The sequence below is a fragment of the Pseudophryne corroboree genome, chromosome 10, assembly GCF_028390025.1.
Source record: "Pseudophryne corroboree isolate aPseCor3 chromosome 10, aPseCor3.hap2, whole genome shotgun sequence".
NCBI lineage: Eukaryota > Metazoa > Chordata > Amphibia > Anura > Myobatrachidae > Pseudophryne > Pseudophryne corroboree.
This window is the reverse complement of record NC_086453.1, coordinates 25,609,953-25,820,305: the sequence shown is the minus strand read 5'-3', so window position 1 is coordinate 25,820,305 and position 210,353 is coordinate 25,609,953. Positions and strand designations below refer to the sequence as shown.

The 210,353-nt window shown below is 46.9% G+C and overlaps 1 protein-coding gene and 2 long non-coding RNA genes across 5 annotated transcripts; 1 reads left to right on the top strand and 2 right to left on the bottom strand.

The window, feature by feature from the left end:
- Positions 1-41,386: 41,386 nt before the first annotated feature.
- On the bottom strand, positions 41,387-67,503 carry LOC134966909 (uncharacterized). Its single transcript, XR_010188733.1, has 4 exons — positions 67,446-67,503; positions 58,710-58,763; positions 45,039-45,098; positions 41,387-41,661 (listed from the first exon to the last, which is right to left on the bottom strand). It is a non-coding gene; the product is annotated as an uncharacterized LOC134966909 (long non-coding RNA).
- LOC134966907 (epidermal growth factor-like protein) lies at positions 42,332-204,690 on the top strand. 3 transcript variants are annotated; one of them, XM_063943934.1, is made up of 12 exons: positions 42,332-42,437; positions 52,100-52,151; positions 156,696-156,847; positions 168,846-168,972; positions 170,127-170,207; positions 193,907-193,952; positions 194,318-194,362; positions 198,288-198,476; positions 198,798-198,986; positions 199,747-199,935; positions 200,271-200,459; positions 204,410-204,690. In XM_063943934.1, exons 6-12 carry the CDS (start codon positions 193,922-193,924, stop codon positions 204,583-204,585), a joined length of 1,008 nt encoding a protein of 335 aa, XP_063800004.1. In that variant the 5' UTR covers positions 42,332-42,437; positions 52,100-52,151; positions 156,696-156,847; positions 168,846-168,972; positions 170,127-170,207; positions 193,907-193,921; the 3' UTR covers positions 204,586-204,690. The 3 variants fall into 3 exon arrangements, with proteins under 3 accessions (XP_063800004.1, XP_063800005.1, XP_063800006.1); XM_063943935.1 differs by lacking the exon at positions 170,127-170,207; XM_063943936.1 differs by lacking the exons at positions 42,332-42,437; positions 52,100-52,151; positions 156,696-156,847; positions 168,846-168,972; positions 170,127-170,207 and adding an exon at positions 192,522-192,578.
- Positions 130,629-180,223, bottom strand: LOC134966908 (uncharacterized). Its single transcript, XR_010188732.1, has 5 exons — positions 180,147-180,223; positions 161,691-161,834; positions 149,363-149,416; positions 138,168-138,227; positions 130,629-130,925 (listed from the first exon to the last, which is right to left on the bottom strand). It is a non-coding gene; the product is annotated as an uncharacterized LOC134966908 (long non-coding RNA).
- Positions 204,691-210,353: the final 5,663 nt, after the last annotated feature.

Genomic DNA, 210,353 nt, shown 5'->3' with positions numbered 1-210,353 from the left:
AGTATATATATAGCAGTATGGTACAGTAGTCCATTGCTCTATCTCTGTGTCGTCAAGTATTCTACAAAAGTTCAGTAAAATGACCAAAAAATCTAAATTAAAAGCGTCTGCTGAGAAGCGTAAACTTGCCAATATGCCATTTACGACACGGAGTGGCAAGGAACGGCTGAGGCCCTGACCTATGTTCATGGCTAGTGGTTCAGATTCACATGAGGATGGAAGCACTCATCCTCTCGCTAGAAAACTGCAGTGCCACTCTTAGATGGGCCAGGTGTTTGTGTCGGCCACTTGGGTCGCTTAGATTAGTCACGCAGCTACCTCATCGCACCTCTTTTTTTCTTTGCATCATGTGCTGTTTGGGGACTATTTTTTAAATCTGCCATCCTGTCTGACACTGCAGTGCCACTCCTAGATGGGCCAGGTGTTTGTGTCGGCCACTTGGGTCCCTTAGCTTAGTCACACAGCTACCTCATTGCACCTCTTTTTTTCTTTGCATCATGTGCTGTTTGGGGACTATTTTTTAAATCTGCCATCCTGTCTGACACTGCAGTGCCACTCCTAGATGGGCCAGGTGTTTGTGTCGGCCACTTGGGTCGCTTAGCTTAGCCATCCAGCGACCTTGGTGCACCTCTTTTTTTCTTTGCATCATGTGCTGTTTGGGGACTATTTTTTAAATCTGCCATCCTGTCTGACACTGCAGTGCCACTCCTAGATGGGCCAGGTGTTTGTGTCGGCCACTTGGGTCGCTTAGCTTAGTCACACAGCTACCTCATTGCACCTCTTTTTTTCTTTGCATCATGTGCTGTTTTTCGGACTATTTTTTAAATCTGCCATCCTGTCTGACACTGCAGTGCCACTCCTAGATGAGCCAGGTGTTTGTGCCAGCCACTTGGGTTGCTTAGCTTAGTCACACAGCTACCTCATTGCACCTCTTTTTTTCTTTGCATCATGTGCTGTTTGGGGACTATTTTTTAAATCTGCCATCCTGTCTGACACTGCAGTGCCACTCCTAGATGGGCCAGGTGTTTGTGTCGGCCACTTGGGTCGCTTAGCTTAGTCACACAGCTACCTCATTGCACCTCTTTTTTTCTTTGCATCATGTGCTGTTTGGGGACTATTTTTTAAATCTGCCATCCTGTCTGACACTGCAGTGCCACTCCTAGATGGGCCAGGTGTTTGTGTCGGCCACTTGGGTTGCTTAGCTTAGTCACACAGCTACCTCATTGCACCTCTTTTTTTCTTTGCATCATGTGCTGTTTGGGGACTATTTTTTAAATCTGCCATCCTGTCTGACACTGCAGTGCCACTCCTAGATGGGCCAGGTGTTTGTGTCGGCCACTTGGGTCGCTTAGCTTAGCCATCCAGCGACCTTGGTGCAAGTTTTAGGACTAAAAATAATTTTGTGAGGTGTGAGGTGTTCAGAATAGACTGGAAATGAGTGGAAATTATGGTTATTGAGGTTAATAATACTATGGGATCAAAATGACCCCCAAATTCTATGATTTAAGCTGTTTTTGAGGGTTTTTTGTAAAAAAAAACACCCGAATCCAAAACACACCCGAATCCGACAAAAAATTTTCAGGGAGGGTTTGCCAAAACGCGTCCGAATCCAAAACACGGCCGCGGAACCGAATCCAAAACCAAAACACAAAACCCGAAAAATTTCCGGTGCACATCACTAATAATTATTAATTACAGTGATCTTGCCAATTAATTCCAGTGATTTGGACGTATAATTACAATGATCTTGCCAATTAATTCCAGTGATTTGGATGTATAATTCCAGTGATTTTGCCAATTAATTCCAGTGAGTTGGACGTATAATTCCATTGATTTTGCCAATTAATTCCAGTGATTTGGACGTATAATTATTAATTCCAGTGATTTTGCCAATTAATTACAGTGATTTGGACATTTAATTCCAGTGATTTGGATGTATAATTATTAATTACAGTGATATTGCCAATTAATTCCAGTGATTTGGACATATAATTACAGTGGTATTGCCAATTAATTCCAGTGATTTGGACGTATAATTCCAGTGATTTTGCCAGTTAATTCCAGTGAGTTGGACGTATAATTCCAGTGACTTGGATGTATAATTCCAGTTGGAATTGTTTGTGTCGCTTGGCTTAGTCATTCTCTTCGACATCTTTGCATGAGGTGCTGTTTGGGGCCTAGTTTTTGAAAAGTGCCATCCTGTCTGACACTGCCATACGAGTCCAGGGGTACTGCTGTATTAGTCCTGGGGTACTGCCGTATAAGTCCACCAATTGCAAAAAAAAATTTCAATGACTGGAGCGTGCTGGAGATGCTGTCAGTGGACCAAACAATTGCGGCCCACTCTCGACATTCAGCCACTGCAGTGCCACGCCAAGATGGGCCAATTGTTTGTGTCGCTTGGCTTAGTCATACAACTTCCTCATTGCAATTCTTTTTCTTCTTTGCATGATGTGCTGTTTGGGGCCTTTTTTTTTATATCTGCCCTCATGTCTGACACTGCAGTGCCACTCCTAGATGGGCCAGGTGTTTTTACCGCACACTTATGTTGCTTAGCTTAGTAATACAGCAGCCTCTGTGCACCTCTTTTTCTTCTTTGCATGATGTGCTGTTTGGGGCCTTTTTTTTGTATCTGCCCTCCTGTCTGACACTGCAGTGCCACTCCTAGATGGGCCAATTGTTTGTGTTGTCCACTTGTGTCACTTAGCTTAGTCATCCAGCAACCTCGGTGCAACCTTTTGGCCTAAAAACAATATTATGAGGTGTGAGGTGTTCAGAATAGACTGGAAATTAGTGGAAATGAATGTTATTGAGGTTAATAATACCGTAGGAGCAAAATGACCCCCAGATTCTGTGATCTTAGCTGTTTTTAAGTTTTTTTCAAAAATCATCCATATCCAAAACCAAAACCAAAACACGAAAGGGTGGTTTTGGCAAAACCAAGCCAAAACCAGAACACGGAAGTGGAATTAGAACCAAAACACAAAACACGAAACTGCATGCGCAGTTTTGGCGGTTTTTTACCTGATCACTGCACTGCGAAAATTGGCAGCGAGTGATCAACTCGGAGTGACCCCCAATATGACACAGTGCCCACCTTTCACTTGTGCTTTATGTTGCACTTTATAAACCTAGATCCTCTTTTCTTCCATCTATGGGCCTAATTCAGATCCGATCGCAGCAGCAAGTTTGTTAGCAAATAGGCAAAACCATATGCACTGCAGGGAGGGGCAGATATAACATGTCGACGCATACAGAGCAGAACCGTGGTTCCAGACGCCACGACAACAAGGAGTCTGGTGGTGGCAGCATTGTACCTATGCACTGCGCAGTGGGTGGAGTAAGTAACAGGCGGTTACTGATGGTAAGCGGAAATCCCCTATTTGGCAAGGTCCCGTGTGACCTAAATGCTATTCTGTGAATTGTGCCGGGACCCGAGGCGGCGAGGGCTTTCGTACGGAACCGTCCAGTCACAGAAATTGGGATAGAGTTAGATTTGGGTGGGGTGTGTTCAAACTGAAATCTAAATTGCAGTGTAAAAATAAAGAAGCCAGTATTTACCCTGCACAGAAACAATATAACCCACCCAAATCTAACTCTCTCTGCACATGTTACATCTGCCCACCCCCACCCCCCGCCCTGCAGTGCCCATGGGGCCTAATTCAGACCCGATCGCTCGCTAGGGTTTTTTGCACTGCTGCGAACAGATAGTCGCCGCCCATAGGGGAGTGTAGTTTCGCTTTGCAAGTGTGCGATCGAGTGTATTTTCGCTTTGCAAGTGTACAAACAGATCTTGTGCAGTCTCTGAGTAGCCCAGGACTTACTCAGCCGCTGCAATCACTTCAGCCTGTTCGGGGCCGGAATTGACGTCAGACACGCTCCCTGCAAACGCTTGGGAATGCCTGTGTTTTTCCAGACACTCCCTGAAAACAGTCAGTTGCCACCCACAAACGCCTTCTTCCTGTCAATCTCCGTGCGAACGGCCATGCGAATGGATCCATCGCTAAGCGGCGATCAGCTTTGTACCCGAGCGAGACGTCTGCATATTGCGGTGCACATGCATGCGCAGTTCTGACCTGATCCTAGCGCCACAGGTCTGAATTACCCATATGGTTTTAATAATTTGCTAACAAATTTGCTGCTGCGATCAGATCTGAATTAGGCCCTATCTTTCTTCTCTTCCCCAGTGGGAGAGACTCCGCTTCACTCACAGAGTCATAGCAGTCTGGCTGGGAGGAGGCATCATTACGCCTCATTAAGTAAAGTAGCACTGCAGACAATAAAATAGAATGAGTGCTAACAGGTAATCAACTATCGGCTGGGGCTTATACATTGTGCCAGTGGTGCATTGCGGCATTCCAGCAGTGTGCATGGGCACTTTTACACAGTCTCAGACTGGGCCATGAAGGGCCCACTAGGGGAATGCAATGGTAGGGGCCCCTTCGTAAGGGTGTTGTGAACACCCACGTAGAGGTAAGTGTTTGGGTTGTTGTGTAAGGTAAGTATCACGGTAAGGTAACTCAATAACTGAACAAATGACCTCTTAATGAAAGTTCATCTAATTACCTTTCTGGTTAATCATTGCAGTCTTCTAAGCTCAGTGGCTCCTTATGTAAGAGACAATGGCCCTCATTCCGAGTTATTCGCTCGTTAGTGTTTTTCGCAACGGAGCGATTAGTCGCTAACTGCGCATGCGCAATCTTCGCAGTGCGTCTGCGCCAAGTAAATTTGCTAAAAAGTTTGGTATTTTACTCACGGCTTAACGAAGAAATTTCTTTGTTCTGGTGATCGGAGTGAGATTGACAGGAAGTGGGTGTTTCTGGGCGGAAACTGGCCGTTTTATGGGTGTGTGCGAAAAAACGCTGCCGTTTCTGGGAAAAACGCGGGAGTGGCTGGAAAAACGGGGGAGTGTCTGGGTGAACGCTGGGTGTGTTTGTGACGTCAAACCAGGAACGAAACTGACTGAACTGATCGCAGTGGCAGAGTAAGTCTCGAGATACTCGGAAACTGCAAAGAAATTTCTTTTCGCAATTCTGCTAATCTTTCGTTCGCAATTCTGCTATGCTAAGATTCACTCCCAGTAGGCGGCGGCTTAGCGTGTGCAATGCTGCTAAAATCAGCTAGCGAGCGAACAACTCGGAATGAGGGCCCATGGGTCTAATACAGACCTGATCACTGCTGTGCGTTTTCGCACGGCAGCCGATCAGGTCTGAACTGTGCATGCGCCGGCGCGACAGCCGTCTCAGCCCTGCGATCGCCTCTTCTTAATTGACAGGCAGAGGCGTTCGCTGGGCGGGAGGGGGCGGGCCGGCGGCGTTTGGCCGCAATTTTAGGGGCGCGGTCTGGGCAATGCAGGCGTGCCCGGACCGTGCGGGGGACAGGTCGCGGCGGCTTTGTGACGTCACACACAGCCGATGAGACCCGGACAGCGACGAGTAGCTCCCTGCCAGCGTGCAGGAGCTGCGCTTGCAGGAAGCTACTCTTCAAGTACAAAAGCACCGCAATAAACAGCTTTTAATATTCTGGAACGTGTTGTCACTGTTTTTTCTTGTTTAGCACAAAGGTACACAGAAGGTGACACAAATTCACACATTAACATTCACATTAACTGTTAATATAATTACCCTCTTCAATACTGTGGGGGTAATTCCGAGTTGATCGCAGCAGGAACTTTGGGGGTCATTCCGAGTTGTTCACTCGCAAGCTGCTTTTAGCAGCTTTGCACACGCTAAGCCGCCGCCTACTGGGAGTGAATCTTAGCTTATCAAAATTGCGAACGAAAGATTAGCAGAATTGCGAATAGACACTTCTTAGCAGTTTCTGAGTAGCTCCAGACTTACTCGGCATCTGCGATCAGTTCAGTCAGTTTCGTTCCTGGTTTGACGTCACAAACACACCCAGCGTTCGCCCAGACACTCCTCCGTTTCTCCAGCCACTCCCGCGTTTTTCCCAGAAACTGTAGCGTTTTTTCGCACACACCCATAAAACGGCCAGTTTCCGCCCAGAAACACCCACTTCCTGTCAATCACACTCCGATCACCAGAACGAAGAAAAAACCTCGTAATGCCGTGAGTAAAATACCTAACTGCATAGCAAATTTACTTGGCGCAGTCGCACTGCGGACATTGCGCATGCGCATTAGCGACTAATCGCTCCGTTGCGAGAAAAAAATAATGAGTGAACAACTCGGAATGACCCCCTTTGTTAGCAGTTGGGCAAAACCATGTGCACTGCAGGGTCCAACCTTACACTTCAATTTCATGTATAGCTGCTATCTAAGGGGGTCATTCCGAGTTGTTCGCTCGTTATTTTTTTCTCGCAACGGAGAGATTAGTCGCTAATGCGCATGCGCAATGTCCGCAGTGCGACTGCGCCAAGTAAATTTGCTATGCAGGTAGGTATTTTACTCACGGCATTACGAGGTTTTTTCTTCGTTCTGGTGATCGTAATATGATTGACAGGAAGTGGGTGTTTCTGGGCGGAAACTGGCCGTTTTATGGGAGTGTGTGAAAAAACGCTACCGTTTCTGGGAAAAACGCGGGAGTGGCTGGAGAAACGGAGGAGTGTCTGGGCGAACGCTGGGTGTGTTTGTGACGTCAAACCAGGAACGACAGCACTGAACTGATCGCACTGGCAGAGTAAGTCTCGAGCTACTCAGAAACTGCACAGAGAAGTCTTTTCGCAATATTGCGAATCTTTCGTTCGCAATTTTGATAAGCTAAGATTCACTCCCAGTAGGCGGCGGCTTAGCGTGTGCAAAGCTGCTAAAAGCAGCTTGCGAGCGAACAACTCGGAATGACCCCCTAAGTACTAATGTTTTACTTCGAGGTAAGTACCTAATAGTCTTCCTGAGCTCTCTGCTGGTGGTGCACGTTGGAAGGATTTTGGAAATAAGAACTCCTGTCATACTTGAATCACTTAAGGCGGCCTGTTACTTCAAACAAAGTTTAGCTACAGACTACTACAATAACTCTGAGCAATTTGCAGTTAAGGTTAATCCTGACTCTGTAGCGGTGCAGTTTTTTACTGTCACTGTATCAGGCTCCTCTGAACAAAGTTCCCTGTCGTTTAATATACGGCAAACTATTTATCCTTCCTCATGGAGCTGACATGAGACTCCAGCTCTTCCCTGGCCACAATTGAACTTAACAAATTTAACTTGGACGAGTTCACTTAACTGGCGGTCCTCTTATACCCCTTTTACACTCGCAGAAAAATCCCGGGATATTGGGGGTAATTCCAAAATGATCGCAGCAGGAATTTTTTTTTAGCAGTTGGGCAAAACCATGTGCACTGCAGGGGGGGGGCAGATATAACATGTGCAGAGAGAGTTAGATTTCGGTGGGTTATATTGTTTCTGTGCAGGGTAAATACTGGCTGCTTTATTTTTACATTGCAATTTAGATTGCAGATTGAACACACCCCACCCAAATCTAACTCTCTCTGCACATGTTAAATCTGCCCCCCCCTGCAGTGCACATGGTTTTGCCCAACTGCTAAAAAATTTCCTGCTGCGATCAACTTGGAATTGCCCCCATTGTACGTGAACGCGCATCATCCTGGGATTTTTGTGAGTGTGAATGGGTACAGGGACAATTTCCCGGGACGAGCATCCCAGGATTTCAACCCAGGTCTCGACCTTGGTTGAATCCGGGACCGTCCCGGGAAGCTGGCAGTGTGAACGGGTATACCGGGTCAAGGCGACCCGGCACCCGTTCTCTGCATAGGATGAGGCGGTGCTTGGAGAAGATTATCTCCAAGCACCGCCTCCGCTAGAGTCAGCGGTGACGTCACCGACCCGGAAATATGCCGGGTCGGCCCGCTAATGTAAAAGGGTCATTCCCGCAAATATACCGGGACACATTCCAGAGAATGACCTTTCCTGCGAGTGTAAAAGAGGTATCAATTACTCAAGCAATACGGCGGTTAGGGTGAGAGTCAATCTTAGCTAATAAAAGTCTCTGGTTATTTGCCTTTGAATTACTGTATAAGGATGTCTGTCCCAGACACCGATACCCAGCCTTTCTTGTCCTCACATGCCCGGAGGTGGATCCGTTCCTCCGCACAGCCTCCTCTCACCGCTCACCGCTGCCGCTGAGGGTTAAGATTGCCACCGCTGTTGTCCACCAGAGAGCTAGGTAAGAGCAGGGCGAAAGAGGCGGTCCTCAACACCGGAGCCTGTTAGCAATCCTGTTTCCTCACAGCGCGGCTCCTCTCCTCAACCGCCATCGGAGCCCACCAATGCCTCCCCAGGCTCTCCCTTATATCACGTAGGCACAAGTTCCCGGATCCTTCCCGCCGGGGTCTCGAGCCACTCCAGGGCTGACGCGTGGGAGAGTGTCCTAGATCATCCCCACGCGCTGGCCCTGCTCCCACTTTCACCAATGCAGCGCAGTTTAAGGCAGCAGAATAAGCTGCATGCAGGCCTCCATAACAAAGGTCTCTCACTGTGTTCAATACGGCATTTAGGGGGTCATTCCAAGTTGATCGCTAGGCTGTCGTTTTTTTGCAGCACAGCGATCAGGTCACTACTGCGCATGCTTGTGCACCGCAATGCGCAGGCACATCGTACAGGTACAAAGCGGATCGTTGCTAAGCGATGGATTTAATGAAGAATCCATTCGCACAGGCGATCGTAAGGAGATTGACAGGAAGAAGGCGTTTGTGGGTGTCAACTGACCGTTTTCTGTGAGTGGTTGGAAAAATGCAGGCGTGTCCAAGCGTTTGTAGGGCGGGTGTCTGACGTCAGTTCCGGCCCCGGACAGGCGTAAGTGATCGCAAGGGCTGAGTAAGTAAGATCTAGTCTGCCCCTTTTTTTTATCCTTTAGGCAATCTGAACCCTTTTTGAACCTTAAATCTTTGTAAGGATATTCATATGTCTATCCCAAGCATGTTTAAATTGCTTTACAGTCTTAGCCTCTACCACCTCTGATGGGAGGCTATTCCACTTATCCACTACCCTTTCTGTGAAGTAATTTTTCCTTAAATTTCCCCTGAACCTCCCCCCTCCAGTCTCAGTGTATGTCCTCAAGTTCTACTACTTTGAAGCATGTTTCCCTCCTGAACTTTGTTAAGACCCTTGATATATTTGAAAGTTTCTATCATGTCCCCCCTTTCCCTTCTCTCCTCCAAACTATACATGTTAAGATCTTTTAGCCTTTCCGGGTAAGTTTTGTGATGTATTCCATGCACCATTTTAGTTGCCCTTCTTTGTACACTCTCTAATGTATTTATATTCTTCTGGAGATATGGTCTCCAGAACTGGACACAGTATTCCAGATGTGGCCGCACCAATGACCTATACAGTGGCATTATCACTTATTTTTTCCTGCTACTGATTCCTCTCCCTATGCAACCAAGCATCTGACTTGCCTTTCTCATTGCTTTGTTGCATTGCTTTCCTGCCTTCATGTCACTTGAAATAGTGACTCCCTTTCCTCCGCAGTAGTTTCCATTATAGTACCCTTGATACTATATTTAGCCTTTGGGTTTTTGAGACCCAAGTGCATGATTTTGCATTTTTTAGCATTAAACTGTAGTTGCCACGTTCTTGACCATTTTTCAAGCCTACCTAGGTCATCAATCATTTGTTGTACCCCTACCGGTGTGTCTACCCTGTTGCATATCTTTGTATCATCTGCAAAAAGGCATACTTCCCTTCAATACCATCTGCAATGTCACCAATAAAGATATTAAAGAGAACTGGACCAAGTACAGATCACTGGGGTACTCTACTGGTAACATTTCCCTCCATAGATTGCACTCCATTAACTACAACTGTCTGTTTCCTATCCTGCAACCAGGTTCTTATCCATTTAACTGTTTTATAATCCACCCCCACGCTTTCAAGTTTATTTAGCAGTCTGCAATGTGGGACAGTGTCAAATGCCTTACTAAAGTCTAGATATGCTACATCTACAGCTCCCCTTCATCTATTATTTTCGCCACAGAGTCAAAAAAGTCAATAAGATTTGTTTGGCATGATCTCCCACCAGTAAATCCATGCTGTTTTGGATCCTGTAAGTTGTTTGATTTAAGATATTCCACAACTCTTTCTTTTAATAGTTTTTCCATTACTTTCCCTACTACTGATGTAAGGCTTACTGGTCTGTAGTTACTTGCTTCTTCTTTGCTTCCACTTTTGTGCAGTGGAACTACATTTGCTCCTTTCCAGTTCTCTGGAATAGCACCTGTATTTAGTGATTGGTTAAATAATTCTGTTTAAGGTGTAACCAGCACATATTTTAGCTCTTTGAGTATCCTTGGGTGTATCCCATCTGCTCCCATTGATTTATCCACTTTTAATTTTGAAGGTTCTGTTAGGACCTTCTCTTCTGTTAATGTACTTTCATCTACCTTATTTTTATGAATGTCCTTGCAACTTAACTGTGGCCCCATCCCTTCTTCTGTAGTAAATACTGAGCAAAAATAATTATTTAGGTGACCTACTATTGCCTTGTCTCCCTCCACCAAATGCTCACTCTCTGTCTTAAGTCTTATTATTCCTCTATTTGATTTTCTCCTTTCACTTATATACTTAAAAAAAAGTTTTAGCCCCTTTATCTACTGACTGGGCCATTTTCTCCTCAGCCTCTGCCTTTGCACGTCTAATCACATTCTTAGCATCCTTCCGTCTGTCAAGATACACCTCTTTGTCATTATTATTTTGAGTCTGTTTGTATTTCCTAAAAGCCATCTATTTTGCTTTCACACTAGTTGATACTTCTTTTGTGAACCACACTGGCTTCCTTTTCCTGGTGCTTTTCCTAACCATTTTGAAACAAAGGTCAGTTGCACTCAGTATTGCACTTTTCAGTTTTCCCACCTCTCCTGCACTCCTTCCAATTTCCTCCAGTCCATCAAAGAATCACTTAAACATCTCCCCATTTTTGCAAAGTCAGCATTTCTAAAATCCAACACCTTTGTTTTTGTGTGACAGGAGTTGGATCCTGTCTTTATACTAAACCATACTGCTTGATGATCACTGGATCGCAGGTGCTCAACCACATATGTGTCGGATATCCTATCACCATTTGTAAGAATTAAATCTAATATTGAGTCTTTGTGAGTGGGCTCCCTCGCCAATTGCTTAAGAGATGCTCCCTGTACGGAATGTAAAAATTTGTCACTTGTAGCTGAACTTGCAAAAGACCCCTCCCAATTTACATCAGGTAGATTAAAGTTTCCCATGATTATGACTTCTCCCTTTAAAGCCATTTTAGTGATGTCCAACAAAAGGTTCCTATCCAAATCCTGCCCCTGGCCTGGTGGTCTATAGATCACCCCAATGCGAAAAATGTCTTTCTCCCTGGTTTCTTTGGTGACCCAAAGGGCCTTAGTTTTGTATTCAATATTTTGTATTAAAGTAGCATTTATGCTTTTTTTCACATACATTGCTACCCCTCCTCCTATTATTCCTATTCTAACTTTTCTAAATAAATTGTATCCTGGTATAGTTATGTCCCAGTCATGATTCTCATTGCACCATGACTCTGTAATTGTCATTATCGCAATTAGCAATGGAATTTTGTCACCAAAGCTCCTAGCATTTGCACACTTAGCTTTATACACATAGATATATTCCATGCATGATAATTTACCACAGTGGTTCCCAAACTGTGTGCCTAGGCTCCCTGGGGTGCCTCAGGACACTTGTATGGGTTCCTTGGATTGGTGGTCCAGGACCAATTCAAACTATTTCTGGTCAAAGTAATAGACAAAACCAATGCTGGTGGCTGCCAATCATAAAATATGAGGACAAACAGAAGCAAATATTGTCCCGCACCACACTAAAGAAACTAAGGATGACACATAAACATAAATTACTTATTGCTTTCTAAAATTCTCAATAAGAAACTTTTGGTCTAGGGGTGCCGTGAAAAAATTCTGATACTCTAGGGCGCCATAATTCAAAAAAGTTTGGGAACCACCGATTTACCAGATTAATGCACTGCAGAAAATGCACCAGAGTACTAGTATAATGTAACATACAGTACGTATAATGTATAATTCAAGTGCACAGTCTGGAACCTGATCCCTATAGGAGGGGTAGACCCTCAGGCAGTGTCGCCCACTGGTGGGGGGGGGGGGGGGGGCGCTCCCCTGTGGACCAGTCTGACTTTTTCTTCAGGGCAACTCCTGCAAGATGAAGTTCCTGTGAAAAGACACCCACATGCCCTGCAAGACGTCTCACGAATTAGCAACCCTTGCTACCCAGCCCACCAGAAGACCCGTGAATCAGCAGCTCCCATAGACAAATAATTTGTGCTTCTTGCTTTGACATTAACCAACTTTCCAAAATAAATATATATATATATATATATATATATATATATATATTGCTATATGGAGGCTTTCATTACAAATGCCCTAGATACTGACCATGCACCATTTTCAACGTCTTAAACAAAACACATATCGGGTCTGATTGGGAGTTGAAGGATTGTGCTGCTATTTTTCGACGGCAGGGGGATCGACGTACAGATCGTAATGCGCAGGCACTAAACTATAAAACAATACTGCATCTTTTTTTATCGCTAGGCAAACGCGGGCCCAGTCACCACCCTGAAACTTCTAATTCAAGTTAGTCTCCATTTGCATGGTATACAACATGCAAGCACCCCAAGACCTAGCCGTGCTCATCTTAATGCGATGTGGCATGCTGTATGGCTTGCCATGCTGTGACTATTCACAGCCAGCGATTGCTCCCATCATTCCATTTGGAATTAACGGAGTGATCGCCGGCTGCAAATAATCTGAATTACCCCCACTGTTAGTAAGTTAAAATGTGCAAGATTACGTATATAGGCCCTCATTCCGAGTTGATCGGTCGCAAGGCGATTTTAGCAGAGTTACACACGCTAAGCCGCCGCCTACTGGGAGTGTATCTTAGCATCTTAAAATTGCGACTGATGTATTCGCAATATTGCGCTCACAAACTACTTAGCAGTTTTAGAGTAGCTCCAGACTTACTCTGCCTGTGCGATCAGTTCAGTGCTTGTCGTTCCTGGTTTGACGTCACAAACACACCCAGCGTTCGCCCAACCACTCCCCCGTTTCTCCGGCCACTCCTGCGTTTTTTCCGGAAACGGTAGCGTTTTCAGCCACACTCCCATAAAACGGCCTGTTTCCGCCCAGTAACACCCATTTCCTGTCAATCACATTACGATCGCCGGAGCGATGAAAAAGCCGTGAGTAAAAATACTATCTTCATAGCAAAGATACTTGGCGCAGTCGCAGTGCGAATATTGCGCATGCGCACTAAGCGGAATTTCACTGCGATGCGATGAAAAATACCGAGCGAACGACTCGGAATGAGGGCCATAAATTGTTGAACAATGTGACTGCTTTGGGGCTCAGTTATATTTAGACGTAAGTCAGTTTTTTTCTACATCATGCACCGAACGTCACTTTTACTTGATGTTAAATTGCTAAATTTATTACAACTCTGATTAGTAATGTTTGGAGAGTGCACCTAGAAACTATGCTTCTGATAAACAAGCAGGGGCGGAACTACCAATGATGCAGCAGGTGCATTGCACCAGGGCCCCTGAGAAATAAGAGGCCCACTGCTGCCCAGACCAGTGATAAGTTATCCCCCGGCCCCTCCGCAGAACATTTTGAGCTACGTCTGATGAATGGCCCAGTGCAGAGAGCAGGGTGGTGTTTTGTTCATATGTTTGTAAATGCAGTCATCAGGACACAGAGACATGTGAGTTCACTGCTGTGCTGTTTATTCCATCACCAACTCCAGTCACCCTGCACACTGGACCACCCACTTCCCAGCATCTCCCTGGTCCCAGGGACCATCACTGAAGATTCAGGCTTACACATGTTAGTAAGGGAGTGTCTACAAATATTAAGCATTCTAATACACTAACATCACATCCTCTTTTCTTTAAAAATAAGCCCTGTACGCTTCAATGCAACAATTAACAACGTCATATTAAGAACATCATCTAACATGTTTCAGTCTCTCAGGTCAGCGTATTTCCCTTTTGGGTTTATTATACACAGTCTGCGTTTCATCGACCATATTGGACCTTTCTAGAATCGTGGTTTGTTCACCATTATCAGGATCATCATACATGTCAGATGAAGGGTATTCTTCAGTCATGTTGTCTTCATTATGGTGAGGTTGAGATCTTAAATCCACCCAATTTCTTCTTACTTCCGTTCCATGCTCTTTACGTATAGTATAAGATCTTGGTGCTATTTGTGCTTGCACAATACCTTTCTGCACCCAAATACCTTTCTCGTGATCTCTGAGACGGACTTGGTCACCCGATTTTAAATCAGATAAGCTTTTTGCTCGCCTGTCATGGAACAGTTTCTGTTTCGCCTGTTGACGTTCCTTACTCAGTCTGACCAACGCTGAGTTATGTGTATTAAGCAGTTCATCATGTATCGGGAGATTTGCTCTAATCCTCCTTCCCATCAGCATTTGTGCAGGAGAAAGTCCATTCTGTAAAGGTGTACTGCGGTAGATTAAAAGACTTTTGTAGAAATCTTGTTTACCTTCTTGAGCTTTTTTCATGAGACTCTTTGCAGTTTTTACTGAACTTTCCACCAACCCATTTGAGCGTGGATAGTGGGGACTTGACGTAGTATGGACAAAATTCCCACTCATCAGCAAATTGTCTAAATTCAGCACTGGAAAATTGAGGACCATTGTCAGTGAACACTTCCATAGGAACACCATGCCTTGCAAAGATTGACTTCATGCAATTGATTTCGGCTTTACTAGTAGTTGTATGTAGTGTCTTCACCTCATGGTAGTTAGAGTAATAATCAGTCACGACAATGTACATTTTCCCATTACAATCAAACAAATCTGCGCCAACTTTCTGGTACGGTCTCTCTGGCACTGCGTGAGGACTCAGTGGCTCGACTTGTTGTTTCGGTCTATACGTAAGACATAATTCACATGTAGCTGTAGTCTGTGCTATGTCTTGGTTCATTCTTGGCCAATACATAACTTCCCGCGCTCTCCGCTTACATTTTTCTTCTCCTAAGTGGCCTTCATGTATCTCGCACAGCATAGGTTTTCTTAGGCGTGCAGGTATGACAAACCAATTGCCTTTGTAAATAATACCATCGACAACAGTAAGGTCACTGCGGTACATCCAATAATCATGGATAGACAGCGGGCATGCATGTTTTTCTGCTGGCTAACCTTTCAGAATGATATCTTTCAACACTTTCATTGTGTCATCTGTCTCAGTTTCTTTCCTAATCAGTTCTTGTCTCGCAAGAGACACTGGTAGAGAAGCTACGATCAAATTAACATAGGCTTCTATCTCTTCATCCATCAGACTTTTGGAACCTTCACGTTTGTCCACAGCACGAGAAAGTGTATCAGCAATGTACATGTATTTGCCGGGACAGTACAGCAAGTGTACATCATATTTCTGTAGTCTGATAAGCATTCGTTGAATTCTCATGGGACAGTTATGCAATGATTTAGTCATGATAGCTACCAATGGCTTGTGGTCAGTTTCCACTGTAAATGTTTGACCATACACAAACTGATGAAATTGCTCACATGCATATGTGATCGCTAGAAGTTCTTTTTCTATCTGAGCATACCTTGTTTCTGCACTGGTCAGTGCTCTGTAATGATCTGTTTCAAGTTTTGCCAACTTTCTTCTTGTTCATGTGACCACATCTACTCGTTATCTTTGTCCAACAACCATCTAAGAGAGGCTGTTCGTTCAGAGAGTTGAGAAATAAACTTTCCTAAGTAAGTAATCATCCCTAGGAATCTTCTGCCGTCATCTTTGTTGTTAGGACGTTCCATGTTCACTATGGCTGATATTTTCCTTGGGTCTGGTTTTACACCTTGATCCGAGACCACGTCGCCCATAAAGGTAAGTGTATACACGACAAATTCACATTTGTCCTTGTTTAGCTTTAGATTCACTTTCTTGACAAGTTCCATTACTTGTCTCAATCTAGAATCATGGCCCTCATTCCGAGTCGTTCGCTCGGTATTTTTCATCGCATCGCAATGAAAATCCGCTTAGTACGCATGCGCAATATTCGCACTGCGACTGCGCCAAGTAATTTAACAATGAAGATAGTATTTTTACTCACGGCTTTTTCATCGCTCCGGCGATCGTAATGTGATTGACAGGAAATGGGTGTTACTGGGCGGAAACACGGCGTTTTATGGGCGTGTGGATGAAAACGCTACCGTTTCCGGAAAAAACGCAGGAGTGGCTGGAGAAACGGGGGAGTGTCTGAGCGAACACTGGGTGTGTTTGTGACGTCAAACCAGGAACGACAAGCACTGAACTGATCGCACAGGCAGAGTAAGGTTGAAGTTACTCAGAAACTGCAAAGTAGTTTGTAATCGCAATATTGCGAATACATCGGTCGCAATTTTAAGAAGCTAAGATACACTCCCAGTAGGCGTAGGCTTAGCGTGTGTAACTCTGCTAAATTCGCCTTGCGACCGATCAACTCGGAATGAGGGCCCATGTTCTTCCTTTGTAGATCCACAGACAATAATGCCATCCATCATTGTTTCAACACCTGGAATATGTTCAAAAATCATGTGTATCTTTTGTGATATACTTCTGGAGCAGACAAAATTCCATATCGTAGTCTAAAAAATCTGTATCGACCTTCTGATGTATTAAATGTACAAAGCTTTGAGCTGGCCTCATCTAGCTTCATTTGCCAGAATCCTGAAGATGCGTACAATTTACTGAACCATTTTGCTCCCGCAAATTGCGACATGATTTCATCTCTGGTTGGTAGTTTGAAATGTTCTCGTTTAATAACTTTGTTTAAATCTCTGGGGTCTAGACATTCTGAGTTGTCCATTTTTCTTTTCAACAATTACTAAGGAGCTTACCCATTCAGTAGGCTCATCAACTTTCTGTATCACACCCAAGGCTTGCATGTGATTTAACTCTTGTTTCAGTTTTTCTCTCAGCGCAAAAGGCACTTTTCTACAGGGGTGTATCACTGAAGAAACTTACGTGTCTATATTTATTTTATGCTCTCCAGGCAAACAACCTAGACCTTCAAACAAGTCTCTATATTCTGTAAACATTGATTTGCAGTCATCTTCTACTTGTGATGTCACCATAAAAACTTTCTTTATCAAGCTTAGTTTCTCACAGGAACTTAATCCTAGAATCAGTTGCACATTTTTATCCGCAATCAGTAGAGATGTTTTAAACTGTTGTCCCTTATATTTCAGTGTCACTAAGTATGTACCTTTCACATGAATTTCCTCCTCAGTGTACCCTGTAACTTTCACTTTGGCTGGATGAATTTTAGGTTTTACTCTAAAACTCTTATAGTCTTGAAATGATATTAAATTCACCTGTGCGCCAGTATCAAGCTTAAAGGGAATGACAATCTTGTTCACAGTTAAAGGGACAATCCATTCTTTCTTATCTGCACTGCAAAGTTCAATGCAATCCACAAAGAATTCATCTGTTTGTTTAACAGCATGCACTTTGGTTGTTTTACTTTTACTTTTACAGCATTTGGCAAAGTGATTAAGTCTACCACATTTCATGCAGATTTTACCATAAGCAGGGCACATTTTAGGATTGTGAGCATTTCCACATCTACTACACATTTCCTTATTAGACTGTGGCTTAGACTGCTTCATTCTTGAGAATGGAGGTTTGCTTTGCTCTGTTTTCTGCACTACATATACAGCAGCATCAGCGTCCTTGTGTAACTTTTTGGCTTGAAATCTAGTTATTTCAGCAGATCTACACATATTCACTGTTAGGTGCCACGGTCCGCGGCGCCGCTCGGTCTGCTTCCGAGCAACGCTCACGGCCGCCGCACCTCCCTCCCTGCCCGCTCGGCACCTAGCAACACCAGGACGCCATGCATACTGTAGCCGCCGGGTTCCTGGCAACGCTAGGACGCCGGGCGTCCACAGCCGCTGGGTCCATGGCAACGGGGACGCCATTGGCGGACCGCGTTCCCCGTTGCCAGATAAGATTGATTAGTTGTTCGTGCAGCAGGGCAGCTGCACGGCAACTGGTAATTAGGGTCTGGGGGCTGGTCTTGCTGGCCCTCCTGTCATTGGCCAGCAGGGCCTTTTTATGGGAGCCAGCACACTGCAGCCTGGCCGGTGATAGCTTCCTGTTTGCTGTTCCTGCCTTGCAACGTCTGTTCCTGGTCAGCTGTATCTGGTCGATCCTGCTCCCTGTGCTCCTGAGTCCTGGAGTTCTGAAGCCGGTCCTGGGAATCCTTCCAGTCCAAGTGAACCTGTTGCAGTCATCTGGGGGTTCTCGTTTATTGGGGTTCTCTCCCGGTTTCGTGAGTAGCGGCTTCTGCCGCGTGTTGCGGCCTAGGCCGCTTAGTCCTTGTGTTAATTTTGTACTGGTGGTTTTGCAGAGGTTTACGCTTTTCACTGTCCTCCCCGGTACACGACGGTGCTGTGTGGGGGTGTGGACAGTGGTATCCTTTGTTGCTCTTTTCCTTTGGCGGTGTGCCGCACATATATTTAGTTTTAGGGTTGTTAGTAGCCCCTAGCTTTCTGTTTGCTTTAGTTAGAGGTACCCTTGTTATTATCCTGTCTCGGTTCACGCCTTGTCTCACTCTAAGACCTGGGGGCATCGGAGTTGGGCAGACCTAATCCGCCCTTCAAACGCGGCTGCCGTGGGCCCAAGAAACCATAGTCACTCAGGCATGAACTGACCACACGGGTGAAACAATGGAGGTAGGGTGCTAGGGGCTATTTCCGTACCACCCCTTATTTCAGCGTCACGTCCTGGTGCTCTGGACTCACTACACAACATCTCTCTAGTTCTGAGCATCAGGAACATAACATTATCACCGGCCAAAAAACAAAACAATAAAAAATATTAAGAGTTATTTGTTTTTGGTGGGCCTTGAAATTCGGCCTCATGAATCCGGCAGTATTAGGACCGAATCCCAGCCAGCTTTTGGCCAACCAGATTCAGGAACTAACTCAGATGGTTCAGGATCTTACTCTTCGGGTGAGATCGCAGGAAGATCTTTTGCGAGCCTCCCCGAGTATGATTCCAGAACCAAAGATGCACCTTCCTGACCGTTTTTCAGGTAACCGAAAGGATTTTTTTAATTTCAAGGAAGCGTGTAAGCTTTATTTTCGTTTAAGGCCCCGATCCTCTGGTACTGAGTCTCAACGGGTCGGGATTGTGATGTCATTACTACAAGGCGATCCGCAAACCTGGGCTTTTGGACTAAAAGCCGATAATGTTGCCTTGCTTTCCGTAGATGCCTTTTATAAGTCCTTAGGCCTTTTGTACGATGACCCTGATAGAGAAGCGTCGGCTGAGAGCCACCTGCGTGCACTTAAGCAAGGGAAAAATCCAGCAGAGGCGTATTGTACCGAGTTTCGCCGTTGGTAGAACGTCTGTGGCTGGAATGACCCGGCCCTGCGCAGTCAGTTTCGCCTCGGTTTGTCTGAAGTTATTAAAGACAGTCTCCTTCAGTACCCCGCTCCAGAGACTTTAGACAAACTCATGGAGCTTGCTATTAAAATTGATCGTCGTCTCCGGGAGCGGAGGGCTGAAAGAGGAGCTAGTTTCAGGCCTAGTCCATGTGTGTATACTTTCCCTGAGGACGTCGAGGAACCCATGCAAATGGGTCTCTCCCGGCTGTACCCAGAGGAAAGAACCAGAAGGCTAAATTCTGGTCTCTGCTTGTATTGTGGTGGCAAGGGACATATCGCGCGTAATTTCCCGAATAAGCAGGGAAACGCTCTGACCAAGTGAATTGTGAGGGGGTTCACTTGGGTCTGCAATTAATCTCCTCTAATGATTCCTTATTAGTTCCTGTAAAGATTTCCTTTGGTAGTCTCAGTTCGTTGGTGTCGGCCTTCGTCGACAGTGGAGCTGCGGGAAATTTCATGGATCTCGGTTGGGCTCAGGGCGTTCCACAGATACCTTTGGATAAACGTATCACCATGCACGGCTTGGATGGTGGTCCACTTTTTAATGGGGTATTCACTCACCGCACACCTCCAGTACAACTGACAGTGGGGGCTCTACATTCGGAGAAAATCGAATTTTACTTTACCCATTGTCCGGCTGTCCCCGTAGTTTTGGGTCACCCCTGGCTTGCCTTTCATAATCCCACCATTGATTGGCGGTCTGGGGAGATTTCCCGATGGGGTCCCTTTTGTGTTAAGGAATGTATTTCCCGTCCAGTCCGGGTTGCGGCTGTCACCCCAGAACTTATTCCTTTGGAATATCAGGACTTTGCCGATGTTTTCTCCAAGGGAAATGCAGATATTCTGCCCCCTCATCGGTCCTATGACTGCGCTATTGACTTAGTTCCCGGTGCCTCTTTGCCTAAAGGGAGACTATATGCCCTGTCTGGGCCGGAAACTACGGCAATGAACGACTATGTACAGGAGAGCCTGTAAAAGGGCTTCCTTAGGCCCTCGAAATCTCCATTGAGTGCAGGGTTATTTTTTGTTGAGAAAAAAGATGGGTCCCTCAGACCATGTATTGATTATCGGGCTCTGAATAAGATTTCTGTTAAAAATACCTACCCCTTGCCACTGATTTCAGTACTTTTTGATCAGCTCCGTACTGCCGTTATCTTTTCTAAAATCGATCTTAGAGGGGCTTACAATCTCATCCGAATAAAATCTGGGGATGAGTGGAAGACGGCTTTCAGCACACAGTCGGGACATTATGAATACCTGGTAATGCCGTTTGGGCTGTCTAATGCTCCTGCTGTATTTCAAGATCTCATTAACGATGTCCTTCGCGACTTTCTAGGAAAGTTCGTAGTCGTTTATTTAAATGACATTTTGATTTACTCTGAGTCTTTTGAACAACATATTACCCATGTGCGACTGGTCCTTCAGAAGTTAGGGAAAAATAATTTGTACGCCAAACTGGAGAAATGTGATTTCCACATCACAGAAGTGTCCTTCCTGGGGTATATTATTTCTCCAAAGGGGTTTTTCATGGAACCAAAATAACTCCAGGCCATCCTAAATTGGGCACAACCCACGAACTTAAAAGCAATTCAGCGCTTTTTAGGGTTTGCAAATTATAGGCGTTTTATTCATACCTTCTCAGATTTGGTTGCTCCTATTGTGGCATTGACTGAAAAAGGAGCGGACCCTTCCAATTGGTCACCTAAAGCCAAGTCTGCCTTCCTGGCCTTAAAGCAGGCCTTTGTCTCAGCTCCAGTACTCAGACACCCTAACCCGGATCTCCCCTTTATTGTCGAGGTAGATGCCTCAGAGGTTGGAGTGGGGGCTATCCTTTCTCAGGAAGACCCGGAGTCTCAGGAATTACACCCATGTGCCTTCATGTCTAGAAAATTCTCCTCCGCAGAATCCAACTATGATGTTGGTAATCGAGAATTGTTGGCAGTTAAATGGGCTTTCGAGGAGTGGAGGCACTGGCTGGAAGGAGCAAGGCATACCATTACTGTGTTTACTGACCACAAGAACCTGCAGTATATTGATAAACAAGAAATGCCAACTGCGCTCAAATATATTTATATATTAATTAAAATCAATATCAAAAATACACATGTACATAAACAACTAAATAATATGATCTAGCACTACTGGTGCCAAACACACAATATAAAAACTGAGCCTTAATAAGCCACTCTCTGTCAGTGATTTTTCACTTGGGGCAGTCTTTATGCAAAAGTAGCCGATAAACAGCTGATTGTTGGAGGATGATGATAAGTCCTGCAACGCATGCGTTGGCGTGCAAAAAACAGGTATCCAGATGAAGGAGGATATTTACCAAGTCCCTGGTGGTAATTCAGCCGGGTATCCCACCTGGCGGGGTTCTGGAGCAATCTCTCTATCCCACGCAACGAAGATGGTGGTTCTCCCTTTATTAATGTCCACACCGAAGGGACTGGAATCTCCGGATGGTAAACAGCGTCCTGTATATCACTTGCAGGAATCCTCAGAAGTGCCCAGGTCAGAGGTGTGGCCCCCCTAACGCGTTTCACTGTCACTTGGCAGCTTTTTTACTCGTTTCAGGTTTATAATCACCTTCAGGCCCGGTTCCAAGAATACGAAAGCCGATGCCCTGTCACGTTGTTTTCTTCCGGTTCACAATAACCACCCGGCTACTACCCCCATAGTCCCATCGGCTGTCATCCGGGCTGGCCTCACACAGGATTTATTTACACAGCTTGTCCAGCTTCAGCAGCAGGCTCCCAATGTCACTCCTGCAGATCGTCTCTTCGTCCCTGAATTTCTGAGAGGCACTGTTCTAGCTGAGTTTCATGATAATAAGGTTTCTGGTCATCCGAGTATCACTAAGACCTTGGAGTTAATCTGTCGCTCAGTGTGGTGGCCTAATCTTTCTAAAGATGTAAGGGAATTTGTCCGTTCCTGTCAGGTTTGTGCTCAGTACAAGGTATCTTGATCGTTGCCGGTCGGGCAACTCATGCCTCTAGCCGTTCCTCTCAGGCCATGGTCACATATATCCATGGATTTCGTGGTGGACCTTCCTCTATCAGCTGGGTTTTGAGTCATTTGGGTGGTAGTAGACCGTTTTAGTAAGATGGCCCACTTCATTGCTCTCCCCCGATTACCCTCTGCTCAAGGGTTGGCAGTTTTGTTTCTCCGCCATGTGTTCAGGCTCCATGGTTTACCCATGGATATTGTCTCTGATCGGGGACCGCAATTCATTGCCCGTTTCTGGAAACGTTTTTGTGCCTCATTAAATATGAAACTCTCTTTAACATCTGGGTACCATCCACAGTCTAATGGACAAACTGAACGTGTTAATCAGTCGTTAAAACAGTATTTACGGCTATATTCGGCCAAACTTCAGAATGATTGGTCTGAATTTCTTCCTTTGGCCGAGTTTGCCTATAATAACTCTTGTCATTCTTCCACCAAGGAGTCTCCATTCTTTTCAGTCTTGGGCTTTCATCCTAGAGCCAATTCTTTTTACCCTCATTTTCCAGTCTCTTCGTTGACCTTAACTTCCCATCTCAGAATGATCTGGAAAAAGGTGCACCTTGCCCTTAAGAAGGCTGCTTTCCGAGAAAAAAAAATTTCTGATAGGTTCCGACGCCCATGCACTTTTAAGGTGGGAGATAAGGTGTGGTTGTCAACCCGCAACATCAAGCTCCGACAACCCTCGGCTAGATTGGGACCCAAATTTATTGGACCGTTCCTTATCGTTAAGAAGGTCAATCCAGTTGCTTTTCGGCTACGCTTGCCTAAATCACTCAAAATTGGCAATACTTTTCACTGTTCCCTTCTTAAGCAATATATTTCTTCCAGGAGATTCCCTCGTAAGACTTCCCAGGGTATACCTCCGGTGGATGTTCAGGGGCAACAAGAGTTCCTGGTGGAGAAGGTTTTAGATTCCAAAGTTTCTCGGGGCCGGCTTTATTTTTTGGTTCACTGGAAAGGCTATGGCCCGGAAGAAAGGTCTTGGGTCCTGGATAACAATTTACATGCCCCTAAACTTAAGAGATTATTCTTTTAGGAATTTCCTCAGAAACCCAGCTTTAGGGGTTCTTTAACCCCTCCTCAAGGGGGGGGGGGGTACTGTTAGGTGCCACGGTCCGCGGCGCCGCTCGGTCTGCTTCCGAGCGACGCTCACGGCCGCCGCACCTCCCTCCCTGCCCGCCCGGCGCCTAGCAACACCAGGACGCCGTGCGTACTGTAGCCGCCGGGTCCCTGGCAACGCTAGGACGCCGGGCGTCCACAGCCGCTGGGTCCATGGCAACGGGGATGCCATTGGCGGACCGCGTTCCCCGTTGCCAGATAAGATTGATTAGTTGTTCATGCAGCAGGGCAGCTGCACAGCAACGGGTAATTAGGGTCTGGGGGCTGGTCTTGCTGGCCCTCCTGTCATTGGCCAGCAGGGCCTTTTTATGGGAGCCAGCACACTGCAGCCTGGCCGGTGATAGCTTCCTGTTTGCTGTTCCTGCCTTGCAACGTCTGTTCCTGGTCAGCTGTATCTGGTCGATCCTGCTCCCTGTGCTCCTGAGTCCTGGAGTTCTGAAGCCGGTCCTGGGAATCCTTCCAGTCCAAGTGAACCTGTTGCAGTCATCTGGGGGTTCTCGTTTATTGGGGTTCTCTCCCGGTTTCGTGAGTAGCGGCTTCTGCCGCGTGTTGCGGCCTAGGCCGCTTAGTCCTTGTGTTAATTTTGTACTGGTGGTTTTGCGGAGGTTTCCGCTTTTCACTGTCCTCCCCGGTACATGACGGTGCCGTGTGGGGGTGTGGACAGTGGTATCCCTTGTTGTTCTTTTCCTTTGGCGGTGTGCCGCACATATATTTAGTTTTAGGGTTGTTAGTAGCCCCTAGCTTTCTGTTTGCTTTAGTTAGAGGTCCCCTTGTTATTATCCTGTCTCGGTTCACGCCTTGTCTCACTCTAAGACCTGGGGGCATCGGAGTTGGGCAGACCTAATCCGCCCTTCAAACGCGGCTGCCGTGGGCCCAAGAAACCATAGTCACTCAGGCATGAACTGACCACACGGGTGAAACAATGGAGGTAGGGTGCTAGGGGCTATTTCCGTACCACCCCTTATTTCAGCGTCACGTCCTGGTGCTCTGGACTCACTACACAACATCTCTCTAGTTCTGAGCATCAGGAACGTAACAGTCACTGCCTTTTCTAGTGTTATGTATTGCTCTCTCAGCAGTCTCTCTCTGAGTCCATTATCAGGTATTCCACAGACAATACGATCTCTAATCAGTGAATCCTTTAAATCACCAAACTCACAGGTTTTACTGAGTGATTGAAGCTCTGTAACATACTGATCAAATCCATCTCCAGACTTCTGATCACATGTGAAAAACTTATATCTATCATATGTCACATTTTTCCGTGGCACAAAGTAATCTTCAAACTTTTGCAATATAGAAGATAGCACCATATTCTGCCCCTCAGCAAACTGAAAACTATTATAAATGTCCAGCACATCCTCTCCTATCACATGGAGGAAAATGGATGCCTTCGTTTTGTCAGCCTCTGAATCAGCTCCAAATGCAGCAAGATATATATTAAACATTTGCTTAAATCTTTTCCAGTTTTCAGACAAGTTGCCAGACATCAGCATGCCGGTTGGAGGAGCTAGTTTATCCATAGTTACTCACTGTTTGAAGAAAGGAGCACACGGCAGGCTTTGCAGACAGTGAGTATCACAACCTTACAGACTTCTGCAAAATTCTTTCACACTCTGAGAGCACTAGCAGTCCAAGTTAAACTTCTTCTGACACCATGTTTTGTTCATATGTTTGTAAATCCAGTCATCAGGACACAGAGACATGTGAGTTCACTGCTGTGCTGTTTATTCCATCACCAACTCCAGGCACACAGCACACTGGACCACCCACTTCCCAGCATCCCCCTGGTCCCAGGGACCATCACTGAAGATTCAGGCTTACACATGTTAGTAAGGGAGTGTCTACAAATATTAAGCATTCTAATACACTAACATCCCAGGTGGGCCCCACTGACTGAGGGACCTGCCCTTTACCTTAGGTGGGCAGGGCTGACCTTGTGTGTGCCAGACTGATAGAGGAGTACTGCTACCTATCAGCACTGATGATCACAGCCACATACTGCCTAATTAACAGATGCTGTACATTATTTCTGATTCACTGCTGTCTGTGAATTAAAGGCAGCTCACACCCGGTGTATCTGGCGCTGTCAGATTCCGTCTCACCGGGTGCCAAACTGCGGGCACCCCTATCAGGGACAGAGCAGAGGCTGCTGCGTTCCTGCACCAGTCAAGTTATATGCTCCCCTGTTCTCCACACCACACAGGACATTGTGCTTGTACACCTGTCACCCACTGCCTCTCCCTGTCACCTACTGCCTCTTCCTGTCACCCTCTCCATGTCACCCACTGACTCCCCTGTCACCCTCTGCATTTTCCTGTCATCCACTGCCTCTCCCTGTTATCCTCGCCATGTCACCCACTGACTCCCCTGTCACCCTCTGCCTCTCGCAGTAACCCTCTCCATGTCACTCACTGACTCCCCTGTCACCCTCTGCCTTTCCCTGTCCTCCACTGCCTCTCCCTGTCACCCTTCTCGATGTCCCCCACTGACTGCCCTGTCACCCTCTGCCTTTCCCTGTCACCTACTGCCTCTCCCTGTCACCCTTTCCATGTCACCCACTGACTCCCCTGTCACCCTCTGCCTCTCACAGTAACCCTCTCCAAGTCCCCCACTGACTCCGCATGTCACCCCCTGTCTCTCACAGTCACCGTCCCCATGTCACATTTTGACTCTCCCTGTCACCCTCTCCATGTCAACCACTGACTCCCCAGTCACCCTATGCCTTTTCCTGTCACCCACTGCCTCTCCCTGTCAGCAACTGCCTCTCCCTGTCACCCTCTCCATGTCACCCACTGACTCCCCATGTCACCCTCTGCCTTTTCCTGTCATCCACTGCCTCTCCCTGTCACCCTCTCCATGTCAGCCACTGACTACCCTGTCACCCTCTGCCTCTCGCAGAAACCCTCTCCATGTCACCCACTGACTCCCCAGTCACCCTATGCCTTTCCCTGTCACCCACTGCCTCTCCCTGTCAGCTACTGCCTCTCCCTGTCACCCTCTCCATGTCAACCACTGACTCCCCTGTCACCCGCTGCCTTTCCCTGTCACCCACTGCCTCTCCCTGTCAGCTACTGCCTCTCCCTGTCACCCTCTCCATGTCACCCACTGACTCCCCTGTCACCCTATGCCTTTCCCTGTCACCCACTGCCTCTCCCTGTCACCCACTGCCTCTCCCTGTCATCCACTGCCTCTCCCTGTCACCCTCTCCTTGTCAGCCACTTACTCCCCTGTCACCCTATGCCTTTCCCTGTCACCCTCTCCATGTTACCAACTGACTCCCCTGTCACCCTCTGCCTTTCCCTGTCATCCACTGCCTCTCCCTGTCACCCTCTCCATGTCACCCACTGACCCTACTGTCACCCTCTGCCTTTCCCTGTCATCCACTGCCTCTCCCTGTCACACTCTCCATATCAGCCACTGACTCCCCTGTCACACTATGCCTTTCCGTGTCACCCACTGCCTCTCCCTGTCACCCTCTGCAGCAGCATCGCCTCCACCAATTACACAGTGCTGCTGCAGCTCCCGAGTCCCCCTCCCTCCTCCTCCTTCTCCCTGGCTGCCCGGGATCTGCCAGAAGCTGCACGAGGAGCCTGAGCCAGAGGAAACAGTATGTCTATTCTATCTATCTATCTATCTATCTATCTATTCTGTCTGCCTTAATGTGTAAAAAGGGGGACTGTCTGCCGTAATGTGTAAAAAAGGGGATGCCGTCTGCCGTAATGTATAAAAAAGGGGACGCTGTATGCCATAATGTGTAAATAGGGGGATCCTGTCTGCAGTAATGTGTAAAAAGGGTATGCTGTCTGCTGTAATGTATAAAAAGGGGATGCTGTCTGCCGTAATGTGTAAAAAAAGGGGACTCTGTCTGCCATAATGTGTAAAAAGGTGACGATGTCTGCCGTAATGTGTAAAAATGAGACGCTGTCTACCGTAATGTGTAAAAAAATGAGACTCTGTCTGCCGTAATGTGTAAAAAGGGGATGCTGTCTGTCATAATGTGTAAAAATGGGACGCTGTCTGCTGTAATGTGTAAAAAAAGGGGACTCTGTCTGCCATAATGTGTAAAAAGGGGATGCTGTCTGCCGAAATGTGTAAAAATGGGACGCTGTCTGCCGTAATGTGTAAAAAAAGGGAACTCTGTCTGCCGTAATGTGTAAAAATGGGACGCTGTCTGCCGTAATGTGTAAAAATGGGACGCTGTCTGCCGTAATGTGTAAAAAAAATGGGACGCTGTCTGCCATAATGTGTAAAAAAAGGGAACGCTGTCTGCCATAATGTGTAAAAAGGGGACGCTGTCTGCCGTAAGGTGTAAAAAAGGGGATGCTGTCTGCCGTAATGTGTAAAAGGTTGACGCTGTCTGCCGTAATGTGTAAAAGGGGGAATCTGTCTGCCGAAAGGTGTAAAAGAGGCTCTACTTGGTGTAGTGGTGCTACCGTGCGGCGTAATTTGAATAATGGAGACTACTGTGCACCGTTATATGAATTGGTATTATTTTGTGGCCACACCACTTCCCCAAGAAGCCACACCCCTAAAAAAATGTAACGCGCATACGACGCGCACCGCCCCTGTTTTGCATTGAGTGGGGGGGCTCCGATGCCGTTTCTTGCACACAGCGCTAAAATGTCTAGTTACGGCACTATTGCTAGGTATCCATTTCCCTGGCCCTGAGCAGGTCCCCCTCACCAGATCCTCTCCAGGGGTGAGGGGGTAGACTTGGATGGGATGAGGGGGAAGGGGGGCAAAGCATTTTGTCGCACATGGGCCCACTGCTCGCTAGTTCCGTCACTGCTTAGGGGTACATTTACTAAGCAGTGATAAGAGTGGAGAAGTGAGCCAGTGGCAACCAATCAGCACTGAAGTAACATCTGTAATTTGCATACTATACAATTATACAGAGCTGCTGATTGGTTGATGGGGAAATTTCTCCACTGGCTCACTTCTCCTCTCTTATCACTGCTTAGTAAATGTCCCCCTTAGGGCCTAATTCAGACCTGCTAGCTATTTTTTGCAGCGCTGCGATCAGATAGTCGCCGCCGATACTGGAGTGTATGTTTGCTTTGCAAGTGTGCGATCGCATGTGCAGCCGAGCGGTACAAAAAAGTTTTGTGCAGTTTCTGAGTTGCCCAGAACTTACTTAGCCGCTGCGATCACTTCAGTCGTTTTGTTCCCGGAATTGACGTCAGACATCCACCCTGCAAACGCTTGGACACGCCTGCCCACAAACACCTTCTTCCTGTCAATCTGCTTGCGATCGGCTGCGCAAATGGAGTCTTCGTTAAATCCATCGCTCAGCAACGATCCGCTTTGTACCCGTATAACGCGCCTGCGCATTGCGGTGCATAGGCATGTGCAGTTCTGACCATATTGCAGCGCAGCGAAAAAACCTAGCGTGCGATCAGGTCTGAATGACCCCCTTATTCTCGTAGGACACCCTACACTGTAATATTTTTCTATGATACTTCACAGGGGTGTTTCAACAGAGGAGGGGGCCCCTGTGCAGACTCCGGATAGGGCCCCCAACTCTGCACGGCGAAGTAGTCTACAGCATTGTGCCGGAGTCAGCTGTGCATGCGCAGGTCTCCGGATGAAACATTGTGCTCGCCATGTTCCGGAGACCAATTTCGCTACTGCATGCACGGCAGCCATTTTGGGTGTGATTTTCACATTGGCTGCAGAGCCCGGCGTGGGACTCCGGAAAGGTAAGTAGCAAAATATGGGTGCAGTGCGTGTGGTGTGGGGCCCCACTGAACCCAGGAGCCGGTGTGCACCATACACATTACACCCATTATAGAAACACCAATGATTCTTCTTACATCTCAGTTATATAAACAGAAGAGAAATGCTATTAACTTGCATCATTATTTTAGTAAAATACATACTTTTAATGTTTTTATTAATTTAATGTTTGTTTTATATATATATATATATATATATATATATATATATATAGGGGTCAGAAGGGCGGCCCAAGGGAAGACTTACAATTAGTCTTCAATTTGTCTAAAAGAGTGCTTACATCTGATGAAATCGGGTGGTATTCATGTGACCGCCGGTCAGCTGACCGACAGTCACATGACCTCCTCCACCTGCCCGACGGGTCACTGTCCCGATGGTCGGCATGACGACCAACAGGGACTATTTCCACTCGTGGGTGTCCACGACACCCATAGAGTGGGAATAGAACCCGTGGCGACCGCAGGTCGCCACCGAGCCCGCAGCGTGGCGAGCGCAGCGTGGAGAGCGCAGAGAGCCCGCAAGGGGCTTGCTGCACTCGCCCTTCTCCGCCGGGATCCCGGCATCGGTATGCTGCCGGGATCCCGGCGTCGGTAAGCTGACCGGCGGTCAGGAGACCGCCGGTCAGCCGTACTACACCCGATGAAATCGGTGTCCTTAGTAAAGGACTGAGTTTCGTGCCTACCAACTTGCATGATTCGTTTGCCTGGTCTAGGGATCTTCATAAATTCACAAGGAAACTCCGATTGAAGGAGTTTTATCAGAATACTCCACAGGAGCATAGCACAATCTCCATCTTTGATTCCTTTTTACAGAAGAAGTCTAGGTCGAACTTTGACCCTGTGTCATTGAATTCTTCGATCAAAACTTTTGGCAGGTTAATGGATGATTCCATTAATAAATTTGTGGCAGCTTCGGCTAAAATTAAAAGGAACTTGTCCATGGTGGAGAGACAGGCTCTTACTCATTTACGAACGTACGATGATATTGTTATCCGGCCCGCCGATAAGGGCGGGGCCATTGTCATCTTAGATATCGAATACTACCATCAGGAGGCTCTGACACAACTGGGGGAGGAAGGAGTCTATTGCAAACTACGGGGTAATCCTGTTCTGGAATATCAGCAGGAACTTTTTACCATTCTAGATAAAGCGAGAGATGAGGGACAGTTACCAGCTAAAGTCCACAAGGCCCTTTGTGTGATGCATCCAAAAAGCCCGTTGTTATACACAATACCTAAGCTCCACAAAAATCAAACCAGCCCCCCGGGGAGGCCGATAATATCGGCTAGAGACTCATTGTATCAGCCAGTGTCACAACTTTTGGACAGCATCCTTCAGCCATTGTTACCTGCACAGAGAACATTTCTCAAGGACACCAACTCGTTTATCCTTAAATTGCATGAAGTACGGAACTTGGCTCCAGGCACCCTGATGTGCTGTTTAGATGTCCGTAGCCTTTACACATCCATTCCCCATGCGGAGGGGATGAGGGCTATGCAGGGTTTCCTTGAGAGACACCTAGCCACAACTGCATTTGATCATAGGTTGTTTTTGACCCTTTTGGAGCTCACGTTGTACAGGAATTATTTCCTGTTCGACGGTGAGTTCTATTTACAGCTATGAGGGTGCGCGATGGGATCATCGGTCGCACCCTCGTACGCTAATGTGTTCATGTTCGCGGAAGAACACAAAATGTTCTTCCTGGACCAGGGGGTATCCACCAACATCTTGATGTATACTACGTACATCGACGATGTCTTCCTGCTGTGGGGCGGTGGGAGAGAAGCCTTCGTGGATTTGATGGCGGAGATCAACGCCTTGCCCTCACCCATCAAATTCACCTACACATGTAACGAAAAGGAAGTTACGTTCCTTGATGTGAAAATTATGGTGAATGATGGGGTGATTTCCACGGAGATCTTTTCCAAGCCCACGGACCGGAACACATTGCTGATGGCCTCCAGTCATCACCCTGAATCCCTGAAGAAGGGGCTCCCACTGTCGCAAATGATGCGGGTCGCACGCATCACGAGTGACAGGGATAGAGTTCCTGAATTATTAAATAATATGATTTCGAAATTTCTTGCCAGGGGATACAATTGGTCCTTGTTACAGAAACAGAAAGACAGGGTACTCCAAATTTCCAGGAATGATTTATTACACCCGATACCAAAAGCATCTAGAAATCTTTTGCCGTGGCCGTGTGACTTCTCAACTGCCAGCCCTATTGTTCACAGGGCTTCAGACGCGCTTTGCCCAATAGTGGCGTCAGACCCAGATTTGCCATCTTTTAAAGGATTGAAACCAATCACAGCTTTCAGGAGGGGGGCCAATCTCCGTGATCTTGTTGCAAGAACAGATATTTCAGGAATGAAGAGGTTGGATGAAGTGATCATCCAAAAAAAAAACCCTGGCTGCTATCGGTGTCCTAAATGTGCTACGTGTAAACACATGATTGCCTGTAAAGAATTTAAACATCCAATACGCAACGTAACATTCAACATCAGACAGGTGATTACATTAGAGATGTGCACTTGAAATTTTTCGGGTTTTGTGTTTTGGTTTTGGGTTCGGTTCCGCGGCCGTGTTTTGGGTTCGACCGCGTTTTGGCAAAACCTCACCGAATTTTTTTTGTCGGATTCGGGTGTGTTTTGGATTCGGGTGTTTTTTTCAAAAAACCCTAAAAAACAGCTTAAATCATAGAATTTGGGGGTCATTTTGATCCCAAAGTATTATTAACCTCAAAAACCATAATTTCCACTCATTTTCAGTCTATTCTGAACACCTCACACCTCACAATATTATTTTTAGTCCTAAATTTGCACCGAGGTCGCTGGATGACTAAGCTAAGCGACCCTAGTGGCCGACACAAACACCTGGCCCATCTAGGAGTGGCACTGCAGTGTCACGCAGGATGGCCCTTCCAAAAAACACTCCCCAAACAGCACATGACGCAAAGAAGAAAAAAAGAGGCGCAATGAGGTAGCTGTGTGAGTAAGCTAAGCGACCCTAGTGGCCGACACAAACACCTGGCCCATCTAGGAGTGGCACTGCAGTGTCACGCAGGATGGCCCTTCCAAAAAACACTCCCCAAACAGCACATGACGCAAAGCAGAAAAAAAGAGGCGCAATGAGGTAGCTGTGTGAGTAAGCTAAGCGACCCTAGTGGCCGACACAAACACCTGGCCCATCTAGGAGTGGCACTGCAGTGTCACGCAGGATGGCCCTTCCAAAAAACACTCCCCAAACAGCACATGATGCAAAGAAGAAAAAAAGAGGCGCAATGAGGTAGCTGTGTGAGTAAGCTAAGCGACCCTAGTGGCCGACACAAACACCTGGCCCATCTAGGAGTGGCACTGCAGTGTCACGCAGGATGGCCCTTCCAAAAAACACTCCCCAAACAGCACATGACGCAAAGAAGAAAAAAAGAGGCGCAATGAGGTAGCTGTGTGAGTAAGCTAAGCGACCCTAGTGGCCGACACAAACACCTGGCCCATCTAGGAGTGGCACTGCAGTGTCACGCAGGATGGCCCTTCCAAAAAACACTCCCCAAACAGCACATGACGCAAAGAAGAAAAAAAGAGGCGCAATGAGGTAGCTGTGTGAGTAAGCTAAGCGACCCTAGTGGCCGACACAAACACCTGGCCCATCTAGGAGTGGCACTGCAGTGTCACGCAGGATGGCCCTTCCAAAAAACACTCCCCAAACAGCACATGACGCAAAGAAGAAAAAAAGAGGCGCAATGAGGTAGCTGTGTGAGTAAGCTAAGCGACCCTAGTGGCCGACACAAACACCTGGCCCATCTAGGAGTGGCACTGCAGTGTCACGCAGGATGGCCCTTCCAAAAAACACTCCCCAAACAGCACATGACGCAAAGAAGAAAAAAAGAGGCGCAATGAGGTAGCTGTGTGAGTAAGCTAAGCGACCCTAGTGGCCGACACAAACACCTGGCCCATCTAGGAGTGGCACTGCAGTGTCACGCAGGATGGCCCTTCCAAAAAACACTCCCCAAACAGCACATGACGCAAAGAAGAAAAAAAGAGGCGCAATGAGGTAGCTGTGTGAGTAAGCTAAGCGACCCTAGTGGCCGACACAAACACCTGGCCCATCTAGGAGTGGCACTGCAGTGTCACGCAGGATGGCCCTTCCAAAAAACACTCCCCAAACAGCACATGACGCAAAGAAGAAAAAAAGAGGCGCAATGAGGTAGCTGTGTGAGTAAGCTAAGCGACCCTAGTGGCCGACACAAACACCTGGCCCATCTAGGAGTGGCACTGCAGTGTCACGCAGGATGGCCCTTCCAAAAAACACTCCCCAAACAGCACATGACGCAAAGAAGAAAAAAAGAGGCGCAATGAGGTAGCTGTGTGAGTAAGCTAAGCGACCCTAGTGGCCGACACAAACACCTGGCCCATCTAGGAGTGGCACTGCAGTGTCACGCAGGATGGCCCTTCCAAAAAACACTCCCCAAACAGCACATGACGCAAAGAAGAAAAAAAGAGGCGCAATGAGGTAGCTGTGTGAGTAAGCTAAGCGACCCTAGTGGCCGACACAAACACCTGGCCCATCTAGGAGTGGCACTGCAGTGTCACGCAGGATGGCCCTTCCAAAAAACACTCCCCAAACAGCACATGACGCAAAGAAGAAAAAAAGAGGCGCAATGAGGTAGCTGTGTGAGTAAGCTAAGCGACCCTAGTGGCCGACACAAACACCTGGCCCATCTAGGAGTGGCACTGCAGTGTCACGCAGGATGGCCCTTCCAAAAAACACTCCCCAAACAGCACATGACGCAAAGAAAAATGAAAGAAAAAAGAGGTGCAAGATGGAATTGTCCTTGGGCCCTCCCACTCACCCTTATGTTGTATAAACAGGACATGCACACTTTAACCAACCCATCATTTCAGTGACAGGGTCTGCCACACGACTGTGACTGAAATGACGGGTTGGTTTGGACCCCCACCGAAAAAGAAGCAATTAATCTCTCCTTGCACAAACTGGCTCTACAGAGGCAAGATGTCCACCTCATCATCATCCTCCGATATATCACCGTGTACATCCCGCTCCTCACAGATTATCAATTCGTCCCCACTGGAATCCACCATCTCAGCTCCCTGTGTACTTTGTGGAGGCAATTGCTGCTGGTCAATGTCTCCACGGAGGAATTGATTATAATTCATTTTAATGAACATCATCTTCTCCACATTTTCTGGAAGTAACCTCGTACGCCGATTGCTGACAAGGTGAGCGGCGGCACTAAACACTCTTTCGGAGTACACACTTGTGGGAGGGCAACTTAGGTAGAATAAAGCCATTTTGTGCAAGGGCCTCCAAATTGCCTCTTTTTCCTGCCAGTATAAGTACGGACTGTCTGACGTGCCTACTTGGATGCGGTCACTCATATAATCCTCCACCATTCTTTCAATGGGGAGAGAATCATATGCAGTGACAGTAGACGACATGTCCGTAATCATTGTCAGGTCCTTCAGTCCGGACCAGATGTCAGCATCAGCAGTCGCTCCAGACTGCCCTGCATCACCGCCAGCGGGTGGGCTCGGAATTCTGAGCCTTTTCCTCGCACCCCCAGTTGCGGGAGAATGTGAAGGAGGAGATGTTGACAGGTCGCGTTCCGCTTGATTTGACAATTTTGTCACCAGCAGGTCTTTGAACCCCAGCAAACTTGTGTGTGCCGGAAAGAGAGATCCAAGGTAGGTTTTAAATCTAGGATCGAGCACGGTGGCCAAAATGTAGTGCTCTGATTTCAACAGATTGACCACCCGTGAATCCTTGTTAAGCGAATTAAGGGCTCCATCCACAAGTCCCACATGCCTAGCGGAATCGCTCCCTTTTAGCTCCTCCTTCAATGCCTCCAGCTTCTTCTGCAAAAGCCTGATGAGGGGAATGACCTGACTCAGGCTGGCAGTGTCTGAACTGACTTCACGTGTGGCAAGTTCAAAAGGTTGCAGAACCTTGCACAACGTTGAAATCATTCTCCACTGCGCTTGAGACAGGTACATTCCACCTCCTATATCGTGCTCAATTGTATAGGCTTGAACGGCCTTTTGCTGCTCCTCCAACCTCTGAAGCATATATAGGGTTGAATTCCACCTCGTTACCACTTCTTGCTTCAGATGATGGCAGGGCAGGTTCAGGCGTTTTTGGTGGTGCTCCAGTCTTCTGTACGTGGTGCCTGTACGCCGAAAGTGTCCCGCAATTCTTCTGGCCACCGACAGCATCTCTTGCACGCCCCTGTCGTTTTTTTAAAAATTCTGCACCACCAAATTCAAGGTATGTGCAAAACATGGGACGTGCTGGAATTTGCCCATATTTAATGCACACACAATATTGCTGGCGTTGTCCGATGCTACAAATCCACAGGAGAGTCCAATTGGGGTAAGCCATTCCGCGATGATCTTCCTCAGTTGCCGTAAGAGGTTTTCAGCTGTGTGCGTATTCTGGAAACCGGTGATACAAAGCGTAGCCTGCCTAGGAAAGAGTTGGCGTTTGCGAGATGCTGCTACTGGTGCCGCCGCTGCTGTTCTTGCGGCGGGAGTCCATACATCTACCCAGTGGGCTGTCACAGTCATATAGTCCTGACCCTGCCCTGCTCCACTTGTCCACATGTCCGTGGTTAAGTGGACATTGGGTACAGCTGCATTTTTTAGGACACTGGTGAGTCTTTTTCTGACGTCTGTGTACATTCTCGGTATCGCCTGCCTAAAGAAGTGGAACCTAGATGGTATTTGGTAACGGGGGCACACTACCTCAAGAAATTGTCTAGTTCCCTGTGAACTAACGGCGGATACCGGATGCACGTCTAACACCAACATAGTTGTCAAGGCCTCAGTTATCCGCTTTGCAACAGGATGACTGCTGTGATATTTCATCTTCCTCGCAAAGGACTGTTGGACAGTCAATTGCTTGGTGGAAGTAGTAAAAGTGGGCTTACGACTTCCCCTCTGGGATGACCATCGACTCCCAGCAGCAACAACAGCAGCACCAGCAGCAGTAGGCGTTACACGCAAGGATGCATCGGAGGAATCCCAGGCAGGAGAGGACTCGTCAGAATTGCCAGTGACATGGCCTGCAGGACTATTGGCATTCCTGGGGAAGGAGGAAATTGACACTGAGGGAGTTGGTGGGGTGGTTTGCGTGAGCTTGGTTACAAGAGGAAGGGATTTACTGGTCAGTGGACTGCTTCCGCTGTCGCCCAAAGTTTTTTAACTTGTCACTGACTTATTATGAATGCGCTGCAGGTGACGTATAAGGGAGGATGTTCCGAGGTGGTTAACGTCCTTACCCCTACTTATTACAGCTTGACAAAGGCAACACACGGCTTGACAAATGTTGTCCGCATTTCTGTTGAAATACTTCCACACCGAAGAGCTGATTTTTTTGGTATTTTCACCAGGCATGTCAACGGCCATATTCCTCCCACGGACAACAGGTGTCTCCCCGGGTGCCTGACTTAAACAAACCACCTCACCATCAGAATCCTCCTTGTCAATTTCCTCCCCAGCGCCAGCAACACCCATATCCTCCTCATCCTGGTGTACTTCAACACTGACATCTTCAATCTGACTATCAGGAACTGGACTGCGGGTGCTCCTTCCAGCACTTGCAGGGGGCGTGCAAATGGTGGAAGGCGCATGCTCTTCACGTCCAGTGTTGGGAAGGTCAGGCATCGCAACCGACACAATTGGACTCTCCTTGTGGATTTGGGATTTCGAAGAACGCACAGTTCTTTGCGGTGCTTTTGCCAGCTTGAGTCTTTTCATTTTTCTAGCGAGAGGCTGAGTGCTTCCATCCTCATGTGAAGCTGAACCACTAGCCATGAACATAGGCCAGGGCCTCAGCCGTTCCTTGCCACTCCGTGTGGTAAATGGCATATTGGCAAGTTTACGCTTCTCCTCCGACAATTTTATTTTAGATTTTTGACTCCTTTTTTTACTGATATTTGGTGTTTTGGATTTTACATGCTCTGTACTATGACATTGGGCATCGGCCTTGGCAGACGACGTTGCTGGCATTTCATCGTCTCGGCCATGACTAGTGGCAGCAGCTTCAGCACGAGGTGGAAGTGGATCTTGATCTTTCCCTAATTTTGGAACCTCAACATTTTTGTTCTCCATATTTTAATAGGCACAACTAAAAGGCACCTCAGGTAAACAATGGAGATGGATGGATACTAGTATACTTATGGATGGACGAGCGACTGCCGACACAGAGGTAGCTACAGCCGTGGACTACCGTACTGTGTCTGCTGCTAATATAGACTGGATGATAATGAGATAAAATTAAAATATATATATATATCACACTAGTACTGCAGCCGGACAGGTATATATTATGTAATGACGGACCTGCTGGACACTGTCTGTCAGACTCAGCACTGCAGACTCCTAAAGTAAGCTACTAGTATCAAGAAGATAGAAAAAAAAAATAAACCACGGGTAGGTGGTATACAATTATGGATGGACGAGCGACTGCCGACACAGAGTTAGCTACAGCCGTGGACTACCGTACTGTGTCTGCTGCTAATATAGACTGGATGATAATGAGATAAAATTAAAATATATATATATATCACACTAGTACTGCAGCCGGACAGGTATATATTATGTAATGACGGACCTGCTGGACACTGTCTGTCAGACTCAGCACTGCAGACTCCTAAAGTAAGCTACTAGTATCAAGAAGATAGAAAAAAAAATAAACCACGGGTAGGTGGTATACAATTATGGATGGACGAGCGACTGCCGACACAGAGGTAGCTACAGCCATGGACTACCGTACTGTGTCTGCTGCTAATATAGACTGGATGATAATGAGATAAAATTAAAATATATATATATATCACACTAGTACTGCAGCCGGACAGGTATATATTATGTAATGACGGACCTGCTGGACACTGTCTGTCAGACTCAGCACTGCAGACTCCTAAAGTAAGCTACTAGTATCAAGAAGATAGAAAAAAAAAATAAACCACGGGTAGGTGGTATACAATTATGGATGGACGAGCGACTGCCGACACAGAGGTAGCTACAGCCGTGGACTACCGTACTGTGTCTGCTGCTAATATAGACTGGATGATAATGAGATAAAATTAAAATATATATATATATCACACTAGTACTGCAGCCGGACAGGTATATATTATGTAATGACGGACCTGCTGGACACTGTCTGTCAGCACTGCAGACTCCTAAAGTAAGCTACTAGTATCAAGAAGATAGAAAAAAAAAAAAAACACGGGTAGGTGGTATACAATTATGGATGGATGAGCGACTGCCGACACAGAGGTAGCTACAGCCGTGGACTACCGTACTGTGTCTGCTGCTAATATAGACTGGATGATAATGAGATAAAATTAAAATATATATATATATATCACACTAGTACTGCAGCCGGACAGGTATATATTATGTAATGACGGACCTGCTGGACACTGTCTGCAGAATGCGTTTATAAAAAACACCACACGACGAGTGTTTAACTTTTTCAGGCAGACAATCACAATATACTGGTGGTCAGCAGACAATCACAATACTGGTGGTCAGTGGTCACTGGTCAGTCACACTGGCAGTGGCACTCTGGCAGCAAAAGTGTGCACTGTACTTAAAATATGTACTCCTGCTATAACTGCTCCCCAGTCTCCCCCACAATTAAGCTGTGTGAGCAGTGAGCACTCAGCACAGTCAGATAATGATATACAGTATATGATGCAGCACACTGGGCTGAGCACAGATATGGTATGTGTGACTGTGTCACACTGTGTATCGTTTTTTTTCAGGCAGAGAACGGATTAATTAAACTGGTGGCACTGGTCACTGGTCACACTATCAGCAGCAAGTAGTACTCCTCCTATATGCTCCCCAAAATTTGTGTCTCTCTCTAGTACTAGTCACTCTAAACGGAGAGGACGCCAGCCACGTCCTCTCCCTATCAATCTCAATGCACGTGTGAAAATGGCGGCGACGCGCGGCTCCTTATATAGAATCCGAGTCTCGCGATAGAATCCGAGCCTCGCGAGAATCCGACAGCAGGATGATGACGTTCGGGCGCGCTCGGGTTAACCGAGCAAGGCGGGAAGATCCGAGTCGCTCGGCCCCGTGTAAAAAAAACTGAAGTTCGGGCGGGTTCGGATTCCGAGGAACCGAACCCGCTCATCTCTAGATTACATGTAGCACATCTTATGTTGTCTATGCCATAGTCTGCCCATGTGGTTTGTTCTACATAGGGCAGACTACACGAAAATTCAGTGAACGCATGGCGGCTCATCGTTCAGCCATTAAATTGACGTTGGAGGGTAAGCTGGTAGATCAGCCGGTGGCCCGACATTTTCTATCAGCCCATCATACCATTAATTCTTTAAAATACTTTGGTATAGAACATGCACCACCGACACTGAGAGGAGGAGATAGGGCAAAGATCCTGTTGGAGAAAGAGACCCGGTGGATCATGAGGTTGGATACTTTTTGGCCACGGGGTCTCAATGAAAAAGTTAATTGGAATGTGTTTATTTAGAAGCCTGTGACCTGGGTTTTTAGTTTACCTATATTCTTTCCGATTAATCAATTAATTCCTTTGACCTAGAGGTGTCTCTGGGTCATTGAACTACTTCACAACCTTATCCAGAGATTTTTCTGGGTGATGGTAGTGATAGTTTTACTGTTAATGACAGCTATTTGGTGTTCAGATAGGGGGAGTGGTCTTTGGTGTAATGTAGACATGTATCAGCCGGGATCAGTGTGATTTTCCTATAAATGGATTTGTATATCTAAGAAAGTGCCACGTATAGAATGTATATTTTAATGCAATTTTAATGCATTTTTTATTATGCACCTTGGTTTAGTGCATGTTTATTTTTCTACTATAGGGAGCACCCTTGGAGTCCGTGCCCATCCAGCGCCTGACCATGGGGAGAGCGGCCTGTGGGTCTCCGAGACAGAGCGGCTGCGCCTGGTTGACAAGCAAGCGCTGGGTTGCCATGGCGACAAGCTACGTACTGGGCGGAAGTGACCTGGCGGCTCTGTACCCGGAAGCAGGACGGCGTGGAGACGCGGCGGCGAGTGTGCTCCGGGGGTATTTAGCTGGGTAAGTGTTTTGTGTTTGTTTGTCTTCACATGTATTTGGCCTGAGGAAAGGGCAGAAGCCCTGAAACAGCTGTAGCCTGTTTAATACATCCTTCATTGCAATCTACTGTCTCCAGTGCCGTTCTTTTGCTGGACTTACATGATGAATTTTTGAACTGGCACGGAGCAAGTTGTTTAAAGAGCCTGGGAGTGCCGACTGCCTTGCAAGTATATATAAATATGTATATATATAAATAAGTAGAGACGTATTTCTGCTTGGTCGCCTCTGAAGCAGCAGTAGTAGATCAGAGAAGCCGGTAGGAAGATTCTATAAACACAAGACACCTCCTGCGTCATTAGCATAATACCACACCGCCAGGGCTGCCATCAGAAATTATGGGACCTGGGACTGTCAAAATAGATATAACCCCTCCCTCCAAAAACAAAAAAGACTCTGCCACTCTGCTCCACCCCTATGTGATGTCACACATTTTGACATTACAAATAGGTGGAGTATTACGGACCTACAGGAATGGTTTACAGAGAACTAATGCGCAGATAAGGCTTGTTTTAAGAAGACCTCCTTGAGCATCAGATTGCTGTTGATTCATAGACTGGTGCAGCTCTACAGGTATTGGCGGTAGGAGCCAGGGGTGGCCCCCTTCTCTGTAAGGGCCCGGGACACCAGTCCCCACAGTCCCCCCCTGGTGGCTCCCCTGCACCTAGCCGCGGCAGACATACACAGCTTCCGTGCGATCCGCATCCATCTTTAAATCATTTTCTCTATGATTTATACAGATTCATGCACTGAACAAGGTGTGTGTCACAGGTGGCCCTTCTTGTCTGCATAATCGTCATGTCATGTATTATTTCTGTTGTGCTTTGTCGTTGTCTCTGAGCTCTATAAACCTTTCTATTGTTCATTTAAAAATATATATTCACATGCACAATTCTGTGTGAAATAAATTTAAGTTGTGCACGTTTTGGAATTCACTATTTACACAAGTCAAATTTGAATATGTTTATTTTATTATTGATTTATGTAAAAGGAAACTACCAGAAAGAGACATTAGGTACAATAGCTGTTGTGATTGGTTGGGACATGTTTATTCTGGGAGGAAAAGGAAAGAGTCTCATTTGCAGTCGCTAGGGAACACGCACTGTCCGGTACTGTTGTATACATAGCCAATGTGACACACACACATCGGTTTGCAGACGGCGATGCAGAAACTTTTTTTCTGTAGAGGACGAGAGCATGTGGAAGTGCAGGGTGACGCACATGGGTTATCCGTACAGTTCCCATCACCTACGGATATTTATGGAGACAAAATAAAGAACATATTATTATTAGTAGTAGTAGTAGTAGTAGTAGTAGTATTAGTAGTAGTAGTAACAGTTACTTATATAGCACCTGCATATTCTGTGGCACTTTACGATTGGGAACAAAACAGTAATAAAAAGATACTGGACTATAAGGTAAGAGGGCCCTGCTCGAATGCTTACACTCTACAGGGAATAGGAATGCGATACATGAGAATAGGTGATACAGACTGCATACTGTCAGGGCCAGAATAAGGTTGGTGGGTCCCAGAGCAATGGAGGTTGTTGGGGGCCCCACTACTAAAATTGCTGGCAAAGCCCCCCGACCCCGAGAGACACTCACTATCTGGGCATCACTCACGGAAAGGAGGAGCAGCAGGGACACAGCGTGCCTGTCAGTGTGTCACTCAGGGAACAGAGCAGTGTCAGCAGCACACGCCAGCAGCTCACAGTCACTGTTTTGCAGGATTTCCCTGTGCCGTGAGACTGGCCGCGCTCGGAGAAGCTCATTGGCAGCTGCTGTTTCTGAACAGCTGAGCTGCCGAAGGGGAGCCTCCTCCATTTCAAAACGTGTTTGTGGGCCCTGGAGCGGCCGCCCCTTTTGCCAATCCCCTAATCCGGCTCTGCATACTGTTTTGGTCCAGCATTCCACAGAGTGGGCGCAGCCAGGAAAAGTCCTGTAATCATGACTGGGAACAGGTAATGAGTGTCGGTGAGAGAAGTTAATCTTGCGCAGAGTGCAGAAGTCAAGCTTAAACAGATGTAAGTTGGAGCAGTTTGCTGATGGCCTTATGTGTAAGTAGAAGTAGTAAGATATCTTAAAATACAGGCAACCGAAGTAAGGAGTGGCTGAGCAGCAGAAGGTGACAGTTTTGTAAGGAAGAACAGACTAGCAGCTGCAATAAAAATATAGGGCCAAATGTAATAGAGTGAGAGTTTCAGAAAGTGAGAGATTTGGTAAGGTTTTTCAGGGTTTTTTTTTTAAAGTGGCAATCATTTACACTGCAAGATCAACCTGGTTAACAAAGTATTAACATAGGGACACTAATCAAAAAGAAGTTAACTCATGCTACAATGTTGCTATATCAAGCCTGAGCCTTGCTGGTTATGCCTATTCTATGGGGATGAACTTATGTGCAGGGCCGTTGAGAGCCACGCCGGGCCCCGGTAAAGGCCTAGGGGCGTGACTTATTAAGTGGGTGTGACTAATACTATGACCTTTAGTATAAAAATAAGTGAACAATAAAATAGTGGTGGGGCCGGCGAGCCTGCTCCACAAGTGGGAATGCCATTTTAACACAGGGGTGCAGGGGGGAGGGACCAGCTTCCTTCCTTACTTGATCTGGAAGCGGGTCTCTCTTCCCCGACCAGCTCCATCTTCCCAGTGATATTTGAGAAGATGACGCTGGCCACTAGAGAGCAAAGACTTTCTATGATTTCTATGTGCGGCGCCATCATCCCGAAGATATCACCGGGTGGATGGCACCGTCGCCTGCCGGCCAGGGTACTTATGTCCTTAGGGTGGTGGTCAGTGGACCCCCCAAGCCCCTCCAGCAGCCTGGGCCTGGGAAATTTGTACCTGCTCCCCCTGTCTCTCATCACCACTGCTTATGTGACCTGCATCCTGCACCCGACCAACAGGGACTATACCAACTCGTGGGTGCCCATGACACCCACAGAGTGGGAATAGAACCCGGTGGTCACCCAGCCCAAAGCGTGGCGAGCGCAGCAAGCCCGCAAGGGGCTTCTTGCGATCGCCCCCATCGCCGGCATTCCGATGCTGGGATGTTGACATTGGTGAAACAATGGGTGTGGTCTCTCGGGAAGACAAAAGACAAAAAGCAACTATATGCCTTTTCCAGGGTACACTTGAAAATTGAAAATATGAAATTATTAAAACATAACTTTTAATATAGTATGTTTTATTAAAAGTTATGCTTTAATAATTTCATATTTTCAATTTTCAAGTGTGCCCTGGAAAAGGCATATAGTTGCTTTTTGTCTTTTGTCTTCCCAAGAGACCACACCCATTGTTTCATAGTTGTCATAACTATCTTGCGGGAGCACCGCCAACCATTTGCTGAACTAATTATTAAAGTAGGCTCTTACGTTGGTTGAACAACATTATACATCCATTTAACTATAATTGTTACATCCTGTGCAGATTTAAACCTTTCGAATAATGTTGACATTAGTCTCCTGACCACCGGTCACGCAATACCCACCCATTCTATGTGCTCAAGTGTTTAAATGTTGTTTATTCATTGATCTAACATAGTCACAAGTACGGTTACTTGTATATAATTTGAGTCAAAATTGTGAATGTCAACTTTATTTCCAGACACATTGTGACTGCCATGCGTTCTAAGCCCAGGATTCTCAGGTTCTAACCTATTCTAATCCTTTCCCAGTATGCCAGAGTCTACTGCAACGGAGGCTGCACGCGGGTCCCCTCCTCTCATAAAACGCCCCTGCCCGCAGTGTTTCACACATAATGATATGTTGCGTGGTTTTGTTTTATTTTCATACAACATATAAATTCCTACACTGAAAATGTTAAAACCTGTTAAATCCTAAAACATGGACTGAAAAAAACTAATTTTAGTTTTTTAGATCCTAAAAATCTGGGCCCTCTATAACACCTGTGCTTGGCATACTTACTACTGCACATGTAATCATCTCCAGTGTATACTGTAAGTTATTGCATTAAATACAATAAGTGCTCATCTACACATACAGGTTGAGTATCCCATATCCAAATATTCCGAAATACGGAATATTCCGAAATACGGACAATTTTGAGTGAGAGAGAGATAGTGAAACCTTTGTTTTTTGATGGCTCAATGTACACAAACTTTGTTTAATACACAAATTTATTAAAAATATTGTATTAAATGACCTTTAGGTTGTGTATATAAGGTGTATATGAAACATAAATGAATTGTGTGAATGTACACACACTTTGTTTAATGCACAAAGTTATAAAAAATATTGTCTAAAATTACCTTCAGGCTGTGTGTATAAGGTGTATGTGTAACATAAATGCATTCTGTGCTTATATTTAGGTCCCATCGCCATGATATCTCATTATGGTATGCAATTATTCCAAACTACGGAAAAATCCTATATCCAAAATACCTCTGGTCCCAAGCATTTTGGATAAGGGATACTCAACCTGTATTATCACAGAAGCAATAGTTACTAAAAATGAGTGAGTTCTCTCTAAACGGGACATTGTCGCACAAATGAATATGTAAATGTAGAATAATGTTGGAGAACTGATAAGCCTTAGATGAGTCAGGTTATGGTATGACCATGTGTCGGAGGGTAACTTATCACATTCTATGTCATCTATAACCTCACCAATTGGGTTGAAGATGATACGGGAGAAGCCAACATCACACAGCACCAGGAGGCTGAACACTGTAAAGAAGAGTAAAATAAATAGCACAATAATCACTATTACACAGCTCCGGTTGTCAGCTATTTACTATAATATGCAGGGTTCACAGCGTGGGAAACCTATATTGTAATATGATCTAATATAAATACACCTTGTTATTTCTGTTTTCTCATAAAGGACGGAATCATGATAATTAGCACTGTTTTTGCACCATGTTAGTAATTCATCCCTATCTGCTTACCATACAGTCCATCCTTACAGGTTCTGATAGCCATTAATAGATAGTACCTGGCATAGGATTGGACAGCACAGTATAGTAAATGGCATAACAGTTCATGCATACATGTATCTATAAATGTGTCTGAGATCTGATTCTGAGTCATATGCAATGTTCATAATTATTTACAACTGTGGATGCTGGAAAATTCTGGAAACCCGTACGACGCATGTGTCACTGTATATACACTAAGGTGCTGTTGCGAGTGATTCAGATGGTATCATAAAGGTGATGCTTGTTCCTGGGCGGGACTGGTAGGTGGCTATAACTGCACAACAAACATGGACCGTTTAGGGGCTTATTATAGGAGTGTCGCGGGCTGCGTTCCCAGACACTCAACTGCTCACATAGGAGGCCATACTCAAGAGATAAACTGCACCTGCCACACGACTGGTGCAGCATTTAATGGTGCAACTGATGGTGGCATAAAAGGATATACCAATTGTTATTACGGTGTGCACGGGAACTAAGAGTGGGCATCTCAGTCCCTGCACATTCGGCCTCAGGGATATACAAAAGAGAAGGAATTTGTAGGCCAATCGCATATAGGTGGTCATTCCGACCCGATCGTTCGCTGCAGTTTGTCGCAGCGATTGGGTCGGTACTGCACATGCGCCGGCACCGCAGTGTGCTAGCGCATGGCAGCCATCGTTGCCTAGCTATCGCCTCTGAGGCAGAGGTGGTCGCTGGGCGGGAGGGGGCTAGATGGCGGCGTTAAGCCACCGTTTAGGGGGAGCGGTCCGGCCAACGCAGGCGTGACCAGACCGTTGGGGAGTGGCGGGTCACGGTGGCTGCGTGACGTCACACGCAGCCGATGTGGAACGACGAGTAGCTCCCGGCCAGCACGCTAAATCTGCGCTGGTCGGGAGCTACTCTTGAAATGCAAAGGCATCGCCGCTGTGCTGTACGATCCACGTAGATTCTTAAGGCACGGACCACATCCAGCGATCCATCTCCCGCAGAAAGGCCCGGTTCCTGGAAAGCCGGGACTACAATTTCTTCATTAAGGTGGAATTTAGACACCACCTTAGGAAGATACCCAGATCTAGTTCTGAGAACTGCTCTATCTGGATAAAAAAATCAGAAATGGGTAACGACATGACAATGCCCCTAAATCTGACACTCTTCTAGCTGACGCCATGACCAGTAGAAAGAGAACTTTAGCTGTCAACCATTTAAGATCCACTTTATTAAGTGGTTCAAATGGGGCATCTAAAAGGGCCCTTAGGACTAAACTTAGGTCCCAAGGCACTGTAGGAGGAACAAAAGGAGGTTGAATGCACATCATTCCCTGGAAAAAAGTACGCACATCCTGTAAGTTGGCAATTTTCTTTTGGAACCATACAGTCAATGCTGGCACTTGCACTCTCAAGGAAGCCACCTTCAAACCTTTATCCATTCCTGCCTGAAGGAATGCTAAGACCCTGGAAATTCTGAAAGACCTAGGGTCCATATTCTGTGATAAATTTGAGCTGAGGAAGGTTTCCTTGCTCTGAGCATTGGCCCTCATTCTGACCTGATAGCACGCTGCAACTTTTTGCTGCCCGTGCGATCAGGTAGACGCCGCCTATGGGGGAGTGGATTTTTCCATAGCAAGGCTGCGATTGCTTGTGCAGCCGAGCTATGCAAAAACATTTTGTGCAGATGAGGAGTAGGTCTGAACTTACTTACCTGTTGCGATCACTTCAGCGTCTCAGGTCCCGGAATTGACATCAGACATCCGACCACCAAATGCTTCGACATGCCTGCGTTCGGATCTCCATCCCCGAAAACGCCTTCCCCCTGTCAATTACGGTGCCATTGTGGCAGTTATCGTTTTCTTCTTTAATTCAGTCCCTGCCCGGCGTTCCCCATCGCCGGACAGCGACACGCCTGCGCATTGAGCCCACTGCGCATGCGCATTCCGGACCCGTTCGCACGGCTGCAAAAAAATAAGCAGCGTGCGAATGGGTTGGAATGACCCCCATTGTTTGAATTACCTGTTGTGAGAATCCTCTTGACTTCAGGATAGAGGTCTCAAGAGCCACGCCATTAAAGACAGTCAATCCAGATGGACCCTGCGTCAGTAGATCTGGACGTTGAGGGAGCAGGAATCGTGCATCCATCGAGATTCTCTGCAGATTTCTGTACCAATGTCTTCTGGGTCAAGCCGAAGCTATTAGTATCGCGGCACCCTTTCCTTGCTTTATCTTTCTCACCACCCTGGGTAATAAGTTGATTGGAGGAAACACATAGACCAGATGAAAACCCCATACCACCGACAGGGCATCCACAAAGACCACTCTGGGATTCTTTGTTCTTGACCCGTATGCGAGAACTTTGTTGTTCTGACGGGACAATATGAGATCTATCTCTGGCAACCCCCACCTGTCGACTAGGGTCTGGAAGACCTCCAGATGTAGAGCCAATTCGCTTGCCTGAATAGCAAGTCAAGTGAGAAAATCCGCTTCCCAGTTTAGGACTCCCGGAATGAACACTGCGGACAAGGCTGGATGATGAAGTTCTGCCCACCTTAGTGTGTGACTTACCTCCTTCATAGCTTTTTGGCTGTGAGTTCCTCCTCGATGGTTGAGGTATGATACTACTGTCGCATTGTCCGAGCAGATCTGAACTGGTTTTCCCCGATGGATGTCCTTTGCCTGAATCAGTGCCATGTATATGGCCCAAAGTTCCAATATATTTATTAGCAGGCAACCTTCTTCCTTGGTCCATTGTCCCTGGAAACAAAACATTCCTGACACTGCTCCCCAGACCTGGAGACTGGTATCCGTTGTCAGAATTTCCCAATATGATATCCAAAAGGGTCTCCCCTTGTCCAGATGGGATGTCTGTAGCCACCAGGCTAATGATCTTCTTACTTCCATCGTAAGGACCATAGTCTGCGTTTTTATCATCTGATGCTACCCATTCCATTTGGCAAAGATCAGATGCTGCAGAGGCCTCGAGTGGAACTGAGCATACTCCACCATGTCGAATGTTCACACCATCAATCCCATCACACGCATTGCTGCGTGAATGGATACCTTTTGACTGTGTAGCAATTCCTGAATCCTTGACTGAACTTTGGATATTTTGTTCAGAGGTAAAATTACTCTCTGAAGGCTTGAATCCAGTACAGCCCCCAAGTGAGTCATCCGCTGTGACGGAACCAGAGACGATTTTGCCCAATTTATGAGCCACCCGTGGTTCTGCAGACAAATTATTGTCTGTTGCAGATGACACAGGAGCAATTCCTGCGACTGTGCCAGGATTAAAAGCTCGTCGAGGTATGGAAAAATTCTTATCCCCTGCTGGCGGAGATAAGCTGCCATTACCAACATAATTTTGGTAAATACTCTGGGGGCTGTGGCTATCCCAAAAGGTAGGGCCTGGAACTGAAAATGCTGTTGGAGGATAGAGAACCTGAGAGAGCACTGATGGGACCGAGCTATAGGAACATGTAGGTAAGCATCCTGGATATCCAGGGATGCCATATAATCCGCTGGCTCCATGGCCAAAATGATTTAACGTAAAGTCTCCATATGAAACTGAGGTACCCAAATGTATTTGTTCAGCACTTTGAGATTGAGAATGGTCCGGAAAGACCCATTTGGCTTCTCAACTAGAAACAGGTTGGAGTGAAAACCCTGTCCTCGTTGTGCAGGAGGAACTGGAATGATTACTCCTGACTGAAGCAATTTCTGAACTGCCTCTTGCAAAGCCCTGGCCTTCGTCTCTACCCGAGATGGGCTGGTACAAAAAAACCTTTGAGGAGGATGCTTCTTGAAGGCAAATGCATAACCTAGAAATACCGCTTCCTGCACGCAGGCATCTGTTGTAGACTGCTGCCAGATCTGTGCAAACTGAAGAAGTCGGTCCCCCACCCTGGAATCAGCTGTTCTGACCCAGGAAACTCAGTCTTAACTGTTTTGGGACATATATACACAGGTGCCTTGGTTTTTAACACAGGCTCTGCGGATTCCTCTAAGGAAGGAATGGCTTTCATTGCCTTAATTAACTCCGTATATCCACTGAGCTGAGACCTTCCTCCTCCTCTTCGTATGCAGAACCAGAATTTATTGAGCTTTCATCCTCCAATGAATCCTCATCTGAAACATGTGTAGCCTGTGAGGATGAAGATTTACTTACTACTGGCTTATCAGCCTGTTTCTTTTGAGAGGCTGCAGCTGGAAGTGATAAACCACTGGTGGGAAGCTACATGTAAGGGTTAATCGTGTAACCTATCCAGGGCCGGTTCAGGGGCTTTTTGCGCCCCGGGCGGCAATAGGGGGCGTGGCTTCATAAAGGGGGCGTGGTTCATTACTCCCCCTGTACAGTAGTAGCGCCGCTGAAATGATGTGCGGTGCGCGATGACGTCATAGTAGCGTAGCGTCTAGTTTCCCTTCACAGCGGGCAGGGACAGCGGGCAGCGGGACAGAGCGGGCAGCGGGGGGCACAGCAGCAGCGGATCTTGCCATGGTGCGGCACCCTCCGGATGGCGCCGGCGCCCTCTGGAAGGCGGCGCCCCGGGCAAAAGTCCTGCTTGCCCGTGGCAAGATCCGCTACTGAACTATCCCTGGTACAGGAGTTGGAATTATCTGCTCAGCTATACTGGACAATGTTTGTGCAAACATAGCCCAAGGGGAATCAACCTGCACCTTAATCTGCCTTGTATTTTTTAAGAGACTCTGGTGAATGCTAAAACAATTTGCACACAAACCATCCTGAACCAGATCCTGCATCCTGAACCATATCTCTCTCTGCACATGTTACATCTGCCTTCCCTGCAGTGCACATGGTTTTGCCCAACTTCTAACAAAATTCCTGCTGCGATCAACTTGGAATTACCCCCTTAGTGCTGTATAACCCGTACTCAGTAGGATGGGATACAGGGAGACTCACCCCGCTTCCAGGACCGATCAATACGTTTGTGAACGCTGAGTGGATCCAGATGCTACTAGTGTACACTTTCACTCCATGAACCTATAGTGAATACAGACGCTCAGTGAACAGATGCACCAGTTACACAGCCGCCTATGCTGCGACTGGGTCCCCTTCATGTACAGCATCTCAGACGGAAGCTGGAAAACAGTTCATGGCGGGAGACTCAGAGGAAACTGGTCAAGAACCGGGGGGAGGGGCGACCAGGAGAGCGTCTGACTCCCCACTGCTAACATCAACCCTAGGGATCGCGGCTTCCTACTAGTCCTGGAGCCTATGATCCCTAAGGCCTAGCGCTGGTGCACCCGAGGTGGCAGCCGCGTCAGTAGTTGGTAGTCTCCTCCCAAAACAGTGCGTCTGTGTCCGTATTCCCCTTCTCAGCAGAACCGATGCCTTACCTTCTCCCCGTGCTCCGGCCACAGCCTGGTAACGTCTGCTGGACCTGCTAGTGGGTAAGCGTTGTTGCGAACCGGCGGAAAGTTGTTGGAGCGACTCTTTCTAAGGTATGTATAAGACGATGTTTAGAAAGATCACTCAAGAAAAAATAGACTATAAAAATAAAATAAGAAAGCTTAGGTCTGCTAAAAACCAGCAGCCCTCTGACCATGGTCCGGCTCCTGATTGGCCTGGGCCACATAGGCGTGCGCAGCACATTTTATTAGGGGGTGCACTGTTGGAGGGGTGTGTCTAGCACCGCCTTTTGACGGTCAACGCAATATAAAATATCCACCCTTGTACCAATCCTAATAAAGCAGATACATTGTCAGATGTTGTGGTGTGCACCAAACAAACACCATTGATGGCACACACTGCAATTACACTGCACTTCCTCAGCCTGGTCTGGCTCCCCCTCTCTTTCCCCTGCAAGCTGCAGCAGCTTACTTACAAGTCAGTCACTCACTGACACTGACAGTCGCAGACTAGTACTGCTGCTGCTGGAAAAACGAGTGACGTGTCAATGCTGCTGCCGACCACCTGCCAGTATTGAACGCTGGCTGCATGCTGCTCATCAGTGGCTGGTGTTGGCATAGAATAGAAGGAGAGAGGTGGGCATGTGGTGGGTATGGCGGGTGGGCGTGCGAGCAGCATGATGTCGTCACATCATGCTGTTTTTGTACATGGAGGTGGAGCCAGGAGTTTGAAAGCCGGTGTCAGCGGCACCCTTGATTAACCCAGGCGTCCGGTCAGTAATACAGTCCTGACAGAGTGCAACACAGAGGGGACAGTAATCAGCCTGCTCGGCGATCGCTGCATCAGGCATGTGAGATCGGGGTGCCGGACATTAGGGGGTGCCTGTGCGCACCAGGCACCCCCCCCCTGCGCACCCCTATGCTGGGCCAGGAGGCGGGAATATATGGATGGGCACGTTGCATGCTGGGAAGCCGAAAAGCTTTGACCGATTGGTGCAAATCCGCTGTCGCTTCATCATATCCCCAATGTTATCCTGTGGATAACCTGTGGACCCTGCTGGAGAAAAACTGCGCTGTGGTTTATTCTGCTACAGTATACATAAATATAATAAGAATCACAGGCAATCCCCACATATCACTTTGTTATTTCCTGTCCTTTGTGCGGGGAATCCTCTCCTTTTCGTCTAATTGCAAAACATCTAATATTTGTCAAAATAAAAAGCTTCAGTATTAAAGTGTAACCCTCCCTTACTTCTAGATGTGGGTCACTAATAAAAGTTTGTGCCTCTACCCAAGCTAATTTCTATTTTGGCTTGCCTGGGTAAGCCTTGTATGAAATGGATGTGTTATTTAATAAGTATACTTTTATTTCCTAAGTCCTCTTAATATTTAATACCTGTTCTTCTTATTCCAGGGTTTCAGGATCCGATGGTACCAATACAACACTTTTATGGAAAGTATAATAGGTTTGTTTTAATACACTCTTTACATTAACCATATAATCAATTCCTTATTTCAATACTTATATGACTAAACAATAAAATTTCCCCTATGCATTAAGTTTTTGCATGCATTACAAAAAAAACACAATAGTATATAGTAAAGTGAGTGACCCGGGTACTCTTAGTCCATAAAATATTTGCGCAGTTGGGGCCCAATGAGTGCATAAAGAACTGTTATCCCTTGAAAATAGTTTCCAACGTAAGATCTACGGTTAATTTAATTTCTTTTACTAAGAATAAATAGACAATCCTCCTTTCCCTGGGTTCTTTGCCTTTAGCCAACAGATGCAGTACGTTACAAGTAGCAGAGCGTGTTATTTTGTTTCCATTTGGCATTAATATGCTACTTAAGTAGATTGCTAGCAGAGCCGGCCCTAGCCAATTTGATGCCCTAGGCAAAATTTTGTCTGGTGCCCCCCTAGCTCCGCCGCTAGTTCTGCATCTGTACCTGCAACGCTCAGGTAGTGGGGCCCACCGGGGGGTTACCCTGTGGGCCAGTTCAACTCTGCATAATGCCACACAGTAATGACCATAATACATATAATTCCACACAGTAAAGGAACCTTACACATATGCCCCACATTAGTAATGCCCATAATACACATAATGCCACACAGTAATGCACCTTACACATATGCCCCACATTAGTAATGCCCATAATACACATAATGCCACACAGTAATGCACCTTACACATATGCCCCACATTAGTAATGCCCATAATACACATATACTGCCACAGATACTGCCACACTTGCTGGTTATACAAAAAGACCAGTATCAAACATGTAGAAACTGTCCATTCTCTTCACTATTCAGTGTGTTTGCTGGTGTCTGTTACTGCATGCCCTTTACTTTATACTGTGGGAGCGATATGCTCTGCCCTCCAGTCTGATGTGTCCGAAAGTCACGCTGCACTGATGTTTCATATAGAAAAGCACAACGCAACTTACTGACCACGTTACAGTGCTGGATGGCAGGGGAATTTTACGGCATGGACTGACTAGGAAATAAAGTGTGGGGAGAACATTGCCCATGTTATGTCCCTGCAGACACCTGGGAATTGTACAGGGCTAAGGGACACAGGATAACAGGGTCCCCCTCCCCCATGTGCACAAGCAGTATAGGTGATGTCAGGTTTCTGTGAAGCAGTCTTCCAAAATACACATGTGTTATAGAAGCCATCCAGTAATAACCTTATATAGTCAGTGAAAATGTCACAGGTCCAGGAATTGCATTTACTTGGCTTCTGCTGTCTGTCTGAGGTCTCACAAGTCAGGGGCATTCAAGCATGTCAGAGGAAGTTTAAGGCACAGTGTGCATTTTTTTTTACAAATGTAAACAGCAGTGTATACAAGTACTGATTGAATACATTTGGAAAGTAACAGTTAGTTTGCGGACTGTCCCTCCCAGCATGAGATACTGCAGGGACATGCTTGGATGCCCCTAGACATGCTTGGATGCCCTAGGCAAATGCCTAGCCTGCCTATAGCTAAGGCCGGCTCTGATTGCTAGGGTTCTATTCAGAATTTCTCACTGGTTACTCTTGTTTCCTTTTCTTATTTAAAGTTCACATAGTCTGTATCAATAATGTAACCTTTCTAGTCCTCTTCAGCTCATGCTAGAATATAGGGGGTAATTCCAAGTTGATCGCAGCAGGAAATTTTTTAGCAGTTGGGCAAAACCATGGGGGTCATTCCGAGTTGTTCGCTCGGTATTTTTTTCTCGCAACGGAGCGATTAGTCGCTAATGCGCATGCGCAATGTCCGCAGTGCGACTGCGCCAAGTAAATTTGCTATGCAGTTATGTATTTTACTCACGGCATTACAAGGTTTTTTCTTCGTTCTGGTGATTGTAATGTGATTGACAGGAAGTGGGTGTTTCTGGGCGGAAACAGGCCGTTTTATGGGTGTGTGCGAAAAAACGCTACCGTTTCTGGGAAAAACGCGGGAGTGGCTGGAGAAACGGAGGAGTGTCTGGGCGAACGCTGGGTGTGTTTGTGACGTCAAACCAGGAACGACAAGCACTGAACTGATCGCAGATGCCGAGTAAGTGTGGAGCTACTCAGAAACTGCTAAGAGGTGTCTATTCGCTATTTTGCTAATCTTTCGTTCGCAATTTTGATAAGCTAAGATTCACTCCCAGTAGGCGGTGGCTTAGCGTGTGCAAAGCTGCTAAAAGCAGCTAACGAGCTAACAACTCGGAATGACCCCCCATGTGCACTGCAGGTGTGGCAGATATAACATTTGCAGAGAGAGTTAGACTTGGCGCAGTCGCACTGCGGACATTGCGGTGCGCATTAGCGACTAATCGCTCCGTTGCGAGAAAAAAACAACGAGCGAACAACTCGGAATTACCCCCATGGTTTTTGCCCAGTTGCTAACAGAATTCCTGCTGCGATCAACTTGGAATTACCCCTATAGTCTTTCTTTAACAGTACAAAGACTGGTTGAATTAATAAACTGCAGCCTTGCTCCAATTGCACCATGCCAATAAAATATAGAGGTTTAAATTACTTAAATGTTCACTCCTGCTCAGTGGTATATGCAGGCTCATCCCCACGGTGTACATATATATATATATAATCTCCATCCTATTATATGGCAGGAATTTCCACTTATATTTATAGTCTTTTATGTTCAGTGACTCCTTTGTCCCTATAACTACAGCAGTGCAGTCTATAGATATAATCACATTTACAAATTCGCAGTGTAATTTAGCAGGGTTTTAGTAGTGAGTCACCACAAGTTCTTTATCTCCTAGCTACTTCCAGTCTCTAGTAATATTCTCCAAGTGGTCCTGATAACAGAAGACCCATAAGCTTTTATATTCTCCCACCTTTAAGTGGATTAAAGTCTAGTTCAATGTGTTTTCCTTTGCCACCTGGGCTTGTCTCCATATGCACTACAGCTGCTCAATGTCTATTGTTATTATACCCCTTACTACATATACATATCCTGGCTCATAGTCTTTAAGGGGTTAAAGTTAGTGAAGTGCCCATGCCTATCGCTGTATAACTTATATGGGCGCAGCTATATGTCTTTCATATCTCCAGTTGCATTTAGGTGTAATATTGTGCAGGTGTTAATTATTCACTTACACCTCCTCTTATTCGTCAGCGGTGCTGTTAACTCCTCCCCCGACTCTCCTTACTGGCTAAGCGTTGCTGGCAACGCCACCTCTCTTTCTGCCTGGAATGCCCCCTTCACTGATGCCTTCAGGTATGTAGCGCTACTTCTTCTCCCCTGCCTCCCTGCTGGAGTGGGAGATGTCAAAACTCTCGTCAGCGTCACCGCCCGCTACCTCCTGCTACCCGCATTAATGTTTACAGCTGAAAGCGGGAGCAGGGGCACCTTAGCAGCGCACTCTCTGGAGTGGAGCAGACAGCTTGGGGATAGAGGACAGGTGGGCCACCTCAATGACCTTTCCTGCCTCTTCAGGCCCCCTGCCGCTCCGTTCTCCAGCGCTAAAGCTTCCTTGTTCGGCTGCGCTACCCTGACCCCCGGCCGCCGCTGTAATGTTTACAGCTTGTTACAGCTCTTAGCAGCCGCCGGAGAAGCCCAGGTGCCAGCACTACAAGAGGGATCTGCAGACTGACTCGCCGCCGGCTGGGAGTGTCTTTTATACGCTTTCCTTTACCGGCACGCGAGTCTCCTCTCTGCACACGGCCCTCCCTTTTACCGGCACGCGAGTTTCCTCTCTGCACACGGCCCCATCTATCACCGGCATGCGAGTCTCCTCTCTGCACACGGCCCTCCCTTTTACCGGCACGCGAGTCTCCTCTCTGCACACGGCCCCATCTATCACCGGCATGCGAGTCTCCTCTCTGCACACGGCCCTCCCTTTTACCGGCACGCGAGTCTCCTCTCTGCACATGGCCCTTCCTTTTACCGGCACGCGAGTCTCCTCTCTGCACACTGCGCTTCCTTTTACCGGCACGCGAGTCTCCTCTCTGCACACGGCCCTCCCTTTTACCGGCACGCAAGTCTCCTCTCTGCACACGGCCCTCCCTTTTACCGGCACGCGAGTCTCCTCTCTGCACACGGCCCTCCCTTTTACCGGCACGCGAGTCTCCTCTCTGCACACGGCCTTTCCTTTTACCGGCACGCGAGTCTCCTCTCTGCACACGGCCCCATCTATCACCGGCACGCGAGTCTCCTCTCTGCACACGGCCCTTCCTTTTACCGGCACGCGAGTCTCCTCTCTGCACACGGCCCTCCCTTTTACCGGCACGTGAGTCTCCTCTCTGCACACGGCCCTCCCTTTTACCGGCACGCGAGTCTCCTCTCTGCACATGGCCCTCCCTTTTACCGGCACGCGAGTCTCCTCTCTGCACATGGCCCTCCCTTTTACTGGCACGCGAGTCTCCTCTCTGCACACGGCCCTTCCTTTTACCGGTACGCGAGTCTCCTCTCTGCACACGGCCCTTCCTTTTACCGGCACGCAAGTCTCCTCTCTGCACATGGCCCTCCCTTTTACCGGCACGCGAGTCTCCTCTCTGCACACGGCCCTTCCTTTTACCGGCACGCGAGTCTCCTCTCTGCACACGGCCCTTCCTTTTACCGGCACGCGAGTCTCCTCTCTGCACACGGCCCTTCCTTTTACCGGCACGCGAGTCTCCTCTCTGCACACGGCCCTTCCTTTTACCGGCACGCGAGTCTCCTCTCTGCACACGACCCTCTAATACCGGCACGCAGATGCTGGCTCGCCACAATTACACTGTTAACCATGCTGCCCCAGAGCCGGATTAAGGGGGGAGCCCAGGGGACACATTACCCTGGGCCCCCCAGATTTAAGGGCCCCCCGTGCCTGCCGTCAAGCACTGGTAGTTTTTATTTTATTTTAGGAAGTTCATTCATTGGTGGCAGTGGTGCAAACTTTCCCCTCTCTGCAGACAAATTTTGTGTTTCGGAGACGGAGACAGCCTTGTCTCCGTCTCTGCACCAGGCGGGGCCACCCACAGGCACTTACGAACTGCCGTGAATGAATTGTACGGCTGCTCCTCACTGAGAGCTCTGCCTCTGATCAGCTGAGCTCTCTGCCTCTCGAACACACAGTGGAGGGAGCTGTTGAGCATGTGCAGCAGCAGCAGCTCCTCCTATGTTTAACTCACATGGACTCCGGCAGAATCTCCTCCTCTTCTCCTCTGTTCAGTTGGTTAGTGGTGTGTGTGTGTGTGTGTGTGTGTGTGTGTGTGTGTGTGTGTGTGTGTGTGTGTGTATATGTTGTAGGTGTGTAGTGTGTGTGTGTGTGTGTGTGTGTGTGTGTGTGTGTGTGTGTGTATATGTTGGTGTGTAGTGTGTGCGTGTGTGTATGTATGCATGCTGTGTGTGTGTGTGTATATATGTTGGTGTATAGTGCGTGTTGTTGGTGTGTAGTGTGTGTATGTTGTTGGTGTGTAGTGTGTGTGTATGTGTGTGTGTGGGTGTGGTTTGTATGTATGATGTTTGTGAGTGTTTATGAATGCTATGTGTGTGTGTGTATGTATGCTAATTTTCTATTTAATAAAATGTGCTATCCTTCGTTTCTGCCTCCAACAGCTTTCTGCTCACACTTTTATCAATCTTATATATATATATATATATATATATATATATATATATATATTTATTTGTAAGGAACCTCCCCTTCCTACAGTATATACACTATGGGGGTCATTCCAAGTTGTTCGCTCGCAAGCGGATTTTAGCAGATTTGCTCACGCTAAGCCGCCACCTACTGGGAGTGAATCTTAGCATCTTAAAATTGCGAACGATGTATTCGCAATATTGCGATTACACACCTCGTAGCAGTTTCTGAGTAGCTCCAGACTTACTCGGCATCTGCGATCAGTTCACTGCTTGTCGTTCCTGGTTTGACGTCACAAACACACCCAGCGTTCGCCCAGACACTCCCCCGTTTCTCCGGCCACTCCTGCGTTTTTTCCGGAAACTGTAGCGTTTTTTCCCACACGCCCATAAAACGGCCTGTTTCCGCCCAGTAACACCCATTTCCTGTCAATCACATTATGATCGCCAGAACGAAGAAAAAGCCGTGAGTAAAATTCCTAAGTGCATAGCAAATTTACTTGGCGCAGTCGCAGTGCGGACATTGCGCATGCGCATTAAGCGGAAAATCGCTGCGATGCGAAGATTTTTACCGAGCGAACAACTCGGAATGACCCCCTATATTTAGCCCTCAGGGGCCCCCCTTGTCTAAAGTACCCCGGGCCCCCTGGAGCCTTGATCCGGCCCTGTGCTGCCCTCATGGTCCTTTAGGTGTAGGAGTAAAATAAGTAAAATGAATAATATATTTATACTTTTCACACTTTACTACTTCCCATATTATATATATATATATATATATATATATATACATACATACATGAATTGGGCATATATCATTTACTTAAATAAATTAAATTAATACATATAAATAGTCACTACAATATGTTAATAAATTTACTATCAACTTTATATGTACAGAACAATTCATATTCATGTTACAAAAGTAACATATAGCGCTTCCAGTGTTACAGACTCACCTAGCACCACCGCTGTCCCCTTCCCAGAATACATCGCTGCAACAGATTAGGAACCTGTTGGAGAGGTAAAACAGAAGTACCACATAACATTATGTGACAATGAAATAACTAATCCAACTAAAAATAAATACAGACAACACATATTTGGGTGTAGATCAGTTAATAAAATATTCTTTATATATAAATCTCTCTCTCTCTCTCTCTCTCTCTCTCTCTCTCTCTCTCTCTCTCTCTCTCTCTCTCTCTCGGGTAAATACAAAGATTTGTGTTGCTGCTGAATTCAGCCAAAATTAATCTCGGCGGACATTGGCAGCTTGGGAATGCAACTTTTTTGGGGGAAAAAGACCACAGTAATTTACAAAACTACTTCAAATTGACTTTACCAATGTGTTGTACTTCCTATTGTCAGGCAGTGTTTTATGGGAGAGATTAGTAAAACACTGATGGACATGACACAATGGGGGTAATTTCAAGTTGATCACAGCAGGAATTTTGTTAGCAGTTGGGCAAAACCATGTGCACTGCAGGGGAGGCAGATATATAACATGTGCAGAGAGAGATAGATTTGGGTGTGGTGAGTTCAATCTGCAATCTAAATTGCAGTGTAAAAATAAAGCAGCCAGTATTTACCCTGAACAGAAACAAAATAACCCACCCAAATCTAACTCTCTCTGCAAATGTTATATCTGCCTCCTGTCACGATCCGGGTATCTGGACGCCATTTCTTACCCATCAGATGCCTCCTAAGGCTGGCTCAGCGCTCCAGGACCGGATCCCATCTGTTATCCTAATGTTCACATTCCTGCATCCTCTCCTGTCTCTCTGAGACGCTGTCACAGTAACGCCTTATTACATCTGGCATGGCGTCTCCCGCGGCCTCCGCCGCCGTCCCTGAGCTTCTGCATGCAGAGTGTCAGAGTGGCGATTACGTCAGCCGCGGCCTCCGCTGTGTCCGCGTGGTTGGATGTGCACTTGTCAGCCTGGCGTCTCCTGTCTCCAGTGGCCGGCGCCGCCATTACTGTTTTCATTACCACATGGATTACAAACCAAACTTCCCTCCAAGTGTCTGCATGGGCGCAGCCATCTTGGATTCTGTCAGCTGATCATTTCCTCCAATCTGTTGTCAGTATTGTTAATCTGCATAATTGCCTAGCCAATCCCTTCCTTGCTGCAGGTATAAATACACTGTGCCTGAGCAAGGAAGGCGTCAGTGCTTTGGTTGTCAAACCTAGTTCCTGTTTGTCTCTCTCCTGTGATTGTCTTCCAGGTTCAAGCTCCTGTCTCAAGACTTCCACCATAGAGACCCGCACCAGCATTCCACCTGCGGTGTAGCCTGACTCTCCAATCCATTGTGGATACATCTGTTTCCAGCTACAACATTACCTGCTTCCAGCTCAGCTTCCAGCAGAGTACAGCTTCCCTTAAAGGGCCGGTGTCCTTTCTACACTTTACCACTCTCCACCGGTATTATTATTTCTCCGCTCTCAAGTTCTACATTTCAGTTCATATTTCATCGCTCCCAAGTTCATTTATTATTTAACTGGTTCCAGCCAGTATCCACTCCGTGCTAACAACAGTCTGGTTCCAGCCAGTATCCACAGCAGCTGTTTTATCTTCAGCAACCCAGCTTTTCCTGGAACACCAGCTGGCACAATCCTGGGTTATCTCCATTGCTACAGTCTGGCCTGGTAAGGACTTTCCATCTAGAAGATCATAAGAACTATCTCACACTACCAGTGCCCTGTGGCTCCTGCCATCCTGTAGTACCCAGGAACTGTATTTATTCTTTGCTGACTTTTACGTTTTCTTTTACTGCTGCTGTGTTGCGGAGTTGTCATAATAAACATCATTGACTTTTATCCAAGTTGTCGTGGTCACGCCTTCGGGCAGTTATTATTCATGTTACTTACATGTCCAGGGGTCTGATACAACCTCCCAGGTTCCGGTACATCTCAGCCCCTACAACTGAGGCTGCCTCCCGTCAGCTCAGGCCCTCAGTTGTGACAGTAAGCACTGACCTAATGAATCCAGCCGGAGACCAGGATCAAGCGGCCAGGCCGATGCAAGAACTGGCAGCCCGACTAGAACATCAGGAGGCTGCACAGGGCCACATCATCCGCTGTCTCCAGGATCTCTCTACTCGGCTGGATGGGATTCAGACAACTCTCCGTGGATCAGGCGCGTCTGGTGCGTCAACCACAGTGACTCCAGCTGTAACCCCACCCACCTTACCCACTTCTGCTCCACGTCTTCATCTTCCAACGCCAGCAAAATTTGACGGATCTCCAAGATTCTGCAGGGGATTTCTCAACCAGTGTGAGATTCAGTTTGAGCTACAACCTGGCAATTTTCCCAGTGACCGTACAAAAATTGCCTACATTATTTCTCTTCTCAGTGGCTCAGCCCTTGATTGGGCATCACCGTTATGGGAGAGGTCCGACACCCTGCTATCTTCCTACACTGCCTTCGTGTCAACATTCAGGCGCATCTTCGACGAGCCAGGTCGGGTAACCTCAGCTTCATCCGAGATTCTCCGTTTACGCCAGGGGTCACGTACTGTAGGACAATATCTGATACAGTTCCAGATCCTGGCATCCGAACTGGCATGGAACGACGAGGCCCTGTATGCTGCATTCTGGCATGGCTTATCTGAGCGTATTAAAGATGAGTTAGCTACCAGAGACTTACCTTCTAAGTTAGATGAGCTAATCTCACTCTGCACGAAAGTTGATTTACGTTTCAGAGAGAGAGCAACTGAGCGTGGAAGATCATCTGCTCCAAAATCTTCTGCTCCTCCTCCTCGTCAACTGTCACCATCTAAAGATGAGCCCATGCAACTTGGCCGTTCCCGTTTAACTCCTGCTGAGCGCCGAAGACGTCTCTCCGAGTTTCTCTGTCTCTATTGTGCAGCTCCGTCTCATACCATTAATGCCTGTCCCAAACGTCCGGGAAACTCCAAATCCTAGCTCGCCAAGGAGAGGGCCGGCTAGGAGTAATGATCTCCTCTCCATCTCCTCAAGATTGTAATCTCCCAGTCTCGCTTCAAGTTGCTCAACGTTATCGGAACGTCATTGCCCTCCTTGATTCCGGAGCGGCTGGGAACTTTATTACCGAAGCCTATGTTAAACGGTGGTCCCTACCCACCGAGAGACTTCCTTCGTCCATTTCTTTAACTGCCGTGGATGGCAGCAAAATTTTTGATGCAGTTATTTCTTTAAGGACTCTACCAGTTCGTCTGAGAGTGGGAGTTCTTCATTCCGAACTTATTTCTTTTTTAGTGATTCCAAGAGCCACACATCCTGTGGTCCTGGGCCTTCCATGGCTCCGTCTTCACAATCCTACAATTGATTGGACGACTACGCAAATCCTGGCATGGGGTTCCTCCTGTGCTGAGACATGTTTGTTTAAAGTATTGCCTGTCTGTTCTTCCTCCCCCAGGTCGTCTGATGTTCCACCTCCTCCATATCAAGATTTCACGGATGTGTTCAGTAAAGCTTCTGCTGATATCCTTCCTCCTCATAGAGAATGGGACTGTCCGATTGATCTCGTTCCAGGGAAGGTTCCACCTCGAGGCCGAACTTATCCGTTGTCTCTGCCTGAGACGCATTCTATGGAGGAATATATTAAAGAGAACCTAGCAAAGGGGTTCATTCGACCTTCTTCTTCTCCAGCCGGCGCAGGCTTCTTTTTTGTAAAAAAGAAAGATGGTGGTCTGCGGCCGTGCATCGACTACAGAGGTTTGAACGACATTACCATCAAGAACCGTTATCCTTTACCCCTGATTACTGAGCTCTTTGACAGAGTTAGCGGAGCTACCATCTTTACAAAGCTGGACTTGCGAGGTGCATACAATCTCATCCGGATCCGTGAGGGTGACGAGTGGAAGACCGCCTTTAACACCCGTGACGGACATTATGAGTACCTCGTCATGCCCTTCGGATTGAGCAATGCTCCAGCTGTCTTCCAGCATTTTGTCAATGAGATCTTCAGAGACATTCTATACCGTCATGTCGTGGTCTATCTAGACGATATCCTCATTTTTGCCAACGATTTAGAGGAACATCGTTTTTGGGTTAAAGAGGTTCTGTCCCGTCTCCGTGTCAATCATCTCTATTGCAAATTAGAAAAATGCGTCTTTGAAGTCAAGTCCATTCCGTTTCTAGGGTACATTGTGTCCGGTTCCGGACTAGAGATGGATCCTGAGAAACTACAAGCAATCCAAAATTGGCCGGTACCCTTAACCCTCAAAGGGGTCCAGAGGTTCTTAGGGTTCGCCAACTATTACCGAAAGTTTATACGAGACTTTTCCACCATTGTGGCGCCTATTACTGCTTTCACTAAGAAGGGTGCTAACCCGTCCAAGTGGTCTGAAGAAGCCATGCAAGCATTTCATCTTTTAAAACAAAGGTTCATCTCTGCGCCTGTTCTGAAACAGCCTGACATCGACTCTCCTTTCATCTTAGAGGTGGATGCCTCCTCCGTTGGAGTAGGAGCGGTGTTATCTCAGAGGGCTAAAGATGGCCATTTACACCCTTGCAGTTTCTTCTCCCGGAAGTTCTCCCCAGCTGAGCGCAACTATGCCATTGGCGACCAGGAGTTGCTAGCCATCAAGCTCGCTCTAGAAGAGTGGAGGTATCTGTTGGAGGGAGCTTCTCATTCAATTACCATACTTACAGACCACAAGAACCTTTTATACCTGAAGGGCGCACAATGTCTCAACCCTCGTCAGGCCAGATGGGCACTTTTCTTTTCCAGGTTCGACTTTAAACTCCAGTTCTGTCCGGGCTCTCAGAATCGCAAGGCCGATGCCCTTTCCCGCTCATGGGAGCAAGAAAATGAGTCAGAGTCTTCAGACAAGCATCCTATTATAAATCCGTTGGCATTCTCCACGGTAGGGATGGACTCTACGCCCCCATCAGGGAAAAGTTTTGTGAAGCCGATGCTAAGGAAGAAGCTCATGCATTGGGCCCATGCTTCCCGTTTTGCCGGACATACAGGTATCCAAAAAACCCTGGAGTTTATCTCTAGGTCCTATTGGTGGCCAACTCTGAAAAAGGACGTCTTGGAGTTTATTGCATCTTGCCCAAAGTGTGCCCAACATAAAGTATCCCGCCAGTCGCCTGCGGGGCAACTGGTTCCACTATCCGTTCCCCGTCGACCATGGACTCACTTGTCGATGGATTTCATTACAGACTTACCCATGTGCAACAAGTTCAATACCATCTGGGTGGTAGTTGACCGGTTCACCAAGATGGCACACTTCATTCCTCTCACCGGTCTTCCGTCAGCTTCCAAGTTGGCTCAAGTATTCATACAAGAGATCTTCCGACTCCACGGTCTTCCTGAAGAAATTATCTCAGATCGAGGAGTTCAATTCACAGCCAAATTCTGGCGAAGTTTATGTCAAGTCCTTCAAGTCAAGCTAAAGTTTTCCACGGCTTACCATCCTCAGACCAATGGTCAAACCGAGAGGGTGAATCAGGACTTGGAGGCCTTCCTCCGCATCTATGTGTCCTCCTCTCAAGATGACTGGGTTCAATTACTTCCCTGGGCCGAGTTCTGTCATAACAACCAGTATCATTCTTCATCTGCTTCAACACCATTCTTCACTAACTTTGGATTCCACCCTAAAGTCCCTGAGTTCCAACCGCTTCCAGCAACTTCTGTTCCCGCAGTGGATATCACCTTGCATCAGTTTGCCAATATCTGGAAGAGCGTACGATCAGCTCTGCTCAAGGCATCGTTCAGGTACAAGAAGTTTGCGGATAAGAAGCGTCGAGCAGTTCCTGCTCTCAAGGTGGGTGATCGGGTATGGTTATCCATGAAGAATTTGAGGTTAAGAGTTCCCAGTATGAAGTTTGCACCTCGCTATATCGGTCCTTTCAAGATTGAACAAGTCATCAATCCTGTTGCTTACAGACTTCAGTTGCCTCCCTTCTTAAAAATACCCAGGACATTCCATGTTTCCCTGTTGAAACCGCTGATCTTGAATCGGTTTCATTCCTCACTTCCTCCAACTCCGAAAGTCCAAACTCAACGAGGCGTTGAGTATGAAGTGGCCAAGATCCTGGACTCACGTCACCGTTACGGTCAACTACAGTATCTTATTGACTGGAAGGGTTACGGCCCTGAGGAACGTTCATGGACCAATGCTTCTGATGTCCATGCTCCTGCCTTGGTCCGGAGATTCCATTCCAAGTTTCCTCAAAAGCCAAAGAAGTGTCCTGGGGCCACTCCTAAAGGGGGGGGTGCTGTCACGATCCGGGTATCTGGACGCCATTTCTTACCCATCAGATGCCTCCTAAGGCTGGCTCAGCGCTCCAGGACCGGATCCCATCTGTTATCCTAATGTTCACATTCCTGCATCCTCTCCTGTCTCTCTGAGACGCTGTCACAGTAACGCCTTATTACATCTGGCATGGCGTCTCCCGCGGCCTCCGCCGCCGTCCCTGAGCTTCTGCATGCAGAGTGTCAGAGTGGCGATTACGTCAGCCGCGGCCTCCGCTGTGTCCGCGTGGTTGGATGTGCACTTGTCAGCCTGGCGTCTCCTGTCTCCAGTGGCCGGCGCCGCCATTACTGTTTTCATTACCACATGGATTACAAACCAAACTTCCCTCCAAGTGTCTGCATGGGCGCAGCCATCTTGGATTCTGTCAGCTGATCATTTCCTCCAATCTGTTGTCAGTATTGTTAATCTGCATAATTGCCTAGCCAATCCCTTCCTTGCTGCAGGTATAAATACACTGTGCCTGAGCAAGGAAGGCGTCAGTGCTTTGGTTGTCAAACCTAGTTCCTGTTTGTCTCTCTCCTGTGATTGTCTTCCAGGTTCCAGCTCCTGTCTCAAGACTTCCACCATAGAGACCCGCACCAGCATTCCACCTGCGGTGTAGCCTGACTCTCCAATCCATTGTGGATTCATCTGTTTCCAGCTACAACATTACCTGCTTCCAGCTCAGCTTCCAGCAGAGTACAGCTTCCCTTAAAGGGCCGGTGTCCTTTCTACACTTTACCACTCTCCACCGGTATTATTATTTCTCCGCTCTCAAGTTCTACATTTCAGTTCATATTTCATCGCTCCCAAGTTCATTTATTATTTAACTGGTTCCAGCCAGTATCCACTCCGTGCTAACAACAGTCTGGTTCCAGCCAGTATCCACAGCAGCTGTTTTATCTTCAGCAACCCAGCTTTTCCTGGAACACCAGCTGGCACAATCCTGGGTTATCTCCATTGCTACAGTCGGGCCTGGTAAGGACTTTCCATCTAGAAGATCATAAGAACTATCTCACACTACCAGTGCCCTGTGGCTCCTGCCATCCTGTAGTACCCAGGAACTGTATTTATTCTTTGCTGACTTTTACGTTTTCTTTTACTGCTGCTGTGTTGCGGAGTTGTCATAATAAACATCATTGACTTTTATCCAAGTTGTCGTGGTCACGCCTTCGGGCAGTTATTATTCATGTTACTTACATGTCCAGGGGTCTGATACAACCTCCCAGGTTCCGGTACATCTCAGCCCCTACAACTGAGGCTGCCTCCCGTCAGCTCAGGCCCTCAGTTGTGACACCTCCCCTGCAGTGCACATGGTTTTACCCAACTGCTAAAAAATTTCCTGCTGCGATCAACTTGGAATTACCCCCAATGAAGCCTAGCCGGATCAATGAGATCCACGCACGCCTTCAATGTGTAAAGTATTTAAATAGTTAAAAATGTAAAAAATTGCATAGGGTCCCCCCTTCTGAACATAACCAGCCCTTTGAGCATGGTCCTGGTGCTTATAATACTGGGGGGAAATTGCGTAGGGTCTCCCTGTATTTTAAACACCAGCTCCGGGCTCTTGGATCGGTTCTGGTTCCAAAAATATGGGGAGGGAAAAGGACGTAGGGGTCCCCCGTATTTTTGAAACCAGCACCGGGCTCCACTAGTCAAGAAGATAATGCCATATTTTTAAAGCGGCAACCATTTACAGGGCAAAAGTGCCGCCCCTCCGGCACCTCGCAGACTATTATATTCAGCCCAAAATGTCTGCCCTACCATATACGGCTGCTATAGAAGCAGATAGGAGTTGCAACGATTCCTGGTGGCACATCGCGTTGAATTAAATTCCCACCAAAATGTCATTATGTAAACAGAAAACTGTTTCTCTGGCACCCATCTACAGCTCTAAAGGGTTTATTTACTAGAGATCGATTGTGATCAATTTTTTACATTTTCAAATCAATGAAAATTGATCAATGTTGGGTTTCAGGGTCTAAATCACACATTTACTATCAGATTTTTTTTTTAGGTTAAATTTTAAATGTTAGTAAATTTGTGTTTTAGCCCTGGATGCACAACATCGATTAGATTGATTTACAATGATCTGAAATCAATAACAATCAATGAAAATTGGCCTTCAGTAAATATACCCCAAAATGTCTAAAAGCAGTGGCAAGGTTTGTTCAACTCTGCAACATAGATACAGTGGGGTAAATTTGCTAAGGTGGGAGTTTTTTTAATAACTGGAGATGTTGCCCAGCTACCAATCAGATTCTATCTATTATCTTCTAGAAGCAGCTAGATAAATGTTAAGTAGAATCTGATTGGTTGCTGTGAGCAATATCACCAGTTCTAATAAACTCCCACCTTAGTAAATTTACCCCCGTAAGTGTGACGTGCATTTAAAGATAAATCAGCATATTTATTCCTAGTGAAGGCTCACTGCTGCCCATAGATATATAGATATATATTTATATTACCTTCCTTGTTGATGTCCCTGCAGAATTGTGGCATGATCTGATGGGTTGTAGTTTATATAGACTCCAGAATAAATAGGAGTAGAATTACATACGTTACAACATAATCCCATTTGTTTAAGGAACAAAGTAATTAATACGCATGAGAATTCATATTGGAATTCACTTCCTTGTTTATAGAAAACCTTTTCCCCATAGGATAGAATCAGAGGTTAAGAGTCAACAATTCTCTTCTGATTTCACCATCGCTTGTACATCATTATCTCTTGAGTCAATCATCTCTTCCTTGTCTCATACACGTCATTAGCACAATGGGGGTCATTCCGACCTGATCGCACGCTAGGATTTTGTGCTGCGATCAGGTCACAACTGCGCATGCGTATGCACCGCAATGCGCAGGCGCGTCGTACGGGTACAAAGCGGATCGTTGCTGAGCGAAGGATTTAACGAAGAATCCATTCGCACAGACAATCGCAAGAAGATTGACAGGAAGAGGGCATTTGTGGGTGTCAACTGACCGTTTTCTGGGAGTGGTTGGAAAAACGCAGGCGTGTCCAATCGTTTGCAGGGTGGGTGTCTGACGTCAATTCCGGGAACGGACAGGCTGAAGTGATCGCAGCGGCTGAGTAAGTCCAGAGCTACTCAGAAACTGCACAAAATGTTTTTGCAGAGCTCGGCTGCACAGGGTTCGCACACTTGGAAAGCGAAAATACACTCCCCCGTGGGCGGCGACTATGCGTTTACACGGCTGCTAAAAACAGCTAGCGAGCGATCAACTCGGAATGACCCCCAATGTGCTTTATGTTTGGATTTCTTTTTAAATCGGATTGAAGGTGAAATAAAACAACATTTCAAGGATTAAATGGATAAAATGGCTTCCAATTTGGTTTGGAACCCTACAATGGGATTTGGACTTTGCTGCACCTGTTACACAGGTCACAACCCTCTGAGTGGGTGTCTAATGTGACAGGCTCTATGTTAGGTGCAGATTCTCCGTCTGACTATGAACTTCTATATGAGCGTCTGTGCGTCTCTGAACGCAATCGCTATCAGCTCCATGCCGCTTTTAAGCCCCCCCCCCCCCTTGTTACCTCCAAGTCGCCGACCAGAAGCGCCCTTTACAATTCTGGATCCTTGCTGCATCTAAATGTGATCTGCGACTACATATGAAAAAAATCGGGACATAGCCACAGTGTGACTTAGACGTGGAAAAGAAGAGACTGGTAGTTTATGAGACAATGGGCTATTACAGAGGAGCACGTAATTCAAGCACAATGCTGATATTTGTGTAGTTGCACATGTATGAAAAGCATAAGTTAAAATAGTATAACATAACTAGAGATGAGCGGGTTCACTTCTCAGAGATCCGAACCCCCCCCCCCCGGACTTCACATCATGAGCCCGGATCAGAGTCAGGCTCGGGTTTTTCCACCTGACTCAGAAACCAGAACGAGGCAAAACGTCATCATCTTGCTGTCGGATTCTCGCGGGATTTGGATTCCATATAAGGAGCCGCGCATCCTCGCCATTTTCACTCCGGCATTGGAGAGTGTAGAGAGAAGACGTGTCTCCGTCCTCAGTGTCCTCAGTGATAGTGTCTTGTGCTGCATGAGTCCAGTCACAGTGGTTGTGTCCTCTGCTGCCATATGTCCAGTGCTGCTGTATAAGTCCAGTCCAGTGGTGGTGTCCTCTGCTGCATCATGTCCAGTGCTGCTGTATAAGTCCAGTGCAGTGGTGGTGTCTTGTGCTGCATCAGTCCAGTCACAGTGGTGGTGTCCTCTGCTGCATTATGTCCAGTGCTGCTGTATAAGTCCAGTGCAGTGGTGCTGTGTTGTGCTGCATCAGTACAGTGGTGGTGTCTTGTGCTGCATCAGTCCAGTCACAGTGGTGGTGTCCTCTGCTGCATTATGTCCAGTGCTGCTGTATAAGTCCAGTCCAGTGGTGCTGTGTTGTGCTGCATCAGTTCAGTGGTGGTGTCTTGTGCTGCATCAGACCAGTCACAGTGGTGGTGTCCTCTGCTGCATTATGTCCAGTGCTGCTGTATAAGTCCAGTGCAGTGGTGCTGTGTTGTGCTGCATCAGTACAGTGGTGGTGTCTTGTGCTGCATCAGACCAGTCACAGTGGTGGTGTCCTCTGCTGCCATATGTCCAGTGCTGCTGTATAAGTCCAGTGCAGTGGTGCTGTGTTGTGCTGCATCAGTACAGTGGTGGTGTCTTGTGCTGCATCAGACCAGTCACAGTGGTGGTGTCCTCTGCTGCCATATGTCCAGTGCTGCTGTATAAGTCCAGTGCAGTGGTGCTGTGTTGTGCTGCATCAGTACAGTGGTGGTGTCTTGTGCTGCATCAGACTAGTCACAGTGGTGGTGTCCTCTGCTGCCATATGTCCAGTGCTGCTGTATAAGTCCAGTCCAGTGGTGCTGTGTTGTGCTGCATCAGTCCAGTGGTGGTGTCTTGTGCTGCATCAGACCAGTCACAGTGGTGGTGTCCTCTGCTGCCATATGTCCAGTGCTGCTGTATAAGACTACACTGATCATACAGAATGAGAGAAGTGATACTGTGCAGCTGTCACATATAGATAGTAGGAACATGTATCTGCAGTATAATTACACTGATCATGCAGAATAAAATAAGTGATACTGTGCAGTGTCACATACATATAGGAACGTATATTTGTTTGCAGTATAATTGCATTGATCATAGAGAATGAGAGAAGTGATACTGTGCAGGTGTCACATACAGAAAGTAGGAATGTGTATCTGCAGTATAATTACACTGATCATACAGAATGAGAGAAGTGATACTGTGCAGCTGTCACATACAGAAAGTAGGAATGTGTATCTGCAGTATAATTACACTGATCATACAGAATGAGAGAAGTGATACTGTGCAGCTGTCACATACAGAAAGTAGGAATGTGTATCTGCAGTATAATTACACTGATCATACAGAATGAGAGAAGTGATACTGTGCAGCTGTCACATATAGATAGTAGTAACATGTATTTGCAGTATAATTTCACTGATCATACAGAATGAGAGAAGTGATACTGTGCAGCTGTCACATATAGATAGTAGTAACATGTATTTGCAGTATAATTTCACTGATCATAGAGAATGAGAGAAGTGATACTGTGCAGGTGTCACATACAGATAGTTGGAACATGTATCTGTAGTATAATTACACTGATCATACAGAATGAGAGAAGTGATACTGTGCAGGTGTCACAGATAGTTGGAACATGTATCTGCAGTATAATTACACTGATCATACATAATGAGAGAAGTGATACTGTGCAGCTGTCACATATAGATAGTAGGAATGTGTATCTGCAGTATTATTACATTGATCATACAGAATGAGAGAAGTGATACTGTGCAGGTGTCACATACAGATAGTAGGAACATGTATCTGCAGTATAATTACACTGATCATACAGAATGAGAGAAGTTATAATGTGCAGGTGTCACATACAGATAGTTGGAACATGTATCTGTAGTATAATTACACTGATCATACAGAATGAGAGAAGTGATACTGTGCAGCTGTCACATATAGATAGTTGGAACATGTATCTGCAGTATAATTACACTGATCATACAGAATGAGAGAAGTGATACTGTGTATTTGCAGTACCACATTGCACCTCTTTTTATTCTTTGCATGATGTGCTGTTTGGGGACTAGATTTTTTTTTTAAGTGCCATCCTGTCTGCCATTGCAGTGCCACTCCTAGATGGGCCAGGTGATTGTGCCGCACACTAGTGTTGCTTAGCTTAGTCATCCAGCTACCTCGGTGCACCTCTTTTTCTTCTTTGCATCATGTGCTCTTTGGGGCCTACTTTTTAAATCTGCCATCCTGTCTGACACTGCAGTGCCACTCCTAGATGGGCCAGGTGTTTGTGCCGCACACTTGTGTCACTTAGCTTAGTCATACAGAAACCTTGGTGCAACCTTTTGGCCTAAAAATAATATTGTGAGGTGTGAGGTGTTCAGAATAGACTGGAAATGAGTGGAAATTAATGTTATTGAGGTTAATATTACTATGTGATCAAAATTACCCCCAAATTCTGTTGTTATGTTTTTTTTCCAAAAATCATCCAGATCCAAAACCAAAACACAAAAGTGGAATTAGAACCAAAACCAAACACGAAAAGTGCCCGCCGCACATCTCTAAACATAACCATCACTGCCCTATTAGAGACTCGGTCCTGTTATTATACCGTGATGATCTTTTATATACAGTCACACCATCCGATGATTCCAATCGCTTTGTCTGGGCCACTGCGCATACATCAGCCAGTGCAGTCATTCCGAGAGCAAATGCAACATCATGGCCAAATCTCTAGTGATCATGATTTACCAAGATTTCAAAATATACACCCAATGGCCTGTTTTATGAGAGGGTAAAACCTGCGGCACCATCATCTCATGGAGAGTAATAAAGTAGAGAGATGAAGTACCAGCCAACCAGGGGGGTCATTCCGAGTTGTTCGCTTGTTATTTTTTTCTCGCAACGGAGCGATTAGTCGCTAATGCGCATGCGCAATGTCCGCAATGCGACTGCGCCAAGTAAATTTGCTATGCAGTTAGGTATTTTACTCACGGTTTTTTCTTCGTTCTGGTGATCGTAATGTGATTGACAGGAAGTGGGTGTTTCTGGGCGGAAACTGGCCGTTTTATGGGTGTGTGCGAAAAAACGCTACCGTTTCTGGGAAAAACGCGGGAGTGGCTGGAGAAACGGGGGAGTGTCTGGGCGAACGCTGGGTGTGTTTATGACGTCAAACCAGGAACGAAACTGACTGAACTGATCGCAGATGCCGAGTAAGTCTGGAGCTACTCAGAAACTGCACAGAGAAGTCTTTTCGCAATTCTGCTAATCTTTCGTTCGCAATTTTAAGAAGCTAAGATTCACTCCCAGTAGGCGGCGGCTTAGCGTGTGTAAAGCTGCTAAAAGCAGCTAGCGAGCGAACAACTCGGAATGAGGGCCATGGTCCTAACTGCCATGTTACGGGCTGTGTTTAAACAATAACAGGAGCTGATTGGTTGATAGCTTATCTCTCTCCACTTTATCACTCTCCAAGGCTTAGTAAATATGCTCATAAATGTCAAAAATCAACCTGCGTGCTATAAATGTCCCTCATATGTCACATGTAGTTATTTATAAATGGGTATCTCTTTCTATCATCCCCATCTGGAGAAAACTTCTGACATCAGGTGTTACACTGCATCTCCAATTTTGTGGTATAGTATACAGTATGTCATTATGTGCCCATGTGGACTTTACTATGTAGGAAGGACTTAATGCATGATTAAAGAACACATAGCGCTACACCATACTGTTATATGGGCAAGGCTGGCAAGTAGCGGTGAAGACCAACCAGTTGCCAGTCACTTTAAAAACATTGGGCATTGTGAGGAAATGAGAGGACTGTGACAATTAATATGGTTATGCCTCATTTCCCACGTCATATATGTACTTTATATCCCCATATCCCTATGCATTCAGTTTATTCCTGCTCACTCTATTACTGTGTCCCTGCTCCCCCCATACTGTGTCCCTGCTCCCCCCATACTGTGTCCCTACTCCCCCCATACTGTGATCCTGCACGCCCCATACTGTGTCCTTGCTCCCCCCCCATACTGTGTCCCTGCTCACTTCAATACTGTGTCCTACTCCCCCCATACTGTGTCCCTGCTCCCCCAATACTGTGTCCCTGCTCCCTAAATACTGTGTCTCTGCTCCCCTCCATACTGTGTCCCTGCTCCAACCATACCGTGTCCCTTCTCCCCCATACTGTGTCCCTGCTCCCCTCCATACTGTGTCCCTGCTCCAACCATACTGTGTCCCTGCTCCACCCATACCGTGTCCCTTCTCCCCCATACTGTGTCCCTGCTCCCCTCCATACTGTGTCCCTGCTCCAACCATACTGTGTCCCTGCTCCACCCATACTGTGTCCCTGCACCCCCATACTCTGTCCCTGCTCCCTCCATATTGTGTCCATGCTCCCCTAATACTGTGTCTATGATCCCCTAATACTGTGTCCCTGTTCCTCCCCATACTGTGTCCCTGCTCCCCCCATACTGTGTCCATGCTTACCCCCATACTGTGTCCCTGCTCCCCCATACTCTGTCCCTGCTCCCCCCATATTGTGTCCATGCTCAACTAATACTGTGTCCCTGTTCCCTCCCATACTGTGTCCCTGCTCCCCAATACTGTGTCCCTGCTCCCCTATATACTGTGTCCCTGCTCCCCCCATACTGTGTCTGCTCACCCTCATACTGTGTCCCTGCTCACTCTATACTGTGTCCCAGCTCCCCCCGTACTGTGTCCCTGCTCACTCCATACTGTGTCCCTGCTCCCCCCCATACTGTAACCCTGCTCACCCCATACTGTGTCCCTACTTCCCCCATACTGAGTCCTGTTCCCCCCATACTGTGTCTCTGCTGCCCCCATACTGTGTCCCTGCTCCCCATACTGTGTCCCTTCTCCCCCTATACTGTGTCCCTTCTCCCCCCCATACTGTGTCCCTGCTCCCCCTCATACTGTGTCCCTTCTCCCCCCCATACTGTGTCCCTGCTCCCCCTCATACTGTGTCCCTTCTCCCTCCCATACTGTGTCCCTGCTCCCCCTCATACTGTGTCCCTTCTCACCCCCATACTGTGTCTCTGCACACCCCCATACTGTGTCCCTGCTCCCCCCATACTCTGTCCCTGCTCCCCCCATATTGTGTCCATGCTCACCTAATACTATGTCCCTGTTCCCTCCCATACTGTGTCCCTGCTCCCCTATATACTGTGTCCCTGCTCCCCCCATACTATGTCCCTGCTTCGCCCATACTGTGTCCCTGCTCCCCTCCATACTGTGTCCCTGCTCCCCCCGTACTGTGTCCCTGCTCACTCCATACTGTGTCCCTGCTCCCCCCCATACTGTAACCCTGCTCACCCCATACTGTGTCCCTACTTCCCCCATACTGTGTCTCTGCTGCCCCCCTACTGTGTCCCTGCTCCCCATACTGTGTCCCTTCTCACCCCCATACTGTGTCCCTTCTCCCCCTATACTGTGTCCCTTCTCCCCCCCCATACTGTGTCCCTGCTTTCCCTCATACTGTGTCCCTTTTCCCCCCATACTGTGTCCCTGCTCCCCCTCATACTGTGTCCCTTCTCCCCCCATACTGTGTCCCTGCTCCCCCTCATACTGTGTCCCTTCTCCCCCCCATACTGTGTCTCTGCACACCCCCATACTGTGTCCCTACTTCCCCCATACCTAGTCCTGTTCCCCCTATATTATGTCTCTGATCCCCCCTTATACTGAGTCCCTGCTCACCCCAGACTGTGTCCCTTCTCCCCCATACTGTGTCCCTGCCCCCCTTATACTGTGTCCTTGCTCACCCATACTGTGTCCCTGCTCCCCCATACTATGTCCATGCTCCCCCCATACTGTGTCCCTGCTCCCTCCACTGTGTCCCTGCTCACCCCCAAACTGTGTACCTGCTCCCCCATACTGTGTCCATGCTCCCCCCCATACTGTGTCCCTTCTCACCCCCATACTGTGTCCCTGCTTCCCCCATACTGTGTCCCCGCTCAGCCTTGTATGTGCTACCACTCCCCCATACTGTGTCCCTGCTCCCCCCATGCTATGTCCATGCTCCCCCTATACTGTGTCCCTTCTCCCTCTATACTGTGTCCCTGCTCCTCCCTGTCCTGCTGCCCCCCATACTGTGTACCGGCTCCCCCCATACTGTGTACCGGCTCCCCCCTATACTGTGTCCCTGCACCCCCATGCTATGTCCATGCTCCCCCTATACTGTGTCCCTTCTCCCTCTGTACTGTGTCCCTGCTCCTCCCTGTACCTGCTGCCCCCCATACTGTGTACCGGCTCCCCCCATACTGTGTACCGGCTCCCCCCTATACTGTGTCCCTGCTCCCCCCATGCTATGTCCATGCTCCCCCTATACTGTGTCCCTTCTCCCTCTGTACTGTGTCCCTGCTCCTCCCTGTACCTGCTGCCCCCCATACTGTGTACCGGCTCCCCCCATACTGTGTACCGGCTCCCCCCTATACTGTGTCCCTGCACCCCCATGCTTTTTCCCTGCTCCCCGCATATTGTGTCCCTGCTCCCCCCATACTGTGTCCGTGCTCAGCCCCAAATTGTGTTACTGCTCCCGTATACTGTGTCCATGCTCCCCTATACTGTGTCCCTGCTCCCCCATACTGTGTCCCTGCTCCCCCATACTGTGTCCCTGTCCCCCCATACTGTATCCCTGCTCACCCCCATACTGTGTCCCTGCTCACCAACATACTGTGTCCCTGCTCACCACCATACTCTGTTACCACTGCCCCATACTGTGTCCCTGCTCACCCCTTACTATGTCGCTGCTCACCCCCATACTGTGTCCTTGCTCACCCCCATACTGTGTCCCTGCTCACCCCATACTGTGTCCCTGTTCAGCCCATACTATGTCCCTGCTCCCCCCATACTGTGTCCCTTCTCCCCCCATACTGTGTCCCTGCTGCCCCCCATACTGTGTCCCTGCTCCCCCCATACTGTGTCCCTGCTCCCTCCATACTGTGTCCCTGCTCCCTCCATACTGTGTCCCTGCTCCCTCCATACTGTGTTATGTTATCTGTTAAACTCTAGGTAAAGTATTCATGTTAGCTATAGTATTCTATTGTTTACTTACAGCACAGTGGACAATCATAGGTTGAGTGATATAAGGTACCATTGTCCTTTTGTTTATCCCTATTGTACAACCGTAAACTGGCCAGACAGAGTGGCTCTCCGGCTGATGTAATCACCTTGATTAGAATAAGAGATGTGCGGTGAACACTTTTCGGGTTTTGGTTTTGGATGTGGATGATTTTGGAAAAAAACATAAAAACAGCTAAAATCACAGAATTTGGGGGTAATTTTGCTCCAACTGTATTATTAACCTCAATAACATTCTTTTCCACTCATTTCCAGTCTATTCTGAACACCTCACACCTCACAATATTGTTTTTAGGCCAAACGGTTGCATAGAGGTGGCTGTGTGACTAAGCTAAGCGACACAAGTGTGCGGCACAAACACCTGGCCCATCTAGGAGTGGCAGTGCAGTGTCAGACAGGATGGCAGATATAAAAACTAGGCCCCAAAGAGCACATGATGCAAAGAAAAAAATAAGAAGTTCACGATGGAATTGTCCTTGGGCCCTTCCACCCACCCTTATGTTGTATAAACAGGACATGCACACTTTAACAAATCAATAATTTCAGCGACAGGGTCTGCCACACAACTGTGACTGAAATGATTGGTTTGTTTGGGCCCCCACAAAATAAGAAGCAATTAATCCCCCCACCAAAAAAGTAGCAATTAATCTCTCCTTGCACAAACTGGCTCTACAGAGGCAAGATGTCATCTTCATCCTCCGATTTCTCACCCCTTTCACTGTGTACATCCTCATCCTCACAGAGTATTAATTCGTCCCCACTGGAATCCACCATCACAGGTCCCTGTGTACATTCTGGAGGCAATTGCTGGTAAAGGTCTTCCTGGATGAATCTATAATTCATTTTGATGAACATCATCTTCTCCACATTTTGTGGAAGTAACCTCCTACGTTGATCGCTGACAAGGTTACCGGCTGGACTAAACACTCTTTCGGAGTACACACTAGAGGGGGGGGGGGGGCATCTTAGGCAAAATAAAGCCAGTTTGTGCAAGGGCCTCCAAATTGCCTCTTTTTCCTGCCAGTATACGTACGGACTATCTGACGTGCCTACTTGAATGCTGACACTCATATAATCCTCCACTATTTTTTCAATGGTGACAGAATCATATGCAGTGACAGTAGAAATGTCAGTAATCGTTGGCAGGTCCTTCAGTCCGTACCAGATGTCAGCACTTGCTCCTGACTGCCATGCATCACTGCCAGTGGGTGCGCTAGGAAATGTTATCAATTTCAGTTGCGGGAGAAAATTAAGGTGGAGCTGTTGATGGGTCACAATCCGCTTGAGTTGACAATTTTCTCACCAGCAGGTCTTTACACCTCTGCAGACTTTTGTCTGCTGGAAAGAGAGATACAACGTAGGCTTTAAACCTAGGATCGAGCACTGTGGCCAAAATATAGTGCTCTGATTTCAACAGATTGACCACCCTTGAATCCTGGCAAAGCGAATGAAGGGCTCCATCCACAAGTCCCACAGACTTAGCGGAATCGCTCCGTCTTAGCTCCTCCTTCAATTTCTCCAGCTGCTTCTGCAAAACCCTGATGAGGGGAATGACCTGACTCAAACTGGCAGTGTTTGAACTGAATTCACATGTGGCAAGTTCGAAGGGTTGCAGAACCTTGCAAAACATGGAAATCATTCTCCACTGCGCTTGAGTCAGGTGCATTCCCCCTCCTTTGCCTATATCATAGGTGGATGTATAGGCTTGAATGACCTTTTGCTGCTCCTCCATCCTCTGAAGCATATAGAGTGTTGAATTCCACCTCGTTGCCACCTCTTTCTGGCAGGGCAGGTTCAGGAGTGTTTTCTGGCATGCAGTGGCTGAATGCCAAAAGTGGACCGCAATTTTGCGGGCCACTGACAGCATCTCCTGCACGCCACTGTAATCCATTGTGCGATGATGTCCCTCAGTTTACGTAAGAGGTTGTCAGCGGTGTGTCTCTTACGGATACCGGTGATACACAGTGTAGCCTGCCTATGAACGAGCTGGCATTTGTGTGATGCTGCTACTGGTGCCGCTGCTGTTGTTGCTGCGGGAGGCAATACATCTACCCAGTGGTCTGTCACAGTCATATAGTCCTTAGTCTGCCCTGTTCCACTTGTCCACATGTCCGTGGTTAAGTGGACACTGGGTACAACCACATTTTTCAGGACACTGAGGACACTTTTCTTAATGTCCCTATACAGTCCGGGAATCGCTTTCTTAGTGAAGTGGAATCTAGATGGGATTTGGTACCGTGGACACACTACCTCCATCAATTGTCTAAATCCCACTAAACTAATGGTGGATACCAGATGCACATCTAACACCAACATAGCTGTCAAGGCCTCAGTTATCCACCCAAGGATCCTCCGGAGGAATCCCGGTTAGGAGAGGACTGCTCAGTCTTGCCAGTGACATGGCCTGCAGGACTACTGACGTTCCTGACTGAGGAGGAAGTTGACATAGAGGGAGTTGGTGGTGTGGCTTGCAGGAGCTTGGGTACAAGAGGAAGAAGGGATTTAGGTGTCAGTGGACTGCTTACACTATTAACCAAAGTTTCTGAACTTGACAATGACTTCTGATGAATGCGCTGCAGGTGAGGTATAAGGGAGGATGTTCCTAACTGGTTAACGTCCTTACCCTTGATTATTACGAATTGACAAAGGCAACACACGGCTTGACACCTGTTGTCCGGATTTGTGGAGAAATAATTCCATACCGAAGAGGTGGCTTTTTTTGGTATTTTGCCCAGGCATGATAATGGGCTTATTCCTCCCACAGATAACAACTGTCTCCCCCGGTGCCTGATTTAAACAAACCACATAACCATCAGAATCCTCCTCGTCAACTTCCTCCTCAGCGCCAGCAACACCAATATCCTCATCCTGGTGTTCTTCAACAGTGACATCTTCAATTTGACTATCAGGAACTGGACTGTGGGTGCTCCTTCCAGCACTTGCAGGGGCGTGCAAATGGTGGAAGGAGCAACCTCTTCCCGTCCAGTGTTGGGAAGGTCAGGAATCGCAACCGCCAGTGCCGACACACCTGGACTTTCCTTGGGGATTTGTGATACCATCTTAGAACGCACAGTTCTTTGCTGTGCTTTTGTCAGCTTAACTCTTTTCATTTTTCTAGTGGGAGGATGAGGCGTCCATCATCATGTGAAGCTGAACCAATAGTCATGAACGCAGGCCAGGGCCTCAGCCGTTCCTTGCCACTCCATGTCGTAAATGGTATATTGGCAAGTTTATGTTTCTCCTCAGACGATTTAAATTGATTTTTGTGTCATTTACTGAACTTTGTTTTTGGATTTTATATTCCCTCTACTATGACATTGGGCATCAGCCTTGGCAGACGACGTTGATGGCATTTCATCGTCTATGTCATGACTAGTGGCAGCAGCTTCAGCACTAGGAGGAAGTGGTTCTTGATCTTTCCCTATTTTATCCTCCAAATTTTTGTTCTCCATTATTTTTCTGGCACAGGAGAGCGTACCCCTACACCACACAGGGCAAACCCTGTAAAAATTATTTGGATTAAATTTTAATAACCCCTTTATTTGGAGTAAAAAATATACAGCACAGGACTGCACCACTGGACTTATACGGCAGTACCCCCGGACTTATACGGCAGTACCGCTGGACTTATACGGCAGTACCGCAGGATTTATACGGCAGTACCCCTGGACTGGACTTATACATCAGCATCACGGGACTGGACGTATACAACAGTACCCCTGGACTTATAAGGCAGCACCTCTGTACTGGACTTATACGGCTGTACTGGACTTATACGGCAGTACTCCTGGACTTATACGGCAGTGCCCCTAGACTTATACGGCAACACCACTGGACTTATACGGCAGCTCCACTGGACTGGACTTATACGGCAGTACCCTTTGATTTATACGGCAGTACTGCTGGACTTATTATTTATACAGCAGTACCCTGGACTTATACGGCAGCACTCCTGAACTGGACTTATACAACAGCACCACTGGACTGGACTTATACGACAGTAACCCTGGACTTATACGGCAGTACCCCTGGACTTATACGGCAGTACCCCTGGACTTATTCAGCAGTACCCCGGACTTATACAGCAGTATCCCTGGACTTATACGACAGTACCCCTGGACTTATTCGGCAGTACCCCTGGACTTATTCGGCAGTACTCCATGACTTATTCAGCAGAACCCCTGGACTTATACAGCAGTACCCCTGGACTTATACAGCAGTACCCCTGGACTTGTATGGCAGCACCACTAGACTTATTCGGCATCACCACTGGACTGGACTTATACAGCAGTACAACTGGATTTATACAGCAGTACCCCTGGACTTATACAGCAGTACCCCTGGACTTATTCGGCAGTACCACTGGACTTATACGGCAGTACCCTTGGACTTATACGGCAGAACCCCTGGACTTATACGGTAGCACTCCTGGACTGGACTTATACAGCAGTAACCCTGGCCTTATACGGCAGTACCCCTGGACTTATACAGCAGCACCACTGGACTGGACTTATATGGCAGTAACCCTGGACTTATACGGCAGTACTGCTCGAATTATACGGCAGCACCACTGGACTGGACTTATATGGCAGTACCCCATGACTTATACGGCAGTACCGCTGGACTTATATGGCAGTACCCCTGGACTTATACGGCAGTACCCCATGACTTATACAGCAGTACCCCAGGACTTATACAACAGTATCCCTGGACTTATATGGCAGTACCCCTGGACTTGTATGGCAGCATCACTAGACTTATACGGCAGCCCCACTGGACTGGACTTATACGGCAGTACCCCTGAACTTATATGGCAATACCCCTGGACTTATACGGCAGTACCCCTGTACTTATATGGCAGTACCCCTGGACTTATACGGCAGTACTGCTCGATTTATACCGCAGTAACCCTGGACTTATATGGCACTTCCCCTGGACTTATATGGCAGCACCCTTGGATTGGTCTTATACGGCATTACCCCTGGATTTATACGGCATTAGCCCTGGACTTATACGGCATTACCCCTAGACTTATACGGCAGCACCCCTGGACGTATACGGCAGCACCCCTGGTCTGGACTTATATGGCAGCACCACTGGATTGGACTTATTCGGCAGTACCCCTGGACTTATACAGCAGTACCCCTGGGCTTATACCACAGCACCACTGGACTTATTCGGCAGCACCACTGGACTGGACTTAGACGGCATTACCGCCGGACTTATATGGCAGTACCGCTGGATTTATACGGCAATACAGCTGGACTTACACGGCAGTACTGCTGGACTTATATGGCAGTACCCCTGGACTTATACGGCAGTGCCACTGGACTTATACCACTGGACTGATGCAGCACAAGACAGTACCACTGGAATGATACAAAAGAGCAGGTCGCCACCACATGTCCCATGCCACTTTCCCGCACAGACACTGAGGAGACATGTCCTCTCGCAACACTCTCCAGGACTGGAGTGAAAATGCCGGCTACGCGCGGCTACTTATATGGATCCAAAACCCGCAAGAATCCGACAGCGGGATAATGATGTTTTGCCTCGTTCTGGTTTCCGAGTCTGGTGGGAAAATCCGAGGCGGACTCGGAGCGTGAAGTTGGGGGGGTTCGGTTCTCAGGGAACCGAACCCGCTCATCTCTACATATTACAATAATGATTTCCCATCCTGTGAATCCTGCATATTATAGTAATTAGCTGGCAAACCGAGCAGTGTAATATTGTTTATTGTGCTATTTATGTGGATTTTACTATTCTTTACAGTTTTCAGCCTCCTGGTGCTGTGTGATGTTGGCTTCTACCTCATCATCTTCAACCCAATTGGTGAGGTTATAGATGAGACAGAATGTGATAAATTACCCTCCGACACAAGGCCATCCCATAACCTGACTAATCTATGGTTTATCAGTTCTCCAACATTATTCTACATTTACATATTCATTTGTGCGAAAATGTCCCGTCAAGAGTAACTATTGCAAAAGCTTCTGTTATAAGATTTGTAGATGAGCACTCATTGTCAAGGGCGTGACTACCATAGGTGCAGGCAGTGCAGCTGCTATGGGGCCGAGAGCTGAGAGGGGCCACCTTCCCTGTCACAGTTACATGTGTTATATACAGGGGTGTAGCTACCATAGGTGCAGGCAGTGCAGCTTCTATGAGGCCCAGAGCTGAGAGGGGCCACCTTCCCTGTCACAGTTACATATGTTATTTACAGGGGTGTAGCTACCATAAGTGCAGGGAGTGCAGCTGCTATGGGCCCAGAGCTGAGAGGAGCCACCTTCCCTATCACAGTTACATGTGTTATATACAGGGGTGTAGCTAACATAGGTGCGGGGAGTGCAGCTGCTATGGGCCCAGAGCTGAGAGGAGCCACCTTTCCTATCACAGTTACATGTGTTATATACAGGGTGTAGCTACCATAGGTGCAGGCAGTGCAGCTGCTATGAGGCCCAGAGCTGAGAGGGGCCACCTTCCCTGTCACAGTTACATACGTTATATACAGGGGTGTAGCTACCATAAGTGCAGGGAGTGCAGCTGCTATGGGGCCCAGAGCTGAGAGAGGCCACCTTCCCTGTCACAGTTACATATGTTATATACAGGGGTGTAGCTACCATAGGTGCAGGGAATGCAGCTGCTATGGGGCCAGAGCTGAGAGGAGCCACCTTCCCTGTCACAGTTACATGTGTTATATACAGGGGTGTAGCTACCATAGGTGCAGGGAGTGCAGCTGCTATGGGGCCCAGAGCTGAGAGAGGCCACCTTCCCTGTCACAGTTACATATGTTATATACAGGGGTGTAGCTACCGTAAGTGCAGGGAGTGCAGCTGCTATGGGGCCAGAGCTGAGAGGAGCCACCTTCCCTGTCACAGTTACATGTGTTATATACAGGGGTGTAGCTAACATAGGTGCGGGGAGTGCAGCTGCTATGGGGCCCAGAGCTGAGAGGGCCACATTCCCTGTCACAGTTACATGTGTTATATACAGGGTGTAACTACCATAGGTGCAGGGAGTGCAGCTGCTATGGGGCCCAGAGCTGAGAGAGGCCACCTTCCCTGTCACAGTTACATATGTTATATACAGGGGTGTAGCTACCATAAGTGCAGGGAGTGCAGCTGCTATGGGGCCCAGAGCTGAGAGAGGCCACCTTCCCTGTCACAGTTACATATGTTATATACAGGGGTGTAGCTACCATAGGTGCAGGGAGTGCAGCTGCTATGGGGCCAGAGCTGAGAGGAGCCACCTTCCCTGTCACAGTTACATGTGTTATATAGAAGGACGTAGCTACCATAGGTGCAGGGAGTGCAGCTGCTATGGGGCCAGAGCTGAGAGGAGCCACCTTCCCTGTCACAGTTACATGTGTTATATACAGGGGTGTAGCTAACATAGGTGCGGGGAGTGCAGCTGCTATGGGGCCCAGAGCTGAGAGGGCCACATTCCCTGTCACAGTTACATGTGTTATATACAGGGTGTAACTACCATAGGTGCAGGGAGTGCAGCTGCTATGGGGCCCAGAGCTGAGAGAGGCCACCTTCCCTGTCACAGTTACATATGTTATATACAGGGGTGTAGCTACCATAAGTGCAGGGAGTGCAGCTGCTATGGGGCCCAGAGCTGAGAAGGGCCACCTTCCCTGTCACAGTTACATGTGTTATATACAGGGTGTAGCTACCATAGGTGCAGGGAGTGCAGCTGCTATGGGGCCCAGAGCTGAGAGAGGCCACCTTCCCTGTCACAGTTACATGTGTTATATACAGGGTGTAGCTACCATAGGTGCAGGGAGTGCAGCTGCTATGGGGCGAGAGCTGAGAGGAGCCACCTTCCCTGTCACAGTTACATGTGTTATATACAGGGGTGTAGCTACCATAGGTGCAGGGAGTGCAGCTGCTATGGGGCCCAGAGCTGAGAGGGGCCACCTTCCCTGTCACAGTTACGTGTGTTATATACAGGGTGTAGCTACCATAGGTGGAGGCAGTGCAGCTGCTATGGAGCCCAGAGCTGAGAGGAGCCACCTTCCCTGTCACAGTTACATGTGTTATATACAGGGGTGTAGCTACCATAGGTGCAAGGAGTGCAGCTGCTATGGGGCCCAGAGCTGAGAGGGGCCACCTTCCCTGTCACAGTTACATGTGTTATATACAGGGTGTAGCTACCATAGGTGCAGGGAGTGCAGCTGCTATGGGGCGAGAGCTGAGAGGAGCCACCTTCCCTGTCACAGTTACATGTGTTATATACAGGGGTGTAGCTACCATAGGTGCAGGGAGTGCAGCTGCTATGGGGCCCAGAGCTGAGAGGGGCCACCTTCCCTGTCACAGTTACGTGTGTTATATACAGGGTGTAGCTACCATAGGTGGAGGCAGTGCAGCTGCTATGGAGCCCAGAGCTGAGAGGAGCCACCTTCCCTGTCACAGTTACATGTGTTATATACAGGGGTGTAGCTACCATAGGTGCAAGGAGTGCAGCTGCTATGGGGCCCAGAGCTGAGAGGGGCCACCTTCCCTGTCACAGTTACATGTGTTATATACAGGGTGTAGTTACCATAGGTGCAGGGAGTACAGCTGCTATGGGGCCAGAGCTGAGAGGGGCCACCTTCCCTGTCACGGTTACATGTGTTATATACAGGGCGTAGCTACCATAGGTGCAGGCAGTGCAGCTGCTATGTAGCCAGAGCTGAGAGGGGCCACCTTCCCTGTCACAGTTACATGTGTTATATACAGGGGTGTAGCTACCATAGGTGCAGGGAGTGCAGCTGCTATGGGGCCCAGAGCTGAGAGGGGCCACCTTCCCTGTCACAGTTACATGTGTTATATACAGGGTGTAGCTACCATAGGTGCAGGGAGTGCAGCTGCTATGGGGCCCAGAGCTGAGAGGGGCCACCTTCCCTGTCACAGTTACATGTGTTATATACAGGGTGTAACTACCATAAATGCAGGGAGTGCAGCTGCTATGGGCCCAGAGCTGAGAGGGGCCACCTTCCCTGTCACAGTTACATGTGTTATATACAGGGTGTAGCTACCATAGGTGCAGGGAGTGCAGCTGCTATGAGGCCAAGAGCTGAGAGGGGCCACCTTCCCTGTCACAGTTACATGTGTTATATACAGGGGTGTAGCTACCATAGGTGCAGGGAGTGCAGCTGCTATGGGGACAGAGCTGAGAGGGGCCACCTTCCCTGTCACAGTTACATGTGTTATATACAGGGTGTAGCTACCATAGGTGCAGGGAGTGCAGCTGCTATGGGGCCAGAGCTGAGAGGGGCCACCTTCCCTGTCACAGTTACATGTGTTATATACAGGGTGTAGCTACCATAGGTGCAGGGAGTGCAGCTGCTATGAGGCCAAGAGCTGAGAGGGGCCACCTTCCCTGTCACAGTTACATACGTTATATACAGGGGTGTAGCTACCATAGGTGCAGGGAGTGCAGCTGCTATGGGGCCAGAGCTGAGAGGGGCCACCTTCCCTGTCACAGTTACATGTGTTATATACAGGGTGTAGCTACCATAGGTGCAGGGAGTGCAGCTGCTATGGGGCCCAGAGCTGAGAGGGGCCACCTTCCCTGTCACAGTTACGTGTAGCTACCATAGGTGGAGGCAGTGCAGCTGCTATGGGGCCCAGAGATGAGAGGGGCCACCTTCCCTGTCACACTTACATGTGCTATAAACAGGGTGTAACTACCATAGGTGCAGGGAGTGCAGCTGCTATGGGGCCCCAGAGCTGAGAGGGGCCACCTTCCCTGTCACACTTACATGTGCTATATACAGGGTGTAGCTACCATAGGTGCAGGTAGTGTAGCTGCTATGGAGCCCATAGCTGAGAGAGGCCACCTTCCCTCTCACAGTTACATGTGTTATATACATTTTTCTCTGACGTCCTAGTGGATGCTGGGAACTCCGTAAGGACCATGGGGAATAGCGGGCTCCGAAGGAGGCTGGGCACTCTAGAAAGATTTATGACTACCTGGTGTGCACTGGCTCCTCCCCCTATGACCCTCCTCCAAGCCTCAGTTAGATTTTGTGCCGAGGTTGCATGCACACTAGGGGCTCTCCTGAGCTCTTAGAAAGAAAGATAGACTTAGGTTTTTTATTTTCAGTGAGACCTGCTGGCAACAGGCTCACTGCAGCGAGGGACTAAGGGGAGAAGAAGCGAACTCGCCTGCTTGCAGCTGGATTGGGCTTCTTAGGCAACTGGACACCATTAGCTCCAGAGGGATCGACCGCAGGCCCAGTCCTTGGTGTTCGGTCCCGGAGCCGCGCCGTCGTCCCCCTTACAGAGCAAGAAGAGGTCCGGAAAATCGGACCTAGAGGCTATATATGTGGAAAATACCCCTGCCAGAATCCAGAAAAAAGCGGGAGAATAGGCAGCGGAAAAGGGGCGGAGCTATCTCCTGCAGCACACTGGCGCCATTTCTCCTTCACAGATCCACTGGAAGGAAGCTCCCTGGCTCTCCCCTGCAGTCTACACTACAGAAAAGGGTAAAAACAGAGAGGGGGGGGCACTAAATTTAGGCGCTGTATAAAGTATATAGAAAAAGCAGCTATAGGGGACATAACTCAGTTAGTCCCTGCATTATATAGCGCTCTGGTGTGTGCTGGCATACTCTCACTCTGTCCCCCCAAAGGGCTTTTGTGGGTCCTGTCCTCTGTTGGAGCACTCCTTGTGTGTGTGCGGTGTGTCGGTACGGCTGTGTCGACATGTTTGATGAGGATAATGATGTGGAGACGGAGCAGATGCCTTTAGAAGGGATGTCACCCCCTGCGGGGCAGACACCTGAATGGTTGAGCTTATGGAAGGAAATGAGTGCACGTATAGACTCCTTACATAAGAAATTTGACGACATGCCAAATGTGGGACAGCCGACTTCTCAGCTCGTGCCTGTCCAGGCGTCGCACAGGTCATCAGGGGCTCGAAAACGCCCGCTACCTCAGACCGCAGACCCAGATGTCGACACTGATACTGACACCAGTGTCGACGACGATGAGTCTAATCTGATGCCCACTAAGGCCATTCACTGCATGATTGAGGCAATGAAAGAGGTGTTACACATTTCTGATATAAATACAGGTACCACTAAAAAGGGTATTATGTTTGGGGAGAAAAAATTACCCGTAGTTTTTCCCCCATCAGATGAATTAAATGAAGTGTGTGAAGAAGCGTGGGCTTTCCCTGATAAAAAAATTGGTAATTCCTAAGAAGGTACTAATGGCGTTCCCTTTCCCGCCAGAGGATAGGTCACGTTGGGAAACACCTCCTAGGGTGGATAAAGCGCTCACACGTTTGTCAAAAAAGGTGGCACTACCGTCTCCGGATACGGCCGCCCTCAAGGAACCTGCTGATAGAAAGCAGGAGGCGATCCTGAAGTCTGTATACACACACTCAGGCATTATACTTAGGCCAGCTATTGCGTCAGCTTGGATGTGCAGTGCTGCCGCTGCGTGGTCAGATAAACTGTCAGAAAATATTGACACATTAGACAGAGACACGATCCTGTTAACCATAGACCATATCAAAGACTCAGTCTTATATATGAGAGATGCACAGAGAGAAATCTGCCGACTGGCATCTAAAGTTAGTGCATTGTCCATTTCTGCTAGGAGAGGCTTATGGACTCGCCAGTGGACAGGAGATGCAGATTCTAAAAGACACATGGAAGTGTTGCCATATAAAGGTGAGGAATTATTTGGGGATGGTCTCTCGGACCTAGTTTCCACAGCAACGTCTGGGAAGTCAGCATTTTTACCCCATGTCCCCTCACAGCCTAAGAAGGCGCCGTTTTATCAGGTTCAGTCCTTTCGGACCCAGAAAAACAGGCGTGGAAAAGGCGGGTCTTTTCTATCCAGAGGCAGAGGTAGGGGAAAAAGGCTGCAACAAACAGCAGGTTCCCAGGAGCAAAAGTCCTCCCCCGCTTCTTCTGCCAAGTCCGCCGCATGACGTGGGGCTCCACAGGCGGAGCCTGGTACGGTGGGGGGCCGCCTCAAGAATTTCAGCGATCAGTGGGCTCGCTCACAGGTGGATCCCTGGATCCTTCAAATAGTATCTCAGGGGTACAAACTGGAATTCGAGGCGTCTCCACCCCACCGGTTCCTAAAATCTGCCTTGCCGATTGCTCCCTCAGACAGGGAGGCGGTGCTAGCGGCAATTCACAAGCTGTATTCCTAGCAGGTGATAATCAATACCCCTACTTCAACAAGGCCGGGGTTACTATTCCACACTATTTGTGGTACCGAAACCGGACGGTTCGGTGAGACCCATTTTAAATTTGAAATCCTTGAACACATACATAAAAAAATTCAAGTTCAAGATGGAATCGCTCAGGGCGGTTATTGCGAGCCTGGAAGAGGGGGATTACATGGTATCCCTGGACATCAAGGATGCTTACTTGCATGTCCCCATTTACCATCCTCACCAGGAGTACCTCAGATTTGTGGTACAGGATTGCCATTACCAATTCCAGACGCTGCCGTTTGGACTGTCCACGGCACCGAGGGTATTTACCAAGGTGATGGCGGAAATGATGATACTCCTTCAAAAAAAGGGAGTTTTAATTATCCCGTACTTGGACGATCTCCTAATAAAAACGAGGTCCAAGGAACAGTTGTTGGTGGGAGTAGCACTATCTCAGGAGGTGCTGCCCCAGCACGGCTGGATTCTGAATATCCCGAAGTCACAGCTGGTTCCGACGACACGGCTACTGTTCCTGGGTATGATTCTGGATACAGTCCAGAAAAAAGTGTTTCTCCCGGAGGAGAAAGCCAGGGAGTTGTCATCTCTAGTCAGAGACCTCCTGAAACCAAAACAGGTATCAGTGCATCGCTGCACGCGGGTCCTGGGAAAGATGGTGGCTTCTTACGAAGCAATTCCCTTCGGCAGGTTCCATGCCAGAATCTTTCAGTGGGACCTGTTGGACCAGTGGTCCGGATCGCATCTTCAGATGCATCGCTTGATAACCCTGTCTCCAAGAACCAGGGTGTCTCTACTGTGGTGGCTGCAGAGTGCCCATCTTCTAAAGGGCCGCAGGTTCGGCATACAGGACTGGGTCCTGGTGACCACGGATGCCAGCCTTCGAGACTGGGGGGCAGTCACACAGGGAAGAAACTTCCAAGGACTATGGTCGAGTCAGGAGACTTCCCTTCACATAAATATTCTGGAACTAAGGGCCATCTACAATGCCCTAAGTCAAGCAAAATCCCTGCTCCTACACCAGCCGGTGCTGATCCAGTCAGACAACATCACGGCAGTCGCCCATGTAAATCGACAGGGCGGCACAAGAAGCAGGATGGCGATGGCAGAAGCCACAAGAATTCTCCGATGGGCGGAGAATCATGTACTAGCACTGTCAGCAGTGTTCATTCCGGGAGTGGACAACTGGGAAGCAGACTTCCTCAGCAGACACGACCTCCACCCGGGAGAGTGGGGACTTCATCCAGAAGTCTTCCAGATGCTGGTAAACCGTTGGGAAAAACCACAGGTGGACATGATGGCGTCCCGCCTCAACAAAAAGTTAAAAAGATATTGCGCCAGGTCAAGGGACCCTCAGGCGGTAGCTGTGGACGCTCTAGTGACACCGTGGGTGTACCAGTCGGTTTATGTGTTCCCTCTGCCTCTCATACCAAAGGTATTGAGAATAATAAGAAAGCGAGGAGTAAACACCATTCTCGTGGTTCCGGATTGGCCAAGACGAGCGTGGTACCCGGAACTTCAAGAGATGCTCTCAGAGGACCCGTGGCCTCTACCGCTCAGACTGGACCTGCTACAGCAGGGGCCCTGTCTGTTCCAAGACTTACTGCGGCTGCGTTTGACGGCATGGCGGTTGAACACCGGATCCTAAAGGAAAAGGGTATTCCGGAAGAAGTCATTCCTACGCTTATTAAGGCCAGGAAAGATGTTACGGCAAAGCATTATCACCGCATATGGCGGAAATATGTTGCATGGTGCGAGGCCAAAAAGGCCCCAACAGAGGAATTTCAACTAGGTCGATTTCTGCATTTCCTGCAAGCAGGAGTGAATATGGGCCTAAAACTAGGCTCCATTAAAGTACAGATCTCGGCTCTGTCGATTTTCTTTCAAAAAGAACAAGCTTCAGTACCTGAAGTTCAGACATTTGTGAAAGGAGTGCTGCATATTCAGCCCCCGTTTGTGCCTCCTGTGGCACCTTGGGATCTCAACGTGATGTTGTTTCTTAAAATCACATTGGTTTGAGCCACTAAAAACCGTGGATCTGAAATATCTCACGTGGAAAGTGGTCATGTTATTGGCCTTGGCTTCAGCCAGGCGAGTGTCAGAATTGGCGGCTTTATCATGTAAAAGCCCTTATCTGATTTTCCATATGGATAGGGCAGAATTGAGGACTCGTCCCCAATTTCTCCCTAAGGTGGTGTCAGCGTTTCACCTGAACCAGCCTATTGTGGTGCCTGCGGCTACTAAGGATTTGGAGGACTCCAAGTTGCTAGACGTTGTCAGGGCCCTGAAAATATATGTTTCCAGGACGGCTGGAGTCAGAAAATCTGACTCGCTGTTTATCCTGTATGCACCCAACAAGCTGGGTGCTCCTGCTTCTAAGCAGACTATTGCTCGTTGGATTTGTAGTACAATTCAGCTTGCACATTCTGTGGCAGGCCTGCCACAGCCAAAATCTGTGAATGCCCATTCCACAAGGAAGGTGGGCTCATCTTGGGCGGCTGCCCGAGGGGTCTCGGCTTTACAACTTTGCCGAGCAGCTACTTGGTCAGGGGCAAACACGTTTGCAAAATTCTACAAATTTGATACCCTGGCTGAGGAGGACCTGGAGTTCTCTCATTCGGTGCTGCAGAGTCATCCGCACTCTCCCGCCCGTTTGGGAGCTTTGGTATAATCCCCATGGTCCTTACGGAGTTCCCAGCATCCACTAGGACGTCAGAGAAAATAATAAGAATTTACTTACCGATAATTCTATTTCTCGTAGTCCGTAGTGGATGCTGGGGACTCCGTCAGGACCATGGGGTTTAGCGGCTCCGCAGGAGACAGGGCACAATAATAAAAGCTTTAGGATCAGGTGGTGTGCACTGGCTCCTCCCCCTATGACCCTCCTCCAAGCCTCAGTTAGGATACTGTGCCCGGACGAGCGTGCATAATAAGGAAGGATATTGAATCCCGGGTAAGACTCATACCAGCCACACCAATCACACCGTACAACCTGTGATCTGAACCCAGTTAACAGTATGATAACAACGAAGGAGCCTCTGAAAAGATGGCTCACAACAAGAATAACCCGATTTTTGTAACAATAACTATGTACAAGTATTGCAGACAATCCGCACTTGGGATGGGCGCCCAGCATCCACTACGGACTACGAGAAATAGAATTATCGGTAAGTAAATTCTTATTTTCTCTAACGTCCTAAGTGGATGCTGGGGACTCCGTCAGGACCATGGGGATTATACCAAAGCTCCCAAACGGGCGGGAGAGTGCGGATGACTCTGCAGCACCGAATGAGAGAACTTCAGGTCCTCCTCAGTCAGGGTGTGCCCATGACCAAGTAGCAGCTCGGCAAAGTTGTAAAGCCGAGACCCCTCGGGCAGCCGCCCAAGATGAGCCCACTTCCTTGTGGAATGGGCTTTTACTGATTTTGGCTGTGGCAAGCCTGCCACAGAATGTGCAAGCTGAATTGTACTACAAATCCAGCGAGCAATCGTCTGCTTAGAAGCAGGAACACCCATCTTGTTGGGTGCATACAGGCTAAACAGCGAGTCAGATTTTCTGACTCCAGTCGTCCTGGAAACATATATTTTCAGGGCCCTGACAACGTCAAGTAACTTGGAGTCCTCCAAGTCCCTAGTAGCCGCAGGTACCACAATAGGTTGGTTCATGTGAAAAACAGAAAACACCTTAAGGAGAAATTGAGGACGAGTCCTCAATTCTGCCCTGTCAGAATGAAAAATTAAGTAAGGGCTTTTATATGATAAAGCCGCCCATTCTGACACACGCCTGGCTGAAGCCAGGGCTAATAGAATCTTCACCTTCCATGTGAAATATTTTAATTCCACAGTGGTGAGTGGATCAAACCAATGTGACTTTAGGAAACTCAAAACAACATTGAGATCCCAAAGGTGCCACTGGGGGCACAAAAGGAGGCTGTATATGCAGTACCCCTTTTACAAACGTCTGAACTTCAGGCACTGAAGCCAGTTCTTTCTGGAAGAAATTCGACAGGATCGAAATTTGAACCTTAATGGACCCTAATTTTAGGCCCATAGACAGTCCTGTTTTCAGGAAATGTAGGAAACGACCCAGTTGGAATTCCTCTGTAGGGACCTTCTTGGCCTCACACCACGCAACATATTTTCGCCAAATGCGGTGAAAATGTTTTGCGGTTACATCCTTCCTGGCTTCGACCAGGGTAGGGATGACTTCATCTGGAATGCCCTTTCAGGATCCGGCGTTCAACTGCCATGCCGTCAAACGCAGCCGCGGTAAGTCTTGGAACAGACAAGGCCCCTGCTGGAGCAGGTCCTTTCTTAAAGGTAGAGGCCACGGTTCTTCCGTGAGCATCTCTTGAAGTTCCGGGTACCAAGTCCTTCTTGACCCATCCGGAACCACGAGTATCGTTCTTACTCATCTCCTTCTTATGATTCTCAGTACTTTTGGTATGAGATGCATAGGAGGGAACACATACCCTGACTGGTACACCCACAGTGTTACCAGAGCGTCCACCGCTATTGCCTGAGGGTCCCTTGACCTGGCGCAATATTTGTCTAGTTTTTTGGTCAGGCGGGACGCCATCATGTCCACCTTTGGTTTTTCCCAACGGTTTACAATCATGTGGAAGACTTCCCGCTGAAGTCCCCACTCTCCCGGGTGGAGGTTATGCCTGCTGAGGAAGTCTGCTTCCCAGTTTTCCACTCCCGGAATTAACACTGCTGAGAGTGTTATCACATGATTTTTCGCCCAGCGAAGAATCCTTGCAGTTTCTGCCATTTCCCTCCTGCTTCATGTGCCGCCCTGTTTACGTGGGCGACTGCCGTGATGTTGTCCCACTGGATCAATACCGGCTGACCTTGAAGCAGAGGTCTTGCTAAGCTTAGAGCCTTGTAAATTGCCCTTAGCTCCAGTATATTTAAGTGGAGAGAAGTCTCCAGACTTGATTACACTCCCTGGAAATTTTTTCCTTGTGTGACTGCTCCCCAGCCACTCAGGCTGGCATCCGTGGTCACCAGGACCCAGTCCTGAATGTCGAATCTGCGGCCCTTTCATAGATGAGCACTCTGCAGCCACCGCAGAAGAAAAACACCCTTGTCCTTGGAGACAGGGTTATCCGCTGATGCATCTGAAGATGCGATCCGGACCATTTTCCCAGCAGATTCCACTGAAAGGTTCTTGCGTGAAATCTACCGAATGGGATCGCTTTGTAAGAAACCACCATTTTTCACAGGAGCCTTGTGCAATGATGCACTGATACTTTTCCTGGTTTTAGGAGGTTCCTGACTAGCTCGGATAACTCCCTGGCTTTCTTCTCCGGGAGAAAACATCCTTTTCTGGACTGTGTCCAGAATCATTCCTAGGAACATTAGACGTGTCGTCGGAAAAAGCTGCGATTTTGGAATATTTAGAATCCACTCGTGCTGTCGTAGAACTACTTGAGATAGTGCTACTCCGACCGCCAACTGTTCTCTGGACCTTGCCCTTATCAGGAAAGCGTCCATATTTCTTTTAGGAAGAATCATCATTTCGGCCATTACCATGGTAAAGACCCGGGGTGCCGTGGACAATCCAAACGGCAGCTTCTGAACTGATAGTGACAGTTCTGTACCACGAACCTGAGATACCCTTGGTGAGAAGGGCAAAATTTGGACATGTAGGTAAGCGTCCCTGATATCCAGTGACACCATATCGTCCTGGTTCGCTATCACTGCTCTGAGTGACTCCATCTTGATTTGAACCCTTGTATGTAATTGTTCAAATCTTTTAGATCTCACCGAGCCGTTTGGCTTCAGTACCACAATATAGTGTGGAATAATACCCCTTCCCTTGTTGTAGGAGGGGTACTTTGATTATCACCTGCTGGGAATACAGCCTGTGAATTTTTTCCCAATACTGCCTCCCTGTCGGAGGGAGACGTTGGTAAAGCAGACTTCAGGAACTTGTGAGGGGAAGACGTCTCGAATTTCCAATGTACACCTGGGATACTACGTGTAGGATCCAGGAGTCCACTTGCGAGTGAGCCCACTGCGTGCTGAAACTCTTGAGATGACCCCCCCACCGCACCTGAGTCCGCTTGTATGGCCCCAGCGTCATGCTGCGGACTTGGCAGAAGCTGTGGAGGACTTCTGTTCCTGGGAATGGGCTGCCTGCTGCAGTCTTCTTCCCTTTCCTCTAACCCTGGGCAGATATGACTGGCCTTTTGCCCGCCTGCCTTTATGGGTACGAAAGGACTGAGACTGAAAAGACTGTGTCCTTTTCTGCTGAGATGTGACTTGGGGTAACAAAAGTGGATTTTCCAGCTGTTGCCACGGCCACCAGGTCCGATGGACCGCCCCTTTATACGGCAATACTTCCATGTGCCGTCTGGAATCTGCATCACCTGATCACTGTCGTGTCTATAAACATCGTCTGGCAGATATGGACATCACATCTACTCTTGATGCCAGAATGCAAATATCCCTCTGCGCATCTCGCATATATAGAAATGCATCCTTAAAATGCTCTATAGTCAATAAAATATTGTTCCTGTCAAGGGTATCAATATTTTCAGTCAGGAAATCCGACCAAGCCCCCCCAGCGCTGCACATCCAGGCTGAGGCGATTGCTGGTCGTAGTATAACACCAGTATGCGTGTATATACTTTTTAGGATATTTTTCAGCTTCCTATCAGCTGGCTCTTTGAGGGCGGCCGTATCTGGAGACAGTAACGCCACTTGTTTTTATAAATGTGTGAGCGCCTTATCCACCCTAAGGTGTGTTTCCCAACTCGCCCTCACTTCTGGCGGGAAAGGGTATACCTCCAATAATTTTCTATCGGAGGAAACCCACGTATCATCACACACTTTAATTTATCTGATTCAGGAAAAACTACAAGTAGATTATTCCCACCCTACATAATACCCTTATTTGTGGTACTTGTAGTATCAGAAATATGTAACACCTCCTTCATTGCCCTTAACATGTAACGTGTGGCCCTAAAGGAAAATACGTTTGTTTCTTCACCGTCGACACTGAAGTCAGTGTCCGTGTCTGTGTCGACCAACTGAGGTAAATGGGCGTTTTTACAAGCCCCTGACGGTGTCTGAGACGCCTGGACAGGTACTAATTTGTTTGCCGGCCGTCTCATGTCGTCAACCGACCTTGCATCGTGTTGACATTATCACGTAATTCCTAAATAAGCCATCCATTCCGGTGTCGACTCCCTAGAGAGTGACATCACCAATACAGGCAATTTGCTCCGCCTCCTCACCAACATCGTCCTCCTACATGTCGACACACACGTACCGACACACAGCACACACACAGGGAATGCTCTGATAGAGGACAGGACCCCACTAGCCCTTTGGGGAGACAGAGGGAGAGTTTGCCAGCACACACCAAAAACGCTATAATTATACAGGGACAACCCCTTATACAAGTGTTTTCCCTTATAGCATTTTCACATATGTAATCATATCGCCAAATAAGTGCCCCCCCTCTCTGTTTTAACCCTGTTTCTGTAGTGCAGTGCAGGGGAGAGCCTGGGAGCCTTCCTCACAGCAGAGCTGAGCAGGAAAATGGTGCCGTGTGCTGAGGAGAATAGGCCCCGCCCCCTAAAACGGCGGGCTCTTCTCCCGGAGTTTGTGAGATCTGGCAGGGGTTAAATACATCCATATAGCCTCAAGGGCTATATGTGATGTATTTTAGCCATAAAAAAGGTATAATACATTGCTGCCCAGGGCGCCCCCCCCAGCGCCCTGCACCCTCAGTGACCGCTGGTATGAAGTGTGCTGACAACAATGGCGCACAGCTGCAGTGCTGTGCGCTACCTTATGAAGACTGAAAGTCTTCTGCCGCCTGTTTCTGGACCTCTGGACCTCTTCAACTTCGGCATCTGCAAGGGGGGTCGGCGGCACGGCTCCGGGACGAACCCCAGGGTGAGACCTGTGTTCCGACTCCCTCTGGAGCTAATGGTGTCCAGTAGCCTAAGAAGCAAATCCATCCTGCACGCAGGTGAGTTTACTTCTCTCCCCTAAGTCCCTCGTAGCAGTGAGCCTGTTGCCAGCAGGACTCACTGAAAATAAAAAACCTAACTTAAACTTTTATTCTAAGCAGCTCAGGAGAGCCACCTAGATTGCACCCTTCTCGGCCGGGCACAAAAATCTAACTGAGGCTTGGAGGAGGGTCATAGGGGGAGGAGCCAGTGCACACCACCTGATCCTAAAGCTTTTATTATTGTGCCCTGTCTCCTGCGGAGCCGCTAAACCCCATGGTCCTGACGGAGTCCCCAGCATCCACTTAGGACGTTAGAGAAAAGAATTTACTCACCGGTAATTCTATTTCTCGTAGTCCGTAGTGGATGCTGGGCGCCCATCCCAAGTGCGGATTGTCTGCAATACTTGTAAATAGTTATTGTTAACTAAAGGGTTATTGTTGAGCCATCTGTTGAGAGGCTCAGTTGTTTTCATACTGTCAAACTGGATATAGTATCACGAGTTGTACGGTGTGATTGGTGTGGCTGGTAAGAGTCTTACCCGGGATTCTAAATCCTTCCTTATTATGTCAGCTCGTCCGGGCACAGTGTCCTAACTGAGGCTTGGAGGAGGGTCATAGTGGGAGGAGCCAGTGCACACCAGGTAGTCATAAATCTTTCTAGAGTGCCCAGCCTCCTTCGGAGCCCGATATTCCCCATGGTCCTTACGGAGTTCCCAGCATCCACTACGGACTACGAGAAATAGAATTACCGGTGAGTAAATTCTTATTTTTGCCATTGGGTGGTACGTAGGGATCCTTACAAACTTTTTCCTTGGGGTCTGCAATATATCTAGGTATGCACCTGGACCTGCTCATTGTAGTATGGTATAAAATGAACTGGAGGGCATTATAATGTTATATCATATGAACTGTAATGAGGCACAATATGAACAGGGAGCACTATTTATTATAATGTGAATTAGGGGTACTGTGCGGCATAATGTGTACTGGCAGCTCTGAAATTTGACGTACTGTAGGGTGAACTTTAGCACTACTGCGATTCATAAAACTAGGGCACTACTATGGGGCATAACATTAAATAAGGCTCTACTATATCAGAAAATGAACTAGGACACTAGTATAGCGCATAAAATTGACAACTGCTGCAGAGAAGTGTCTCTCTATAAGCATTGGGATGGGGGCCCCTTCAAAATGTTGCTATGGGGCCCACAAATTTCTGGCTACGCCCCTGCTCACTGTATTTAATGCAATGGCTTAGAGTATACACTGGATATGATTAAATGTGCAGTACGTATGCCAAGCACAGGTGTCATATTGGGCCCAGATTTTTCGGCTCTAAAAAACTAAAATTATTTTTTTTTTCAATCCATGATTTAGGATTTTACAGGTTTTAATAATTTCAGTTTCTAAATTTATATGTTGAATAAAAATAAAACAAAACCACGCAACATATCGTTATGTGTGAAACACTGTGGGGTATATTTACTAGTGATGAGCGGGTTCAGTTTCTCGGAAACCGAACCCCCCCGAACTTCACCCATTTTACACGGGTCCGAGGCATACTCGGATTCTCCCGTATGGCTCGGTTAACCCGAGCGCGCCCGAATGTCATCATCCCGCTGTCGGATTCTCGCGAGATTCGGATTCTATATAAGCAGCCGCGCGTCGCCGCCATTTTCACTCGTGCATTGGAAATGTTAGGGAGAGGACGTGGCTGGCGTCCTCTCCGTTATTGTTGAACTTGATTGTGCACTATTGCTTAATTGTGGGGAGGTCTGGGGAGCAGCTGTATAATATAGGAGGAGTACAGTGCAGAGTTTTGCTGATCAGTGACCACCAGTTATCTGTTCTCTGCCTGAAAAAAACGCTCCATATCTGTGCTCAGCGTGCTGCATATATCTGTGCTCATACTGCTTAATTGTGGGGACTGGGGAGCAGCTGTATTATATAGCAGGAGTACAGTGTAGAGTTTTGCTGACAGTGACCACCAGTATACGTTGTCTGCCTGAAAAACACTCCATATCTGTGCTCAGTGTGCTGCTTTATTGTGGGGACTGGGGACCACCAGTATAATATTATATAGGAGGAGTACAGTGCAGAGTTTTGCTGACCAGTGACCACCAGTATATAATATATAGCATTACGGTACAGTAGGCCACTGCTGTACCTACCTCTGTGTCGTCATTAAGTATACTATCCATCTACATTCTATACCTGTGGTGCATTTTAGTTTTGCAGTTTGCTGACACAGTGACCACCAGTATACTATATATAGCAGTACGGAAGGCCACTGCTGTACCTACCTCTGTGTCGTCATTAAGTATACTATCCATCTACATTCTATACCTGTGGTGCATTTTAGTTTTGCAGTTTTCTGACACAGTGACCACCAGTATACTATATATAGCAGTACGGAAGGCCACTGCTCTACCTACCTCTGTGTCGTCATTAAGTATACTATCCATCTACATTCTATACCTGTGGTGCATTTTAGTTTTGCAGTTTGCTGACACAGTGACCACCAGTATACTATATATAGCAGTACGGTACGGAAGGCCACTGCTGTACCTACCTCTGTGTCGTCATTAAGTATACTATCCATCTACATTCTATACCTGTGGTGCATTTTAGTTTTGCAGTTTGCTGACACAGTGACCACCAGTATACTATATATAGCAGTACGGAAGGCCACTGCTCTACCTACCTCTGTGTCGTCATTAAGTATACTATCCATCTACATTCTATACCTGTGGTGCATTTTAGTTTTGCAGTTTGCTGACACAGTGACCACCAGTATACTATATATAGCAGTACGGAAGGCCACTGCTGTACCTACCTCTGTGTCGTCATTAAGTATACTATCCATCTACATTCTATACCTGTGGTGCATTTTAGTTTTTCAGTTTGCTGACACAGTGACCACCAGTATACTATATATAGCAGTACGGAAGGCCACTGCTGTACCTACCTCTGTGTCGTCATTAAGTATACTATCCATCTACATTCTATACCTGTGGTGCATTTTAGTTTTGCAGTTTGCTGACAGTGACCACCAGTATATATAGCAGTACGGTACGGAAGGCCACTGCTCTACCTACCTTTGTGTCGTCAAGTATACTATCCTTCCATACCTGTGGTGCATTTCAGTTGTGCGCAGTATATATAGTAGTAGGCCATTGCTATTGATAGTTACTGGCATATAATTCCACACATTAAAAAATGGAGAACAAAAATGTGAATGTTAAAATAGGGAAAGATCAAGATCCACTTCCACCTGTTATGAGCCACGGCTGTGGCTCATTTCCATTTTTTGCATTTTGGTTATGTATTTTATGTTATACTTCTGTTCATGTTCCCCGTGGGTGTCATGGGGTGCTCGGAGCTCACCCTTAAGGAGGGGATACTGTTATGAACCACAGGTAGTGGTTCATTCCTATTTTATGTTTATAAAGTTGTCTTGCATGCCAGGATTTCCTGTTGCTCTGTTTTAGAATACTCTTGTCTGCTGCCGCTGGTGAGTCTGTGTAATTGCAGCTTGTTCCCATGTGTTCAGCCTCACCTGGCTGCTAATTGCATCTTGTCAGTTTGGAGTCATGCAACAGGGCAGCTGCATGAGATTATTAATTAGGCCTCTCTGTTATATGCTGGCTGACTGCAATTCACAGACGCTGGTGATATTTCTGGGTATCCAGTCTGCTTGAGTTCTGAGCTTGGTTCCTGCTAGTTCCTGAGCTTCCTGTGTCGATTCCTGAGTCAGTCCCTGTGTCGATTCCTATGTCTGATCCCGTGTCCTGCCGTGAGGCATTCCTGTCCTGAGGTCCAGTGCCTTTGCCTGTGCCTGGTCAAGTTTCTGGCTTCTTGGTGTCCACCGGTCTTTCGTTTGGGATTCTGCCTGTCCTCCAGTTCTAAGAGCCTGTGTCAGCAGCATTGGGAGTTCCTGTCCGTTTGCCAGTATTCGAATCGGTTCCGTGAGTAGCGGCTCTGCCGCGTCCGTCGGCCTAGGCCGCTATATTCCATTATTATTTCTGTCACTGGTGTTTTGCAGAGGGTTCTGCTTATGCTGTCACCGCCGGTACACAAAAGTATTGTGTGGGCGTGTGGTCAGCATTTCCTTTGTTGTTCTTTTCCTTTGGCGGCAAACCGCACATACATTTAGTTTTTAGGCTAGTTAGTAGCCCCTGGCTTTTGGTTGTTTCAGTAAGAGGGCCCCTTGTTATCACCCTGTCTCGGTACACTCTTTGTCTCTCATTAAGACCTGAGGGGGCATCGAAGTTGGGCAGACGTAATCCGCCCTTCAAACGCAGCTGCCATGGGCTCAAGCAACCATAGTCTCGCAAGAGTGTACTGACAGCACGGGCGAGACAACGGAGATAGGGCGCCAGGGGCTATTCCCTTTCCATTCCCCTTTCCCAGCATTACGTTCCAGTGCTCCGGTCCTTGCAATAAGATCTCCTCAGACCAGAGTGCTGGAATCATAACACCACCTCGTGCTGAAGCTGCTGCCACTAGTCGTGGCCGAGACGATGAAATGCCATCAACGTCGTCTGCCAAGGCCGATGCCCAATGTCATAGTAGAGAGCATGTAAAATCCCAAAAACAAAAGTTCAGTAAAATGACCCAAAAATCAAAATTAAAAGCGTCTGAGGAGAAGCGTAAACTTGCCAATATGCCATTTACGACACGGAGTGGCAAGGAACGGCTGAGGCCCTGGCCTATGTTCATGGCTAGTGGTTCAGCTTCACATGAGGATGGAAGCACTCATCCTCTCGCTAGAAAAATGAAAAGACTTAAGCTGGCAAAAGCACAGCAAAGAACTGTGCGTTCTTCTAAATCACAAATACCCAAGGAGAGTCCAATTGTGTCGGTTGCGATGCCTGGCCTTCCCAACACTGGACGGGAAGAGCTTACGCCTTCCACCATTTGCACGCCCCCTGCAAGTGCTGGAAGGAGCACCCGCAGTCCAGTTCCTGATAGTCAAATTGAAGATGTCAGTGTTGAAGTACACCAGGATGAGGATATGGGTGTTGCTGGCACTGGGGAGGAAATTGACAAGGAGGATTCTGATGGTGAGGTGGTTTGTTTAAGTCAGGCACCCGGGGAGACACCTGTTGTCCGTGGGAGGAATATGGCCATTGACATGCCTGGTCAAAATACAAAAAAAATCAGTTCTTTGGTGTGGAATTATTTCAACACAAATGCGGACAACAGGTGTCAAGCCGTGTGTTGCCTTTGTCAAGCTGTAATAAGTAGGGGTAAGGACGTTAACCACCTCGGAACATACTCCCTTATACGTCACCTGCAGCGCATTCATCATAAGTCAGTGACAAGTTCAAAAACTTTGGGTGACAGCGGAAGCAGTCCACTGACCACTAAATCCCTTCCTCTTGTAACCAAGCACCTACAAACCACACCACCAACTCCCTCAGTGTCAATTTCCTCCTTACCCAGGAAAGCCAATAGTCCTGCAGGCCATGTCACTGGCAAGTCTGACGAGTCCTCTCCTGCCTGGGATTCCTCCGATGCATCCTTGAGCGTAACGCCTACTGCTGCTGGCGCTGCTGTTGTAGCTGCTGGGAGTCGATCTTCATCCCAGAGGGGAAGTCGGAAGACCACTTGTACTACTTCCAGTAAGCAATTGACTGTCCAACAGTCCTTTGCGAGGAAGATGAAATATCACAGCAGTCATCCTGCTGCAAAGCAGATAACTCAGGCCTTGGCAGCCTGGGCGGTGAGAAACGTGGTTCCGGTATTCACCGTTAATTCAAAGGCAACTAGAGACTTGATTGAGGTACTGTGTCCCCGGTACCAAATACCATCTAGGTTCCATTTCTCTAGGCAGGCGATACCGAAAATGTACACAGACGTCAGAAAAAGAGTCACCAGTGTCCTAAAAAATGCAGTTGTACCCAATGTCCACTTAACCACAGACATGTGGACAAGTGGAGCAGGGCAGACTCAGGACTATATGACTGTGACAGCCCACTGGGTAGATGTATTGCCTCCCGCAGCAAGAACAGCAGCGGCGGCACCAGTAGCAGCATCTCGCAAACGCCAACTCGTTCCTAGGCAGGCTACGCTTTGTATCACCGCTTTCCAGAAGAGGCACACAGCTGACAACCTCTCACGGAAACTGTGGAAGATCATCGCAGAATGGCTTACCCCAATTGGACTCTCCTGGGGATTTGTGACATCGGACAACGCCAGCAATATTGTGCGTGCATTACATCTGGGCAAATTCCAGCACGTCCCATGTTTTGCACATACATTGAATTTGGTGGTGCAGAATTATTTAAAAAATGACAGGGGCGTGCAAGAGATGCTGTCAGTGGCCCGAAGAATTGCGGGCCACTTTCGGCATTCAGCCACCGCGTACAGAAGACTGGAGCACCACCAAACATTCCTGAACCTGCCCTGCCATCATCTGAAGCAAGAGGTGGTAACGAGGTGGAATTCAACCCTCTATATGCTTCAGAGGATGGAGGAGCATCAAAAGGCCATTCAAGCCTATACATCTGCCCACGATATAGGCAAAGGAGGGGGAATGCACCTGACTCAAGCGCAGTGGAGAATTATTTCAACGTTGTGCAAGGTTCTGCAACCCTTTGAACTTGCCACACGTGAAGTCAGTTCAGACACTGCCAGCCTGAGTCAGGTCATTCCCCTCATCAGGCTTTTGCAGAAGAAGCTGGAGACATTGAAGGAGGAGCTAAAACAGAGCGATTCCGCTAGGCATGTGGGACTTGTGGATGGAGCCCTTAATTCGCTTAACCAGGATTCACGGGTGGTCAATCTGTTGAAATCAGAGCACTACATTTTGGCCACCGTGCTCGATCCTAGATTTAAAACCTACGTTGTATCTCTCTTTCCGGCAGACACAAGTCTGCAGAGGTTCAAAGACCTGCTGGTGAGAAAATTGTCAAGTCAAGCGGAATGTGACCCGTCAACATCTCCTCCTTCACATTCTCCCGCAACTGGGGGTGCGAGGAAAAGGCTAAGAATTCCGAGCCCACCCGCTGGCGGTGATACAGGGCAGTCTGGAGCGAGTGCTGACATCTGGTCCGGACTGAAGGACCTGCCAACGATTACTGACATGTCGTCTACTGTCACTTCATATGATTCTCTCACCATTGAAAGAATGGTGGAGGATATGAGTGACCGCATCCAAGTAGGCACGTCAGACAGTCCGTACGTATACTGGCAGAAAAAAGAGGCAATTTGGAGGCCCTTGCACAAACTAGCTTTATTCTACCTAAGTTGCCCTCCCTCCAGTGTGTACTCCGAAAGAGTGTTTAGTGCAGCCGCTCACCTTGTCAGCAATCGGCGTACAAGGTTACTTCCAGAAAATGTGGAGAAGATGATGTTCATCAAAATGAATTATAATCAATTCCTCCGTGGAGACATTCACCAGCAGCAATTGCCTCCACAAAGTACACAGGGACCTGAGATGGTGGATTCCAGTGGGGACGAATTAATAATCTGTGAGGAGGGGGATGTACACAGTGAAAGGGGTGAGGAATCGGAGGATGATGATGAGGTGGACATCTTGCCTCTGTAGAGCCAGTTTGTGCAAGGAGAGATTGATTGCTTCTTTTTTTGGTGGGGGCCCAAACCAACCAGTCATTTCAGTCACAGTCGTGTGGCAGACCCTGTCGCTGAAATGATGGGTTCGTTAAAGTGTGCATGTCCTGTTTATACAACATAAGGGTGGGTGGGAGGGCCCAAGGACAATTCCATCTTGCACCTCTTTTTTCTTTAATTTTTCTTTGCATCATGTGCTGTTTGGGGACTATTTTTTTGAAGTGCCATCCTGCCTGACACTGCAGTGCCACTCCTAGATGGGCCAGGTGTTTGTGTCGGCCACTTGTGTCGCTTAGCTTAGTTACACAGCGACCTTGGTGCGCCTCTTTTTTTCTTTGCATCATGTGCTGTTTGGGGACAATTTTTTTGAAGTGCCATCCTTCCTGACACTGCAGTGCCACTCCTAGATGGGCCAGGTGTTTGTGTCGGCCACTTGAGTCGCTTTGCTTAGTCACACAGCGACCTTGGTGCGCCTCTTTTTTTCTTTGCATCATGTGCTGTTTGGGGACAATTTTTTTGAAGTGCCATCCTGCCTGACACTGCAGTGCCACTCCTAGATGGGCCAGGTGTTTGTGTCGGCCACTTGTGTCGCTTAGCTTAGTCACACAGCTACCTTGGTGCGCCTCTTTTTTTCTTTGCATCATGTGCTGTTTGGGGACTATTTTTTTGAAGTGCCATCCTGCCTGACACTGCAGTGCCACTCCTAGATGGGCCAGGTGTTCGTGTCGGCCACTTGTGTCGCTTAGCTTAGTCATCCAGCAACCTCGGTGCAAATTTTAGGACTAAAAATAATATTGTGAGGTGTGAGGTGTTCAGAATAGACTGGAAATGAGTGGAAATTATGGTTATTGAGGTTAATAAAACTATGGGATCAAAATGACCCCCAAATTCTATGATTTAAGCTGTTTTTTTATGGTTTTTTGTAAAAAACACCCGAATCCAAAACACACCCGAATCCGACAAAAAAATTTCGGTGAGGTTTTGCCAAAACGCGTCCGAATCCAAAACACGGCCGCAGAACCGAATCCAAAACCAAAACACAAAACCCAAAAAAGGTGCAGGTTTATAGAAGTGGAGATGTTGCCAGCAGCAACCAATCAGATTCTACTTATCAGTAATCCAGCACCTTTTAGAAGATAATAACTATGGCCCTCATTCCGAGTCGTTCGCTCGGTATTTTTCATCGCATCGCAGTGAAATTCCGCTTAGTACGCATGCGCAATATTCGCACTGCGACTGCGCCAAGTAATTTTACAATGGAGATAGTATTTTTACTCACTGCTTTTTCATCGCTCCGGCGATCGTAGTGTGATTGACAGGAAATGGGTGTTACTGGGCGGAAACAGGCCGTTTTATGGGCGTGCGGGAAAAAACGCTACCGTTTCCGGAAAAAACGCAGGAGTGGCCGGGGAAACGGGGGAGTGTCTGGGCGAACGCTGGGTGTGTTTGTGACGTCAAACCAGGAACGACAAGCACTGAACTGATCGCAGATGCCGAGTAAGTCTGGAGCTACTCTGAAACTGCTAAGTAGTTTATAATCGCAATATTGCGAATACATCGTTCGCAATTTTAAGATGCTAAGATACACTCCCAGTAGGCGGCGGCTTAGCGTGAGCAACTCTGCTAAAATCGCCTTGCGACCGATCAACTCGGAATGAGGGCCTATAATCTGATTGGTTGCTATGGGCAACATCTCCACTTCTAAAAACCTGCAGTTTAGTAAATATACCCCTGTGCCTTTATAACAGACTAACTGTTCTACCCGTTCTTCACACGGGAGTTTCTGATTGTCACGGTTGTACATATAAATGAGTGTTATAAATTTGGTAAATCTATAGAGATGTAAATCTGAGACGTCTTAGTGTAAGTAAATATTAATCCATGGTTCTTGGCGTTACCCGAGGAGCCCCCGTAGCAGATACGGTAAAAAGTGACAGGAACATTCTTGTAGTTTATTACATTCTACACACTGGAGGTGCAATCCATATTTTGATCCGATTGTCTGTTTGGGCGTTATCATTCACGCAACGCAAGCCATGCATCGATAATGACGTCATTATGTCACCCCCTTTTTATCCCCTTAGGGGAGGTTTATTAAAATTATAATTACGTAGTTTTCCTATTTCCCTCCTGCAGAATACTGATGTTACATTTCATCTTACAAACGTATCGAGAAGTAAGAGAATTATACCACGTTCAGGGAGAAATGCCGGGTCGTTTTGCCAGTCCCTCTCTGACCCCCCTTTCACACAGACAAGCAAATTACCGGGTCAAGAATTTCTAGCCGGCAATTTGCGTATCAACGCGGGTATTTCGTCTGTGTGAAATGGTCAACCCGGGTTGAAATTCCCTGGACCTGGGAATTTCAACCTGGGTTGACCCTTTCACGCAGAAAATAGACCCGTGTTCTTCGTGAAATTACCGGGTAGAACTGTGGTCCTGTGTGTCACGATTGGGAGCAGTAAGGTGTTCCGGCCACTGTTGTGGCCTTTTTCCAGCTGAATTGCTCCCTTTGATCCTGGCCGTAATAAGTAGTATAGATAAAGTGGCCACAAAGTGACGGATGCAGGGCTTTAATTATTTGAAAAGAAGTGATGTGGGCGCTCGGAGGGGTTAATAGTACAACGGCTGCTGGTTTTGTAAATATATAAATTTATTTATTGGTAAAATCATATTTCTAAAAAATAGACACTGAATGGCTGAATGCCGTTACATTACATGTACACAGTTAAATGAAAATAAAACATATAAATAAAATAAAGGACTGTGTCTTAAACCTCAGAACTTGCTGGTAATTGTTCACAAAGCCTATTGTGTGTTAGTTTTTTGCATGCATAAGCCAGCACACTGCACCACCTGCACCTAAGGGAACTGCCTAAGGGAACTGCTGCTGAGCGGTCGGCCACTAATACCCCTTTTACACTCGCAGAAAAATCCCGGGATATTGCACGTGAATGCGCATCATCCCGGGATTCTTCTCAGTGTAAATGGGTACAGGGACAATTTCCCGGGACGAGCATCCCGGGATTTCATCCCAGGTCAAAAGCAGGGTTGGTCCCGGGACCGTCCCGGGAAGCTGGGTAGTGTGAAAGGGTCCGTCCCGGGATTCACTATCCCGGGACTGTTAAAAGGACTCGGATTGGAGCTTTCTTGGGCTCAGAAAAGCTGATGTCATCTTTTCTGAGCCCAAGGCCATTTCTAATGACATACTAATGCATTTGCAGGGATATCCCGGGATCAGTGTAAATGGGGCTGTCCCGGGTCGATCCCAGGTCTTAGTGCAGTGTGAAAGGGGTCAGTCCCGGGAAGGCATCCTGGGACGCATCCCGGGAAGCAACCCAGGAGTGACCCGGGAGTGCGAGTGTAAAAGTGGTATAAGACCAAGCAAGCTTCATGGACATGAGACAGACGTGGATCCAGTTCACTTGATATCATCACTAGCCTTATCACTGAACACTCCGTATATCAGCTCTACATTGGTGAAGTATTAACAGGCTCCATCAAGTACTAACCAGCCTTTCTCTTTTCAATTTGCAATTTGAGCTCAATATGCATTAACCCTTTGTAGCCACTAACAGCTGGCTTAGGCATGCAAAAAACTAACACACAATAGGCTTTGTGTACAATTACCAGCAAGTTCTGAGGTTTAGGACACAGTCCTTTATTTTATTTATATGTTTTATTTTCATTTAACTGTGTACATGTAATGTAACGGCATTCAGCCATTCAGTGTCTATTTTTTAGAAATATGATTTTACCAATAAATAAATTTCTATATTTACAAAACCAGCAGCCATTGTACTATTATCCCCTCCGAGCGCCCACATCACTTCTTTTCTTTTTCTGTCTAGTACGGTGGATACCCAGGTCTACCATTGTGGGCAGCCAGAAGGGTGACTAGTATTTTTTAAAAATTATATAAAATATAAAAACAATATTATTTTTTGCTAATCTTTGAATTAATCCGCGCCCACATCCGTCTTTGGATTCCCCTTCAATTATTTGATTTACTACCTGCGGGTATCCAGACTCAACCATAGCATGCACCACAAGTAACAAGCAGCATATACATTAATTTTTAATTTCATACTTACCAAATGATTAAATTCCAGTGTATGACATACATATATACCTGTATAAGCATACACAAATATGAGCGCACACATATAGATTTAAATAATACCTAAAAGACAAAATTAAATTAATAGGATTTCTAGATATAATACGGTGGGAAGCAATGGCGTCTGAGATTGTCGGAAGTGCGGGATTCCGGCTGAACTTGGACTATTTTTTAACCACTTGCCTGGCATGGTGGCATCAGATGCGACCACACCAGGCAGTGTTTTATCTGACCTGGTCGCACAGGATGCGACCAGTCAGATAAACAGTGCTAGCAGCGGCAGGGAAGGGAAACTTCCCTCCGCTGCTGCTGTCAGAGGGACCGGAAGGTCAGTCTGCCTTCCTGCACCCTCCCCACAGTGTTGCTGTGCTGATGATCAATGCTGATTGGTCAGCACGGCAGGATCCCCTCCCAGTGTAAAACAACCCTCCCCCTCCCAAGCCACCCCCAGCCCCCCCTTCTCTGTGTACCTGGCGGCTGACCAATCTCTAACAGGTAAAATTGCGATGGTCACGATGTTACTGATGTTCCGATGGTTGCGATGTTCCCGACCAATGTTTCGGGAAAAATTTTTTTTTATGTTTTTCTCTTCTTTTTTTTTTTTAAGCTAAGATCATTTTGCATAGGGTTAAATTCATGTTCTTCACCTAATTCACTTATAAGTAAAACAGACAATTTCTGAGCTGTTTTTGGGGAAAATAATTGTCAGGTAAGTGGTTAAAACAGCAGTCATTTACATGGCAAAACCATGCCTTGTAGATACTGTCGCTTCAAAGAAATGTCCGAGTTCAGCCAGCGTCCCGCACCTCCAGAAAACTTGGATGCCATTACATTCCATCAAAATTCTCAAAATTAAAAAGGCTTTTAATTGTCCCAACATATTCGGCATGGCAGAGTTCACCAGGGCCAATTAGAGAGGTAACATTTGGGAGAAAAAATAATAATTTTGTTGAAAACAAAATGTATAATTTAAGTGAAAAAAGGGGATATAGACAGACCTACCTGAGTAAATAAAACCTATATTTAAAAAATAAATAAAACATATTTCCCCGTGACCGGCACCAGTGCGCATACGCAAGTCCCATCCTGCACGTGCGTGGCCCAGCCAACATGATAACATCGCATTGGCCGCGAACGCCTCTACCTTATTGACAGGTAGAGGCAGGGCTGCCAACAGAAATTGTGGGGCCCGGGACTGACAAAAAAGGCAAACCACCCCCCCCTTAATATATATATATATATATATATATATATATATTTATATATATATATATATATAGTAAAAAAATAAGTATATATTTTAAAAATAAATAAATAAATCCTGTGCACATATGGAGCAACACAGTGACGGAACTACCACCAGTGCACGCGCTGCCTTGCACTGGGGCCCGGCACTGTGAAGGGGCCCACAGCCAGTGGCATGTAATGAGTCAAACTGACTCATTACATTCCGCCTGCTGCTTTGGGCCGCCGAGGAGGAGAGCGTAGGGATGCAGCCACGGGGGGGGGGGAGAGGAGGAGGGAGGGGGACTGGAGCCGCAGCAGCGCTATGTAATTGGTGGGGGCGCCGCTGCAGCTGCCCCTCTCCTTCCATATAGGCTGGCCGTCGCCGCTATGAATGCTGGGATGCACTTCCATCATCACAGCGCTGGCGCCCAGCCAATGCAGAAGGAGAGGGACAGCTGCAGCAGCGCCTCCACCAATTACATAGCGCTGCTGCTGCTCCAGTACCGAGTCCCCCTCCCTCCTCCTCCTACTCTCCTGCCCGGGATCTGAACCGAGGAGCCTGACTGCCTGAGCCAGTGGAGAGAGAGTAAGTATTGTCTGTGTTTTCTGTCTATCTGTCTGTCTGTCTATCTATTTATCTATCTATCTATCTATCTATCTATCTATCTATCTATCTATTCTGTCTGCCGTAATGTGTAAAAAAAGGGGCGCTGTCTGCCATAATGTGTAAAAAGGGGGCTCAGTCTGCCATAATGTGTAAAAAGGGGACGCTGTCTGCCGTAATGTGTGATAAAAAGGGGACTCTGTGTGCCGTAATGTGTAAAAAGGGGACGCTGTCTGCCGTAATGTGTGATAAAAAGGGGACGCTGTCTGCCGTAATGTGTAAAAAGGGGACTCTGTCTGCCGTTATGTGTGATAAAAAGGGGACGCTGTCTGCCGTAATGTGTAAAAAGGGGACTCAGTCTGCCATAATGTGTAAAAAGGGGACGCTGTCTGCCATAATGTGTGATAAAAAGGGGACGCTGTCTGCCGTAATGTGTGATAAAAAGGGGACGCTGTCTGCCGTAATGTGTAAAAAGGGGACTCAGTCTGCCATAATGTGTAAAAAGGGGACGCTGTCTGCCGTAATGTGTAAAAAGGGGCGTTGTCAACCGTAATGTGTGATAAAAAGGAGACTCTGTGTGCCGTAATGTGTAAAAAGGGGACGCTGTCAGCCGTAATGTGTGATAAAAAGGGGACACTGTCTGCCGTAATGTGTAAAAAGGGGACTCTGTCTGCAGTAATGTGTGATAAAAAGTGCACGCTGTCTGCCGTAATGTGTAAAAAGGGACTCAGTCTGCCATAATGTGTAAAAATGGGAACTCAGTCTGCCGTAATGTGTAAAAAGGGGACGCTGTCTGCCGTAATGTGTGATAAAAAGGGGACTCTGTGTGCCGTAATGTGTAAAAAGGGGACGCTGTCTGCCGTAATGTGTAAAAAGGGGGCGCTGTCTGCCGTAATGTTTGATAAAAAGTGCACGCTGTCTGCCGTAATGTGTAAAAAGGGACTCAGTCTGCCATAATGTGTAAAAAGGGGGACTCAGTCTGCCGTAATGTGTAAAAAGGGGACGCTGTCTGCCGTAACGTGTGATAAAAAGGGGACTCTGTCTGCCGTAATGTGTGATAAAAAGGGGACGCTGTCTGCCGTAATGTGTAAAAAAAGGACACTGTCTGCCGTATTGTGTAAAAAGGGGGACTGTCTGACGTAATGTGTGCTAAAAAGGGTTCTCTGTCTGCCGTAATGTGTGATAAAAAAGGGATGCTGTCTGCCGTAATGTGTAAAAAGGGGGCGCTGTCTGCCGTAATGTGTAAAAAGGGGATGCTGTCTGCCGTAATGTGTAAAAAGGGGACTCAGTCTGCCGTAATGTGTAAAAAGAGGACGCTGTCTGCCATAATGTGTGATAAAAAGGGGACTCTGTGTGCCGTAATGTGTAAAAAGGGGATGCTGTCTGCCATAATGTGTGATAAAAAGGGGACGCTGTCTGCCGTAATGTGTAAAAAGGGGCGTTGTCTGCCGTAATGTGTGATAAAAAGTGGACACTGTCTGCCGTAATGTGTAAAAAGGGGACTCTGTCTGCCGTAATGTGTGATAAAAAGTGCACGCTGTCTGCCGTAATGTGTAAAAAGGGACTCAGTCTGCCATAATGTGTAAAAAGGGGGACTCAGTCTGCCGTAATGTGTAAAAAGGGGACGCTGTCTGCCGTAATGTGTGATAAAAAGGGGACTCTGTGTGCCGTAATGTGTAAAAAGGGGACGCTGTCTGCCGTAATGTGTAAAAAGGGGGCGCTGTCTGCCATAATGTGTGAAAAGGGGGCGCTGTCTGCCGTAATGTGTAAAAAGAGGGCGCTGTCTGCCGTGATGTGTAAAAAGGGGATGCTGTCTGCCGTAATGTGTAAAAAGGGGGACTGTCTGCCGTAACGTGTGATAAAAAGGGGACTCTGTCTGCCGTAATGTGTGATAAAAAGAGGACGCTGTCTGCCGTAATGTGTAAAAAAAGGACACTGTCTGCCGTATTGTGTAAAAAGGGGGACTGTCTGACGTAATGTGTGCTAAAAAGGGTTCTCTGTCTGCCGTAATGTGTAATAAAAAAAGGGATGCTGTCTGCCGTAATGTGTAAAAAGGGGACACTGTCTGCCGTAATGTGTAAAAAGGGGGCGCTGTCTGCCGTAATGTGTAAAAAGGGGATGCTGTCTGCCGTAATGTGTAAAAAGGGGACGCTTTCTGCCGTAATGTATGATAAAAAGGGGACGCTGTCTGCCGTAATGTGTAAAAAGGGGACGCTGTCTGACGTAATGTGTAAAAAGGGGATGCTGTCTGACATAATGTGTAAAAAGGGGACGCTGTCTGCCGTAATGTATGATAAAAAGGGGACACTGTCTGCCGTAATGTGTAAAAAGGGGGCACTGTCTGCCGTAATGTGTAAAAAGGATGCTGTCTGCCGTAATGTGTAAAAAGGATGCTGTCTGCCGTAATGTGTAAAAAGGGGACGCTGTCTGACGTAATGTGTAAAAAGGGAACGCTGTCTGCCGTAATGTATAAAAAGGGGACGCTGTCTGAAGTAATGTGTAAAAATGGATGCTGTCTGCCGTAATGTGTGATAAAAAGGGGACGCTATCTGCCGTAATGTGTAAAAAGGGGACGCTATCTGATGTAATGTGTAAAAAGGGATGCTGTCTGCCGTAATGTGTGATAAAAAGGGGATGCTGTCTGCCGTAATGTGTAAAAAGGGAACGCTGTCTGCCGTAATGTGTAAAAAGGGAACGCTGTCTGCCGTGATGTATAAAAAGGGGACGCTGTCTGAAGTAATGTGTAAAAATGGATGCTGTCTGCCGTAATGTGTGATAAAAAGGGGACGCTATCTGCCGTAATGTGTAAAAAGGGGACGCTATCTGATGTAATGTGTAAAAAGGGAAGCTGTCTGCTGTAATGTGTGATAAAAAGGGGATGCTGTCTGCCGTAATGTGTGATAAAAAGGGGACGCTATCTGCTGTAATGTGTAAAAAAGGGGACGCTGTCTGACGTAATGTGTAAAAATGGGACGCTGTCTGCCGTAAAGTGTAAAAAAGGAACGCAGTTTGCTGTAAACGTTTAAAAAGGGGGACAGTCTGCCGTAATGTGTAAAAAAGGGGACTGTCTGCCGTAATGTGTAAAAAGGGGACGCTGTCTGCCGTAATGTGTAAAAAGGGAAAGCTGTCTGCCGTAATGTGTAAAAAGGGCTCTACCTGGTGTAGTGGCGCTACTGTGCGGCGTAATTTGAATAATGGAGACTACGGTGCACCGTAATATGAATTAGCATAATTTTGTGGCCTCACCCCTTCCCCATGAAGCCCCTATAATTTTTTTGCGTGCGCCTACGGAGCGCACTGCCCCTTATCTGCATAAAGGGGGGGGGCGCTGATGCCGTTTCTTGCACACAGCGCTAAAATGTCTAGTCACGGCACTGTTGCTAGGTATCCATTTCCGTGGCCCTGAGCAGATCACCCTCACCAGATCCTCTCCAGCACAGTGCCCCCATTGCATCCAAATTATCACCCCCCTCTCCACATCCTAAATCTAGGACACATCCACATCCTAAACTTGAACGGATCCCATCTGTACGTGTATCTCTACCCTGTTATGTCATACTGTACTTTGCATCCCTGAGTGCCGCTGAATATCGGGTGTGTATATATATATATATATATATATATATATATAATGTATAGATATATTGATATATTATTTAAAATAGGGATTGCTAGCCACACAGGTGTATGTGTGTGTGTGTGTGTATATATATATATATATATATACATACATACACATGTAGCTGGTGCGGCACTCCAGGCGACGAAAGAACTCAGAGCCAGTACAGCAAGTTGAACAACAACGTTTCAATGCCTTTTTTATGGCATTTTCATCAGGTCAACGTACAATCTAAATTCACTCACCTATATACCAAATGTGATCACGCAGGTGTAGATTGGCGTCCGGAAGTCGGATCACTGGCCCTCTCCCTTCCGCCCATTCTGATGATGTCAGCATGTAAAGCGTCATCAGCCAGTGCCCATCACCATAGTAACCTGCTAACAACAACCTGCATAACATCTCCGTTGGGCTACAATACACAGTGCAGATTGATAATGTAATGCACATATCCAGTGGCTAAACACAATGACCATTAGAACATATGAACTATTGCAGCACTACATATATAAACCAGCCTCAGCTCCCAATTAAATCAATGTAATCAGTGTGATAGACAACTAATCCATGTATCAATATACATCTAACATAATAAACACCCTAATATATGTATAATAATAAAGCAACACATATTGCCACCAACTGGCCATATATGGCCCTAATAGGCTTCTATCCGCTAGAATGCGGGGGTATATGCGTAGCTTAAGTTAGCCAATAACGAACAAATAGCAGATAAAGGGACCTATGTCAAATAATAAAATATATGGGTATATTATATGAGACTATTTAAGCCTAATTGCGCATTCAAGCTCCTTGGGTGCATAGTCCCCAAGCGGTGAATCCATCGTGTTTCTAACTTACGTCATTTCAAACCACGATCTCCACCTCTGCACAACACCGGCACCTGATCAATCATCCGGTATTGCACCGATACCAGTGGGTGTCGTGCCTGACAAAAGTGCCTGGCCACGGGCTGGTCACTCGTGCCTTTTACAATAGCCATTTTAATAGCAGATCTATGGGCTGCCATACACTCCTTGAACATGCGTTCAGTCTTTCCAACGTATGACAGCCCACAGGGACACATGAGTTGGTATACAACATACCTAGAGTTGCATGTTAATGTGTGGTTAATATACAGAGTACGTCCTGTGAGAGGATGCTGAAAAGTATTACCACTAACGAGGAATTGGCAGGTGGTACATGTACATCTCATACATCTCTTAGGAGTGATATTACTATGTGAAGATAGATTGGTGGTTATGTCGGTTTTCACAAGAAAATCTCGAAGGTTTTTGCGTCGAGTATAACACGACATCAATTTAGTTTGCTTCAAATTCAAATCGGGGTCACTCTGTACAATATGCCACAATTTCTTAGATATATGGTTAAAACCTGGATTTACAGGGCTATACTGGCCTACCCATGGAATGATGTTAGTCTGGGTTGACTTCTTAGGTTGACTACATAACAACTGCGATCGATCCATCATAAGGGCTTTACTTTTAGCCTCCAAAAGAAGATTATTAGAATGACCATGGGCCTGGAACTTTGCCACCATAGCATTCATTTGCACTTCAGTTTGCACTGGGTCCGACGTTATTCTACGGATTCTCAATAATTGAGAAAATGGAAGTCCAAATTTAAGAGGTGAAGGATGAAAACTGTGAAAGTGAAGTAAATTGTTGTGGTCCGTGGATTTACTAAATAACGATGTCTGTATTAAACCGTCATTGATAGATATACATACATTCAAGTAATTAATAGACTTTTTACTCATGGTGTAAGTCAATTTGATAGGGTGATCACATTTATTATGGTTGTCTATAATCCCTGCCAGTTGATTCTCTGATCCTTTCCACAATATCAGAAGATTGTCGATGTACCGACAGTACTTAACTATATCATCTGAAATAGTGGTATCCTCAAAAAAGATGTTTTGTTCAACCAAAAACATAAATATGTTGGAGTACGATGGGGCCGTAGAGGACCCCATCGCACACCCTGTGCGTTGAATATAGATACGACCATCGTACAGAAAGAAATTCCTGGTCAGGATTAATTGCAACAATTCCACACATAGAGATACATCTGGGCCCTTATAATCAGGGTGCCCACACAGAAATTGATATACCGCCTCAAGGCCAAGATTATGAGAAATAACAGTCTATAAACTTTGAACATCTACACGGCATAATACAACATCATACTCAAATTTAGGCAGCTTAGATAATTTAGACAACAAGGTGCTGGTATCTAGCAAGAATCGTGTGTGTGACTGGATACATGGCTGGAAAAGAGAATCAAGATATAATGCTAAAGGTTGGAATAGTGCATTGGTTGCCGAAATTATTGGGCGGCCCTTTGGATTAACAATACTTTTATGTATCTTAGGCGTGGTATATAGCCCTGGAGTGACCGGGAATTTTGGCACCAATGCATCACGTAATTCGCTAGAAATACAGCCTGATCTAACTGCAACTTCCAGCTTGCTCACTAGATCCTCTTTAAATCTAATAGTGGAGTCAGCCAAGAGACAGCTATAAGTATTCTGATCTGAAAGCTGCCTTTCAATTTCTTTTTTATAGTCCGCAATATTTTATATAACAAGGGCGCCCCCCTTGTCAGCGGGTCTAAATATAAGTTCTTTCTGAGATGATATATTATCCAACGCTTGCTTTTCCAGTTTAGATATATTATATCTCTGTGCAGGCGTAGAGGCTATATATTGATCAGTCTCATCTTCCAACAATCGCATAAATGTCCGTATAGACGCATTGTGTGTTTGTGGCTCAGACGTCGATTTCGGCAGGATTTTCTGTAATTTTGGAAGAATCTCAGTGTCTTTATGAGGAACCCCCGTGTTTTTAGCAAAATGTTCTTTTAGCTTAAGTAGTCTATGTAAACGAAACTTATCCGCCTTCCACTGTAATGGATCCTGTCGACAAGTTGGTATAAACGACAACCCTCGAGAAAGTACATCAATCTCTGTCTGGCTTAATTCATAACTAGATAAGTTGACTATTAATGTTTCTGGGTTGTGGGGTTCTTGGGCGACGTCTAGTGTACCTGCGATGTCGCTTCCGCCAGGGAAATGTGGCCAGTTGGTGGCAATATGTGTTGCTTTATTATTATACATATATTAGGATGTTTATTATGTTAGATGTATATTGATACATGGATTAGTTGTCTATCACACTGATTACATTGATTTAATTGGGAGCTGTAGCTGGTTTATATATGTAGTGGTGCAATAGTTCATATGTTCTAATGGTCATTGTGTTTAGCCACTGGATATGTGCATTACATTATCAATCTGCACTGTGTATTGTAGCCCAACGGAGATGTTATGCAGGTTGTTGTTAGCAGGTTACTATGGTAATGGGCACTGGCTGATGACGCTTTACATGCTGACGTCATCAGAATGGACGGAAGGGAGCGGGCGGGTGATCCGACTTCCGGACGCCAATCTACACCTGCGTGATCACATTTGGTATATAGGTGAGTGACTTTAGATTGTACGCTGACCTGATGAAAATGCCATAATAAAGGCATTGAAACGTTGTTGTTCAACTTGCTGTACTGGCTCTGAGTTCTTTCGTCGCCTGGAGTGCCGCACCAGCTACATGTGTATGTCTTCCACTTTGTGAAGGCACCCGGCACAGCACTGACACTATTGGGAGAGACGGACCTTCTGTTGGCTATATATATATATATATATATAATGTATAGATATTGATATATTATTTAAAAAAGGGATTGCTGGCCACACAGGTGTATGTATATATGTAGGGGGTGGACTTGGACGGGATGAGAAGGGGGGGCTGAAAGCATTTTGTTGCACCTGGGCCCACCGCTCGCTAGTTCCGCCACTAGAGCAACACTATATTAATGTCCCTTGCATCATATCAATGCCCCATATTAACACACATACCCATACATACTTACATTCATACATACACACACACACACACACACACACACATACATACTGATAAAGCTGAATATTTATCGTATATAAAACACTTTAAGAGGTCTAAGAACACTGTACGCTATCTACGTAAGAAGTACCGTAAGGGTACGCAAGTTGCGTAGCGATCGCTCAACCGTAGTCGAGACGCTCAAGCGTCACGTTCGCTTACGGCCCAGTGATCACAGGCAGGCACGCTATTGGCTGCCGACTAACGTAATGATTCGCTATAGCGTAGCGTACGCTCGGGACCACGAGGAGATCACCAGCGGTGCAGACGCTTACAACGTTAAAACCTTTATATCTATACCTCTAACAATGAGATACACAGTATACCTTAGTGTAGAGACAGAGTGTAAGTGCAACCTGGTGTAACCTGATTAACTACAAAGCTGCTTGAGCGTCACCGACGCTCGGAGAATACTTAACCCTATAAAGAATACACAGATACCTGGGCTTAGGGTCCAAAACCTATTATATGTATTATAACTATTATACTTGCAAAAAGGAATCACAGTACAAATGATACACTACAATATAACATAAACCAACTAACCAGATAACTACACAGGAAATACAATACAATAAAGGGAAAATAAGAGAGAGATAGAGGAGGGAGAGAGAGAGATGGCTCACAGTAAGACAATATGATTACGGAGAAAACTTACGCACAAAGGGAAACGATCGCATGCGCCTCGATATCCAGCTCCCGATTATCAGCAATGAGAACCGTTGAAGAGAGTGAAGTTGGATATGGTCGGCTTGCCTATTTATGCCCCACACACAATACAATTCAATGGTCCCTACAATCTCATTGTCCATTGGACACAGGAATTCGGCTTCGCATTATAACAAAAGGTCATAGGTTGATTCATACAGGTGGGCTGTGACTGTTTCCAACTGTTCAGGTGGGTGGGATACTGGGTTTCCCGCCGCATGACTAAGTAAGAACAAATAATAGTAAATGGACATAAACTTCTTATGTCCATAACTATTCGCACGAGCGATTAATCCGCTCCAAACCAACACCGGAATATTGCTATTTAAATACACTTCTGATGGGTACCAAACACTACTGTATGACCCCTGTTAGACCCTTCGTACAATACAAAGAGGAATCTCTCCGTTCAGGAACATGCTATGTTAACCAAACTTTCAGAATCTATCAAAGGGACCATGATCTACAAATTACATTATTAGTGAAAATATGTTATGATTGAGTCGCACGCTACGATCGCATAAACTCTACCGTAAATACGCATACCATGCGCCTGCGGGTGCCCGCGACTGTGAGTATGCGCACGTACGGGAGAGTGTACGCATGCGCAGCACGGACCTGTGTGAGGTGCAAATATGGTAGTGTGAATAGAGATATTTTTCTGACTTTGACAGTCCACCCTTTGGCAGTCAATAATAACTGCCACTTCCTGAAAACATTTCAAAAGGAGAAAAATATATGTTAGGGGTTAATTCATTTCCATGGTTGGGTAAGGGAGGAGAGAGGAGTAGGTGTGAAGAGGGTATGACCTAGTGAGATAGCAGAAGCATGTGTGTATGAATCCGTGTTTGGGGGGTCATGTATCATCGTGCCGTACGTGTTGTAAATTAAGCTTCGAGGTATTGCGAAGTATACATTTGAATTCCTTCTTATCCCGTGGTACGGGTCTGTGGATGGGCTGTCAAACTTTACCGAGCTCTTTTCGGATTTTGAACAAAATGGGGAGCACATTTTAGTTGATGATACATGAATGGGGGAATATGTGATTGCTGATATCTGTGCCTGTATTCCCTATACTATGTGTGTCATTACCTGAGGGTTGTAGAAATGAAGATAAAGAACACTTATGGAAAATGCAGTAGTATTCTATGTCAGGTTAATGTACATCTGTCGGTTGAAGTTTTGTTCGGTATCAGTTGAAAGTCGTCTTCTTTGCGCTGTGTTGCCCATTAGGTGTGAGCAAAAAGCTTTGTCAATGCCATTAGATTTACAAAAAAATGTTGGGCTAGCGTAAGTTTAAGAATTCTAGGGAAACTGGGGATCCATGGCAAAGTTCATCAAATGTCCGTATCTCAAGTGGTCAAAACTTCTTCTTTGGTCTATCCGTTGTCTGTATAGCGTCTCGTCAACTTCCTCGTCCAAGTGGGTCTTTTTATCTTGGAGAAAAACCAGAAAAACAGGTGAAAGAAACGGACCGTATAATCGCATTTTCATTACATCATTATTTCTATCATTGGGTCATAAATCAAATCCAGGTTAATTACAGTTTCTTCACTCCTCAAACTCATTACCCTGGTACGATGTTTGCACTTCATTAAAGCCTGACCGCATCTAAATATCAAGCCAATTGATATGACAACACCTAAGATACATAGGAGAAACTTCCCAACATCCATTATGACTCCTTGAGCCCAGTCTCCCAAACCGGAGAACCAATTTCGCGGGTTCAACCATGACACCCAACCAGTCAGCTCATTACCTACAGCAGCAAGAGTGAGATTGTGTTTTCGGCGAAATTCCCACTTCAATTGGAGAATATCGTCCATCTTTTGGTCTATGACCTCGACCGGATCCTCGGTGCTATTCGTGATATACGTGCAACACTTCACGCCGTACTGTGTTGCCAATGTAACACAATATCCGCCTGTCACTGCTGTGAGGTAATTAAGAACCATTCTATGCTGCACCAGTTCTGTTTTATAAGCTTGAAGTTCCCGTCCAGTATATCTAAACGTGTCATCATACATTTCAGTGATATTATCTAACAAATTTGCGAGCGCCGATATGTATTTATAATTTAGCACTCCTCTAGCGGTGCGGGTGAAATCTAACGCGATTAAGAATTGAATCCCGGTGGATTCACTTATCAGATCAGAGGCCGGATGCTCTGTCTTCTCTATCAGGTGCCTTTTAACAACGTGCTCGTAATGGGTGTGAGTATAAGGAGCTTGGGCACCACGATGTATGTCTTTCATTTTATCATGTGTTACAGTCATTACTTCAGGCAATACTTTTCCAATGTAACACAATCCTTCAGAGTTTGGGGCAAGCCACTTGTACGCCTTTCTCCCGCATATGAAATATGCGTCATCGGGGAGAACATATGGGACGGAGAAGGACATAACCATATTACACACCTTCCAGGTGAAATCTCCTAACCCTAATTCTTCCATCTGCTTAATACACGTATCAGGTTGTACGATATGTGCACAGTATCCTGGTGATACTTCTCCAACTCTCGTAATCCTATTTCCTAAGGTGTACCTATACCGGAAAGATTTTCCTCTACTGGCTATGTGGCGTACAAGCTCTGTATCTGTAGGCATTCTATCTGCTCTATGCGAAAAGGTCATGGTGTGGTTACTCCATGACACTTCCCAATTTCCCGGCTTTCTGGGATTAGAGATGTTGAAACATAATAGGGACCTATCCACATGGTATTGGTGGAGCTTCAAACTAGGAGGGCTGGAGATATTAAACCTCCTGTCCACCGGTCTCCCACCATTTAACTCAAGTACCTCCTCTATCGTTAAAGGAAATGGCACTAGCCCTGATTTGCTATGACCTTGAGGTACTTGAGAGCATACCCAACAATCTGTTTTGTTTAACACATTACCCACTAAGGAGTGATAGTCACTCAATGGATGCCGGTCCATATGGATATTAAAACTGGATTGGCATTTCTTAATGCACCCATCTTCAATGACATTGTTACAGAGCCTACAGATACAGTTTTCCTCAGCTAACAATCCGTCACAATTCCTTCTATGGTCAATGCTATCGGATCGTTTTCTGATACTCGCCTTTGCTTGTTGGTTAGGTTGATCTTGGAAAACTACGCCTCCATCTTTATCATCAGAACCCATTCCAGAACCTCTATCGACCTCCATGGTACTCTCGCCGGAACAGACTGCTCTGGTCAACATCATGGTCAACAGGAAAATCCGGATCACAGTCTCTTGGGGCAAGTCCATCTTATAGGAGGAAACGGAGAAGAATGAGAAGGAGGAAAAAGAAATTTGAGGGAGAGGGGATGGGAAGTGGAGGAAAATAATAAAAGGGAGTGGGGAGTCGACAACAGCTCTCGGTCTTCAAGGCTCAGGTGCCGCCTCAGTCCTCCTGGAACAGACACTCCAATGATACAACCTCTACCCTCTGTTCCTTATCACGGGACTTCTCTGGATCAGCAGCCTTCTTGCAGTGGGATGAATGGACCCAAGTCTCTCTCTCAGCAACCTTCAATGCTGTAGTGCTAGTCAATAAGACCTGGTATGGTCCTTCCCATCTGTCAATAAGGCAACCTGAGCGTAGAAAATTCCGTATCATTACATAATCCCCAGGTTCAATGTCATGACAATTACTATCAGGTAGATCAGGAATCACCAACTTCAGATTATCATTTTGATTCCTTAACTGTTTACTCATGTTAATCAAGTACTTTATAGTTACTTCATTGTTACATTTCAAATCATCCTGAGGGTTAATCATGACATGCGGTTGTCGACCAAACAAGATTTCAAAGGGAGACAGATTAAGAGGGGACCTGGGAGTGGTTCTGATACTGTACAATACAATGGGTAAAGCTTCTGGCCATGTCAATCCTGTCTCTGCCATCACTTTACTCAATTTATTTTTAATAGTGCTGTTCACTCTTTCGACCTTCGCACTCGCCTGTGGACGGTACGGAGTGTGCAGCTTGCTATCAATTCCCATCAACTTACACATTCCTTGAAAGACATCACCTGTAAAATGGGTACCCCTATCACTTTCGATTATTCTAGGGATACCATATCTACATACAAATTCCTGCACAATTTTCTTAGCAGTAAACATAGCGGTATTTGTAGCCGCAGGAAATGCTTCGACCCAATTTGAGAAAACATCTATACAAACAAGTACATATTTCAAATTCCGACAAGGGGGTAATTGTATAAAGTCAATTTGTATTACCTGGAAAGGGCCGCCGGCAGGTGGGATATGGGATGGTTCTGTAGGTATTGCCTTTCCAATATTCTTTCTCAAACAGGTAAGGCATGACATTGCTCTTTTACTCGCATGAGAGGAGAATCCTGGGGCGCACCAATATGCTCTCACCAATTTGCACATCCCCTCCTTGCCTAGATGAGTCAGCCCGTGAGCTGCTTCAGCCAGACATGGAAGATATGCTCTGGGGGCCACTGGTTTACCATGTCCATCCGTCCAGAGTCCTGAGGACTCCTGGCCATATCCCTTTGCCTTCCAGACTGCCTTTTCCTGTGTGGAACACAAATTTTGCATTTCACACAACTTCTGTGTGTTAATGGTATTAAATACCATCAATTGTGTGGTGTCTGTCTGTATGGGGGTAGCAGCTGCTAACTTAGCAGCTTCGTCTGCTCGGCTGTTACCAAGTGATACCGGGTCTTGGCTATATGTATGTGCTTTACATTTGATAACAGCCACTTTGTCGGGTTCCTGTATCGCTGTTAGAAGCCTTTTTATGTGAGTTGCATGCGCTACCGGTGTACCAGCTGCCGTCATGAAATTTCGGAGGCGCCATAGGGCTCCGAAATCATGGACTACCCCGAATGCGTATCTAGAATCGGTGTAGATATTGGCTGACTTACCCTTAGCCAATTCACATGCTCTGGTTAGGGCGACCAGTTCAGCAACCTGGGCTGAGTGAGGTGGGCCTAGCGGTTCCGCTTCTATGGTGCCTTGGTCATCTACGACTGCGTATCCAGTACACAAGTCTCCCGATTCTGACTGTCTATGACAACTACCGTCCGTGTAGAACGTAAGTTCTGCATCTTCCAGTGGGTTGTCACTGATGTCAGGCCTTGCGGTAAAATTTGTATGGGTCAAATATTCCATACAATCATGTGTATCTTCCTTTGTATTAAATCCTCCTTCCCCATCACTCTCACCTTCCACCCTTTGTGCCTGACCAGGCACACCTGGGAGATACGTTGCAGGATTTAATGCACTGCATCTCCTTATGGTGATGTTTACGGGGGCCATTAGTGCCAATTCCCATCTTGTAAACCTCGCTGATGAGACGTGTCTGGTTTGGGCAGAATTCAATAAGGCTGATACTGCATGTGGCGTATGGATTGTGAGGTTGTGGCCTAGCACGACGTCTTCGCTTTTTGTCACTAGCAATGCTATCGCAGCAACGCTTCGCAAGCATGTGGGGAGGGATCGCGCTACCGTGTCTAGTTGAGCGCTGTAGTATGCAACTGGCCTGCTGGCATCACCGTGTTTTTGGGTTAGTACACCTGCCGCGCAACCAGCACTTTCTGTTCCGTATAGTTCAAAGGGTTTCCCATAGTCTGGCATACCTAGTGCTGGTGCCTGCGTTAGGCACTGTTTGAGTCTCTCAAATGCTGTTTCGGACTCGTCTGTATGCGAAATCCTATCAGGTTTGTTTGAGGAGACCATTTCCTGCAAAGGTAACGCCAAAATGGAAAACCCTGGGATCCAATTACGGCAATACCCACACATTCCTAAAAACGTTCTGATCTGTTGCTGGGTTTGTGGCAGAGTCATGTCTCTAATTGCTTGGATTCTATCAGCGGTCAGGTGTCTCAGTCCTTGTGTTAGACAGTGTCCCAAATATTTTACCTTAGTTTGGCATAATTGTAACTTGTCTTTGGACACCTTGTGTCCTGTGTCTGAAAGATGAAACAGGAGCTGTTTCGTATCCTTCAGAGATGCTTCCAGTGAATCTGAACACTGTAGTAAATCGTCCACATACTGTATCAATACTGATCCACTGTCTGGTTGGAAAGACTGTAAACAATCATGCAAAGCCTGAGAAAATATACTTGGACTATCTATGAAACCTTGGGGTAATCGAGTCCACGTGTATTGGACTCCTCTGTATGTAAATGCAAACAAATATTGGCTGTCAGGGTGCAGAGGTACCGAAAAGAAAGCGGAGCAGAGGTCAATAACAGTGAAAAATTTGGCAGTGGGAGGGATTTGCATTAGGATGACAGCTGGATTTGGCACTACGGGGAACTGACTCAACTATTTTGTTAATCCCCCTTAGATCCTGCACTAGTCTGTAACCCCTCCCCCCACTCTTTTTAACAGGGAAGATGGGACTATTGGCAGTGCTGGACGTTCTTACCAGAATGCCCTGTTGTAGCAAGCGCTCTATTACTGGGTAAACTCCTAACTCCACCTCTGGCTTCAGAGGGTACTGTGGGATTTTTGGAGCTATCCTACCATCTTTTACTTGTACAACTACTGGAGCTACGTTTGCCATTAATCCAGTGTCTTGTCCGTCTTTTGTCCAAAGTGACTCTGGTATCTGAGATGTCATCTCTTCTATTTGGGATGGATTCCTATTTGTCATAATGGTATGTGACATTAATTTTGATGGGGAGTCTAACATGTCTCGCACTTCCTGAGCGTGTTTCTCAGGTATGTCCAAGAATACACCTTCAGGAGTACAATAAATGACGCACCCCATTTTACACAGTAAGTCTCTTCCCTGGAGATTGGTTGGTGCCGATGCAGCCAGCAAAAAGGAATGCTTGGTATGCAAAGGCCCTATTGTAATCTCGGCTGGTTTGCTAACAGGGTAGTGCTGGACTACTCCTGTTACTCCCATGGCTGGAATTGTCCTACCAGTGGTTCTCATGCCCACTGTCGAATTTATCACTGACTTGGCCGCCCCTGTGTCTACAAGAAAGTTTAAAGTTTTACCAGCTACATTGATTGCGATCTCGGGTTCACTTCCAAGGTTGGCAATTAATTTTACTGGCTGCAGATTACAGGTATGGCCACACCCCTATTGGGTATGGTGACCTTCCTGAATCCCGCTGGCAGCAACTACTTGTGAGGGAGTTAGCTGGGAACTACCAGAGGCATGCCAGTCTCTGTTCGGGGGATATCTTTTTGTTTCCCCTGTATGTGGCTCATAACTCCGTTTCTGTGGACCCCGATCCCAATGTCGTGTGTCGTGTCGTTGTCTAGGGGGTTGGTATGAGTTTCGTGGATTCTTTACTCTACAATCTCGTGCCATGTGTCCCTGTTTGTGACAAGAATAACAAGTAACCATACTTGACTTACCCACAGGATTTGGTGATACAAACAAAGGCTGCCTTGTGGTCAGAGCCTGTATACTTACTGACATTAATTTATCACCTTGTTGTTCCCTGTGTCTGGTGATGTTTCTATCGTGATCAATAGCAGCCTCTCTCAAAGTAGCCACAGACAGACCTCGCCAACATGGTTGTGTGGTCTGTACCCTAGTCTTCAATGACTCTTTTAAACCATCCATCAGTACCGATACTGCTACTTCCCGATGGTTTGTGTCTGTTTTAATGTCCTCTATGCCTGTGTATTTTGCCATTTCTAATAATGCTCTGTGAAAATACTCTGCAGCTGTCTCTGACTCCTTCTGTTTAATGGAGAATATCTTATTCCATTTAGCTACTGCTGGGAAATACTCTTTTAACTGCAAGTTTATTCTTTTCACATTATCTTGGTTGTACACATCTGTAAGAGGTAAATCATGATCTAGTCCGCAATCAGCTAAAAATTGAGTTGCGTCGACATTTGAGGGTAAACATGCTCTCAGCAATATCTGCCAGTCTTTATTGTTGGGCTCTACAGTGTTACCTAAGTCTCTGATGTATTTTTGACTGGCAACTAAATCTTTTCTAGGGTCAGGAAATTCAGACACTATGGTCCTTAATTCCATTCGGGAAAATGGGGTGTACATGGCAATGTTCCTAATGGGAGTGGCTCCTGATGTGTCTGTTTTCCCATTTGGCACTGCTATTACTCTAACAGGTGTAATTCTAACAACCTCATTCTGTGTAGATTCTACAGGCTGTGGTGAAATAGTCTCACCATAATGCATGGTGCCGTACTTACCAGTTGATACGACCTCACCTATCCCTCCGCTAGGGGCCTTTACTAATCTCGTGGGTGGAGCTGTGCCTACTGTGGTCTCTGCTATGGTGGCTGCTAGAGAGAGCGCTGAAATCGTTGCCGATTCGTCCTCTTGATCACACTCCTGAGGAAAGTTCAAAACAGGGTACAACTTGCACGGGTTAATACTTGCATGGGTTAATGGGTTAACATTATCATTAACATTTACACAGTTACTAAGTGATTTTGTGTTACACCTTAGTGCGTCTTTCTCCGCAATCAACTTCTCTCCTGATATATATGGTGGCGGTGGGGCCGTGGCAATCAGTTTTCTGTTAGAGCCAGATCCCGCCGCCTGAGCCAAACCTCTCTGTATCTCACCTTCCTGTTGCCACAACTGTAAATAATCATAATGCTGGATTCGTCTCTTTGTTGATTTTATGAGACATATCCTCCTCCTTAAATTTTGTAACACTTCTGAGCTGAAGCTACCTACTCTTGGGAATTTCTCCCCGTCATGTACAGTCATTCTCTCCCATTCATCACATAAAGTTTCTGTGTGACTTCCATATTTCTCACACATTATATACCTGGCCGACCCAATTGGTCGGACCACTGAATCAACCCGAACCGAGGTTGATCGCCCCCTACCTGAACAAGTGGCCCCCATAGTTCGAAAGTGTTGCTTTATTTAGCCAACCCTTACGCAAAACCAAATGTCCACAATAGGCTGACGGTGGCGGTTTACCGAGTACCCCACTCACTCGCCCACGCCGACCAATACGACCTGATCACACCGATATGGTGCTGGCGTACTCGACCTAGGGCCCCTGCGACCTGAACCTCTATTTACTGGAACCTGCGAGGGTTATCCGAAGAACACTTACTCTTTCCAGTAACTATTGGTTGCTGGATAGTTCCTGAGTGAGCAGCAAACTTCCCTTAAAATAAAAAAATTACACAAATCACGTTAGAGTGTACAAATAGCGTTTGTGACCCCTTTACTCTAATGGTATTAGGTCAGATTACTAACTACTGCACACACTTACGTGCGGTCCAGTCGTTCAGTACACAAACAACTAAGCTTATGTACGGAAAGACCAATGGAATCGAAACTTACGACTGCGAATTCCTTCAGCCAGAGCTTATATGGCCTATATGGGTGTTGCACCAACCCTTTTCGGTGTTGTGCCTGTGAACTGTATAGCGGACTTCCTTGTCGGCTGTACCTGGACCTCCTGGTCTGTTATGACCTCCTGGTCTTGTTACAGTATGACCTCCTGGTCTTGTTACAGTATGACCTCCTGGTCTGCTATACTCTAATGCTCAAAATTGTATATTTAACCAGAGATGCCTCCCTAGCCACCGTGCACGTCACTTACACGCATGTACCTCACGAGTACTCGACTTTTCTTGTGGTTCAACCTTTAAAAATTGTAAAAACACTCACTCATCACATGTACACTTTTGTTTCTATTTCTATTTCTGCGCAGAAATTTTTCTTTAGATCAGGTGTGTTACCAATTAGGAGCAGGATCTGTTAATTAAATTTCGGACACCCAAAAATAGACTTGCGTTATTTCTCGCCTCGCGTTATTTATCACTTTGCGTTAAAAATCAACTTATCGTGACTTGAGCTACGTGGGCGTAACCGGACGCTCCGTTGCGTAATATACGCTGCGTGCGTCGGCCTTTGGATTGCGTACGCAAGTCTTTGTTAGAGACACGTATACGCAAAGCAAAGATCCACCGTAACACAATTTATACTTTTATCAATGTAGATGATCCTTGATCATCTACCACACAACACACTGACTTCGCCTTATCTCCCAGGCAAAACTGTGTGTTTGTCTATCCTTTAACTATGTTATCTATTCTTAAACTATGAAATAACGGCAAATCTCTTTTAGCACTTCTATCAACTATAAAACTGGCAGACAGGAGAGTGATATACGAAAATCAAAAAGAAAAAGAAATGCAGATATATATATGTGTGCGTGCGTGTGTACGCAAGACAGAAAAATAAACAGTTTTAAAAGACACTAGCGTTTTGTTCTTACCTCCGGTTCCCGGATTCCTTCAGCACTCTTTACCTAAGCGAAGCAGACGCTTATCCTGTCAGCACTACGAGGGATACAACCTCCCGCCCTTTGCTGAGGGATAATGTCTGCTGATCTACCTAGTGCAGATATGTGAAGGACGGGCAAGCCGCCAATTGATAAAGCTGAATATTTATCGTATATAAAACACTTTAAGAGGTCTAAGAACACTGTACGCTATCTACGTAAGAAGTACCGTAAGGGTACGCAAGTTGCGTAGCGATCGCTCAACCGTAGTCGAGACGCTCAAGCGTCACGTTCGCTTACGGCCCAGTGATCACAGGCAGGCACGCTATTGGCTGCCGACTAACGTAATGATTCGCTATAGCGTAGCGTACGCTCGGGACCACGAGGAGATCATCAGCGGTGCAGACGCTTACAACGTTAAAACCTTTATATCTATACCTCTAACAATGAGATACACAGTATACCTTAGTGTAGAGACAGAGTGTAAGTGCAACCTGGTGTAACCTGATTAACTACAAAGCTGCTTGAGCGTCACCGACGCTCGGAGAATACTTAACCCTATAAAGAATACACAGATACCTGGGCTTAGGGTCCAAAACCTATTATATGTATTATAACTATTATACTTGCAAAAAGGAATCACAGTACAAATGATACACTACAATATAACATAAACCAACTAACCAGATAACTACACAGGAAATACAATACAATAAAGGGAAAATAAGAGAGAGATAGAGGAGGGAGAGAGAGAGATGGCTCACAGTAAGACAATATAATTACGGAGAAAACTTACGCACAAAGGGAAACGATCGCATGCGCCTCGATATCCAGCTCCCGATTATCAGCAATGAGAACCGTTGAAGAGAGTGAAGTTGGATATGGTCGGCTTGCCTATTTATGCCCCACACACAATACAATTCAATGGTCCCTACAATCTCATTGTCCATTGGACACAGGAATTCGGCTTCGCATTATAACAAAAGGTCATAGGTTGATTCATACTGGTGGGCTGTGACTGTTTCCAACTGTTCAGGTGGGTGGGATACTGGGTTTCCCGCCGCATGACTAAGTAAGAACAAATAATAGTAAATGGACATAAACTTCTTATGTCCATAACTATTCGCACGAGCGATTAATCCGCTCCAAACCAACACCGGAATATTGCTATTTAAATACTCTTCCGATGGGTACCAAACACTACTGTACGACCCCTGTTAGACCCTTCGTACAATACAAAGAGGAATCTCTCCGTTCAGGAACATGCTATGTTAACCAAACTTTCAGAATCTATCAAAGGGACCATGATCTACAAATTACATTATTAGTGAAAATATGTTATGATTGAGTCGCACGCTACGATCGCATAAACTCTACCGTAAATACGCATACCATGCGCCTGCGGGTGCCCGCGACTGTGAGTATGCGCACGTACGGGAGAGTGTACGCATGCGCAGCACGGACCTGTGTGAGGTGCAAATATGGTAGTGTGCATAGAGATATTTTTCTGACTTTGACAATACATACATACATACATACATACACACTTACACACACACTTACACACACACTTACACACACACATGCACACACTTTCTCTCTTACTCTCCTTGTCGTAGCAGCCAGCCTGGTCCTGTGTAGCCCCGCCCCTCCTTCCCGGTAGCTCCGCCCATTTTCGTGCTCGAGTTCTGACACTGTCATAGGAAGGGGGAGAGGACGCTGCAAACTTCAATTGAAAATGACCCTCCCAAAATGGCCGCCGCCTCAAAGGAGACAGTTAGTAAAGATACTAGCAGAGCCTCCTCTAGTATCTTTAATAACTGTCTCCTATGAGCCGGCGGCCATTTTGGGAGGGAAGCTTACGATTGATGCTTCCAGCGTCTTCTCCCCTTCCTGTGACAGTCAGATCTCGGGGCACGAAAAGGGGGCAGAGCAGAGCGGCGGGCGGACCACAGATGGCGGCATGAGCGTTCTGGGCCCTCTCCTCTCTGTTGCAGAGGCCGGGACTATTGTGCCCACAGCACCCACCTGAGAGCGGGCCTGGGTAGAGCCATTTGCGGGGCTGGCGGGAGTGGCGACGGATCATTGCGGGGATGGCATGAGGAAAATGGGGACAGATTGGTGACGTTTTTTGAGGCAGATGCGTGATGTCACGCTGGGCAGACCATTCAACATGCTGGGTGGCCTTTCCCAGCATGCTATAGAAAGCATTGCAGACTCTGCTTGTTATCAGAAGTTGCAGTCCAACCTGAATACCCCCCACTATGTACACAAGTCAAATTTGAATATATATGTATTTTATTATTGATATATCTAAAAGGAAACTACCATAAAGAGACATTAGGTACAATAGCTGTTGTGATTGGTTGGGACATGTATATTCTGGGAGGAAAAGGAAAGAGTCTCATTTGCAGTCGCTAGGGAACACGCAGTGTCCGGTACTGTTGTATACATAGCCTAAATTACACACACACATCTCTTTGCAGACAGCGGCGCAGGCAACCATTTTCTTTAGCCGAAGAGAGCAGGTGGAAATGCAGGGCGAGGCACATGAGTTTTCCGTGCAGTTCTTATCACCTACAGTTATTTATGGAGACAAAATATACAACATTATTATTATTATTATTAATATTATTATTAATATTATTATCAGTTACTTATATAGCACCTGCATATTCTGTAGCACTTCATGATTGGGAATAAAACAGTAATAAAAAGAGTCTGGATAATAAGGCAAGAGGGCCCTGCTCGAATGCTTACACTCTATAGGGAATAGGAATGCGATACATGACCATATGCATACCTCCAAACATTCTGCAGAGGGGAAGAGGGACACTTGCGTGGCGAAGCCGTGCCCGATTTTTTAAAGGGGGCATGTCCTGGGTGAAAGGGGCGTGGCTTCGTGGGACTGCCACGATCACGAGCCATGCCCCCATTTTCATCACTGAGGAGGCATGCCCAGAGCTCTATTAGCTGCTGGCATCCCCCTCTCCCTCTGTCTCCAGTGAATAGTCGCTGCGCTAAGCAGAGCAGCGGGTGCAGGAACCTTCCAATTGCCTCACCACCACCACCACCACCACCACCACCACCACCGTGGGACAGTTCGGAGGTATGGCATAGGTGATACAGATTGCATACTGTCAGGGACGGAATAAGCCTGGTGATCCCAGGGCAATGGAGGTTGTCAGGGGCCCCCCTACAAAAAATTTCTGGCAAAGCCCCCAACTCCGATCCCCTTCCCACCGCACCCCCGAGAGATACCCCCTCTTCCCCTCCTGTGACACACACACACTTTCTCTCACTCAGGGCGGGATATACTAAGGGGAAAATGTGGTAAAACCCCTGTTTTCAGGGGTTTTACCGCATTTTCAAATGTACTAAGACCCAGCGGCCCAAGGTATCGCCATCTTTCCCTGGCCGTCACTCAGGGAAAGGAGCAGCAGCAGGGACACAGCGTGCCTGTCACTCACGGAAAGGAGCAGCAGCAGGGACATAGCGTGCCTGTCACTCAGGGAACGGAGCAGCAGCAGGGACACAGCGTGCCTGTCACTCAGGGAATGGAGCAGCAGCAGGGACACAGCGTGCCTGTCACTCAGGGGAAGGAGCAGCAGCAGGGACACAGCATGCCTGTCACTCAGGGAAGGGAGCAGCAGCAGGGACACATCTTTGGATGGCGATACCCCATAGAAGCCTATGGGCTTCTTGTCGCCGGCCGCCGCAACCCACCGTCCCCTGCCACAGATGTCGAATGCCCTCCCCCATGGCATACCTTCCCCCAGGCAGGCTAGGCTGTACCCGGAAGGTAATCTCCTCCCCCCCCCTAGCAACGCAGCCTGAGGCCCTTCCAGCTGCGGGGGGGGAGGTGCTGGGGACAGCCTGCTGCTGCTTCCCGGCGTGCGGCGAGTGTGGAGACCCCTGGGAGATGACGGAGACCCCCCCCCCCACACACACCACCTCACAGGTGTCGCGGGGGGCCTCCGTCACCGCATTGCGATGTTGATCGCATATGTTAGTACATATGGGATCAACATTGCTGAAAGGGGCGTCTCTCTGGCCGTCACTCAGGGAAAGGAGCAGCAGCAGGGACACAGCGTGCCTGTCACTCACGGAAAGGAGCAGCAGCAGGGACATAGCGTGCCTGTCACTCAGGGAACGGAGCAGCAGCAGGGACACAGCGTGCCTGTCACTCAGGGAATGGAGCAGCAGCAGGGACACAGCGTGCCTGTCACTCAGGGGAAGGAGCAGCAGCAGGGACACAGCATGCCTGTCACTCAGGGAAGGGAGCAGCAGCAGGGACACAGCGTGCCTGTCACTCACGGAAAGGAGCAGCAGCAGGGACACAGCGTGCCTGTCACTCAGGGAAAGGAGCAGCAGCAGGGACACAGCGTGCCTGTCACTCAGGGAAAGGAGCAGCAGCAGGGACACAGCGTGCCTGCCACTCAGGGAAAGGAGGAGCAGCAGGGACACAGCGTGCCTGTCACTCAGGGAAAGGAGGAGCAGCAGGGACACAGCGTGCCTGTCACTCAGGGAAAGGAGCAGCTGGGACACAGCGTGCATGTCACTCAGGTAATGGAGCAGCAGCAGGGACACAGCGTGCCTGTCACTCAGGGAACGGAGCAGCAGCAGGGACGCAGCGTGCCTGTCACTCAGGGAACGGAGCAGTACCAGGGACACAGCAAGCCTGTCACTCAGGGAACGGAGCAGCAGCAGGGACACAGCGTGCCTGTCACTCAGGGAACGGAGCAGCAGTAGGGACACAGCGTGCATGTCACTCAGGGAAAGGAGGAGCAGCAGGGACACATCGTGCATGTCACTCAGGGAACGGAGCAGTCTCAAGAACACGCCGGTAGCTCACAGTCACTGTCTTGCAGGATTTCCCTGTCCCGCGAGACTGACTGCGCTCGGAGGAGCTCGTTGGCAGCTGCTCTTTCTGAACAGCTGAGCTGCCGGAGGGAGCCTCCTCCATTTCAAAACGTGTGTGTGGGCCCTGGGGAGGCCCCCCCTGTCGCCAATCCCTTAATCTGGCTCTGCATACTGTTTTGGTCCAGCCAGATGGCAGAGGTTCTAGGTGTGCTGTATGATCCAGTCACACAGCAATGTTAAAGACTTCCATCCAACTGGGACCCGACACCTGCTTGACTTACCTGTGCCACCTTTTCTAACTAAACGCTACAGTGGGAACCTGAGGACACTCGGGAAAGCAGCGTTCAAAGCCACCTTCAGCCTCCGCGTCAAAGCACAATACGGGACAAGCTGTCTTGAGCCTTGGTTTAACGTCTCTCCCTATAGGAACACACAGCGCTACACTGACGAATGGAGATTGCGGCACTGCAGAACAAACGTCGCATTGATATAAACATTTCCAAGGAGCAGCATACGTCCAGTGAAAGCACGGAACAGTAGGAATTACCTATTACTGCTATCGGTTATAGCAACCAGTGGCATATGGGCTGTACAGCATTGTGGTAAATATTCCCTTTATTCGCGCTTGAGCACACCCTCTTATCATCTGCGCTCCAGGGAGATAACCGGGACTACACTTAACTGCAATATGTGTTATCTCCCTTCTGCTCAGGAATAACGTGACAACATGGGGCTGGGATTGTAGCTGAAGCTTATAGCAGCCGTCTATGGCCAGAGCCCAAAAAACATCGCACTCGTTACCGTATCCTATGATCAACAACTCCGAACCACTTTGGAGAGACTGTGGTTTATTGTGGGCCTTCTATAGTATAGAACTCTTGAAACCTTCTATAATAATTAACAAAGTATCAACACATATGGGGGTAAATTTACTAAAGTGGGAGATTTTTAGAACTGGTGATGTTGCCCATAGCAACCAATCAGATTAGATCTATTTTCTGCTAGAAGCAGCTAGATAAATGGTAAGTAGAATCTGATTGGTTGCCATGGGTAACATCACCAGTTCTAAAAATCTCCCACCTTAGTAAATTTACCCCCATGGACTATGTGGTCTGAACAAAGTTAATTTATGCTACAATGTTGCTATGTCAAGCTTGAGCTGTACGTGACCTGCTGGTTACGCCTGTTCTATTTGCTTGAGTGTTTAAATATTGTTCCACTTCTATAAACCTGCACCTTAGTAAATATACCCCACAGTGGGGGTAATTCAGAGTTGATCGCAGCAGCAAATTTGTTAGCAGTTGGGCAAAACCATGGGGGTCATTCCGAGTTGAGCGCTCACTGCCGTTTTTCACAGCGCATCGATCAGGTTACTACTGCGCATGCGTATGCACCGCAATGCGCACGTGCGTCGTACGGGTACAAACGGCATCGTTGCTGTACAATGCTTCTAGCGACTAATCTATTCGCACAACCGATCACAAGGAGATTGACTGGAAGAAGGCGTTTATGGGTGTCAACTGACTGTTTTCTGGGAGTGGTTAGAAAAACGCAGGCGTTTGCAGGGCGGGTGTCTGATGTAATTTCCCAGACTGGACAGGCTGAAGTGATCGCAATGGCTGAGTAAATCCAGAGCAACTTAGAAACTGCTAAAAACTTTTTCGTCCCACTCGGCTGCACATGTGATCGCACTCTTATAAAGCGAAAATACACTCCCCCGTGGGCAGCGACTATACGTTTGCACGACTACAAAAAGTAGCTAGCGAGCGATCAACTCAGAATGAGGGCCAATGTGCACTCCAGGTGGGGCAGATGTAACATGTGCAGAGAGAGTTAGAGTTGGGTGGGTTATATTGTTTCTGTGCAGGGTAAATATTGGCTGCTTTATTTTTACACTGCAATTTAGATTTCAGTTTGAATACACCCCACCCAAACCTAACTCTCTCTGCACATGTTACATCTGCCCCACCTGCACTGCACATGGGGGCTGATTCAGACCTGATCGGTGCTGTGCGTTTACGCACAGCAGCGATCAGTTCTGAACTGCACATGTGGCAGTGCCGCAGTGTTTGATACGAAAGGACAGACAGGAGTAATACAGTGGTGTTTAGTACCGATCGGAAGAGTATTTAATTAGCAATATTCCGGTGTTGGTTTGAAGCGGATTAATCGCTCGTGCGAATAGTTATGGACATAAGAAGTTTATGAACATTTACTGTATTTGCACTTACTTATCCATGCGGCGGGAAACCCAGTTTCCCTCCCACCTGAGCTGTTGGAAATAGTCACGGCCCACCTGTATGAATCAACCTATGACCTTTTGTTATAATGCGAGGAGGAATTCCTGTGTCCAATGAACAATGAGATTGTAGGGGCCATTGAATTGTATTGTGTGTGGGGCATAAATAGACAAGCCGATCACATCCAGCTCTCACTCTTCAACGGTTATCATTGCTGATGGAGCTGATGCTGCTGATGGAGCTGGATGTCCAGAGGCGCATGCGATCGTTTCCCCTTGTGCGTAAGTGTTTCTCCGCAATTATATTGTTCTTACTGTTATTGTGGGCCATTTCTCTCTCTCTCTCTTCTCCTCTTTCTCTCTTATTTTCCCTTAAAACGTAATTGTATTGTATTGTACTTCCTGTGTAGTTATCTGGTTAGGTAGTCTATGTTATATTGTAGTGTATGACTTGTATTGTGTTAATTCTTTTGCAAGTACAGGTTGAGTATCCCTTATCCAAAATGCTTGGGACCAGAGGTATTTTGTTTATGGGATTTTTCCGTATTTTGGAATAAATGCATACCATAATGAGATATCATGGTGATGGGACCTAAATCTAAGCACAGAATGCATTTATGTTACATATACACCTTATACACGCAGCCTGAAGGTCATTTTAGCCAATATTTTTTGTAACTTTGTGCATTAAACAAAGTGTGTGTACATTCACACAATTCATTTATGTTTCATATACACCTTATACACACAGCCTGAAGGTCATTTAATACAATATCTTTAATAACTTTTTGTATCAAACAAAGTTTGTGTACATTGAGCCATCAAAAAACAAAGTTTTCACTATCTCACTCTCAGTCAAAAAAGTCCGTATTTCGGAATATTCCGTATTTCGGAATATTTGGATATGGGATACTCAACCTGTATATCATTCATAATATATATATTAGGCGTTGGACCCTAAGCCCAGGTATCTGTGTATTTCTTATAGTGTTAAGTATTCTCAGAGCGTCGGTGACGCTCGAACAGCATTTGAGTTAATAAGGTTACACTAGGTTGCATCTACACCCTATTTCTACACTAAGGTTTTACTGCATAATATACTGTTTATGGTTTAGATATAAAGGTTTAACATTGTGAGCGTCAGCGCCGCTGGTGATCTCCTCGTGGTCCCGAGCGTCCGCTACGCTATAGCGAATCATTACGTTAGACGGCAGCCAATAGCGTGCCTGCCTGTGATCTCTTGGCCGTGAGCGAACGTGACGCTTGAGCGTCTCGACCACGGCTAAGCGATTGCTACGCAACGAGCGTACCCTTACGGTACTCCATACGTGAATAGCGTACAGTGTTCTTAGACCTCACAAAGGGTTTTATATAAGATAAATATCTAGCTTTATCACAACATATAAATTCCTAAACTGAAAATGTTAAAACCTGTAAAATCCTAAAACATGGACTGAAAAAAACTAATTTTAGTTTTTTAGATCCTAAAAATTTGGGCCCTCTATAACAGGTGTGGTATGGAGGGTCGCCCACACTTAGGATGACAGTGTCTAGGTCGACAGGGATTCTACCTCGACAGGGTTTCTAGGTCGACAGGGTCTAGGTCAACAGGTGAAAAGGTCAACATGAGTTTTTTTTAGTTTTTTTGTGTCGTTTTCTCCGTACAGTGACCGGGAACCCCAATTAGTTGACCGTGTCCCCTCGCTTCGCTCGCCACGGGCAAGGTGCGTCACTGTGCTCGGGACAGGTTGCTATTCCTAATCGTAGTCCACGTGGATTGTTAATATGAAAAAGTTCAAAAAAAGAAAAGAACTAATGTTGACCTTTTGACCTGTCGACCTAGAGATCCTGGCGGCCTAGTTGCTGTCGACCAATAGTGGTCGACCTAGACATTGTCGACCTAAGTGTGCCTATATAACACCTGTGCTTGGCATACTTACTGCACATGTAATCTCCAGTGTATACTGTAAGTCATTGCATTAAATACAGTAAGTGCTCATCTACACATATTGGCCCTCATTCCGAGTTGTTCGCTCGCAAGGCGATTTTAGCAGAGTTACACACGCTAAGCCTCCGCCTACTGGGAGTGAATCTTAGCTTCTTAAAATTGCGAACGATGTATTCGCAATATTGCAATTACAAACTTCTTAGCAGTTTCAGAGTAGCTTCAGACTTACTCGGCATCTGCGATCAGTTCAGTGCTTGTCGTTCCAGGTTTGACGTCACAAACACACCCAGCGTTCGCCCAGACACTCCCCCGTTTCTCCAGCCACTCCCGCGTTTTTTCCGGAAACAGTAGCGTTTTTATCCACACGCCCATAAAACGCTGTGTTTCCGCCCAGTAACACCCATTTCCTGTCAATCACACTACGATCGCCGGAGCGAAGAAAAAGCCGTGAGTAAAAAAACTATCTTCATAGCAAAATTACTTGGCGCAGTCACAGTGCGAACATTGCGCATGCGTACTAAGCAGAAAAACGCTGCGATGCGAAGAAAATTAACGAGCGAACGACTCGGAATGAGGGCCAATATCACAGAAGCTTCTGCAATAGTTACTAAAAATGAGTGAGTTCTCTCTAAACTGGACATTGTCGCACAAATGAATATGTAAATGTAGAATAATGTTGGAGAACTGATAGGCCTTAGATGAGTCAGGTTATGGTATAGCCATGTGTCGGAGGGTAACTTATCACATTCTGTGTCATCTATAACCTCACCAATTGGGTTGAAGATGATACGGGAGAAGCCAACATCACACAGCACCAGGAGGCTGAACACTGTAAAGAAGAGTAAAATAAATAGCACAATAATCACTATTACACAACCGTATGTCAGCTATTTACTATAATATGCAGCAGGGTTCACAGCGTGGGAAACCTATATTGTATTATGATCTAATATAAATACACCTTGTTATTTCTGTTTTCTCATACAGGACGGAATCACGATAATTAGCACTGTTTTTGCACCATGTTAGTAAATCATCCCTACCTGCTTAGAACCATCCTTTCAGGTTCTGATGGCCATTAATAGATAGTACCTGGCATAGGATTGGACAGCACAGTATAGTGAATGGCATAACAGTTCATGCATACATGTATCTATAATGCTGCTTTCACATCGCAAAACCTGCTTTTGAAATGGTATTTGAAACGGTTCTTAAAACGGGTCTGAGCAGTTAAACCCCTTTCACATCTCATGTTGTAACCAGTAAATTACCATTTCATTCCCGTTTTGGTACCTTTCACACTGAACCCGTTTCACCCATAGAAAACAGTGGTTGTCATTATAAATGGACTTTTCTGGCCCACACATTATTATTAATCACTAATTAATTCATTATTAATAATTTGGATAGTCGTACGATGGAACCCAGCAGCTTGAAGCATATCTATTTTTATTAGATGGGATTAGGTACTTGGTTTGTCTTTTTTGGAGGCACAAGTATTATTTATATATTTTTTACAATTATTATTATTTTTTTTAGATGGAATGGTTAAATACAGGAAAAAAATGGCGTGGGTCCCCCCTCCAAAGCATAACCAGCCTCGGGCTCTTCGAGCTGGTCCTGGTTCTAAAAATGCGGGGGAAAAATTGACAGGGGATCCCCCATATTTTTAAAACCAGCACCGGGCTCTGCGCCTGGTGCTGGTGCAAAAAATACGGGGGACAAAACGAGTAGGGGTCCCCCGTATTTTTCACACCAGCATCGGGCTCCACTAGCTGGACAGATAATGCCACAGCCGGGGTCACTTTTATGCCGTGCCCTGCGGCCGTGGCATTAAATATCCAACTAGTCACCCCTGGCCGGGGTACCCTGGGGGAGTGGGGACCCCTTCAATCAAGGGGTCCCCCCCCCCAGCCACCCAAGGGCCAGGGGTGAAGCCCGAGGCTGTCCCCCCCCCCCCATCCAATGGGCTGCGGATGGGAGGGCTGATAGCCTTTGTTGTAAATGAAAAGATATTGTTTTTTCCAGTAGTACTACAAGTCCCAGCAAGCTTCCCCCGCATGCTGGTACTTGGAGAACCACAAGTACCAGCATGCGGGAGAAAAACGGGCCCGCTGGTACCTGTAGTTCTAATGGAAAAAAAATACCCAAATAAAAACAGGACACAGACACCGTCGACAGTAAAACTTTATTACACACTGCCGACACACACATACTTACCTATGTTCACACGCCGACATCGGTCCTCTTCTCCATGTAGAATCCAGGGGTACCTGAAAATAAAAGTTCAATATACTCACCTCAGCCATGGTCCAGAGATAAATCCACGGACTTGGCAAAAAAAGAAAACGAACACCCGGACCTGCGGACCAAAAGGGGTCCCATGCTGACACATGAGACCCCTCTCCCCGAATGCCGGGACATCACGTGACTCCTGTCACTGAAGTCCCTTCAGCCAATCAGGAAGCGCTACTTCCGTGGCGCTCACCTGATTGGCTGTGCACTGTCTGAGCTGTCAGACAGCGCATCGCAAAGCCACTCCATTACTTTCAATGGTGGGAACTTTGCGGCTAACGGTGGGGTCACCCGCCGGTCAGCCGCTGACCGGCGGGTGACCCCACCGCTAGCCGCAAAGTTCCCACCATTGAATATAATGGACGGAGCTGTGCGATGCGCTGTCACAGCACAGACAGCGCACAGCCAATCAGGTGAGCGCCACGGAAGTAGCGCTTCCTGATTGGCTTAAGAGACCTTTCTGTGACAGCTGTCACTGACAGGTCTCATTCGGGGATAGGGGTCTCATGTGTCAGCATGGGACCCCTTTCAGTCCGTGTGGTCGGTTGTCCGGTTTGTTTTTTTCTCCAAGTACGTGGATTTATCTCTGGAGCCTGGTTGAGGTGAGTATATTGATCTTTTATTTTCAGGTACCCCTGGATTCTACATGGAGAAGAGGACCGATGTCGGCGTGTGAACATAGGTAAGTATGTGTGTGTCGACGTATGAAATAAAGTTTTACTTTCACGGTGTGTGTGTGTACTGTTTTTATTTGGGTATTTTTTTTCCAGTAGAACTACAGGTACCAGCGGGCCCGTTTTTCTCCCGCATGCTGGTACTTGTGGTTCTCCAAGTACCAGCTTGCGGGGGAGGCTTGCTGGGACTTGTAGTACTACTGGAAAAAACAATATCTTTTCATTTACAACAAAGGCTATCAGCCCCCCCATCCGCAGTCCATTGGATGGGGGGGGACAGCCTCGGGCTTCACCCCTGGCCCTTGGGTGGCTGGGGGGGGGACCCCTTGATTGAAGGGGTCCCCACTTCCCCAGGGTACCCCGGCCAGGGGTGACTAGTTGGATATTTAATGCCACGGCCGCAGGGCACGGCATAAAAGTGACCCCCGGCTGTGGCATTATCTGTCCAGCTAGTGGAGCCTGATGCTGGTGTGAAAAATACGGGGGACCCCTACTCGTTTTGTCCCCCGTATTTTTTGCACCAGCACCAGGCGCAGAGCCCGGTGCTGATTTTAAAAATACGGGGGATCCCCTGTCAATTTTTCCCCCGCATTTTTAGAACCAGGACCAGCTCGAAGAGCCCGAGGCTGGTTATGCTTTGGAGGGGGGACCCCACGCCATTTTTTTCCGTGTTTTTCACATTTAAACGTTTATAAAGCCACTCTCTCATGTGTCTCCTGTGTTTTCCAAGCTGTTTCCTGGTTGTGGCTGGTGACATCACACATGGAGACAGCCTATCATCTTCTGGGGCTTGCAAATACCGTTTCAGACCCTTTCACACTGCACAGTGAAATGGGACTGAAACGGGTAGGACCCTTCTTTTTTACCGTTTCAAAATACCGGTATTTTGAAAACGGTAAATTGAAGGGGACCCTTTCACATCGCAGCTTGACCCGTTTAGGAAGCCAGTTAAAACGGCAAAATACCGGGTATAAGCTGCGGTGTGAAAGGGGTCTTAATGTGTCTGAGATCTGATTCTGAGTCATATGCAATGTTCACAATTATCTGCAACTGTGCACACATGTAAAATCTGGGAACCCGTACGACGCATGTATCACGCAGAGTATATACACTGAGGTGCTGCTGCGAGTGATTCAGATGGTATCAGAAAGGTGGCGGAAAGTGACTCTTATTCCTAGATGGGAATGGTAGGTGAACAGAACCGTACAACAAACATGGGGGGTAATTCTGAGTTGATCGCAGCAGCAAGTTTGTTAGCAATTGGGCAAAACCATGTGCACTGCAGGGGGGCAGATATAACATGTGCAGAGAGAATTAGATTTGGGTGGGGTGTGTTCAATCTGCAATCTAAATTGCAGTGTAAAAATAAAGCAGCCAGTATTTACCCTGCACAGAAACAAAATAACCCACCCAAATCTAACTCTCTCTGCACATGTTATATCTGCCTCCCCTGCAGTGCACATGGTTTTGCCCAATTGCTAACAAACTTGCTGCTGCGATCAACTCAGAATTACCCCCATGGACCGTTCAAGGGCTTATTATAGGAGTGTCGCGGGCTGAATTCCCAGACGCCCAACCGCTCACATAGGAGGCCATACTCAACGGACAAACTGCACTTGCTACATGACTGGCGCAATACCTAATGGTGCAACTGATGGTAGTGTAAAAAGATATACCAATCGGTATTACAGTGAGCACTGGAGCTAAGAGTGGGCGTCTCAGTCCTTGCACATTCGGCCTCACGGATATACACAAGAGAAGGAATTTGTAGGCCAATCAAATATAGTCGCAGACCGGCAATGCCAATACATGTTGCTGTGTGTTCTTTTGCCTGAGACTCGGAATCAGTTCTATTATCTCTCCTATTAACTCTTCCTGCATACAGAGATAAACAAAGCAGTATGCATGTAACAGAGAAGATATCAGTTTGTCTTTATACGCAGGAGACCTTAATAGGAGAGATAATGGGCCTGATTTAGAGGCGGATGGATATGCAGACACACCCACCAATGATAACCACCCTGTGTCACCACCCAGGAACGCCTATTGGAAATCACACAGTCAGACACACGGCTATACAGCAGGGGAACGGCTGGTTCTAGCATTAACATACAGTCGATGACGCAACTACAGCAAAGGACACTAATACCGCATTCACATTGCAAATGCCGGATCCTACCCGGTAAGACAAACGTGTACTTACCGGGTGGGATCCGGCATTTGCGCTCCTCTGCTGGCTTTCCGACCCGGCAATATACCGGGTCGGTTGCCATAGCAGCGGAGGGAGCAGCAGCAGCAGGGGCGGGGGTGGAGGCGGCGCCGGGAGATGAGCTCATCTCCTGCGCCGCCTCTGCCTATGCTGTGAATGGGAGCCGATTCGCATCGGAACGGCTCCCATTCACACTGCGCCTGACCCGGTAATCAACCCGGTAAGAACCCTTCTTTTTTACCGGGTTGAATTACTGGGTCCGGTCGACCCGCTAATTCACAATTGGACCTTTCACATCGCACACAGACCCGTTTCGACACCGCAATATGCCGTGTCGGTACCGGGTTTTCAGTGCGATGTGAATGGGGTATAATGCAGTCACAGCAGCACGTGACTCAGAATCAGCAAATGCAGCTGCGCCCACTTCTGAATCCTATCAACATTGCCTTTAGTATTATTTCCCAGCTCAGGATAATATTGTAGGCTGGAAAATAAGATTTTACTTACCGATAAATCTATTTCTCGTAGTCCGTAGTGGATGCTGGGGACTCCGTCAGGACCATGGGGGGAATAGCGGCTCCGCAGGAGACAGGGCACAAAAGCAAGCTTTTAGGATCACATGGTGTGTACTGGCTCCTCCCCCTATGACCCTCCTCCAAGCCTCAGTTAGGTACTGTGCCCGGACGAGCGTACACAATAAGGAAGGATCTTGAATCCCGGGTAAGACTCATACCAGCCACACCAATCACACCGTACAACTTGTGATCTGAACCCAGTTAACAGTATGATAACAATGAAGTAGCCTCTAAAAAAGATGGCTCACAACAATAATAACCCGATTTTTGTAACAATAACTATGTACAAGTAATGCAGACAATCCGCACTTGGGATGGGCGCCCAGCATCCACTACGGACTACGAGAAATAGATTTATCGGTAAGTAAAATCTTATTTTCTCTAACGTCCTAGTGGATGCTGGGGACTCCGTCAGGACCATGGGGATTATACCAAAGCTCCCAAACGGGCGGGAGAGTGCGGATGACTCTGCAGCACCGAATGAGAGAACTCCAGGTCCTCCTCAGCCAGGGTATCAAATTTGTAGAATTTTACAAACGTGTTCCCCCCTGACCACGTAACTGCTCGGCAAAATTTTAAAGCCGAGACCCCCTCGGGCATCCGCCCAAGATGAGCCCACCTTCCTTGTGGAATGGGCACTTACAGATTTTGGCTGTGGCAGGCCTGCCACAGAATGTGCAAGCTGAATTGTACTACAAATCCAACAAGCAATAGTCTGCTTAGAAGCAGGAGCACCCAGCTTTTTGGGTGCATACAATATAAACAGCAAGTCAGAATTTCTGACTCCAGCCGTCCTGGAAATATATATATATATATATATATATATATATATCTATATATTTTTAGGGCCCCGACAACGTCTAGCAACTTGGAGTCCTCCAAGTCCCTAGTAGCCGCAGGCACCACAATATGTTGTTTCAGGTGAAACGCTGACACCACCTTAGGAAGAAACTGGGGACGAGTCCGCAGTTCTGCCTTGTCCGACTGGAAAAACAAATATGGGCTTTTTTAAGACAAAGCCCCCAATTCTGACAATCGTCTGGCCGAGGCCAGGGCCACAACATGGTCACTTTCCATGTGAGATATTTCAAATCCACAGATTTGAGCGGTTCAAACCAATATGATTTTAGGAATCCCAACACTACGTTGAGATCCCACGGTGCCACTGGAGGCACACAAGGGCTGTATATGCAATACTCCCTTGACAAACGTCTGGACTTCAGGAATTGAAGCCAATTTTTTCTGGAAGAAAATCTACAGGGCCGAAACTTGAACCTTAATGGACCCCAATTTGAGGCTCATAGACACTCCTGTTTTCAGGAAGTGCAGAAATCGACCTAGTCGAAATTTTTTCGTGGGGCCTTCCTGGCCTCACCCACGCAATATATTTTCACCACATGTGGTGATAACGTTGTACGGTCACCTCCTTCCTGGCTTTGACCAGGGTAGGTATGACTTCTTCCGGAATGCCTTTTCCCTTAGGATCCGGCGTTCAACCGCCATGCCGTCAAACGCAGTCGCGGTAAGTCTTGGAACAGACAAGGTCCCTGCTGGAGCAGGTCCTTTCTTAGAGGCAGATGCCACGGTTCCTCTTGGAACAGACATGGTTCTTGCTGAAAGCAAATCCCATCTTAGCTCCCGAGGCCATTAGTCCTCTGTGAGCATCTCTTGAAGTTCCGGGTACCAAGTCCCTCTTGGCCAATCCGGAGCCACGAGTATAGTTCTTACTCCTCTACGTCTTATAATTCTCAATACCTTGGTTATGAGAAACAGAGGAGGGAACACATACACCGACTGTTACACCCACGGTGTTACCAGGACGTCCACAGCTATCGCCTGAAGGTCTCGTGACCTGGCGCAATACCTGTCACGTTTTTTGTTCGGGCGGGACGCCATCATGTCCACCTTTGGTCTTTCCCAACGGTTCACAATCATGCGGAAAACTTCCCGATGAAGTTCCCACTCTCCCGGGTGGAGGTCGTGCCTGCTGAGGAAGTCTGCTTCCCAGTCATCCACTCCCGGAATGAACACTGCTGACAGTGCTAACACATGATTTTCCGCCTAGCGAAAAATCCTTGCAGTTTTGACCACTGCCCTCCTGCTTCTTGTGCCGCCCTTTCTGTTTACGTGGGCGACTGCCGTGATGTTATCCCACTGGATCAATACCGGCTGACCTTGAAGCAGAGGCCTTGCTAAACTTAGAGCATTATAAATTTGCTCTTAGCTCCAGTATATTTATGTGGAGAGAATTCTCCAGACTTGATCACACTCCCTGGAAATTTTTTCCCTGTGTGACTGCTCCCCAGCCTCTCAGGCTGGCCTCCGTGGTTACCAGCATCCAATCCTGAATGCCGAATCTGCGGCCCTCTAGAAGATGAGCACTCTGTAATCACCACAGGAGAGACACCCTTGTCCTTGGATATAGGGTTATCCGCTGATGCATCTGAAGATGCGATCCGGACCATTTGTCCAGCAGATCCCACTGAAGAGTTCTTGTGTGAAATCTGCCGAATGGAAGCGCTTCGTAATAAGCCACCATTTTTACCAGGACTCTTGTGCAATGATGCACTGACACTTTTCCTGGTTTTAGGAGGATCCCGATTAGCTCGGATAACTCCCTGGCTTTCTCCTCTGGGAGAAACACCTTTTCCTGGACTGTGTCCAGAATCATCCCTAGGACCAGCAGACGTGTCGTCGGAACAACTGCGGTTATGGAATATTTAGAATCCACCCGTGCTGTCGTAGAACTACTTGAGATAGTGCTACTCCGACCTCCAACTGTTCTCTGGACCTTGTTCTTATCAGGAGGTCGTCCATTCTCTTTGACGACGAATCCTCATTTCGGTCATTACCTTGGTAAGGACCCGGGGTGCCTTGGACAATCCAACGGCATCGTCTGAAACTGATAGTGACAGTTCTGTACCACGAACCTGAGGTACCCTTGGTGAGAAAAGCAAATTTTTGGGACATGGAGGTAAGCATCCCTGATGTCCCGGGACACTATATAGTCCCCTTGTTTGCTATCACTGCTCTGAGTGACTCCATCTGAATTTGAACCTTTGTAAGTGTTCAAAAAAATTTTTTGATTTAGAATCGGTCTCACCTAGCCTTCTGGCTTCAGTACCACCATATAGTGTGGAACAATACCCCTTTCCTTGTTGTAGGAGGGGTATTTTTATTATCACCTGCTGGGAATACAGCTTGTGAATTATTTTCAATACTGCCTCCCTGTCGGAGGGAGACATTGGTACAGCAGACTACAGGAACCTGCGAGGGGGGAAACGCCTCGACATTCCAATCTGTACCCCTTGGATACTACTTGTAGGATCCAGGGGTCCTGTACGGTCCCAGCGTCATGCTGAGAACTTAGTAGAAGCGGCGAAGGGCTTCTATTCCTGGGAATGGGCTGCCTGCTGCAGTCTTCTTCCCTTTTCTCTATCCCTGGGCAGATATGACTCTTATAGGGACGAAAAGACTGAGGCTGAAAAGACGGTGTCTTTTTCTGCAGAGATGTGACTTAGGGTAAATAACGGTGGATTTTCCAGCAGTTGCCGTGGCCACCAGGTCCCATGGACCGACCCCAAATAACTCCTCCCCTTTATACGGCAATACATCTTTGTGCCGTTTGGAATCTGCATCACCTGACCACTGTCGTGTCCATAAACATCTTCTTGCAGATATGGACATCGCATTTACTCTTGATGCCAGAGTGCAATATCCCTCTGCGCATCTCGCATATATAGAAATGCATCCTTTAAATGCTCTATAGTCAATAAAATACTGTCCCTGTCAAGGGTATCAATATTTTTAGTCAGGGAATCCGACCAAGCCACCTCAGGTCTGCACATCCAGGCTGAGGCGATCGCTGGTCACAGTATAACACCAGCATGTGTGTGTATACATTTTAGGATATTTTTCAGCCTCCTATTAGCTGGCTCCTTAAGTACGGTCCTATCTGTAGATGGTACCGCCACTTGTTCTGATAAGCGTGTGAGCGCCTTATCCACCCTGAGGGGTGTTTCCCAACGCGCCTTAACTTCTGGCGGGAAAAGGTATACCGCCAATAATTTTCTATCGGGGGAAACCCACGCATCATCACACACTTCATATAATTTATCTGATTCAGGAAAAACTACAGGTAGTTTTTTCACCTCACACATAATACCCTTTTTTGTGGTACTTGGAGTATCAGAAATATGTAACACCTCCTTCATTGCCCTTAACGTGTGGCCCTAAAGGAAAATACGTTTGTTTCTTCACCGTCGACACTGAAATCAGTGTCCTTGTCTGGGTCTGTGTCGACCGACTGAGGTAAATGGGCATTTTACAGCCCCTGACGGTGTTTGAGACGCCTGGACAGATACTAATTTGTTCGCCGGCCCTCTCATGTCGTCAACCGGCTTACAGCGTGTTGACATTATCACGTAATTCCATAAATAAGCCATCCATTCCGGTGTCGACTCCCTAGAGAGTGACATCACCATTACAGGCAATTTGCTCCGCCTCCTCACCAACATTTACCTCATACATGTCGACACACACGTACCGACATACAGCACACACATAGGGAATGCTCTGATAGAGGACAGGACCCACTAGCCCTTTGGGGAGACAGAGGGAGAGTTTGCCAGCACACACCAAAACGCTATAATTATCCAGGGACAACCTTTATATAAGTGTTCCTCCCTTATAGCATTTTAATATATGTACATATCGCCAAATCAGTGCCCCCCCTCTCTGTTTTACCCCTGTTTCTGTAGTGCAGTGCAGGGGAGAGCCTGGGAGCCTTCCCACCAGCATTTCTGTGAGGGAAAATGGCGCTGTGTGCTGAGGAGAATAGGCCCCGCCCCCTTTTCGGCGGGCTTCTTCTCCGGAGTTTTTGATATCTGGCAGGGGTTAAATACATCCATATAGCCTCAAGGGCTATATGTGATGTATTTTTCGCCATACAGGTATTATACATTGCTGCCCAGGGCGCCCCCCCCCCAGCGCCCTGCACCCTCCGTGACTGCTGTGAGAAGTGTGCTGACAACAATGGCGCACAGCTGCAGTGCTGTGCGCTACCTGATGAAGACTGAAAGTCTTCTGCCGCCTGGTTCCGGACCTCTTCATCTTCAGCATCTGCAAGGGGGGTCGGCGGCGCGGCTCCGGGACGAACCCCAGGGCGAGCCCTGTGTTCCGACTCCCTCTGGAGCTAATGGTGTCCAGTAGCCTAAGAATCCAATCCATCCTGCACGCAGGTGAGTTGAAAATCTCTCCCCTAAGTCCCTCGATGCAGTGAGCCTGTTGCCAGCAGGACTCACTGAAAATAAAGAACCTAAAAACTTTTTCTAAGTAACTCTTTAAGAGAGCCACCTAGATTGCACCCTACTCGGACGGGCACAAAAACCTAACTGAGGCTTGGAGGAGGGTCATAGGGGGAGGAGCCAGTACACACCATGTGATCCTAAAAGCTTGCTTTTGTGCCCTGTCTCCTGCGGAGCCGCTATTCCCCCCATGGTCCTGACGGAGTCCCCAGCATCCACTAGGACGTTAGAGAAATTGTAATTAGCATATTTGTTTCTGAAAACCCAGTGCTTCCACTGAGATACCCCGTTACTTTCCCCCTCATTTCTCATTATCATAATTGGGTATCTAGGAGTGCACCCCCTGTGTCTCATATGGGCTCAGGAAATGTGACAGATGTAATGACGCCCGATATCGCCGGAGGTGCGAGCTAACAGACGATCTCAGACTTTTTTTTTAAAGGGGCAATCACTTACAAAGCAAAACCATGTCTTGTAAGTAAAGGCTCCTTTAAAAAAAACTCCAAGTTCAGCCAGCATCTAGCATTTTGGGACCTTCAATATTTCAGCAAATAAAACAATATTGTCATAAAAATTCTAAATATCTCTACGTTTTAATAGGGGTTCAAAAACAGATTGCGTTCCACGAGTAGGGTAAAAGAATGCAAAATATAAATGCTAAAAGATTTTAAAAAAATTTAAAAAAAGGAAATATAAAACTAATTAAAAAACTGTGAGTGTGGTTTATTGTACTTCAGTATAAATAAATATAATAACAATCAAAAGCAATCCCCACATATCACTTTCTGTTATTTCCTATCCTTTGTGAGGGCAAAATTGTCTGATTGCAAAACATCTGACTAATATTTGTCAAAATAAAACTTCAGTATTAACATGATATAGCGCTTCCAGTGTTACAGACTCACCTAGAGCCACCGCTGTCCCCTTCCCAGAATACATCGCTGCAACAGATTAGGAACCTGTTGGAGAGGTGGAAGAGAAGTACCACATAACGTGACAATGAAATAACTAATCCAACTAAAAATAAATCAAATATATATTTTTTATATCAAACAAAAATACAGACAACACATATTTGGGTATAGATCGGTCAATAAAATATTCTTTATATATAAATATCTATCTCTCTCTCTCAGGTAAATTTACTAAGATTTATTTTGCTGACGAATTCAGCCAAAATCCATCTAGGCTGACATCATCAGTTCAGGAATACAACTTTTTGCAAAAACAAACATGGTAATTTACTAAACTACTTTGGTTTTTCAAATCGACTTTACCAATGTCGTTGTCCTTCGTGTTGTCAGGCAGTGTTTTATGGCAGAGATTAGTAAAACACTGACGGACATGACACAATGAAGCCCGGTCGGGTCAGTGAGATCCACGCACAGCTTCAATGTGTAAAGTATTTAAATAGTTCAAAATCTAAAAAAAACAATTGCATGGGGTCCCCCCTCCTGAACATAACCAGCCCTTTAAGCCAGACAAGGTGCTTTAAATACTGGGGGGAAATTGCGTAGGGTCTCCCTGTATTTTAAACACCAGCACCGATCTCTTGGACTGGTCCTGGTTCCAAAAATACGGCGGCGAAAAGGACGTAGATACAGTGGGCTAAATTTACTAAGGTGGGAGTTTTTTTTAAAACTGGTGATATTGTATCTATTATCTTCTAGAAGCAGCTAGATAAATGTTAAGTAGAATCTGATTGGTTGCTAGGAGCAACATCACCAGTTCTAAAAAACCTCCCACCCTAAATTTACCCCCGTGTGACGTGCATTTAAAGATAAATCAGCGTATCTATTTTTAGTTAAGGCTCACTGCTGCCCATAGATATATAGATATTACCTTCCTCGCTGATTTCCCTGCAGAATTGTGGAATAATCTGATGGGTTGTAGTTTATATAGACTCCAGAATAAATAGGAGTAGAATTACATACGTTACAAAATAATCTCATTTGTTTAAGGAACAAAGTAATAAATAATACGCATGAGAATTCATATTGGAATTCACTTCCTTGTTTATAGAAATCCTTTTCCCCATAGGATAGAATCAGAGGTTAAGAGTCAACAATTCTCTTCTGATTTCACCATCGCTTGTACATCATTATCTCTTGAGTCAATCATCTCTTCCTTGTCTCATACACGTCATTAGCACAACGTGCTTTATGTTTGGATTTGGACACAAAATTGTTGAGGATTACATGGATAAAATTGCTTCCAATTTGGGGCCTAATTCAGATCTGATCGCAGCAGCAAATTCGTTAGCTAATTGGCAAAACCATGTGCACTGCGGGGGAGGGGGGGGGCAGATATAACATATTCAGAGAGAGTTAGATTTGGGTGGGGTGTGTTCAAACTAAATTGCAGTGTAAAAATAAAGCAGCCGGTATTTAGCCTGCACAGAAACAATATAACCTATCCAAATCTTACTCTCTCTGCACATGTTACGTGTGCGCCCCCCCCCCCCCTTCAGTGCACATGGTTTTGCCCATTAGCTAACAAATTTGCTGCTGCAATCAGACCTGAATTACCCCCTTGGTTTGGCGCTACCCAGAAGAGGCACAGATACTAACGTTCTGGTGGTCTTCGCCAGGTACCCCTACAATGGGATTTGGACTTTCCTGCACCTGTTACACAGGTCACAGCCCTCCGAGTGGGTGTCTAATGTGACAGGCTCTGTGGTAGGTGCAGATTCTCCGTCTGACTATGGCCTCCTATATGAGCGTCTGTGCATCCCTGGACTGAATTGCTTTCAGCTCCATGTCTGCGATGCTCCCATAAGCTGCAACATCTCCATGCTGCTTTTAAGCCCCCCTCCCCCCCCCCCCACCCGTTACCGCCCAGTCGCCAACCAGAAGCGCCCCTTACATTTTTGGTTCCATGCTTCATCTGAATGTGATCTGTATGTGGCATACTGGAATGTACACATATCTTTGAAAGTTGCAAAAGCCATTTGATTCTTATCAGTAAGTAGGGGAGTTTATGGCCCCAAAACCAGTTCTGGCAGACCCTGCCACATGTAGGGGGTTAGAACAGGAAGTGTAGGGGTTTTTAGCACAAGGAACAAAGACCAGCTAGAGTTCAGTGTGAGCTGAAGAATGAGGATGGAAGACACAGGCTAAGTGACCAAAAGAAACGCAGTCTGTGGACTGTGGAACAAGCATGGTACTCCCCAGTCCCTGGCATTATGGAACAGCATGTAGGTGCTGCTAGGAAGAGCAAAAGCTATCCAGATTTGCATTGTGTGAGAGCAGCAACAGCATAAGCAATCAGTGGAAGAAACAAAGGGGACCCCCACCTTCAGGGGTACCCTAGAAGCAGAACGGGAGGTGTGAGTCTTCGGGAGAGGACTATCTGGGTGAGTGGTAAGATACCACGTGTGGCGGAAGGCCTCCAGTGATGTGTCCATGAATGATCCCGTTTAGCGAATAGGGGAGAGCACACTAAAGTGAATCTCAGTTTGCGGACACCGCACTACTGATTCCCAGAGACTGCACCGGTATGTACTGTAATGCTGTCCATCATTGTTAATGCTGTTATTGCCAGTGAAGCAAATGGAAGGAAATGCTAACCTGATGTAACCCATATGAATATTGTGCTGGAGAGAGGAGAACAAGAAATGAAATGTTATTGTCGTGATAACCCTGTCTGAACTGTGAATAAACTGCTTGCTGTTTGTGATGAGATGGCCTGGCGTGCAATGCTTTAAAATGACTGATGGACCTGGCGCTGTCCGGCTATCACATGTATAAACAAAATTGGGACACAGGCACAGCTTGACTTAGATGTGGGAAAGACATATCATAGAAGAGACTGGTAGTTTATGAGACAATTGGTCTGGTTCAGAGGAGTATGCAATTCGAGCACAATGCCGATATTTGCGTAGTTGCACATGTATGAAAAGTATAAGATAATATAATATAATATAACCATCTCTGCTCTGTTAGAGACTCGGTCCTGGTATTATACCGTGATGATCTTTTACATACAGTCACACCATCCGATGATTCCAATCGCATTGTCTGGGCCACCGGGCATATATCAGCCAGCGCAGTCATTCCGAGAGCAACTGCAGCATCATGGCCAAATCTCTAGTGATCATGAATTACCGGGATATCAAAATATACACCCAATGGCCTGTTTTATGAGAGGGTAAAACCTGCATCACCAGCATCTCATGCGAACAGACATTACTGACTATGGAGGAGATGTACTAAGAATTGGACAGTAATAAAATAGAGATAAAATACCAGCCAATCAGCTCCTAACTGCTATGTTACAGGCTGTGTTTGAAAAATGTCATGAGCTGATTGGTTGGTAGTTTATCTCTCTCCACTTTATAACTCTCCAAAGCTTAGTACATTTGCTGCTATATGTCAAAAATCAACCTGCGTGCTGTAAATATCCCTCATGTGTCACATGTAGTTATTTACAAACGGATAACTCTCTCTATCATCACCATCTGGAGAAAACTTCTGACATTAGACAGGTGTAAATCTGCAGCTCCAAGTATGTGGTATAGTATATGTCATTATTTGCTCATGTGGACTTTACTATGTAGGAAGGACTTCACGCATGTTTTAAGGACACCTCGCGCTACACAATACTGCAAAAGCTGTCAGGTAGCGGTGTAGACCAACCAGTGATCAGTCACTTTAAAAACATTGGGCATTGTGAGGAAATGAGAAGTTTGTGACAATTAATATAGTTATGACTCATTTCCCACATTATATACATACTTTTTATCCTCATATCCCCAATACATTGTTTGTCTGTTTATTCATTCTTCATAGCATGTCCTTGCTCACCCCATACTGTGTCACTGCTCACCCCCATACTGTGTCCCTGCTCCCCCCATACTGTGTCCCTGCTCACACCCCATACTGTGTCACTGCTCCCCCCATACTGTGTCCCTGCTCACCCCCATACTGTGTCCCTGCTCACCCCATACTGTCACTGCTCACCCCATATTGTGTCCCTGCTCACCCGCATACTGTGTCACTCCTCACCCCCATACTGTGTCCCTGCTCCTCCCCATACTGTGTCCCTGCTCCCCCCATACTGTGTCCCTGCTCACCCCCATACTGTGTCCCTGCTCCCCTCCATACTGTGTCCCTGCTCCCCTCCATACTGTGTCCCTGCTCACACCCCATACTGTGTCCCTGCTCCTCCCCATACTGTGTCCCTGCTCCCCCCATACTGTGTCCCTGCTCACCCCCATACTGTGTCCCTGCTCCCCCCATACTGTGTCCCTGCTCACCCCCATACTGTGTCCCTGCTCCCCCCCATACTGTGTCCCCGCTCACCCCCATACTGTGTCCCTGCTCCCCCCATACTGTGTCCCTGCTCACCCCCATACTGTGTCCCTGCTCCCCCCCATAGTGTGTCCCTGCTCCCCTCCATACTGTGTCCCTGCTCCCACATATTGTGTCCCTGCTCACCCCATACTGTGTCCCTGCTCACCCCCATACTGTGTCCCTGCTCACCCCCATAGTGTGTCCCTGCTCCCCTATACTGTGTCCCTGCTCCCACATATTGTGTCCCTACTCACCCCATATTGTGTCCCTGCTCACCCCATACTGTGTCCCTGCTCCGCCCCATACTGTGTCCCTACTCCCCTCCATACTGTGTTCCTGCTCCCACATATTGTGTCCCTGCTCACCCCATACTGTGTCCCTGCTCACCCCTATACTGTGTCCCTGCTCACCCCCATACTGTGTCCCTGCTCACCCCCCATACTGTGTCCCTGCTCCCACATATTGTGTCCCTGCTCACCCCATACTTTGTCCCTGCTCACCCCCATACTGTTTCCCTGCTCCCCCCCATACTGTGTCCCTGCTCACCTCCATACTGTGTCTCTGCTCCACCCCCATACTGTGTCCCTGCTCCCCCATACTGTGTCCCTGCTCCCCCCATACTGTGTCCCTGCTCCCCCCCCATACTGTGTCCCTGCTCCCCCCCATACTGTGTCCCTGCTCCCCCCATACTGTGTCCCTGCTCACCCCCATACTGTGTCCCTGCTCCCCCCATACTATGTCCCTGCTCACCCCCATACTGTGTCCCTGCTCCCCCCATACTATGTCCCCGCTCACCCCCATACTGTATCCCTGCTCCCCCCTATACTGTATCCCTGCTCACCCCCATACTGTGTCCCTGCTCCCCCCTATACTGTGTCCCTGCTCCCCTCCATACTGTGTCCCTGCTCCCACATATTGTGTCCCTGCTCACCCCATACTGTGTCCCTGCTCACCCCCATACTGTGTCCCTGCTCCCCCCATATTGTGTCCCTGCTCCCCCATACTGTGTCCCTGCTCCCACATATTGTGTCCCTGCTCACCCCATATTGTGTCCCTGCTCACCCCATACTGTGTCCCTTCTCCGCCCCATACTGTGTCCCTGCTCCCCTCCATACTGTGTCCCTGCTCCCACATATTGTGTCCCTGCTCACCCCATACTGTGTCCCTGCTCACCCCCATACTGTGTCCCTGCTCCCCCCATATTGTGTCCCTGCTCCCCCATACTGTGTCCCTGCTCCCACATATTGTGTCCCTGCTCACCCCATATTGTGTCCCTGCTCACCCCATACTGTGTCCCTGCTCCGCCCCATACTGTGTCCCTGCTCCCCTCCATACTGTGTCCCTGCTCCCACATATTGTGTCCCTGCTCACCCCATACTGTGTCCCTGCTCACCCCCATACTGTGTCCCTGCTCACCCCCCATACTGTGTCCCTGCTCTCCCCCATACTGTGTCCCTGCTCCCACATATTGTGTCCCTGCTCACCCCATACTTTGTCCCTGCTCACCCCCATACTGTTTCCCTGCTCCCCCCCATACTGTGTCCCTGCTCACTTCCATACTGTGTCTCTGCTCCCCCCCCCCCCATACTGTGTCCCTGCTCCCCCATACTGTGTCCCTGCTCCCCCCCCATACTGTGTCCCTGCTCTCCCCCCCCATACTGTGTCCCTATTCCCTCCCATACTGTGTCCCTGCTCCCCCCCATACTGTGTCCCTGCTCACCCCCATACTGTGTCCCTGCTCACCCCATACTGTGTCCCTGCTCACCCCCATACTGTGTCCCTGCTCTCCCCCTCCCCCCATACTGTGTTTGAATCAGCCTTAATATTGTAATATATGCACTTGTCTTATGTTATCTGTTGCACTCTAGGTAATGTATTCATGTTAGCCATAATTTTCTATTGTTTATTTATACCACAGTGGACAATCAAAGGTTGAGTGATATAAGGTCCCATTGTCCCTCATGTTTATCCCTATTGTTCATCAGTAAGCTGGCTAGACATGGTGGCTCTGTGGCTGATGTAATCACCTTGATTAGAATGTGCATCGTATTTCAGTGCCTTTAGAGCTTAAGACAGAGAAGAAAGTAAAACACACCCCTGCAGTATAAAGCTTAATGGGGTATAAATAAGGCTACCCAAAGAGCTGGGGGAGATTCTCTGCTCCTCGGCAGGTTTGAGGTGAGAATTGGATTACAGAAGTGTGCTGAACAGTCTATAACCCATTCTCTTCAATAAACCACTGTTGGTTTTCCATCTACCACTGTGCCTGAGTGATTTGGAGCCCAGTATCTTCACAGGCATCAACTAGCCACACTCAGATACAATATTATCGATCATGTACCCTCTGTGGATTGGGGAGGAGACAGAATGGCGGCCTTATCTAGATTGAAATACAGCTCAATTTTTGTTAAACACTGTGCATCCTGTGGGCCTCAATGAAAGAATATCATATAACTCATTTTAGGAATTAATAACATTCTCATTAACAATTCCCCTTCTGTTTGCCTTGTTTATCAGCTTTCTAAGTATCTTTTTAGACATGCTTTTTTATATACTTTTTAACAGAAATTGTTTTTCAAATTACATAAATTATGTGCGTAGTTTATATGTGCTATATTATGTGCAGAGTTTATATGTGCTCTGTTATATGCAGAGTTCATATGACCTCTATTCTTTGCATAGTATATGTGCTCTTTTGCTTATGTTTTGCATAGGTAATATATTTGTACCACTTTTCTGATGCACTTTGTGGAATCTTTGGTATTTATAACTATTTCAGTGTAATGTATAGCGACATATCCTTTTGTCTGTCATCTTAGCCATTGCATATTTTGGATGTCCACTTTTTATATTGAGGTCTTATTTTCCTTATGCGTTTGGGTCACTTTTCTTTTTTTGCCTTGTGCTGCTCTTTGTTCACACAGATGTTTTCAATTTTCTCTAGGCAGCCTGAGCACGGAGTGGTGTTAGTGGTTGCCTAGGAAACCACTGGCAGAAGGCACTCTAGTTTTATCAGGGTGTGCCCCGAACATCCGCATATGCCCACTGCAGCCCTGGTGATTCTCCTTCTCACACTGACTTGGTGGACGATATAAGGTAAGCTTCCACTCTCTTTTATGGGGGGGGGGGGGGGGGGGGGGGTTTATATTCCCTGATGACAGGGCTCACAGCAGCCTAGAAACGTTGCAGTTTGTTTTGCTATAGAAGATTTGCTTTACTAATCTGGCATGCTGTTCTGGCTATGTCTGTGGAGAGAGCCTGAGGGTGATACTGTCGTTAGGTCGACACTTCATAGGTCGACAGTCATTAGGTCAACCACTATTGGTCAACATGCAGTAGGCCAACAGGGTTGCTAGGTTGACAGGGTCTATGGTACGACATTTGATAGGTCAACATGAAAAAAGCTTGACATGAGTTTTTCACATTTTTTTTATTTTTCCTACATTTTAATACTTTACCATCCACATGGACTACAATTGGGAATAGTAACCTGTGCCGAGCGCAACGGCAGCGGAGCAAGGCACCTTGCCCAAAGCATGGCGAGCGAAGCGAGCCATGCGAGGGGACCTGGTGCACTAATTGGGGTTCCCTGTCATTCTACGAAGAAAACGACACAAAAAAATTAAAACAAAAACCCCACATCAACCTTTTTCCATGTCGACCTATCACATGTCGAGCTATAGACCTTGTCGCCCTAGCAACCCTGTCGACCTACTGCACGTTGACCAACAGTGGTCGACCTAAGTGTGGTCTACCCAACGACTCATACCCGCCTGAGGAATTTATATAATTGTGGCAAATTCACCCCCGCCGGGATTCCGTCCAGCGGAATCTTGACCGCATCCCATTCACCCAGGAGATTACAATTTAAATCATTCTTAGGAGTGCTGATCTATTTGAAGTGTGTGTGTGTGTGTGTGTATATATATATATATATATATATATATACACAAGCACACGTATACAGTGGTGGAGAAGTAATTACCATCCAGCATTGTTTATTTCATACCTAAGGGTCTATTTACTAAGCTTTGGATGGAGATAAAATGGACAGAGATAAAGTACCAGCCAATCAGTGTCTAACTGCTATGTCACCGTCTGGGTTTGAAAAATGACAGTTAGGAGCTGATTGGCTGGTACTTTATCTCCATCCAGGACTTAGTAAATAGACCCCTTAATAGCAAATGCAATCAAACTTTGCATTTGATTTTCAATTCAGTGAAATATTGAAAATAATAAAACAAATAAAAATGACTTGGATTAAAATTACGGGACTCTAATCCTAATATTTTGCTGCACAACTTTTAGAGACAATTTCTGCAATCATGCAATTTCTGTAGCTCTTAATGTGACCTCTGCACCTGTCAGCAGACAGAAACCCCGCCCCCCTCCTCCAAAAAATAAAAAAAATTATTATTAATTTTTTATTTATTTTTTTGCTTCATGTTTGCTGCATTTTGTGAGCCGAGTATTATTAATGGCTGTCTAGCATCCTCTGCAGCCTGTCTTCCTGGTGGCACTTGTAAGTGCTTAATAAAAGTTTACTTTATTTTAATTATAGTACATATATATCCATGTGCATACATATATACACATGTATATACATACATATAAACACACACACACATATATGATATATATACATGTGCATATATACGTGTACTGTATGTATATATATATATATATATATATATATTTATACTAGGTGCTTCATCGCGCCCTACGGGCGCTCTTCACACCGTCGCAAGGGGCTACGCCCCCTTAACCCTTGCATGCCTTTCTGGGGTTTAATATTTGTATTATATGGAGTATTACCTGCATTCCTTTGTTAGTGGTTAAATATTGCACAATGAAAGGGCGTGCGATGGTGAAGGAGGCGCAGCCCCTTGCGACGGCGTGAACAGCACCTGCAGGGCACGATGTACAGAATGTAGCGGGTGCGGGGGGGACTGCGGATGGTGTCTGTAGATGCTGCGGGTGGAGGGGAGGCAGAAGTGGGGGTGGGGCCCGGATGGGGAAGGTTCGGGAGGTGCTGCGCGTGGGGGAGGGGCAGAGGAGTGGGGGATGCAGATGGGGGAGGGGTCCGGAGGCACTGCAGGTGGGGGAGGGGCAGGGGTGCCACGGGTGGGAGAGGGGCAGGTGTGGGGATGTTGTGGATGGGTGAAGGGTTCCGGAGGTGCTGTGGGATGGGTGTGCCGGGGGTTGGGTAGGGGACCGCAGGCACCATGGGTAGGGTAGGGGCAGGTACGGGTGTTGCGGCGGATGGGAAATGAGGTCCGGAGGTGCTGCAGGTGGTGGAGGGGCAGGTGCGGGGGTGCCATTGGTGGGGGAGGGGTGGGTGAGGGGGGGACCGCTGATGGAGGAGGGTGTCTGCAGATGCTGCGGGTGGAGGGGGGCAGGTGTGGGAGGAGATGTATAAGGGGGGTGAATGGTGGAAGGGGCCTGGAGGTGCTGTGGGTGGTGAAGGGGTGGAGGAGTGGGAGCCACGGGTGGTGTAGGGGGTCTGGAGGCACAGCATGTGGGGGAGGGGTGGAGTGCCGCATGTGGTGGAGGGGAAGGTGCGGAGGTGTAGTGCATTGGGGAGAGGTCTGGAGGCGCTGCGGGTACTGTACATGCCATAAAAGGTAGTTGGAGGGTATGCAGTAACAGGGCCAGGACAGGGGTGACAGGGTCAGTACAGGGTTGACGGGGCCAGGACAGGGGTGACGGTGCCAGGACAGGGGTAACGGGGCCAGGACAGGGGTGACGGGGCCAGGACAGGGGTGACGGGGCCAGGACAGGGGTGACAGGGCCAGGACAGAAATGATAGGGACAGGATAGGGGTGACAGGGCCAGGGTAGGGGCGGCAGGACCAGGACAGGGGTGACGGGGCCAGTATAGGGTTGACAGGGCAAGCACAGGGGTGACAGGGCCAGGATAGGGGTAACAGGGCCAGCATAAGGGTGACAGGGCCAGGATAAGGGTGAAAGGGCCAGAATAAGGGTGGCAGGGCAAGGCCAGGGGTGACAGGGACATGACAGAACACAGGGCACGGGAGAGATTGGTATTAGGGACAAAACAGTGGTGACAGACAGATGTGTCTTACCGGAGTCACTGCTGCTGGCTGCTGCTGTTCCATTCCAACCTATTGGGATCTGCTGCTGCTGGAGACTTGGCATGGCTGACTCTCTCAGGCTGGAGTCCTGCTTTCTCTGCCAGTCCGCATCCCTCCCCCCCTCCTCAGTCACACACCGCAGACCTCGCGCAGCTGCCGGGCACTGTGGTAAGGTGAGACTGGAAATGACTGGTTAGCCCCCAGGAGATGCTGCGGCTGGAGGGAGGAGGGGGTCATAGCATGCACGTGGCGCGGACCTCACGGCTTCCGGGCACTGTGGTAAGGGGAGACTGGGAGTGACTGGTTAGCTCCCAGGAGACGCTGCGGCTGGAGGGAGGAGTGGGTCAGAGCCTGCAAGCAGCTCGGATTTCTGCAGCGCTACCCGCCAGCTAAAGTGTGTGAATGAGCTGGGCGCACTCCACTGCGGGTGGCAGCGCTGCAGCTAGCGGTGGGGTTGCCGGGGCTGGAGATAACAGAGGCAGTATGGAACCTGCACAGTGGCAGGTGCCCCACTAAACTGCAGCTAAGAAGCGTGGAGTGTGTCAGAAAGTGACGCTCCTCCGCACCAGAGAGACCCTGCTGAGTATGCCGATGTGGGGGGTCAAGCACACAGTGAGCCGGTGCCCGTCTGTCTGTATGACATACCCCTCACACACCCCCATACCTCCCAAATGTCCCGATTTTCGCGGGACAGTCCCATTTTTTGGGGTCTGTCCCGCTGTCCCACCCGCGGGTCGCAGTGTCCGGCGGTGGGGGGGGGCAGTTGGAAAGCTCCTGTACTCGCTGTTCTGCTTAGCAGAGCAGCGGTGAATAGTGGAGACAGAGGGAGAGGGGGCATCAGGGGGTACGGATTACGGGGGGGGGGTTCCAGCAGCAGAGCCGGATTAAGGGGGGGGGTGGCCAGGGGATACGTACCGTTGGCCCCACAGTTTTAGGGGGCCCCCCGGCTGGAGTAGCTCTGTCCCAGCTCAGAAGCTCCCCCCGTCCTGCCAGCAACAGCGGCAGCATTGTGCTACAGTCAGCACACGCTGCTGCATATTGGCAGGTCTGTGGTGTTGCAGGGAGGCAGCAGTCTCCCTGCTTTCTTCTCCCTGTGCGGGTGTGTAGGGGGAGCGACCACGTCCTCTGGATTTAGCCCTAGCTGAGGGGCCAAAATCCCCTAAAAAAAAATTTAAAAAAAAAAAAAAAAAAAAAAAAAAATCGGAATTTGCATAAGGGGGCGTGGCCGCGCGGGGCGCGATTAGGCCACGCCCCCAACCCCACAGCAGGCACAGCAATGAGATAGGGCTCCCCTGTCTCAAGTGCCCTGGGCCCCCCGGACTCATAATCAGCCCCTGGGAGCATGCCAGCAGCTCACAGAGCGCTGGGCAAGCCCCCTCACTGACGAAAACGGGGGCCCTCCCGTGAAGCCACGCCCCCTGTTCGCCGAGTGTGTTTCCCTCCTTCTGCCTGGAGAAAGCTCCTGCAGAAAGCTGGGAGGTTTGCACCCCTGCCTGTGACATGCCCAATGCCCATGCTATCTGCTTCTGCTCCTAGTCTCCTGTAGATTTGGCCAGATCTCTGTGACTCATTTGAATAACTCCGCCCACTGTTGTGACTCCGCCCAGCGTTAGCAAATGAATCACAAGGTCACAGAATAGGGCTATTATATAGGAGATATATGCATGTTTAATATGCTATGTATATGTGTATATGTTTATATATATAGCAGGAAATAGGAGGTACGGCACTCCAGGCGACTTGAATAATACACTCTTACGCCAGCATGAAGTTTAGACAACGTTTCAGGGCTTTTATTTTAGCCCTTTCGTCAGGTCAGCATAAAAACAAATGGTTTAAACATACCTTTATAGAAGTCAAACATCCCCCAGTGACTCGCGTCTTCCGGAAAGCGGATCACCCGCCCGCCCCGGCCGGCGCTCTAGCGATGACAAGCATCTAGGCTCCGTCATCATTGTGCTCCCCATCACCATGGCAACGCGGTACAATCTAATGAAACAGAATCCGCAGCTAAATAAGAGTTTAACATACATGATCTAAGTTAAACTAGCCTTGATTAATAATCAACACAGAATAAACACATGAATAACATTTATGCAAAGCAATGTGTATATCAAAATATCTTCCTAGCAATATGTGTATCAAGTTTACACTGACAACCCTTATTAAATCCTAACAATTTAGTTTAGTGTTTACTGGTTATTTAAGGATATTAAGAAATATGCTAATAATACTGCTAGAAAGGTGCAAATTTTAGAGGCAGAGAGACATTTTTTCAAAAAAAAAATTCTAGTACATACTAGAAAAAACAACTGAGGCCAATATGGTCATTAAGCCCTCTCGGATGCACCGTATCGAGTCTGTGAATCCATTGGGATTCCAGCTGCAACAAACGCCTCCCCCGGTCACCTCCCCTAGGTAACGGTCGCACCTGGTCGATCATTCTGTAACGTAATGACACCAGGGGGTGGCGTGCCTGGCAAAAATGCCTGGCCACTGGTTGCTCACTATCCCCCTTGTTAATCGCAGCCTTAATTGCTGACCTGTGGGCTGCCATACGTTCCTTGAACATACGTTCGGTCTTACCAACGTATGACAGCCCACAGGGGCATATAAGTTGGTACACCACAAATTTTGAAGAACAGGTAAATTGGTGTTTAATGTAAAATGTGCGACCAGAATGTGGATGCTGAAAAGTCTCCCCTGCAATCAAGAACTGGCAGGTAATACAGGTACATCTAAAACAACCCTTCTTTAAGCCAAGTCTTACTTCAGGCCTGGGCGTTATATCAGTGCGAACCAAAATATCTCTAAGGTTTTTTCCCCGTTTATAGCATGACATTAATTTGGTATCATTCAGTTTGAGTTCTGGATCACTTTGAACAATATGCCAGAGATTTTTTGATATTTGATTGATTCCCTTGCTTGCAGCATTATATTGACCTACCCACGAAATAATGGGACCTGTTTGAGATGTTCCTGATTGTTTACCTAATAATTCTGCTCTGTCCAAACTGAGGGCCCTAATTTTTGCTTGTTCCAAAGAATTAATATTATACCCTCGCTCAATGAATTTTAACATCATCTGATTCATCTGGATCTCTGCCAAATTATAGTCAGACGTGATACGTCTCACACGTACAAACTGTGAATATGGTAAACCATGCTTAAGAGGTATTGGGTGAAAACTGGAATAGTGTAAGAGATTATTTCGATCCGTCGGTTTAGAAAATATAGATGTTTGAACATAACCTGCCTCCAGAGTAATGTTGACATCTAGGTAGTTAATACTTCTATCCTCAATAGTATATGTCAACTTAACTGGGTGATTTTGTTTGTTATGTAGCTCAATTAAATTTATCAGATCCTGTCGGGATCCTTTCCAAAAGAGAAGCAAGTCGTCTGTGTAGCGACAGTAAAATACAATTCTGTCAGCTATCTCTGGGCTATCAAAAAAGATTCTTTGTTCTACTTCAAACATAAAGATGTTGGAGTATGCAGGGGCCACTGAGGACCCCATAGCACACCCCGTACATTGCAAATAGATAGCCCCATCATGTAAGAAGAAATTCTTCTTCAAAATCATATTGAGCAGCTGTATACAGAACTGAACATTCGGGCCTTTGAACTCAGCATGACCTTGCAAGTAACGTTCTACCGATTCTAACCCCATCTGGTGTGGAATAATTGTGTATAAACTCTGTACATCAATGCAACAAAGTAATACATCATCATCTAATTTTGGTAATTGTTGTAATTTTTTAAGTAATGAAGTGGTATCCAAAAGAAATCGGTCGTGTGTCTGAATACATGGTTGAAAAAAAGAGTCCAGAAAAAGTGCTGTAGGTTGAAACAATGAGTGTCTTGCTGAAATTATAGGGCGTCCAGGGGGATCAATCATAGATTTATGGATCTTCGGTATGGTATATAATACAGGCATTACAGGATGGTTTGGAACTAATGCCTCACGTATTTTGCTTGAAATGATGCCCTCTCGTACTCCATCGTCCAACAAGGTGATAAGTTCTTTCTTATATCTAGCTGTCGGATCATGAGACAGCTTCTTGTACGTGACGTGGTCTGCAAGTTGTCGTTCAATTTCCAGTTTGTATTGTTCCAAATTTTGGATCACCAGTGCTCCCCCCTTGTCAGCAGGTCTAAAAATAATATGTGACTGTGCTGCCAGATGTTTTAAGGCTTGGGTTTCCAGTTTTGTCAGATTGTTACGGACTGTGGGAATATTTTCCAAAAATTCATCTGTCTGTTTGTCCAACAAGCGCATAAAAGTGCGGACTGATGCATTAGATGATAATGGATCAAATGTAGATTGTGGCAGTATTTTCTGTACTTTCGCTGGAATCTCAAGCGTGGTAGGTACAGATGTCGGAGTATTTTTTGAAAAATATTCCTTAAGCTTCAAGGATCTGTGTAATTTTGATTTTTCAACCTGCCACTGCAGAGGATCCCAGTGGCCCGTAGGTACAAATGAAAGTCCCTTTGACAAAACTTTACTTTCAGTGGTGGTCAGCTCGTAATCAGACAGATTAACAATTACTGTGGTTTGTTCTTGGGCGGTCTGCCCACTCTTCCTCTGCCTTTGGCATTGCTGTCCTCTCCTGGTAAACGCACGCTGGCGCCTCCTCCTGGGCCCTTTGTCTTGGGATCCACCCCTATAGGGTGAGTACTGCTGGTGGCCGTATTTTTGTTTTCAGATTCACTCCCAGTAGAAGTGAACTCATTGGAGGATTCCAGATCGCGTTGTCTCTGGGGGCGTCGTCTGAAAAAAGGACGTTTAAATTCACGTCTATTAGACGTATCGGACCATCTATATACGCTATGGTTTTCATAGTCTTGATCTACTTTAGCTCTCTTTTGAGTTTTAAATGTAATCAAATCTCTCTTATAGATTTGAATCTGTCCATTCAATTTCTCATACCAGTTAACTGTACTGTCAGCCTCCAAAATGGCTTTTTGGGCTGTTTCCAATACAGCAATTTTTTCTTTTATATTATTCATCTCTTTTGTTGACTGCTCAATAATGAGCAACATGAGGTCCATCGAGCATTTGTTGAGTATTCCTACCCATTTTTTACAAAAATTGGGATCGTTTCGCCCAATGGTAGGTGAATTCCGGACCCGTAGTCCTCTAGGGATTTTTTTCGCTCGATAATACTCAGATAGTGAGATACAGTGGTACAAATAATCAATTTCCTTCTTCTTAAGGCGCAGTAATTCATGATAGGTGTCAGCTGTAGAGGTGGACTCAATTTGATCCCGTAGGACCCCTGTGTACAGGATATCTTCTGCCTCTGCCTCTGAGTAGCTATGTGATTCCCCGATCACATATTGATTAAATGAAAAACCACTTGGATCTTGCGTAATTGCTGATTCAGCCATGCCACTGAATATGTTTAGAATACTAGCAATAAAGTTGATAGAATATTTAACCAATAAACAGTTTCACTCTGAAACAATTTTTTAGTATCCAGAATCATAAAAAAAGAAATTCATAAGAACAGCCAACAGTAGTTACTGGTAGAAGCTTAATTGAGTATAATCATCTGTATTACAGAACAACGTGCAGCTTACAGCCAAGACCGCAGACTTTTAAAACAGACTTGATAAAAAATTTGTATTATAGCCTTGCAGAAAGAGATTTTTTGTTCATAGAGCTAAAGCATGCTGGTATTCATATAATGGTTTTTCTGCACCTGCATCACCTTAAATCCAACTAGATCCGGTTAGTCATTATGCACACCCAAACATCATATGCAGATAATGGTGGCATAGAGTTCAAAATGATATGCAAAAACCTGATACAGAACAGGACATGATAAAATTAGCAGCAAAGGTAGTAATTTATAATTAGCAGCAGTAATTCATTGTAATGTCACCAGAACGTACAGCAATTCGAGGTAATATGCAAAAAACCAGATGCAGAATAAGATACACTGTACTTAGCAGCAATAATAGTACATTCTATTTAGCAGCAGCAGTTCATTGTAATATATCCGTTATCCAGAAAGTGCAAAACGTGATAAAAAGATTTTTTTCAGCATTGCTTGTAAGCACTAGTGAACCAGTGCAGTGATACACACAAAGACACAAATGGCTGGCACTCCTTTAAATGAAAAACAGCTGCCCCGGTGCCATCCAAGAAATTAATTACAAGCACTTGTGGTTCCTAGGGAGGAAATAGCACTCTCCCAATGGCAAAAAGAACCAGGCGGCACTCTGAGGACTTGTGCAAAAAAGGTAACTTTTAGTGGAAAATCACATAGATGTATGGCATAGCTTTGCCATACATCTATGTGATTTTCCACTAAAAGTTACCTTTTTTGCACAAGTCCTCAGAGTGCCGCCTGGTTCTTTTTGCCATTGGGAGAGTGCTATTTCCTCCCTAGGAACCACAAGTGCTTATATATACACACATATATATATAGGTGTATATACGGTATATCTATGTGTAGATATGTGTATATATATATATATATATACACACACACACACACACACACACACACACACACACACACTAGTTTTATGGCCCCATCGTACGCCAATGCCTACATGTACTCTGTAGAAACCAAATTGTTTGGCTCTTTACTTGGGTCATCTGTGTACTTCTATAATAGGTACATAGATGACCTGCTGATTTTTTGGCATGGGCCAGCATTGACGCTATTGAGGCTTCTTGATGAACACAATGCCACGGATGGCGCCGTGAAATTCACCTATCAGATTGCAGATCATGAAGTTCATTATTTGGATGTGCCCATTACCCTAGAGGGCGGGGTTATACAGACCAATTTATACGTTAAACCTAAAGATAGGAACTCTGTGTTACATCATGAGAGTTTTCACCCCTTGTCTACCCGTAAGGGCCTCCCATATTCCCAGCTATTGCAGGCTAGGAGAATTATCTCCAACCCACAACAGACAATTGACACGATGGATCAGATGGTAACCAAATTTGAAGAGCGTGGTTACCCACGGTTAGAACTTTTGGCCAGTAAATCTAAAGCCCTGAGTCACACGAGGGAAGCCTTATTAAACAATACTACCGTTCGAGCAAAGGACCAGACCTAGGAGATTCCAAGAATCCTGTGGGTTAATAGGTACACGACAGCCACCACTACATTGGTAAGTCAGGCAAAAAAACTTTGGCCGATGGCCAATACGGATAAGACATTACCAGCCCTGGTAGGAACCAAATTACTCCCTAGTTATACCAAGGGGAAAAGCATTGCAGATAGAATAGTTAAACTAGATATCTTCCCCTTAACTAAATCTGTGCAATCACACTTTCTGCGGCCCAAGGTTGGTTGTTATCGATGTTTAGGTTGCTCTACTTGTAATACCCTTATGACGGGCTCCACATTTAGCCACCCTCAGACAGGGAAGAATTTTAAAATCCGGCATCGAGTAACGCGCACCACCACTTACGTAATTTATATGTTAAAGTGTCCCTGTGGACTTGCCTATATTGGCAAGACCCAGAGGCAGTTTCGGCAGGGCCGTCTTTCCGTATGGGCTCAATGGGCTCTTGCCCAAGGGCCCCAGGAGTATAAGGGCCCTAGGCTGATAGCTGAGGGTCCCCTCTTTCCAGGGGTACCAGATTTTTGAAAATCGGGCCAGGGGAACCAGAGATATCCGACTTCAAAGCAGTGGTCTCCACCCAAGCCTGTTAATTGCTCTACCCAGCCAGATATCTCAGATTCTGTTTGACTTACAGTTTTTCTGATGGTATACCCCAAAAGCTGGGACTCTCCCCTTTTGGTGAACACTGGCATCTTGTCTCTACTATGCCCAGAACCAGAGATATCAGCCTTCCAGCAGCTGGTCCCTGCTCCAGCTCCACACGCCTGGTATACAGTTTTATATTTTCGTTGGTGGATTGCTCTGGCTCCTGAACTCTGATCCCCAAGTCCCCAGTATCTCCTAAAAGGTGTCCCCAGTACCTCCTGAAAGGTGAGACTCTCTAGTGTTTTTATCCCATTGAAAGCTAAGAAATCTATTTCCAGGAACTGGAGATACCTGCAGTCAAGCAAGCTGCCCTCCAACCGGAAAATGATGAATATTAAGCCAACTCCACTATCCACCCCTCCCCTGCACATTAAAAAACCCCTACCATCCTGGAAGTTATGTACCAGGGCCCCTTCATTCAGCCCAATGCCACCTTCTACAGTTTAGTGTTCTCACTTCTGACCAATCTGTGCAGTAAAGGATTAATTAACAGAAATCACTGCTCCAGGTCCTACAGTACATGCTGAGCGACAGATAGAACACCCCCTGCCGCCCACGGGACATCAAAGCTGCCGCTGGTAGCACCCCCAACCCCTACCGCTGGAGGATAAGTAGGGGCCCCAGTGCATTGTTGTGCCCGGGGGCCCACACTGCTGTTAAGACGGCCCTGAGTTTCGGGAGTGTATGGCACTACATCGTAGTGCCATCAAACAGGTTATTGAGAAGGGGGCCAGTGAGCAACCGGTGGCCCGACACTGCATGCTAGCCAGGCATACGGTAGCCAGTATGCGGGCTATCATTATAGATCATGTCCCTCTGTCACATCGGGGGCGGGGATCGGAACAAAATCCTCCTGCAACGTGAAAGCAGGTGGATTTTTGTCCTTAACACCCTGTCACCACGGGGTTTGAATGAGACCCTGGGCCTTCAATGTTTTTTATGAATACTACGTTCATAATGAACATATGTATTAATGATGTTAAGAAGCATACACCCATTGCGTTTAACGGCCAGGGTGTCTAGAATAATATTTACTGCTAGTACTTTGATATCACTATGCAAGAGGCCACCAATGGAGTGTTTGCACTTTAATACTATAGCATTTCATTTTTATTGTGAATACTGTGTTGATGATTGCTACTTGGACCTGTGGGTTCAATTCATTTATAATGTCTTCTTTTGTTGTTTGTGATTGTTTTGTTTATATATGAGCACTGTCTATGGTGGTTTTAAATTGCTTATGTTTTGTTACAGCAGTTGCTTAGCAACAGGGGTTTGACTTCCGGGATCGGCTCCCTGCCCGGCGCTGTCTGCTGACGTCAGTGCCCGGCGACCCACGCACAGCGCGGACGGACGCGACGCTGGCGGTGGCGCTGGACAGGTGAGTTGAATCCTTGCAATGATTACTTGTTTGGTTGGGTATAAATATGTTCAATGTGTGTGTATATTTGTGTATGATTTGTCCCTGAAGACGGGGCTTAGTCCCCGAAACGCCGTAGGACTGCATTAAAGAATTTCTTCACTTTGCAATACAGACTGCTGAGTGCCGCTGATTCCTCCTTTGCTATATGTGTAGATATGTATATGTGTGTGTGTATATATATATATATATATATATATATATATATATATATACACACACACACACACACACACACACTAGTTTTACGGGCCCAGCATATACTGGGTCACCACAGTCCCCACCCCTGTGCTTGGCTCCACCCAGTTCTGGAACACCCCCCGCCCCCCATGCAAATCCTGCTTTTGCCACTGCTTTCCATAAGTCACAGTAGGCATGGTGTTATTCTTTTTGAAAGCCTCATTTTTCTTCTTCTGTGAACACAGAGCTGATGTACTGAATCTCCAGTTATCACTTATTTGTCCAAAGGACATTCTCCAAGCAGCATTCTGGTTTAGCAAATTCCAATCTGGATTTTTAGGGATCTTTTTTTTGAAAGAGGATTTTTCCTAGGTTGCTCAAAAAGCAGCAGATGTTGCGATCAGACACTGTCTGACATACCTGTGTCTTGACTTTGGAGTTCAGCTTTTATCTCTTTTGGAAATTTTCCTTTTCTACCATTGTCACTATCCTCCTGTCTAATCTGGGGTCTATATTCCTCTTGTGGCTGCGTCCAGAGAGGTTGGCTACAGTCCCATGGACTTTGAACTTCTTAATAATATTTGAAACTGTAGTCACATAAACATCAAGCTGCTTGGAGATGATCTTATAGCCTTTATCTTTAACATGCTGGTCTATAGTTTTCTTTCAGACAGCTTTTTCCTTTGCATTCTCTGGTCCATGTTCAGCTTGGTGCACACATTGATACCAAACAGACTGCTTTTCTATATTTAAAAAGGCTGAATGACTGGTTAGCAGACTGAAGATGTGTGATGCTAATAAAAAAAAAGCAATTAGTCTGAAATATCACTATGATCCAAATATTTATCTTGTATAAGAGGTGCCAACAAATCTTTGGATAATAAGCAATAATCTAACTATTTTTGACAGTTTCTATGCTTTATTCTATGATACAGCATCACTTTCAGGAGGAATGAAGCATTGTTTCAATAAGCTGTAAGGTGTGACAAGAACACTGGGATAGTGTTTGAGGGCAGGTATGTTTGTCCCAGGTTCTTGTCTTACATGTTTTAGAAAATGAAAACTTCTAGGAAAATGCTTTTGTTTTGTTAGAACCTTTTCAGTTTGCTGGAAAAGCTGGATAAGGGCCCTGAGAGAGAGATAAGGAGAGTTCCAGACATTGGGCCCAGTTTGGATCTTTGGCCTCTTGGGCTTTCAGCTGTGCCTTATAGGGCTTCTAGCTTGATTAATGTGTGCAGGCTGCCAGGGAAGACTGCAGGATCTCTGTGAGAGAAACACGCTTCCTGATACAAGTGAGCTATACAGTGTTTACTGGAGAACTCTGTGTTTTTTGACAAAGCCTTTTGCGAAACGTACGTAGGACGGACCGGCTGGGCGTCCTACATGTCTAACCAAATATTTAACTAATTTATATCTAAATTATGTCTGCCCATCTTTGAAACTAAAAGCCGTGTATGGTACGGCAAATTAGAGATGAGCGGATTCGGTTTTACTCGGTTCTCAAAACCGAATCTTATTGGCTATCCAAAACACGTGACATCCGTGAGCCAATAAGATTCGGTTTTGAGAACAGAGTAAAACCGTGTAAAACCGAATCCGCTCATCTCTACGGCAAATACGCTGGTAGCTCCAACGCCGTGCATTTTCATACAGTGTGCACAGAATTATCAATCATATCACTAAATTACTATGTATTAAACATGCTGATTTGAATGTATGGGAGAGATAGTGAGATATCTCTCTGACAATTTGTCTGAACCCACATAACGTGTGCTGATACATCTGTATGAATGAGTGAGCTACTTATATATGATATGCATATGTGATAAAACTATTTGGTAGTGTCTATTGGATACTAAGCCTTGGACAGTTACCCATATTCATTAGCATATGTGTATCACAGATACTGATTAAGGCTCACAGCACTAACATGACACGTGCTTCCTGAATGTTTCTCTCTGCCCAGCAACTCATACGAACAGTTATATATACTTATATAGATTAAACAGTTATCCGATACGGATTACAAGTGTATACTGCTCCATTCTTTATAGGGGTACTATATATGTTGATATTGCTCTTCCTGTATGAACATACTTCCTTATAGATACGACACTCACAAACCAACGCAGAGAGTGAGAAATCATATGATACTAATTGATATATACATTCATATGTAAACATAATATACCTGACACCAAGAGTGAGAGGTAAAATTATTTTTATATTGAAAATCCTCTACAGTGCACTGAATGTGCTAGTTATATATCTGTCGCTTGGCACTATATATGAAAGATGGATGAAACATTAACAGGACAAAAGCTCTTAGAAAAACTCCTATTTGTAAATAACGAGCACACTGACTGCTATGAGGTATTAATACGTCTGACACTATATGTGAGAGATAAGCATAGCAGACAAGGATTAGATGCTCCTAACATTTTTGAAAATAATCCTATTTTCCTGGTATGAGAGCCCCCGCATTATATTGTGGGGTGATTTAATCCTGTTTTGTTTCGGGGTTTCGATTATCCAAAGAGGACACCTAACACTTTATGTGAGAGATGTTCACATGGGGACATCGAGATAAAACGTATTAAATTATCAACACATATGAATATATATCAGTAATTCCACGTTCATTCCTTGATAAAATTGAGCAGATATATTCACATTAATGCACTGCTATTAATACGGGAATATATCGTATGGATTACCATTTCCCTGCAACTCTCTTGAAGAAGACTGTTAGCTATTCTTGAGTATCTATTATATTAATAATCTGGGCAGAGAGCCAGAATCTCTTAAGGCCCGTACACACTGGTCGATATATCGGCCCTTCTCCTGAACGGCCGATATATCGCGGGACCGTCGGCCAGTGTGTACGGGCGATACGTCTGTGAACTCCGTCGTTCACAGACGTATCGCGTCGGCTGCGCAGCACAGCCGACAGCCAATATATCTAACGATATATTGGCGCGTCGCTGTGTGTGTACGGGGCGGTCGTCCGCCCGTACACATGCTGCGGCGGCCGGCGGTGATTGACAGGTGAACTGGGCGGGCGTGTGTACACGCCCGCCCAGTTCATGACGTCAGTCCCCCGACAGATCGGGCAGTGTGTATGCTCAACACACTGCCCGATCCATACATAGATATATCTGCAGATCAATTGATCTGCAGATATATCTACTAGTGTGTACCCACCTCTAGATGAGCGAATAGAACAACATTGTAACACATTGATCCATTAGTCTGGGAAAACTAAAAGAGTAACATTTGAGTTACATTTGAAAATATTGTGAGTAAACCCAGAAGCAAACATTTGTATCATATTAAAGATACTATTATAGTACTGTCGAGTTAGAATATATTATAAATCAACTATATGAGAAAGGTTGGATTGGTAATAGACATATAAAAAGACGCTCAGCCGGAAGTTTTTAACATTTATTCTTTCTATCTTTCTTTCTATCACACATAGTCTTGTCAATTCACATATTACTGTATTCATGTTTTTTAATATTTTGCATTAGTTCATCTGAGAAGACTCGGATGAAATAGTATATTCTTTTCTACATTTTAAGGCTATAATAAAAGTTATTTTTTACATTTGTGTGCACCGGAAACAGATCCTTTTCTTCTTCTCCTTTTCCTTTTACAGTTATTGTATGATCTGTGGTAGCTCCCCCTATCCATGTATTTGTATACTATATAAATTGACATTAGGGGTTCTTTCTGATAAACAATCAATACTTGCAACTAATAGTAGAATCTACTCAAATTTTGTCTCCTGTGCAACAATATGCCCTTTCCCTTCCCCTTTCAAATACAACCATAAGTGAAAGCAGCAGCTTTGTGAGGCCTGCAGAAAACAGTGGTTTATGCAGATACAGCCCAGTGTGAAGTTACTGAGACTCGCCCTGAGGATTTGATATATGTCCTGGGTGAAAGCAGCTACAAAGCCGCCTGAAAAGTCTGTCGACATGGAGGAACTGCTCAAAGCCTTGCTGCAAGCTACAGCGGCTCAGCAAGAGGCCAACAGACAGCAGCAGGTGGCAATGGAGGAAATTTGGAGACTACAGCGAGAGGCCTTAACAGAAGTGGTGCAGAGCCTTGCAGCCTGGATTGGAGATATGGCCGTCAGTGCTCCGACCAGCTCTAGTTCTATACGGGCCAGTCACTTCCTGCAGAAAATGACAGGGGCTGATGATGTGGAGGCCTACCTGACCACGTTTGAAAGGACTGCCGAGCGTGAGAACTGGCCGAAAGCACAGTGGGCCAGTCTGCTGGCACCTTTTCTGTCAGGTGAGCCCCAAAAAGCATACTTTGATTTAAGCCCTGCTGAGGCTCGGGACTATGATAAACTAAAGACTGAGATCCTGACCCGCCTGGGAGTCACGCTGTCAGTACGAGCACAACGGTTGCACCGTTGGGTGGTTGCCATGGAGAAGCCTCCTCGCTCCCAGATGCACGACCTTATTCAGCTAACAAAAAAAAGGTTACAGCCAGAGACATTAACTGGTACCCAGATGGTTGAAAGAGTCGTCATGGACCGCTATTTGAGATCTTTGCCCATGGTCCTGCGCAAGTGGGTGAGCCATGGAAACCCGGGTACTGCTGACCAATTAGTGGACATGGTAGAGAGGTATTTGGCAGCAGAGGAACTACTGATGACCACCAAGCAACCCATGGATCCTCGACAGCGCTCTTCAGTAAAGACTGGTAAGACTGTTCCGTGGGAAAACGCTGCTGGGCGGTTAAGAGAACGCAAGGCTGGAGAGACTGTAAACACTGGCCCTGGAGACAGGCCAATGGGGCTAGAACGGTCTATGCTGCCCAAACAGGTTGATAATCGTGTGGTTAAATGTTTTAGGTGTGTTATGCCAGGTCATGTTATTGCTAATTGCCCAGTCACGCAAGAACCCATGCAATGTGATGCTGCCTTTGAATGTCGCAGAATGTCTTTCTTTGCTAGGTTAGCCTGTACTGTGGTACCTTCACCTGAGCTGGAAAAACTAATGTGTGATGTGTTCTTAGGGTAGAGGCCTTGCTAGATTCAGGAAGTTTAGTTACCCTTGTGAAAGCTGGGTTAGTGAACCCCTTAAAGGTCCAGCAAATACCTATTGGGGTAACTTGCATACATGGGGATACCCAACATTATGTCACTGCTGAAGTGAATATAGAAACTTGTTGTGTGTCAGCAATTGTTAAAGTAGGACTGGTCCCCACCTTGGTGCATGAGGCCATAATAGGGAGGGATTTTCTTCATTTTTGGAAACTGTGGGAATCACGGTTATCAACAGATGTGAGAAGTAAAGAGCCAGTTGATAACACCGGTGATTTTATGGATGTACGTGTGTCTTCGGAACTTTCTGACCCTTTGCCTTTTGCTAGTTTGGCTGGGGAAGTGACAGATGGGGAGTCCAGTGAGGACTCTCTTGCTGGGAACAGAGACAAAGTAGTTAGAACTGAAAGCGTGCCTGACCTGGAGGTAAAGAAGGATCTGTTTGCGTCTGAACAGTTAAAGGATTCTACCTTAATAAAGGCTAGGGAGAATGTTAAGGTTGTTAATGGGGAACCTGTGGTACCAGGTGACAGGGTTACGTATACCCACATGGCCATCTGTAATGAGCTCTTGTACCACATTGTCAAAAGGGGTGAGGATGTGGTGGAACAGCTGGTAGTTCCCCAGCCTTATCGGAGAACGGTACTAGATTTAGCTAATAGTCACGTTACCGCAGGACATTTAGGGGCAGAAAAAACCACTGAAAGAGTTTTACAAAGGTTCGTTTGGCCAGGGGTTTATAAAGAAGTGTCTGAATATTGTTCTTCCTGTCCTGAATGCCAGTATCATGCCCCTAGACCCCATTTCAGGAGCCCACTAGTTCCCATGCCTATTATAGAGGTCCCGTTTGACAGAATAGCCATGGATCTCGTGGGGCCCTTGTTAAAGTCTGCTCGGGGCCATCAGTATATCCTGGTAATTATGGACTATGCCACTCGATATCCTGAGGCTGTCCCTTTATGCACTATCACAACCAAGGCAATAGCTAGGGAGCTGGTGCAGGTTTTTAGTAGAGTGGGAATACCAAAAGAAATTTTTACTGACCAAGGTACTCGATTTATGTCAAGGATCATGAAGGAAATGTGCAAATTATTCACTCACCTCAGGACATCCATCTACCATCCCCAAACTGACGGGTTGGTGGAAAGGTTTAATAAAACATTAAAAAGTATGTTAAAAAAGGTTGTTGAGAGAGAAGGGAAAAACTGAGATTGTTTGTTGCCCTACTTGTTAATGGCCATCAGAGAAGTTCCTCAGTGCTCTACGGGGTTTTCTCCATTTGATTTGTTGTATGGTAGACACCCCAGGGGGCTGTTGGACATTGCCAAAGAGACGTGGGAAGGACAGCCCACTCCTTATAGAAGCGTTATTGAACATGTAACACAAATGCAGGATAGGATTGCAGCCGTGGTACCTATTGTCAGAGAGCACATGGAACAGGCCCAAAGTGCTCAACAGAGGGTATATAACCGGAGTGCCAAGATACAGGAATTTGCTCCTGGAGATAGAGTTCTTGTTTTGGTACCCACTGTGGAAAGCAAATTCCTAGCTAAATGGCAGGGTCCATTTGAGATTAGGGAAAAAGTGAATGAGGTTAATTACAAAGTATACCAGCCGGGAAAGAGAAAACCCGAACAAATCTACCATGTTAACTTAATCAAACCCTGGAAAGATAGGTTGTCTCTGTCAGCGGAGCCTTGCCCTTCGGTATCTTCATCTCGGTTGCTTCCCGCAGTAAAGGTGTCAGAGACATTATCAGCTGATCAGAACAATCAGGTTAAAGAATTTCTCATCCAAAATAGGGAGATATTTTCAGAGCTGCCTGGCCGAACGACCATAATAAAACATGACATTGTCACAGAACCAGGGGTCAGGGTTCATTTAAAGCCATATAGGATTCCTGAAGCTCAGCGAGAAGCTGTTTCTAAAGAAGTTAAAACCATGTTAGAACTTGGAGTCATAGAGGAATCTAACAGTGAGTGGTCTAGTCCCATAGTTCTCATCCCGAAGCCCGACGGTAGCATACGCTTCTGTAATGACTTTCGTAAGTTAAATGAGGTGTCCAAGTTTGACGCGTACCCCATGCCAGGTGTGGATGAGCTTATAGAAAGGCTGGGAACAGCCAGGTTTCTCACCACGTTGGATCTAACCAAAGGTTACTGGCAAATACCTTTATCTGATAGCGCAAAAGAAAAAACAGCCTTTTCGGTTCCGGAGGGGCTGTACCAGTATAAGATGTTACCCTTTGCGTTGCATGGGGCTCCAGCAAACCTTTCAACGAGCGATGGATACAATTTTGAGGCCCCATAGAAAATATGCAGCTGCCTATTTGGATGATGTGGTAATTCACAGTACAGACTGGGGATCCCATTTGGTTAAAGTACAAGCAGTACTGGACTCAATCAGAGAGGCAGGGTTAACTGCTAACCCAAAGAAGTGCTGCCTCGCAATGGAGGAGGTCAAATACTTGGGCTTCACCATAGGCAGAGGTCTAATTAGGCCCCAATTGAATAAAATTTATGCTATTCAAAACTGGCCTTGTCCAGTGAATAAACAACAGGTAAGGGCTTTTTTGGGAATAACTGTAGACGGTTTATTCCCAATTTTGCGACCACAGCGGTGACGTTGTCAGACCTTACCAAAGGGAAGCAGTCAAATATGGTGAAATGGAACCCTGATGCAGAAAAAGCGTTCCAAGCGTTAAAAGTGGCTTTGTGTTCACAACCGGTATTGATAACACCAGATTTTTCAAAAGAATTTGTGGTACAGACAGATGCCTCAGAGGTAGGGATAGGCGCTGTGCTGTCCCAAACCAGAGATGGGGACGAACACCCTATCATTTATTTGAGTAGGAAACTCAATGAGCATGAAAAAAGGTATGCCATTGTGGAAAAGGAGGCTTTGGCCATTACGTGGGCACTAGATACCTTGAGATATTACCTCTTGGGTAGACAATTCAGACTAGTGGCAGATCATGCCCCTTTAAAATGGATGTATGTAAATAGAGGCAAGAATGCTCGTGTAACTAGATGGTTTCTAGCGTTGCAGGATTTTAAGTTTACTGTCGAACATAGACCGGGTACACAATTGGCCAATGCAGATGCATTGTCCCGCATCTTCTGTTTGGGGGCTACAAGTGTTCCGGCCCCTAGGTCGAACAGGGGAGGGGGATATGTGACAAGAACACTGGGATAGTGTTTGAGGGCAGGTATGTTTGTCCCAGGTTCTTGTCTTACATGTTTTAGAAAATGAAAACTTCTAGGAAAATGCTTTTGTTTTGTTAGAACCTTTTCAGTTTGCTGGAAAAGCTGGATAAGGGCCCTGAGAGAGAGATAGGGCGAGTTCCAGACATTGGGCCCAGTTTGGATCTTTGGCCTCACAGAGGGCTAATCAGGGCTTTCAGCTGTGCAAGAGCCTTATAGGGCTTCTAGCTTGATTAATGTGTGCAGACTGCCTGGGAAGACTGCAGGGTCTCTGTGAGAGAAACACGCTTCCTGATACAAGTGAGCTATACAGTGTTTACTGGAGAACTCTGTGTTTTTGTTTAGTGATAGTTAGGAACATCTTGTGTTTAGTTAGTGCCGGACAGGCAAGGTATTTTCTTTCGGTGTTTGTTTTATTTTCTGTATAATAAAACTGGCTGGGGCCAGTTGTACCAGAAACTGGACTTGTGTGGTTCCTCAGCTGCTGCGTGCTGCCAGTTACCCCAGGAAACGGCACCTTGTACCCTTACAGTGTTACAAAGGGTACCAACAAATGTGTCCATAACTATGGTGGTGATTCCGAGTTGTTCGCTCGGTACATTTCTTCACATCGCAGCGATTTTTCGCTTAGTGCGCATGCGCAATGTCCGCACTGCGACTGCGCCAAGTAAATTTGCTATGCAGTTAGGAATTTTACTCACGTTTTTTTCTTCGTTCTGGTGATCGTAATGTGATTGACAGGAAGTGAGTGTTTCTGGGCGGAAACTGGCCGTTTTATGGGAGTGTGTGAAAAAACGCTACCGTTTCTGGGAAAAACGCGGGAGTGGCTTGAGAAACGGAGGAGTGTCTGGGCGAACGCTGGGTGTGTTTGTGACGTCAAACCTGGAACGACAAGCACTGAACTGATCGCAGATGCCGAGTAAGTTTCGAGTTACTCAGAAACTGCACAGAGATGTCTTATCGCAATATTGCGAATCTTTCGTTCGCAATTTTAAGAAGCTAAGATTCACTCCCAGTAGGCGGCGGCTTAGCGTGTGCAAAGCTGCTAAAAGCAGCTTGCGAGCGAACAACTCGGAATGACCACCTATGTGTAAAATATATATATATGTTGTAGAGACTGATTGACTGATTGATTCTTCGTCGCTTGGAGTGCCGCACCTCTCGTTGTTTCTATTTATCCTACTGTGGAGGCACCCAGCGCAGCAAACTACGGGCGCTCTTCACACCTTCGTAAGGAGCTACGCCCTTGTGCCGTGCAATATTTTTATTATATGGAGTATTACCTCCAATCATAATTGTGTGAGTGTTTAAATATTGCACGGACAAAGGGGGTTCTTCAGATTGACATTCTGTTATACTGACGAAGTCACAGCAACAAGGGATTATACCCATAATAACTGTTAAGGTGTTGAATTTGTCATGTCATTGAATAATTAGTAATCAATATGTTCTGAGTCTGTTAACAAATTTTTAAATTATTCTGTTTTATTAATCATTTATATAGTGATTGGTGGTATCTAATAATATCCACCTTTGTATATCGCACTCTGATCTTGTTTTGTATTTGTCATTAATACCGCATTCACATCGCAAATGCCGGATCCTACCTGGTAAGACAAACGCGTACTTACCGGGTGGGATCCGGCATTTGCGCTCCTCTGCTGGCTTTCCGACCCGGTATAGTGCACTATACCGGGTGGTTGCCATAGCAGCGGAGGGAGCAGCAGCAGCAGGGGCGGGGGTGGAGGCGGCGCCGGGAGATGAGCTCATCTCCTGCTCCGCCTCTGCCTATGCTGTGAATGGGAGCCGTGTCGCATCGGAACGGCTCCCATTCACACTGCGCCTGACCTGGTAATCAACCCGGTAAGAACCCTTCTTTTTTACCGGGTTGAATTACCGGGTCAGGCGACCCGCTAATTCACAATTGGACCTTTCACATCGCACACGGACCCGTTTCGACACGGCAATATGCCGTGTCGGTACCGGGTTTTCAGTGCGATGTGAAAGGGGTATTATTGGACTTTAGCTAACAGAAAGTCCTTCAAGAGAGGCTGCTTGTGTTATTCTTTAGCGCAATTTGGGATTTTTTTTCTATATATATATATATATATATATATATAGATATAGATATATAGATACACTGCATGTATATTTATTTATTTATTTATTTACACATCAATCATATTTCCTTCCTGACTTAGTATATTCATAATATTTACCAGTAGTGCTTACATTTCTATTTTGGTGTTTTAATAGTATTAATACCATAGACTATTACACTTGCAGCTTATGTACTTCCTCCCTGCGGCTGTAAATTAACATTGTACAAAATAATTTGTATGTGTCAATTTATACTAGTTGATGAATGTTTTCATAACGTGACATAAACATGCGTGACACAAAGGACAATAATTATCATTTGTTTCATCACCTAGTCTGCGTAATAAAATAGGTCACGATTTGCATTGCGAATGAGTTCATACCATTATAAAGTCCCTGCCATTTATAATGGATATAATTATGTAAGCAGTAAAAATAGAACCTTATAAAATTTGTACTAAAACAAAATAATTGCGCAATAGGGAAATGTTGTCTTGTTATCACATCACGAGATGAGACTTTAGGCGACAGGTGCAGTTGACTGCAGTTTGGATGCTGAATAAATAAGGGACACACAAAGTACAAACCTGATTTATATGGAAACAAGAGCCGGTTCTACGAGCTCAAGGCGGGGATACTGGCTTCTGGATGCACACCTATAAAATCATATCAATATTTATTATTCTATCAATAATCACTTTTAAATTCCCGGGAGTGGGGAACACCAATGAAAAGGACATGAATGCAAAAAACAATAATCACATAACAATTATAGCAGTATTAATAAAAACTCCAGCGATATAAGAATTATTATTCTGCTGCTCAGAACACTTGGCATAAGCTGAAATGATCTTCAGGGGCTGTTGTCAAGATTTTTTTTTATATACAATTCTGCACGTAGAAACAGCAGTGTCTGCATCATTTTATGACATGTTGCTATGTACTAACAGCCTAATTAGGAGATCTCACAGAAATCTCTGCAGAAGTCTAATTAGCCTGCAGAGCACATTCCCCATTATTATCAAAGGTGACGACGATTTGACCCCAACATATGGAGCCCTCCTCAGGGCAGTCGGACTTAGGGGGTAATTCAGACCTGATTGCTTGCTAGCGTTTTTTGCAGCACTGCGATCAGGTCAGAACTGCGTATGCACCGCAATGCGCAGGCGCGTCACACAGGTACAAAGCGGTTCGTTGCTCTGCGATGGGTTTATGCGAAGAATCCATTTGCACGGGCGATCGCAAGGTGATTGACAGGAAGAGGGTGTTTGTGGGTGGCAACTGACCGTTTTCTGGGAGTGGTTGGAAAAACGCAGGCGTGTCCAGGCATTTGCAGTGCGGGTGTCTGATGTCAATTCCGGGCCCGGACAGGCTGAGTAAGTTCTGGGCTATTCAGAGACGGTATCCGGACTCCAGGTCGACAACTAAAAGGTCGACACACCTTAGGTCGACGCCAATTGGTCGACACACCTTAGGTCGACATGGACAAAAGGACGACATGGACAAAAGGTCGACAGGAACAAGGTCGACATGGAAAAAGGTCGACATGAGTTTTTTATGTTTTTTTTTTCTTTTTTCGAACCTTTTCATACTTAACGATCCACGTGGACTACGATTGGAACGGTAATCTGTGCCGAGCGAAGCGGAGCGGAGCGAAGGCACCATGCCCGAAGCATGCCGGGCGAAGCGAGCCATGCGAGGGGACGCGGTGCACTAATTGGGGTTCCCGGTCACTCTACGAAGAAAACGACACCAAAAAAACATAAAAAACTCATGTCGACCTTTTCCCATGTCGACCTTGTTCCTGTCGACCTTTTGTCCATGTCGACCTTTTGTCCATGTCGACCTAAGGTGTGTCGACCAATTGGTGTCGACATAAGGTGTGTCGACCTTTTTGTTGTCGACCATGAGTCCCAGACCCCTCAGAGACTGCACAGACTCTTTTTGTACTACTTGGCTGCACAAGCAATCGCACACTTGCACAGCTAAAATACACTCCCCGGTGGGCGGCGACTATGTGAACGCAGGACTGCAAAAAACAGCTAGCGAGCGATCAGGTCTGAATTACCCCCTTAACCCCCTGCTGTATTGTTCTCTCTGTATTGTATTGCAGCTGAGAACAATAGATGAAAGGCTTATGCTAATAAACCTTTGGTGCACCTAGGTGCAGCAGAGAAGCCTAGATGAGCGTGGCTTTTTCTGTATGTACCAAACTCCGCAAAGTGAATTTGTTTGGAGTTTGTTCCCATAGTTTATGCAATCCTCAGATGGCATGAACCCCTTTATGCCCGGTGGCACTGAGAGATATGTACATTCATTAAAGGAGGATGTAACTGAAGGTGCACATATGCTACTGTACTTACAGGGGCCTTCCTGCCTGTCATTCAGCTCCTTCAACACAGAACATTGGACACTGACAGGTGGGCCCAGCAGCAAACCCATCATTCTGACCGTAAACTGCTTCCTTCACCTTCTGTATTCCCCCTGATATCGGCCCTGTCTATAAGCTTCTTCATAGGGTTAGTCCCTGCTAAGTCTCTGGGTTCGACAGGAAAAGAGTTTACATCCGCACCAGAGACAATACTATTAGTTATCACTTCAGGGAGTGGTGGTCCTATTTTACAAGACTATGGTCTCTTGTCAATTATAACCACTTTTATGGGTGCTACCCCCCGATAAACGACAGGTTAGAGGAATTTTACAAAGAGAAAAAAGAATCGGATTTAAATGGGTGCACTCCGTCCCTTTAAAATGTTATTGTTTAAAATACAGTTTATTAAGTTTACTTTTAAAATGTAGGTATTGACATGCCACCCTTTTCTGATAGGCTGTAGGGCTTGTGTGTTAATGACTATTCAACCTAAGTCACAGGACTTAAAATTGTGATATTAACACTAGAGATGTGCACTTGAAATTTTTCGGGTTTTGGTTTTGGGTTCGGTTCCGCGGCCGTGTTTTGGGTTCGACCGCGTTTTGGCAAAACCTCACCGAATTTTTTTTGTCGGATTCGGGTGTGTTTTGGTTTCGGGTGTTTTTTTCAAAAAACACTAAAAAAACAGCTTAAATCATAGAATTTGGGGGTCATTTTGATCCCAAAGTATTATTAACCTCAAAAACCATAATTTCCACTCATTTTCAGTCTATTCTGAATACCTCACACCTCACAATATTATTTTTAGTCCTAAAATTTGCACCGAGGTCGCTGGATGACTAAGCTAAGCGACCCTAGTGGCCGACACAAACACCGGGCCCATCTAGGAGTGGCACTGCAGTGTCACGCAGGATGGCCCTTCCAAAAAACACTCCCCAAACAGCACATGACGCAAAGAAAAAAAGAGGCGCAATGAGGTAGCTGTGTGAGTAAGATAAGAGACCCTAGTGGCCGACACAAACACCGGGCCCATCTAGGAGTGGCACTGCAGTGTCATGCAGGATGGCCCTTCCAAAAAACACTTCCCAAACAGCACATGACGCAAAGAAAAAAAGAGGCGCAATGAGGTAGCTGTGTGAGTAAGCTAAGCGACCCTAGTGGCCGACACAAACACCGGGCCCATCTAGGAGTGGCACTGCAGTGTCACGCAGGATGGCCCTTCCAAAAAACCCTCCCCAAACAGCACATGACGCAAAGAAAAAAAGAGGCGCAATGAGGTAGCTGTGTGAGTAAGATAAGCGACCCTAGTGGCCGACACAAACACCGGGCCCATCTAGGAGTGGCACTGCAGTGTCACGCAGGATGGCCCTTCCAAAAAACACTCCCCAAACAGCACATGACGCAAAGAAAAAAAGAGGCGCAATGAGGTAGCTGTGTGAGTAAGATAAGAGACCCTAGTGGCCGACACAAACACCGGGCCCATCTAGGAGTGGCACTGCAGTGTCATGCAGGATGGCCCTTCCAAAAAACACTTCCCAAACAGCACATGACGCAAAGAAAAAAAGAGGCGCAATGAGGTAGCTGTGTGAGTAAGCTAAGCGACCCTAGTGGCCGACACAAACACCGGGCCCATCTAGGAGTGGCACTGCAGTGTCACGCAGGATGGCCCTTCCAAAAAACCCTCCCCAAACAGCACATGACGCAAAGAAAAAAAGAGGCGCAATGAGGTAGCTGTGTGAGTAAGCTAAGCGACCCTAGTGGCCGACACAAACACCTGGCCCATCTAGGAGTGGCACTGCAGTGTCACGCAGGATGGCCCTTCCAAAAAACACTCCCCAAACAGCACATGACGCAAAGAAAAAAAGAGGCGCAATGAGGTAGCTGTGTGAGTAAGATAAGAGACCCTAGTGGCCGACACAAACACCGGGCCCATCTAGGAGTGGCACTGCAGTGTCATGCAGGATGGCCCTTCCAAAAAACACTCCCCAAACAGCACATGATGCAAAGAAAAAAAGAGGCGCATGGAGGTAGCTGTGTGAGTAAGCTAAGCGACCCTAGTGGCCGACACAAACACCGGGCCCATCTAGGAGTGGCACTGCAGTGTCACGCAGGATGGCCCTTCCAAAAAACCCTCCCCAAACAGCACATGACGCAAAGAAAAAAAGAGGCGCAATGAGGTAGCTGTGTGAGTAAGATAAGCGACCCTAGTGGCCGACACAAACACCGGGCCCATCTAGGAGTGGCACTGCAGTGTCACGCAGGATGGCCCTTCCAAAAAACACTCCCCAAACAGCACATGACGCAAAGAAAAAAAGAGGCGCAATGAGGTAGCTGTGTGAGTAAGATAAGCGACCCTAGTGGCCGACACAAACACCGGGCCCATCTAGGAGTGGCACTGCAGTGTCACGCAGGATGGCCCTTCCAAAAAACACTCCCCAAACAGCACATGACGCAAAGAAAAAAAGAGGCGCAATGAGGTAGCTGTGTGAGTAAGATAAGCGACCCTAGTGGCCGACACAAACACCTGGCCCATCTAGGAGTGGCACTGCAGTGTCACGCAGGATGGCCCTTCCAAAAAACACTCCCCAAACAGCACATGACGCAAAGAAAAATTAAAGAAAAAAGAGGTGCAAGATGGAATTGTCCTTGGGCCCTCCCACCCACCCTTATGTTGTATAAACAGGACATGCACACTTTAACCAACCCATCATTTCAGTGACAGGGTCTGCCACACGACTGCGACTGAAATGACGGGTTGGTTTGGACCCCCACCAAAAAAGAAGCAATTAATCTCTCCTTGCACAAACTGGCTCTACAGAGGCAAGATGTCCACCTCATCATCATCCTCCGATATATCACCGTGTACATCCCCCTCCTCACAGATTATCAATTCGTCCCCACTGGAATCCACCATCTCAGCTCCCTGTGTACTTTGTGGAGGCAATTGCTGCTGGTCAATGTCTCCACGGAGGAATTGATTATAATTCATTTTAATGAACATCATCTTCTCCACATTTTCTGGAAGTAACCTCGTACGCCGATTGCTGACAAGGTGAGCGGCGGCACTAAACACTCTTTCGGAGTACACACTTGTGGGAGGGCAACTTAGGTAGAATAAAGCCAGTTTGTGCAAGGGCCTCCAAATTGCCTCTTTTTCCTGCCAGTATAAGTACGGACTGTGTGACGTGCCTACTTGGATGCGGTCACTCATATAATCCTCCACCATTCTTTCAATGGGGAGAGAATCATATGCAGTGACAGTAGACGACATGTCCGTAATCGTTGACAGGTCCTTCAGTCCGGACCAGATGTCAGCATCAGCAGTCGCTCCAGACTGCCCTGCATCACCGCCAGCGGGTGGGCTCGGAATTCTGAGCCTTTTCCTCGCACCCCCAGTTGCGGGAGAATGTGAAGGAGGAGATGTTGACAGGTCGCGTTCCGCTTGACTTGACAATTTTCTCACCAGCAGGTCTTTGAACCCCAGCAGACTTGTGTCTGCCGGAAAGAGAGATCCAAGGTAGGTTTTAAATCTAGGATCGAGCACGGTGGCCAAAATGTAGTACTCTGATTTCAACAGATTGACCACCCGTGAATCCTTGTTAAGCGAATTAAGGGCTCCATCCACAAGTCCCACATGCCTAGCGGAATCGCTCCGTGTTAGCTCCTCCTTCAATGTCTCCAGCTTCTTCTGCAAAAGCCTGATGAGGGGAATGACCTGACTCAGGCTGGCAGTGTCTGAACTGACTTCACGTGTGGCAAGTTCAAAGGGCAGCAGAACCTTGCACAACGTTGAAATCATTCTCCACTGCGCTTGAGACAGGTGCATTCCACCTCCTATATCGTGCTGAATTGTATAGGCTTGAATGGCCTTTTGCTGCTCCTCCAACCTCTGAAGCATATATAGGGTTGAATTCCACCTCGTTACCACTTCTTGCTTCAGATGATGGCAGGGCAGGTTCAGGCGTTTTTGGTGTTGCTCCAGTCTTCTGTACGTGGTGCCTGTACGCCGAAAGTGTCCCGCAATTCTTCTGGCCACCGACAGCATCTCTTGCACGCCCCTGTCGTTTTTAAAAAAATTCTGCACCACCAAATTCAAGGTATGTGCAAAACATGGGACGTGCTGGAATTTGCCCAGATTTAATGCGCACACAATATTGCTGGCGTTGTCCGATGCCACAAATCCACAGGAGAGTCCAATTGGGGTATGCCATTCCGCGATGATCTTCCTCAGTTGCCGTAAGAGGTTTTCAGCTGTGTGCGTATTCTGGAAACCGGTGATACAAAGCGTAGCCTGCCTAGGAAAGAGTTGGCGTTTGCGAGATGCTGCTACTGGTGCCGCCGCTGCTGTTCTTGCGGCGGGAGTCCATACATCTACCCAGTGGGCTGTCACAGTCATATAGTCCTGACCCTGCCCTGCTCCACTTGTCCACATGTCCGTGGTTAAGTGGACATTGGGTACAGCTGCATTTTTTAGGACACTGGTGACTCTTTTTCTGAGGTCTGTGTACATTTTCGGTATCGCCTGCCTAGAGAAATGGAACCTAGATGGTATTTGGTACCGGGGACACAGTACCTCCAACAAGTCTCTAGTTGGCTCTGCAGTAATGATGGATACCGGAACCACGTTTCTCACCACCCAGGATGCCAAAGCCTCAGTTATCCGCTTTGCAGCAGGATGACTGCTGTGATATTTCATCTTCCTCGCAAAGGACTGTTGGACAGTCAATTGCTTGGTGGAAGTAGTAAAAGTGGGCTTACGAGTACGACTTCCCCTCTGGGATGACCATCGACTCCCAGCAGCAACAACAGCAGCGCCAGCAGCAGTAGGCGTTACACGCAAGGATGCATCGGAGGAATCCCAGGCAGGAGAGGACTCGTCAGAATTGCCAGTGACATGGCCTGCAGGACTATTGGCATTCCTGGGGAAGGAGGAAATTGACACTGAGGGAGTTGGTGGGGTGGTTTGCGTGAGCTTGGTTACAAGAGGAAGGGATTTACTGGTCAGTGGACTGCTTCCGCTGTCGCCCAAAGTTTTTGAACTTGTCACTGACTTATTATGAATGCGCTGCAGGTGACGTATAAGGGAGGATGTTCCGAGGTGGTTAACGTCCTTACCCCTACTTATTACAGCTTGACAAAGGCAACACACGGCTTGACAAATGTTGTCCGCATTTCTGGTGAAATACTTCCACACCGAAGAGCTGATTTTTTTGGTATTTTCACCAGGCATGTCAACGGCCCTATTCCTCCCACGGACAACAGGTGTCTCCCCGGGTGCCTGACTTAAACAAACCACCTCACCATCAGAATCCTCCTTGTCAATTTCCTCCCCAGCGCCAGCAATACCCATATCCTCCTCATCCTGGTGTACTTCAACACTGACATCTTCAATCTGACTATCAGGAACTGGACTGCGGGTGCTCCTTCCAGCACTTGCAGGGGGCGTGCAAATGGTGGAAGGCGCATGCTCTTCACGTCCAGTGTTGGGAAGGTCAGGCATCGCAACCGACACAATTGGACTCTCCTTGTGGATTTGGGATTTCGAAGAACGCACAGTTCTTTGCGGTGCTTTTGCCAGCTTGAGTCTTTTCAGTTTTCTAGCGAGAGGCTGAGTGCTTCCATCCTCATGTGAAGCTGAACCACTAGCCATGAACATAGGCCAGGGCCTCAGCCGTTCCTTGCCACTCCGTGTGGTAAATGGCATATTGGCAAGTTTACGCTTCTCCTCCGACAATTTTATTTTAGATTTTGGAGTCCTTTTTTTACTGATATTTGGTGTTTTGGATTTTACATGCTCTGTACTATGACATTGGGCATCGGCCTTGGCAGACGACGTTGCTGGCATTTCATCGTCTCGGCCATGACTAGTGGCAGCAGCTTCAGCACGAGGTGGAAGTGGATCTTGATCTTTCCCTAATTTTGGAACCTCAACATTTTTGTTCTCCATATTTTAATAGGCACAACTAAAAGGCACCTCAGGTAAACAATGGAGATGGATGGATACTAGTATACTTATGGATGGACGAGCGACTGCCGACACAGAGGTAGCTACAGCCGTGGACTACCGTACTGTGTCTGCTGCTAATATAGACTGGATGATAATGAGATGAAATCAATATATATATATAATATCACTAGTACTGCAGCCGGACAGGTATATATATTTATTATGTAATGACTGATGACGGACCTGCTGGACACTGTCAGCTCAGCAGCACCGCAGACTGCTACAGTAAGCTACTATAGTAGTATGTATAAAGAAGAAAGAAAAAAAAAACCACGGGTAGGTGGTATACAATTATGGATGGACTGCCGAGTGCCGACACAGAGGTAGCTACAGCCGTGGACTAACGTACTGTGTCTGCTGCTAATATAGACTGGGTGATAATGATATGAAATCAATATATATATGTATATATAATATCACTAGTACTGCAGCCGGACAGGTAGATATATATTTATTAGGTAATGATGACTGATGACGGACCTGCTGGACACTGTCAGCTCAGCAGCACCGCAGACTGCTACAGTAAGCTACTATAGTAGTATGTATCAAGAAGAAAGAAAAAAAAACCACGGGTAGGTGGTATACAATTATGGATGGACTGCCGAGTGCCGACACAGAGGTAGCTACAGCCGTGGACTACCGTACTGTGTCTGCTGCTAATATAGACTGGATGATAATGAGATGAAATCAATATAATATCACTAGTACTGCAGCCGGACAGGTATGTATATTTATTATGTAATGACTGATGACGGACCTGCTGGACACTGTCAGCTCAGCAGCACCGCAGACTGCTACAGTAAGCTACTATACTATAGTAGTATGTACAAAGAAGAAAGAAAAGAAAAAAACCACGGGGAGGTGGTATACAATTATGGATGGACTGCCGAGTGCCGACACAGAGGTAGCTACAGCCGTGGACTACCGTACTGTGTCTGCTGCTAATATAGACTGGATGATAATGAGATGAAATCAATATAATATCACTAGTACTGCAGCCGGACAGGTATGTATATTTATTATGTAATGACTGATGACGGACCTGCTGGACACTGTCAGCTCAGCAGCACCGCAGACTGCTACAGTAAGCTACTATACTATAGTAGTATGTACAAAGAAGAAAGAAAAAAAAAACCACGGGTAGGTGGTATACAATTATGGATGGACTGCCGAGTGCCGACACAGAGGTAGCTACAGCCGTGGACTAACGTACTGTGTCTGCTGCTAATATAGACTGGATGATAATGAGATGAAATCAATATAATATCACTAGTACTGCAGCCGGACAGGTATGTATATTTATTATGTAATGACTGATGACGGACCTGCTGGACACTGTCAGCTCAGCAGCACCGCAGACTGCAACAGTAAGCTACTATACTATAGTAGTATGTACAAAGAAGAAAGAAGAAAAAAAAACCACGGGGAAGTGGTATACAATTATGGATGGACTGCCGAGTGCCGACACAGAGGTAGCTACAGCCGTGGACTAACGTACTGTGTCTGCTGCTAATATAGACTGGATGATAATGAGATGAAATCAATATAATATCACTAGTACTGCAGCCGGACAGGTATGTATATTTATTATGTAATGACTGATGACGGACCTGCTGGACACTGTCAGCTCAGCAGCACCGCAGACTGCTACAGTAAGCTACTATACTATAGTAGTATGTACAAAGAAGAAAGAAAAAAAAACCACGGGGAGGTGGTATACAATTATGGATGGACTGCCGAGTGCCGACACAGAGGTAGCTACAGCCGTGGACTAACGTACTGTGTCTGCTGCTAATATAGACTGGATGATAATGAGATGAAATCAATATATATGTATATATAATATCACTAGTACTGCAGCCGGACAGGTATATATATTTATTATGTAATGACTGATGACGGACCTGCTGGACACTGTCAGCTCAGCAGCACCGCAGACTGCTACAGTAAGCTACTATAGTAGTATGTATAAAGAAGAATGAAAAAAAAAAAACCACGGGTAGGTGGTATACAATATTATATATATATATATATTATATACAATTATATATATATATATATATATATATATATATATTAAACTGGTGGTGATTGATTATTAAACTGGTGGTCAGGTCACTGGTCACACTATCAGCAACTTGCAAGTAGTACTCCTAAGCAGACAATAACAAAATATATTATACTGGTCTGGTGGTCAGTGTGGTCACAATGGCAGTGTGGCACTGACTCTGGCAGCAAAAGTGTGCACTGTACGTTATATGTACTCCTGAGTCCTGCTCTCAGACTCTAACTGCTCCCCACTGTCAGTGTCTCCCCCACAAGTCAGATAATTAATACAGTCACACTATCTAATCTATATCACTTCAGCAAGTAGTAGTAGTATAGTAGTACTCCTAATAATGCTCCCCAAAATTACTACTACTGTGTCTCTCTCTACTGTCTCACTCTCTTCTCTAAACGGAGAGGACGCCAGCCACGTCCTCTCCCTATGAATCTCAATGCACGTGTGAAAATGGCGGCGACGCGCGGCTCCTTATATAGAATCCGAGTCTCGCGATAGAATCCGAGCCTCGCGAGAATCCGACAGCGGGATGATGACGTTCGGGCGCGCTCGGGTTAACCGAGCAAGGCGGGAAGATCCGAGTCGCTCGGACCCGTGAAGAAAAAACTGAAGTTCGGGCGGGTTCGGATTCAGAGGAACCGAACCCGCTCATCTCTAATTAACACGTATATACATCACCTGACCATGGGGGTAATTCCAAGTTGATCGCAGCAGGAAATTTTTTAGCAAAACCATGTGCAGTGCAGGGGAGGCAGATATATCATGTGCAGAGAGAATTAGATTTGGGTGGGTTATTTTGTTTCTGTGCAGGGTAAATACTGACTGCTTTATTTTTACACTGCAAATTAGATTGCAGATTGAACACACCACACCCAAATCTAACTCTCTCTGCACATGTTATATCTGCCTCCCCTGCAGTGCACATGGTTTTGCCCAATTGCTAACAAAAATCCTGCTGCGATCAACTTGGAATTACCCCCCATGTGCTTTCCTTAATAAAGTATCTCCTAGAACTGTTACAACTGTAGCCATACCCCACACAGTGCTTATAAAGGAGATCTAATTTGCCAACAGCAAGGCATATTGTTAGACACTAAGGGGTATATTAAACTGAAGTTGAAAACTGCTGTCTGTCGAAAAGACGGCAGTTTTCGACTTTTTAAGGTCAAATCTTGATTCGACCTATTCAATATTTTGCTATTTTTTTTCGACAAGTCGATAAATTCGACTTGTCGAAAAGCACGTGGATCGGCGGAGTAGCTGCCGATCCACGTGTTGATGTCGAAAACGGGGCCAAATCCGACAGGTTTTGGCCCCCTTTTCGACCATCTCAGTCCTACATCAATATGATGTCGGACTGAGATGTGGACCCAGAGGAGGCGAGGGGGGGGGGGAGCCGCAGGGAGACGGGGGGGGGGGAGCCGCAGGGAGACGGGGGGACAGCCAGCGGGCATACAGGGAGATCAGCGCTACAGTAGAGCTGCAGCTGGATGTCACTCAGCCGCCCGATCTCACAGCAGCTTCCACCCGGCTCCAGCACGCTGCTGGAGCCGGGTGGAAGCTGCCATGAGGTCGGGCGGCTGGGTGACATCCAGCTGCAGCGCTAGTCCATAGCGCTGATCTCCCTGTATGCCCGCCGGCTGTACCCCACGGCTCGCCCCCCTCTCCTCCTCTGGGTCCCATTTAAATTCGACTTGAAAAAGGGGTTGTCGGATCCATTCTGACAAATACATGTCGGAATGGATCCGACTTTAATTGAATATACCCCTAAGTATAACATATAAGCTGCATGAGCAACTGTGGACCCAAAAGTATCAACTAGCAGGGTGACATTTTATATGCTAAGAATTGGCTCCCAACCACTAGGTATAAAAAAATCAGAGCCACAAGTTTCATCAGAGGATGTCTATAATAAATAAACAAATAAATTAATAATATCCACAAGAAAGCACAGAATACAAGTCATATATTTTTAACACTTTATTCACTAACACACATTTATTCTGTATCACACAATTTCTGTCACGTTATTTTTCTTTTTTTATTTATTCTTTTCAATACTTCGCTTTACTCAGCCTAGCAATAGGTTGAATAGTCATTAACACACAAACCTTACAGGCTATCACAAAAGGGTGGCATGTCAGTACCTAAATTTTAAAAGTAAACTTAATAAACTGTATTTTAAACAATAACATTTTAAAGGGACGGAGTGCACCCATTTAAATCTGATTCTTTTTTCTCTTTGTAAAAGTCTCTGGGTTCAGCTGTTTGCCTGAGAGATGTGTACTCACTAGGCATCCAGGATAATGGGATGTTACAATATGAACTATTTTAATACCATGATACATAAAATTACGTGCATTACCTGTGTAACTGTCTGTCAAACTTGTCAAGGTTGGGAAATTCTTCATTGTGAAACCCTCTGCGTTACAAGTTAAATATGTCTTGAGCAATATCAGTGTGTTATGACACAGAGGAAACAAAATATCCGTTTGGTTATACCCGGTATATATATTCAGCCTGCAAACTGAGAGAAGGAGAGCTGCAAGCACCAACAGACATATATTCAGGACTCAAAGGTACAAAACATCCACCTTACTGCAACTTGTGCTTTCTCTCTCATGCCCGGCTCAATGCGGTGAGCTTAGTAAGCATTGCAGGAAGGCGCCAGGCTGGAGAGACTCCTTCGCCGCTCTGCCAGACAACTAGCGCCACTCCTGTCATACCGTATGACAGACAGGCAGGCTAAGGCGCCTTTGATCATCCCCTCCCTTGCGCCGCTCCGTCTCAGCCTCTCCACAAATTGAACAGTGGCTATCCCTATTTACAAGTAGGCAAGTACAGTCTTGTTATTTAATTGCCACACCTCGTATGTCATAAACTTTTAGGATTAGGGAGACTATACATTTTTATTCTTTGTAAAAATATTTATTCTTTTATAATACTTTCAGTACTATATGCTAATCAGCCTTCGTTACTTTCTATGTCCACTATGCAAGAAAATAGTCCAAATATTACAATTATAATGACCACAGCTCTTTCTCTCTCCATAGCTACTTTCTATCCCTGTCTTCCCGGATTATGATTACATCTCTATGGATTGGGGCATATTCAATAATATTCCTCTATTGCCCATAGATACTTTTCTATATGATATGTCGCAAGTCATGGTGTCGTATACCATATCCCCAGAGAAATTCCATATTGCTCTGAAAAGAAATAGTCCCTACAAGCCCTAGCACTTGAAAGTTATGCCGTTTATCAGTTGCGGCATAACTTTACACTCCCGGAACTGCACACAGAGAGGGCCTAGCATGGATTGAGGGCAGTGTCGAACTGGGACATGTAGGGCCCACCGGGGAAATACAGTGTTAGGGGCCCATGTTTAGGGGTGTGGCCAGTCTCTAGAGGGGGTGTGCCCAGCCACCACATTGGTTTGCCTAACCATTTTGCAAGTGTTGGTCTCCTAGATAAATATATACAGTAAATACTGTAGTGTATGCAAGATAATGTACTAGATTAGTAACAGCACAGTCTGGAACCTGATCCCTAGAGGAGGGGGTGGGCCCCCCAGGCAGTAGGGCCCACCGGTGGTTTCCCCTGTACCCCAGTGGGCCAGTCCAACCCTGATTGAGGGACTCTGGGATCAAACATCATCTGAAGATGGCATGGTTTCCCATTGCTTTAAACTAGAAAAACATTCTGATAAATGAAGGTCTCCATACTACAGTATAGCAGCGGTGGCCATGATCGGAGATTAAGTGATGTCTCCAGCATTACTGAGTAGCTCCGATACCTGGATTTAACAAATGTCAGTGAAAATTACTGTTTTAGTGATGATGAATGAACCCATAATATATCTCTATACTGATTGACAATCAATGCTCACAGTCAAATCTTCTTTCAGTGACAAGAAGAGAAAATGAAGAGCGTTCTGCTGCTTGTGGGGATAGGTGAGTTCTGTTATAACTACTCAGTAATACATTGCACTGTGCTATAGTATCTGAGCCGCTGACAGGATTTAGCATTTACACATTTAAGCATTTTGATGAATTTTGTAAAAAAAAAAAAGCACCTTCTTACATAACGCAATGACATGCAACTGGTAACGTATGGTACTAAAGGGGAAGATTAATAATGCATGCTGGTTACAGTGGTACAGTATGTACGCTTCAGGCTATCAAAGACAAGTTAAAATATTTAAAGCAGAAGAGGAATTATGTGTAGAATTATTTGATGAATCGCAGATATGAATCACTGAATTTTGTGTTGTTCTATCCGTAGAATATTAATAACTTATTATTATTTTTCTCTCCAGGTCTGTGTTTGGCTTTGGTGAAAGGAGACTACAGTTCCAAACCAGGTCTGTAAAATGTACTTTTCAATGCCGATATTTGCCGCGTTAACATAGTAAAAATGTTGACACTACCATTGACAGGTTAATCTGCATGGGACAGTGTGTGTGTGTGTGTGTGTGTGTGTGTGTGTGTGTGTGTGTGTGTGTGTGTGTGTGTGTGTGTGTGTGTGGTGTTGCACTGGGGCATGAAGGGTCCACCGGGGTAATACAGTGGAGGGGGCTCATGCTTAGAGGTGTGACCAGTCTTCAGAGGGGTTGTGGCCAGCCAACACATTGGTTTGCCTAGCCATGGGAGAGTGCATAGTCTGGGCCACTTGATATAGCAAATACTATGCATGATAATGTACCAGATTAATAACAGCAATGCACTGTAAAAAGAACACCATAGTCCTGTGCAGTATAATGTAACATGGGCTACATACAAAATCCCGGAAGTTGGGATGCTGGTGGTCACATGACCGGCATCAGCATCCCAACTGTGAAGATCCTGACATCGGAGAGGGTAAGAATTTTTACCCCTCTCCCCCTAATCCTGACTCTCGGGAGGTGGCAGCTACGGCTAACCCCCAGTGGGTGTCAGCTATGGCTAACCCTTGGAGGTGGCATGGCTAACCCCCCCCCCTCCCCCACCAGTATCTAACCCTAAGCTTCCTCCAATGACTAACCCTAACCCCCCACCCAGGCCCAAGACATAATCCTTAACCCTGAGGTGGCCCCCAGGCAATTGGGCCCATCAGAGGTTTCTCCTGTACCCCTGTGGGCCATTCCAACCCTGTGTATGTGTGTGTGTTTTCTGTGGGGAAATGTGTCTTTAGTTTTGTCCTGTGTAGGGCAATGTGATGCTTACATGTGGGGGAAATTTATTTGAATTGTTTCCTCTGTGGGACAATCTGTTTGCATTGTTTCCTGTGTGGGGTAATTTGTTTTTTTTTTATCCTGTGCGGCAATGTGCTTGCATATTTTCCTGTGGGGGCAATGTGATTTTCTTCCTGTGGGGCAATGTATTATAATTTTTTCCTGTGGGTGCAGTGTGTTTATTACTGTGGTGGTCAATGTGTGATTGCAGACTAGACCACTTGCATCAAGGTGACATCTCTTTTTGTTATGTCGTACCCCTTTTTGGGTGCGTGCCTACAAAAAAGGGGGTTACGGCATAACAAAAACTTGTTAGCTTTCAGAGTAGATCACTGACTTGAAAAGACTGGCCATCCCTGGGGTAAGGCATACCAGGAAACTGGTTTGTCGACACTGTGACCATGTCAACATTTCATCAGTGTCGACATGCAGAAACAGTGAAAAAATAAATGTATGATAGGTAAATAAATAAATGATCCCCTGTAAACACACAAATACATCACACAAACACACGACCCACTTTCTCCCCTAAATCCTAGGGTGTGGGGACTCTTCTGGGGATCCGAAAGGCATTCCGTGGGTTAAAATACTAAAAAACTGGTAGAACACAGAGTACCTGCTCCTTTCACAGAATGGTGTCTTGCAATAATAATTATAGAGTAGGAAATGACTCTGTGGTGAGGTCAGGCTATGAGACATTCCAACAGATATTGCTGCAAGGCAATCTGTCGCTCAGTAGCAACGTGGCTCTGTAAGGAACAGGTATCCAGTATTAGATTAGTCCTTTTTTTTTTTTTTTTGTAGTAAAATCCCCCTGGGAAATCTAGTCCATGTTGAGCACCTTAGGGTAAGATGTATTGCAGGAGAATATCACTCTGCGGATTCCCCTGCTGCAGACCCACCAGCCATGGCTGCAGTAACCAAGTGCTAGCATCTGCATTTTCAATTTGATTTAGCCAATACCAGCTTACGTGAAAAGCAATAGTGGCAGCACCATAACACCCGATGCGACCAATAGCCCCCCCTTGCGTGCCTATGGCCTGGGCTGCACTCCAAAAAGGGTGTGTGGCTTACCAGAAAGGGACGTGGCTTTATGGAAGTCCCCCATTCATGCCGCAATTTGGGGTGTGGCCTCACAAGAAGCCCCCTGGTCACTTCACTCTGGGGGAAAGCCCAGCATCTCTGCCCCTGGAGACTCTGGCTGTACTGCCGGCTGCTCGCCAGTGACAGGAGCCGGGTGCTGCACGTTAATGTCACACTGCAGCAACTGGCTCCTGTCACTGCAAAGGATCCCCCCCCCCCCTTGTGACACCATTGGCTGGCACTGCTATTTGGGGAGAGACATACTTTATTACATTGAATGTGACGTAGGACGTGGATGCACTGCTGTTGTCGGGCATAGTGGAGCAAGTCTTTGCAACTGAGCACGCATCTAAGGAGTATATTTACTAACGTGCAGGTTTTTTTTAGAAATGGAGATGTTGCCCAGAGCAACCAATCAGATTTGAACTATTATCTTCTAGAAGGTGTTAGTTAAATGATAAGTAGAATTTGATTGGTTGCTAAGGGCATCATCTCTACTAGTAAAAAGCCCTAAGTCTCATCATATATGCTGCCTGATTGTGTCTGTGCAGAGTCGCCAGGGCCGGACTGCCCATCTGACACTCCTGCAAATGCCAGAAGGGCCAGTTGTCTAATGGGCCAGCCTGGCCACACAGAGACAGACTGGCCGAGCAGCGCAGCCTCCTGGCATTCTGCTCGGACACCCGACATAGAGAAACACGGGGACGTGCCACGAGGCCATGCCTATGTGAGTTGCGACCATGCCCCCTTTTGGCCACGTGTTCTCCGCTACTATCCTAGAGCCCTTATACAGCCCCTGTCCGTCCTTGAGAGTCGCTGTGATAATTTCAGGTGCACACAGGAGGATGTGTATTGAAAATGCAGTGGGCGTTCCTGGGGGGGGTGGGATTCATGTGGCCGGCTACCAGGAGACCGACGGTCACATGACCTCCACCAAAATCCCGCCCCCTCACTATCCCGATGGTTGGCATGCTGACCAACAGTGACTATTTCCAATCGTGGGTGTCCACGACACCCATAGAGTGAGAATAGAACCCGTGGCGACCGCAGGTCACCACCGAGCCTGCAGCATGGCAAGCACAGTGAGCCCACAAGGGGCTTGCTGCACTAAACCCTCCCCGCCGTGATTCTGGCGTCGGTATGCTGCCGGGATCTCGCCGGTCAGCCATACTACACCCCCTGGGGGGGGTGACAGAGGCATCTTAGGACACGTACGGAGATGGTCTGTCTAACGGGCGTGTTATGGGAGTGCTGCAGATGTATCATGAAAGCGGTTGCACACACAGATGCTCAACTGCTGTCATAAGAGGATGTACACAGATGGGCAAACTGCAGCTGCCACGATGGGGCAGGTGCAAGCTCTGATGGTGCAAAGGTTTGTGGCATCTAAGGGTGCACCAGTCGTTATTACCGCGTGCACAGATGCTGAAAGTGGGCGTCTTTCTTGGTGCATTCTGCCACATGGATGTACACAAGGGAAGGATGTTCTAGCTGTATTTGTATTAAGTGACAGATGGGTGACCCGCCAACAGATGCAGTTACCGACGCTTGTGTGTCCACCTCCGTAGCGTGCCTTGGAATGTGCTTTTCTGCTGAAATTGCAACTGGAAAGTGCAAAAAGTGTCTCATTAAAAATACAGGATGAGACCAGATCTCGGAGTTGGTGCAAAAGGTACTTTTCTGAAGTGATGACAGCTGTAAGTCAGGATTGGGACCATCACCAATGTAGTTGTATCTCATGCGGCAGCTGTGGGGCCTGGCGGTAACTGGTAGGAGGGGGCCAAACATAACATATGCTCTGGAGTCCACACGTGAGGACCAGCACATGTGCAGGGAGGAAATGTTTGTCCTTCAGTCCCTCGGGGCATATGCTGACCCCCAATGTCTTTCATTACTTTGAAATCTGCTTCTTTCATGACGAGCAGACAATCGTCACAATCTCAGTAAAACAGTCCATTGTGGATATGTGAGCTTTTCATTTTTCTTCTTTTAGGATCTTGCACTGGTGCTAATGAGGAGTATAAGGAATGTCCCTCCAATTGTCCGCTAACCTGTGAAAATAGGGACAAAGGAATTGTGTGCACTCAGGAATGCAGACTACCTGGGAAATGTCAGTGCATGCAAGGATATGTCCGCAACAGCGAAGGAACCTGTGTTGATCCCAAACAATGTCCTCCTAAACGTAAGGAAGGTGGTTGTATGTCAGGGGAGTATTTAATGATGTAACTACCAATGTGGCTACTGTGGGGACTGGTGGGAAGGAAGGGTCCAGACATGAGCGTTTATTTGCTCTGATGGTCTCTTCCAAGCACACACATGTGGGCCAGCACACAGGTGTTGAGGGCATGATTGGCCTTCAATTCCATGGTGCATGTTCTGGCACCCAGTTTTTTACATTACTTTGAGATCTTCTATTTTCATCAATTGTAGATAGTGGTCACAACCTGAGTATAACATCATGGTCTATTTGTTAGTTACTCATTTATTTCTTCTTTTCATTTAGAAACTTGTCCTGGTGCTAATGAGGAGTATAAGGAATGCCCTTCCAATTGTCCGCTAACCTGTGAAAATTGGGACAAAGAAATTGCCTGCACTCTGCAATGCAGATATCCTGGAGAATGTCAGTGCAAGGAAGGATATGTCCGCAACAGCGAAGGAACCTGCGTTGATCCCAAACAATGTCCTCCTAAACGTAAGGAAGGTGGTTGTATGTCAGGGGAGTAATTAATGATGTGACTGCCAATTTGGCTACTGTGGGGTCTGGCGGGAAGCAAGGGTCCAGACATGAGCCTTTATTTGCTCTGATGGTCTCTTCCAAGCACACACGTGTGCAGGGCCGGATCTAGGGGTGGGCAAAGAGGGCGACCGCCCCCCCCCTAACAAAGTCATAGCCACGCCCACTTTTGAGCATAAGAGAGCTCACCAGGGAGAGCCTGAGGCAGAACGATGTGCTGCAGCTTATACCACAGCAGCACAGAGGAGCCAGGAGAGCAAGGGTTACAGAGCATTTGCCCCTCACTTGCTGGTGTGTGGGTACTAGGGCTAATAAATAAAATTGCCCCACAACACAGTCACATGTACACAGAACAATCACAAAGCTCTCTCTCAGTCTCACTCAAAAAGTTCAGTCAGAATTGAGAGAGTAGGCGTTAGGATTGCAGATGGGAGGAGTTGGGACTGTAGAGGGAGGAGTCAAGATTAAACAGTAAACCGCACACACACCCCTCCCCCCCCTAAAGAAAAGTCTAGATCCGTCCCTGCACGTGTGGGCCAGCACACAGGTGTTGAGGGCATGATTGGCCTTCAATTCCATGGTGCATGTTCTGGCACCCAGTTTTTTCCAATACTTTGAGATCTTCTATTTTCATTAATTGTAGACAGTGGCCATGCCCAGAGTACAACAGATCATGGTCTATTTGTCAGTTACTCATTTTTTTCTTCTTTTAATTTAGGAACTTGTACTGGTGCTAATGAGGAGTATAGGGATTGCCCTTCCAATTGTCCGCTAACCTGTGAAAATTGGGACAAAGGAATTGGGTGCTCAAAGGAATGCAGACTACCTGGAAAATGTCAGTGCAAGGAAGGATATGTCCGCAACAGCAGAGGAGCCTGTGTTCACCACAAAGAATGTCCTCCTAAAAGTAAGAAAGGCGGCTGTTCACCAGGGCCATTGTTGCAGTATTCGATGTGGGCAGTTGCTGCTTTGGTGTCTGGACTCTGCTGGGAAGGATCCAGCAATGAGTGTTCATAAGATCCAAAGGTCTCGGCTCTTTTGAACACACGTGTGTGGACCAGCACATGTTCAGTGAGGGTGTGTTTGGCCTCCAGTTCCACAATGCTTTCACTGGCCTCCAATAATTTCCATTACTTTACAGTCTGCTTGTTTCATCACTTGTACACAGTGGCCATGACCCGAGTAACACACTTCATGGTCAGTTTGTGAGTTAATCCTTTCTTTTTTCCTCTTTTCATTTAGAATCTTGTCGTGATGCTAATGAGGAGTATAAGGCATGCCCTTCCAAATGCCCACCCACCTGCGAAAATTGGGACCAAAACATTGTTTGCACTAAGGAATGCGATCTCCCTGGGAAATGTCAGTGCAAAATAGGATATGTCCGCAACAGCGAAGGAGTCTGTGTTCGTCCTAAACAATGTCCCCCTAAAAGTAAGGATGGCGGTTGTGAGTCAGGGGTGTAACCAATGTTGTTGTAGCCGATGCAACTGCTGTGGGGTCTAGCGGGAAGGAAGGGTGCAGCCGTGCGTGTTCATATGCTCAGAAGGTGTCTGCCTTTCTGAGCACACGTATGTGCAGTGAAGGGCATGTTTGGGCCCTGAGCTGAGAGGGGCCACCTTCCCTGTCAGAGTTACATGTGTTATATACAGGGTGTAGCTACCATAGGTGTGGCGAGTGCAGCTGCTATGGGGCCCAGAGCTGAAAGAGGGCCACCTTCCCTGTCACAGTTACATGTGTTATATACAAGGGCATAGCTACCATAGATGCAGGCAGTGCAGCTGCTATGGGGCCCAGAGCTGAAAGGGGCCACCTTCCCTGTCACAGTTACATGTGTTATATACAGGGTGTAGCTACCATAGATGCAGGCAGTGCAGCTGCTATGGGGCCCAGAGCTGAAAGGGGCCACCTTCCCTGTCACAGTTACATGTGTTATATACAAGGGCATAGCTACCATAGATGCAGGCAGTGCAGCTGCTATGGGGCCCAGAGCTGAAAGGGGCCACCTTCCCTGTCACAGTTACATGTGTTATATACAGGGTGTAGCTACCATAGGTGCAGGGAGTGCAGACAAGACATGACCAATGTGGAAGATGAGCAATTTCCCTTGAACGCCCCAGAAACCTGACAAACAAAATTGAGTGTACACACTAAGCAAAATTGCGTAGTGTGTACACTCAATTTTGTTTGCCAGGTTTCTGGGACGTTCAAGGGAAATTGCTCATCTTCCACATTGGTCATGTCTTGTCTGCACTGCCTGCACCTATGGTAGCTACACCCTGTATATAACACATGTAACTGTGACAGGAAAAGTGGCCCTCTCAGCTCTGGGCCCCATAGCAGCTGCACTCCCTGCACCTATGGTAGCAATTTGAAAGACGAAAGATATCTTTGGGATTGTCACCTTATTTACATATTTTAATATTGGGGAGGCATTTCTGGCTGTGTGGGTAGGGCTGTAGAAGGGGGAACCAATGAGGTTTTTTTTATCACCCACTGCCCCACCAATTATATTTCCTCTGTGCCACCAACGTTATTAAAAATTAATTATAATGGGTTCAAAATAAATAAAAATAAATAATGCAATATATATATATGTACACACACACACACACACACACATATATATATATTTATATATATATATATATATATATATAATGTGTGTGTACCAAGGAAGCTATCAGCACCACGGATGCAGTATCTACAATAACAGCACAAGTACCGGAACCAAGTGATATAATAGATAAAAATCAGCCTACGGGACACTCCCTATAATCTATCAGGGCGTCAGCTTGTTACCTCAGATATACCGTATATACGCGAGTATAAATCGACCCGAATCTAAGCCGAGGCATCTAATTCTACCACAAAAACCTGTGAAAACTTATTGACTCGAGTATAAGCCTAGGGTGGGAAATGCAGCTCTAGCCGTACACAGCCCTCAGTGCCAGATGTGCCCTCACACTGCCAGATATGCCCTCACAGTGCCAGAAATGCCCCCACAGTGCCAGATATGCCCCCACAGTGCCAGATATGCCCCCACAGTGCCAGATATGCCCTCATGCTGCCAAATATGTCCCACAGTGCCAGATATGCCCTCATGCTGCCAGATGTGCCCTCATGCTGTCAGATATGCCCCTCATGCTGCCAGATATGCCCCCTCATGCCGCCAGATATGCCCCCTCATGCTGCCAGATATGCCCCCTCATGCTGCCAGATATGCCCTCATGCTGCCAGATATGCCCCCTCATGCTGCCAGATATGCCCTCATGCTGCCAAATATGCCCCACAGTGCCAGATATGCCCTCATGCTGCCAAATATGCCCCACAGTGCCAGATGTGCCCTCATGCTGCCACATATGCTTCTCATGCTGCCCTCATGCTGCCAGATATGCCCCCTCATGCTGCCACATATGCCCCTCATGCTGCCCTCATGCTGCCAGATATGCCCCCTCATGCTGCCAGATATGCCCCCTCCCCAAGTGCCTGTTACTTAGCCCGCCGTCGATCCCGTGCTGTCTTCTGAAGGAGGGACACGGAGCGCACAGCGCGCGCCTCTCCTGTGTCCCTTCTGCATCTCCGGCGGCCGCGGCGTGTGTGTGTTAAAGGAAGTGGCGGTTCGTGATCAGAGGTTACGAACGGGTACTTCCTTTAATAGACCCGCCGCCGTCGCCGGAGATGCAGGAGGGACACAGAAGAGCCGCGCACTGTGCGCTCCGTGTCCCTCCTTCACACTGCTCTGCCTGTCACTCGAGTATATACGGTATTTAGGCACTTGTAAGAGTGTCTAGGATTAAAATTTGGGAACATAGAATGAGGTAGTAAAAAGCGACCAATGGTGTCTGACAACTAAAAAGCTAGGCAGTTATAGATATAAAAATTCCATATAGATTTATTACAAAACATAGCACTAAAACAACGGAGTGGTATTTAGATAAAAACAAGTTAGAGGAAAATGACATACACAAAAGCCACTTATATAAAAGACATATATAAAAAAACATGTATAAAAACGAAACTCATAAAAAATATATACAGTACATAAAATGCAGGACTACAAAAGGTGCAAAAAAAGAGGAGAGAAATAGCTTAACTTCAATGAGTGAGGTTAGATCAGAGAGGCACCATTGGTTTCAATGAGTGAGGTTAGATCAGAGAGGCACCATTGGTCACTTTTTACTACCTCATTTTCTGTTCCCCCATATATATATATATATATATATATATATATATATACACACACACACACACACACACACGATGGCACCTCGGCAGCTGTAATTTATCAGGGTAGTGCCGACCAATTCCACGTCTCTAAATATATATATATATTATTGAACCCATTATAATTAACTTTATAATAAGTTGGTGGCACAGTGGGTTTATAACTTCATTTGTGGGGCAGTGGGTACATTGGTGGGGCAGTGGGTACATTGGTGGGGCAGTGGATGGAGACGCTGAGTGGTTAGCATCTCCCCTCCAGTGGCTCAGCTACAATGAAGCTGCTGGCGGGGAAGGAGCCGTTGGAGGGGAGACGCGCTGAGCAGTCAGCGGCTCCCATCAGTGGCTCCCGTCAGAGGCTCATATATGAAGATGCTGGTGGGGAGGGAGCCACTGGAGAGGAGGGAGCCGCTGGAGGCGATGTGAGCAATGTCACATTGTGTACATTGCTCATCGCGGCTCCGTACACACATGCCATGATGAGCGATGTCACAAGTGACACTGCTCACACTGCGGGTGCGCGCATCGTTGATTGGAGGGCCATATACACTGGTAGTCATTCCGAGTTGTGCGTTCGCTAGCTGTTTCTAGCAGCCGTGGAAACGCTATGCTGCCGCCCACTGGGAGTGTATTTTAGCTTAGCAGAAGTGCGAACAAAAGGATCGCAGAGCAGCTACAAAGTTTTTTTGTGCAGTTTTAGAGTAGCTCAAAACCTACTCAGCACTTGCGATCACTTCAGACTATTCTGTTCCTGTTTTGACGTCACAAACACGCCCTGCGTTCGCCCAGCCACGCCTGCGTTTTTTCCTGGCACGCCTGCGTTTTAATTAGCACTCCCTGAAAACGGTCAGTTGACACCCAGAAACGCCCACTTCATGTCAATCACTTCGCGGCCAGCAGTGCGACTGAAAAGCTTCGCTAGGCCCTGTGTGAAACTACATCGTTCGTTGTAACATTACTTCGCACGTGCACATTGCGCCACCTACGCATGCGCAGAAGTGCCTTTTTTTGCCTCATCGCTGCACAGTGAACGAATGCAGCTAGCGATCAACTCGGAATGACCACCACTAGACAATGTGAACGATATATCTTTCACATCTTTCAAAATTATCTTCTAGTGTTTATGGCCCTTAACTCGTCTTTTTCTTATTTTCATTTAGGATCTTGTCCTGAAAACGAGGAGTACAAGCCATGTGCAGGCTGTGAACCTACGTGTGAGCTCAAAAACCCTATTTGCACTCTAGATTGCAAGCTTCCCGGACGATGTCAATGCAAGAAGGATTTTGCTCGTGACAGTAAAACTAAACTCTGCATACCTGTGGGAAAATGTCCCTGAGCGTACCCAGCACACAGGACACACATGCCATGACATAGATGTACATACATGCTGCCATATCATGTATGCTCTCTTCATACTCTAATAAAGGTGGCATCATTACTGTCTTGTGTCTGTACTGTATAACTGGAGTCAGGCTAATAATCCAATGACAAGTGTGGGTGCAATGGATGGTATAAAAGTACTTACAAAACGTGGAACAAAATAAAGGGTTACACGTGGATGAGTTAGAACTGACGGAGCTGCATCTGTATTACAGGGAATCTGCAGGTAGCACTCGACCAATCAGATGCACTGACGAATGAAAGCGGTTTACACAATCATTGACATTTCTGGTTGGTTGTCCGGTGGTGATGAGACGGCATGGTATCCATCTGATGAGTGATATCAGCGCAGTACATGCCTGACGCATAGACTAAGTGGCGGCAGCCGCTCCCTGATGATGGCTCATACTGTAGCTCGGTATCTCCATCTAGCAGAGTGGTCACCTGTCTGCGACTTTATGCAAAGGGCGCTACAACGTCCTTACTTGGTGTACAGCCAGGGCCGGCAACAGAAATCCTTGGGCCCGGTACACTCTGATATCTCTGTGGGCTGCACCCCCCCCCCCCCCCACCACCACCACCAACACACACACACACACACGTCTGCATTTGTACTTCAATGCACCAAGAGGATCAGAAAAGGGGTTGAAAGGAGCGTGTAGATACTGCAATTGTACAGTGAATGCAAATAGTGGCAGAACACAGAGGGAGGTGACACAAAGGCTGGGACAGAACACAAAGAGGGTAGTGAAATAGTGACAGAACACAGGGGGGGGGGGGAGTGACACAATGGCTGGGACAGTACATGGGGGGGTGAAATAGTGACAGAACACAGAGTAGTACGGGGGTGACACAGTGGCTGGAACAGCATACAGAGGGGGGGGGTGAAATAGTGACAGAACACAGAGGGGGGGGCATAGGTGTGCGCAGGGGGGGTGCCTGGTGCGCACAGGCACCCCCTAATGTCTGGCACCCCGATCTCACATGCCTGATGCAGCGATCGCCGAGCAGGCTGATCACTGTCCCCTCTGCGCTGCACCCTGTCAGGACTGCGTTACTGACCGGACGCCTGGGTTAATCAAGAGTGCCACTGACACCGGCTTTCAAATTCCCAGCTCCACCTCCATGTACAAAAACAGTGTGATGTGACGTGATTACGTCAAGCTGCTCGCATGCCCACCCGCCACACCTGCCACATACACACCTCTCTCTTTCTATGCTATGCCAACGCCAGCCACTGATGAGGAGCAGCATGTCCTCTTAGGAAGACAAATTCAATACTGGCAGGCGGTTGGCAGCAGCATTGACACGTCACTCGTTTTTCCAGCAGCAGCAGCAGTACTAGTCTGCGACTGTCGGTGTCAGTTTAGTTACTGACTTTTAAGTAAGCTGCTGCAGCTTGCATGGGGAAAGAGAGGGGGAGCCAGGCCAGGCTGAGGAGGAGCAGTGTAATTGCAGTGAGTGCCATCAGGGGTGTTTGTTTGGTGCTCACCACAACATCTGACAATGTATCTGCTTTATTAGGATTGGTACAAAGGTGGATATTTTATATGCGTTGACATCAATAGATGGTGCTAGACACGCCCAAAAGGCGGTGCTAGACACACCCCTCCGACGGTGCATCCCCTAATAAAATGTGCTGCGCACGCCAGTGGGGGGGGGGGGGGGTGACACAATGGCTGGGACAGTACAGAGAGAGGGGGGTGGGGTGAAATAGTGACAGAACACAGAGGGGGGGGGGAGTGACACAAAGGCTGGGACAGTACAGAGAGAGGGGGGTGGGGTGAAATAGTGACAGAACACAGAGGGGGGGGGAGTGACACAATGGCTGGGACTGTACAGAGAGAGGGGGGTGGGGTAAAATAGTGACAGAACACAGGACGGGGGGGGGGTGACACAATGGCTGGGACAGCACACAGAGGGGGGGTGAAATAGTGACAGAACACAGAGGGACATCAGACACATCAGCTGGAACTGAACACGGAGTGGGGGGGAATGCAATAGGAACAGAACACAGGAGGGGGGTGGAATTGTGACAGAACATGGGGGGGTGGAACAATGGGTGGTATTGAACATGGGACAGGGGAATGGAATAGGTACAGAACCCAGAGGGGGGTGGAATAGTGACAGAGCATGGGGTGGGTGATACAATATGTTGACTTGAACACGGGAGATAATGGAATAGGGAGAGAACATGGGGGCGGGGGATTGTGACAGAACATGGTGGGGTGACACATTGGCTGGGACTGAACATGGGGAGATGGAATAGGTACAAAACACAGGGGGGATGCAATAGTGACAGAAGACAGAAAGGGTTGACACAATGGCTGGGACAGTACACGGGGGGGGGGGGCTGAACGAGTCACAGAACACGGGGGGTGACACAATGGCTGGGACAGTACACAAGGGGGGGGTGAAATAGTCACAGAACACGGGGGGGAGTGACACAATGGCTGGGACAGTACACAGGGGGGGGTGAAATAGTAACAGAACACGGGGGAGTGACACAGTAGCTGGGACTGAACACGGTGGGGGGTGGAATAGGAACAGAACACGGGGGGGGTGGAATTGTGACAGAACATGGGGGGGGTGACACAATAGCTGGGACTGAACACTGGGGGGATGGAATAGGAACATAACATGGGGGGTAGAATTGTGACAGAACATGGGGGGTGGGTGACACATTGGCTTGGACAGTACACAGAGGGGGGTGAAATAGCGACAGAAATCAGGCGGGGGTGACACAGTAGGTGGGATTGAACACGGGGGGAATGTAATAGTGACAGAGCATGGGGGGATGACACAAAGGCTTGGACAGTACACAGAGAGTGGTGTGAAGTAGAGAAAGAACATGGGGGGTGACACAATGGCTGGGACTGAATACGGGGGGGGAGGTGGAATAGGGACAGAACACGGGGTGATGGAGCAGTGACAGAGCATGGGGGGTGACACAGAGGCTGGGACAAGACATGGGGGGTTTGAAACAGTGACTGAACACACAGACCACCGATCCCACAGTCTCAGTTGTTATGCTAACCACTGCGCCCCTGTGCCCTCCCCCAGCCCAGTGACCTCAAGTGCTGCACAACTCAAACCTGCATCCACCCAATAGGGATGCTGGGTTAATGGCTCCGGCGTTGCCTCACTCATTGGGGCCCAGGAGAGCACACTTCTTGTGCACTGCAGATGAGGGACTTTGGGTCTCTTGGGGCTTCATGGTGGACTTGGAGGTGCAAGGCGTGGCTGGCTGCAGCAGCAATAAGAGGCACTGCGGGGCGGAAGGGGGCAGAGCTAACCGGCATACCGCCTTCTCCGGGGAGAGAGGGGGCTTGATGAAGCCGGGGCTGTTCCACTGTAAGTGACGGAGAGGAGAGGTACTTTATAGCCACATAGCTGCCCGCGCCGCCTGACAGGCGTGGCGGCAGCATCAGCCACAGCAGAGACAGGGTGGGGAGGACTCGGAGAGGAGAGAAGGTCCAGATGGGGAATGGCTGACAGCTGACCTGGGGCTGGGCTGGGGGCACTGAGGGGTGACCACAGGGCCAGTGCTGAAAAAAAAAAGGGCAGTTAGTTACTGATTACTTCTAACTACACAGCGGGTGGCCCGCGGCTGGCACAATGCTGTATTTATATAATTATTTAAATCTATGCTGCCTATGTAGTCGCTGGACCTTGGGGCCCCTCACAATGTCTGGGCCGGGGGCCCAGGACGGGTGGCCCCTTTGACCCCCTCTGTCGCCAGGCCTGTGTACAGCCGTGCATCAGGGTGGGCAAGGACTGAGACGCCCACTGTCAGGGCTGCCATCAGAAATTGTGGGGCCCAGGACAGAATAAACAAGCAGGGCCCTCCTATCCACCCCACGGCCTTTGACCCATTGGACGCAGAGGACCAAGAGCCCTGGTGATAGCAGGGTTATAGGTTATGGTAGCCCTTTAAAGTGAGAAAACATCTATTACTTATTAGAAAAATCGGGCTTACGTGCTACATTTAAGATCTTTTATGCGGCACTGAACACAGTCTCATCTCCACTCATCCATGGTATCTCTGATTGGCAGTCACCGGCCATGGGATCAGACGTTAAGTCACAGTTGAGGATAGGTCAGTGATGGGGGGAAGTCACAGGAACACATGGGGAGGGCGGTCAGAAGCACACATGGGGAATGATGGGTTCAGAGGCATACATGGGGAGCAGAAGTTAGAGGAGGGGAGGCAAGGCCACACTTGGGGTTGGGGATCAGAGGCACACTTGAGGAATGAAGGGCAGCACATCGGGAGAGGTTTTATTGCTGGAGACAAAGAAGAGGGAGAGGCTTGATTGCTGGAGCCATAAGGTGGAGGAAGACAATGGCTGGAGACACAGAAGGGGGAGAGATTTGATTGCTGGAGATACCGGCACCCTCTTCCTCCCCAGTCACCCACTATCACGTGGCCACGCCCATGCCATGAGCTCACACTCCTTCTCTGGTGCGCACAAGCCCTTAGCGGGCCAGCCAGAATGCTAGGTCATAAAATTGGTCAGGGCCTGTGTCAGTAGATGTTGAAATACCAATTGGTGCGTCTGTAAAACCCTACTGGTACTATGGTACACTTACTTGGGATACCCGAATATAGCATCTCACACCCCTTTGCAGTTACTCTCTTCTGCTCCAGCTATGTCGTGGGTATGGCGTCCACGACCAGCAGGGCCCTAGTGTGCTTAGCACAAAGTTCCTGATTGAGGGAACACACATGGACAACAGGTGCAATGCAATAAAGAAATCATCTCATGATGCAACAGAAAAACCTTTATTTAACCACTTGCCTGGCATGATGGTATCAGATGCGACCACACCAGTAAGTGCTTTATCTGACCTGGTCACACAGGATGCGACCAATCAGATAAACAACATGTGCAACTGCAGGAAAGGGTAACTTCCTGCAGCTGCAGCTCTCCAAGGGACCGGATGGTCCCTCTGCCTCACTCTACCCTCCCCCAGTGTTGCCGTGCTGCCAATGTCTATGTCTTCATCCGGACCTGTCCCGGCTGTCGTTGACTGCATCTCTCCTAAGGAACAAAGGTTTTTCCGAGGTTATCATTCAGACTATACTGAAGGCCCGCAAACCGGCCTCTGCCCGCATCTACTATAGAGTGTGGCACGCTTACTTCACCTGGTGCGCTGCTAAGTGTTATGATGCCACTAAGTTCAGAACATCCAGAATACTGGCTTTTCTTCAAAGAGGTTTCGGCCTAGGCCTTTGTCTTGCCTCTCTCAAGGTACACATTTCTGCCTTGTCTGTCTGGTTCCAATGCAAGATTGCCTCCATTCCTCATGTGCACACGTTTCTTCTGGGTGTTATTCACATTCAACCTCCCTATGTCCTTCCAGTGGCTCCATGGAATCTGTCTGCTGTGTTGGATTCTCTTCAAGAAGCCCCGTTCGAGCCTCTTGAATCTCACTGGCGCACGCAGGGGGGGTTTCTGAGTACCTGGAAACCCCCCCTGATGAGCCGAATTTTCTATTTCTGAGACAGAGACACAGTTGTCCCCGTCTCAGCTAAAAGCCGTGAACGCGTACGCGAACGCGACCGTGAAGCTGCTGCCCTGCTGCAGCAACGGAGAGCTACTCTTCTTACAAAATGCCCGGAGGGAGCTGCTGGCTACGCATGCTCAGCCACAGCAGCTACCTCCGTCCTCACACTGCTGCCCATCTGCTCCAGTCCCAGCCCCTGGTGGTGAAAACAGT

Coding starts and splice junctions, on each gene's coding strand:
- LOC134966907 (XM_063943935.1), top strand. CDS start 193,922: ATGAAGAGCGTTCTGCTGCTTGTGGGGATAG. Junction 194,363..198,287: donor AGACTACAGTTCCAAACCAG/GTCTGTAAAATG, acceptor TTCTTCTTTTAG/GATCTTGCACTGGTGCTAAT. Junction 199,936..200,270: donor CAAAGAATGTCCTCCTAAAA/GTAAGAAAGGCG, acceptor CTTTTCATTTAG/AATCTTGTCGTGATGCTAAT.